At 41.2% G+C, this 282435-nt stretch overlaps 7 protein-coding genes, 1 long non-coding RNA gene, 1 other non-coding gene and 1 pseudogene across 11 annotated transcripts; 5 read left to right on the forward strand and 5 right to left on the reverse strand.

Moving 5' to 3' along the window:
• Positions 1 to 915: 915 nt before the first annotated feature.
• On the reverse strand, positions 916 to 39526 carry LOC122669841 (telomere repeat-binding factor 4-like). Its single transcript, XM_043866711.1, has 7 exons — positions 39444 to 39526; positions 39243 to 39406; positions 38600 to 38808; positions 19835 to 19919; positions 3377 to 3460; positions 1370 to 1643; positions 916 to 1247 (listed from the first exon to the last, which is right to left on the reverse strand). The coding sequence occupies exons 2-7, from the start codon at positions 39390 to 39392 to the stop codon at positions 1216 to 1218; spliced, it is 834 nt and encodes a 277-aa protein (XP_043722646.1). The 5' UTR covers positions 39393 to 39406; positions 39444 to 39526; the 3' UTR covers positions 916 to 1215.
• A 19391-nt stretch (positions 39527 to 58917) lies between these two features.
• LOC122667138 (lycopene epsilon cyclase, chloroplastic) lies at positions 58918 to 109246 on the forward strand. 2 transcript variants are annotated; one of them, XM_043863340.1, is made up of 11 exons: positions 58918 to 59316; positions 62335 to 62506; positions 84076 to 84211; positions 84326 to 84436; positions 84503 to 84605; positions 96566 to 96709; positions 96784 to 96891; positions 104920 to 105016; positions 105112 to 105243; positions 106318 to 106450; positions 108937 to 109246. In XM_043863340.1, exons 1-11 carry the CDS (start codon positions 59023 to 59025, stop codon positions 109100 to 109102), a joined length of 1596 nt encoding a protein of 531 aa, XP_043719275.1. In that variant the 5' UTR covers positions 58918 to 59022; the 3' UTR covers positions 109103 to 109246. The 2 variants fall into 2 exon arrangements, with proteins under 2 accessions (XP_043719275.1, XP_043719276.1); XM_043863341.1 differs by lacking the exon at positions 106318 to 106450.
• Positions 109247 to 111185: 1939 nt separating this feature from the next.
• Positions 111186 to 128078, forward strand: LOC122667137 (dihydrolipoyllysine-residue acetyltransferase component 2 of pyruvate dehydrogenase complex, mitochondrial-like). 2 transcript variants are annotated; one of them, XM_043863338.1, is made up of 19 exons: positions 111186 to 111370; positions 112731 to 112824; positions 116570 to 116700; positions 116845 to 116942; positions 117041 to 117081; positions 123841 to 123896; positions 124012 to 124086; positions 124185 to 124277; positions 125033 to 125275; positions 125448 to 125520; positions 125805 to 125908; positions 125990 to 126075; positions 126183 to 126258; positions 126988 to 127055; positions 127139 to 127205; positions 127306 to 127401; positions 127501 to 127603; positions 127726 to 127821; positions 127918 to 128078. In XM_043863338.1, exons 1-19 carry the CDS (start codon positions 111332 to 111334, stop codon positions 127986 to 127988), a joined length of 1710 nt encoding a protein of 569 aa, XP_043719273.1. In that variant the 5' UTR covers positions 111186 to 111331; the 3' UTR covers positions 127989 to 128078. The 2 variants fall into 2 exon arrangements, with proteins under 2 accessions (XP_043719273.1, XP_043719274.1); XM_043863339.1 differs by having other exon boundaries at positions 116869 to 116942.
• Positions 128079 to 137003: 8925 nt separating this feature from the next.
• LOC122667139 lies at positions 137004 to 138828 on the reverse strand. Its single transcript, XR_006333761.1, has 3 exons — positions 138482 to 138828; positions 137181 to 137182; positions 137004 to 137015 (listed from the first exon to the last, which is right to left on the reverse strand). It is a non-coding gene; the product is annotated as an uncharacterized LOC122667139 (long non-coding RNA).
• Positions 138829 to 143047: 4219 nt separating this feature from the next.
• On the reverse strand, positions 143048 to 191219 carry LOC122669689. Its single transcript, XM_043866519.1, has 12 exons — positions 191058 to 191219; positions 190884 to 190945; positions 190723 to 190773; positions 190603 to 190629; positions 185963 to 186067; positions 184682 to 184789; positions 184425 to 184496; positions 184268 to 184318; positions 146059 to 146121; positions 145843 to 145967; positions 144573 to 144777; positions 143048 to 143970 (listed from the first exon to the last, which is right to left on the reverse strand). Exons 1-12 carry the CDS (start codon positions 191152 to 191154, stop codon positions 143260 to 143262), a joined length of 1677 nt encoding a protein of 558 aa, XP_043722454.1. The 5' UTR covers positions 191155 to 191219; the 3' UTR covers positions 143048 to 143259.
• LOC122670182 lies at positions 167938 to 168055 on the forward strand (annotated as a pseudogene).
• LOC122670156 lies at positions 168192 to 168310 on the forward strand. The gene has a single exon (XR_006334135.1). It is a non-coding gene; the product is annotated as a 5S ribosomal RNA (ribosomal RNA).
• Positions 191220 to 221816: 30597 nt separating the features above from the next.
• On the forward strand, positions 221817 to 229892 carry LOC122669762 (conserved oligomeric Golgi complex subunit 8-like). The gene is made up of 12 exons (XM_043866610.1): positions 221817 to 221996; positions 222083 to 222235; positions 223652 to 223800; positions 224800 to 224877; positions 225016 to 225109; positions 225307 to 225381; positions 225600 to 225896; positions 226604 to 226671; positions 226757 to 226811; positions 227126 to 227264; positions 229195 to 229379; positions 229475 to 229892. The coding sequence occupies exons 1-12, from the start codon at positions 221871 to 221873 to the stop codon at positions 229754 to 229756; spliced, it is 1701 nt and encodes a 566-aa protein (XP_043722545.1). The 5' UTR covers positions 221817 to 221870; the 3' UTR covers positions 229757 to 229892.
• Positions 229893 to 237016: 7124 nt separating this feature from the next.
• On the reverse strand, positions 237017 to 237856 carry LOC122668770 (NDR1/HIN1-like protein 13). Its single transcript, XM_043865303.1, has one exon. The coding sequence runs from the start codon at positions 237854 to 237856 to the stop codon at positions 237017 to 237019; it is 840 nt and encodes a 279-aa protein (XP_043721238.1).
• Positions 237857 to 275043: 37187 nt separating this feature from the next.
• LOC122668771 (U-box domain-containing protein 35-like) lies at positions 275044 to 280420 on the reverse strand. Its single transcript, XM_043865304.1, has 8 exons — positions 280256 to 280420; positions 280040 to 280143; positions 279814 to 279935; positions 279507 to 279731; positions 279079 to 279409; positions 277746 to 277847; positions 276715 to 277143; positions 275044 to 275885 (listed from the first exon to the last, which is right to left on the reverse strand). The coding sequence occupies exons 1-8, from the start codon at positions 280398 to 280400 to the stop codon at positions 275052 to 275054; spliced, it is 2292 nt and encodes a 763-aa protein (XP_043721239.1). The 5' UTR covers positions 280401 to 280420; the 3' UTR covers positions 275044 to 275051.
• Between the last annotated feature and the right edge of the window lie 2015 nt (positions 280421 to 282435).

Genomic DNA, 282435 nt, shown 5'->3' on the forward strand with positions numbered 1-282435 from the left:
GATGTATGATTCTCTGAGAGATATCAGAGCCACAATTCTTACTGAAGTGAATGGAGCTTTGAAATATTGATTTGCTGCCCTAAAACATCCTCAAATAATTGAAGGATAGATTTAGTTGCTAGGATGTCCTTTTCAACTAATCTTAATTAAGTTGAAAAATAAAGAAACACATCGAATATTTGATATAGTACGATTTTAAGTTTAGAATTCTCCAGCTAAGTCCACATTTCATTTTAACCCTATTATACTCTTAATCCACAAGGTGATTTTCATTTGAATGTGCTCTCAAACATTTAAATTCATGAGTTTCATGTGCTCTTACAGTATGAATTCAAGAATTGAGAGTGGAAGTGCCAGCCACAGCCACAGCCCCACGAGGAGGATTCAATCATTAAAGTTGCTTAGTTACATGGTTCACAATCTATAATTGTCACAATATCTAAGCAACCAAAGGAGTTGGAGGGGGCCTGGACACAAAACGACACCAACAAGACATCTAGACGACCAAAGCACCTAGACAACTAGCTAAGCGACGCCTTGACAACTATGCCACACTCGGTAATTGCTTGTAGCCTTTGCATTTTTTAAATGGTAGTAAATTTTTTTGTTCCAACTCAATCCTGTAATCCATTATCAACATCAACATGCTGATCTGAGGATTACCTATTATGAGTCATCACCAACCAGTATCACAACGCATACCACAGAATCAAACAAAAGGGATATCTCAAACCTTGGGTAACTCAAACTCAGATTGGATAACAATAAGTAACTGCGACTGCCTTTCTTCAGGTTCTGGCATTGAGCCATCCATAGGGTATCAACAGAGAGTAGACAAGATCAGTGAGCTAGGACCCAAGAATATTGAGTTCAGTTTCCTGAAGTTGATGGACCAGGCGTTTTAATCTCATTTCGGTCAGAATCAATCAGTCCCGATGCGCTTTTGAGTATTGATACTATCTTGAATTGATACAATTGCTGTCGATTTCCTCCAAAGGAGACATCCATAGAGTTGGCAGTGCTTTATATTTTTACAAGCAGCCAGAGAATAATTAATTGGAGAGACATTAGTTTGGCTGATTGATGTACTGCTCCTACGTCCATGAAATTGCATGCCGGCATCCCGCTTCACCCTCGTATAGAAGTAATCATCTTCCAGTCGAACAATATACAATGGCCAATTTCCTTTGTCTTGCTCCACACCAATCCATTGTTTTAGGCCATGAGTACAATTTCACCTCGTGAACCTGTAACAGGAATAAGATGGCCAAGCAATGCTTCAGAGAATGGGGAGAAAAGGGGAAAAAAGGGGGGAGGGGGGAAAGGTGGAAAGAGATGAAGTAGAAATATGATCAGCCTGCTTTATTACATTGTTCAAATATCTGTTTTGCTAGCAGTACCAATGACTCAGCCTCTTCAGCCATCTTTGCTATTTTCTCTGCCTCTGCTACTGCTCCAGAGGCCACAAATGACTTGCTTTCTGCCTCGGCAATTTTGTAGGCAGCAGCCGCTGCTGCTTCTTCCACTGCGTCAACGGAAGCAATGAACCCAGGATTTTGAGATTGCCTCGGCCGGATCTGTTTTGGGGGAGGTGCTCTTGTTCCAAAGCTACTATCTTCTTTTTTTTTGTAGCAGTTCTGGATCTGCATGTAGATGATATGGGAGGAACTCAGACAATTAAAACAAGATAGCAACATCAAATGTGCAGCACTTGTATCGCAAAAGGATTCCAACTTACTGGGAATCATCTGATTACACATGATCAGGTGGAGAAGATCAGGCATCATCAGAAATAATGCTTTTCTGACCTAAGAAATGCTGACAACTAAAAGAAGACTAACTTACATCCAAGGGTGAGGTTTTAAGTCCTATGATGTAAGAGTTGCCTATCACAGTCGGAAGCTGACCCGCCAACTCGATATAAAACTTCTGTTAAATTATTGAATATTTACACTGACAGAATTTTCAACTCAACTGTCCGAATAGAGCCTAAACAACTTTTGCAGCTTCAAGGTAAAGGAGTTTCAGTATTAGTGGTCACCCTAGGTTGGGCATGGGTTTGGACTCAGTTGGGGTCACTCCAGGGTTGACTAACCAGTTCATATGACTGGCCTGAGCAGGCCCACAACTAGCTAATCTGCCGTGAATTATAGAACCTTATGCATGAGTTTCATTAAGAATGTTAGATGCAAGGAAATTGGACCAAAATGAGTTGATCTATCTCTAGTTGATTACTCAATTAGATCTTAAGTTGGCCATATGAGCAGTTCTCCTATTTTCTCTCTACTGAGAACTAAAATACTTAGAAGGAAATACTAGGAGATATAACCAGTACCTCGACAAAATCAAAATCACAAAACAATAGAAAGAACATCTGAGTGTTGCTGGAATGCAGGGTTTTATTTTTCCTGTTACCCCAAGGGTAATAATAAAGTAATGAACACGTACACAGGCTCTGCATGGTATTCAGTGAAGCCAAAGTTTAAGGAACTCTGTAAAGTAACTTTAGATCACATGATATTGGAGCTAGGATATTTGGCTTGATAAGATGCATCAACTATTAATTGATAGCATGAAGATTGTCCATCCCAAGTTAACCACCAACTAGAGTAGTGAATGGAAGGGGCAATCTCAACTAATTTCTAATCTCTGATCACGGAACACTTTTTATTTGTGGCTCATGAGATACGACCCAAGGAGCATATCAAAATTGTTTCGCTAACTAAAGCTCAGCCAAAATGTGGTCAGTTCAGATCACTTGAACATTTTATATCCAGCCTATATATCACATCTAAGAAGCTAAGCTGAACAAATATCAACTCAGCTTTGCACATTTATATCCCTACCACCACACCTGTCTTTCGGAAGAGTAATCCAAATCTAAGAAAGAACAACCGAAAGGGTGGCAAATTGGCCAACTATAGAGAAAATTTTACTGAGAATCTGCAACTATGCACAAGAGATGCTACTTTCATGCAGTATACTAGAGTACTTTAAAAAATTGCCCATTTCCAACAAAAAGCTAATCTGAAACTAAATCGGGAAGCACATCATGTCTGATCCTAAGTTTTTTGAACTAGCGAAGGAGACCTAAAGTATGAACATTCAAGTAAACCAGGGTAGCAACAGGCAAAAGCACATTGATAGATCAATTCTGAAAAGCAATGCTCCAGAGTGCAGCCAAGAATAAATACACTTGCTACACAACATGTATACGGTCTCCATTGCGGCTAAGTAGAGCAAATGACTAAAATCACCTTAGAATTGCTGTTACAGCATGAGATCTGAGGGAAGTAGATCATAGCAGGTACGAATGAGAGGGAAGTCAACCATTATCTGAAACTAGCTTGATCAAATACTGAATAAAATCACTCACCTTTTCAAGCTTGTCCTGTGCAACAAGTCTTCTTAACTTTGAACTCAACAACCTTCTGAAATTTTGTGGCACCTCATGCCTTTGCTGCATACAAATCACGGGATTATGAGATAGTCTAATCACTTTATTGAAATCCACAACCATTATTAACCACAAATCGTTTAAGAACCCTATGCATTACTGTGTTTTCTATCAAAATGGTGTAAATTTAGGAAAAGAAGTACGAACAACAAGAAGAAGACGATATAGTGACTTATTAGGGTTCCAGGCACCACAACTCTGACTCAAACTTCACTTTATTTAGTGAAATGCGACTTCTTAAGGGTCCCAGGCACCACAACTCTGACTCAAACTTCGCTTTATTCAGTGAAATTTACAGGGTAAAGTGATCAACCCAACTCATAAAACCAAGCCTTGTCCAAACTAAATAATCTCAATTCTCAACAACACAGATCCTTTTTCACCAACTCTAGTTAGTCATATAAAGACCTGTTACAACTGCTTATCCCAAAAGCTCGAGCTGTTAAATAAGGGCAACAACAATATATATCAACACCCCGGGCACGTGCAAGCCCACATATACACAAACGGCTTTGCACGTGACACCATCATGTGGTGGCTCCATCACGTAGTACCAGGGTACAAGGCGTAGGGGCACAACAACACACAGTACAAACCCCTTACACTTACCAGGGATCAAACTCCCAACCTCCTCTCTTTGATACCATGTTACAACAGCATATCCCAAAGGCTCAAGCCGTTAAGTAGGGGCAACAACAATATATATCAACAAGACCCAAATTGGGTAACATAATCACTATAGGCCTACATAATGATTTTCTTTTTTCAATGGATTATATAAAGATTTTATTCATGACCTCCTAAACCTACCCTTACAAGCAGAACTAAATTTTTTTTTTGGTAAATGAATATATTACCGAACCCCAAGAGGGGGCAAGGGAAAGAGAACCAATATACAAGAAAGAGAAAGGGGGGGGGGGGAGAGAGAGGGGGGAGGGGAAAGGGCGGCTAACCAGCCTACGCAGAGGAGGTAGGCCGCAGGAGGGCAATATTGAGGCCCCAAAAAATCACAATGTGCCTGTTCTTACGGTTATCCATGGATGTCCTCTGACGGATGCAGCTGAGCTTGGAAGAAACATCGAAGGAGATGGCTTTCCAAATCACGTCGAAAGATCTAGATTTGGAAGTCCATCTCCTAAGGTTTCTTTCCAGCCAGATATGGTGAATCACAGCGCTGAAAACAAGCTTCCCAATAGTGTCACAGATGGAGTTTCCTGGAAAAATTTTGAGCAACCAGAGCCATTCACGATCAAAAGTCAAGGCCCTTCTACTATGCGGCCAAATGGAAGACATGGATTTTTTCCAGATGGAGGAGGTGAAGGGGCAGTCAAAAAAAAGGTGGGGGGTGTCTTCTCGGCCGATCCAACAAAGGTTGCAGGAGGGGGAGGCGGGGATGGTGCGGTGGATGAGGAAGGCTTAGGTCGGCAGGCAAAGTCTGAGAGCTCTCCAAACAGTGAGGCTATGGCGGGGGATGTGGCCAGTGAACCAAACTAAATTGTGCCAGGGGACAGCAGGGCTAGGATCTCTGGAATGGTTCCAAGTAGAAGAGGAGGTGAAAAGACCATTGGGAGAGGGAAGCCAGATGACCTTGTCCGCTGGATGAGGGGGGGGGAAGCTGCAAGGGGGAGAGAGATGCCCAAAACTGGGAGATGATGACGGGATTGAGATGAGGGGGGGGTCCAAGAACCAGAGGAGATGAGGGAGGAGACCGGGGCATCCTTTGGGAGACTAGAGGAGTAGATGGCTCTGGGGCCAAGGAGATTATAAAGGATCCCAAGGGGATGCCAGGGGTCAAGCCAGAGGGAGGTGGAAGTGCCGTCCGCAATGGAAGAAGAGATACCAAGAAGAGCAAGGGGGCGAAGAGAGAGAATTTTGGGCCAAATCCAAGAGTCGTCAGCGGGGATGGGGACGGTCCAGATGGAGTCAGACTTAAGGAGGTGAGATTGAACCCAAGTGACCTAGATAGAGTCCTGTTTGGAGGCAATTTTGCAGATGAGCTAGAGGATGCCTGTCGTGTTGGAGTAACTGAACCGGCAGAGACCCAGACCACCCTTGGATCTAGGGAGGCAAATAGACTTCCAGCTGACAACGTGGAGAAATCTGGTGGTGTCTTTCCCCTTCCAGAGGAAGGCACAAAGGATGCGCTCAATGGCCTTAATGGTGGATTTTGGGATGCAGAAGATACCAGTCCAGTATATGTAGGAAGCTTGGAGGACCGAGCGGATACACTCAAGTCTGCCAGCATAGGAGAGAAGCTTGCCTTTCCAAAGCTGAAGACGCTTGCAAATGTTATCGAGCATAGGAGTACAATGGTGGCTCGAAAGCCTGGCAAGAATCAGGGGGAGACCCAGGTAAATGACCAGAAGAGAGCCTAAGGAGAAGCCAGTGAGGAGGCGAAGAGTTTCTTTAACAGAGTCCGAGATGCCAGAGAGAAAGATTTTGGATTTGAGGAGGTTGACACGCAGGCCAGAGAGAGATTCGAAAAGATGGAGAGAGTCCATGATGGCCGAGATAGAAGAGTGGGAGGCTTTGGAAAAGATCATCAGATCATTGGCGAAGGCCAGATGAGAGAGATTGATGTGCTTGCACTTCGGAAGCGGGGAGATGAGGTGGAGATCAGTCTTAGTTTGGAGGCTCCTGGATCGGACTTCCAGGGTAAGGGAGAAAAGAAAAGGGGAGAGGGGGCAGCCTTGGCAAATGCCAACCTTGGAGCAGAACTACATTAGAAAGTATTACTAGCGGAAATGTTAATAAACAGAAAAGACCCAAATGGAAGAGAAGGGGGATGTACTCACTTGCATACTTCTTTTCTTCCTTGTGTAGGTTTACATATGCCTAGCAAGATTCTTTTACATTATTAAAAAAAATAAAATAAAATTTAGTTGTGGCTGATTTCAAACAAACTGAAATTATAGAATTTGCAAGAAACACAATATAAAGTTAATGTAGTCTGGCTAAACGAATGCAAGGTACAATTTAAGACCAAAAACTTAGATCTTGGGTTTATAACTGCCACCTATTGATTTAGTTCACCAAAAGGTTGACTAGGTTGGTGGGGCCCTTAACTCTTGTGGGCCCATGACATAAGTCCTTTTGTAAGGACTTGGGGCTCTAAAACAGAGCAAACCTCCAATGCTACAAAAATTTCAATTTGCATGACTTCATCATCCCCAACTTTCATGATTTTAAAGATCTATTCAATCTGGATCAGTATTTGGATCAGATCAATCGAATATATTCTACACTGTTGATCAGCTGGTCTACAGTGTATATCACATCTTTTCTCCTTTGATTGTCCGAACCAGAACAATCTAGATTGATATCACCCAGGACCGATCTAAACTACAATACTTCTATTTAAATCCTTGCTAGGGTTCAAATTTCTTTGATTTGACATGAATATAGAGAGTTTTGTTAGCAATTAAAGAGCATAAAGAAGGTGTCAGCTAACTCAGCTGGTAAGGTTGCTTGCTAGTTGAAGCAAAGACCTTGAATCCCACCTTCACATTGGGCGGTGGGGGGTAAGGGTGATTAATGGGGTATTCTAATCACCTAAGGATTAGGGTTAGAAAAGCTCATCAAACTCTAGAATCGTAGGTGTTAAGTTTTAGTCTATGTATAGGCCCACAGGCCCACGGTTTAAGTTTAGTTGTTTCCATTGTTTGGTTGTTAGCTTAGTTAGTGAAGGGTAGTCTTGGTACTTTACTATTAAAATCTTTAAGTCGGTTTATGTATTGATTAATCATTATAATACAATGTGAGAGCCCATGGTTTGATTATTCTGTTCACAACACAAACCGTGGGCAGGTTCTCTTTTCTCTTTCTCTATTGATTTCTCTTCTTCTTCCTCTTTGCTGCTACTGGTAGTCTTTAATGAACTGATATTGTTACATGGTATCAGAGCTTTAAAGATCCAGTGGTTATTACAGTTTTCTGATTTTGAGAGATCGTCTTGGTATTCTCTTTATGGTCAACAGCAACCAATGCTCTAAATATATGTTCTCTAAAACCCTAGTTGATAATACAATGAAGAACTAGGGTTTCCAACGGCTGTGAAGAGTTATTTACATCACCAACTGATGGCTGCTACAACTGAAACTTGAGATCCTCCGTTTTTCTGAAGATTCTGAGTGATTTTCATGGTGCAATTACTTCTCATCTGGCCAAATGCTCAGTCCCATATTTTGGGGTTATAAAGTTCCATCTACAATGATCCTTCGACAAGAACATGGCCCTGGTCTAAGCTATTGATGCAGACCAATTTTCCCTCACTATACTGACTGGCGGAACCCTGTTTTTGGGTTGTTTTCTGACAGAATCGATTCTGCCCTATTTGGAGCTCTTTTCATCTAATCAGCCTGCATTTCTGGGGTTTTATTCCCTCCTACAGGAAGGTCCTTCGACCTTATTATTGGGTCATTCTGACCCTTGGGTTTGCCTGGAATTATAAATGACCCAAATCTGGGTTCTAGGGCAGTTTTCTCTTACTGCAAGCTGGTTTTCTTGTGTTTATTACTACTGAACCGCTCTACAGGCTACAAGTTGCTTTCCTTTAAGGATATATATATATATATATATTGCAGTTCTGTTCTGTGTCCTTGGATAACTCTTGGTTCATCTCTGTCCCATTATTTTGATCTTAGGCCTACCATAGTGGCTGCTGGTTCTTCTTATTCTTCATCATGGCTGAATCAAAGCCTGCTGTGAACAATGTTAACATCCAGATAACTTCTACCAAGTTGAATGGTCAATGGTGCCTCCAATTTTCTCTGGGCACAAGCTGTGGAGGTCTATATCAGAGCCAAACGAAAGATGGATTATTTGACTATGACTCCACCTGCTCCCACTGCTGATAATTACAAGAATTGGCAATCAAAGAATGCTACTTTACTATGTTGGCTCCGGAATAGCATGGAGCCCTCTGTCGTTGCCAATGTCATGTTTCATAAGAATGCAAAGGGTGTCTGGAATGAACTCAAAGAGAGTTTTTCTCAAGACAAAAATATGTCCAGGATTTATGACTTGTATGAAAATTTATTTTCCTTCAAGCAAAATGGAAAGTCTGTTGGTGACTACTATAGTACACTTAAAGGCATTTGGGAGGAACTCAATCTCTATCAACCACTCTCCACGGATATTAATATTCTCAAACCCCGACATCTTGAGTCCCTTGTTGCTAAGTTTCTGTATGGATTGGACTCCGATCTTCAACCTATCAAGAATCAAATATTAGCTGGTGAGAAGATCCCCCCTCTATAAATGAGGCTTATTTCAGAATTCAGCGGGTTGTGTCTCCTTCCCTGGTTAAACCTAATTCCACTTCCCCTACCAAGGATAATTCGGCTTTTGTTGCTAATGGTTGTGGCCGTAGTCGTGGTAATGGTGTTTCTAGTAGAGGTTGTGGATCAAGGTGAGGTCATGAAAATGGCATGGGTGGTCGTGGTAATCCACCTTCTGATCCTATTGTACACTGGTGTAGTCATTGTGGTCACCCTAATCACATTATTGATAATGTTGGATGAAGCATGGCAAGCCCCAGTGGACACAAATTTTTTTTGCCAATACTACTGTTTCTGATGGGAATACTGAAGTAGTGCCTCCTAATGATACTAGTCATGGTCCTTCAACTGGTGGTGTCTCATCCCATACTGATATGATCAATCAACTTCTGGAACAGGTTCAGTAACTTGAGACATCCTCTTCCACATCCACAGTTACATTAGTTCATTCAAATACATACCTACATGTTTCACCTCCTCATCCTCCACTACCTAGGTCATTGACTCAAATACACACCTACATGTTTCACCTCCTCATCCTCCACTACCTAGGTCATTGACTCAGGCACATCTTCTCATATGATTGGTAAGCCAAATTTGTTCACTTCATTTCAACAATCTAATTCTCCATCACACATTATCCTTGTTGATGGTTCTTTTTCTAATGTTATTGGTCATGGTGTTATTCCCCTGTCATCTATGCTTTCATTATTAACTGTTATTCATGTTCCAAAATTGCCTCTTAATCTCTTATTTGTTAGTCAATTAATGGAACATCTTAATTGTTCCATTACATTTTATCGTTCTCATTGTGTTTTTCAGGATCTCAAGACAAAAATGATGATTAGTGGAGGACATGAGAGGGATGGTCCATTGACGTTGCCTCATCATCTACGGCATCATCTGCTACCTCCACTAGTGTTTCCCCTTTACATTGGCATTACAGATTGGGGCACCTTTCTCTATCCAAGCTACAACATCTGATTCCTAGTTGCATTACAGATTGAAGCTTGTGAGCTTGGCAAGCATCACTGTATTGTTTTTCCGTCACATAGCGACTCTAGGAGTCCATCTTTGTTTGATTTAGTTCATTCTGATATTTGGGGGCCATGTAAGGTCAAGAGTCAATCTGCTTTTTATTATTTTGTGTCCTATATTGACGATCACTCGCGCATGACATGGTTGTATTTTTTGAAAAATCGTTTTGAATTTGTGTCAGTCTTCAAACAATTCTATAATGAAATCAAGTTTATTTTGGTATTTGTTTGAAAATTCTGCGCACTAACAATGATCTCAGGGTGGTCAAAAAAGCCCAGCCATGCCCAGCACGGCCCGTTGACACCCCTAAATGTTCTTGAGATTACCCAACACGTGATTTTTTCTTTTTGTTTTGATAATGGCATTATTCACCAGACCAGCTACTCTTATACACCTCAAAAATATGGTGTGGCTGAATGTAAAAATCATCATTTGTTAGTTTGCACCCACATCGCATATGAATGTTCTAAAAAATTTATTAGGGTGATGATGTGTTGACCTCTTGTTTCTTGATTAACTGGATGCTGTCTTTTGTCCTTTGTAATCAAATTCCCTTTTCTGTTGTTTTTCCCAACCGTCACTTGTTTAGTTTACCTCATCTCATTTTTGGCTGTCACTGTTTTATCCATAATCTTTATCCTAGCCTAAATAAACTATCTCCTTGGAATACCAAGTGTATTTTTTTGGGTACTCCAGTACTCAAAAAGGCTACTGGTGTTTTGACCCTATTATTCGTCAACAGTTTGTTAGTACAGATGTTAACTTTTTTGAAAACATCCCCTATTTTGGTGGTTCCGTTTCTGATTTAGGTCCTGTTTCTCCTAGTCCGCCACCTCTTCCTGAACCCATTCCTCTTGAGGTTTCGGCACACACACCTCCAACACCTACCACCCAACCTCCAGGGATGCCTTGACAGGTATACAAGCGCCACTCGAAGCAACTACCGTCTGCTCCTGCAGCTTCTCCACTCCGACCGTCCACATCTTTGCCTAGAGAACCTTAATCACTGATCTTCCTATTGCCCTTCGGAAAGGTACTCGTTCCTATACTTAGACTCCTTGGTTGCTTTTCCAATTGCTAATTGTGTTTCTATCTCTCATCTACCTGCTTCTCTTCGTAACTTTGCTCTATCTCTCACATCTCACTCCTACTCATTACAAATTTGCTTTGTCTAATCTTGGGGGGAAACTGCAATGGATGTGGAAATGGATGTCTTTCTATCCCGCAAGACAACATTGGTAGACCTACCACCCGAAAAGTATCTTGTACGTGTCATTGGGTGTATATTATTAAGTAAAACCCTGACAGTTCAATATAGCGATTGAAAGCTAGACTGGTAGCTAAGGGCTACACTCAAATCTAAAGGGTTGACTACTTTGAGATCTTTTCCCCTATTGCTCGGTTGAATTTTGTGTGAATCCTAATTCTTAGGCTGTTAATCTCGATTGGCCCCTCTACCAATTAGACATCAAAAATGCCTTTTTGTATGGTGACTTGCAAGAAGAGGTTTCTATAGAGCAACCACCTGGGTATGTAGCTTAGGAGGAGGACAATAAGAAAGTTTGTAGGCTGCACAATGCCATTTACGGGTTGAACAGTCCCCACGAGCGCGGTTTGCTAAATTTAGCAAAGTTGTTGCAGCATATGGTTTTTCTCAGTGTTACTCAGATCACCTAGTGTTTGTTTGACGTCAAGACTCCAAAGTTATTATACTGGTTGTTTATGTTGATGACATTATTGTTTCTGGTAATGACATTTCTGGGATTGCACAGGTTAAGGCTCATTCACTGCAACATTTTCAGGTGAAAGATTGTGGTCCTCTCAATTGATCTCTCTTCTTCTTCCTGTTTGCTGCTACTGTAGTCTTTAATGAACTGATATTGTCACCACTCACCAGTAGAGAGTATATCAACTAAAACCAACAACTGAGATTTAATTAAACAGAGAAAAGACAAGTCTGATGTGGCCCAAATTCTGGTCGAGTGGGCTAACAAGGAAGGAGAATGAACCCTGAAAGTTTGAATAAGAACCAACGGTCGGATTTGATCATACTGGGAGATTACTAAAATAGTAACTTGCTGGGAAATTGGAATCAGATATAGAAACATCAGTGTAACAGCAACTAGAAGGTAGAATGATGAGGACATCACTCATGGATTTATGACATATCAGAAGAGAAGCAAGACATACACAGCCACACATCACTTCATTGTGGCTAGATGTCCCTTATTAACTAGTGTGGATACATATTTTTGTTTACTTGTGTGTAGTTTGTTTTATTTTATTTGGGGTCAAAATTGCCATGTACTAATGTTGTAACGCTAAGTGGGGTAGTTAATAGGAAGTTATTGCGGAAAAAATTAATTGTTGGGGAGTAGTTATTGCTGGAAAAGTGATTATTATGGAGTTTCTCTTTTTCTTTGGGGGTGGGTTTAAAAGATTGTATTTTGGGATGGAAGACAATGAAAGATATTGGAAAACTTGTGAGATTTTCTCTCATTCTCTGCCGGATGAGTAAAAAAAGGCCGTACCCAGTGCACAAGGCTCCCGCGTTTAGCAGGGTCTGGGGAAGGTCGTGCTTGGCATGTTGGTCAAGTGCTCACTTGCTGAATGCTTGGTCACGGGTTCACTCATCTTTGCCGGATGAGTGATTCTATTAAATTGTAAGAGTATGCCGTGGGGGCATATTTAGGTTTTTCCCCTCCACCGACTCTAACTAGTAGAGTCGGTTTGAGTGGGGGCACATATGTAATTAATCCTATTGAGATTTTATTATAAACAAAGAGCTTGGCTGGTCACATTGATCATTCAAGCATTACAGCCCTAATTGGTTCTGCTAACATGGTATCAGAGCCAAAAATTCTGATCTAGGTTACAGAACAACTCACTCTTCCATCATCTCTCTCTCTCTCCCTCACTTCTCTCCTTCCATCGATCTCTTTCTCTACTTGGTTCTCACCCTTCTCAAAGGGCAGCACTAATGAGGTGATCGAATGATCTAGTTGTTGCCCTCCACCTTACCTCAATCAATCAATGATTAAAAAAGCCTTTTGTTTATCGATAGCTGCTGCCTCTTTTTGCGATTTTGGAGTCTTTACCTCTCTTGAAGATCGAGTTCTTTTCTGTGTTGAAGATCAAATCTTCCCTTGTTGGAGATCCATATCAGCAACCTTGGACAGCATCTATCACTTTGGTCATCGACAGCAGAAGATCTCTCCCATCTATCGATCACAACTTTTCAGGGTTTTCCAAAACCCTGACTTTTATCGATATTGGGGCTACTGTTTTCAGAAGTTGCTGATTTTTTTATGGAAGTCTCCCATACCCTAAAGGAGCACTCGATCCAATTTTTAGCATTTTCTATCGGTTATGTTTGAAGTAATTAAGTTTCTCCATCTCAAAGTCAATTTTCTCCCAAAAATCGATCTGAATTTTTGGGGATTTTCTCGTCTTCATCAATCTACACCCATTGCTGGTTCGATTGTTTATATTGGGTCATGATGTCTGACATTACCACAGCCACCTCTGGATCTGAAGGACAGACTCGAAATGAGTACCTTCCCTTTGCTGCTTCAATCAAACTTGACGGTACCAACTACCTGATGTGGTCTAGGTCTACATACTTGACAATTGCTGGCTGAGTTCTTACGGGACACATCACTGGGAGTCCAAAATCCCAGTCTGGGACTACTGCGAAACCATCTGAAGAAGGTCCTGCTCAGGATCGATGGATCTCCAATGATTCTATGGTAATGTCCTTTCTACTTAATTCCATGCAACCAGATATTGCTAGTGGATATTTCTAGTTGGACACTACTACTCAGATAAGGACAGCTGCAAAAGAAACCTACGGACAAGTGGGGAATGATGCTCAGGTGTATGAACTCTGTAAGAAAGTCCATGACACCACACAGAAAGAACTGTCCATCTCTCAATACTATGCTGCCCTCTGTAGCCTATGGCAACAATTGGATCATTATACTGACTACCAGCCTACTAGTGCAACCGACATTGCCGCTTATCGCAAGCATGTGGATAAGATCAGAGTATATGATTTCTTGGCTGATCTGAATGTTGAATACAATAAGAATCGTGTTCAAGTTCTTAGCAGATCACCTTTTCCCACTATGCCTTGATGCATACTGAGGAGAGTCGCTGGACTGCCATGCTCCAAGCACCCACTACTGATCGATCACACTACTGCTTCATCTAAGGAGGCAATTAAATGTGAATATTACAACAAACAATATCACACCAAAGCTCAATAGGAAACCTGCAAAGTTTGAAACCAAACGTGCTGCTCGTGGTAAGTCCAAGACAAAGGCTAATCACACTGAGACAGTCACCACAACACCCACTACCAAAATTGGTCTCTCCCAGGAAGAACTCCAAGCTTTTCGTCGAATGTTGAAGGGCTCATCTGCTGTCGCAACATCATCTACTACCGCTGCAACAGCTCCTACTCCTTCAGGTTCCCATTTTGCTTACTTAGGTATCCCTCTTGGATTATCGACTCCAGTGCCACTGACCATATGACAGGTTCTTCAAGTCTTTTTCACAAAAATATTCTCCTCCTTCAAGAAAGACAAAGTTCGAGTAGCAGATAAATCTCTTTCTTCTGTATCCGGAAAGGGTTCCATATGCTGCACTCCATCCCTTACCTTATCCTCTGTATTGCACATTCCTAATTTCACTACTAATCTTCTTTCCATTAGTAATTTAACTAGAGATTTGAATTGCAAAGTAACCTTCTTTCCGTCCCATTGCATTTTTCAGGATCTAGTGACAGAGAAGACGATTGGATGTGGTAAGGTGCATGGTGGTCTTTATTTGTTTAAAGATGGTTCTACTACGACAATTGGATGTGGTAAGGTGCATGGTGGTCCTTCTTTCCGTCCCATTGCATTTTTCAGGATCTGGTGATAGAGAAGACGATTGGATGTGGTAAGGTGCATGGGGGTCTTTATTTGCTTACAGATGGTTCTACTACGACGATTGGATGTGGTAAGGTGCATGGTGGTCTTTATTTGCTTAACTACACCACCACTACTACTACTACTACTATACTACTACTACTACTACTACTACTACTAATGCATTACCTTCTCAGTTACATTAGCTCCATTCAGCCTCTTCCGAACTCCATCACTAGAATTGCCAACTTGGTCATCCACCTTTGGGAACTTTGTCCCATGTTTTTCCTAGGTTAGTTCAACATTGTAATAAAGACAAGTTTTTTTGTGAAGCCTGTGTTTTGGCCAAATAGACTCAGTCTACTAATTTACCAATTAATAAAAGAAGTGTTTCTGTTTTCCATTTGGTGCATACTGATGTGTGGGGTCCTTCTCGCCAAGCTTCAATTTCCAATCATAGGTGGTTTGTAACCATAGTTGCCAAGGCTACGCCTAGGCGTCCAGGCGGTTTTGTTGAGGCCTAGGCGACTGCCGCCTTATTGTAAGGAGCCTTGTACTGGGTTTTATTGGTCTCGAACCCGGTATTTGCCCTTATTTATGCCAAATATCATTTACTTAAGATATTATTCATAAATAAACAAACACCCCCTATTTGAATCCAATAAAAATAGTTAAAAAATAAAATTCCAAAAGGATAAAAAGTCAACCCCCCAGTTCAAGAACAAAAACTGGTTTTTTGGCGGTAGGTGAAATTTTCAACTTTCAAATGTTGGGGTTTTTCTCAAATCTAAAAATTCTATAGATCTTAAATATGGTAAAACATTGCTAAAAAACAAAAGTGCGTTAAAATATTCATTTGTTTTGATATCTAAAAAAATGTTTTCATTCAGAGCGATTTTGATAGCATTCGTGCATACCAAATAAGGTTTGACCGGAACATAACTTTTTCAATATAAATCAGAATCAAGCAATTTTGGATTTGTTGGAAAGCTGGTTTTGTGCTCTACTAATACAAAAAGTCTCATGTAATAATAAAATCATTTGACTAGTCTAACTTCTAGAGAACAAGAACATCTCCCTAAATCAAGAGCAATTTAATTAATTTTAGATAGATTATATTTTCAAAGAATAGTATAAACCAAATGTATGTTTTGATTGTTTCAAACTTCCTATAGCTTGCTTCTTCAGCTTTGTTGTCTTCTAGTTCTATGCTGATTTTGATGACTTGATGTAGCTTAATATTGATTTTTGATGACTTGATGTGGCATAATGTTGATTTTTTATGACTTGAGGAGATTTAATGTGCTTTTGATGACTTGAGGAGGTTTACTGTCGATTTTTTATGATATAAGATATATATTGTAGCATTCTAAAATATTGTAGCACACTAAATAATGTCAAAAAAGGGGGAAATAAAAAATAGAACTTGAGGGCGCCTTGGTCGCCTAGGCGGGCGCCTTGTCGCCTATGCGCTTAGACACCCCTCTATCTCCTTGGGTCGCCTTGCCTACTTGACAACTATATTTGTAACCTTTATAGACTGCCACTCTCGCACTACATGGGTCTACATGATGCAACATAAGAGTGAAATGTTCTGATGCTTTCAGCTGTTTCACAAAATGGTTCAGACCCAGTATCAAGCTACCATCAAAATTCTTCGGGGTGATAACGGCAAAGAATACACAGAGGGCCAGTTCCAGAAGTATCTTGCTGACCATGGGATAGTTTACCAAACAAGTTGTGTAGATACCCCTGCTCAAAATGGGGTAGCCGACCGGAAGAACAACCGTTTATTGGAAGTTGCTGGTGCGCTCATGTTTGCCCGTCAGGCTAGGATCCCCATTCTTGAGTGAGTTCGAAAGTCCCCACCGCATCACAATTTGTTGAACAGGATTCTCGAAGCCCGTCATGTCCCTTCTCAGTATTGGAGTGATGTTGTCCTTACCGTTGCCGACCTCATAAATCGTATGCCCACTCGCCTTTTGGATGCTCGTGCACCTATTGAAGTGTTGCAAGGATCCTCATCTTTTATTGTTCCTCCCAAAATCTTTAGCTGTATTTGATATGTTCGGAACACACATTCCCTTGGTAAATTGGAGCCTCGTGGTTTGCGTTGCATCTTCTTGGGCTATTCTCCTACCCAGAAAGGATACAAGTGCTATTATCCACCTACTCGTCGTACCATAGTGAGTATGAATGCTATATTTCATGAGACTATCTCCTACTATTCCTCGCCACCTCTTCAGGGGAGTACAATCAAGGAATTAAGTATCGGAGCGTATCGTATCGTCTCGGCCGATACGTCTCGATATCGATCATGGCGAGAGAGACAGTCGAACGTATCTTTTTTTTTAAATGTAAATGTCTCGAATGTATCGGTATGTATCGACCGATACATATCGATACGATACGATACGGATCGATCGTGTGACGATACGCATAAGACATGATTTAAACCATTATTTTATTATTTTTGAAATAACGATACATACCGAGACGTCTCAATACGTATCGGCAACTTAAAACCACATGGGCCCAAGTCTTCTCAAAACAGAAAACTCGAGCGGGGAGCAGGCTGGCGGAAAAAACAGTTCCAGCTTTGAGAAACCATAAAAAACATCTTTAAACTTGGTTTTTGCCAAAGATTTGTTGAGGGCTTTGATTCCTTTGCCAAAAACGATCCTAAAGGAGGTGAAATCTCATCATTTGCTGCATCTAACAGCCCACATTCGAAATCAAAAGGTGTTCTTAAAGGGCAAGGTAGGTTTTTTGAAAAAAACTTGATTCTTTTGTTTAAATCTTTGATTTTTGGTATTTTTTTGCTATGATTCAAAGGGAATATGTTAAACTAACTTAGTATTGCATTCTTTGTATACATTTACAAAGATTTGAGTTCAAAATCCATGTTTCTTTGCATTTTTACCCAAAACCGAAAATTGCTTCTTTAAAATGATTTTTTTTTAATTTTTTCTAAAATTTAAAACAAATGCTAATGTATATAATATATGTACTATATTATGTATAGATCTATCACATTCCAAGAAGATTATATATTTACCCTAAAATCTATCACAATAGTCAGTCCTATTGTTGAAGATCGACATGACTTTGATCCACCCGAAATTCTTCATGGCAATTGGTGACTTTACATGTAAGAAATTTCATCTTTTAATCTTTTATAACAATTTCAATGTGCACGTGGTTATTGATTATTCACAATTCTTAGTATATATGCATGATATATGACACAAATTGCTTGTTTATATTGTTTTTATTGTCCAAAAGTGTATTGCCAGTGTATTTTGATCATTTTCATCGTTACGACGATCCACATCTTCGTACGATACGCGATACGATACGTCTCTTAAAATCTTCGATACCCGACCGATACTTAAATCCTGAGTACAATAGTGAAGATGTGCAAGATGTCTGTTCTTGGAGACTCTATTCTGTTGGTCACTTGATAGTGCTGCTGTCCCTATTCCTGATAAAGCTGTTTCTCAGGGGGAGGATGGTGAAGATATTGTTGTTTCAATTCAGGGGGAGTTTACTCCACGTGTTTAGAAGAAGATTGATGATCCCAATCTTCAGGTCTATCAGAGGAGTCGCGTTAGAAACAAGCAAGTTGAGACCACCACCACTTCAGCACCTGTACCTATTCAATTGGAATCCCTTAAACCAAAACCAAATTCTCCTAGTAATATTTCTTCTCCCGAGTCTTCTCCTGAGTTACTTATTGCTCTTCGTAAAGGAACCAGGACTTGCACCCAACATCCTATATCTCGTGTTGTTTCTTATAATTCATTGTCTAGTTTCTATCGTACCTTTGTTTCCTCTCTTTCCTCTGTTCGCATTCCACAACATTGGCAGGAGGCTGTTGCAGATGCAAAACAGCTATGGTAGAAAAAATGAAGGACTTGAAAAAAATATTACGTGTTATCTTGTGGCTCTCCCTCCAGGGAAGAAACCAGTTGTATGTAAGTGGGTTTTTGTGGTCAAACAGAAGGTTGATAGTAGTGTGAACAAATACAAGGCAAGGCTGGTTGCTAAAGGGTTCACACAGACATATGGAATCGAATACCAAGAGACTTTTGCCTCAGTGGCAAGGCTTAATACTGTGTGCGTCTTGTTATCATGTGCTGTAAATTTGGGGTCGGATCTTCAGCAACTTGGGATGCCATTTCTTTCGATATTAAAGCAAAGCTCTCTTCTGTCCAATTTTTTTGTTTTGATTCCCCAAGGAATTGTTGTGTCTTGGGGCCTTTCCCATTTCCTCTCTCCAGCCCCCTACCTCCTCTATTTAAGGTCCGGGCTGTTTGTGTATTTGTGTATTTGTTTTTCTTTCCTCCTTTTCCGGGGTCTTTTGTAGTCCCCTTTCTTCTTGGTAATGAATTCTTTATTCACCAAAAAAAAAAAAAACAACGTAATCCCCGTCTTGGACTTAAATCTCTAATATTTGGGCTTATAGAATTTGCACATTATAATAGTAAACCCAAAAATATTAAGCCCATGGCCCATATAACCCATTGGACACTCAAAATTAAACATATTAGTCCATTCTTGGTCCAGTTTGATGGCCTGGTTTGTTGCTGGCCTTCCTGTTTTTTTGGGATTCCTTGCAAACAATTTGGAAAATTAAAGAACATAAATGGCTTTGAAGAGCTCCATGATGACATGAAATTTCAAATAAGAATATGCCCTTAGTTCAATCAAGAGGTTAAGACATGTTTAGGGATGTAGAACTTGCACAAGCCTGAAAACATCAAAGGAGGTTTTCATGAATGTCCCAAAAATTCAACTTCTAAATAATCAACACCAAAATAACTTGCTCAATTTGGCAGGTTTTATAATCAATCATTCTTTAGATATTTAGATTTAACACTATTTGATGTAAATTGCAGCAGTAAACGGAACTAAACTTTATAACTTTAATTCTAGTCTGCAACCTGAAATCATGATTCATTCATTTTTCTTTTCAGGATATTATTCTCCCAGTGTGTTCAAATGCCACTATAGTTTTTTTTTTCCTGCCACTAGCATTAACATAGAACTGTTTCCCAGTAACCTGAATACAAAAGCTTCATCCAAACCAAAATTAAACCAAAGAAAGACTACAGAAGACGAAAAGGAAGAAAGGACCATCTTACCTCAATATAGCTGATGATGGAACTAATATCTGATCCATTTGGATCGTCCAAGGTTGAAAGTGCTTCAAAAATCATTGTGTTGTACCTAGTAAATAAAGAATTGCCATCAAGTATCTCATGATAACAGTTATAAATGTTTGACAAATAATAACAATAACAAGGACATATCTTCTGTATATCACAAGCATTCAATTCATTGAACACTGAAAGATCACTGTGCAAGGAGTTAATAGAAAGCCAATTGAAGGACTATTTAATAGATAAATGACCAATACAAAAAGAAAGAATCCGAATTGATCGATATCTTTCTCGAAAAAAACGAAAAGGAAACGAAAGATGAAACTATATGTTGAATGTTCACGGATTACCAGTTGATCCGTGACCCGGACCCGGATACATTAAAGTGTTCAGGTTCATTATGCACATGTTGCACATGTGATTTGACTAGGATTTTATTTCCTTTATTGTAACGATCTCTGATTATAAATAAAGAGGTTGTGGGCACATTGTTCATAAGCCATTATTCAAGGATTTCAACATGGCATCAGAGCCAATCCGAGAATATGGGATCTAAAAATTTCTTTCCTTTTTTTTGTTTTTTTCTCTCTTCTCTCCATCGTGAAGTCACCCTAGCAGCAGCACCTCCGCCAGTCTTCCGTCGGCACTCCACACCACCGCCATGTTAGGGAAGCACACATGGCCCTATACCCTCCAAGTCATCTCCATGATGACATGGTTGTTTTGATGATAACAAATAAGACCATCCTTGGACTAATGCTTGTATTCTAAGTGTTGTTAGAGTCAAAGCATAGCACCATGTGAAGGGGAGCGTATACAAGTTTACAAGACCATACTCAAGAAGATTGAAAGCTTGAAAGTCAAAACCTTGGAAGCTAAAAGAGTTGAAGTTTGTTTTCTTGAAGTTTGAAGATTGAAGACATTGTAATTTATACATATGTAATCTTTGAGTCGCATTTGATGTAATGCACACACACACGCATGCATCCATCTAGAATGACATTAGGTGGTTATTCAACCCCTTAAAACATGTGACTAAACGGGGTTTGAAATTCCCAAGCCAAACCCTAATGGAATTGGAATAATTTCCACTGAAATTGCCCAATCCGGCATTCCGGTTCCAGATCCGGCATACCGGATTAATGGAAAATCTCAGGAAAAAAGAACCAGTAGCTTGGTTAAGCAAGCTGGATCAGGATCCAGCATACCGGATCCTGAGAACCTGCAATTTGCCCTGATCCGGCATACCGGATTCCCATCCAGCATACCGAATCATTACTGATCTTTTATGAATTGACCGTTACTCCTGTGTTTATGGAAGTTAGGTGATCCGGCATACCGGATTCCCATCCAGCATACCAGATTATTTATAGACTGTGGAATCCGATCCTTAATTGGATTCCTAATTAATTCTAGCTTCTTTGGCTATAAATACCAAATTGTTTTAAGCTCTAAACACATCAATTAACATCATTGAATCACAATTAAGAGCCTCCAAGAACAAGTCACTCCCAAGTGAGATTACTTACATCAATCCAAGGAAAATCTATCTCACTTTGCTCCCTTCATTCTCATTAGCATTCGAGCTTCATGTTTTGAAAGGTAGCATTTATTCTACTAAGGTTTGAGGTAATTCTAAAACCCTTAGTATTTCACTTTTACTTTGCATAAGTTGTTGTTGAGTCCTCTTGCTCGGAATCAAGAGAAGTTTGAGTCCTCTTACTCATTAACTCAAGAGTAGTTTTGTTGAGTCGTCTTGCTCGCTCTCAAGAATAGTTGTACGAGTTCTCTTGCTCTTACTCAAGATTCTTATAGTGAAATTCTCTCTAAGTTGAGAGGAATGGATGTAGGCTCGTGTTGGCCAAACCACTATAAATCTTTGTGTCTCTCTTTTAATTGTTGCTTGTCAATTTGGATATCTTTACTTGTTTATTTTCCGCATAAGTTTTAAATTTTACAACCTTCACCTATTCACCCCCCCTCTAGGTGAATTCACACGCTAGCCCCTCAACCCACCGCCAACCCTCCGGCAGCTTTTCCCCACCTTTTTCACACCACCGCCTCCCTCCCGCGGCTCTCTCTCTCTCTCTCCTTTTTCTCCCGAGAGGACTTCTCGCCTCCTTGCGATCCTTTTAGACCCTCCCTTGGTGGTGAGTTGTCTCCCACCAAGGGCTCTTTTTTTCCCCTAAAATTTTTTCCCCTATGTAGTAAACAAATCTGCGATTTTTTTTCCATTATTATTTTTTTCTGACCAGTCACCATGCCTGACAACTCTGACGTTACGTCTGCTTCCTCTGGCCCTGATGGCATTTCGCAGCGTGACTTTGTTCCTTTTCCGGCCAGTCCTATAAAATTAAATGGGGCCAATTACCTCCTTTAGTCTCGTTCATGCTTGTTTGCAATCAATTCCCGTGGTCTCTCTGGCTACATCATTGGAACCTCTGTCAGGTCTGCTGAAACTAGTTCTGCCCAAGATCGGTGGGAGAATTTTAATTTTATGGTTATGTCCTCTTTGATGAATTCCATGGAGCAAGAGATTGTCAGACGTTATCTTCTTCTCGATTCGGCTGCCAAGATATGGAAAACAGCCAGGGACACGTATTCTCAAGTTGGGAATGCCGCTCAGTCCTATGAACTTCGTCAAAAGATTCACTCTACCAAGCAGTTCGAGTTGTCCCTTTCACAATATTATAATTTATAACACCATGTGTACTCTGTGGCAACAATTGGATTTTTTGGGCACCTTTACTGCAACTAGTGCTGCTGATGCAACGGCTTACAGTAAATGGGAAGCCGGTTTTCGTGTTTTTTATTTTTTGGCCGGGCTCAATATTGAATTTGATCCAATCCGGTCAAATATTCTGAATCGTGATCTTCTACCTACTCTTAAGCAGGCATATGCAATTCTTTCTGCCGAGGACAGTCGAGGTATAGCCATGGTTAATCCTGTCCCTCAAGAACGATCGGCTCTTATTTCTAGTTCACAGTCTTCTGCCCGTGACAATTCTTCCCGTTCTGTTCCTAGTGATCGGCCATCTGGGGATGGCCCTCCTATTAAATGTGATCATTGTGGAAAGGAGTGGCACACAAAGGATCGTTGTTGGAAGCTACATGGTCGCCCTGCCGATACTCGGGAGTGGGGAAGGGGTGGTTCCAATTGATCTACTGGCACACGTGCAAATCAGGCATCCACTGAAGAAGAACCTGCGCAGTTTTTTTCTTAAGTTATGGCTGAACTCAATCATCTCAGGGATATGGTGACTCGTTTGGACACGTCTTCTTCGGCATCTACATCCTCTTCATTGGCTGCCTCTACTGTTTCTGTGCCTTCTACTACCCCTACCACTCCTTCTCCAGGTATTTCATTTGGTGGGAACTGCTCCTCTGTCATTCCCGATTCTTGGGTGATTGACTCTGGAGCAACCGACCATATGACAGGTTCTTCATCTCTTTTTTTCAAGTATTTTCCTTTATCTGGTGACACTAAAGTCCGTGTTGCTGACGGATCTCTTTCTTCTATCTCGGGAAAGGGATCTGTACAGTGCACATCTTCTCTTTGCCTTTCCTCTGTCTTGCATGTTCCAAAATTCTCTACTAATTTACTTTCAATTAGTAGTATAACTAGAGATTTAAATTGCAAACTGACCTTTTTTCCCAACCATTGCTTGTTTTAGGACTTGGAGACGGGTCGTATGATTGCATGTGGTAAAGTGATTGGTGGTCTTTATGTACTTGATGGTGCGCCGGCAGCCTTGACATCTCAGTCTTCCTCTACTGAATCTGATTCGGCAATAATGGAGTTGAATAATTGGCATAAGCGTTTGGGCCATCCCTCTATAAGGGTTTTATCTGATCTTTTTCCCAGTTTGGTTAAACGATGTAATAAATTTAATCTTTCTTTTAATGCTTGCATTTTAGCCAAACTCGGACGTTTTATCCTATTTCTGATGGTAGAAGTTTATCACCTTTTAATTTGATTCATTCTGACGTTTGGGGCCCTGCCCGGTGTGTTTCTACTTCTGGCTTTCGGTGGTTTGTCACCTTCATTGATTATTGTAGTCGGACCACTTGGGTCTACTTGATGCCCAATAAGAGTGATGTTTTCCGTTGTTTTACCCTATTTCATAAGATGGTTCAGACCCAGTTCGATGCCAAGGTACGAATTCTTCGGTCTGATAATGGCAAAGAATACATGGATGGTGCCTTTCGGTCATACTTTGAAACTCATGGGATTATCCATCAGACCTCTTGTGTGGATACACCAGCTCAGAATGGGATCGCGGAACGCAAGAACAGGCATTTACTTGAGATGGCTCGATCTCTGATGTTTGATATGGCTATTCCCCCTCGTTTCTGGGGTGATGCAGTCCTCACAGCCACTTATCTTATTAATGGACTTCTCTTAAGAGTCTTAGGAGGTCGTTGCCCGTTGGATGTTTTATTGGGCTCCTCGACTTTTGTTTTACCACCAAAGTTTTTTGGCTGTGTGGTGTTTGCCCAAAACCACCATGTTCATGGCAAGTTCAACCCAAAGGGACTTCGGTGCATTTTTCTTGGCTACTCAACTACTCAGAAGGGCTACAAATGCTACCATCCTCCAACCAGAAAAATATTTGTTACCATGGATGCGGTGTTTCATGAGTCCGAGGCCTACTTTTCATCACCGGAACCTCTGCAGTGGGAGATCATAAGTGCAGATTCAGAGGTCCCACTGATTGTTCCTCTAGACGTTCATGTACCTGCTATAAAGGATTCTTCTGTGGAATTGGAGGATGGGATTACAAGTCAAGAACAAGAAATGGGACAGATTGAGCAGCAACCAGTTCAAGGGGAGAAAGATTTGAAGAATTATTCTCAGGGGACGTTTTTTCCTCCTCATAGACCATTGTACAAAGAGACCACTACCACACTACCTACTCAATCAGCACCTGTTCCGAGTTCTCCCACTCATTCTCCTGGTAAGCCTCCTTATGATGATTGAATGATGACCCCCCCTCCTCTAATTCTCCCTGCCGGCCTCCCCGGCAGGTCCCCTGAGCCTCCCGTTTGTCTGTCCTTCCTGTATGGCTTCCTCCTCACCTGCCCCTGCTTCCTCCTCTCCTTCTCCTGGTCCCCCTCTGCATCCCCCTGGTTCCCACCCTCCTTCTTGGAGTTCCATCCTTATTGTTGGCTCCTCTCCTAGCTCTGATGGTCTCCCCCAGCACTTCGTCCCTCCTTCTTCTGATGGGCCTTCGAAGGTAGTCTGCTGTCCTCTTGATCTTCTCTCGGCTGAAGCAAAGCTTTGGGAAGACTGCCTTGTGGGTAACTTTCTGGGCCCTCGACCTCCCTTTCACATTGTCAAACTGTCCCTTTCCAACCAATGGTGCCCCCAAGGTACTCTGGATACTTTTCTGCTTGACAATGGATTTTTTATCTTCAAATTCTCCTCCTCTCTTGATAAATCTCGAGCCCTGGAAGGTGGCCCTTGGCTGGTGGGCAAAAGGCCAATCTTTTTGCGTCAATGGACTCGCCAAATCCAGCTCAAACGTCTGGATCTTTCATCCATTCCTTTGTGGATCTCCTTACCAGGATTGCCTTTGCATTTCTGGTGCACGGATGGCCTCAGTCTGATAAGCTCTGCCTTGGGAAAACCTTTGTTTTCTGATGTGCGCACTCGCAAAAAGGACCGGCTAGCCTTTGCGAGAATTTGTGTCGAGGTTTCTGCTGAGGAGTCACTTCCGGCTTTCATCACTGTCAATGAGGGTGAGGGCTACTCCTTTGATCAGGAGGTGCACTATGACTGGCTGCCTCCTCACTGCCTGGTTTGCAAAACCTTTGGCCACGACTCTCGCATTGCACTCTGTCGCCCAGCCTTGGCTGCTGATACCTGACCCTGCTCCATCTCCTTTCCTGAGGCTGGCGATGGTCCTGCTGTCTCTGTTGGTGCTGGTTCTGTCCTGGAAAGGCCTGTGATCTTACCTAATGGTGGAGCAGAGAAGTCGAACCTCCACTCCAAGGATGCTCGTTCCGCCTCTCGAGGTCGTTCCAGATATAGATTCCGGCACCGGAATCAGAAATGGAAGAAGAAGAAGCTACCAGAAAGCAATAAGGACCAGTCACTGTCGCTGCAGCAGCCCTAGTCAGATGGGCAGAATCGATTTTGCCTCCTGGCTTCGTCTGATGACATTGAGCCTCTATCGTGTCCCGAGAAACCATAATTTGAGGTCCTTCCTCGGAGCAGATCTCGAATGGCAAAAGATCCTGTAGAAGAGACTTCTATTCTTGGCTCTGGCTTCGAAAATGGTGTTGCGCTTGCTTCAATGCCTTCGTCTGCTCCTCTGGGAAGATCTGCAACTCCCTTGAGCTCTGGCTCCTGTGTTCTCCCCAAGCCTATTAACGGAGAAGTTCTTCCCCTTCTTTCCCCTACTTTATCGAAAACCGTGGCACCTACTTCTGCTAACTTGGAACTTGTGGGGCCCTCATCTGTTGACCTTCTTCCTCCAAGTAGTCACATGGGCTCTACCTAGACTAACCAACTTTTTGCACCGGGTCCCCTAATCCCTGACCCTTTTGCCTCTTTACCCAATTCCACCGCTGGGTCGGGTCGCACCAACTCTAGTCTCTCTTTCTCTCGGGTGGGTTTTAACTCACTCTTGGGTCCTGGACCTGGCCCAGGCCCATCGAAAACCCCGTCTTCTTCACCCGTTTCTCTAATCTCCCCTATTTTATCTCGTCAGCTTCTCCCCCCACCCCCCACACCTTCTGCTCTCTCCGGCAGCTCCTAGCGCAGGCGGCACCATAGTGAAACCAGATCGAGAGCTGTGCAATCCAGGCTACTTGAGCCTTTGATGCCCCTCCAGCCTTTGTCCCAATGATTCACGGAACTATTTGGAACACTCGCGGGCTCAACTCCCCCGCGAAGCAGGCTGCTGTTCATTTGCGTATTCGTGAATCTCGTTCAAGCTTTTGTTGCCCTTTGGAAACCCATATTAGGAGCCCAACTCTCCCAAAATCCTTGCTTCCATTGCTCCAGGTTGGTCTTTGATTTCCAACTACACCCACCACTTCAATGGCGGTATCTGGCTTCTGTGGGACCCCAAAAAAATTTCCATCTCCCTCTCTGCTTCCTCCTCTCAATACCTGCATACCAAATTCTCTGATTCCTTAGGCCATTTCTCCTTTTTTTTCTCGGTGGTTTATGCTGAAAACTGCCCTGCTCTTAGGACTTCTCTTTGGGCTGATCTCAGATCCTTTACTAGCCATATTGGATCCCAGCCTTGGGGTCTGGGAGGGGACTTCAACATTATCTGTTACAGTCATGAAAAACAGGGGAATGACCATTGTGACCTGGATGCTATGAATGCCTTTAATGACTGCATTGAAGATATTGCTGCTAATTATCTCAGATGGACTGGGTTCCCCCTTACCTGGAGCAATAAGAGGGCTGGAAACTGTCGGATAGCCTGCAAATTAGACAGGGTTCTTGTCAATGAAGAGTGGTTAACCTCCTTCCCTTCCTCCCATGCTTCTTTTGAGAACCCAGGCATCTCTGATCACTCCCCCATCTCTCTTGCTATCCAGCCTTTCACTTCTTTTGGGCCCAAGCCATTCAAATATTTCGACATGTGGTCATCTCATCCAACTTTCCTTCTGGTTGTGCTTGAAGCTTGGCAAAAGCCTGTCCTTGCCTTCTCCACCCCTCTCATAGCCTTCTCAAAGAGGCTCAAAAATGTCAAGGCTGCCCTCAAGGATTGGAACCTAAACATCTTTGGCAACTTTACTCTCCAAGTCAAAGAGTGCACAGACAGACTTGCTTCCATTCAATCAAGGCTGCAGTCTGATTTGCTCAATGACTCCCTTGCTATTGAAGAAAAAGAGGTCTCTATCCAGCTCTCCTCCTTGCTAGCTAGGGAAGAAAGCTTTCTCAAACAAAAATCAAGAATTAAACGGTTAGATTTGGGGGATTCTAACTCAGCATATTTTCATCAGTCCGTGAAAGCTAGAGTTAATTCTAACTCTATAGTTCAGCTCACTCGGCAAGATGGCTCTGTTGTCAACACAGTTAAGGATATTAAGGACATGGCAGTCCAGCACTTCAAAGGAATTTTCACTGGGGCCCAGCAGGAGCATATTCCTATCCCTACCCACTTGCTCAACAAGTTCATTGCTCCAGAATTCTTGGATTCCCTAAGCTCTATTCCCAAAGAAGAAGAAATTGTGAAAGCTATTCACTCTCTCAAGGTCAATGGAGCGCCTGGCCCGGATGGTTTTAGTACGGGATTCTTCTTAGCTGCTTGGGACATCATCAAAGTTGACCTTATTGCTGCCATTGAGAGCTTCTTCCTTAATCCCAATCAAGTCAAGGGGATCAACCACACATTCCTCTGCCTTATCCCCAAAAAGGAAGGTGCCATTGCAATGAATGACTTTAGGCCCATTGCTCTCTGCAATCTGCTGTACAAATTCATTGCTAAAATTCTTGATAGAAAGCTCAAGAGTGTGATGGATCTTTTGGTGAGTGATAATCAAACAGCCTTCATCCCTGGCAGGACCATCTCTGACAACATCCTTCTGTGTAATGACATTGTCAGAGGCTTTGATAGGAAGAATCACTCTCCGTCACTGCTCATGAAGATTGACATCCACAAAGCCTTTGACTCTCTTCGATGGGACTTCATTGCTCAAGTGTTGACTCAGATGGGATTCCCTTTGCCCTTTGTTCATTGGATTAGCTCCTGCATCTCTTCCCCAAAGTTCTCAGTTTTGGTTAATGGCAGCCCGGCAGGATACTTTGGAGCTTCGGTGGGAATTCGCCAAGGCTGCCCTCTCTCCCCTTACTTGTTCACTATTGCCATGGAAATCCTCTCTAGGCAGATTCAGCTTTGTACTGACCAGCAGCTCATCTCTCCTATGCCCAAGTGTAAAAGCCTAAAGCTCACTCACTTAGCTTTTGCAGATGACTTGATGATTTTCTCCAAGGCATCGATTGCCTCCTTAGAGACTATTTTGCTTTGTCTCCAGCAATTCAAAGAGCTCTCGGATCTTCGCATCAACCCCGCCAAATCTCTCATCTTCTTTGCTGAAGTTTCTGATGCTGACAAAGCAGCCTTCCTTGCCATCTCTGGTTTCCTTGAAGGTCAGCTGCCTGTCAAATACTTGGGGGTTCCATTGATCTCAGGTAGGCTTTCGGCCCATCACTGCACCCCCTTAATGGACATGATTCGGAAGAGACTTCAGCCATGGAAAAGCAAGCTTCTATCTTATGCTGGCAAGTTGGTCCTTATTAGATCAGTTCTGGAAGCCTCTTATATTTATTGGTCGGGTATCTATGGGCTGCCTTTCTCTACTATCAAGGCTTTGGAAGCTCTTATGGCTTCCTTCCTTTGGAAGGGCTCAGACTCCACAAGGTTCCCTCATCCTTTGAGTTGGGCTGTTGTGTGCCTTCCCAAAAAAGAAGGATGGTTGGGCATTCGCCGTATTTCAGAAGTGAACTCAGCTGGTATCATCAAGCTTCTTTAGAAGATAGTCTCAAAAAAAAAGAGCATTTGGGTTGACTGGATCTACTCGGGTTATCTTCGCCATGATTCTATCTGGACTACCTCCGCTGTGTCTGATGCTTCTTGGGTTTCGAGGAAAATCCTTGACAGCCGTCACTTAGTCCTTCATGCCATCCGCTCAAACATTGGAGATGGTCAATCTACTTATCTCTGGCTTGACAACTGGCATCCTATGGGTATTTTGCTTCATCGGGCTACTCCCAGATCCATTTACTCCTCTGGCTTACATAGGCTTTCTTTGGTTGCGGATATTCTTGACCACAATGGTTGGGCTCCCCCCACATCAAGCCCTATCCTCACTCCTATCTGGAATGAGCTCCACTTGGTCACTAGAAGGGCTGCTTCTAGAGGTGATTGTACTACTTGGTGCTCCAACAGCTCTTGCTCCTTCTCTTCCAAGGCTGCTTGGAATTTTATTCGTCTAAAAGGCCCTGTGGTTCCTTGGCATAGACTTCCCTGGTTCAAGCATCACATTCCTAGGCACTGCTTCACAGCCTGGAGAGTCTTCAACAGATGCCTCCCTACTCAAGCTTTTCTTTGCAGCCGCCAGATCTTAGTCCCTAGTGCTTGCTGCCTCTCCTGGAACAACGATGAAGACCTGAATCATCTCTTCTTTGAATGTCCTACTGCAGCTGCAATCTGGAAGGGTGTTCTCCTCAAATGCTGGCCTGCTCGAAGACATATTCTCCCCTTCTCTAGAGAATGGATTTGGATCGATATGACTTTTGCTGGCTCCACGATTTGTGACTCAGTCGGGAAGATGGCTTTTAGTGCTACTCTCAGCCATATTTGGATGGAGCGCAATTTGAGAAAATGGACCTCCAACTCTCGGCCTTTCCAAAAGATTTGGGATTCCATTTCCTTTGAAATTCAAGCAAAATTATCTTTTCTTCCCCACTCTTCTTGTATAGACACCCCTAGGAACAGGACCATTATTAATTCCTGGGGTCTCTCTAATGTAACTTTGGTTGCTCCAGCTAGAGCTTAGGCTGCCTGGCTTGGCTCTCTCTCTTTGAGCCCTTTGTTTTCTCTTCTTTTCTCTCTTTTGGTAATGAAATTTTTATTCACCCAAAAAAAAAAAAGCCTCCTTATGATCCCAGTCTGGATTTACCTATTGCTGTTCGGAAGCCAAAGCGGAGTTGTACTCAACATCCAATTTCTAATTTTGTATCTCATAACTCCCTTACTCATTCTTTCCATACCTTTGTGTCTTCATTATCCTCTGTTATTATTCCTAACAATTGGCAACAAGCAATAGCAGAGCAAAAATGGAAGGATGTGATGCATGAAGAAATGTGTGCCTTAGAGAAAAATCAGATCTGGGATTTGGTAATTCCTCCATCAGGAAAGAGACCCGTTGTCTGTAAATGGGTATTTATTGTGAAGCATAAATCTGATGGTTCAGTTGAAAGGTATAAAGCAAGGTTGGTTGCCAAAGAGTTCACTCAAACCCAAGGAATCAACTATCAAGAAACCTTTGCTCCTGTGGCAAAGATGAATACAGTGAGAGTCATCATTTCCTGTGCTGTGAATCAAGGTTGGGATCTTCAACAACTTGATGTGAAAAATGCCTTCTTACATGGAGAGTTGGAAGAAGATGTCTACATGGAGATACCTCCGGGTTTTGCCTCACCAAACACTCAGGGAAAGGTGTGCAAATTGAAGAAAGCCTTATATGGCTTAAAACAGTCTCCCCCGGGCCTGGTTCGGTCGTTTCCATAGAGCTATGGTTGCTAATGGATATCAGCAAAGCAATGCTGACCACACACTATTTGTTAACAGGGTGGGACAGCATATCACTATTTTGATTGTCTATGTAGATGATATAGTGATCACCGGAAGTGATAAACAAGAAATTCAGCGGTTGAAGACCTATTTGGGTACCGAGTTTGAGGTCAAAGACCTGGGCAGGTTGCGGTATTTCTTGGGAATAGAGGTTGCCTACTCTGCTAAAGGTATATCTCTTTCTTAGAGAAAGTATACTCTTGATTTATTAAGGACACTGGGCTGCTTGGGTGTAAACCTGCCGATACACCTCTAGAACCTAACACAGACTTGAAGATTAAGGATGGTGACCCTCTTGATAAGGGCAGTTATCAGAGGTTGGTTGGGAGATTGATATACTTGTCTCATACCCGACCAGATATTGCATTTGCAGTAAGTGTAATCAGCCAGTTTATGCATGATCCTCACTCTTCTCACTTGGAGGCAGCATACCGAATCCTAAGGTACCTAAAGTCCTCTCTTGATAAAGGAGTCCTATATTCCTCACATAGTCATCTCCGGGTAGAAGCTTATACTGCTGCGGATTGAGCAGGCAGCCCTGATGATAGAAGGTCCACCTCTGGATATTGCACCTATGTTGGAGGAAATTTGATTACTTGGAGAAGTAACAAGCAGGCAGTGGTTGCTTGGTCAAGTGCTAAAGCTGAGTTTAGAGCCATGGCACAAGGCATTTGCGAACTTCTTTGGCTCAAAGGACTTCTCCAAGATCTTGGATTGTCAGTTGACCTTCCAATGAGACTCTATTGTGACAACAAGTCCACAATCAGAATTGCCCATAATCCAGTCCAACATGATTGCACCAAACATGTTGAGATTGATCAGCACTTTATCAAGGAAAAGCTGGAGCAAGGGGTCATCTGTGTTATGTTTGTTCAGTCTTGTGATAAAGTGGTTGATACTCTTACTAAGGAATTGGTAGTAAATTATTTAGTTCTATTGTCAACAAGTTGGGCATGTTTGATATGTATGCACCAACTTGAGGGGGAGTGTTGAATGTTCACGGATTACCCGTTGATCCGTGACCCGGACCCGGATACATTAAAGTGTCCAGGTTCATTATGCACATGTTGCACATGTGATTTGACTAGGATTTTATTTCCTTTATTGTAATGATCTCTGATTATAAATAAAGAGGTTGTGGGCACATTGTTCATAAGCGATTATTCAAGGATTTCAACACTATATAATTAGATAACGAAAGCCACCAGTGAAACAGATAAGAGGGATTACATAACTCAAACCTCCACTCTATATAGATCTTAGCATCCATCCGGCTCACATGGTCCAAGGTTTCTCGGCATTTGACTCGGTTTTGACAAGGGTTGAGACAAGATGGGGTGCAAAATAGGGAGAATGCATTTTCCCGGCCAAAATTTCGGCATCTCAGCGAGATTTCATTTTGGCTGAAACTGGCACAAAGGGACCTTATAAAAGTGCCTCATTTTGACAAGACAAGTCGAAGTCTCGAGAGCTCTCCGCCTCTCCGTGAGTTTCAATGGTCCCCCCCCCCTCCTCTCCAATGCTCAATTTTTTACCAAAACCCACAAATCTTGCTTACAACCACTAAATTTGTTGCTAAACAACAACATTTGAGGAGATTTACTGCACACCATTTGGAGGAGATTTCAAGTTGAAGGTAATACACTATTCCCCAAAAGTGTTTTTTGCAAAGAAGTATGATGTATATTTGCTTCTTGTTGTTCAATATTTATATGTTGAAAATGCTTGCCTGATCTATGACTTCATGGAATGAGTTTTTTTTCCTGTTTTTTAAATTTTTTTACTTTTTCTGTAAAATAAAATGATTTTCTTACAAAAAAATTTGAAAAACAAATAGGGTTTATACTAACTGTTTGGAGGTCACCTATATATATGTTGGACTTCGTTTGCCAATCTACGGCCTCACGGACTCATGGTGTCCCTTTTTTTCAGTCTTCAAATTAATTATTTTATTTTTTAATTTTCCAATTATTTTAAATAATTATAGAAAATTATGATAAATAGGGGAAATTTTTGTCTTAGTTTGAAAATTCTTTGAAATTACTGAAAGCATTATTGATATATTTCACATTACAAATGACGATTCATGTCTCATTCCGTTATATGTTTTCATAAATTACGTTATAATTTTTTCTAAAAAACATTATAAATTTATTTTTAATTAAGAAGAAAAATACAAGAGCTAGGGAAAAAATAGGAAATAGCTATATGGTTGTTTTAGAGTTTGAATGCTATTGAATAGCTAATAATGTATGCTTTTTATATGTAACAGTGTAAAAAAGTGTAAGATTGCTACACAATGGCTGAGGGTGGACAGAGAGAGATAGCATGGAACCATGGAGAGCCTACAGTGATGTGTGATGGTTGGACTGGACCCACAAAACAGTTCATCATCAACTTCATGGTCTATTGTTATGGGAAAACTATCTTCCATCAGTGGATGGATCCAAGGAAACAAAGGATGCAATGTGGAGGAGGCAGGGCCATAGAACGTTGTCCAAGTGGTGAAGGACAACGCAAGTAACTTCAGAAAACAGGGAAAAGATTGATGAACAGGCGCAGCAGTAGGATCCACCTCTTTTGGACATCATGTGTTACTCATCGCATTGACCTCATGCATAAAGACATAGGGAATAGATCCCTGGTAGCCAAGGTTCAAAGAGTCGTCTCAACTCGGTGTCTCGACCTGGTCGAGACAACCGAGATCTTGGCGAGTTATGGCAATTTTCTTTTTTTTGTTTCGGTGGGCAAATGGCCATAGTTGGCTCCGAAACTTTAAGGGAAGCTTGTTTTAGGTTTAACAAACATATTCAAATCATCAAATTTTAAGGAAAAAAACACTTAATTTGGTGTTTTGGATTTGCACCCTTGGTTGGTTGTAAACGTCAAACCCTTAATTTCAACACTGTGAGGTCATAGATTGGCCTCCGGTGTCTGACATATAAAAAATCTACCCCTGTACAACAAGTATTTGTCATATTTTTTTCAAAAATAGTTTTTGGCAATAGTAACTTTACCTAAAATAGTTGAATGTAGCGAAATCTTCCACAATAAGAAGCAATAGATCTCTTCGTAGTGATGCGGCAACCCCCAATAGTATTGAGTGATGATGTAGCAAAAAAAATCAAGATCCAAGCTTTTTCCCCCTTCTCTAGGTCCAAAAGTATGACGTTGTCAAGTGTTCTTCGAAATTTCGAAAAATGGGTCGAGTTGTTACCTATTTATAAGGTGGTTTATACCATTTCGACGAGATTTCGGTAAAGGTATCGAAATCTTGCCAAAATTTCGGTCGAGTTTCTCGAAACAATGTCGATTTTAGATTTCGTAAGAGATCTCATCTTGAGCAGCTCGGGATTTTCAAGTTTTTCGACATCTAGCCAAGATCTCAACAAGTTTTAGAACTATACTGGTAGGGTGTGTAGTCAAGAGGGCAAGACAAGTGACCACATTTGTCTATAACCATGAATTTTCTCTACAGTTATTGAGGGAGAAGTGTTGTGGGAATTTGGTGAGGCCTAGCATTCCTCGATTTGCCACCAACTATATTGCATTGCAGAGCTTCCAGTCAAAGATGGTTGGCCTGAGGTCCATGTTTGCTAGTGGTACTGAGGAGTAGTTTGGTTGGAGTTTAGTTCGCTAGGGGGTAGGGCAGCATAGTCAACCATCTCCAATGATCAGTTCTGGCAAGACCTAAAGAAGGTCCTTCTTATATAGGATCTAATGGTAAGGGTACTAAAGATGGTAGACTCTTAGAAGAAGCCTACATTACCATTTTTGTATGCTGTCGTGGAGTTGATGAAGGATAAGGTGCATAGTCGTTAAGGCGCCGCCTAGGCGTCCAGGCGGATTTTTCTGAGTCTAGGCGTCTGTCGCCTTAGTGGTATTGAACGTCTTGGCCTTTATTTATGTCAAATAACATTTTAAATAAATGAAATAAGATTTGTTATTTCATTTACTTAAGATATTATTCTTAAACAAGGAAATACCCCCTATTTGAATCCAATAACAATAGTTAAACAATCAAATTCCAAAATGATAAAAGTCAACCCCCCAGTTCAAGAACAAAAACTGGATTTTCAACGGTGTGAAATTTTCAACTTTCTAATGTTGGGGTTTTTCTCAAATATAAAAATTCCAGACATCTTAATATGATAAAACATTGCTAAAAAACAAAAGAGCGGTAAAATATTCATTTGTTTTCTATATCAAAAAATATATATATTCATTCAGAGCGATTTCAACATTTGCGCACACCAATTAAGATTTGACCAAAACATAACTCCTTCAATATAAATCAGATTTAAGCAGTCTCAGATTTGTTAGAAAGCTGGTTTTGTGCTATACCTAATACAAAAAGTCTCATGTAAAAATAAAAATCATTTGATCAATCAAACTTCTTAGAGAACAAGAACATTTCTCTAAATCGAAAGCAATTTAATTACTTTAGATAAGATCATATTTTCTAAGAACGGTATAAACCAAATGTGAGACTAGGTATATCATGACAATGACCAATTCCAAGAATAGTATAACCAACTGTATGTTTTGATTGTTTAAAACCTTCAATAGCTTGATTCTTCAGTTTTGTTGTCTTCTAGTTCTATGTTGATTTTTTATGACTTAATGTGGCTTAATATTGATTTTTTATAGACTTGATGTGACTTAATGTGGATTTTTTATGACTTGATGTGGCTTACTGTTGATTTTTTATGACTTGATGTGGCTTAATATTTATTTTTTATGATATAAGGTATATATTGTAACATACTATATAATGTTAGAAACTTAGAAAAGAGGAGAAATAAAAAATAACACTTGAGCGCATTTGCCTAGGCGGGCGCCTTGTCGCCTAAATGCTTAGGTACCCCTCCACTACCTTGGGTCGCCTAGCTATCTAGACAACTTATGATAAGGTGAGAACTGCGATACCTCGAAGTTGTAAGTCATATTTGAAAATTATTGACGATCGATGGAAGAAGCACTTGCAGCATCCACTACATAAAGCTGGTGAGTTTTATATGTTAAGTAAACGATACTTAAATTAATTTACATTCCATTTTACATATTCATAAATAATAAGTACCGACAAGTTATTTATGTAATTATCAGCATACTATCTCAATCCCAGCTATCAATACAAGCGTAATCTTGGGCTTGATGACTCATTGATAGAAGCAGTGGAAAATGTGGTAGCAAAATTAGAGCTAAATGCAGATATACAAGCAAAATGCAACAATGAGGTGAGACCAAAGTAGTCACTAATTTTAAGGAATGTAATTACCCTACACTCTATTGTGTACTAACGCAAGGCATGTTTGAACTTTTAAATGAGCATAGATAAAGAACTTCAAAGATGCTAAGGAGAGTTTCAATCGTGCGGTTGCAATTCCTACTAGAGATACCGCAGACCTTGGTGGGTCCACATGCATTGTTATTTATTTGTCATCTTTCTCCATTGAATCCATATAACTTTAAGTAATATTCTAAATTTGTAGTGTCGCTGAATGGTGGGTTCTCTATGAGAAAGACTCACCTAACTTGAGAAAGATAGCAATCAGATTTCTTTCTAAAACTTGTTCCACCTCCGGATGCGAGCGCAACAGGAGTACATTCTCACTGATCTACTCCAGGAGGCGGAACCGATTGGATCACAAACGACTGGAGCAGTTGATGTATCTACATTATAACATAGAGTGAGGATGCAGCACATACACCAAGGTGCGAAGGACAATAACAATCCAATTGAGCTTGCCAACATTTTTCAGATTGACTCAGATGAGGAGGATCCCCTATACCAGTGGGTGAAGGATCGAGGTGAGCCTATTATAGATCAAGCTGGGGGTAGGCTCGACCCGGAGATAGCTAGTCAGATGGGTACCGATGTGAACGAGTTTATGTCATCTCGCAAGGGTCGTGTGCATTCACAGACACTGCAACCTTTTTGAGTCTCAGGCTAGTAGGGATGATGAGGACCCCGAGTGGTCACATTCCAGTGATGGTGATGGTGGTGACTGTGATGATGGTGATGGTGATGGGGGAGTTAGAATCTATTAATGGATAGATTCAAGCAATAGAACAAGATTCACAGCAAGGGAAAGAGGAAGAAGAGGAGAAGACAGAAAGAATAAGACAGTTGGGAGAGAATCGATTGTGAGGGAGAGACTTCTCCACTCATTTATGAATAATATCTTAAATGATGTTTGGCATAAATAAGTGCCAGAACCTAGTTCGATACCAATTAAACCAATGCAAAGTGTCTTACAATAAGGCGGCAGCCGCCTAGGCACTTAGAAATCTATCTGGACACCTAAGCAGCGCCTAGGAGGCGACGCCTTGACAATTATGACCACAATACATTGAAACTAACCACAAGAACACTAGAGACTTGTTCCAAGACTTTGGAACTACAAACAAGGAAAATAATAAATCTGCCTAGGAATTTGAAAAGATACTTAACTAAAAAACAACTAAATACAAACACTTAATGCTGCCTAGGAATTTAAAAAGACACAAGAACAAAATTCTAGTATTTTGGGGCCAGACTTGACTGCCCCAAGAAGTCCACGGTTTGGGCTGTAAAGGCCAGTCTTGAATTCAATCCAGGTCTAGACTGGTCTTGAGCTTGGACTGAAACTTGGTCTAGGGCTGGTGGATGCCCTGCATCATTAGGTATGCAGCTTTTGCTCTTTTCCTGAACCCCTGAGTACTGCCCTGATCTTAGCAAATCTGAGAGGGATCAGCAAGCAGAAACCTGTAGTTTTCAGCTTGTTATGGCGCGCTAGGTGCCCAAGTACTTGTTTTAAGGGCGACTTGACTCTTTGTGAGTGTATACCACCGTTGCCTTGACTCTGTTAGGGGCCTTTAGCTATAGTAGGGACCTTGATTCTTGGTTTAGAGTTGGGGTAAACTAAAAGTTAAAACGATCCTTCGCCTTTTCCTTTGATGCCAACTAAAGGTGGCATGGCGACCAAGAGGAGAGCTTCAGGAACATGGGGAAAAAAACCAAAGAAAACCATCGGGGGGAACTAGTCTCAATTAATCAAATAACCAATGTGCTTTTCTTTTTAATTACAAGTGACTAAACATATTCAGCTCCAAAGCACGTCTACTTCAATCACATATATCGACATTGAAATTCATCAAGAAGCCATAGTAACTAGCTTCAATTTAATTTAATTTAACATAATAAGCAAGGGCCTGGCAATAAATTTTTCTTGTGATAGGCCTAGTACCCTAGGCAGCTGCATAATCATAGATAGCCTAGTCTGCTGAGTGCTGTTGCCTATCCACCTCTGTGCTGCCTACCACAATGGCTTCATCTAGGCCAAACCAAGAAATCACTGACTACAGGCATAAGGAAGCACCTAAATAACCACAAAATCCATATAGATAACATGTATAAGGATTAAAGCAAAAGAGTACACACCGAGGAGCAGCCTTGGCATCTTGTAAGCCCGGTCCAGAATCCATGATGGAATCAGCTCGAGCATCCTGTGCAACTGGAGCAGAGGCAACAGAACTCTGAACGGTGAGAGCTGAAGTAGCTGAGGCTGGAACAGCCTTCACCTTTGGAGTCCTTAATTTTTCTCTAGAGCCCTGCCCACTGGCACTAACACTCATATTTCTCCATTTATCCTGAGCACATGCGGCATCGGAGAATTAGGTAGTGTGCATATATCTCATTGGGATTCATAGTGTCAAGTACAGGCCATACCCAATTTCTATATGAGAACATTATGCTCGATTGCATATTTTGTACATGGTATAAGCGTTGTAATAAGAATCGAAAACTTGTTAATATTCAGGCCAAGAAACACCAATTATATCAGTAAAATTTCAGATAAATAGGTCATATCTAACCGATACAATACGAATTATAGATAAACGGTTCATAACTTCATATCTAATCGATACAATACGGAATAAAGATTAGACAATATCTATAATAATAACTAAGCAACAGAAAATTGAGTTCTAGGAGCTGACATGCACAACGAAAGAGAGAGATTTTGTGAGAGTCAGAGAAGTACCAAACTATTATTAAATAATTTAAAGAAAATAGCGAACACCTTTAAATCGATGTTGGAACGCGCCGATAGACAGTGACCGAATTCTGGATCCCTCTGAATGTTCTTCCATTTCCCGACGCCGTGCTTGTCTACACCCGCTCGCAGAGCTTCTTCCTCTTCAGTCGTCCATTTCTGCTTCGGATTTCCCATCGTTCCCTCTCTATCTCTCTCTCTCTCTCTCTCTCAGACAGATGCAGTCACTGCAAAGCGTTTGATGCTTGTACCCCTGAAGAACCCCCAAAAATAGGAACACAGTAGCCAAACGGAAAACCACGAGAGCCCTCCGTTCCGTCCGGGAGTGGGGTTTTCATTAAAAGGCTCAGTTTGTTTTCTCGCAAAATTTTACCTGGAAATTTTTAATTAGAAATTTTCACTTCCATGCTGAAAATTTTTCCAATATTTATTTTTTTTATACAAACAAACACTGGAAAACTATGAGAAAACGTATGAGATGTGCATAAACTACGACAGGTGACACACTGCCACAGAATAGGTTACATTTTGAAAAGGTTAAATCAAAATAGAACTAGATAGGAATCAACTAAAATCAAAATTATTTTGTATCCGATCCGGTCTTACTGCTTTCTATTCAGTTTTTGATATTCGGTTTATAATTAGTTTACATGTAGTTTGTAGTGCCGTTTGGGAAATGGTAAAGAAGACAACTTCAAATTTCCAAACCCTATATATCCGTGTGTTTCCCCATTCTCTCTCAGTCTCCTCCAATCAGCATGTTTTCTCACGCCTATGTTTTTTTTTAAAAAAAAAATCTCCTCTTCACCAGTTCTCCTTTTCCTTTCTTGTTCATATTTTATGTATATATTTTTTTTTTATGTTTCAAGTATGGTGAAACAATTGTTACCTATTAAATTAATCATTAGTTTATTATTAACCCAATTGATGTTATGCAAGTATTCAAGTGATGAAATGGTTGCTGATCGAGCCTACATGTTTTCTCTGTGGTGCTCGTGATGAAACCCAATGGCATCTTTATATATCTTGTGAATGGACTAAGTGTGTCTGGGCATCTGGGCCCCTCGGCCTGAGAACAGAGCACCTTAGCAGCCCCACTATCGCACAGCTCTGTGCCTCCCTCCTCCATTCAAAAGCCCTGGATTTGAACTCTGCTTCCTGGTTTTTTTCCATTTTTGTTTTAACTTGCTACTTTTTAAGGGATGTAAGAAACAAAGTATCTCGTGGATTGGCTCCAGCTAATCCTCATTTGGTGATATTAAATATCAACCGTTGGATATGTACTATTTAGATCTCTGCCCTCCTTCGTTAAATGCACTCACAGTAGATCACACACAAATCACACAATGGACACCAGTTTTCAACCTTTTACCTAACAACGAAGTAAAATTCCCTGTTCTCTGCTGCGCAGGCCTTTCTGAACAATCACTAGGACTAACTGGATGGGGGTATTGTTTTTTGTTGGATGACCAGAGTGTTTTAACATCTACAGGAATTTCGAGTTCATCCAACCCAAAGGAGGCTGAGTTGATAGGAATCTTGCAGGGGTGGAAACATGCTCTCAAGGAAGGGATCCATCTAAGAGAAATTTGGATATCTAGCTATAGCCTTAGTAATTTTTTGCGCCCTGAGAATCATTCAGGTGTACCTTGGACAATACTCTCTCTTTTTGTTGAACTAGCTGAACTCACCTCTAACGTCACTTCTGTACCTATCCACTTCCAACACAACCAATGGACAGCAGCCCTACGATCTTACATTAGGGCATCTCTTAGGACTACCACTCTCTCAAAACCCTTTTTGTATGATGTAAATACGTTTATGATAATCTAATCTGATCTTATCTTTTTTCACATAAAAAATATATATATATATTCAAGTGAGAGGTACCAGTTTCTATTTGATTTAGAACCAACGGTTTTGCGGTGTAAATTAAAACCAAACCGAGAAGAGAACCAATGAAATCAAAACCGGATCATTTTTCTACGGTGCGGTTCAATTCGATAGTAAACAATCAATTCCGATCCTAGTATTTGGTTCCGGTTCCATTTTGACACCCTTATCTAAATGTCCATGCACCCCCTAGTCCTAGCCTTATGTATCTTTTACACTCTATTTGGTTCAATTTTAATTTTGTATTCACATTGATTTCTTAAAATTCGTTAACGAATGGGTTTTTGGTCAATAAATTGAAATTGTTTGGTAAAGAAGAACAAGGACGGGAAGTTTCTATTTTTGTTTTGGGTTGGGTGGATACTTTGGAAGCCAAGAAAAAAATAATAATAATAATAAGACAAAAAATATGATGACATGATCATTGATTTATATGTCTCTCTCTCCTCAAACTCAAATTTTAAAACATAATAAGACAAAAAATACAATGACACAATCATTGATCTACGTGTCTCTCTTTTGGAACTCAAAATTTAAAACATAATAAGACAAAAAAAATATGATGACACAATCATTGATTTATGTGTCTCTCTCCATAAACTCAAATTAATTTTTTTTCTTGGCTTCCAAACATAGCCTAAGGGGCAATTTTTAGCTGCCAGTAAGTATCATCACTGGAGATTTCATGGTCTACAACTCTCGGAAGGTTCGAAATTATTCACTTATGCAACAATTGAACTTTTTTTTTCTACGATGGGAATAAGAGATGTGGCAAAGATATCATGAGAGAAGGGTAAACTAACTATTTTACCCTTGTATCAAAAAACCCCAAAATCAATGGCTCATCCTATGAAACCTATAAATTCTCAAAGGATATGATCTCTTTACTTCAACAACAAGCTTTTGGGTCACCAATGACTATCAGGCCAATTCTTGAAGATATCTTTCATTTATCATCTTATTTTTCCTCATATATTTTCTCTTATATACCAACAGAGATTAACATCGTTGTTTTTTTTTTTTTGGTGAAAATTAACATTGTTGTTGACTCTCTAGTTAAGAGGGTTCTAGCAATTTCGTGTACGACAATTTGGCCCAATTCCACACTCCATGGCTTATGGATTTGTGCAATAATCTAGCCATGTGCTTTCATGAAATTCAATAAATTAGGGAACAATGAAGAGGAGTTTATTTTCTCTCTCCACTGTTTCTTTCTTCTTACCAAAAAAAAAATAATTTATTGTTTTCTCCCCAAACCACCTAACGAGATGAAATATTTTCAACATTATGTGATTTCCTATCATTAATGTCTAAATTGAGATTGTCCTTGGATTGCAAGCCCCCACTCACTAAATTTCCAACTAAGGTTCGTCTCAGCAGGATCTTGCACTAAAGTGTTCACTCCACCAAAGCCCCACAGGTCATTCACGTGGAACAACTCAATAATTTATTTCTCATAACTAATTGAAATCTCAGTTGATGTTTTAATAATCTTTGTTGTTACACTTGCAACAGCTTCTGTGACGAAATCCCAGATGGTAAGCCGCTCGTTGGATGGATATGGAAGAATTGCACAATGCGATCTGAAGACCTGTCCATTTTGTACGAGTTAAAGGCCTTGGCAAAGATGGTTGAAAATGAATTCGGGAACCACGAAGCAGGTAGTACTGTTATTTTCTACGACTATATGTCCTAATCCAAGTCATTTATTAGAAAGGGGGAGGAGATATCAGAGTTTATGGAATGTTGAACTTCTGCTTAAGACTATTGCGAACCCACTTGCCTAGTGGTTATTTATTGCATGAATATTGTTTTAGCTATGATTTCAGAGCTATTGCCGTTGCACTGATGTTAGTTTAGTTAGGCTCATCCACATAAACATCTGTAATGTTTTCACCATGTGTAGGATAGCATCCAATCATTGTATGGGTGTGGATGGGTGTTGACTGATGGGCGTGGTTGGATGAAGTCCTATGGGGAGGTGGTCTCCCTTGTGGGTAGAAGCTTCAGGGTACCTATTCTAATAAGCGTAAAGAATGATTGTGTGTGGGCCTACTTGTAATTATGTCTTATTATGGGAGAGACATAAACTGTTCTTATTTACAGGGTTGGTCCATGCTCCCAGTCATGGTAGGAATCCCCATTAGTTGCTAACCCTAGTAATAAATATAAAGAATGGAGTAGACAATACTAACAAGAAGGAGAGAAGAGCATTCAAGGAGTTCTTCAACAAACGATATGGATCCAGGTATGGTTCCAATCGAATTTCCATTACTGTATATTGTTAATGTTCTTTGATCCATCATATTAATCCTATAAATATTTCTTACAACATTAGCCAAGGACCCTTTAAGAACTACCATTTCTCAACGAACAGAAGGAAAAAGATGGCATCTTTATTCTAATGCAGGTACGTAATGGATTACAAAAATCTTGTTCCATAACTTTAAAAGCTATTAACTTAAGGGATTTTTCCTTTTTCTTTAGATGAATCACAACTTGTACTTATGGGCCAAACAGAAGAGAAGGCGGCTTCTATTCCTGCCCTGCCCTTCTCTATCAATCAAGAGTTTGAAGAGCAAAGATGTACAACATGATGGAGGATCTCTGGACTATTTTTTGTGGGGAGTATGATTGTTGTGGAAAGCAGTGCTCTTCTGATTTTATATTCTTCACCTATCCTTCTTCATGTATCAACATTGTCTTGGTCATTGCTTTTTCGTATTACTTACTGAAGAGGAAGAAGTGTGGTGAAACAGAGGAGGTTTCAAGTAGTAGTGTTTGTGGTCTTGGTGTTGTCGTTGAATCTGGGAAAAGGAAGGATTCAAAGAAATACGAGAAATTGAGAAAATCGATCCTTGCAAACTTCTCGATCGAGGGAACTGAGACTCTGAGTTATTCTCTACGGAACACAAAAGCCAAGGAGAACAAGCGTTGAACTAGGCTTCACTACTGAGGGGGTGAATCAATAGTCCTTTAAAAAAATTCCCAAAACTATGCCTTGATGCCGACCACAATATTCAAACACACAAAACATTGGCTGCCAAGAGTTGTTTTAGATAACTTGTAAAAACCACTGGTTGAGGCATCCCATTGGCCAGCTACAGTTCGTGCGTGCCCCCGTCTTCCACCAAGATTGGTAAGGCCAATCAAGAGTAACACACCCACTCTGCAAGCACACAACACTTAAAAAATCACAAGAAACAAACCAAAACACGAGAATTTATGTGGTTCATCTATAAGCCTACATCCATAGTGCAATCCAAATTGGGTTTCGTATATGCGCTATACACTCTAAAATTGCAACTACAGTAGTGGATTCACCCTTGATCATACAAAGACGAAGGGCAACAACTCCCAATAACTCACACCCCCAACTGTGAGTACCTAAGTCCTTCTAGAAATTTTATCAAACATCTTGAGCCAACTCACAAGGGCATTACAATGCAATAAAGAGTTTAAAACAAATACCCCTATCCCAACATCGATCACTAGGCATTTACTATACTAAACAACATGCCCTAGGATCTAAGAAATCAATTGTTGGATAGAAATCACCTAAGAGACTAGCACTTGAAGTTCTCCACAACATCCATGTGCTTCACCAAGCTCTTGAGACCTTCCATGATGTGGTCCAAGTTGAAAATATCAAATCCACGCCTCCAAATTATCCCAACACCAAAGAATACTAGATTTTCATCTGTAGGGCATTCTTAAGCTCAAGCACTTTGTTCCAACAGGTTCTTTATATTTTTTGTTTAGAATTTTGGCTTTTAGAACACCCAGATCCGAGTTGGGATGGCCAAGTTATGGCCAAAACAAGATTAGGGGCAATTATGTAAATCGGTTGGGATGGAGGCCCTCGGATCTGAGAGATTCTAGCACCTATAATGTAAATCGTCAGATTTTCCTTTTTGAAAACCAAACCACTACGACTTCAAAGCGGAAATTCATTTACAATGATTGTCGTAGTTTGTGCACCATACGCAGTCGCACATCTAATTAAAGAAGCTTTATGAGCTTCAAATCTGGAGTAAGCTCATGCATGTACTCTTCTCTGTACAACCAACTAATATCACTTGAGCTGGAATCTTTGATAACCTCAACATTCAATGCAACGACGGTTATCGAGGCACCTCTGTATGTGACCAACCACTTCACACGCGCCAGAATCTGACACAGAAATCCGAGCACCACACGATCGATATATGAGCATACGTGGCTCAATCTGTATCATTCAATTCAAATCAACCAAACTCCTTAATATTACATCAAGCACCCTCTGTCGTTTTCTCTATTTATTATGATATCCTTCGTACTTTTGGAGTTATCTTTTTGCGGTTTTGACTTTTCAAAATTGCATTTAAAGGTCGTTTTATGTCTGTTGCACATTAATGGTTCCAGAATGCTTCCAACGAAAAACGCCAAAAAAATGGCTACATCATGGAATTACCATCGAGGCAAAGGCCATGTGATAGGCCCGGCTAGCATGCCTGCGCGTGGAGGCCTTTGCAGGGGCATGCCGCCAGCGCGCACGGTTGCCAGGCCACATGCTTGTGCGCGACCATAATGATGCCCAGGTGTGTGGCCTGTTGCTGCCCATGCACCATGAGCCTGTGTGGCCCTGTGCTGTCCACACGAAAGGCCCTGGTGGCTTTGATGCTGCTTAAGTGCTATTATTACAATAAACTTTCAAACCTCTTCTGCCCAGGTGACCTTGCCACTGCTTCTAAAGGCCACGTGACCTTAATATTTTGCCACCTCATCACCTAAGCCCCTGGTGGGCCCCACACACAAAAATATATGAAAATTCAATTTTCATGCCATTTCAATAAACTACCGTGCTGAACCAGTGTACCGACCATGTAACCAATCAATCCATCAACAAATTGATCTGTTTAAGGCTCGAGGAAAATTACCAAAATGCCCTTCGACATCAAAACATATCGAAACCATATCAAAACCATTCCAATATCTTTTTCGACACTTGAAACATCATCACAACTATACCGTTGCCAACATTGACAACAAGTACACCTCAAACATTGCCAAAGCTCAACAACAAGAAGCCTATCATACCCATAAACATCAAGAGGCTTATGGGTGATGGAGAACGCAAAGTAGTCGAAGTCCATAGGGTTTGAAAAAGCTGAAAGCTACAGATCATAAAGTATGGAGGAGAAGATGGTGTTTGCAAGTCTTTACCGTCTTCAAGGGTTCATGATTGCATTTGGTTCAACGGTAAATGAGTTTCAACAAAAGGAAAGGGATAGGTTAGGGATTAAAATGGTCTTTTCGCTTTTTTTAATGTTTCATGTTAACACCGTTAGTCTATAAGGGGACGATAGTAATATTTGATAATCGAAGAGTTGCTGTGAGTATGGGGCTTAGTACAGGGGTGGTCCGTGTAATTTACCCATATTTATATGGTTTGTTTTGTTATGGTCAAATCCATTTAGGTTGAAACTAGACATGTGAGTGAGGGGACCTAATCTACTTCTCTGCAAAACTTTAGTCTCACTTGACCTACCATGTGATATAACTAGCTAGATGCTATTAAGGAGATTCTACTCTAAACGATCATTTAGGGAATCCAAATTCTCACTTTTTATAATACTGGTAAACTTTCATGTACATTGCGGAGAGAGAAAATGTTACACGGTGAATAATCCTAGTACAGTATCCCCCCTCGAAGTTCATTTTTTTTCTTCAAAATATTAGTAAGTGTAGTGTGTTGTAAGACTACTTGTAACTGAAGCACTGTGCAAATTATTTTTTGATATTTAGGTTTTGCATTATTAATCTATAAGTATAATAATGCTTATACAATAAGAATTATTGAAAGTTTTGAATTTGTTACAACTGTTGCATAGCATATAAAAAATGTAAACAAAAGTACATGATTCGGACACTGACATGTTTATAAAAAATAGAAATATCTTTCCCTCCTTTTTGCTTTTTGATTTGAATCAGATGCGAGCATGCATATATAAAAATAGAAATATTTATTTTCTATTTTTCCTCCTTTTTGCTCTTTGATTTGATTCAGACGCAGGCATGTTTATATCACACTCCACTTCTTTGATACTCTCAGCAACAATTCTTTTCGTTGTTCGGGTTTCTACATTGCTTTTATTCGTCTTGAAGAAGAAAATATATGTTTTTTATATACAATAACGTAGTTTTTCTTGATGCTAGATAGTGTCAATGAAAAAAACATTAAACTATTGGATCAACATAATTGTTCTAAATTTTAATGAAAAATATAGTTATATCTCTTCAATTGATTTCTTGTATACATCCTATTAATGTTTCGACATCCTCAAATAATGTTACTGTTGTTGTTTCGCTATCATTTGAAATTTTAAATCTGACCATGTACTTATCATGCTGAATTCATATTTATTTATTATAAATAAATGTATTAGACAATGTTATGGGAATTTATATTGGTTTAGGAAAAGTAAGCTTACTTTTGTCTGAATTATGCATTTCTGGTTTCACACTTGTCGCATATTACTTTCTCTGTCACTATTTTGTACTTTTTTGTTGCAAGTTTTACATGCATTGTAACATTGGTCTTCAGTCTCCAATTTTTCGATAATGCCTTCCAAAGAGTAACATGATTTCTGCACATATTTTTTTAGATTAATGTATATTATATTAATAACTAAAATACTTTTTAAATTTAATATGTGACAATTAATTTTAATGTTTACCTGAAATGATGTAGTGTGTTTTTAAATAAGATCTTTAATCGTGAGATAGTTAAATGCAATTGGAGTTGTTGTCATTGATCCCTGTTATTGATTTTAGACTTGCAAATTGTTGAAAATTTTATTCGCAACTAACAATGTGATATAGTAATAAATTAATTATTCTTAAAATTCAATTATTTACCATTTCTTAAAATCATCTGCTTTTAGAATTACTGGTTCTATTTGGATTGTTGTTGCTCCAGTTGTCGATAGTGATAGACCTAATATACAGGAGGATAGTATATAATTTATAGTCAAAGTTTAACTTATTTATAATATAATATATAAGAATAATACTTTTTTATATTTTAAGTATATGAAAAGAAAATGGAGCTTGTACTTTTAAGAGTAGTTATGAAATAGAAATACTAGTGCTACGATGGTTGTAATTACAACTATATCGTTTTATCATGGAGTGGATCCCATTTTGTAGAGTAGTAGGACTTATTTTGTGTTTGGTATGGATTTTTGGAATTGATTATGGTTCTAAAATGCATTTTGAAACTTGATTCTTCTTTATTTTCTCGCTTCAAAATGCGTTATAGATTCAATATATATTCCTAGAATGAACACACACAGCCTTATTCTACCTAAAGGTCTTCTAGACGTTGTGTCATAGTGCTACCACTCCTCCTTAAAAAAACTCTAAGATTAATGTTATTTTTTTATCAAGTTTTCTTTGACCTGTGGTGAAGGAGGCCTCTTTCACCATGGGCACTGGTATCGTCAGATTGCTAAATAGGAGGATAGTTCTGATTTCGTCTATAAGGGATGAGAGTGAAATAATAACTTAAGAGTCCAATCATGAGGTTACTTCACATTTGAACTGCGTTCTATACGGGAGGAGGAAAACCTTAGCTAATTATTTTTGTTAGATTCAGAGAACAAAATTAAAAATCGAATTACACACCCTTCAAAAGAGTCTTATTTGTATGATCTATCGATTTTAAGCCATGTGTTAGGGCACTGCATGTCTGCTATTTGGGAACCCATCTTAACCATATGACACCTCCTCCTAGTGGGTTTTGTTTCACTTATTTTTATCATTTAACAAACAAAATGAGGGGGGATAAAAAAGAAGAAAGTTTTCCATCATCCACGAATCTAAGGTCATCCTTATTTAACCCCCATATGTTGGAGGTTTGAAATGCCCATCACTATTCCCCTACAACCATCCAAGTAAGGATTTTAACGTTGTAGTTTTGGTCTAAACAATTTGGTTCAAGTTAGTTAAGAGTATAGTAGGTAGAAACCAAAACCGAACCGTTTATTAAATGACTCCAGTTTGTAAAATCAAAACCTTTTATTAAACATTTGCGGTTTCACGATTTTGAAAGGTTTTGATTTTGGTTTTTATTACGGGCTTGAGGTAATAGGTTCATAAATGGTCCTTAAACAGTTTGTTAATGGTTCTTAAATGGTTTCCCGGCTTTAAACCCCATTTCTTGTTGGATTGAAATGCAACCAGGTTTAGCTTGTTGACCACTGCAATCTCAACAAGCACACATTACCATTCGATCTTTGTCTGTTTTACCATAGATTACAAATACCTTCACTTCAAGGCAGACAAGAAATCCCGAATCAGTGATTAAGGACATCTTCTCAAATACCAGTTATGACCTTGCTGCTAATCAACTATAATAAATAAAGCACCATGTATAACTTCCAATAACCACTTGACCCGTATTGGTACTTGCACTTAAGCCTTTCAAATAACCACATTGTTTTTGCTGCAGGTTAAATAAAGTCTGCTACCAATATGGAGTCTGAAATTTTCAGTATTAGATCCAGCCTAGACCATGCTTCTAGTTTGGGGTTGCAGGTTGAAGAAGTTTGGTGCTCAAATCAACATATCATCGATGTCCTTCCATCTCCAACTTCCTCTCCCTGGCCCTGGCATCTTCTTAAAGACCTTATATATATACATAATCTAGCTAAGACATCTCCTTTGATAGAAAAGGGGATAATTTTTTTTTGTTAATAGCTCTAAACTTAGCTAGATACGCTCAGGCTAAGAACACTGTATATATTTCGCTTATATAATGCCACTTCGTTTTTTATCATAAAAAAAAACAAAAAACCACATTGTTTTGTTGGTTGATTTATTATTATTACATCTTCTTTACCATCGTTTAATAAATCGTTGTACTTTTTTTTTTTTTTTAATTTACCCAAAAAAAAAATGGTTGTACTTTTTCAAATTAGAATCGAACCATTATTAAATGGTTTGATGTTTCGGTTTATGTGTGACAATTTTACATCCAAGTGCAATGATAGCAAGGATGGTACGGAATTCTTCTTGACTTGAGGAAAACTTGATCCTCTAAACAAAATTATGTTAGAAGGCTAATATGACAACTCTTCTGAGTTGGTCTAGTTTGTTCACCACCCTAGCTTCTTACATACCACAACCAGAAGAAAATAAATCAATTATGGGATGAGTTTGTGCAAGTGAAATAAGCCCAAGATGCCCAAAATGAAAGAAAATTAAAAGGATCAAGGATTTAAAAAGGGAAAAGAGGCCCTAGATCATTCCTCCCCTTGCGAGGACAAGGGAAGAGAGGTCTAAGATCTCAACAACAAAGAGTCGACACCTAAATTATCCACACAAAAAACAAACTATTGAATCCACTCCAAACTGATCCAACCAAAGGTTAGGCTCGTATCAGGTTGTGATCGTCCAAGGAAGGTGTTAGGCATCTCAATCCACAGACTTCGACCATAGCTATACTAAACTATCTAAACCATATGCATCATGACAAAATTGAAAAGGGAAGAGAAAGAACTCACCTCTATATAGCTCCATTGCAATGTTAGTATGCTGAAAATAAAGAAAACGTATGCAAAACCCTAGGATCTAAACACTGTTCCAACCTTAAAAAACACACAAGGGATAGTGACATACCAAAAATTACGAAAACACCACTGCTCACACAAATATGACATATCACAATCATAAACAAAGCAAATAATATGGGGGTTATATCACAACTAGACGCATCACGCAATAATAGAGACATAACATGTAAAAAAAAGATAAAATTGAAAATCCATACATATACAAAATTATCAAAATACCCCGATATGCAAAACCAGCACTAGGGCTGTAACAAGGTCGGGTTGGGCCGGGCTTTTTAAAATCCTTGCCCAACCCTGAGTCCCCTTAGCTGGGCCCAGGTCCGCCCGCCCTAACCCTGACTTAGGGCCTTAAAACCCTGCCCTGACACTGACGGGCCAAGCCGAGTGTAGACAGCTTTGAATATGAATGCTTGAGTGATCAGAATCGATCTCCCAGGCCCTTTATTTATAGTAATCTGAAGTACATGTAATTGAAGTAAAACTCCTCAGTCCTAATCCTACTAGGAATTCCTAGTACAACTAGGAATCCCAGAGTAGCACTCGGCTGAGGAGGAAAATACAATAAAACAGTGGAAAATAAAAAATAAAAGAAAGAAAAAGAGTAATCCTAACACAACTAGGACTGCAATCCTAACACAACTAGGACTAGTTCCCCTAATCGGGTAACTAGCCTATCTCAACACTCCCCCTCAAGTTGGAGCATAAATGTCAACCATGCCCAACTTGACAAGAATAGGATGAAAAATCTTTCCACTTAAGCCTTTAGTAAACACATCAGCAAGCTGGTCAAAAGATTGCACAAACGGAACACACACCAGCCCTCCTTCCAACTTTTCTTTAATAAAGTGTCTGTCAACCTCCACATGCTTAGTACGATCATGCTGAACCGGGTTGTGAGCAATACTAATAGCAGCCTTGTTGTCACAATACAACATCATGGGAAGAGGAACAGGAGTCCTGATATCTTGTAATAAACCTTTGAGCCACAACATTTCACAAATACCTTGTGCCATAGCACGAAACTCTGCTTCAGCACTAGATCTTGCCACGACGTTCTGCTTTTTACTACGCCACGTAACAAGATTGCCGTCAACAAATGAGCAATAGCCAGAAATGGACTTTCTATTAGAGGAACCAGCCCAATCCGCATCAGTATATGCTTCGACACGAAGATGACCATTCGGAGACAAAAGAATTCCTTTACCCGGTGCTGATTTTAAATATCGAAGGATCCGGATAACAGCATCTATGTGAGAGGAGTGTGGATCATGCATGAACTGACTAACCATACTCACAGATATTGCTATGTCAGGTTTTGTATGAGACAGATAGATGAGCTTACCAACCAATCTTTGATATCAACCTTTATCAACAGGAGTTCCCTCCTTTTCTTTAAGTCTTGTAGTAGCATCCATAGGTGTATCAGAAGGATGACACCCTAGCATTCCAGTCTCGGTCAATAAATCTAGGATGTACTTTCTTTGAGAAAGAAACATGCCTTTAGAAGATCTAGCAACTTCTATCCCTAGAAAGTACTTTAGTTTTCCCAGATCTTTTAGTTTAAATTCTCGCCCAAGATAAGTCTTCAATTGGGTGATTTCATGATTATCATTCCCGGTCACCACAATATCATCAACATAAACTATTAGGAGAGTTACCTTTTCACCATTTTTCTTGATAAACAAAGTATGATCAACGTTGCTCTGCTTATAACCTACAGAGACCATTGCCTTATGAAATCGTCCAAACCATGCACGAGGGGACTGTTTCAGTCCATATAAAGCATGCTTCAATTTACAAACTTTCCCGCCGATCTTATCACAAGAGAATCCAGGTGGAATGTCCATGTACACTTGCTCGTCAAGTTCTTCATAGAGGAAGGCATTCTTCACATCTAATTGTTGTAACTCCCAGCCAAGATTCACTGCACAAGAAAGTAGCACTCTGACAGTGTTTAATTTCGCGACTATTGCAAAAGTCTCCTGGTAATCGATCCCATAGGTCTGAGTAAATCCTTTTGCAACCAAACGTGCTTTGTATCGATCCACAGTGCCATCTACCTTCTGTTTCACCACAAACACCCACTTACATCCAACTGGTTTCTTTCCTGGGGGAAGAACCACAAGTTCCCATGTATTATTCTTTTTTAAGGCTTGCATTTCTTCCATCATTGCTGCTTTCCACTTTCCATCTGTAAAAGCTTCCTGCCAATTTTGGGGAATACGAACAAAAGAAAGAGAGGAGACAAATGTACGAAATGATGGAGAAAGGGAGTCATAAGAGACTACATGAGAAATGGGGTGCTGGGTACAAGCCCGAATACCTTTACGGTGAGCAATAGGTAAATCCGGAGATGAAGGAGAGGATATGTTACCTGGAGATCGATCTGGTTCCAGGGCCGACAACTGTAGTGGTGCTGGAGCTACAGTGGATGGAAGCTGCTTGTATTGGGAATGTCCCCTGTGATATGTTTTGAGATTAGAGTCGTTAATTTTCTTCTGAAATTCCCTAATGGTTTGTTGGACTGGAGTCACCTCCCCCTGAAGGGAATTATCACCAATAGGATTTTTAGCATCCTCTAAGCTCTCCCCCTGGGGAAAATCCGGTGGAAAAGCCGATGGGGAAGTAGGAGAGGGGAGAGAGGAGGAAACAATAGTCGGTTGAGGGGTGGGTGAAATAGGTAGTTGGACTCGGGTCTGGGTCTGTATGGGAAGGTCAACCATCACATCTTCACCAAAAGTCTCCCCCTGAAGAGGTGTGGGGTGATAATAAGATAGAGTTTCATGAAAGACAACATTCATACTGGTGAAGGTGCGACGGGTAGGAGGATGGTAACACTTATATCCCTTTTGGGAAGGAGAGTAACCTAAAAAAATACACCGGGTCCCACGGGGTTCAAGCTTGCCCGGAGATCGGGTATTGCGAACATAACAGACACAACCAAACTCCTTTGGTGGGACAACAAAGGTGGAGGACCCCTGCAGTAATGAAGCAGGGGTGGCAGAGTCAAGGACACGAGTAGGGAGCCTATTGATAAGATAGGCAGCAGTTAGGACAGCATCTCCCCAATATTGGGAAGGGACAGAATGGGCAAACATAAGAGCCCGAGTCACCTCAAGAAGGTGGCGGTTTTTTCTTTCAGCCACACCATTTTGGGCTGGGGTATCAACACAACTGGTCTGATGGAGTATTCCATGGGCAGCAAGTCTGTTGAAACCGACCATCCATGTATTCTTTACCATTGTCACTACGCAATATCTTGAGAGTGGCGAGTGTATTTAGTCTGAATCATTTTATGAAAATTTTGAAAACAAGAGAAAACTTCACTTTTGTTGTGCATTAAATATACCCATGTATACCTAGAATAACAACCAATGAAAGAAACAAACCAATGGTGGCCTTTAAGGGATGGTTTGCGGCTAGGCCCCCAAACATCAGAGTGAACAATATTAAAAGGAGAAGAGCTTATTTTATTAGAAATAGAATAAGTAGAACGATGTTGTTTAGCCAAAACACAGGCTTCACAAAAAAAATCATCTTTATAACATTCTTTAGCTAATGCTGGGAATAAAAGGGATAATGTTCCTAAAGGGGGGTGACCTAGTCTATTATGCCATTGTTGAAGTTCAGAAGAAACTAACGCACTTTGAGGGATGGGAGAAGCCAAAGGCGGTGGTGAAGTAAGACTCCCAGTATTAAGCAGGTACAATCCACCATGCATCTTACCACATCCAATCGTCGCCCCCGTTGCTAGATCCTAAAACACACAGTGTGAAGGAAAAAAGGTTACTTTACAATTTAGGTCACGGGTAAGACTACTGATAGAAAGAATATTAGTGGTAAATTTAGGAATATGTAAAACAGATGATAACTGTAAGGAAGGTGTGCAACTGATGGAGCCCTTTCCAGAGATAGAGGAGAGAGAGCCATCAGCTAATCGTACTTTGTCTTTACCAGATGTAGGAGAGTAACGAGTAAAGATACTGGAGGATCCAGTCATATGATTAGTAGCACCGGAGTCTATGATCCAGGGAGAGGAGACTACCGATGCATAGTGACCAATAAAAGAAATACCTGAGTGAGCTAAATTTGAACCTGGAGGAGTGGAAGAATTGGCAGGTGTTGTTGTAGCAGCGGAAGCCTATAACATACGACGGAAAGCCTGAAGTTCATCCTTGGATAGTCCAGTGCCAGTAGGAGGGGTAGGAGTGACAGCTTCAGTATGATTAGCTTTGTTTTTTGATTTACGAGCAAGACGTTTAGCCTCAAAGTCATTTGGTTTGCCATGTATCTTCCAACATGTGGCCTTGGTGTGCCACAATTTTCCACAATGCTCACATTTAACTGTGTCTTCTCAAATTTAGAAGTATCGAATGAAGGAGTAGAACCACCCCGTCTGCAATGCTGATCGATCCGGAACTGTAGTATTGAGCATAGCAGTTCTTCGGCGATCTTCACTGTTAACCAAGGCATAAGACTGTTCCAATGTAGGGAAAGGGTCTTTGCCTATAATCTAAACCCTAATTGGGTCGTATTCCACATTAAGTCCAGCCAAAAAATCATAAACCCTAATTTTGTCAATATGCTTTCGTAGCGGCAATGTCGGTGGCATTAGTGGGCCGATAATCGAGTAATAATCAAGTTCTTGCCAATACTTGCGGAGTTCAGCATAGTATTGAGGGATTGATGAGTCATTCTGCTTGGTGTCATGGATTTTCTTCCTTAATTCGTAGACCTGAGCATTCTGCTTGGTGTCATGGATTTTCTTCCTTAATTCGTAGACCTGAGCATCATTCCCTACCTGTGAATAGGTGTCTTTGGCGACCTTCCATACCGGGCAGCAGTGTCTAGGAGAAGGTAGCCCGATGCAATTGAAGGATGCATAGAATGAATAAGGTATGACATGACCATGGAGTCAGTGGATAACCATTTAGTCTTGGTAGCTCCTTCTTCGAGTAGGGATAGGAGTAGTGCCTATAAGGTGTCTGTGTAGCCACGACCAAGAATCTGTAAGGTAAGTGGATCGGACCACATTAAATAGTTTGTCCCATCTAGTTTGGTGGGAGAAGTAAAAGGAAGATACTCTGGTCGAGAAGATCCATCAGAGTCAGCTGAAGTGATGTCAGACATCATGTAAAGTTCCTTCAAAAATCATAAAAAAAACTGATGATGTAATAGGAAACCCTAATCGAGTAGAGCCCTGGGTTTTAAGGCTGTATGAGTTACAGCCCTTAGAACTAACTGAAACAAGGTTTGAGTGTCTTCCTTGTAGCAAAGAAAGTGTCCTCCAGACAGTGGCCCCTTCGGATGAGCCAATAAAAGCCCTGAATTGGAGAAGATTTAGGTCAGCAGGGACAGATCTAAATGCAAAATAATTGCAGATTTGGATCTACTGTGGATTGAATTCAGATCTGCAATTTGAATGCAAAAAATTGCAGCTTTGGATCTGCAGTTTGAAAACAATGGGGTGTAGATCAGAAGGTGCAGGAATCAATCTCCAAATAAAACCAGAAATCCATTCGATTAGGGCGTGAGCTTGATCTCCAAGGTTGGAGGAAACCTACGGCGAGTTCGAGATCACCCAGATTTGAATGATTTTCGAGAGAGGTGTCATGGAGGGCAGCAGCTAATTCTTCATTGAATCACCTCAAAGATGCTGCCCGCATGAAGTAGAGAGTCCGAGAGAGTTGGAGAAGAAGAGAACCAGTAGCGAGAGTGTGTTGAAGATGGAAACCGGAAAAATCGAGGGGAAGCTGTTCTTCAGATCAGAGATGGCTCCGATACCATGTAGACACCTCTGAATATGAATGCTTGAGTGATCAGAATCGATCTCCCAGGCCCTTTATTTATAGTAATCGAAGTACATGTAATTGAAGTAAAACTCCTCGTCCCTAATCCTACTAGGAATCCAGAATAGCACTCCGAGGAGGAAAATACAATAAAACAAGTGGAAAATAAAAGATAAAAGAAAGAAAAAGAGTAATCCTAACACAATCCAATCCTAACACAACTAGGACTAGTTCCCCCAATCGGGTAGCTAGCCTATCTCAACACCGAGCAATAAGCAAATTAAAATAGACAGGGGAGGGAAGATGTGAAACAGGAGGCTTGAGCCTAAGACTTCCTAATAGGAATGGGATTTTATGTAACACAATCTACCAAGTGCACTAGGGACATATTGATGTTTTTAATAAATAACAAATTGTCTTCATAGAGTACAAAAACGATGCTCAAGTGAACCATAGAGCACATACTAGAATAATAACACAAAAATAAATAATTTTCTTCAAGGAGATTTTCGGGTTGGGCTCACGTTCACGTATGTGAGCGTACGGGAACGACTCCCAGCTGTTCAGATGGAATCCATCCATGTGAGTCCCACAAAGTGGATTCCATCTGAACAGCTGGGAGCCATTCTCGTATGCTCATGTACGTGAACGTGAGCTGGACTTGAGATTTGCTTATCTTTTATTTGGCTTTTGTTTTTTGCACAAAATATTATGCATCATGTTGGAATAATTGTCTCCATATGAGAATTAATTAATTTGGTTTTTCTTTTGCATTATGATGTTGTTTTGCATCTGTACTTAGAGTTCAATTTTTGTCTTGTGTCTCCTTCAGACCTCCGATACCTCTCAACCTTTTATTTGTTTAATGAATTTACACATTAATCCTTCCCAACCCTAATTATATAATATATATGGGAAAAAGATCTTTGTCCGGGAGTGTGGCCTACGCCAGCATTCCCATGAGTCTTTCTCTCTCCGCTCCATGTGAAAAGATACCTCTGTCTAAGGGTGTCAAAACCTAGCTCGAACCGTTAAGATCGACCGAAATCGATCGAAAAAACCTGAGCCGAGCCGAACCGATCCGATCCTTATTGGATTGGTTTTGGATTGGGGTATGATGGGACCGGCTGAAAATCGGACTGCACTGGACCGACCAATAGCAAACCGAACCCGAACCGAATGAAACCGATCAAAAAAATCATTGAGTATGAGGTTAAGAATAGGTGAATTGATAAAGAAAAATCATTGAGTTAGTGAACAACTTTCTGGTTGTAAGGGGAATTGTTACAAATCAATGAGTATGAGGTTATGAAAAAAAGAAATTTCATTTTAACAATGCTTCTTCCATTAATCTCCTTGGTTATTATACAAAATTAGTTGGTTGTCAAATAAATGATTTGAAAGATTTCAATATTAATTATCTTCTCAGTGACTATTCTTTGATTTCAATTTTAATTATCTTCCCCTTACAATTAATGATAAATAATTATATGATTTGCAACAATAATTATCCATTGATTTGAATATATCTTTCATTCTTCCCCATATAATTTATTCTTCTTTGTTTGAATTACAACATGAACATATTAAATCATTTTCTTGTTTATGGTTGTATACTTGTTTTGACTTGGGGAAGATGAATTAAGGTGTTTTTATCGAATCTTTCCTCACTATAAATTATGAATTTAAGATTTCATTGTGCCTCAAACCTGAAAACAAGCCGATCTAAACTGGTAATAATCCGATATTGAAAAATCGAAATAAACCAAAATCGCACCGGACTGAAATCGAAACCGACCGAAAACTGAAGTTTCTTAATGGTTTGGTTTTGGTCTCACCATTCCAAGACCGAAACCGATTCAACCTGATCGAAACCGAGCCGAACCAATCGTTTGACACACATACCTCTGCCCCTTTGTTTTGAAGAGGAGCGAGATAGACACAAAGGAGTGCTAGCATAGGCTACACTCCCCTACAGAAAACTGCTTTCCAAAGTATATATATATATATATATATATATAATGTATGAAGAGGTCAAACTTACGAACCCTATTTTATTTCAAAAAAATAGAAAAAAAATCAGAATAATAGTTGGTTGGAGTATCAAGTTATGTTTTGATAAATAACAGACGCTTTAGCGGTTTGTTGTTAAATTAATAATTTCCTATATAATATTACCCTTAGGAGAATACTATCCGGTTGAGCATCCTTTTCTGAATTTCCCACCAATGAAGAGTTGCCACATGGAAAACTTAAGGATGGGCTATTAACCGCTCACTTCAACGCTCACTCTAACACAGCACACCAGAGAGGTGTGAGCCTTCTTCAGTTCTTCCTTTCTTCCTCCGTGTCGCCTTTTCTGTCACATCTCTCTCTCCCCCAAAAAACACAGTAAAAAACACTCCAATACATCACAGTTCCTCTCTTCTTTGTTTGATTTGGAAGAATAGTAATGGCAATGGAAAGAGAGTGATAAGGTTGTGAACTAGAGATAAGACAGTGGTAGTGATGGAGTGTGTTGGAGCTCGAAATATTGCAGCAATGGCTGCCGTTCCTTGCTTTGCTTGGAGGTCTAGAACAAGGAGATTGAGTGGGAGACGCTCGACTCGTCGGATACATCGTTACTATTCTTGTCTACCGACTCTACGAGCAGGTCCAAGTGGCGGGAGGGACAATTGTATGGTTGTTAAGGAAGGTTTCATGGACGAGGAGGATTATGTTAAAGCTGGTGGTTCAGAGCTTATTTTCGTTCAAATGCAGCAGACAAAACTCATGGAGAAGCAGGCCAAGATTGCTGATAAGGTACCTTTCTTATTGCCTTTTTTCCAAGTCATTTCATTTCTCTAAGTTTGTGTCATTGGATTTATCACAAATCAGTGGCGTTTGTTAGTGTTTGATTGAAGTTACTGAACAAACGTTTTGGTGATTGTTTTGTCTTCGATTGCTTATGTTTGAGTCTCTCTAACATCATTTTTAGACTTCACTGTGTTTGAAAACAGTTTTGAAATCTTCGGAACAGAATATTTGGCCAATTCCAAACTGTATAAGTTTGAGCAGAGTATGAACCAGGTCGTCTCTGTTTTTTTTTTTTTTCCTTTTTCTTTCACCTGGATGGACAGGACAGCTCACCGGTGCTACGTATGTTTGTGTGCGTGTGGGTTTTGGGGGGGGGGGGGGGGGGGGGAGGGGAGGGCATGGAGCCACATCGGGGGTTATCGCTTCTGTTGATGAAGAATATTAGAACATTTAAGCTACAATTTATGACAATTTAGTGTATAACACCTTTTGTCTAGAGTCTTTGGCTTTTGACTTCACATAAGGCACTTATTCTCCTATTTCCAAGTTTACGGAGCTCGGGCATTTGAACTGATTAAGTTCTGCTAGTCCTAGATGACATTTGTTTGCTCTACTTTTTTCTTTTTTTCTTTTCTGGTTAAGCTTCTTTTCATTCATGGTGCGATAAAGGACAGCGAAAATTACTTAGTTTATTCAGAGAACAGAGGGGGGGGGGGGGGAAGGGCAGGTAAGGCTTATATCTGTATCTTTTGTTGGTCCATTAGCTCTTCCCCGCTCCTTGATATATCTAGACAACATGCTTTGATGTACTTCACCAATGTAAACTAGTTCTTTGTTATCATTTTTTTCTACAACATCTATATGTTAAACATTGTGTTTAATAAACCAGTTGTCATACTAAAACCGTAGTTACATGGGTTTGGGTTCCGGATCAGTTACAAGTATGTGTTGAGGAGTTGAATCCATCTGACTTTTTGAACTTATGATATAGAAACATGCATGAAACAATGGGTATGGGGACAAGCCATCAGCTGAAATGTGTCAAAGGAAGGTTTAATGTGTTGAAAAGGTGAGGATTTAATCTTCTAACCGCTGTGTCCAAGTGTCTTAACATCTGGGATTTGTGTTGGACTTACATCCTGTACCCGTAATCATGTTCTGTTGTGTTGACACAGTTACTATACATGAAGAGTCTGGCTAACAATGTAAAATTGTCTAAAACGATTGTTCTGTGGATGCTATATGAGGTATTACATAGTTTGTTCAGTATAACCTACCTGTTTCAACTAGCTTTTGTCTAAATGCTCAATTCCCCTAAAATCTTGGATCATTTGGATTTAGAATACTGGGGTCAACAGTATAATTCCAATGACAGATCTACACCTAGTGCAATAGGATGGCTGACAATCTTATAGAAACTTTGCTGTAATATTTAGAACTTGTCAGGTTTATAATGTTTTTTAACTTAATATATTAAAGGAGGAGAACTGAGAAAGGGAAGTAGAATATTCAAATATTAATGTCAATATCTATCAAGTGTTTGGCCTCTGAAGATTTTACTGCTTCTAGGTGCACAGGCCACTATATCTTGATTGACTTCTACAGAGAGAAAAAACATTTCAGCAACATACCTAATCAATGTGGGATTACAGGTACACAGTTAATATAGTGGAACATGATTCAGAGAGGGAATATTATCTAAATAATAAATTGGAGGTGATAACTATCCACAAGGGAGAAGGAAGTGCAAGGGTGGGGAAGGAAGGTATTGGAGGGCTACTCACATCTGTATCATAGTAGTGCTTTGATTGCTACTTATGTTTCTTCAACTTAAATTGGAAAGGTTTGGGAGCCTAGGTCTACTCAGGGTGGAAATTTTTGGGTCATAATGATAGATATGGGAATGATAGATATGGGAAGTAACTTTAGGAAGAGAGAGGACTGCCGCATGCTGTTAATGTTGGAGGAGAACTCCAACAATTTGTTTGATGGTTGATGAATAATAGCTGAAGAAGTTTAGGATGGAGTCTTTTAAGGTGGAAAGAGAGATCTCTTTGGAGGTCAAAGGGTTTTTCATTTGTTGTCATCCATATTATTTTAGCAATTACTGTCATATCATTTGGAAGCTAGTCCTGCTTATGTTTGTTTGAAATTTGAAAAAGTTAGGGTTTTCTAATTACTGCTTTCGTTTCCGGAGATTTGAGAGGATATAACTCATATAAGCACCAACACCCCAAAAGTGAAAAGAAAAATAAATGCTATTTCATTTTAGACTGGTTGTTTGTGTTAAAGGACTTAAAAAGCATGAATCATTGAGCTGTTGGAGGATGTTTGAGAGACATTGTGTGTGAGAATGACTCCTCTTTTAGTTGGTCCTTTGCACACATGTTTTTACCTTTGAAATACTTCCCTCTTGTACATTTCTTACCCAATCAATTTATTTTTTATGACAAAGTAATAGAAATTCTTTTAGGCTAGTTCGTTATTAGAGAAGATAGATGGCAGAATAAATTTGTATGGACAAAACAAAAACGATTCTGTTTCTGCATTTTTGTGTGAGCCCATAGTGTGCAGCCATTGACTTGATCATAATATGTTGGTATCATATGACATATCTTCAGCCCGAAAGTTCTATTGTGTCAACGTTTAAGGGTTGCCAGTGGTGGCTCTGTGTGCATGCCTGTGCACGTGCGTATTTTATTTGGTGTCTAAGGAGGACTTTTTGTTTCCAGAAAAATTTGATATGGCTTGTCAGCCTGTCATTGAATTTAATAAAATTTAGCTTTTCATTCGATTGTGCTTACGTGTCCCTAATTTTTCTTCAGTAAGCCATACAATTCCTATTTTTTTTTGAATTACAAGTCTGTAGATGTGAGCGGTTAGAAAATAAATGCTCTTTATTTGACACTCTTTTCATTTTGAATAGCCATTACCTATATTTCATATATAAGTGTTTTTTTGTAAATTTACTATCTTGTGGTCTTTTATTTTCCTCTGATGATATTCCTCTCATTCATAATGCAGTTACCACCAATCTCTCTTGGAGACTCTGTGCTAGATTTAGTGGTGATAGGTTGTGGTCCAGCTGGGCTCTCTCTGGCTGCAGAATCAGCTAAATTAGGCTTAAGAGTTGGCCTTATTGGACCTGATCTTCCGTTCACAAATAATTATGGTGTGTGGGAGGATGAATTTAAAGGTGAGTGTTTCTTTTGGAAAATGAGTAGTCAGAACTTTAATTGCATTTTGTCTTTGTAAACAATAATTTGTGATTTACCTTTAAATCAAACTTCAGAATGACAAAGCGGGGGCTAATCAGTTTATTTGATACCTTAGAACATGAATCGTTCTCAGTGATGTCATTGAGTCACTGATGGAGGATTAATGTTCCTCTCATGTTTTTGCTTGTGGTAACAATTGTTTGTCAACCATTCTCAATATTTCACTAGATTGTTTCTTCCCCACCCCAGCAGTTGGCTCCTTCAAAATATTTGCCAGATCTGGACATTTCCATGTCTTATCTATATACTGTGGGACCTGGTATCAAGCCCTGTGTGGCAATTGATAAAGTGGAGAATTTGGCAAAGACAAAGATACTTTTGAATTTGAAGGCATGATATAATGGTTTATTGGGGTGTCGTCTTGAGTCCTTACATATGTGTGTCTAATCAAGTAGATAATCCCCTACGCTTGGCATGAAAGTTTTTTATATGAAAGGTCTGTATCTAACCTTCTATGCATTTCCTTTTAATGGTATGAGAAGGAAAAGAAAAGAGTAGGTGGCTAGATACAGATCATGGTTAAATCGGTTTGTAAACATCCATCCCAAAAGCTCAAACTATTGGATGGAGAGACACACAGATATATGAGGGAATGGAAGGCCTCCTGGGTAATCGATGTGGGACTATTCTCTCAACACTCTCCCTCACGTGTAGTTGTGTAGGCAGGATGAAACTGCATACACATGCTCGGATGAAAGGAGGCAGGTCTGGAGACAACTGCAATAGGATTGGAGAAAACCTGCTTTGATACCATGTAAATATCCATCCCAGACGATTATTGGAAAGGACTCTGAGGATGAGCTCTCCTGATCTCCCTTCTCCCCTGCCCACCTCCGGCGCCACCTCCATCCCCTCCACCTCCACCAACCTTGCTTCTACCACCTCCATCCCCCCACCTCCACCATCCTTGCTTCTACCACCACTCCTTTTCCATCTACTGCCACCACTAACCCCTCTTCCACCTCCACCACCCTTACTGCTACCACCACCCCTTTTCCTTCTTCTGTCACCACCACCCCTCCCATCGTAACCTCCTCCATCCCCTCTCCCCCTGTCACCATCACCCATACCTTCTCCTCCACCTCCATTTCAGGCCCTCCACCACCCTCCTGGTCTTCGGTGGCTTCCCTCCCCCCCTCATCCTCGAGCTCTGGGCTTCCTCTCCACTTCATCAAACCTGCTACAGATGATGGTGGACCTTTCGCCCTCTGCCCCTCCTCTTCCCTTTCCCCTGAGATCTCCAAGTGGCATTCATGCCTTGTAGGTCATTTCCTTGGTTCAAGACCCTCCTTCAACACTGTCAGGGCCTCCCTCACCAAACAATGGAGAGCCTAAGGTTCTTTAGACATCTTCCTGCTTGACAATGGAGTCTTCGTGTTCAAGTTCTTCTCCACCACTGCCAAGGCTAGAGCCCTTGATGGTGCCCCTTGGTTGGTTGGACCCCAACCCATTTTCCTCCGCCAGTGGAACCCTTACATTCTTCTCCACAAGGTTGACTTCAACTCCCTTCCCTTGTGGGTTGCTTTGCCTGGTATCCCCTTCCAATATTGGAGCCAAGACAACCTCAGCAGAATAGGCTATGTTTTGGGCTGTCCTCTCTACTCCGATGCTCGCACCCGCAAGATGGACAGACTTTCTTTCGCTCGGATCTGCATCGACATCTCTGCAGATAACCCTCCGCCTTCCTCTATCACCATCGTCGAAGAAGATGGCTTCAGTTTCGAGCAGCCTGTAAGATTTGATTGCATCCCCCCTCACTGCATATACTGTAAGACCTTTGGGCACCACTCAAAAGAATGCTTCGGTAAAGCACTGTTGACGCTGCTGCGATCACCCAGCCCCCTTCCCTTCACGCTGCCTTCACTGCTTCTTCGGCTGATCAACCTTCTCGATCTCCAGTATCCTCCGTTGCTGCTCTTGAAGCCCCTGCTGCTGCTCACAATGCCCCTCTGGCTCCTGAAGACCTTGTTGTTGCTCCAGCAACCACTGTCACGGCTTCTGAAGTCCCTGCTGCTGCTCACAATGCCCTTCTGGCCCTTGTCATTGGTTCCTTTGCTCGCAAACCTGGCTTTGCTGGTTACCCGGCTCCTCCTTTGCCCTCTAGCTTATCCACGTCTCCCAATAGAGGCAGAATCAAAGCTCGCCATCGCCGGAGATGTCGCCGTCGTGCTCTCCCCTCCTTCACCTCCCCGGCTTGCAAGGAAGACGCCTCGGTAGCCTCGCCTGCCTCCGACATCTCGTTGCTCCCTGCCATCCTGGAAGATGCACAGACCTCTGAATCGATCAAGAAGGCTCCATCGATCGAGATTGCTCCTATTGGTCCCCCTGAGACCTGTACGATGATGGTCACTGTTCAAACACCCTGCGCTCTTCTCAGTTCAGAGCCCACAGAGGAAGTTTCGCTAGTTTGGCCTCTGTTTCCTTCGCTAGGGCTCCTCCCTGCGAAGTTGCCCCGAGAAGCTGCTGCCTGCCCTCTGTCGCAAGCTCCGTCAACGACCAGGCCGGTGATCAGAACCTCCTAGGTTTCCCTCTCGTAGGAAGTGCTTCTTCGTGAAATGGTCACCTGAACAACTGCTTTCCATTTGCCTCGTCTCCCCTTCCCCTTTTGTCTAACCCACATGGCTCCACCTTAGTACTTCCCCCCCTCTTACCTAACCCCCTGGCCCCACCCTTGACCCTTTTACCAACCAAATCTTACCTACCCCTATCCAAACCACCCTCTTTCCCAAACCGACCTAATCTACGACCGATCCGGTCCAACCCCTTTCCAAACCAGCCTCTTTAAACCAGTTCCCTTCCTTTTTCACTTACAATATACCCATCTTACCTCCTCCTCCAGTTTTAATTACCTCTAACCCCTGTGAACCTAGCCCCACCACCTCTACACCCCATACCCGACCCACTTCCCGACCCTCTTCTCCAAGCCATGCCATCCCCACCTTTACCTACTTTCTTACCCTCCACGCTCCCTTACCCTCCCCCTCCTCTTTTCTTACCAATTCTGCCCCTATCCCACTCCTGTGTCATAATTCCTTTTCCCCCCTCTCTCCCCCTTGTCCGTAGACAGCTCCCCCCTCCCCCCACTTAGCCTCGGCCATTCCCTCCCCCCCTTGGTCTTGGTCTTGGTCTCCCCCCTCCTTCCCCCCCTTTGTGTGGTTCTAATTGCCCTCTTGCTAGCTCCATTATTGCCAAGCATCGCCCCACTTTAGCCTATTCTCGTAGGAGGTACAGAAGTGTACCCCCAAGATTCTCGTTGCCCCCCTCCCTCTAGTGTTCATGTCTACAGGTTTTTTCTGGAATGTCAGGGGTCTCAACTCCCTGGCCAAACACCAAGACATCAGAGATCTTATTAAGTCCTCCCATTCCTCCTTCTGCGCCCTCCTGGAGATTCGTGTTATTCAAGATAACGCCTCTCGCATTGCTGCTTCTATTGCCCCTTCGTGGTCCTTCCTCTCCAATTACAACCATTCTCCAAATGGTCGTATCTGGATCCTTTGGGACCCTTCCAAAATTAACATATCCATCTCTCACTCCTCCTCTCAGCTTATCCACCTTCTTCTCTCCCTCCCCAATTCCACCTCTTCTTTCTACCTCACTATTGTCTATGCCCTCAACAGGACCGTGGACCGCTCTTCTCTTTAGGATGATCTATCTCATATTAAAGTTAGGATTGGCCCTCTTCCCTGGGGAGTGGGAGGAGATTTCAATGTTGTCCGATCCCAATCTGAAAAGGTTGGTGGTCGTCCCATTGACTTACTGTCCGTCCAGGCCTTCAATGACTGTCTTCAAGACATTGGTATTGATGACCTTAGATGGTCTGGCTCTCCTCTCACCTGGCACAACCGTAGGGGGGGCTCTGACCGTATTGCTTACAAGCTTGACCGGTTTCTCACCAACGAAGCTTGGCTCACCTTCTTCCCCCATTCCATTGCCAACTTCCTCCTCCAGGGCCTTTCTGATCATAGTCCCTATCATCTTCTCATCCAGCAATACACCTCCTTCGGTCCAAAACCTTATAAATTCTTTGACATGTAGACCTCCCACTCGCTCTATCTCCCCACCATTCTTAAAGCTTGGAGCTCCCCCGTCCACTATCACTCTCTCCCCCTCGTTGCTTTTGCCCGTAAACTCAGACTCACCAAATCTGAGCTCAAATCCTGGAACTCTACCAACTTTGGCAACCTCCCCTTCCGTGTCTCCTGCTGCCGCTCGGATCTGGCCTCGGTGCAATCCCGGCTCCAGTTGGATCCTCTTAACCCCTCGCTGGCTGAGGACGAAAGGAAGCTTACTGAAGAGCTCTTCTCCCTCTCCTCTCTGGAAGAAAGCTTCCTTTGCCAGAAAGCTCGCATCAAGTGGCTTGAGCTTGGTGATTCTAACTCTGCTTTCTTCCACCGCTCTCTTAAGGCCAGATTGAATTTCAACTCCATCACCCTGCTCATCGCTCGGGATGGCTCCCCTCTTACCACTGTCCCTGCCATTAAGGCGGAGGCGGCTTCCTTCTTCACTTCCCTCTTCAATCCCCCTCTCCCCCCTCCCTCCCCTATCCCCCCTGGCCTCATCAACAAATTTGCCCCCCCCATGGCTAACTTTCTTCTTGCCATCCCCTCCGATGAGAAGATTACCAAGGCTATCTTGTCCCACAAGTCCAATAAGGCCTCTGGCCCTGACGGTTTCAGCATGGGGTTCTTCCTTAGCTGCTGGGACCATATCAAGGACGACCTGATAAAAGCCATCCGTAGCTTTTTCTTCAATCTAAGCCAGCTTGCCCAGGTCAATCAGACTTTCCTCTGCCTCATCCCTAAAAAAGATGGAGCATCTTCTCTCTCTGATTTCAGACCTATCTCCCTCTGCAACCTCCTCTACAAGTTCATTGCCAAAATTTTGGCAAATAGAATCCAGCTTGTCATTCCTTCCTTGGTCAGCCCCAATCAATCTGCTTTCATCTCTGGCAGAAGCATTGCGGATAACATTATCCTTTGCTCTGAAATTGTTCGAGGCTTTGATCGGAAATCTCACTCTCCCGCTGCCCTTATGAAAATTGATCTCCACAAAGCTTTTGATTCCCTCAGATGGGACTTCATCTGCAATGTGCTCTCGCAGATGGGTTTTCCCCCTCCTTTAATCCGTTGGATCTATGCTTGTATCTCCATCCCCTCCTTCTTGGTTATTGTCAATGGCTCCCCAGCTGGTTTCTTCTACTCTAAAGCTAGGATTCGTCAGGGTTGCTCTTTCTCCCCCTTCCTCTTCTCCCTGGCTTTGGAAGTCCTCTCGAGGAGTATCAAAGCCAAAATTGACCTCCATCTTATCTCCCCCCTCCCCAAGTGCAAACAGCTCAACCTCACCCACCTGGCCTTTGCGGATGATCTTATGATCTTCTCTAAAGCCTCTCCCTCCTCCATCTCTGCCATTATGGCATCCCTTAACCTCTTTGAAAGTCTGTCTGGCCTCCGTATCAACCTCCTTAAATCCAAACTCTTCCTCTCCGGTGTCTCGGAACTCGAGAAGGATTCCCCCCTCCTCACTGGTTTCTCTCTGGGCTCCCTCCCAGTGAAATACCTGGGCCTCCCTCTTATCCCTGCTAGGTTCTCCAGTCACCATTGCACCCCCATGCTCGACATTATCAGCAAGCGCCTCCAGCTCTGGAAGGGCAGACTCCTCTCGTATGCGGGTAGGCTTGAATGCATTAGATCCAAACTTCAATCCTCTTACATTTATTGGTGCGGTATCTTTGTCTATCCTAAAGCCATCATTAAAGCCATGGAATCCCTGTTTGCTGCTTTCCTCTGGAAAGGAAAGGAATCCTCCAAATTCCTTCACCCGATCAGTTGAAACTCCATCTGCCTTCCCAAATCCGAGGGTGGTCTTGGCATTCGCCACATCCGTGACTCCAAAAAACTGCCGGGATTCTAAAGCTTATTTGGAAAATCTCTACCAAACAAGACTCCATTTGGGTTCAGTGGATCTACTCTCACCTCCTAAAAAACGACTCCATCTGAACTGTCTCCATTCCAAAGGATTGCTCCTGGATCTAGCGGAAAATCCTTCTCCTTCGCGCTCTGGCCCTCTCAGCCATTTCCTCTTCCATTTCTGATGGGTCCTCCACTTCCTTATGGCTCGACCCCTGGTTCCCATTTGGAGTTCTCTATAACTTCCAGGATTCCAAAATCTGCCCCACTTTCATCCATCATCTCTAATGGCAATTGGACCCCCCTCTCCCTGATCTGGGCCTCTCTTCCCCCCTCCTCCCCAGGTCTCGCGGACAAGGTCTGTTGGCTTCCATCCAACAATGGCCTCTTTAGCTTCAAATCTGCCTGGAACCTAGTCAGACTTCAAGCCCCTACTGTCCTTTGGTTCAAGCTTGTTTGGTTCAAAGGCCATACCCCCCGCCACAACTTCCTTCTCTGGAGAACCCTAAACCACTGCCTCCCAACCCAAGCTTTCCTTTCCTACCGAAGAATTCCTATCCCAACCTCTTGCATCCTCTGCTGGCATGGTTCGGAAGACATCGACCATCTCTTTTTCGCCTGCCCTTTCTCTACCACCATCTAGAAAAAAGCCCTGTCGTTCATCTGGCCTCGCAACAGAAGTATCCTTCCTTTCGATAGTGTTATACCCGCACCCAGGATTATAATTAATTATTATTTCCTCCCTGTGACTTATAGTTATAGTTGCCATGTATGCTGGTGAGCTGTTATCGATGGTGGTCAAACCCGGCTACAAAAATCATTGACTATAGTACGGGTTTGCCTATGGAGGAAACTATTCGGGGTCTTGGTGTTAGACCCCGCACCCGAGATCATCTTTTAATAATGTTATTTTGTGCCACGTAGATGGAGCTGGCTTCTATGTTGGTGAGCTGTTCGCAATGGTGGTCAAACCGAGTTATAAGATCTTTGACCAGTTCACTGGTTTGGCGGTTGAGGAACGATTTCTCAATTGGGATTGGGGGAAATTCGTGGACGAAGACTTCATGGACTACCCTCTAAGCATTAGTCCCAAGAGCGAGGAGTACCAAAGAGAGCATCCAGTATCTTGTCACATTGACACGACGAGCCTTGGTGAAGTGAATGTCGAAGTAAAAAAGCTCTTCGGGATTCCGGAAATCAATCCTTGATGGGGAAAATGAACTATTTTTGGGTATGTTCTGAACTTGTTTACGAGGTTGCTTAATTCCCTTAGTAACCCTTAAAAGGTGGGCCAAGCCCGGGGATTTATTGCCTTAGGTTTACCTATTTTAGGTGAGTTGGACCCTGAGCTGGACCCGGTGGTGAGTCCACACCTGCCATATGATTTATTATGGGTGAGGTGTCATGGGCCCCATCACCTCCTTTTGTATTTTAGTGTGGGGTCTATAAATATCTTAGGGACCCACTAGAAATAAATAAGGGTTTTGGAGTTGAGTAGATTAATCTAAATATCCACTCATAAGCCACAAATATCTTAGGGACCCACTAGTGATTAATTGGAGATTTTGGAATTTTGTGGATTAGTCTCCACTCACTAAGCCATATGTAATCCATCTATCTAAGCCAAGTGTAATCCACTCACTAAGCCATGTGTAATCCATCTATCTAAGCCATGTGTAATCCATCTATCTACTTACAAAACCACTAAGTACCCACTAACAAACCTCTAACTCTTCTAACCTAGCAAAATCGTGGAAGAGAGAAAAAGAGAAAGGAAAAGAGAGAAAAAGAGAGGAAAAGAGAAAGGAAGGAGAAGAAGAAGGAAAGAGGAGGAAGCGTTGAAGGTTATAGGTTTGTGCAACCACTCTACCTAGGAGTTATTATCTTGAAGGAGGTAGGTCCTTGATCATATCTCTCTCTCTCTTCTTTAATTTCTTTTTAGGTTTGGAGATGAAGCCATTTGGGTTGGGAGTTTTGGACCTAGGGTTCCATTTGGAACCCAAGGATGCTTTTGGATTAGTATTTCCCTACTTGGAGGCTTGAAGCTAGCCTTGAGTCTCTCCTCTTCCCTTTTCTGGATTTTAATTCTTGGATCTAGGGTTCTTGGTGGAGAAACCCTAGATTTGGGGTTTTAATGGAATTACCCGTTGAACCCAAAAACCCTATGATAAGGGTAGGGTATTACAATGCTAGGTGGCTTATAGACTTTTTCCCCGGGTCCTTGTCAGCTGAAACCCAAGAGAAATTGGGTTCGGGAGCTTGCTTGTGGTGAAATTCGGATTCTGCAGGAGCTGGACCCTGTGGTGGACTCAGACCAGAAACCACAACCAGAGTCCACCCTTTCTCTGCCTGCAACTGGACCCTGTGGTGGACTCAGACCAGAAACCACAACTAGAGTCCACCCCTTCTCTGCTTGCAGGTGGACTCAGGCCAGGATCTACCCAAGAGTCCAGTCTTGGGTTTTAGTGTATTTTGCTCGGGGTGAACCCAGGCACTGTGCCTCCACTCAAGAGTCCACTTAAACTCTATTGTATTATCTTTAAGCCTAGACTTTGAGACCTCTATTACCTCACCTAACTCACTTTGTTACGCTTCTCTAGGCTATATTACTCGCACGGTGGAACTTACGTTACGTTGAACGGCAACAAACCTTAGTAACGGATCGTGAACAAATAAGTGAGTGGGGTTGGGATTTAACTTAATTTGGGAGTGTTTTTCATTATGTTATGCTTGTATGTCATTTTTCATGCATACTCATTCTTGCATTTTTATAATGGAAATTGTGAATGTATGCGTTATGGATGTGGCTTGTTAATGTCTTCATCATGCTTATATATGGTCTGTCATGCGCCGTGTTGTGCTGGTACCCAGTACAAGATGGTATGGGACGTTATGTGCCGGAATACCTCTCGACACGATAGTTCATATAGAATGGTTAAGATTTTCGATCCCCTTACTACGACCTTTACCAACAGGGGTTTAGGTGTTGGGTAACTAAGGCTACCTGTGGTGCCTGAGGAGTGATACGAGGCCAGGTCAGGTGAGATCATTGGTTATCAGGGTTAGCCTCTGGGTGGCGAGTGGCTTCTACCGGCGCGAGCTCCCTTGTAACTATTGAGGTTGCATCGACGGTGATAAGATAAGTGATCCGTGATGTTTCCCGAGTTGTTGCAGTAGCAAGTACCTAGTGACTTAGATATGCTTGCTAGGTGGATAACTGGTTATTAATTCATGCATCATGGACTATATGTTATTGCTTATATGTTCCCCATCCCCTTACTGGGCTTAGTGGAGCTTACCCCCTTTTGTGGACACTTTTTTAGATATGGCTGCAGATGATGGATTTGTGGTAAACCTGGACGTTCACTCGTCTGAGTATGATTCTGTGGGTGTGGTGGACCCAGAGCCGATGACAGAGGAACACGGTGACGGGAGTCCATGTGATGACTGCGAGATTTACTTCTGTTGCTTTTGAGTTTTACATTATGCTTGTACATGTTATATTTTGATAATTATGTGTTGAACATTTAAAGAATCATTGGGTTACTGTATAACCTCACACTAGGCAGATGAACATTATGTAACTGTTAATTAACGCTTCTGCCGTTTTGTTTTACTCTGGGAATGTAAGATATTTCTCTGTTTCCGTTTACTAGTATATTTGTGATAATTATATGAATCCTGACTGTGATTCAATACATTGTAATCGAGATCCTGGCAGTGTGGGATGACACCTGTCATCCTAGTCATACCCCTTTTATTGTATTTTATTCCCTTTTGGGATGGGGGTGTGACACTTGGGGGACACACCATGGCAATTGTGAAATAAGTTGTAGCCCCTTGTCTTATTTGTTTACCCTTTTCTTTGATGTCCTCGAAGTGCAGGTCAGGCTTAGAACCGCTTAAGCCATTTTAGCCGTTTGTGGAATATTTTATTGTGGGTCCCACTTACCTCGGAAAACGTATGAGGGACTTGTGTCCCATTGTCATATGGACCCCACCCTTTAATAGACTCCTTTTCCTATTAAGACCAATGGGTTGACCCATTTAACTTAAAGTGACCCATTTAGCTTAAGTGACCCATTTAGCTTAAATGACCCATTTAACTCAATAGACCCAAAAATGGATTTTGACCTATTTAATACCCAACCGAACAGACCTTAGTAAGGGTTTAAGTTATATAGAGGCTTGGATTCTCTTAGCTCATTTATTCTCTCCTCCAACTAAAAACGTGGGAATAAGGGAAAGAAGAGAAATCAAGAAGAACGGAGAGGAGAAGAAGGAAATAAGGAAGGAGAAGGAAGAAGGGATTGGCTGAAGCTTGAACCCACATCCCTTGGTGGCCAAATCGTGGAGCTCCTCTCATTGGTAAGGTAAGCCATTAACACCTCTTCCCCCTCTTTCATCGGTTTTGGGTTTTGGGAACTTGGGAGATGGGAAATCCTTGACCTAGGGTTCTGCTTGGAACCCAAGGATCGATTGGAACCTTTAGTTTATGTTATTGTGGAGTTGTTACACTCCATTGTTAGCCCTAGGGCTCACAATCTCATTCTATTTGAAAGACCTAGGGTTTCTACCCTACTATGCCTTAGACTAGGTTCTCCTTGCTTTCCCTTATTGAATCCTTGGGATTACATGGACCTAATGAGGTCTTAGAACCCTAATGGACCTAGGAGGAAGCTCTCTTGGTGTTCCCTTGCCTTCAAACCACTTGAAAATGGAACCCTTGGTGATTAAACCTTTGAATTTGGGATATGGAGACATGCGGTTTTACATGCGGTTGCAAGACTTACGAGAAACCTCCCTTGAAACCACCCCCCTGTATAAGCCCCTGGTTAGAGAGGTTTTACGTGCGGTTTCATGTTCTGAGAAAAATCACCCATAAAATTGCACTTGGCCGAGACTTTCCTGAGCCCCTGGTAAGCTAGGATTTACATGCAATTTCAGGAATTGGGTTAAGACCATCCATAAAACCGCCTGTCCCCAGAACTGCTGACATTTGACCTTGGCCTGCTGTTTTGACCATAACTTGGTCTACGCATATTGTATCGACATGATTCCACATGCGTTATAAACTAGACTTAAAGGGCTACAATTATTATGAGGAAACCTTGGACCCAATATGAGTGTGTGATCCTCGAAAGTGGATTCAAACCTGGCTGATGTGTTTAGATAGTAACTTTGAAATTTAAGTTATATGTTTGTGACCTTGCCTACTTTGTGGCTATTGGAGTAGAACTTATTAGGGTTTAATGGGGGGTTTAATTACAACCTAAGGTGCCCATAATTATACTAATTAATTGATCTATTATGGTGCCAAGATCTACCTTTGATACCCTTAAAATCCTTTCCCTCATTGGTTGTGGGTTAGGAAACTTTGGAAATTAAAGTTGGACCTTGGGGTTCCACTTGGAAACCAAGGGGTGACCTTGGTTCAATGTTGGACCTCATTAGTGAGGCCTTGCCTCTAAGTACAACCCTAAAAACCCCTCCTTGCAACCTTATTGCTGAGTTTGGGTTTCACTACTTAAAACCCTAGAATGTGACCTTTGGGAGTTCCCCTTAAGTTCTCTAGACCCAATAAATTTAATGATGTAACCAGGCCCTGGTGGACCCTCGAACACCCTTCCCTTGTCCTTGGGACTTAAAGATCCAAGTGGGACAAATTGGGTTAAAAAACACCTTCAAAACTGTATCATACCTTGATCGAATGCAAGGGCGAATGCAAGGCCCTGCCTACAACTGAGCTTGCATCCGATGCTGCCCCAAAGGCCTGCAGGCTATGTAATTTATGGGGTTTCCCCTAAGGGACTTTTCCCCACCCTTTCTAACACTCTTCTACACTACCCTAGGCTTCATTAATTGTTTGAGGAGACGCACTTAGCAGACATCGAACGACGAATCAAATCAACGGAACACGAACTATATTGTGAGGGGGGATTGGATCTTGTTTTATTTTGAGTGTTTCTATGATTAAATGTTGTGCTTGATGCATTCATGTTATGTGATGCACTTCATGCATAAATACATGTTTGCACTGTTTATCTATGAATGTGTTCATGTGTGTGATAATTGATGACTATGTGTTACAAATGTGGTTGGAATTATATGAGATGATACTATGGTTTATTTAATGTCTTTCTTTATATATTATACTTGGCCTATCATGTGCTGTGTCGTGCTGGTACCCGGGTACTAGATGGTATGGGACGTCGATGCACCCGGAATACTTCTCAATACGATAGTTTTATATAATATGTTGCATATTTGATTTGATATTTGTGTTAAAAGGGATACGGGAGGTAGATGTGTAAGTTCCTACACCGTATCGCCTTACTGATAATCCAGCCCGGGGATCAAGGGTAAGTTCTGGTACCGTGGTTGAGATTATCGGAGACTTGCTGGGAGACCAATGGTGTGTTCTAGGATTGGCAGGCTTCCACTGACGTAGTTAGGGGTATATCAATGGGGATCGAGGGTGTGTTCCGGTATCAGGGATATGGCCCTACTATGTCGTAGATTAATGGTGTTGTATCGGTGGGGATCAAGGGTGTGTTCCGGTACCAGGGATACAATTTCATTACTCTACACACCATAGCATTCATGCATACATTACATCTCATCATCATCATCATCATCATCATTATTCATATTACATATCATATTGTTGTGTTTGTTGTATGACTGTAAATCGGATCTGATGTGTGAATCATCATTGGTGGTATGGGACGTCAAGGATGTTAGCTCATCAGGTTTGACTTGCAGCCGCATATTTGTTGTGTGTGTGTGGATTCAATTTCCTGCTCATTGGGCTAGTGGAAGCTCACCCCTCGGGGAACTCTTCTCTTTAGAATGTGATGCAGGTTGTACGGTACCGGTGGATGATGAAGGACCCGGTAAAGGATGTTGACGCAAAAGTTGGTCTACGACCGTTGATGTTTATCTTCTTTTTGTTGCTTTTAATATTATATTTCTTGATGTATGTTTTCTGCCTTTCTTTGTACTTATCAAAGAACTTCTATTGTATTAACTTTTGAATTCAAGGATAATCCACCTTATGTATTTATTATCACCGTAGTTATTCCCTAAATGAGGATCAACAGTATTTATTATAAGTCTTCCGCTATTCTGATAATTGATCTGATTCTCATTTATATGACTATGAGGTAAGTCACTGCGTCCGTGATCCTGGAGGGGGTTTAGGATGTTGGTAAGCATCCTAGTCATACCCTTTTTATATTATTTTATCCCTTGACGGGATGGGGGTGTGACAGATAGAGAGGGGCTTTGGATGGCCATGACTTTTTCGGGCTGCACTACCTGCGACACCATTGGCAAGCTCGTGCTCGGTGCCACTATTTCTCACATTTGGATGGAGAGGAACTTTAGGAGATGGACTTCCAAATCTCGTTCTTTTGACTCGATTTGGAAAGCCATCTCTTGGGATGTATCCTCTAAGCTTAGTCTTTTGCCTTTTAAGGCCTTTTTGGATACCCTAAGGAATTGGCACATTGTTGTTTCTTGGGGTCTAGATAGAGCTCTTTTACGCCCCAGCCCTTCCCCTTAAAGGAGCTCGGGGCTTCCCCCCTTTTTTGTACATTCCCCCCCCGCTTCCCTCTCTCGCCTCTCTCGGGCCTTGGTAATATAATTTTTTTATTCACCAAAAAAAAAATACCCATCCCAGTGCGCGGATCCTGAATCACACAACCATCAGAAGAAAAAATACAGCATAGCCATCATCTTCCAATTGATATGATAGAAATAAGATTAGTGGTAACAATCTCTTGAACATAACAAATGAGAATAACTCCGGCGATGGCTTGAGTTGCCTCCCCCCCTTGGGTGATGCCTCCTCCCCCTCCGGTAGCCCTGCCTGGTGCCTCCCCTTACCCTGCATGCCCTGCTTCCCCCCACCTTGCTTCTACTGATGCTCTCCCCACTGTAAACTCTCCCCCTCCTCTCGTCCTTACCCTACTCCCAGAAATTCACCTACCCCTGACGTACTCTCCTCTGCTTCACCCACTGCAATTTCCTCTAACCCTGCAACAAAACCCCCTACCTGGAGTTCACTTCTATCCAGTAACACCCCCAACCCCATCGACAGGCACTCCTTGCATTTTGTCCCTCCCTCCATCGTCGACGATACCATGGTTGGTTATTGTCCCAAGGGCCTGCTAGATGATGAAATCACCAAATGGCAGAGCTGTCTCGTGGGGCACTTCCTTGGTGCTCGACCTCCTTTTCATGTTGTCAAAACTTCTCTGCTCAAACAGTGGCGCCCAGCTGGAGTTGTTTTCACTTATCTCCTCAACAGTGGCATCTTCATCTTCAGGTTCTCAGACAATGCCGATCGATCTCGTGCCTTGGAGGGTGGTCCTTGGTTGATAGGCAAGAAGCCGATCTTCCTCAGGCAATGGGACCATCGCTCCTCCCTCAGTAGAATCGACCTCAAGTCCATTCCCATTTGGGTTAACTTGCCAGGCCTCCCTCTCCACTACTGGTGTGCATCAGGCCTCAGTATTGTGGGTTCGACAATCGGCAACCCTCTCTTCTCCGATGAATGAACCAAGAAAATGGATCCCCTCTCCTTTGCTCGATTATGTGTTGAAGTCTCTGCAGATGTGCCTCCACCAGAGTTTGTCACCATCTAAGAAGAAGACGGTCATACCTTCACCCAATGAGTCTCCCATGAATGGCTACCTCAATACTGCTCTGTGTGCAAGTCTTTCGAACATCCATCGAATCAGTGTCAGCCCCCAAGCAACCCTGCTCCATCTCCCTCGTCATTCGCTGCTGCCCCTTTGGCAGAAATAGTGGATCATCGACGCAGCCCTCTCGACTCCAACTCTTGTGTCCTTCTAGCAGCCACGCTTTCAATGGCGGAGACGAAGGATTGTTTGGTCGAAGTTGCTGACGCCTCGGTTGCTACCTCGAATGATGACGAAGTTGTCGCCTTGTCCCTGGCCTCACTCCAAGCTCTGGTAAAGCCAGCCCAGATGCCTGCAAGGCCTCTGCAGCCTTCTCGTGGCCCGAAAAAGACCAAAAACCGTCGCCGGAGAAGAAGCCCAGAACCTGACGAAGTTCCACATCTTGGCGAGGTTCTTGATGCCCACCAACCTCGCGATTCAACAGGGGTTGACCACAATAGGTTCGCCGTCCTCCTGTCCCTGGTTCTCGACGCTGATGGTGACGTTGCAGCGTCGACTGCTCCTCCTGAGCTCTGCGAGACCGATTTGCAGGCTTCCCCTGCTCCTCCACTTTCGCCTTCATCCAGCTTTCCTCCCAATTTTGGCAACCCAAATAAGCCCTTTTCTCCTGCGACCCACAGTCTTTCACCACTTTACACCAAACCACCTTCCCACTCCCAGGAACACCTTTTCACCCAACCCCCCCCCCCCCCCCACGTGACATCATCCCTTTTGTCCCCCTAAACCTCCATATTCCCCCCTTCGTCCCTACTAAAGACAACACCCCCTTTGGCCCGACCCATTAACCCGCCCTTTTAACCCATCTTCCCCAGCCCATTTACCCAGGTCATTTATCTCATTCCAGCTTAACAAATTACCCTGGCTCGAACCTCTTAAAAGCCACACCTGAACCGAACCAACTTAGCCATGATCCTGTCCCTGTGGTTGGACCCTCCTCTTCCCTTGGTCCGCTGTCCACTTTGCTCCCTTCCTCAGCATCTTCTCCCTTGGTATGCTTCACCCCTTGCGTGAGTACCGCTCGAGGCCCCGCAGTGTCCCCCAGGGTTCTCAGGTCAGTTCCACAGCTGGTTGGCTGCCCCCTCCCCACCTTTGCTCATGATCCCCTGGACCATTTGGAATGTCCGTGGCCTTAATGTCCCGACAAAACAAGCTGAAATTTGTGCGCGCATCATTTCCTCTAAATCCTCCCTCTGTTGCCTCCTTGAAACGAAGGTTCTTGAGTCCAACTCCTCTCGCATCGCTCATTCTATAGCCCCCTCTTGGTCCCTCATCTCCAACTACTCCCACTCTCCAAAAGGCCGTATCTGGGTTCTTTGGGATCCCTCCAAATTCCACCTGTTGGTTTCCTCTGCCTCCCCCCAATATCTCCATCTTAGCATCTCTGATCATCTTCACAAACATCTCTTCTTTTTCACCATGGTGTATGCTTTCAATCGTCCTCCGAATCGGCTCCCACTCTGGGACGACATTCATATCATCTCTCAATCCGTTGGTTCCGCCCCCTGGGGCATGGGCGGAGACTTCAATGTCGTCCGTTATAGCCATGAAAAGTTAGGTGGTTCCCCCATTGATCCCCAAGCGGTTGATGCCTTCAATTCTTGTCTTGAGGATGTTGGTCTTAACGACCTCTGTTGGTCAGGTGCTGAGTTTTCTTGGCACAATAAGCGCTCTGGCGTTGATAGAGTTGCTTGCAAGCTTGACCATGTTCTCGTCAATGATCCCTGGCCCTCATCCCTTCCTTCTTCTTACGCTGTTTTTGACCTCCCAGGCCTCTCTGACCACTCCCCCATTTCCCTCTTTGTCCTTCCCTATCTGTCCTTTGGTCCCAAGCCCTTTAAATTCTTTGATATGTAGTCCTCCCATGTTGATTTCCTTCCTCTGGTCCAGTCTGCTTGGGATATCCTTGTTCAGTCCTTCTCCTCCCCTCTCCTTGCCTTCTCTAAAAAGCTCAAAAATGGCAAATCTGCCCTCAAATCTTGGAATTCCCCCACCTTTGGCAATATCTCTTCTCGTGTCTCCTCCTGTCGTGACACCCTTTCCTCCATCCAAATCCGTCTCCAGTCTGACCCCCTTAATCCCTCTCTCGCGGTGGAGGAATCCCTTGCCGCCTCTGAGCTCACCTCCTCTCTCTCTCTCAGGAGGAGAGCTTCCTGAAACAAAAATCCCGGATCAAATGGCTTGAACTTGGCGACTCTAACTCTGCTTTCTTTCACCGCTCCCTCAAAGCCAGAACCAACTCCAACTCTATTCTCTCTCTCACCTCCTCCGATGGATCGGTGCTCTCCTCTGTTGATGCCATCAAATTTGAAGCCGTGTCCCACTTAACTGATATCTTTTGCCCTCTCCCCTCCTTCCATCCCATCATCCCTGAAGGCCTCATCAACAAATTTGTTCCTTCCAACCTCTTCAGCTCCCTTTGCTCCATCCCCTCTGACTCTGAAATTGCTTCTGCTGTCCACTCCTATAAGGCAAATAAAGCTCCTGGCCCTAATGGGTTCAGTATGGGTTTTTTCTCCTCTTGTTGGGACATCATAGGATCCGATCTCATCTGTGCCATCAAGAGCTTCTTCTTTAACCCCCATCAGATCCTTAACATCAACCACACCTTTCTCTGCCTCATCCCCAAATCCTCTAGTGCCTCCTCCATGGCGGACTTCAGACCCATCTCCCTTTGCAACCTTCTTTATAAGTTCATTGCCAAAATTCTAGCCAATCGGCTTCGGCTTGTCATTGACTCCCTTGTCAACCCTAATCAGTCCGCCTTCATCTCGGGGAGAAGTATCTCTGACAACATCATCCTCTGTTAGGAAATTGTTCGTGCCTTTCACAGAAAATCCATTCCCCCTTCAGCCCTTTTGAAAATTGATATCCACAAGGCCTTCGACTCCATTCGTTGGGACTTCATCACCCAAGTCCTTCTTAAGATGTCCTTCCCCCCCACCTTTGTCAACTGGATCCACTTCTGCATCTCTTCCCCTCGTTTCTCCGTTCTCCTTAATGGCAGCTCCGCGGGTTACTTCCCCTCCTCTGCTGGCATCTGCCAGGGATGCCCCCTATCCCCCTTCCTCTTTTGTCTCTCCCTTGAGGTCCTCTCCTGCAGTCTCCAGTCCAAAACTGACCTCCACCTCATCACCCCCATCCCTAAGTGCAAGGCCACCAACCTGACCCATCTTGCTTTTGCCGATGACCAAATGATCTTCTCCAGGGCCGATCCCTCCTCCACTGAAAACATCATGTCCTCCCTCCACCTTTTCCAGGGTCTCTCAGGTCTTCGCATTAACCTCCTTAAATCCCAAATCTTCATTGCTAGGGTTTCTGACTCGACCAAAGCGGCCCTCTCCACCATCTCACTGGCTTTCCCATTGCCACCTTACCTGTCGCTACCTTGGCCTGCCCCTCATACCAGCCAGGACTCTCGACTCATCATCGTAACCCTATCCTTGACCTTCTTCGCAAGAGACTTCAGCTTTGGAAAGCCAAACTTTTATCCTATGCGGGTCGCCTTGAGCTTATCAGATCGGTTCTCCAGTCTTGTTACATCTATTGGAGCGGTGTTTTTGGCCTTCCCAAGGCTACTATCAAGGCTGCCGAGTCCATTATGCGTGCTTTCCTTTGGAAAGGTGTGGACTCTGCCAGGTTCCTCCACCCCAAGAGTTAGTCTTCTATTTGCCTCCCCAAATTTGAAGGAGGCCTGGGTCTCAGAAGGATTAAAGATGTCAACCTTGCTGGTTCTATCAAGCTGCTATGGAGACTCATCACCAACAAATCTAGCATTTAGACTTCTTGGTTGTATGCGGGGCCTCTCCGTAGAGACTCTATTTGGATGGTCAGCTCCAGCCCTGATTCTTCTTGGATTTGGCGCAGAATTCTTTAAGTGAGGCACATAGCCAGGGGTGCTATTTCTTGCAGGATTGACGATGGGTCACAGACTTATCTTTGGCTTGACAATTGGCATCCTTCTGGTGTCCTAGCCTCTATTGTCAGCCACCGTGTCATCTATGAGTCCGGCTTGGACAGATTTTTCTCTGTGGCTTTCATCATTACCAATGGCTTTTGGTCCCCCCCCTCCTCTCCCCCCCCCTCTGGCGGATCTCTGGAGTTCCCTCCCCCCTATTCCACCTGGACACAGAGGTAGAGGAGACACCATCTTATGGCTCCCCTCCTCCACAGGCTCATTCAGCTCCGACTCCGCTTGGGACATGGTCAGACATAGAGGGACCCCCTGTCCTTGGCAAAAAGTGGTTTGGTTCAAAGGTCAAATTCCAAGACAGAGCTTTACTGCCTGGTGTGCCCTAGCAAATTGCCTCCCAACACAAACATTCCTCACACACCGCCACTTGCAAGTCTCTCCTAGATGCTGCCTCTGTTGGAATGGGCATGAAGACATAGATCATCTTTTCTTTACTTGCCCCTTTGCTGCCTCCATTTGGAACCGAGTTCTCCGCCATTGCTGGCCTGCTCGTTGAAGGCCTCTTCCCCTCTCTCGTGAATGGGTTTGGATTCATATGACTTTTGGTGGTAAAACGATCTGTGACACGATTGGAAAGCTTGCCTTTTGTGCTACTATATCTTACATTTGGATGGAGCGTAACCTCAAAAGATGGACGTCCAACTCCCGCTCTTTCGACAAGATTTGGAAGGCCATCTTCTTTGATGTTTCATCTAAAGCTAATTCCCTTTCCCCGACTAGTGTTAGGGATACCCCAAGTAACAGGCTTATTGTTGTCTCCTGGGGTCTCCCTTCCACCTTTTTGTGCCCTAAGTAGTCTCTGGCTAGCTTTGGCTTTGTTGGCCTCCGGGCTTGTATATTTGTCCTCTTTTCTTCGAAATTAAATTTTTATTCATCCAAAAAAAAAGATTAGTGGTAAGCTTAGGAACAAGAAAGACATTGTTTAACTTAAGGGGATGGGATTATCAGTACCAATGTTGCGTTACTTATCACCATTTGCTATAATAATTTGTTGATCACCAGTATAAGGTTTATGAACAATATCAGAAGAAAACACACCAGTCATATGATTGGAAGCATCAGCATCAAGATTCAAGAATCCATAGTGGAGTAGAGGAAGATCAAAAGAAGAAACCATACCAGCTTGACCAATAGCCAAGAAAGCATAAAAAATAGCAGAGGTCACCATACTTTTAACCAGTGCTTGACCTCATCTGAAATATCTGTAGGGGTAGAACTAGTAGCTCCCTCAAAACCAAATGTATTCCCAGTAGGAGGTGTCTCAGAAACCTGGTAGGCCCTTGGTTTATCTTGTTGAGATGGTGGGAGTTGTAGAGGCATAGTCCCACATTGGTTAAGTTCGGTCCTTGGTTCCTTCATATACTTGAGGAGCTATCTCCACCTGATGTTTTAAGGTTTTGGGTTGGATCCTCCAATAGGTCTTTGCACTGAATAGGATTATTAGATGCTGTGGTTTCACCTTACACTTGGAAATAATATGGCTATCCTTCTTACAGTAAATAAATAAATTTTGCTTCTTGCAATGAGAAGCAGTGTGACCAAACTCCTTACATTCATAACATGAAAGACGAGGGAAATTATGAGAGGTAAACTTAGCCCTTGATTTATTGGCTGAGAATACCACATTTTTCTTTTTACCTTCAATTGTAGCCTGTGTGATGATTCTGGTCTCTTCCCGAAGTAGCTCCATAAAAACAGAATCCATATTGGTAAGGTACCGCTATTGAGAATATTAGCACGAGCAAACTCATAATGTGCTCTTAATTTTATGAGAAAGTGCATAACTTTCTTCTTGTCAGGCTCCCTCTGTAGAGTAGCAACATAGCAATAAGACAAATCAATTCTGATATGAGCCTGCTCATATTCAGTCCACAAGGTCATAAAACCTGCGTAAGAATCATGGATTCTTTTCTCCCCTTGACCATATGAAAAAATTAATTCATTTTCAATCTGAATTTTGAAGCTTCCTTGCCAAATTCGACTGTTGATAAACTCGTTCAAGATACAACCATATTTCTCTGGCTGTCGAGAAACCTCACATATTGGAATTAAGAATTCAAGTAACAACTTTAGCATTATTGAATTTCCGTTGTACCATTGCAGAAGATTTAGAAGGCTCAAAAGTAGAGTGGAGGCTCATAGCCTCATATGCATCAATATATCCCCATAGTCCTTGCGTTCCATAAGGAACTGAAAATGGAACTGCCAAATACCATAGTTGATCCCCATCAAACTTCATAGATAACATCTCAGATTTCTCTATTGCAAGGAAATGCAACTCAATATGAATAGAATATATCAAATTAAAGAGAAAAAAAACAGATCAAAGTAACACCAGAAATCAGAATAACATCAGAATCAAAGAGATAAAATGTAGCAGTCAAGGTGAACTCAAGATCAAACCAGAAGTCTCCAATCGAAAAGCAAATCTGAACTAAATATAAATTCAAGATCAGAACTCAGATTCACTGATAATAGAGATCTCCTATTGAAAACAAAGCTGAACAAAGGATAGATCTGAGATCAGAACTCAGAGCCAAATACTAATCCAGAGAAATCCAAGAAATACCTGTGAACAATACCATGAATTGTATGATGAACAGTATGATGCCCAAATCAGTGCTCTAATGCCATGTAAATATCCATCCCAAAACTCGAATTATTGGGTGGAGAGACTCAAAGGTATGAGGAGTTGGAAGGCCTCAAGGGTAACTGGTGTAGGACCATTCTCCCAACAACTTTCTCCCAACAATGTCTTCCCTAGATCTCTCTGCCTTCAATTGGTGTATAATGTATTGACATAAAAAGAAGAATCAATTCCACCACCTTTTCATCCATTGTGACATGGAAAGAATAGGTTGATTGAGTCTCTTTTGATTGAAGCTAATTATTTCTCCTTTCAGATCTTGGGCTTGAAGGGTGTATTGAGCATGTTTGGCAGGATACCATTGTTTATCTTGATACTGATGAACCAATTACAATTGGTCGTGCTTATGGACGAGTCAGTCGACACTTGCTTCATGAAGAGCTACTGAAAAGGTAAAAATGGCCATTCATCTTTCCTTCTGTTCACCTTTGTTGTATATTTCAGTTTCTTAGAATTTCTAAACTGTTGAATTTAATAGATTTATGATGCCTATTAATCTCTTCTAGGTGTGTCGAGTCAGGTGTCTCATACCTTAATTCAAAAGTGGAAAGCATCAGTGAAGCTGCAGATGGACATAGTCTTGTAGCTTGTGAAAGGGGGATTTTTATTCCTTGCAGGTACAACTGGATACTCCAAGTTTTCACTATTAAATTTTACATCTAACTTTGTAAATGCTTCTATAGGCTTGCTACTGTTGCTTCTGGAGCAGCTTCAGGGAAACTCTTGCAATATGAGGTGGGAGGTCCCCGTGTTTCTGTCCAAACAGCTTACGGGCTGGAGGTTGAGGTATGAGTTCTTTAAAAAAAAAACAGTATTTTGGTTAGTTACTGTTCTGCATCAATAACGTACTTCAGCGCTTTGGATTGTCAGTTGTACTTTAAACCTTTTTTTTTACATGCACAAGGGAGAGATATTGCAACATGGTCCAACTTTGCTTTGCTCAAGCTTAACCAATGACATTCTTTTTATTAATATATGGAGAGAAATTACTAAAAGAAAGGAATAATTGCAAGATAGGAAGGGGCAAGACCATGAAGAGATTAGGTATAGGAAGCAAAAAAAAAAGAGCATCCCAGTGCACGAGACTCCTGCTATTGCAGGGTCTGGGTGGGGCAAATGTATGCCAGCTTTACCCTCTGCTTCGCAGGGATGGCTGTTTCCAAGTTTTGAACCCACAACCAACAGGTTGCAATTAATTGGAGACCAACATCTATTACTTATGAACCCACCATTTGTCATCAGTTCTGGCAAAGAGTTTTGACAGTCTGCTAATCATGACTTTTTCGAACTCAATTTGGATGAGGCTAAGGAAGCACAACCAACCCAGTTGAGATGGACAAAATATGTAATATGTACCATTCTCATGTATGTGTGGGGAAGGTTTTGTGGCCATCATTGTGCAAAAAATGGACCTGAGTCTAATCCCATCTTAATTTAGCCTGTTGAAATGGTTAATTGATAATAAATACTTGTCTCAACTGATTAAAGCTCAGTTTGGCCATGTAAGGTAGCTGGAGTCCATTTGGTGAGATTTGAGTCACCAAAAATGAAGTAAAACCAACTACGTTTTTTTCACTTTACTTCTAACCAAACAACCATTTCAAAACTTGCCTATTTCTTTTTCCATTTAATTTGACTTCACTTTACCAATGAAAATTTTCTCTCACTTCACTTTTGAGCTTAGGTTATGTTGCGGTTGTGTGTGTCTTGTATTCTGTGGGTCCACATAATTATTATTGGATCTGTATTTGTAATTGGGTCGGGTGTAGGGTCCATTACATGTACGGGGGTAAAATTGTAATTGTGTGGGGATGGCAGTTTGTAGGGTTTCCTATTTATTGTCTATATGGGGAAAACCCTAGACACAAGCAAGGGATCACTTTGCGAGGTGGAAAATGGTGTAGAAAGTTTTTCTGGCATAGTGAAAAATATTTGGTTTCTCAGATGGATGTAGGCATTCGTACCGAACCACGTTAAATTCCTCGTGTTGTTTGTGATTGTTTGCTTGGTTTCTTCCTCATGGTTGCACATTCTATTAGGGGTACGATGACTTGTATTCCATTGCTTGTGTTTGTGGGTAGATTCTGAAGGGCCGTTAGCATCCGAAAGGCCTGAGGCCTCGAGGGTTCATTCTCTGTAATCTGTGAAAGGTGCGAAGACAAGCGGCTGTAATCTTATTCTCCATTGAGAGTCAAGTATATCTTATCTCACTGTGGACATAAGCAGTCTTGCCTAACCTTGTAAATCATTGTATTGCTTTGTGTGATTGTTTATTTTCTATTTCCATTCGTTTACTGCATCATTATAGTTTTCAGTTTCTACACATTCTTCCCCAACAAATGCTATCAGAGCAAGGTTCGGCAGATCATTGCAGGGTGTTCACGGAGATCTGAAGAAACAGGCGGTGTGCAAGAGAGAGGAAGAAGGTACATTTTGTCACTGTAGAGCACAGATCTGTTTTTTCTCTCGACATCTATGCAGTTGTTGGAGGAAAAAGAAAGAATTAGGGAAGGAAAAGAGCTTTACAGGGAAAAGCAGTGTACGATTCCAAAGTCTGATTCTGATCCCGTATGTGAGGGAGGAAGTAGAGGAGGGAAGAAATTCTGAAGTCCGATCCAATTCCGTTCGTGAGGAAGGAGAAAAGAAAAAAGTGAAGAGAGAATTAGTTCATATTTGTACAGTGTTAAAAGAAGAAAGTGAAAAATAAAGAAACAAAAAGTAGTTATACAAAGCTCAAAAAGGCAGTTTGTGCATTCCTAGGTAGACTTGGAAGCTGCAATGTGGAGGGGATTTTGTACACAAGAAGGAACTTGAAAACAAAAAGAGGGCTTCTGAGCCAGTTCCATACCTATTTGGTTATGTAAAAAAATGATTTCGTACAGACTACAGAGGGTTCAGTGCGAATGTTAGGTGTTCCTAAAATTTTTCTGGAGTTCTGGACTCGGTGTAAGGGACGGATCGTGTAACATCCCGAAATTTTGAAAATTTGAATTATATATGATTAGGGTTAATTTCGTAATTTAAGGGTGAACATTGATATAATAGGACAAGTGAGTAAATAATTATTTTAATTGAATTTTTAGATGAATAGTGAAATGACCAAATTGGCCTTAGATCATGTGTGAAATGATATTGAGTTTGGCTGGGTTCACTTGAACCATAGACCTGACCCATGGTTGGACCTGCTGGGTCCAAGGGTTGGCTTATATAAGACCATAAATGGAACTTAAAGAGCACTTTTCCTTTCTCAAATTAGAAAGAATGGGAGAGGAGAGAAAGAAAAAGAGAAGGAAAAGGGAGGAGGAAGGCCTCCACCGGCCAAGCTTGGGAGACCTACCTAGATGAACCTGGAATGGGCGGCATTGGAAAGCAGCGGAGCTAACGCAACCTAGGAGGAAGGTGGGAAGATCGCTGTTGCACACCGACTTGGAGTTTCCAAGTCACCTGAGAGGTAAAACACCTTGTTTTCCATTTGGTTTCATTTGTACAAGGACTTGGTTTTACACTTGCAAAGGGTATTTTGGGACCCAATGCATGCATGTGTGGTTCTGGTTTCGAAATAAACGCAGAAGGTTGGAGACTCAAGTTTGCGGTTGATGGTTGAAACCATAAGAGGAGGAAATGTGAGATTGAAGGGTGGATTCAAGTTGTTTTGACTTAATCTGCACCATAGATTATGCCATTGTGGTGGATTTGACCCTAGGAAGTGTCAGGAGACCTTGAACGAAGGTGGGAGCAAAAACCCCTCGAGAAAAACCCAAAAATCCCAATCTCGAGCTGGTTCTGTACACCTTCCGGATCTTCGATAGATGTGTCCAGCGAGTCCGGTAGAGTGGAATCTTTAAAAAGTAAAACAGAACAAATGGGCAGAAGGCTACCGGATTTGGTACCGGCGAGTCCGGTACACCCTTGTTTGGGGAAATGGTTGTTTTGATCAGTAGGGTCCAATGCGAATGCGACCCTGGGTTTATACAAGAGTAGTAACACATGTTTGATGAACTTTTGTTTTCGAGATGACGATGGGGTTACTGGAAACCCCGGAACCTTCGGTGGGGCACTCCGTCGATTGCCCAATACGGTGAGTGGATTTACTTTAGAGTCCTCTTCAACTTGTAATATTATGTGTGGTGTTTGAATGAAATGAATGATTGGTTTTAATTGCGAATATTGGAAAATGAATGTGATTAAGAAGATGTATTATGATAATATGAGAACAGTATTGAATTGAGTTTATTAATTTCGAGATGGTGTGGATTTAAGAGAATTGAATATCTTGTACTATGATTGTGAATGAATGGTGATGAAATGAATTGCTTGTGAATGAATGATGTATGTGATTACCTCACTTTGTGGAGTGAGATGTGGGATACCTTATAATGTAGTCCTAGGTAGGAGTATTCCCACTAGGAACCAAGGTAATAGGATCACGAAACAAGACTGCTGGTTCGGCTAGGCAGTTTGGGCTGTTTAGGGCTAATCTAGGGTTTAGGCTAGGGTTATGGATGAAAGTAATATATGGTAATGATTAGCAGGTCTAGGGGATTAATTTGATATAAAAAAAAAGGATTTGATTAGGTTTTATAATTCTGCAGATTTAGGGTTAGGGTTTCGGGTTTTAGAAATTAGGAAAAATTACCAAAACTAGGGTTTAAAGTGGGCTGTGAGGGCTGGGCTTGGGTTCGAGTTTACCAAACAGGGAGGGAAAGGTTTGATCCAAATATGGGAGGGTTTTGATGGTTAGAAGTACTGATTCTGGAATTTTAGGGTTTTAGGTTGATGGGGGATGAGGGGATTCTAGGGTTTTGAACTAGGGATGGGGGCGGCAGTCAGGATCGAGTGGAGGGTTTACTATAGTGATGCTATATCTGAAGTTTGAAGGGATTTGGGTGATAGGCTATGGCTGGACAGAATTTAGAACACTAGGGTTTATGAAATTAAAACAGAAAATAAAGGGGGAATTGATTGGGAAGGAGAATGAATAGAAAAAAAACAAAATTTAGAGTTCAAACTCACCACTGGAATCCACCGGCAGCAGCTTGAATGATGAAGGATGAAGCCACCTTCAGAGAGAGATCCTCCCAGCCGTCACGGCATAAGGAGTCGCAGGAATCCACCCACCCTTTCCACCTTGAAATCCACAAGGATGCACACTCAAAGGAGCAGAACAACAGCAGCAGAAAACAGTCTTTTTAATTCAAATTTCAATGTGGGGGAGCCCTCCACGATTTACTATATTAATAAGATGGCTTTATGCCAAGTCCTAGTACAATTTAAAGTCATTTCCTTCAAAAATCGTGGAAGGAAGAGATTTAATCTAATTTAACTTATTTAAAACAGTAAAAGACCTATTTAACCCTACTAACTTAAGTTAAAAGATATCTAACTTAAAATAACTAATTTAAAAGAAGATTCCATATTAGCCAATAGGATATAAGGACCTATTAACCAATAGGAACACTTCACTTAAATTAGACTAATTGAACCAATTGGATGCAACCAATTCTAAACCGGTTCAATCTAAAAACAGAAAAATAAAGCTAAGTATGGAAAATAATAATCCTAATCTATGGCTCCCTATTCAAGCCCTAAGTTCAGGGCTTCTTCTTCTTCTTCTTCCTTCTTGGAGCTGCATCAACTCTCCCCGTCTTGAAATCATTCATCCCCGATGAATGGCTGGAGATCACCGAATGGTCTTCCAAATCAGGATCAAGTTTCTTGAGTTCATCTTCAACGGATGGTTCAAGCTTGTATGCGGACAGCAGCTCTTTGACGGATGAAGAAGGCTGGAATTCTGGCTGGGCAGCTGCCTCTTGAAGTACCATATGAACACCTCGCTAATCATCATCATCAAAATAATTAGCCACATCATATTCATCATCAGGAGGGAGTGCATAAATATGATTTGCGCCTTGGTCTTCGTCTTCACCTTGAACTTCTTCCTTTTCAGCCACGTTGATAGGCTTCTTCTTGTGTGGGCAGTCCCTAGCAATATGCCCCTTGTCTTGACAGTAATAACAAGTGAAGGGGTCATCTTGGCCCATAGGAGTTTTGCTCTTATCATCCACACGTGGGGGAACAGCAGGGCGAGTGGTACTGCCTATAGAGGAGCCTTGTTTTGAGGTACTAGTGTTGATGTAGGCCGTCTTGGAAGTAGAACCTGGCTGTTTACTTGAAGCTAATAGCTCCTCTGCTTTCAAGGCCTTCTCAAAACAATCTCGAACGTCTGCAACGTCAACTACCCCAATTGTCCTGTTGATCTCACTTGACAGACCCAACCTGAACCGGGAAAGCATTTGGATGCCCTCCTCCCTAATGCCAGTGCGAGAAGAAAGAGCATCGAATTGCCTCATGTACTCAGTTACAGTCATGGTTCCTTGGCGGAGGGAGTTGAATTTATCCTGTAGCTGAGACCTGAAGTGTCTTGGCAAGTATTGCTTACTCAGGTCGTATTTCATGTCTTCCCAAGTGCGGGGTGCAGTACCATTAAAGTCCATCTCTCTTTCAGCAGTTCTCCACCACTCATGTGCTGATCCGACAAGTTTAGCACGGACTAACTTCATTTTCCCCTCTTCAGACAGGTAATACCAGTCAAAATAATCTTCTATTGCAGCAAGCCAATCATAAAATACCTGGGGGTCAGAGTGACCATCGAATTCCTTCAGCTCAAGCTTCACTTTTTGGTTGCCTGTATAGTGCCGATTAGTACCTTGGTCTCTAGTGAAGTAGGACCTCATATACTCCTCAAAAGTAGGCTGCTGACCTCTGTCTCTGTCCCGGTCTTCTCTATCTCTGTCTCTGTAGCCTCGGTGGTGATCTCTGTGTTCCCGAGAAGGTTCACGGGCATATCTAGGTCTGTCCCGACGATCTCTGTAATGATCTCTACCATCCCTGTCATCTCGGTCAGCTCTGAATCTGTCCCTGTGACCTATGTGTCCATCTCTATAACCCCTGTAGTCATCTCTGGGGCTCCCATCTCTGTCAGGCAGCCTCTGTACCACTGAATGGAGTTGGTACCTGTCTTCTTCTATGGGTACATTGCTGTCCTCATTAAGTGCAAGTTGTCTATGCTCAATTACTTGCAGCCTTTCAACAATAGCTCTCTGTTCAGCTCTAAAATCTTCAGCCAAAGTCTTCTGGTCAGCAGTAAATTTCTAAAACATCTCTAACACTGCTGCCATAGGGTCGGGTGGTTCTGGCAGCACCGGATTGCCATGTTCATCCATGGCTCTGATACCAAAATAATGTAGTTCTAGGTAGGAGTATTCCCACTAGGAACCAAGGTAATAGGATCACGAAACAAGACTGCTGGTTCGGCTAGGCAGTTTGGGCTGTTTAGGGCTAATCTAGGGTTTAGGCTAGGGTTATGGATGAAAGTAATATATGGTAATGATCAGCAGGTCTAGGGGATTAATTTGATATAAAAAAAAAAAAAGGATTTGATTAGGCTTTATAATTCTGCAGATTTAGGGTTAGGGTTTCGGGTTTTAGAAATTAGGAAAAATTACCAAAATTAGGGTTTAAAGTGGGCTGTGAGGGCTGGGCTTGGGTTCGAGTTTACCAAACAGGGAGGGGAAGGTTCGATCCAAATATGGGAGGATTTTGATGGTTAGAAGTACTGATTCTGGAATTTTAGGGTTTTAGGTTTATGGGGGATGAGGGGATTCTAGGGTTTTGAACTAGGGATGGGGGCAGCAGTCAGGATTGAGTGGAGGGTTTATTGTAGTGATGCTATATCTGAAGTTTGAAGGGATTTGGGTGATAGGCTATGGTTGGACAGAATTTAGAACACTAGGGTTTATGAAATTAAAACAGAAAAATAAAGGGGGAATTGATTGGGAAGGAGAATGAATAGAAAAAAAACAGAATTTAGAGTTCAAACTCACCACTGGAATCCACCGGCAGCAGCTTGAATGATGAAGGATGAAGCCACCTTCAGAGAGAGATCCTCCCAGCCGTCACGGCGTAAGGAGTCGCAGGAATCCACCCACCCTTTCCACCTTGAAATCCACAAGGATGCACACTCAAAGGAGCAGAACAACAGCAGCAGAAAACAGTCTTTTTAATTCAAATTTCAATGTGGGGGAGCCCTCCACGATTTACTATATTAATAAGATGGCTTTATGCCAAGTCCTAGTACAATTTAAAGTCTTTTCCTTCAAAAATCGTGGAAGGAAGAGATTTAATCTAATTTAACTTATTTAAAACAGTAAAAGACCTATTTAACCCTACTAACTTAAGTTAAAAGATATCTAACTTAAAATAACTAATTTAAAAGAAGATTCCATATTAGCCAATAGGATATAAGGAACTATTAACCAATAGGAACACTTCACTTAAATTAGACTAATTGAACCAATTGGATGCAACCAATTCTAAACCGGTTCAATCTAAAAACAGAAAAATAAAGCTAAGTATGGAAAATTATAATCCTAATCTATGGCTCCCTATTCAAGCCCTAAGTTCAGGGCTTCTTCTTCTTCTTCTTCCTTCTTGGAGCTACATCACCTTATGTGAACGGGGGGGATTGCATGAGAGATGATGACCATAGGTGCATACCTCACCTAGTGGGGTAAGGATGGGGTGGAGAGTACGGATATGGTAGTGTGAGATACCTCACTTTGGAGAGTGGGATGATAGATACTCACTTTGGAGAGTGTGATGATGGATACCTCACTTTATAGAGTGGGATGGCTCACTTTGTGGAGTGAGATGTCGGATTACCGCATGTGGACCGGGGGGGGGATGCATGGGTTAATAGGGAAACCATAGGAGCATACCACACCTAGCGGGGGTAAGTATGGGGTGGTGGGTATGGATAAGGTGTATTGAAGACGTGGCAGAAACTAGTGTGGAGATGAGATGGATACCTCCACCTGTTGTAGCAGGTTTGGGGATGAAAATTTTGTGATTGATACTATTGTGGGTCCATCTCGCCGTGAGTGCGAGTATGGCTTGGTTTTTGAGATGTAGTTGAGAGTATGATATTACTGTGAGGCCATTCCACCTTTAGCGTGGTTATGGTGATGATTTCAGTTTTTGGGAATTAAGTGAGGAATTGCATTGTGGTCCATCTCACCATGAGCGTGAGCATAGTACGATTTTGGGTGTGAGACTAAGAGTTTAAATGAGATTTTCAAATAAAAGGTGTAGTGTATGTGATGAATGTTATGCTTGTTTGTGATGAGATTGCTTATTGGTAATGATTGGACTTTGCAAATGTGATTCAAGGAGAAAGGTTTTATAAAAAGAGTTTTAGTGGTTGGGAATATTTTAAGGTGTATTTACTCATTGGACTGTTGTAGCTCACCCTTGTTGGGGACACCTCTATAGATGTATTGCAGGTATCTCAGTGCTGGAGAACCGCGAACCGTCAGACATAGACGGGACTCATTACACAACTCGGATAGTTATGAATGATGCTACTCAGGATGGAAGAAATACCCAAAGGAACCGTGATTGCCAATTGAGTCATGACATGTGCTCATGAGACCTTAGTCGCTTCTGACAACTGGTCGCGTATTCCGTGCCAAAGGGCAATGTCGTATATTGTAATTTGTCTTTATTTCGCTTCCGCATATGTTGTAACTCTAATGTGTTGGAATTGTATTTAATAAAAGTTAAATTTTCATGTATATTGTGGATTTACCTTTTGACCTTACGGTCAGCACCCGTGAGGGTGGCACCTTTCCCTGATCTCGGGATTGGGGTGTCACAGATCGATAGATTCTGCTTTATTGGTATAAATCGTGTGGGTTTGTACAAAGATCAACGGTGATAAGGTTTGTTAAGGTTGATGACAGACCGTGTGGGTTCGTACAAAGATCAACGGTGATATGGTTTGTTAAGGTTGATGACAGACCGTGTGGGTTCGTACAAAGATCAACGGTGATCAGGTTTGTTAAGGTTGATGACGGGCAAGGAGAGCACGGATCAGGTAAATCAAATGGTGGTGAAGGGTTCAAGCTTCTCCATAGAACGCTTCAATGGCCATAATGACTTCATCTTGTGGCAACAAGTGAAGAATATTCTTATGTGGGAGGGGATAATAAAACCTCTTAGGAAGAAATAAGAAAATCAGAGAAGATGAAGGAAGATGAGTGGCAAGAGTTGAAGGATCTAGCAAACAACACAATCTAGTTGTATCTTATGAATTATACTTTTCGTAAGGTCATCGGTTTGGCGGATCCAGAGGAAGTCTGGGTAAAGCTGGAAAGCAAGTACAAGTACAGGTCGTTGACAAATCGGCTATTTTTGAAGAAACAATTATATGGCCTTCATTTGTTAGAGGGAGCGAAATTTGAGGTACACTTGGATGAGTTCAACAGAATATTGATGGAATTGTCGGCTCTAGATGTTAAGATCGGAGAGGAGGACAATACACTTCTCCTGTTGGCTTCACTATTTTCTTTGTTTGATCACATTGTGACTACGCTATTGTTTGGTAAGGATACTCTCAAACTTGACAAGGTTATTATTGCTTTGCTGATGAATGAGACATGATGGAAAAATATTGGTAAGGGGGTGTCAGAGGAGGGTAGTGCTTTGGTTACAGTTGGTGGTCAGGGTAGAGGCAGATCAAACGAGAGACATGAGGAGTTCGACAAGTACAAGGGTCACTATAAGTTGAAAGGTCACAAAATAACTTGTTATTATTGTGAGAAGAAAGTTCATATAAAGAGGTATTGTTCGAAATGTAAGGAGGGTAAAAAAGAGGAGGAGAAGGAAAATGGAGATAAATCATCAAATGTTGCTGTTGTGCGAGGGTCCTGGAGTAGTGGAGATATCCTTCTCACTACTTCATCAGGTTTGGAAACTTCAGATTGGATTTCAGATTCTGGTTGTTCATTTCATATGTGTTCAGTCAGGGATCAATTTGTTACATATCATGCATATGATAACGATACTGCCAAAATGGTAAATAATGCGGAAAACAAGATTGCCGGAATTTGGATTGTACATGTTCACATGTTTGATGGAATTGTGCGAGCTTTGACTACCTTTCCAAGAGGGGCCATGGTTGTGATGCAGAGATGCAGGGAGTGTTCAAACAAGTGGATCTACCGTTGGAACTCAGGTAAGAGGTATAGATGGACGATGAAGGTTGCAAACACTTCAGGTTGTGAACACATATAGGTCTGGAAAGAAGCGGCTATCTTTCGCTTCATATTTGGTGAGTAGCAGTGTTCTCTCAGAGTGGGTTGGAGAAGTGGAACAATGTTGCATCATGCGGTGGTGTGGACCAGCTGGTTCGGGTATGGCAGACAGACATAGACACCCTAGATGGGGGTGTCGGCCATGCCGGTTGGGTGAGGCGGATAGGTAGAGACAATGTCAGAGTTTGCAGAATTGACAGCAATGCCAGTTTTCTTTAGGGTGGCTTATTGAATTCAAGCCAAGTTGGAGATTGTTGGGGTTGGGTATGTCTTATAGTCTATGGGTCCACATAATTATTACTGGATATGTAATTGTAATTAGATAGGGTTTTGGGTTATGGGGGTAAAATTGTAATTGTATGGAAAGTGGGGTTTTTTAGGGTTTCCTATATATTGTCTTCTTGGGGAAACCCTAGATGTAAGCAAGGAGATCACTTTGTGAGGTGGAGAGGGGTGTAGAGAGTTTTTTTTGGCTTAGTGAAAAATCTTTGGTTCTCTCAGGTGGATGTAGGAATTCGTGCCGAACCACGTTAAATTCCTCGTGTTGTGTTTGCTTTGTTTCTTCCTCGTGGTTGCACATTCATCCCCAACTGGTTAAGCACCTTAGGTTGTTTTTAGGGTGGCGTTTTTTAAACTGTGACCATTCAGATGCATCTCAACCCAACCCATTTCCTAGAAATTCTTGGAGTGGCATCCAACCTGTCTCAACACCGCCCCCCCCCCCCCCCCAGCAGCATCTATTACTCCTTTTCTTATTTTGTTATGGCAGATCTGTTGTTTCTCTCTCTTCTTTTCTTTCCTGGCCACAGTATCTTGTTGAAGCCAAACACGACTGACATTTGTGCAACAGCTTGAGTGGATGCATTAGAGAATCACTATACTGCCAGGGGTCAGCTGGTATTCTAAAATTTACCCTTTTTTTTTCCTGAGAGTTTCCCATTTCCTTCCCAGCTCCTCGTCAATAGAATTTTGCGATTCTACTGACAGCTGTGCATGACTGTGTTCATGGGTTTGTGTACCCTTTGTTGTAGATCGCGATTCTGCTGAAGCCAAACCTGGTTTTTTTCTTCTCTTCCCCACGTTTTGTTGTTCTCCTCTACTCCCCCAGAAATTCTCAAATACAACATTATTTATTTATGAGGTTCTTGAGGTCTTTCTCTTCCATGAAATCAGTAAGGTCTCTTCAAGATTTTGCCAATAATTGAAATTCTAACTAACAGAGCCCCTAGTTTCAATTTTTGATGAAATTTTGGAACTTCTCCTTACTTTAACATGTCATCCTTCAAGATATGAAATTTCAGGATAATTTTTTGAACAATGTTTGAGATGAAATTATGTTGCTTTCTGATATCATTTTTTTTTCTTTGTCCCCAAACCCCAATAAATTCTTCTAATGCTGTTTACAATATACTGAAATTTGGACCATGTTTGAAATGAAAAATGGTGCTTTCTGAGATCAATTTATGTTTCTTTATCCCCCCCCCCACCCTGACTAGTTGCCTCTTTCCAATATTATATTCTTAAGAAGCTTTCCTTTGAAGTTGTAAGTTTGTCCTGCCCCGTTACTCCAATTGTCTTGTTCTGTTGTTTCAGGTGGAAAACAACCCATATGATCCCAGCCTAATGGTATTCATGGACTATAGGGATTACAGGAAACAAGCAGTTCAATGTTTGGAAGCAGAATATCCGACATTTCTTTATGCCATGCCCATGTCACCAACAAGAGTTTTCTTTGAGGTCACTGGGTTCATAATTTGTTTGATATTCTTATTATGTTTCAATTATCAGTTATTTACAAAATATTATTGCAGGAAACTTGTTTAGCTTCAAGAGATGCCATGCCCTTCGAACTGTTGAAGAAAAAGTTGATGTCTAGATTGGAAATGATGGGTATCCGAGTTATAAAGACTTATGAAGAGGTAATGTAATATTTATATTGTTGTTAGAACAAACACCAAACAAAATATGAACAAAATGAAAACAGAGCAAGATGACACAGATTTAACGTGGTTCACACACCAATATGGTGTGCTATGTCCACGGGCGAAGGCGAAGATGTTTCAGTATGTAAACCAGAGAAAATTACAATGGAGATTTCTCAAGAACACCCAAAAACGACGCTGCTTCTCTCTCCCAGAAACCCTAAATCGAAAACCCCAAATCTCACTCACTTTACAACAAAGCGGGTAAAGAATATAAATACTCCTCCATTGGATCGGGTCGGCCCAAGCCCTCCACTACCATCACTGATCTCAGAAAAAGTTCCATCCGGATCGCCACCAAAAATGTTGGAGCGGGTCAATAATTCGAGACATACATAACAATTGTGGTTCATTTCATGAAGACTTATGAAGAATATAAAAATAGGGGATGATGAACACAACTATCTGATGATGCATCTTAGCTGCTTCATGTGATGCCGTCTAATTTAGTACTACAAACGTAAGGTTCATGTACTTCAGATTTTCTTTTATAAACTACTATATTAAAAAACCTACTACTTGTAGGTTGATCAAAATCTCATAAACCATCTGAATCACATTATTAAATAACAACTTCAAACAAAACCCTGCGTCCCTGCCCGTTCGCTACCTTGGTTGTGTCAGGGTTTTGGTCCCTAACACCACCAAAACCCTCCTCTCCTCCCTTACTGGTTTCACCATTGGTACCCTGCCCATTCGCTACCTTGGCCTCCCCCTCATCCCAGCTCAAGGATCAAGAACTCGGGTTTCAACCTGGCTGAAACCAGTCGAAACCTGGTACTTTTTCCCAGCCATCTTGAAACCTTGGTGTCGGTGCCCAAAAATGCTTTTTTAGGTCTGATTTTTTTGCCTATAGCCTATTTGTGACATTTTAAACACAATCCATGAATTAGTTTCACCAAAAAAATACTCAAAATGGTACTTGTGGTTATTGACCCAAGTTTATTAATGTTCGTGCTGATACAAACACTAAACTGGTATCATAAATACTTAGTTCACATAAATTTAAAGTACAAGAACCCTGAATAATACATATATCCAAATAAAACATTAAGTTGCTCCTTTCTCAATTCCATGCGGAGTTTCTTGGTGGGTTTAATCCATGAGCAACGTACCACTGAAGATTGGGAAGCCGTTCCTCTGAATGGACCACATATGTATCCCATGACATATTATGGGACCAATTGTTCTCATAGTCCATAACGGCCCATTGATAAGCCCCATCATCAACTTGTCTAAGATATCCCAATCTAGGGAAGGGCTCACTGAGAGTGTAAGAAGGTGGACCATAGATCGGGCCAAGGACACTAACATATATTAAATTGTTAGTGTAGAGTCATAGATCGGGCCAAAGACACTAACATATTAAATTGGTGTCCATCCGATCATATATATATCATAAAAATATGTTGTATGAAAATGATTTTTATAAATCAGAAAATAAAAAAATAATTAGGCTACCAAAAAAAAAATTCGACAAGGTAGAGTCATAGATTGGGCCAAGGACACTAACATATATTAAATTCAACATATTCTACCATGTATTCAACACTATTGTACAAAAAAAATAATTTTTGAGAAAAATTACTATTACCTTTGAGAAGATAGGTTCACAAATGTGTAGAATCAACTTGTAGATGCACCAAATGCGGCCAATATGCGGAGAAATCAAGCTTTGGAGGCCAAAAATGTAGAAATCCCCCAAGTTTCCCACCTTTTCTGTCGAAACCTTGAGTTCTCTGTCGAAACTAGGAGCTCTCGGTCGAAACTTGCGAAATATCACAAGTTTTAATTGAGGTATGTGATTTTAAGTTAAAGCTTTGGGTCGGTTCAATTGGTTTCGACCAGTTTGACCGAAACAGTCGAAAACGATACTTTTTAATTCCCCCTTGGTTTCATCTCGATTTTCCATGAAACCGAGATATCCGAGATATCTCGGTTGGTTTCGACCGAGATGATGTTCCATGTACCAGCTAGACTTACCGCTCACCACTGCCCCCCCCATTTTAGATCTCCTTCGTAAGAGGTTGCAGCTCTGGAAAGCCTGGCTCCTCTCCTATGCAGGCCGTCTTGAGCTCATCAGATCTGTGCTCCAATCTTGTTATGGAGTGGTATTTTTGGCCTCCCCAAGGTCACCATCAAGGCTGTAGAGTCTCTCATGTGCTCTTTCCTTTGGAAAGGAGTTGATTCTACCAGATTTCTCCATCCAAAGAGTTGGGCTTCGCTTTGCCTCCCCAAATCTGAAGGGGGTCTTGGTCTCAGAAGAATTAAAGATGTAAATCTCGTAGGTTCCCTCAAACTCATTTGGAAGCTTCTCACCAACAAAGACAGCATTTGGTCCTCTTGGGTTTATGCTGGTCTGCTCTGTAGGGACTCCATTTGGTCAGTTAGTACCATGTCTGATTCGCCTTGGGTTTGGCGCAGAATTCTTCAAGTGAGACACACAGCTCTGGAAGCCATCTCTTGCAAGATTGCCAATGGCTTATCCACCTCTCTTTGGTTAGAAAAATGGCATCCCTCTGGTGTTCTCTCCTCAATTGTTAGGTCTCGTGATATTTATTCCTCTTGGCTGCATAGACTCTCTTTGGTTGCTATCATCATCTCTGGAGGCTCCTTGGCCCCCCTTGTTCTCTCCCCCCTTACGGATCTTTGGAGCTCCCTTCCCCCCATCCCCCCGGACCCTCGTGGCCAAGGAGATACTGTCATTTGGCTCCCCTCCCCCTCCGGCAGATTTAGCTCTCACTCTACCTGGGACATGGTTAGGCATAGGGGGACTCACTGTCCATGTCACAGAGTCGTCTGGTTCAAAGGGCACATCCCTCGCCACAATCTCACCTCTTGGCGTGCCCTCTCCAGCTGCCTCCCAACCCAGTCCTTCCTCATCCACATCACATTCAGGTCTCCCCCCGCTGTTGCCTTTGTTGGAACGGCTTCGAAGATATAGATCACCTGTTTTTGTCTTGCCCCCTGATCTCTTCCATTTGGAAGCGGGTTCTCAGCTCTTGCTGGCCGGTTTGAAGAAGACCCCTTCCCCTTGATTGGGAAGGGATTTGGATTCACATGACTTTAGGAGGAAAGTCCATTTGCAATATGATTGGCAAGCTGGTTTTTTGCGCTGCCATCTCTCATATTTGGATGGAACACAACCTTAGAAGGTGGACTTGTAGGTCAAACTACGGTCCATGGGATCATCCATGCTTGCCATGGAAACTAATGACATATGTTTTATTTGAGTCCAGGGTTGTCCCCAGGGCACCCTATTTAATTTTTAGGGATTCCCATGGTCTCCCATGGGAACCCTAATGGTATTTGGTATAAAAATTCTTTACCAAAGCTTTCTTTTTCTTGTCCCATAAAATTATGGGATCCCCTAGCGAGAGAAATTCCATCTCTTTTCCATCCCATACCCGAATACGCAGCGGAAAGAGATCGATTCGGGTTTCTGTGGCATCTCATGAATAATCACATAATTAAAACAAGAGGAATTAACAGAAATTTGCTAACCTGATATGCCTTAAGTGTTGCTCCTCCAATAAACAGTGGTTCTTCTGCCAACAAGCACACCAGATAAACAGATCTGAACCTCCAAAGGCGCAACCAAGGTTCTCGAAGCCAATCCAAGAGTCTCTTCAGTTCTTCAAGCACAGATCTGGGTTTCCAAAATCCTAACTCTCAAATACTAGAGAGCAAGAAGAAGGAGAGAGAAGAGATCACAAGAGAGAGGGGGAGAGCCAAAATCGTGGAAGGGGGGGGGGGAGCACTGCCCTAGGCAAAACGTGGAGCAGCCCCCCTTTTGCGTTTTTTTGGTGTTTATATAGATAGGGTTTCTAAAACCTTGATTGGAAAATCCTAGTGAGAGTCAGACACTCTCTCTCCTTATTGGCTTGATCTGTTTAATCCTAAAGTGCTTCTAATTGGTGAAGAAGCAGAATCTAATAGGGAATAGTATAATTAATTAATTATTTTAATTTATAGATAATTACAATTAGCACCATATCCATTAATTAAATAAATAACCAATTATTTTAGCAAATTCTAAATAAACCCGTACATGATAATAAATCATCATGTACCAACCCTCCACTAATCAACACCATCGTTATGGAATCTAGGGCATGTACACTAGAACTACTAAACCCCATTCCATAGAACATGTCCATATAAGAGTATCTGTGTATATGATCGGGTCCCGCAAAACTCGATAAAGCACTTTAATTAAATAATTACATATAATCTATCATTTTATGTAAAATAGTTTTTGCAAAAACCATTTTCAAAACGGCACTGGATCCAGATTCCGATCCGACCATTTATAGACAACCTCAATTTTGGTGTTCCCCAATCGGGCAGTGGAGACCATGTTGAGTAACTCCTTCACTCACTTTTGCACATTCCCAGAACACTGGCTTTGACTCACTTGAGTCTCAGTCATTGATGAACCAAAGAATGCGGTCACATTTTGCAGTGATAGGGTCCTCTCAGGTACAGGGTCTCGGTGACACATGTCTATCCCATCTTACATCTGGCAGCAATACATGAGGGAATCGACAAAGTAGATTCTTCGCCAATGCACATCATTATGCGCACTCGCATTCGTACCCCGATATCAACATGTCTAGGCATACCCAATTCGACGACCATATGATAAGGTGCCCAGCCCAAACCCTAGTCGTGACTACCATTTTAAGTAAAACTTACGGACACATAATGCTCAAAAAGTTTATATCGCATGTGATAATATTAAACCAAAATGAATAAAAGGTTCAATACAAAGTAGACCGGACTGAACCGGGTTTGATGGACACATAAATCCAACAGGACTTCCAACTCTCGCTCTCTTGATAAGATTTGGAACGCCATCTTCTTTGAAGTTTCGTCTAAAATTAATTCTTTCCCTATTGCTAATGTAAAGGACTCCCCAAGGAACAGGCTCATTGTTGTCTCCTGGGGTCTTCCTCTTACCATTTTGCTGCCTAACTAGTTTTTGTCTTTTTTGCCCTAGGGCATGTACATCCCCCCTCTTTTCTTTGTAATATATATTTTTATTCATCCGAAAAAAACTTCAAACAAAGGGTCCCTCCCACCCGAATTGTACTGGCATATTTGCTGAAAACGTATTCATATGATGTTTGAGTTATAATGCTATGGAAAAGGTATTGTGCATTTCTTCTTTCTGTTCCTGTTATTTTATTTGTCATATTCAATTGTGCATCAGTTTCTATGTTAGAGAAACTTTGTTTAACATAATTTTCTTTTGGTCTTTACTATAATGCAATTAGAACATGTAAGACAATTAGGAGTGTTAGCATATGTATTCTAAGTCTATGTGCTGCATGTATTGGTTCTTTCTGTTAGAGTTTATGTTATAAGGGGTACTTTAGTCTTTATTATAAGCCATACTAAGTTGTAATTTTTTACTTTTGTTATTTTTTCCTTTTACCTCCCTAGGGAGGCTTGTGTAATTACATGAACTTTATTAATGAACCAAATAGGTAGTAGGAGTCGATTCTCCACTACCCACGATTCTCTCCACTCTTCTTCTTCTTCCTCTTCTCTCTTCCCAGCTTTCATTCCTTGTTCCTTTGATTAAATCAACCCACGTCTGACTTCGAACTCTTTCTGCATACTGGTAGTGGTGGGGCAGTGATGCAGATAAACTCCTAAATGGGCTTATTTTATTAGAAATAAGCTTTGGGTTGGGTTATGTATGTGTTGGGCATTTGATTCAATGTGTTTAGATTGTAATGGGCCACTTTAATGGGCCTGTAATGTGGATAGAGCCGTAGAGGTTAGGCATACGGGATTAGTTAAGTAATAAGTGTCTTTATTTCTTTATTTTAAATTGTTATTAAGTGTTTTAGTTAGGTTGGATAAGGATTCTATAAGTTCAATCCTGTTTTGAGTCAGTTTCTTTCATTATTTTAGTTTCCTAGTCAGTTTATATTTCTTAAATCATTTAAGAATTGGGTGAGGCCTTTCCTTTATAGTGTTTGAGTCTGTTTTTGAGTCATGTATATAAGTTTGTAAGGGGCTACAGACTTGTACTCAAATTTTGATTAATGGGATTTTGGCTTTAGCCTTTTCTTTTGCTGCTGAGAAAGTATGCATGCTGTGAGACTCAGTTAAGGGTAGGAAATCCTTGGGATCAGTGTGATTCTGATCCAGGACTACTGGTGGGAAGCCAAAGGTCACATTCTTCCTTTCAATTCTCCGTTTTTCTTCAAGTGCTTTTCATCTGTTATTTATCAAGCTTGCTGGAGATTGTGTTGGGCTTGAGTTTGGTTAAATCGAGATTCACTGTGTTAAGGAATCTGACCCTCAGATTCCCATCCTATTTTGGGATATTACAGAGGTGTCCAATTGTGTCCCCCGACCTGAATATTAAGAGGATCAGAACCTCTGATCTGGGGATATAATAGATCTTCCAATTCTGTCCAAGTTAATTTCCAGATTTGGTCATTTGTTGATTAATCTCAATCCAGCCGTTTGATTGCCATTATCTTTTGGGAATCTGTTCTACTATTTTTTTACTGTTTTCATCCAGAATTTGATATTCATCTAGAGTTGTTGATGCACTGATATTTAAGTTCCTATATTTTAGGAACCTTACTTGTTAATTCTGCATACACCATGGTTTACAATCTAACTGTTAAAACATCACAGTATTTTGGGGTTTGGTTAGTCTATTGGTGTGTGTGAACCTTGCCCTTGGTCAAAATATGTCCTTCATCCATTACGGTTGACTTTGACCCTACTATTGGCTTAAATTCTTGTGGAATTCCGTGAATACTGGCTTGATCAATGTGATCATAGCCCAGCCTTTATTTATAATATAGACTGGCGGTAGGTGGCGGAAGTGGTGGAGGGGTGGTTTGTGGCTGACGGAAGTGGTGGAGGGGATGGCGGTGGGTGGTTTTAGGGCAGAATGACGAAAAAGAAAAGGAAGAAAGAGAGAAAAAATCGAAAAAATTTTACTTCCCATATCCCCGGAATATTTTTGGCTCTGATACCATGTGGAATTCCGTGAATACTAGCTTGACCAGTGTGATCAGAGCCCAGCCTTTATTTATAATATAACAGGGAACATTCTAGAATAGGTACAAGGACAAAAATACCCCTAAGACAGATTTACCCTTGGACCCATATTACAACAATTCTTCTTTGGGTTTTACTTGTGATCTTGTTACGGGGGTGTGTGATTTTGAGCCTAGAGTTCATCCGACCTATCCCCCACCAAGCAGAGCATTTCAAATCTCTTCCCAATTTTGATCACTAAATTATATTTGAGATCATGCTTACAAAAGATAATTTTCCTATTGAAGTCATATATGGCTATGAGAGCCCAGGGACCAACTTATGCAATGGAAGGATATCTGTCTGAGACCTAAATATGAGAGGGGAGGCTGTTTTAACTTATGTCATGCTATCTATTCCTTTCTCAGCTTGTAGCAAACGTCGAAGTGGTCTGAACTTCTACATGCCATTTTTTTTTATTTGTCAGTACCATGGTTTAAATGTGTGCAGAACATATGAGGCATTTGACATTATAATGTCATAATGATGACCACCACACATTTTTAGCAATCTATATTTCGTATGTTTCACACTCTTCTAGTTTTGAATATTCACATGGCTTTGAAAAGATATGATTTTAAGTTGCTGGGGTTGCATGGGTGGGAAATCTATGCCTCGTCCAAGTACGTATAATTAATTAGTTTTTAATAATGGGTGGTCCCAATCCATGAATGTTGGTCTGGAGCACCCTCTTCTACTGTTAACTGGAAGTATTTGGACGTTTTTTTAAATATACAATCAAAAGTAATCACATTTATTATAGTAAATTGAATATCAGGATTTTTAGTTCTCGCCAATGATGATTGGTGTTTAAGATATTAATTTGTATTGCAGAATATTATATAATATTTTTGAGTATTAAATGGGGAAGGATGTAAATAAATTTTGTAGGAGTGGTCTTATATTCCTGTTGGTGGATCCTTACCAAATACACAGCAAAAGAACCTAGCATTTGGTGCTGCAGCTAGCATGGTTCATCCGGCTACAGGTAAAAAAGAGTAAGTTTGTCTGCTGTTTCTTTTTTCTTGCTCTTAAATAAAATTTTAAATATGGCGCTTTTCTTTTCTAATATCATCAAACTAGGCTATTCCGTTGTACGATCTTTGTCAGAAGCTCCAAAATATGCTTCTGTCATTGCAAGAATTTTGAAGCAAGGTATTGATTCCAAGAGCACAGTCTCTCCTGAGAGGAGTATTGGGAACATTTCAATGCAAGGTATGGTTGCATTGGCATGGTTTTAGGTTGTATTAATTGTTGTTTGTTCCATTGCAAGTACATAGAGATCCATGATTACATCATCATTATTATAATTGCAGCACTCAAATCTTTAATACTGCATGTATTTTGTGGCTTCTGTCATTGGACTAGAAAGAGAAGTAGTAACTGTGAAGCGATATTGTACCACGACTGTCTATTCATGATCCATGTAAAATATTTAGAATATGTGTTACTTAAATGTAAAATAAAACACGAGAAGCCCTCTCTTACCAGTTTCTCCATCAGATTTATGATTCCAGTTTCATGGTTCACTTACTTGTCTACACAACCATGAGAAAAAAACAAATTGCACGGAAATAGAAAGTTGAAGGAATTCTAGAATGCTTGAAGGAGATTACCTTTTTTGGGTGTGGATAGCCTTGGAGTTTGGCAGCACAATATGGAGAGACATTACATTATAAGTATCCTAAAAGCAAACGCTTATTTCATAGTACATTTAATTACATGCTGACTCCACCTGTGTCATTTGTACTGCCAGTGCCCAGGTAGAGGATAATTTTGTCAGGTCTGCTACTGACATAAAACCTTTAACGAAACCTTGAATCCTGAAAAGATGTTTTGGTAGGGATGCTGAACCAGGGTTCTGGTAGCCAAACCCATGGATGAGGCTTTGTTGATTTGATCATTGGATGATGAGAACTTATATAATAACATAAACGAAAACAAAATCCATATAATCTAGACATTATAACGACATTTATGTAAATCAAATCTGTAAAGCAGATGATATATTTGATATACATGCACATGTTTAGTATATATGACTGAAAATAAACACCTTTTGAGGTGTAAAATCTTAAAAGAAATGATCCATTGTCTCAACTCATACAAAGTGAGCTTTCAACATGATCGTTAAAGAGTGTGTAACAACTCTTAATGGGGTTTGTTGCCCTTTCTGTTCTGCTTTTTGGCTTCATTTTCAATTTGATCAAGAATAATTAATTCACTATCAATTACATGACGTAAAGTTTTTTTTGTTTTAACTTTCCATTACTATTTTTAATACATCAGCTTGGAATACGCTTTGGCCGCAAGAAAGGAAACGTCAGAGAGCATTCTTTCTCTTTGGATTAGCTCTAATTTTACAGTTTGACATTGAAGGCATCAGAACTTTCTTCCACACATTCTTTCGCTTACCTACTTGGTATGTTTGAACTTCCAGCTTTTCTCTCTTACATTTGTAAGTGTACATAGATGTTCATACCTTGCATGGGTTATCTACTGGGTAATAGATGTCAGTTTCTATGCAGAGGTTGTATATTTATCTGCGAATCTACAGTTTTATGGGAAAAAAGTACTTTAGATGGAAAACTTGCAAACTAACTAACAAAAGAATTATTGAATTCATACTTATTTTGTGCTGTACATCAGATAAAATATTGAGATGGAATGACATGGTAATTTGTCTAAATCAAGGCAGGGACAATACTTTTATGTTAGTGCTTTGAACTTTGAAGGAATTTTGAAGTTGCAAGTCCCTTTTGAACTTAGCATTCCCCAAGTTCATTGAAGAAGTTGAGTTTCCCCAAATATTTTCTTTTGACATAAGATATAAGACTTAAATTTCACATGCATAATAACTATCACAATTTAATACAACTAGGTTATAAATCTACTTTTTCTGTTGTTTTAGTGCCTCTGATAAATTGACTATAGATTTGACCGTACACGTAAATATATGTTCGAACCCAATGCAAGCATCCTAACTTTATCAGTCATATAACATGCTTGTTGTGATTTTTGTCATTTTCTGATTTACTTAACCTTTTGTTTGAAGTATTTTTTCATTTAAAAAAGAAAGGAGAAGAGTATAGTTGAGGTGAGGATGTTGAAATGGTTGAGTGGAAAGAGTAGAAAGAATATGGTTAAAAATCTCTCTCTCTCTCTCTCTCTCATTTACTAAGATCAATGATTGCCAATAGTGAGGGTGATATGGTGTGCAATTTGAAGTCTCTGAAAGAAGAGAAGAGGGACTACATGGGTTCTCTGGTTGAGGAAAGACATGGAGTTGTGATCTGGTAGAACATGTTGGGCCAGATAAATTGGAATTCTTATCAGGATTCATGTAGCTGAACCCGAGTGGTCAATGATATGAAAAGTAATGACTTTTATTGGAGATTCACCTCATCACTATCTTTACTTAGGGTATGAAATGTAGCAGCACTGATTGGAGTCTACTTGATCCTTATCCATTTACCTTGCATGAGATCTTACATACAGATCCTTTATGGTCCCGGTCAGCTCTGGGTTATGCGAGATTGATCATTTATCTTGTTGTCATCCAGCTCCTTTAAATCTTTGCAGAGAACACTCAAAATGTCTGATCAGAATCATCGTTCCTTAATGGTGATTTACATATCAGTTTTGTCTTTAACCAAATCCCAACTCAATTTTCGTTGGTTTTAAAGAGGTGTAGTTGTGAACCAAAACATGTGAACTGTCAACCAAAACAGGATGAAACATAAATGAACCAACTTCTTTATTGTATAAGCCTATCCCTGCCAAAAAGCAACCTTAAATTATGAATCTTGAACCTGGACTAGCTGAACAAATTGGTTACATACAACCTGACCATTTCATATTTCTGATTCATTTTGATATTCATTCAGTTAGGGATCAGCATGCATTGATCTGAGTTAGACCCAGATACAGATTTGTTAATGCGAATTCAGATATTCATCTAGGTATTAAAAAAGAAATAAAGGAAAAAGGAAAATGATATTGACCTAGGTATGATGCAGGTAAGTACCCATATTTGGTGTTTAATTCTATGATTCTGCTTGGTAAGGATCCATGAGAATTATTATGGGTCCATGCTGGAGATGCATACACACTTCATGACTGGAAATCAAACATTATTCGATTCGTATACCTGAATATCTGAAGCAGCATGATCTGATCATTTATATTTACTCATGCATATGTTGTTATTAAATCCCTCATATACTCATGCAGAAAGCATCCTTGTAGGATTATTTTCCTAAAACATTGTAATTAGTGACTTCTAAGATGCGCACGCTCTGCTGGAACTTCCATTATAGCACATGGTTCAGTACCCTGCTCGTTTATTATAGGTCAGAGATGGCCTCTGTGCTGGTAGAGTGTAGGTCCTTAATGGATTTTCCTGATCTACTAGCTGTGTAATATTAGTGGCAGATGTGTGTGGGATTGTTGGTTGTAGCCTTGGTTGCAATGGCAGTGATTATCACTGCCTGGCAATGCTGGATATGGCTATGGCTAGTGGTGGTTATAATGTGATTTCATGGTGGTGATATTGGATTCTAGAGGCATGTACATATTGATTTCCTGTAATCACTCGATTGATTGTTTGGCGGAAATGGCTATTTGATTTTCGAAGGATTCTTGGGTTGACCAGGCTGCTTCCCTCCCCTCTTTCCCCCCCCCCCCTTGACTCCGAAGTAAATCATTCACAACTGACCTATTGACCCATTACAACTTTTGGATGCTTGATATGCTTAACCCAAGTCTTGATACTGACAGCTAACTTACTGTAAATAAGGATTTGCAATCTGAGCTAAGTGGCCCCTGTATGATAGAAATTGAATCTGCAAATAGACCTATCAGTAGATGCTATATACGAATAATGATGAATGAATTTCTGTCTTGCAGGATGTGGCAGGGCTTTCTTGGCTCTACACTTTCATCTGCCGACCTCGTAATGTTTGCATTTTATATGTTTGTTATTGCACCAAACCGCATGAGAATGTTTCTAATCAGGCATCTACTTTCTGATCCCACTGGAGCAATCATGTTACGAACATATCTTGCATTATAAGTTGTTCATATTTCAACACTTATTTCTGCTTTATTTTAGTTCTAGAGTGGGCTACACGATACAACCCTCTTGGAAGGTCATTGTATATACACTAATACAAATTTTTATTGGTTCTTAAATCTCATAAATTTCAGTTCATGATGATAGAAGAGTAGTTACCCTTGAGAATTTTCTAGTGGCATCTAACCCACAAGTCTTGTGACTTAGCAAAGAAGTTTGAAGACTCTCATAGGGACTTGACTGTTTCATGGACACTAATGTTGTTATCATCAGTTTTATCAATCTTGTGAAATCATTACTTGGTACTAGCATTTGATATCTGAAAACTGGTATTGTGGGAGATTCTGTATGGGTAGCTTCTCACTGTGCCCATCCCCCATAAGCCTATGCTCTTCTTCCATCCACCTGCCTCAGCAACTCATTTCGGTTGATACTTGCTTTCTCATAGATTTACTGTCCCTTCCTTGTCCCCTAAATGATGTTCTTCCAGGGTGTGTTTGGTTGGTTAGAGTAGATAGAAAAGGAAAACATAGGATGGAGGTTTTCATATGAATGACGCATAAGGCCGGGAGGTGTTAAGATGCGTCAAATAATGGGGCCGATGGTCATACCCTACTGTGAAGAGGGGGGGGGGGGGGGAGTTGGCACGACTGTGCAGACGTGCACAGAACTTTTACCCAAAACAAAATAAGACAAAGGAAAGGGTTTTTCTACACCTCTTTGGGTCATTCTGAGATGCCATCCCTAATTGTGACACATGATTGAGTTCTTGGAATCCATATCCAGATCAAATCCAGTCAACTTCGATTCTGATTTAGTTGGAAGTTGGGCTTGGCCAATTCTAAATTGAATTGGCTTGAAACTGATCCGATTTTTTATTCTTAATTATACTACTATCTATGATGGTTAATCTATGAAGCATGAATCTTTATTTTTTTGGTAAAATCTATGAATTATGAATTAAGCAAGGCAACATCAAAGCATTCAAAATATGAAAGCGGGGATTGAATCAGTCTCTGCTACTTCGGAATCTGCCCCATAACCCTAGAATCAGCCCTCAGATCTGAAAACTCAGCGATTCGATTGATTCATTAACCTTACCCCAATTCTTGAGACGGTGGGCAACATAGCTAAGGGGGCGGTCTCAACCGAGTCTCAACTCAGTCTCTAGACTAGGAAGTAGGGACGAGGAAGTGCTGAGTTGCGGGTTATTGTGACGATCCAGTGAACAATTAATTACCAGTTATCACGTAGTTAGGTTGGTGGGGGAACATGCTTTGACAGGAGGCAAATTCCTTTTTTTTTTTTTTTCTTATTTTAAAATTCATAGAAGTCGCAGTAGTGAGTTGTGAGTTGTGACTTGTGAGCTGTGTTTCACCAAAAAAAAAAAAGACTTGTGAGCTGTGTGGTAACTAACAAATTTGGTTTACCAAAAACAAAATAAAAAAATAACAAATTTGTTAAATGCTACAAGTCAACATAGGATTGCGATGTCATGGTGATTTAAACGAATTTGTATCGAATCACAATCAGTCCCAGCCATCCGATCTTGGATTTTGGAATCTGGACCAGTTGATCGAGATCCACTGGATCAGCGGGGGTGATGGGGCCACCCCGAACCAGTGACAAGTACAACTATAGCACCGGTGACCGTTGAGGGATGGAAATGTGGTCACCAGTCAAGTTACAACTTTCGAAAGAGTTTAAGACAAAAAAAAAAACACGTGCATCTTCCTGTGGCTCACCCAACTAGAGTGTAGGGGTAGCCGGGCCGTGTTTGGACCATTTACTCCGTCCGTTAAATCTTAATCGGGCGTTGAATCGGCCTATTCGGGTTGGTATCGCCTATGACTGGGATCCCGGTTCTCTACATTCCGATTTGGTTGATTTTAAGGGTTTTTTCATTGGATGGTTGGGTTTTCCGACCTGAGGGGTCAATTATGACCGATTCGATTCCTTATAATTCTGGTATGACTCGGTCTGAGTGGGTCGATTCAATAACCATCGAGTACTTGTTGAGTCGAGTCTTGATCAAACAACGAACACTCAAAGAAAGGTCAAAAAAGGACAGCAGAAACATAGGGTTCGAGGTGGTAAAAAATAAAACAGTCTGGAAAAGACAGAGCCTTTGGACATCTCAAGGCCTCTCTCTCTCTCTCTCTCTCTCTCTTCCTCTTTCTCTCCCGCTCCTTAGGTTAGGAAGAAGCTCTGCGTCTACGATCCAAAATCATGACGTACGCAACTCATCTTCTCAGTCACTCCAGAAAGGTATGGCTAATCAAATTCATGTGTAGTGTAATCATATCGAGAAATTTTTATTTTTATTTTTAATCTTAAATTGTCTGATTCGAAATGGGCGATCTAACCCAGAATCAATTTGGATTTTGCACGACACTTTATGCCGCTCTGTTCATGCCATATCTGATCTAAAATATTTGGAATTTCTCTGCAAAACAGTAAAGGAACCTGGTTCATGATAGGAGCAGGATCCACCCTGTTGGCAGTGAAGTTTCCTCTTTGATCGGGACCTTCAACCGTTCCAATTTCAGATTATTAGCCTCCATTTTCTGCCTGCTTTAACTAGAATTATGATTAATCTCTTAGAGAAACTGCAATCAAATGTCACTGTTAACGTTGAAACTTTAATTTCCAAAACGCATTTCAAGAAAAAACGGATGGCGACCAAAGGGGCACTAAGGGATGGTGTTTACCACATGCTAGATGCCAGTGCCCCTTTTGGAATTGGCTTATCAGAAATCAATGTGATTCATTTACCCTCTTGGGATGAGGAATTCATTCCAGGTACTTTTGGGAGCTTCATATACAGTATTCATATTGATTGTGCTCATTGTAACATCTTAAAGGTTTCTTATCTGATCAATAAAACATAGGGAGAATTTTCTTTGTGCCGCAGCGCAGGCTGCGCCCAGGCACATGGGCAGCCTGTGCAGGGTGGCAGGGTGGTCATTGTGCCCACCCCCATGTGCCTGGGCGCAGCCTGCTCTGCGGCACAGAGAACAGCGCCCCTAAAACATATTATTAACCCACAGCTTGCAAACTCTGTTCCTGGAGTTTCATATGTTTAGAGTCCAGTATTAATGTTCGTAACTGGGAAGTATACTTCCTGCTCAGTATTTCTATCTGACAATGATAACTTAATAGGTCTAGCTGACAATGATAACTTCCTTCTATTCTGAAAGTATTGTGTTCATGAAGCTGAGTTCTATTAGCATGGAGTTGCTATAAATGGACAAATTTCTAACCTGCTTGAGCCTATCAAAGAACCTGTTTTCAAATATGCACTGTTCCCATTCATTGAAGGGAAAATGTTTCAGTGAAAGCATGCTTTCCATATCAGACATTAACAGTACCCTGATTCTTCTGCACTGGTTCAAAATTCCCATGAGAAACAACACCTTTTTTTCTTCCTAGTTTTCCTTTTGAAGCCTCTTAAAATTGGCATCTTATTATTGTTCTTCTATAAAATTTTCTTAGTTGTATAAGTACTTATGTCCATCCCAATTGGATTTTGATATGTTTTTAACAGTCTTCATATCGTTAAATATGCTTTCAATTATTTGGGAACTGAATTACTTTGTTATTAAGTCTTGTAATTTGAATTTTACAGTTACGCAATGCTCCAGCCATACTGCAAAATGATTCTGCTATTCTTGTCCGTTGGTTTTCTAAAGATACTTTCCCCTCCATTGGCCAAAGAGATGGTAAGTAGTTGATTGAAATCTATTGAGATATAGTATCAATGTTGCACAACCTCTAGGAGCTGTTCTTAGACTTGCACATTATTTGGATTTTGTGATGATGATCTACCATTTTTGTTTAAATTTTTAACAATGAACTAAATACTGTAGTGTAATGTTTGCACACAGTTTTACATGCTCAGTTTCAATTGTGAGTGCATAATGTTTGCATGTAATTCTGCATGTCCTATTTGCATTTCTGAGTGCATAGATGGATGTCAGGGTGAAGCATGAGCACTTTCTTGGACTGGGCCAAACCTGTTTGAGAGCCTGATTGTGAAATAGGCCCGAATTGGAATTTGGGTCTAGTAGGATAATTAAAGATTTGTTTTCCTACACTATGCAATCTTTAATTTATTTATTTTGTTTTATTTTGGTAAGAAGTTGGATATGTAGGAAGGTAACTTTGTAGTTTCCTAGTTTGATAATGTTTCTACTTCTGTTTTAGATTACATGTGTTTCTTTTCTTTTTCTTATTTATATGTATGCGACACCACTGATTGGAAGATAGATTGAGAATGAATAAAATTGAGTATTGAGTTGTTTTGAGTGCTGGCCGTGTGGCATTCCCCTCTCCCCCCACCCCTCTTTCTTCCTTCCCTGTGTGACTCCAGATCTGATCCTCCTTCAGGTCAGATCTCTTTCTCTTCCATTCTTTTCCTTTTGTTTCTTTTCTGTTTTGCTTTTTCCCTTCCCTGTTTTGGGCAGTGGTTTGAGATGAGGAAAATAGTTGGAGTTCCTTCGTTCTTGGATCATTCGGTCTGAGATTTGGAGATGTGCACATACTCAAAGGATCGACTTACCCTGCTGAGTTTCATATCTGGAAAATCCCTCTGTTGTGAGATGGAGACCAAGGAATACCGCTGGTCTCATACCTATCGCTAGGTCTGGTTTCGACAATTCACTCCCTTCTTCTTACCTGTTGTTTTGGGTGGCCTTTGGTAGCATTCAATTGGGTTGTGGGTTGAAACCCTTGTTCCAAAATCCCCGTCTCATTAAATCAGCAGCGAAGGAGATCTCTTCTCCCAAGTGAGACTGGTTTTTCCTCTAGTAGTTCTGTTTGTGGCTGGAGGTTGAAGATGGACGAAATTTTGCTGCTACACTTGTAGCAGGAATGTTCCTGCTACAAGGCTGGCAGCCAAGGAAATGGGATCTTAAAGGATATTTTAGAAAATACTAAAACCTAGGAGGGTATTTATGAACCCAAAGGGGAAGTGAATTATTCCATTTCCTTGGCTGTCGGCCTTGTAGCAGGAACATTCTTGCTACAAGTGTAGCAGCAAAGTTTTTTCCGTTGAAGATAACCCCCTTACCCATGATATTACCTCTTTTGTGATTATTTCCCTTATTACCCCTCCTTTCTTTGGTTATTCTTCATTATACTTTTAATTAATGTAATTCCAAGTCTACCCTTTGTTAATAAATATAATCCCCACTTCTATCTTTTCCTATTGAGTTACCGAATAGCCCTTTCAAATTCTGGTTTATTACAAGTTTGCCACTCACCTTTGCGAATTTATTATAAATTACAGATTTGACACTCCTTCCATTGTAACTTGGGTATTTGGCATTTGGGTGGGGCCCATATGAACGCACAATAGGATATTCTGACCCGGGATCGCATCACAGGGGCTTCATCCACATGCTTGTTTGTGAATTGCTGTCATTTTCATGCATGATCATGTGATTGCATGTGTATGTTGTAGGCATAGATCTAAATCTCGTTTTGGTAGGCCATTTCGGTCAGACTGAGATGTGCGAAATACTGTTGGTGAAATGTTGCCAAAACAATGTATTTTTTAGCACAATGTTTCGGTGAGCCATTGACCAAAATGATTGAAATTTCGGTCAAACAGTGCATTTTTTGTCTACAATGTAGACATGACAGAAATGAGCAAAATTTCGGTGACATGAGCAAAATTTTGTTGAAACAATGATAATTCTTGGTTTTGCTTCCTGTTTCGTCTCCAACATGTTGAAAACTTGAAATAAGCGAAATTTTGGGGAGTTTTTGAACTATGGTTGTAGGTCCAAGATGGGGGTATGTATACGTGGGACTTTATGCATGTCCATATGGTTATACACACATTTACCTGGGAAAATTATACACAAGCACACATTTTTTGTTGCTCTATGCGTATATGCTTCTGACTGCATTAGCAGAGGCAGTTGAAGGTTGATATGACTGGGAAGATAAATTAGCCTTAAGTTCCCCATTGTTTCCCTCCAAATTTCTTCAATATTGTAAATTCTGCAAAAAAAAGGAGACCCAGATCCCCAGGCCTATCTCTTAATACACCTTTTCTTGCCCAAAAACTGCCATAAAGGTGGAATTAATGCTCAAAGAATTTGCGGGAATTTGGTTCTGGAAAGGAATGGGTGCTTGTTTGCTTATGCCATTTGTAGATGCACTGTCTTTTCCTTCCACTATTATCTACTCTTGCACCTTCTCCTTCTTTTGGTCCATCACTAGCAGTCTTCAATGCATTCCCTTTTGACATGCAACTTCATTTGAAGCCTCCTTTCTCCATTTCTCTCCCTCTTCCTTTAGAGATTCCTATCGTACTTTAAGTCACTTCTTTCCTTCAATTTCTCTTCCTTCTAGTCCTCTCTATTGTTTTCCTGTTGTCTCGCAAGTGCCTCCCCTAGTCTCCGTTTTTATTTGAATTCTGTGTGTGTGTTCTCTTCTTGTAACCACCAGACCCTCAATTCTAGGACCTTGCACTATCAACACAAACTACTCCACTCAAGCACCAGTGTGGTCATCTTCAACCTTTTTACCCTTTCTATTTCTGTATTTGCTGTCATGATAAATTGACAATTCCACGTTGCGTCTTCCCTGCACTTGGCATCCCCTCTAACAACGTTAAAATTTTTGGATTTCACTGGGATTTCGACACCCTGTTGAAATCAAAATATTTCGGTGAAATTTTGGTAAAGTTTGAGTCATTTCGTTTAGACACTTGTCGAAACTGAAACATTCACAAAAATTTCGACATTTCGATCGAAATTAAAGAAATTGCACAAGCAAGCCCTAACTCAATTCCCAGAAAATTGCCCCTCAGGGAAGTTCTATACCTCCAAATAGATCTTTCTTCAATTGGGTTTCTGCATCTTTCATGTTTAGCTCGCTGTCTGAAGCCCAAAGTTTCTATTTCATGTGGAAGCATGCTGGCACATGCTCAAGAGTTAGTTTTACAAGTCTCACTATATCTATGACATTTGAGAGAGGAGATAGATAGGAAAATTTAAAATCATTTAGAATATTAATTTCCTAGGAAATCCTGTGCGGGGGAAGGGTCGGGTGTCCATTATTCAGGAGTGGTGATCCTTCTAGCAAAGGGCAATTTTTCTTTCTTAGTCCTACCACCTGTTATAGGGTGACACTGGTGCAGTGTAGGATTCAAGATTCATGACCTGGTTATGGCCTTATGGGGGGACAAGGTCCGAGCCACAGTAATCTTGTTCCATGGATATAAAATTGCAGAAAACAAAGACTTGCCTCTCTCTTATGATTGCAGCAAATATAAAATCTCATGTCCTAACTGAATCAGCAAGCTATTTCTTCTGTTGACTAATGTAAGTGATTGTCATGCTTACATTTTCATTTGCATTAGGTTGATGGGTTTTTTCAATAATTGGAATCTGGAATGTTGGCAAGATTTTTAATAATTTTTTTATTTATATGTTATTTGTTTTCCTCTTCCAGATATCCTAAAGACTCAAAGACATGATTGCCTGTCTGGAAAGAAGGATTGTAACTTGTCTATTGGTGTGATTCCTAGTACAATCAACAGATTCAACCACAGTTGTAGAGCTGAGCATCTTGACTTCTTCACGGTGATTAGAACCCTTCTTCTTTTCCTAGTTTTACTCTCCTCTTCTTGCTTATTCAGTTATTCTAAATTCTGTTGAGTTTTTTGAACTAGGTCCGTAGGAGTCTGTAGATACATAACTCTAAATACCATATCTTGTCATTTTTAGGTATCTTTGTTTGGGGGACTAAAGGGAAAATTTTCAAGGACAGCCATGAGAATGAGTATCCCAGTGGCTGGTTCAGTTTTAAAAAATGGCTCTCCATGGTATGTTGTGACCTCATCATATATTGATATCCTTTCTTTGTGATTGTGTCTGCAAATGTTTGATTACTTATTTTTTTTCTTCTGTTTTCCCTAATCAGTTCACAAACATACTCAGTAAGAGGTTATGCAGCAGATTCAGGTATGGTCTTGGGGTGGTTGACTTGGTATTATGCTTGTAGTACCTCGAATGTGACATATAGATTATAGATGCCTAATTATCTGTGACATGCAGATTCTGTATTCCTCTTGATAATACCCAAGTGTATGTGAACAATCGAAGGGATGCAAAGAGTTAATAATGTAGATGTAGTTCAAGTAAAAACCACTCTACAGTAGGATCGATCTGAAATATAAGTGAAGAAGAAGAAGAAAGAAGAAGAGAGAAGGAAGGAGACATGCTGCATAATTGGGGCTGCAGTCGTTAGTTTGACTGCACCCAAAACAGTATATTAAATAGGGTAAAATAAATAAAAAACCAGAGACAAAAATACCCCTATTAGAGGAATCGTGAATAGGAGCTGATGCTAGCTCCCTATTCACGACTCCTCCCCCTTAGGCCCTTACTCCTAACACTCCCCCTCAAGCTGGAGCATAGATGTTAATCATGCCCAGCTTGGTACAAATATAATTCACTCTCATACTTCCCAAAGGCTTGGTGAACAAATCAGCAAGCTGCTCCCCAGTGCGAATATGACGAGGAGAAATAATCCCTTGCTGCAGCTTCTCACGAACAAAATGACAATCAACCTCAATGTGTTTCGTTCTCTCATGAAACACAGGATTCTCAGAAATATGAATAGCCGCCTCACTGTCACACCACAACAGCATAGGAGAATCATCACCAAATCCAAGTTCAATCATCAACTGTTTAATCCACATTAGTTCACAAGTGCCATGAGCCATAGCCCGATAATCCGACTCTGCACTAGATCGAGCTACCACAGTCTGTTTCTTGCTTTTCCATGAAACTAGGTTCCCTCCAACAAAGACACAATAGCCCGAAGTAGACTTTCGATCAATAGGAGATCCTGCCCAATCTGCATCAGTAAATCCATCAATCCTTCTATGACCATGATTAGAGTATGAGAGACCATGCCCTGGATCCTTCTTAATATATCACAACACCCTTATAACTGCCCCCAATGAGCTGTCCGAGGGGCGGACATAAATTGACTCAGTACACTGACAGGAAAAGAGATATCAGGTCTAGTCACAGTCAAATAGTTGAGTTTCCCTACAAGCCTTCGATACTTCTCTGGATCATCCAGAACATCCTCATCCTCGGCCGTAAGTTTCACATTAGGATCCATAGGAGTATCCAAAGGCCTAGATCCCAGTAATCTTGTCTCTGAAAGTAAATTAAGCACATACTTTCGCTGTGAGAGCGAAATCCCTTTCCTTGATTGAGTTACCTCAATACCCAAGAAATACTTCAGTCGTCCCAGGTCCTTAGTCTGGAATTGCTGTCTCAAATATGTCTTCAAGCTCTCAATACCTAAAGAGTCATCCCCTGTGATAACAATATCATCTACATAAACTACCAAAAATATCTTCCTTGCATCTGACTGCCTGAAAAACACTGAGTGATCACTCTCAGACCGAGTCAAACCAAATTCCAGCACAACATCTGTAAAATGGCCAAACAACGCTCGTGGTGACTGTTTCAGCCCATACAAAGATTTCCTCAATTTACACACCTTACCAGACTCCCCCTGAGCAACAAAACCAGGAGGTTGCTCCATATACACCTCCTCAAGGAGATCCCCATGCAAGAATGCATTCTTGACGTCGGGCTGAAACAAAGGCCAGTGATGTATAGCAGCCAAAGAAATCAAAATGCGGACAGATATAAGTTTTGCAACCGGAGAGAAAGTATCCAGATAGTCCACACCATAGACCTGGGCATAACCCTTAGCAACATGACGAGCCTTCAACCTAGCCACAGACCCATCGGGATTAACCTTCACCACAAATATCCAGCGACAACCAATAGCAGCCTTACTAGAGGGTAAAGAAACAAGATACCATGTCTGATTGTCCTTCAGAGCAGATAACTCCTCAGTCATGGCAGCCCTCCACCCAGGGTGAGCTAAGGCCTCTACCACGGACTTCGGAACAGGATAACTGTCAATAGTAGACAAACAAGCAACAAAAGAAGAGGACAAACGAGCATAGGACACAAAACGATTTATAGGGTGTTGGGTACAACTCCGAACCCCCTTACGGGTAGCAATAGGAACATCAAGATCAGAAATAGGAGGTATAGTAGCCGAGGAGGAATTACCTAGAGGGGGATCTGAGGGCGAGGAGGACATGGGACATGGTGCTGCCTGGGTTTTGTATCTCTCCATAGGTGTAATGCGATGGGTCGGCTCATCGGGTGCGCGACGGCGAAAAACAGCCAGTGGTTGTGTTGGAGGTGGCACATGAGGCAAAGGATCCTGCACAGGAGAAGAAGTGTTGACAACATAAAGAGGTAGATCATCGTCCAACTCGGAAGCAGGCAACGAGGATGCAACAAATGGAGTAGATTCGAAGAATGAGACATCAGCACTAACAAAGTATTTTCTTAAATCAAAAGAATAACAACAGTAACCCTTTTGGGTTTTAGAATACCCCACGAAAAGACATTTAAGAGTTCTAGGATCCAACTTAGAGTGACCAGGACGATGATCCCGAATAAAAAAAACACACCCAAATACTCGTGGTGGTAAGACAAACAATGGATGGGAAGGGAACAACAAAGAATATGGAATACCACCACTCAAAACAGACGAAGGCATGTGGTTGATTAGATAACACGCAATCAAAACAGCATCAGCCCAAAAAATTTTAGCCACTTTCATCTCAAATAAAAGAGATCGAGTAACTTCCATCAAATGTCTGTTTTTCCTTTCGGCTACACCATTTTGTTGAGGTGTATCCGCACAGGAGGACTGATGAATAGTCCCATGCTGAACCATAAACTCATTAAAGGGAGCAGAAAAATATTCTTTTGCATTGTCACTTCGAAGAACTTTCAAAGAAGTAGTAAATAGATTCTGAATTTCAAGCACAAAAGTACAGAAAATGGAAAACAATTCAGAACGATCTTTCATTAAATAAATCTAGGTAACTCTGGAAAAGTCATCTACAAAAGTGACAAAGTAACGAAAACCCAGCACAGAAGTAACAGGACAACGGACCCCACACATCAGAATGAACTAAAGAAAAGGGTTGGACAGCCCGTTTATTGACTCGAGGGGGATAACTTACACGGTGAAGTTTCCCAAACTGACAAGACTCACACTGTAAACTAGACAAGGACTGAAACCGACTATCTAAAACCTTCAAACTCTGCAACGAAGGATGACCCAAACGACAATAAATCTGATGAGGAAGTGCCATACTTGAACACGCCACAGTGGATGCATCGTCAAGAAGATACAGTTCCCCAGATACGCGACCTCTACCAATCGTCTTCCTCGACTGGAGATCCTGAAACTCACAATAATCAGGAAAAAAGGTAACAGAACAATTGTTAGCTTTGGTGAATTTTCGGACAGATAATAAATTAAAAGGAATTTGGGCAAGTAAGAAACGGAGGACAATGACAAAGAGGGGGTAACTTGCACAATGCCTGTACCCCGAACTTTAGCAAGAGATCCATTGGCTTACACAACATTGGAAGAAGACTCACCAAATGAAGAAAAAATACCTGACGTTCCAGTCATATGGTCCAAAGCACCTAAATCAATGATCCAGAGACGAGAAGTAGATGATAGGCATGCAATAGCATAACCTGGCTGAACTAGTGTAGCAGTGGAGACCTAAGATGACTGAGAATTTTGAAATTGAGTGAACCGCTCATAATCTTCATCACACATAGTCATTGTTTTACCCTCAAGCTTGGAAGGAGTGGTAACCACCGGATCACTGCTGGCTGAATTTGCAAACTGAGGTGGTTTACCATGAAGTTTCCAACAAAAACGCTGAATGTGACCAGCTTTGCCACGATGATGACAAGTGCGCACCTGTCCTGAAGTCTCTGAAGTACCAGATGTGGGTGCTTTACTGTTCCCTGACCCACGACCACGACTACCACCACTGCTACCATTGCCTGTCCCACTACTGGACCCACGGTTGGGAAAGGCTGCAAGGGCTGAACTCTCACTACCAGGGGTGGAATCTTGGCTGCTCTCACGGGAAACCCGTAAAACCTGAGAAAATGCTTCTGGAAGTGTGGTGATTCTATCCCCACCGAGGATTTGAGACTGTAGTGGCTCAAATGCTTTTCGAAGGCCACCCAAAAATACCATAACAACCAGTTGCTCACGCTGTTGCTGCATCTCTTTCACATCAGAAGTAATAGGAAGAGTGGAATTCAGCTCCTCATATAGTCGCTTGAACTCCGCAAAATACTGAGTAACAGTCAGGGTCTTCTAATCCATTTTATAAAAGGCTTGGGATAGGTCATAAATTCGAGACAAGTTGTCCTTCCCAGAATATAGGACATTCAAGTATTCCCCTAAATCCTGTACCGTATCAATGTGAGTAACCAGGTCTGCAATCTGGTTATCCATTGAGTTCAACATCTGACTCAATATTCTTGCATCCACCGTATACCATGTTGTGTCTCCTTCAGGCTTTGATTTTGTCAAGTGACCCTGTTGATCACGCCCAGTCAAGGCCAATCGAACCACCTTCTTCCATTGCTGAAAGTTAGAAATTCCTTCAAGTTTTCTTTCAGTAATGCGATGAGAAGATGTGGACATTTCAGTCACAGTTGTCTTTGCGTCACCCATGTTTAACTAAACAAGTTGAATCTTCACAGAGAAGTCACGGACAGAGTGAAACTGATGGACACAAACACTTCTGAAATTGACCTTCAATCAATCACAAACACTTCTGAAACTGTAGGACAGCATGGAGATATGACCTTCAATCAATAACCACCAATAACTCGATCTAGATCCAAATCGCAAACGACACATGAATCGATCTCAACCTTGACACATACCAAAAAACCGAGACCTAGTTCTTTTGTATAGTTATGAACTAGTCTCAAATAAAACCAAAAAACTGCAGCAAAGGGTGCTGCATCCCCTTTAAGATAAGATCCCAAGAAGACCCAAAACCTTAGGTCTTCAAAACCGCAAGCTTCTTCAAATCAAAACGCAGGAACAGAGACAGGATTAAGGATGTTGAATCGACTCCTACAGTCCTAGCTCTGATACCATGAAATATAAGTGAAGAAGAAGAAGAAAGAAGAAGAGAGGAGAAGGAAGGAGAGATGCTGCACAATTGGGGCTGCAGTCGTTAGTTTGACTGCACCCAAAACAGTATATTAAATAGGGTAAAATAAATAAAAAACCAGAGACAAAATACCCCTATTAGAGGAATCGTGAATAGGAGCTGATGCTAGCTCCCTATTCACGACTCCTCCCCCTTACTCCTAACACGATCGAACGTACTCAGACTTGCAGTTAGATCAAGCACACACAGATTGATTGGAAAATAAAAGAAAATAAAAGGTAGAAGAAGATGGATAGATAGAAGAAGGGGGACAGGGATAGGTGGGGTTGGCTATCTGATGCAGATACACTACCATGGACCGACCCAAACCCAGTTGGGTATCCAGAGGAAGATGAACCGGGTCCAGTTTTAGTTCAGTATGATATTTTACTTTATGGTCTATTTTGTAAGTGGGTTCATTAGGAGTTTGATTTATTTCATAATTTCTTTTTATTGCTGAGTCGTGGTAGAGTTAGAGTTAGGATTTTATTTCTGAAAGTCCAAGATATAGTAAAGTTCTATTTTAGTTTTAGAGTTAGCATAGGAGTGTTTTGGTTCCTTTTATTTATACCATGTAATCGTGCAATTAGAACATAGATTGAATATGAAATAGTTGAGTTTATGGTTTGAAGCCAGTGTGGCTGTGCGTGTGCGCTCCTCTCCCCCCCCCCCCCCCCCTTTTTTTTTTTCTTCTTATGTGTTCTTCTCCCCCCCCTGCAACTCTGGTTTTTCCCAGCTTCCTCTCTTCTCCTAACCGGCCCTCCACCAAATCTTCCACAAAATTTGCTGGAAAATAGGGAATCAGAAATCTGGTCCATTGAACCAACCAATAACCAGGCCACATCATCAGACCAGGCTGCCTCTCACAGCAGTTGAATCCCACAACTACACTGGGCTGGTTTTGGGGCTTGTTCCTGCGGCTACACAAGGAGCTGTGATCTACATCAGTTAATGTAAGGTGAAGTCACTCTACTCAGGCATTTGCTGATTCAGTTCCTCCACTCTTCACCACCCACCATGAAGAAAATAAATATATAGATTTTTTTTTTTTGGGGGGGGTGGGGGTGGGGGAGATAAACAAGAAGACTTTTTTTAAAGAGAAGATGAGGATGTACAGTTACGGTATGATCAAAGTGTTTCTCTTCCAATAATTACAATCATATGGGGCCAATTTTGAACTTTATCCTTGAAAGTTCTATTGTTCTTTATACCTGGGGAAATAGTCTCCATGGAACATAAGCATTTGGATTGAGATTGAACTTGTTCTAGTTGGTAAAAATCGCTTTTAGAGGAATATATTCCATGGCAAACATGCCCATGATGTATGTCTATATCAAAAAACAGTAATTCCATCGTGTAAAAGGTGGTCTGTGACGTCCATCATCTCCATGCTTAGTGTACAAATACAGCATCTACTGGATAATCTGAATCCTCCCTGCTGAATAACTTCCGGGGCTAGAACCTCAAAGAGAGCTTCTTTGTAAGGCATAAGATTTCTTTGTATTTCCTATATTTCTCCATCATTTGGCTTATGAAGATTTTGCAAATGGAAGGAATCTCTTTAATAATTTTCTTACTAGTTTCAATAAAAGATCTGCTATAACTCCTCTGAATGTGGTTTCAGGGCTTCCTGCACACCAGGAGATTGGAATGCCTTCACTCTCTCCTACCATGACAGAGGTATGCAACTTTCAGTGCATCTGAAAACATTAAGATTTCAATCCTTTGTTATATTTCCTTTTTAAGTTTGTATTAATGCTATTCTATCCTCGTTACAATGTCCTTTGACATGTAGGGTAACATTGCACGGTGGTTGAAGAAGGAAGGTGATAAAGTTTCACCTGGTGAAGTACTATGTGAAGTCGAAACTGTATGGTTCTCATTACTGTCTTTTAGTGGAAATTTTACCATTGATGTGGTTATCTTGTTTCCTGGACACCTTACCTTGGTTTCTGTTTCTCTTCGAAGGACAAAGCTACAGTTGAGATGGAATGCATGGAGGAGGGTTATCTTGCTAAAATAATTCGTGGAGATGGGTCAAAAGATATTAAAGTTGGTGAGGTATTCATTTTACTGTTAGAAAGAATTATTTGCTGGCAACTGTTGTGTATTTCTTGCTTGTGTCGGGAATTATTAATTTTTTTTTTCTTATTTTGTTTTTAAATGTTTTCTTTTAAAAATAACATATTAATATTAGTTGAATAGTTATCTTTCTTGTGGCACTTTTTTTGTGATTTCATGGAGCGTTGTACTTCAGTGGCTGAAGTTCTAGCCAAAAAAGACTGTTGGTGTCTGACAGTTGTGATTTTTCTTGATTTCCTGTAAAGTCATAGATGATGAAAAAATCTAAAAAATGAACAGAAAATGATTTCCCATCCCTCCTTTATGGATATCTATAATTAAATTCTTACTATCACCCTCTCTAGTCTCTACCTTTCACTCTATAACTGATAAGTTATCTGGTTATCCGAAGTCAATAAACGTTTGTTATTTAACTCATGAATCTTTTCCTCACAAGGCCACAACAATTATATCCTATGTATCAATCTTTTCCTGAAAAACTCTTTCCACATTATTCCATGTGAATTACTGGCATCATGTCCTTCACTGTTTTACACTTGAAAAAGAAAAAGGTGGCAGGTTTCTAAATTACAAGTAATCAGTTTAAATTAAAACTACATATAATTTGTCACCTACTAGTTAACCTTCAGTTTATTTTTTACTGGAAATTTAAATCATTTTATTTTTCTATTTTTATTATCTTTGAGATCTAATGTTGTATTTTAACCCTAGAAATCTGATTTGTGTTTAATTAGGTGATTGCGGTTACTGTTGAAGAAGAGGATGATATTGAGAAATTTAAAGAATACAAACCCTCAACATCTGGTTCCGCTGATGAAGTAAAAGGGTCATCTGATTCTACCCCACCAAAAAGGGAGACAGTGGAGGAGCCTGTCAGCCAACCTGAAAAGAAGTTTGCTAAGCCTAATGAAGCCCCTCCTGCAAAAGATCGTATTTTTGCAAGCCCACTTGCGAAAAGTTTGGCGGAAGAGCACAATGTTAGTCAATTTTAGTTTCTTTTCTAGCAATTATTTTTAGATTCAATTCTTAGTCCTTACTTCTAAGCACTTGATTCTTACACTGTTGACTTATTTCAAAGGGATATTATTTGATATTTGCTGCTTCTTTTTTCCCACTTCTTCTCTAAGACATTCTTCCTTTCTGAGACAGGTTCCTCTTTCAAACATCAAAGGAACTGGTCCTGATGGAAGTATTGTGAAAGCTGATATTGAAGATTATTTGGGTAGTTTTCTCCATATTTTTTTTTAGATTGCTAATGGCTATTCATGATTTATGGCCTCATTTAGTCTGCGACAATTGAAATTCTGCTAGAATTTTATTTTCTTTGACTGTTAAGGGATTGTGCTGCTATTACTCTTGTTGAACATGGATTATTTCAACTGATTATTGTATATTTTGCATTATACCACATCATTATTTTTACTAATGTTCTTTTTTTTTTTTCAGAAAATTTTTAGCTGTTATTTAACCAACTATTCTCTTTATCATGTATTTTTGATAATGTAGCTTCTAGCCAAAAGGGTGTCCCTGCATCAGTTTCCAAGGCAAAGGATACTACCATTGCAGGAGATCTAGACTACAGCGACATGCCGCATTCCCAGATAAGAAAAGTGAATGTCTAAAATATCCCTGTTGTATGTGCTGTTGTGTTCAAAATTGAAATTTAGTATATGACTCTGCCTTCTTTGCAGATCACGGCTTCACGCTTATTGCTTTCAAAACAAACTATTCCTCATTATTATTTATCAGTAGACACCTGTGTCGACAAACTTATGGAGTGAGTATTTGCTTTATTTGTTATATATATATATATATATATATTCCCGCTTGTGATCTGAGGTGTTGTTAGCCATTATTAATGTTCAATTCATTTGTCTCCTACAGTTTGCGCAGCCAACTTAACTCCCTACAGGAAGCTTCTGGTGGAAAGCGGATTTCTATTAATGATCTTGTAATAAAGGTCTGACCATTCAACTCATTAGGGTAGTTTGCCTATTAGAATCTTGTGCAAAAATGATGTTTTAATCTTTTAAGTCCCAATTCCCTCATTTTTTTATGCACCTGAAAACAAAGCCATAGAATTTCACCCAATTAAGGAAATGATTATTGCTATCCTTTTCTTTGGAATGCCTGTCTTTGCGGCCTTCTATTATACAGTTGTTACAAATTTATCTTCTGTTTAGATTTATTATGGTTGTTTCCTTCACAGCATGTCAATTGTGAAGAATACCTTTACTTGAAGGACTCCCAAGATATGTTTAAATTAAGGTGTAGTCACAGGCAGCTCTCATGGCCTCTTGAGTTAAAAGATTGAGTTCCCCATCTTTTTTTCTTTTTTTTGGTGTAGAAGTCTTTCTTTCTGGTGCATTTGTTATCTTTTTGTATTGTTCCTTTTTGGGCTTTGTTTGGCCTAGAAATTTTTTGTTCGCTATAGAAAGTTCCTCAATGCAATAGAGGTATTGGACAATGTTTATTCTCAATGAATAATAATGTCTTAATAGGCTAAAATGATTAATGAATAATAATGTCTTAATAGGCTAAAATGATTATTCTCCATGAAATAATAATGTCTTATAGACTAAATTGTCCCCATTTATTACTCTTGATTTGGTTACTTCATTTTGTTCAAGAAGTAGTTGTTCTGTCATACCTCCTGATAAGTTTAGCTTCTGCGGGGCTCCAATTTCAGGCTGCTGCTTTGGCTCTTCGCAAAGTTCCTCAGTGCAATAGTTCTTGGACCAATGATTACATCCGGCAGTGAGTATAACGTGAGGCATTTGTATTTTGTCCTTTATTATACATATGCATTTAATAATGATTGGCTACGGCTACTTATCTAGGTATCACAATGTCAATATCAATGTGGCTGTGCAGACGGATAATGGCCTGTTTGTCCCCGTAATTAGGGTGGGTCATGAAGTCTATTCGGCTGATTTAAATACCTCATTCTTCGTTTGCTTCTTTGGTAAAGTCATGACATTTGAGAAACCATACTCTGTACATGCAGGATGCTGACAAGAAAGGGTTATCCAAAATTTCTGATGAAGTCAAACAGCTGGCCCAAAAAGCGAAGGACAACAGCTTGAAACCTGATGATTATGAGGTGATGTTTTGCTTTTTAAGCATCTTGCGATCAACTATTGGTAGTTGCTCAGTTGCCTTGTATTTCAGTGTCTAAATATTGCTTTGCCTATATTTTCAGGGAGGCACATTTACGGTATCAAATTTGGGAGGGCCTTTTGGAATTAAGCAGTTCTGTGCCATCATCAATCCTCCTCAATCAGGCATTCTTGCTGTTGGGTCTGGTAAGCTTCATGCTTCACAGCTCATCTTCGTCACACCTGATTTGTTCGTCTTTTTCTGTTAGCTTGTTGGGACCAATATTAGTTTGTTATTATTATCCTGACTGTAATTTGGTCTTGAGCAGCTGAGAAGAGGGTCATTCCTGGGGCTGGTCCTGATCAATTCAATTTCGCTTCCTTTATGACGGTGACACTAAGCTGCGATCACCGTGTAATCGACGGTATGTGTCTGACATTTAAAATTCTTCTATCATGGATAAGAGCTTTGGTCATAAATTGATTTGATAAATCCTAAATGTTATGTTGTTCTTGATTAGGTGCAATTGGTGCTGAGTGGCTGAAGGCATTCAAAGGCTACATTGAGAATCCAGAGTCAATGTTGCTCTAGGTTTATTGGCTTGCCGAACAATTTTGTTAGTGTTGATATGAATAAGGAACTATGTGAGATCCTGAGCATGATTCTTTTCCTGAGTTTCAACATGGCATCCATCATGAGCTCGCCTAACTGAGCTTTCCTCACAGGGTTTAGGTTGCTGGCTTCATTGCCCGAGGATGAAACGGGGACTGAAGCATTAGATCCTGCTGATAATAAACCCTTTTTTTTTTTGCTCTCGTGTAAAGTGTAGAGTCCAAACCCCCTCCCCCCTCCAAAAAAAGCGGAAATTAACTTGTTCTCCTTTTATTTGGTTAACAGCTTTAATGTGAAATTCCTTATTGCTCTGGTGGACAGTTGAATCAAATAATTCGCCATTAGGTTTGGAAGAAGTTCTGTTGTCTAGGGTCTGGTTGGCTTTGGAGCATTCATTATTTGCCCTTCTTTAGTGAGAATTATGAAGTGAGAATCTGTTACGGATAGGCTTTGAACCACTCGTTTGGCGGCAAAGTAGCAAACAAAGGAAATTTCATGCCTTTTTTTGTGAACATATCCAAAATAAAAATTGCAGGTTAAGTATCAAATGTAGGCAAATCGTTCCCTGCCGAAAAGCACACTAAACTCTACCATAAGAACCTTGAATTTGTAGAAATAACTGATTTGTAGTACAAAAAAAAGAAATATGATTTGTGCTATTGCAGCTGTGCAGGTTAACCGTGAGGAAGTGAAACTGTACTTTCAGGTGAGCGAAGGTTTTAAAACCTGGAATCGGAGATTGAATTGGACAGTGATGATTCTGAACCAAATCGGAAGACGTCGGAATCGGCCTTCAAGAACCCTAGAATCGGTCCAGAGATCCAAAAGTATGAAAATTTCTTGGGTTTTGAGTGTGAATTGGCTGTGTCAGATAGGTTGAAATCGGGATTCGCCTCGGTCAATTCTGTTATGAATCGGCCGATTCAATGGATTTTTAAAATCATGAGGTGAACGGAACTGGCTTATCATCTAGACGTTAAAACATTTGTTGAAAGTTTAAGATTATTGAAACTCTTTTCCGAGGTCTACAAGGATTAAGGACTTGTAAAGGGTGAAATCCTTGGATGACAATAACAACTCAGCCCTATCCCAATTAAATGGGATCGGCTACATAGATCATTGAGAGGACAGGCATGCATACTTTAAGTCTTGTTTCTAGTATGATATCAAAAAGAGCTGATTGGAGAACAAGGATCCATATTGCGGATCCCCAATTAGTTTACATAAGATTGATTTGTAGTTGTTATGTTTACAATAGTGGGTGAGAGTTATGCTTCAAGAGTCCAACCAGTGGAACACATCAACATTAGTGAAGGAAAAAAAAAACTTATTTGCCAATGATTTTCCTGCACAAACTCAAAAGTTCAGAAGTCTCCAAGCTGCATTGTTTTGAGCTTAAAGTGAAAAATGCAACTTATGTAAATGGAAGAAGACATGTTACTTGATTAGTTAGTATAGTTTATGAAACTAATCAGTAAATTTTTTCTGTTATGAAAAATAAAAAACTATTTAATTGAATAAATTGTTTTGAGCATCATCCATGACAGAGACATATAACCCTTCCACTTTTAGCCAATTCTAAAATACATTGCAAGAATGAGCATTAATCATAATTGTTTGAATCTGCCAATTCCACCACTTTATGCTTGATTAAGCTTTAATACCGAAAGAAAGTTAAAAAGAAAAGAAAAGAGTAGAGGGGAAAAAAAGAATTAGCTTTATGCTTGATTAAGCATTAATCCCCAAAGAAGGAACAAAGAGGGGGGAAGGGGAAGGGGGGAAACAGAATCGCATAATAATCGGGTATGAAAGATAGAGTGATGAGCTTGTGATAAGCCACTCATGCTCACTGGAATCACTTAAAACTGTAATTCCTTTCTTTGCTTTGTGATTAAAATTTCCCTTAATTATATAAACCCCTATGAAGAAAGAAAGCTTAAAAGATGTTGTGTGACCACTGGAGAAAGAATCTGGTGTGAGTTAACTTTTTTCACTCTCTAGTAGCATGGACCGCCATTAAAATAGTTTTTCATTCGCTGCTACCAAGTTGCAATCTTAAAGGAGTGGGTTGTAGGGTCACCACGTGGAAAATACCCATGAAGCCACGTGTCCAAGCACAACCAAGTTGGCGAATGTGCTAAAAAATACTACAACTAAGGGCAAAAACAAAAGAGAGAGAGAGAGAGAGAGAGAGAGCATGGTTTTCAATAGAAAATTGAGATGTAAACTGATGGAATACAGATCAGATGTGATCGAATTTGGATATTTCCTGACTGGATACAAATGCTTCTAAATGGATACAAATGTGAATCAGATTGAGATTTTCAATTATCTGTTTAAATCCATGACTTGTATAACCTGGACCTTCCTCTCCCAGTGGATACGATTTGCTCTCAATCTATGTCTTTGAGTTGTCTGTTATTTTACTCATTCTTTAAAACTTGTCGAAAAATCTTTAAGAACCCTCAAGATCATTAGTTATTTAAGTTTTTCTTTTTTTATAAGATAAATTATGTTTCGGATTATCTGAATTAGGATCGGATTCCCTTAAAGGCTTAAATTGATATTGATGCAAATCGAATCAAATTTGAATTTTCAACTATTTGTTTACATCCTTGGTTTCCGGTATCTATATTGTATCGATGTATATGTATTAGAAATCAATGTCTATATGATATTAAAACGGATTGATTGTATCAATAAATAGTGATATATTTTGCGAATTTATCTTTGTTATCGGCCGATACTGCTTGCTACATAGTGGTAGCACATCTGTATTGATAGAGACCGATAAGGACACCGATACTGATGCCCATAAACTAGAGTGAGAGAGATAGAGAGATCTGAGATCAAAGAGATTCATATATGGGCCTGGCATCACACAACAGAAGATGCTTAGCATATATTTTTATGGGCCGCCATAAAGTAAAGCTATAGGAATCAAACGAAGGGTTGTGTGGAAGCACCCCCTTCATTTCATGGACCTCATTTCCATATAATATCCCAGAATGACGAAAATTGGTATCCAAAGCCTCAAATAAAGAACCCGCACGCACCTGCAATAAGACTTTTAGCCCAAAGTATATAAATTAAGGATTAAAATGATTAGTGACGACTTCAATCTAACATCATTAACCACTCACCAGTATTCCTTACTATGGCCTCTTCTATTGTTCTAAAAACCGGTCGGACCAGATTCCAAACCAATCTCCCCAACCCACACACCCCCCCCCCCCCCCCCCAACAAAAAAAAAGGGCTCCCATTTGATTGGATTTGGAAAGTTGTAATGCAAAATTTGAGTTTTAGGTGGTAAAAAAAAAAGTATTTTTTTTTATTGAATGGAAAATATATTTAACAAAGCACAAGGACTACAAAGAGCACACCCAAAGGGAGCGCGGATCATGTCCTTGTACAAGTATCATCCAAGGCCCTCCAGGGCCACTCACATGGAATCCACTATGGGACCCACAGGAGGAGTGGATTCCATGTGAGTGGTCTTGGAGGGCCTTGGATGGTACTTGTACAAGGACATGATCCAGTCTCACCCAAAGGGGGGAGGGAGGAAAGGGGGAGCTAAGACGAAGAAGCATTGCCCAAATAAGGACTGGCCTTAGGGGGGATTACTTCCAAGAAGGGAACATGAAGGTTCCAAACTGATACAATATGACGATTCCTACTTGTGTGAGAGACAACGGTCAAATGGGAGCCAAGCTTGCCTCTAATCTCAAAGGTTATAGAATCCCAACTTTGCTGGAATGATCTAGACAAAAAGCAAGCTTACGTACACGGTCGCACCAAGTTTTCCTAGAAAATGAAGAAATAAACCTCGGAGGCCACCAGCAGTTTCCAAAGCTACCTACCCAAATAGATCAGGAGAATGGGCACTCAAATAACAAATGCTCAAGGAACCTATTCTAGCAAAGGATGCACAAAGAGAAGGAGACAATCGTCCTTGGAGAAAAGGGTAGGAAGGTGAGAGAGAGAGAGAGAGAGAGCACACCAAGTGATAAAGCTATATTTCGGGATAGTCTTCAATAACCAAATCACCAAAGCCCAATCAAGAGACTACAGGACACCGAGAGCGGATCAACTCCCAAGTTGAAACAGAGGTAAAGACAATGGAGAGGGCATCACCCCATCACACTAAGTTGCCACTACCATGAAGCCTTCTCCTAATGGCTGGGAGGGCAGTCCAAGCATTCTGGAGGAGGTGAGGGGGCTAGGCCGGGGGACCAAGGACCATCTTCCAAGATCGAGGAAACTAGAGCCATACGGTCAGCCCCTGCATCGTACCTGATGCAATCACTATAAGATTCGAGCAGAACACTGTGAAGTTGCCAAGGGTCGAGCCATAGGAATGTAGAGGTACCATCGTCAATGTTGAGGAGATCACATTCCTCACAAGATGCCAAAGCCGCAACATATGCTTCCAAATCTTTCTCTGGGTTGCAGAATGAAGTCCCAATGGAAGCAAGTAGAGGGCTCAACAAACACCTTCTACCGATCATAGCCATTAAGGAGTCAAGTGGACAAGATGCAGTCCATAAGGAATCCTTCTTGAGATACCGGTCATTAGACCCAATCTGTCCAAAGACTTAGGTGCCTAGAGGCAATCTTCCAAATGAGCTTTAAAACTCCAACTTGGCATACTTCTCTTAACTCATTGGATTCTGAGCCCCATTCAGATTTTGGCTTGCATACAAAGTTCTGGCTAATGGTGTGAAGAAACTTATTGTTATCCTTGCCTTTCCATAGGAAGGCACTCATAATGGATTAAAGTTCGAGGGAAGTAGAGGAAGGCAATCCAAATCGTCCTGACCAATAAATTATTTAAAGCGTTTGTTTGTTTGTAACAAAGAATATTACGAAAAGAATTTATAAGCGTAATTTTTTTATCCTTGTAGAACGATTTGTCAGTTATTTAGAGAGTATAAATAAGTAAATTTGTAGAACCCTGATCCCTCCTCAAATCACCTCCTGCCCCGACTTCGACTCCTTAAATATATATATATATAAGGAGGTGGTAGCAGGGGGGTAGTAGCAGAGGAGTTGGGCGAGTTTTTGGGAGTGTAGTGCGGGGTGGGGCAAGGGAGTGGCGGAGGTGGAGGTGGGAGGGGAGTGTAGAGGTTGCGGAGGCGGGGGAGGACAAGGAAAGGGAGTATAGAGGGTGTGGTGGGGATGGGTGCGGGGGAGAGGGAGGTGGGGTGGTGGAGGATAGGGGAGATCGGAGTGCAGAGGGTGAGTGCGGAGTGGGGGAGGATAGGAGAAGTTTTTTTTTTAAAATAAAAAACTAATTACTTTTAGTGGCGGTTTATTAACTGCCGCTAATGTATATCTCAATCATTTTTGGTGGCGGTCCAAAACCTCTCCTAATGCTATATCTATAATGTTTTTTTTTTTTTTCAATAAAATAAATACATTAAGGGTCCCATACATTAATGGGTAAAAAATACCGCTAAATGTTACTTTTAGTGACAGTACATATTATCACCATGCTGAAGGGTACATACAAGGGTGACAAAAAGAAACCGTCACATAACAAAAGCTATGCCAACGATAAAAGAAAAACATCAGGATAGGCTTATCCGGCAGATTGTGGGCTTTTTGTTGGAATTTTTAGCGTTTTTAAAATTAAAGATTCAAAATAGATTTGTTGTTTTTTATTGGGTGTCTCTGGGAGGCACCCGTTGGTTATGTCTCTTCCTCTCCTATATAAGGAAAGGTCTTGTCTTTTTCTCTAAAATTTTTGGATATTGTTTTCATCTCTACCATAGTTTGTCAGTGTCAGTGAGTTAGTGTGTATAACCTTCAGATTTTCCTGTATAATCACATTTAGTAGTGCAACTTATGTGATTAGAGAGTTGTTTTATCTTGAAGTTACAAATGCCGCATGGTCAACTTGGATTGCACAAATTGTGACGTTTAAAAACCTTATAAAAAGTATCATTTGATACAACTCGACTGTACTATCTTCTATTCCGGTGAAACAAGAGGACATATATTGGTGTTGTCAATCCCTTCTCCACATAATTACTCACCTTCTATTTCTGCGTGGATACAGAGTTGGAGTGTCATCTTATCCCAAGGTAAGAATATCAGTAAGTTTGCCCTGGGCCTATGTGCTTTTATTTGCTGCCAACTGTGGAAGGCCATAAATGACCGGATTTTCAAGAGGAAAATTTGGATACCAGGGGAAATCATCCAAACAACGAAACAGGCACACCTTGAATTCTGTGAAGCGAATCCTATTTCCTATAAGGAGAACCGTAGTTCTCCAACAACCTCAACCCCTCCCCATGAGCTAAGGTGAGCAACACCTCCTTCGGGTATAGTGAAACTCAACTCGGATGCTTCTATTTTCCTAGAGCAAAACAGGGATGGCCTGGGCCGTATTTTTAGAAACCATATAGGAAAAATCATTAAAGCAGTGTTTGAACCATGCCTTGAAATAATCCGATGCTGCAATTCCCAAGCTTCAACTCCTCCTCTCATGATCTCAAACCTGATCCAAGATGTTCAACACTTAGCTTAATTATTTCTTGTTCTTTCACCTATGTTTCCAGAGACATTAACTCAGTTGCTGGTGCTCTTGCTTGGAGGGCCCTGCCAGTTTCGTGTATGACAGAATGGCCCAATTCCACTCCCTGGCTTCTGGAGCTATGTCAACCAGAATCCTCGGCACCTACACGATCTGTTTATAAATAAATTTTCTTTCTACCCAAAAAAAAAAAAATCCCTTCTCCAACTTCTACAAGGATATTTCAGTAATATACAAACTGCCATATAAACAAATAAGTCTTATACTACGTACTGTCAATTACATTATATTTCCAACAGTTTTTACGCTTGTCATTTATGCTTCATTGGATAATACAATTATAACACTAATATGTAGTCAAGAATAAAATTTAAAAAAAACAAAAAAAACAAAAGGTTACAATAATCAGTTGCAATCATCTAGGTTACAAACAAGAATTTTACTTCACTTTTCATCTACTATGCAAAAGTATCCAACTAGAAAGATCCTTTGTGAAGTTGGCAGTTAAACAAGAAAAGGGAATCACATCAAAATCCTGGAATCTACCTAAAATCATAGAATTGAAAGAGGTGAGAAGTTTTGTTAAAACTAGGTTTGACCAGCTTAATTAAACTAGCTTTTAGACCCCAAATTAACAAATCAATTTGCTTCCTTTCCTGTTGACTGTGCACATCGTATTGCTAACATTTTAGGCTTATAGAATTAGAGAGGATTGAAGAAGGTGGGTAGCCAATTGGATGTTCTCAATGAAGCATGAGTCATGCCTGTGTAGAGGATCAAAAAGTAGGAGTTGATTAAGGATTATAAACCTGATCTAAGTGGGTTACATGCATCTTCAAAGTAGTTTAATTTGATAATTAGAACATTTTTATTTCCTCCCTTTTGTTTAATTACATTACATGTATATGGGTGTCACATCTATGTAACTATTAAATTCAAAAAATAAAAGTGTTGGAGTCTCTCAAACAATAACAATACTTTATCTTGTGCTTGGAATCAATATTTCTGATGGTTCTTAAAGTAATTGAATTTTATAATTAATAATAAGAAGCATATATACTTAAAGTCACTTTTTAGCTCTTGAAAATCTTTGCGTGGGCAATAGGCATATGTTAATTGTCAAAGATTTGTCCTTCTCTGGTTGGCTGATTGGTTCATACTCCTAGACTAACATATAAAAAATTTTAAAAAAAAAAATTTACTTTTTCTTCCATTGCGTCACCAGCCACATTGGAAGATAATATTCTTTCTGGTTATATATTGAAGAAACTGATTGTTTGTGTGAATCTAATCCATTTGATTAAAAATTGCTCTAAGACATTAGTTTAAGAGTTCTACTAGCTAGTGCAATAATTTCACCAAAGTTTTCTTTCATTCATAAATCTATCGTCATCATCATAATTACAACAAGAAGTCAGCCTTATTCCAACTAAATGGGATTGGTTACTTGATAAAAGGCCTAAGCTAAATTTCACGAAAGCTTTCTTTCATTTCTTTCATTCATAAATCTATCGTCATCATCATAATTACAACAAGAAGTCAGCCTTATTCCAACTAAATGGGATTGGTTACTTGATAAAAGGCCTAAGCTAAATAGGCATGTCTTTTCATTACATATGTTGGAGGACGAAAATGCTTTTCATTGTTCCCTTCTGCATGCCCACCATCCAATTGAAGTGATGACCATTGGTGAAAGAGTTCCTCCTTTCCTGTGGCTTAAGGAAAACTTGGTCATCCTTATGACTTGCTTAAAGCCTTAAACATGAAAATTTCATCCTTATTATCTCTTAAAGCAACACATGACACACTGGATAACAGAAAGTTGACAAGTTTGGAGTTCTTCAACTCAACAATTTGTTGTCGGAGAAAGTTTTACTTCACCATGCCATCTAGGGTTTACAAACCCCTATAGAGTTTTAGTATGTTCCCCAAAATACCCTCCCACACATCTGAAGCCCCGCAGTGGCTTAAGGAAAACTCGGTCCTTTGTTGTCTAACCTTAACTTCCAAAATACGTTTGTCATCATCATTTCATATATGGGAGAATGTAAATTTCATCCTCCTATGGTCATAGTATACCTAGGTTTTACTAATGAGGAGCATCCTTCGCAACCCTCTCATGTCGCTGATTGGTTCCCACCTCCAACTGGTTTTGTAAAGGTAAATTGTGATGCGGCATTGAAGCAGGGTAGCTTGGAGGGAAGCATTGGCTTGGTGTTTCGGTCTGATGTGGGAAGGCCCTTACATGCGTTATCTGCTCCCCTTCATTTCACTTCTGCAATTCTAGGTGAAGCTCTTTCCATCAAAATGGCCATTACCAAAGCGGCCACTCTAGAAATATCACATCTTGTCATGGAATCTGACTGCAGAGAAGCTATTCTTTACCTTCAGGGTAATCTTACGCACCCTCCCCTTGAAGCAGTTGTAATTCTGGATGATGTTAAGCGCCTATGTAATATTTTTACTTCTGTTTTGTTTTCTTTTATTCCACGGGATCTGAATACTGTTGCAGATACCCTGGTCAGGAGAGCCCTGTCTAGTGTGTGTATGACAGATCGACCCATTTCCACTCCTTGGCTCCAAGACTTGCTTGGAGTTCAAGACCCCTCACTCACATGATTATCAGTAAAACTTCTTATTACCAAAAAAAAAAAAAAAACTAATGAGAAGCATGGTCGTGTATACTTACCACATGGAGTGCAAGGCAAGATTTAACTCTTGTTTTATAACCCATTTTAGATAAGGTCTACCATCTCTCTCTCTCTCTCAATTCAATTCAATTCAATAGTTTACCACAGAACATGTTTCCCAGAGAGAGAGAGAGAGGAGGCAGAGATGCAGAGCATGCAAGAGGTAGAATTGGGAGGGGAAGTAAGAGAGGGGAAGAGAGAGAGAGAGAGAGAGAGAGAGAGAGAGAGAGAGAGGCATGGGGAGTATGGAGTATTGAAATTTAGAATTACAAGACGCATTGGGAATAGGAATTTGAGTAAATGAAGATGGTTGGGCCTGTTTCTCGGGAGTAAGAGCAAAAGATATATTTTCTTTTTCTAATGGTTCTTTTTAAGTTTTAATATTATTAAACTATTAAGAAAGAAACAAACCAATAGGAGAAGAACACAAATTTATTCCATACGTAAATGAGACCACCACCACCACCACCACCATCACCACTCTTACCCTCTAATATAAAACCCCAATAACACCTTCACTTGTTCCTCAAAAAATCAATTCAGATCATTAAGGAGTTTTAGCTTGTGTGAGAAGGAAGACAATGAGAAGATGGCTTCAGTTATCTCTTTTGGTGCATAGGTGACAGTTCCTTTTTTCTTAACCTGGTTTACTAATGGAGGTGACAGAAGAGAGTGAGCACACATGGTTTTTCTTGCATGGAGGCTCATGCTGGAAGCTCTGCGTGCTCACCCTCTATCTGTCACCCCACCACCAACTTGGGTTTTTTTTTTTTTTGCCCTTTTTCCTTTTCCCATTTATATTGGTTTTATCTCTTGGGTGATAGCTATTATTATTCTTAAAACTGCAACTTTACTTTGTAAAGATTAGAGAGAGAGAGAGAGAGAGAGAGAGAGAGTCTGACCCTCAAGGTCTCTCTTGAATCCTCACCATCCATGGTCAATACACCATTCTTGGATAGGTTTACCCCCAATGAAGCTGTGGCATTTTTTGTTTTCTTCCCTACAAAATACTCTTTGAAGTTTTAGGGTTCTCCCCTCTAAAGAAGATGGTTTGCCCTAGCTATTACAAAAAGGCCGTATCCAGTGCGTAAGGCTCCCGTGTTTAGTAAGGTTTGGGAAAGGTCAAATATACGCAGCCTTACCCTTGTTTTCAAAGAGACTGTTTTCATGACTTAAACTTATAACCAAGCGTTCAGAAAGTGAGCACTTGACCAACGCCTCAAGCACTTGCCCTAGCTGTTACCTTTACCCTAAATTATTACAAGTCTTCTTAGCTTTTGAATCAGAGTCAGAAGAATAAAGATCTTCTATTGCATTCATCCATGCAAGCTTTTTTGTTATGCCCTATGTAAGATTTGGCCCACCAAATCAGTATTCCAAACGCATGAGTTAAAGGTCCACATAAAAATTAATACAATAAGAGCAGTAGTGTTGGAGAAAAACAAAAACCATTGGCACATAACAATACCTATATAATATGCCATTTTCTATGGCTTTATTGCTCTTATGTCCAATTATGTGTGTTTTATTTAAACAGTGTCTTTGTTTAACTTATAATTAGGTCATTATCATATGGTGGTTAGCCTTCTCTTCTAGAATAGACTAGGTTAGGAGTCATGTTCCATTGATGATTAGTAAATCATATATGGGTTGTTTAAGAATAGACAAGGTTAAAAGTCATATATGTTCCAATTTTTTTTGGTGCAAACACCCCCAAGCCCCCTTGGTGAGGGGAAGTAGGATTTTTATTCATTATTCAATGAGTAGTGCTCATGGATTGAGATAATTAAACACATCTCTTGAATCCATGGATCGGAATTGGATTAGACTGTCATACGCGCTATCCATAGTACCCTCTTGACCAGGGAGTCAGCAATGCTGTTATTTTTTCTTGGAGCACAGGTAAAATTACAAGATACAAATTCAGAAGACTAGTAAAGGATGTCTTCCAAAAAAAGACGCAAAGACAAAGGTGATGCTGAATTGCGACTTTGCAAACGATTAATGATACTCTTGCAATCACTCTCAATAATGATGCGTTGATAATTCTCGGAGATAGCCTCCAGTATGGTTGATCTAATTCTCAAAGCTCCATCCATCCATTGTTGGCTCTTCAAACATTTCAAACCTCAGTTATGTTCCATTGGTGACAAGTAAATCATGTGATTATAGACACCATGCAAGTGGACTCACCTACACTATACATATTGCACGTACGATCCTTGCCCAACATCTATCTTATTTGTAGTTATAAATTTCCTTACCTTGCATAAGTGTCTAGCAAGGACTATAAATATATGTGAATGTAAGTTCAAGACACTCCAATATTTTGTACTCCCATTAATTGTAAGATTTGCCTCATGTGTTTGAAAGTGTTTCTTCTAAGACGACTACTATCTTATCTGGAATGCGCCTCACATGCATGGCCATCCAAAAACGTGTTCATGCCCATTTTTTACATCAAGCAGCTTCATTTTATGTCCATTTTCCATTTTCCTCCCCTACCCCTTAATTTAAAATTATTCTTTATTTTTCTTTTCACCTAATCCTTGTATATCTCAGTTGAACCATTATAGTGCAGTACTTGGTTATGATCCTCTTTTTAATTTGTGTCTAATTACCATTAGTCTTTTTTTTTTAAAACCCGAATATCATCTGGGACTCGGGGCAGCCCTAAGAATTTTATTAAAATCAATCAAAAAAAGTACAAAGAGGGGGACATAACCGCCTAAATCCAACCCAGAACACTCATGCTCACTCCAAAATAATAAAGAAATCTCACCCACACAGTTACAATCTGAACACAGGAAGACTTGCTTTAACCCGCCTAACCCCAACCCAGAACGCAAAAAAGACTAATAACCATTAGTTAATGATGCAAAAATATGCAAAACCCGATGGATTATATATATATATGATTCACAAGTTCTTTATATACGTTGAACAATCATGTTTCATCAATCAATTTTCAGAACTATTGTAAGCTCATGTCTAGTTGCAAAGCAAAATTTTTAAACATTACATAATATGATTGTGTAACTAAAACCAAAATTCCAAATCGGATTGATATTGTAACTAACTCCCAAGCATTCCAAATATGATTTTTTATTTTTATTAAATTTTGCGATCTAGTTTCTTGGTTTTTGAAAAGAAAAAAATAAGATTGTAATGGGAAATTAAATATGATTACCATATTTAGTAGAGTTTAAGGTAATTATACAATCATAATCACAAAAGGATTTTCATTTTAAAATTGATTTTACTTCCCTTGCCTTTATATGCAACCAGATGAAGCCAAAGTTTGTTTTTTTTTTTTTTTTTTGGTGGATAAAATTTATTAAACCCAAGGGGGTGAAACTAGAATGAACTATCTTCTGAGACTATGCTGCTGTGGTGACTAGTTGCGCACTCTGGGTGGTGAAACTTACGTTGGTTGATGGCAATACTAAGTCATATCCCCCTTCCTTACAAAACAACAACAACAACAATAACCTTTTCCCAACTAAATGGGATTGGCTACACAGATATCAAAAGCAACAAAAATTAATAATATAAAAAGGGAAGGCACACACAACAATGACACAAACTTTAGGGCATCAACCTGATTTAGCAACGAATCGCATCATAATTGAGTCTTTTTTTTCTTTTCTTTTTTTTATTTTTTAACTATTTTTATTGGATTCAAATAGTGGGTATTTGCTTATTTATGAATAATATCTTAATAAATAAAAACATTTACTTAAATGATATTAGACATAATTAAATGTCTATCGTGATTTCTAGCAGTTTCTGACATAAATACATGTCTGTCCTAGTTTCTAGCAAAGTATCTCTTAGTTTCGATGGGCATGTGTCGAAACCACCGGAATACGGTCGAAACCCGATCGAATCTAAGGATTTTATAAAATCTCCCTTCAACTCGTCTCAAAAACCTACGAAACCGAGTTAACTCGGTGGTTTCGACAGGTCTCGATCGAGTTTTTCTTCCATAAATAAGACTGAGTTTGTTGTTGTTGTAGCAGGTGATACACAACAAAAATGAGAAACATATCGAAAACAAATTGCAAATCAAATTGAAGAAGCTTATCGGGATTGATAATAAAGAATTGTCTATTGTGCTTTTAAAATATTTTTGTAACCAAGGTTTTTATAATCGGTATCAGAATCAATCTTGGTAGATACCGATCTAGATTGCCCTGAGATACTGATTCCTCAAACCACCGATGTAACTATTTGATATGGTTTTGTTAAATATCATTATTAACGGGCTTGTACTTCTTTTTTTCTTTTTTTTTGATGAAAGTGTAATCACACAAACGACACACCAATCCCAAAAGGTTAACCGCCTTTTAGGACGGGCTTGTACTTCTTATTTGTCATTTAATTTTGGTATAACATTAGATTATTATGGATAGACTAGCACTATTAACATCAGATTGTTTTTGGTATACCTTGATCAATTTGCCACCTAACGGGACCTATTCAGTGTACTTGGGAGTTTAGATCCTATGCTATATGGGTCCCTGTATTCGAATATAAATGTACTTCCACAAAACAAATCTTTAATGAAAGTTTTAAAGTTACATAATATATTCTGCATTTAGGCATACCAAATCTATTTCTCATTATTGACATATTATGTCCAGTGTTCTCCCATGGCTAAACACATGACAACACAAAATTACCAATCCACTTTTTGGAAAATAAAAAAATTTGATCCATGTCCAAGCACGTGCTCTTATTGGCCTCCGCACTGGTGCAAGGGCTGTGCCACCAGGCAGCAATCTTTTGCCTCAAATAAAAATTGAAAAAATTTTCTCTGCATTGGGAGGTGGGCAAATTGACCACCCCGGTCCACTCCTCTGAATGACCAAAATGACTGCCGCATCCCACCCCATGTGTCTGGGCACAGCCTGCATCATCAGGCGCTCCCGGGCAGAGGAAATTGCCCCATAAAAATTTTGCCTAGAGCCATGGTGGTTTTGTCATTAACCCATATTTTTCAATGACCCCGTCTAGAGTAGCCCGTAGATAGAGCCAGACATGGCCAAGTTTTTGCTCCTAATCTCTAATAAGGTTAGAAGAGAAATATTGTAGGAATTTTCATGTATTGGGATTCAGAGCATCCGATCAACTGTGATTTTACCACAACGTTTTCGCAAAACCGAAAACCAAATTGGAAAACCCAAGGCAGGAAGGGATGGGCCACTCCGGTTATACCGGTTTGACTGACTAGTCTGGTTCTAAAACTAAGCAATAAACTGTCAAGCCAAAAGCCATAGAGCACCCATGCATGATATCAAGTATCGGTAATCCGTATTGCCGAGGTATTGATGGAACAATTTTATCAAGGGTAAAATTGTCCAAAAATGAATATTTTAAGAAAACTAAGGGCAAACCTGTCCGATATGACCCAAGACAACCAATCCGTATCAATGTAGGTATCGGTATTGACCGAGATTGATACGGATCCCAATACCAATATTTACAACCATGCACCCAAGCTAATACTCTATTCTCATGAGGGACTTTTTCCCAGCATGGATTTCTAAAGAATGATGGCCGTGGTTGAAGAGTCCAGACTACAGACACATGGCCAGTAATAACATCTTCATAAATCACCTTCACGGCGAGTCAGTAAGTACATCTTGCCGGCGAATCAAGCTGCTGATCAGTTTAACTGGCTGGTTATAGGCAGTCGGTAGAGATGGTCCTTGTAGTCAGAGTGATCGTTCACAGAGTTTATCTAACGAGATCACATCAACTGCACAATTCAGAGGTAGGGAAAGAGCATAAACTGGATTTCCTGCAATCTATGGTTAGTGACAGTAAATGCAATTAATTGTGCCAATACAATGCTAGTTTCATTGAAAACCCAATAACATGGTAAGAAATTCCAAGTAAGTTAACAGAACTAGAATCAAATTATTTTTCTTTTCAATAGTCAACTCGTATTATAAAGAAAGGAATTACCGGATGACAATTCTGTAGCAGTACAAATGAAGAAAGGCCAAAAATTGACTAGATGTGGAAGTACATGATGTTCAATGCAGTACTTGGCAGAACTCCCACGGCATTGTCTTCTGAGAACCAAGAGCCAATAACTCTCTGGGAATGTTCATTTGGCACTCTCGTGGGCCACCTATCAACAAGCTTGAAACCAAATTGTGATGCAGCTGAAAGTAGGGACATCTCATCAACTCGGCGTAGAACATGGCAAAGAATAAATGCAGGTTTTGAGCCATCCCAGAGGCTATCATTAGAAGAAATCAGCTCCCTCGCAGTAGCAAAAAGTGGTGAGACAGCTTCAGGGACATATGTCACGTCAGTGCCTATAATGACTTCAAAACCACTGTGACTCATTTCCTTGATGGCCTCTATGTGATCCCTATTTCCCCATTCCAGTCTCTTTGTAACCAGTTTGTTAAGAAGTTGTGGTTCAAGATTAGAGGAAACATTCTCTCTCAACAGGTCAAGTGCTCTCAAATCTCCATCAGTGGCAACTACAAGGTCAGCAGACCTAACTGCAACCATTGAGCAAATGCCTGCACAGCCCGCTCCCAACTCCAGAACTTTTTTCCCTGCAACTATAGAAGGAGTTCTTGCTAGCACTGCTGACAACAGCTGAGCTGATTCCCACAGCATCAAGCCAGTAGATTTGCAGGTGTGTTGGTATTCCTTGGGAAGTCCTTTTATCCTGAAACTGCACTCTCTGATGTTGATCTCAATTATCTAACAGGAACCACATGAACAAACTTAAATAAGATTTAATTCAACATGTCACAGTAACAGGAAGGGAAATAAAGGATGGACTGGCAGTCCTTTTAAGATGTGAAGCTAAATAATGTAAGTCTTTTAGCATCAATTATAGAAGGAAATGACAAAAAAACTGAAAACGAGCAAAAGAGTTGGATACATTGAATTAATCAAGGGGAAAAAATCACAAGATTTTTTTAAGGCCGGGGGGGGGGGGGGTGGGGGAGAAGGTTGGGGGAGGAGGTACACATGGACAAGACATTTGTTCAGGAAGTGCAGGGTTTGAAATAAAAATCTAATTTTTGACCACTTCACTCAGGGTGTCAGAGCAATAGAAGGAATACCTCTGAAGCCTCCTATCCTATTCAGTGAATCATTCAACCGTACCAGACTCACCCAAAAAAGGGAGAAAACAGTTTTCTGATTCTTTTTTTTAATTTTAGGGGGAGAAAGAAATCTGTTCTTCAATTTTTCTCATTGAAATAAAACTAATTTAAACCCACAACATCAGTAATTTACTCCTAACATAGAAATTCGGTCTTGTATTAATTTGGTATGAAAATATTACAAACCCTCACCTCTTCAATGGATGGCAAAGTACCAAACATTTCAACAGCAATACCCTCAGACATATCAACTTCAAAATGGTTTCGAGGTTCCTCCATACTGATACTGGCAACTTTGAACATAGGCCCATTAAGATGATCCAGCTCATTTGCAGATTTTGAAACAGAAGAAGAGTCTGGACCATCTGAAAAACAGAAGACGGCCTGGATCCAACGCCTGAAATTATAGACAATACCCAGAACAGCAGCACCGAGAAAGATTCTTCATTAAAAACAGGAAAGAATGGAAAAAAGATAAAACCAACCGAAAAAAATCAAAGAAGCTGTGAAAGGTCAAAACAGGCCACCGTCAGTACTCAATACACAGCTAGCAAACACTTCAAAAGGAGTGTCACAACAATTCAAATACCCATACAAAATCAGGTTACCAACATGGCTTTCTGTTTAAATTGCTTAAACTAAGAGTTAAATAGCACTCCAGAATCCAGATCTCTCAAAGAAATGCAAATCTGTAACCTTGCTTATAGACAAGCCAGGTTAACTGTGCCGGGTAAAGAGGTAATTACAAAGCGTGGATGAGGCCCATATACAGCCAACCTTGAAAGAAAAAAAAAAACCAAAAAGGGCGTACCCAGTGCATGAGGCTCCCGCCACTGTAGGGTCTGGGGAGGGTCATAACGTGCGCAGCCTTACCCCTGCTTTCGCAGAGAGGCTGTTTCTAGACTCGAACCCGTGAGCACTTGGTCACAATGGAGCAACCTTTACCGTTGCACCAAGGCCCGCCCTCCATATACAGGCTACTTGGCTGATACAAAATTAGAAGCTGACTCAGCTGTTGCCTCCTACATGTAAGTAGTAAAGAAATTGCAACATTCATAGACTTGGATTCCCATTTCTAAAGCCATCGCATTTACATCAACTGAAATGTACAAGAAGTTTACTCACATAATATGTACATTAAGGTATCAACTACATGCTTACACAAAGTATAATGGGAGACAAATGGAACTCATCAGGCCAGTACAAATGTCACTATGACATGTTTTCCTTCAATAATTTAACTTACACAAAATGCCATATCTAATTTAAGTACATATTGGGGTCAAGGAATACAGTGTATTCTTATCTACTCTGGTGAGGGTTTCAACTAAAATAGATGTGTGGTCAAGAATCATATCATTTGATTGTTGTGCTTGAGCTATTCCACAATTTCCTGGTTACTACCCTCCAAACCATACCGTGTATTGACGCTATCCAAGTTAAACATAGAAGTTGAACATACCGATTCATCACTAATTCCCGTGATCGATTCTCCACTTGTTTGCAGCAAACACCAAGTTCTTCAGCTATAAATCCAGTTTCTTTGAATAACCTTGTCAAGAACTCTTCAGAGAAATAGAAAGCACGCTAAAAGAAATTCAAAGAAAAAAGTATAAAAAAATTGAGCAGTTAACAATCCACAAAATCATTATGGAAAGCCTATGCCATTGAAACTTACAGTACCATCTCCCCTGACAAAAAAATTCTCACTGATCTTTTGATCTTTGCAAGCAAACCTTTCCTGATCAGCCAAAGAGAAATTAACAATCAGCCAATCTAAGATCATAATAAAAAAACAAAATACTAGGGAAAAATAGGACAAACCCCACGGTAGAAAATGGTTTTAGGGGAGGGGAGAAAAACAAAGTCACATTAAGCGAGACTATCTTCTTAGTATCAATAAAAGCATCAACTACTTAACAGCCCACATAAAACCAAACACTTCATCCCTTGCACTAGAAGTAAAATGTAACTGACCAGTGGGGGCGGGGGGAGAAATAGCCCACAAAACCAAATACTTCATCTCTTGCACTTGCAATAAAATGTAACTAACCCAACTACTTTTTTTTATGTTTTTTTTTGTTACAGGGACATCAGTAGCCAGAATCCATGAAAGGATAAGGGGGAAAAAAAAGAGAACCTCAAAAGCGCAAGCCACACAGCCTGAACTCCTAAACCACCCCACATCTAGCTATATGCCACCAACCTAATTCCCCAAGACAAAACACACACACACACACATTTCTCCCACCATTCTGCTGGCTTTGCCACCCAAATTCCACTACCCATTAAACAGCAGCACAATAAAGCAGCAAAAAACAGTGCAAAGAAAACTATTAATGGAAGAGAAAAGGTGGATCAGTCCCAATAACTAGGATTTCCGCTTCACCACCTGTCCTCTTACTACCATAATAACTCAATCAAACAAATTATCTGTATTTTCTCCAGCAGGGACCTCCATAATACTAACCTTATAAACAACCTTAATATTTTTGTTCTCTAGCTCATCAAAATCATTAAGTTCAGGGGCAGTGTGTTGAACAGTGATGGCCACTAAGAAGGGGGAAGAATCAGTGATGTTTAAAACTAATTCTCAACTGCACGTTCCTTCAACTAACCAGTTGCCTTCACAAACACTCGCATGCACATACCTCTTAACAACATGCACTCACAACCATGTGACCAGGTCTACCAAATAATCACAACCACACAAATTACCTTACAGAGCACTCCAACTTATGTTGATCACCGCTTGAGCAGATCACTCTCTTCGAGTCTCCTTCACCGTTGGAGCTTCAACCAAGTCATCACTTGGAGATCTTGAAACCACTCACAAACCAACAAACCCTAGGTTTGTTCTTCCTCTTCTTCTCCTTGTCTTCTCTTCACTTTTCTACACAAACCCTTGACGATGTCTTGATACACTTGAAGAATCCTTCCCAACGATGCAAGATCAGTGACTGGCTTGAAGACAATCTTATAGGGTTTCTTCTCTTGAATTTTTTTTCTTCTCTCCTTTGGGTTTTCCCTCACCCTTCACAAATGACCCTTTTCTGCCTTTTATAGGCAACCAATGACTTGAGTCAAAAGACCCACGTGCCCACACGTTCGCCATTTGATGCGCCCATGTCGACGTCGAGAGTGCATCGCGAGACACGACCTCTTTGATGACGTCCCTCTTTAAATGTCAAATAGAATGTTAACAATGTCGATACCCTTATAAATGCATTCATTTCTCCATTCTGCTTACTCCGCTCGACATCGACGATTGTGCATTCACCGTCAAAGACGCTTCTCCAAATGGGATTAAAGCATGTAGGACATTGGCTTTGATGTAGAGGAACGAGATTGTTAGATATGGTGTCCAAAAAATCCAAATAAATGGGTTACTTTAATTAATTCGCATTTACTTTTATGGGCGATTGTGTATCCAGAGGTATGACCTCAAAGTGTTCACGACTAGGGATGAAATTGGGCTCTTCATTTTATATAGTTGTTGCATTGTGTGTTGTTGGGAATGGAGATTTCCGATACAGATGCGGGTACACTTTAGTTGTGTATCGGACTTGATCATTCGAGAACCTGGCATGGTTTACTGCCCGATGTCTAGTGCAAATGGGTTCTCGAGATAGTTGTGTGGTCCCCAGACCTGAGAGGTCTTTATCGTTGTAGACCGGCACGGTGTACTTTAGTGTACAAAAGGTTGATGCCTACAGATGACTGGCTATACATCACTATGTTGGGTCCATTATGTCTGTCTGTACACGAAAGTGACGCTTAGTAAGGAATCCACTTCCCGTGTAGGGAGAATATCTCAAAAGAGAAACTTGAACTTGGACAGAAATTCCGAGCTCAGTGGTTTGTGAAGTGTTTACAAAAGTTTTTATAAAATTATTATTACTTAATAAATATATTTTATAAACGTTTATCGTGTTGTTTTGTTGTCCAACCAGTGATCAAGATGCTTTATACTAGTGGTTCAATGGAAAAGGGTAGTGACAGTAATTTAGTTCGATGCCCCGAGATCCATTGTGAGATGCTGTAAAGTGGAGGGATCTACATGTAATGTTTTCTATCAATTACAAGCACCAAAACTAAGGTGCACTTATTTGCAATTAATGTAATTAGCCGATTGGGTATGACTCAATGTAGGCTACCTTGGTGTACGATCCTATTACGACCCAATAGGATCGCACCACTTGACACTAGTAATCCCAATAAAGAAAGGAATAAGGGTTTGGCTATAAATAAAGCCTTAAAGTTGAGAGAGAAAGAATAATTCAATTATTAGCTCATAGATTTTGAGAGAGATTTTCTCCAAAAATTACAATTCTCTCTCTTCTTCATCTCTCTAATTCTCCAAGAGTTGGTGATTGCCATTGTTAGAGGAAGATTTCCGCTGCGTTCTTCTTCATCAAAGCGTTGAGTGGAGATTGATTCCTACCTTTGCGAGTTCAGTGTTTAAGTGTTGTGAATCGTTGAAGGTGATGCACTTGTGGTACTAAAGAGGTAACACTAAACCTCTATTGAGATATTGTTTCGAATACCCTAACTGCGTGAGGATTGTTTCTTCATATCGGATCGGAAAAGTTTCGTTTCAGTACCGATTCTGACAACAGAGGTAGGATTGTTAGTACCCCTCTATTCTCCCTTTGTAGGATTTTATAAAAATCCCAAGGTAGGAATCAGTTGCCATGTTTGACTAAGATATTGATTCTTTAGTCCAACTGTCCTTGTATGTGTACAAACAACGAGAATCCTCTGTTTCCAGTTTGCTACTAAAAAGGGAAGACGTAGAATAAAAAAAAGGAGATATTATTTAGCTTATAATTATCTTCTCAATTATTTAATCCTAATAAATATATGGAGTAATAATTCTTTGACTGAATAATTTAAACCATTAAGTTCTCATAAATTAGTTAATGCAAATAAATTCTTTTATTGCAAAGTTGCCTCTCCACTAATCAATATCACATAGTGAACTATAGGGCATATAACTAAATACTGTCAATCCCCAATTCACTGTACATGTCCATTTTAGAGATTCTGTGATAGTGATCGGACCCAAAAACATTTTGAAACAATTTTCAAATATTAATATAGCTAAATTTGTAAAATAAATAATTTTATAAACAATTTACAAAATGCATGATTGGATCTAGATTTTTGTCAGATCATACACATACACTCTCTCTCCTTCGATATTCCCCAAAAAGGCAGTGGATTCCATGTTGAGAATCTCTTCCATTCACAACATGTTAGCACAAATCCAGTACATCAATATGTAGTCTAGAAGACATTAACATTGATGCGTCAAAAAATTACATGATTCAGTAAATTTTCATTGTTTGAATAATATCCATGCTTTAACTGGTAACTAATTCCTTCTCTTCAAGGTGCAAGCTGACGTGGACCTCAGGGTTTTAGAAACTCATAATTGAGCATCAGAACAGAATAGGTTTCCATTAATTATGAACCAAGTCTGATCCGAATCGGGTGATTCACCCACCTCGATTCTGAGTTTTGAAACTTGGTGAATGGATAAAGCAAGTCAAATTAAAATGTTTCTAGGGTAGTGTCCTAATTGTCATATGGAAATCATTTAATAGGTAATAAAAAGGCTAATTGAAATTATGTTATTTACCAAAAATAGTAATTAATGGTTGGCACAGCCTGTTGTAAGGGATAATGGAGCTAGATGGTCTTGCTAGGTATGAAACTATAGTAAAAAGAATTTGTCTTGACAACAATCAAGAAGGCTCTAAACGAGCAAAAGAGAAATGGACCCTCCTCCCCCCCCCCCAAAAAAAAAAAAGAAGACTCCATGAATTATTGCAAACACTGAAAAGGTTTATAGAGAGAAGAAATCATCACTATCACAAACTGATGTATGTCATTGACCTTCACATTCTGTACCAGCCAAATGAATTTAGCATCTAAACTTTAAAAATTGCAGACAAATATAGAAACAATAACCAGAGATCAAAAACTGGTTTGAGTAATCAAGGCCATTCTGTAACCAAATACAAACCATTCTGTAAACATGTACTAAGGAAAACATAACAAAATAAACTAATTCAAACATAAAATAAATCTAGAATAAACTAAATCAATACTTTATCCCTAGTCATTCAAACACTACACTTTCTCTATTTTGACCACCTGTAGACCCTTGAATCCAGCATTCTCTTTCATCTTCCCCTTCAATTCAACATTCTCTTTCATCTTCATCATCGGACAAAACGACAGTTTCAATGTCGTTGTCAGCAACTATTAAGATTGGGTTTTGAGGAGAGTCACCGACTCTACCCAAAATACAAGATTGTCCTGGGAGTTTTCCCGCTGCACTCAAAGGAGAGGAATCCTACTACCTCTTATCATTAGTCAACAACTAGTTGCGAGTACTACTTTTCTTCTTCTTTCCCACAGTTGCAGGGTAACGAATACCATTCAATCCAACCATTTCTTTAAACTCGATCAATCAAATCTACAAATTCAAAACATTTCACAAAGTAAATTCATTCTTAAAGTAAAATTATAAACCGAAATAGCACACAATTTACCTATTAAAAAAAAACTGCCCAAACGATCATGTAATAATAGGGGAGGGGAACGAAAATACTATTGAAACTCACCTACTCACCTTATGTAGATGATTTGTAAGATGAAACCAAGCTTTTTCCATTTATACCCACAAAGAGTTGGCGGTGGTGGCGTGAACCATGATCCCCTTTCACTCGCTAGATTTGAGATAATGGGTAGTTGCATTTTGGGTGGGCAGTTCATTTGTGATATGCTGTCCTCAATCCTCATTCTCTCTCTATATATTCCCATTTCCCACTCCCTTTACCGAATCTCCCTCACCTCATACACATACACTCTCTCTCTCTCTCTATTTAGTCCTACTCCTGTTACCGAATCTTCCCACTATAATAGTGGAGGCGTGGAGAAATGCACATCCTAAGACTCAACAACAACGATAATAGAAATCTGCAAAATAAGTAAGATCCTAATGCCATTGATAATCCTAACCGTCGAAACTGAATCCATTTTTTTTAATTAATATAGGATTATAACACTCAACTAGGGGTGCCAATTGGTCTGTTCGGGTTGAGTCGGTTTTGGTGTGGGAATGGTGGATCCGAAACCATACCAATAAGTACACGAATCCTTTCCTTAACACAAGCACTATGTAAGCAAGCTACCTTGTAAATAGTTCCCTCAAAGCCTTCCTCTCGGTCGCCACGCCATCTTTAGCTCCAGTTGGCATCAAAGGAAAAGGCAAAGGATCATTTTCACTGGAATGCTTTTAATGCAAGAAAGTCTTGGAATTAATCGGAATTGCCCGATTGTCCGCCTTGCCCAACTTTTTTTGTTGATCCAACCGGAAATGATAACAGCATGCATAGGTCATTCGAAGGAGTTCCAATAAGCGGATAATTATGGTATACCACCTTACTCATTTAAACTATGAGGGAGAAACACTACAAGAAAATTTTAAGTTTCGGTTTGGTTTCTTGTATTGTTTTGTTATCGGGATCGGCTTCGATTTAACATACATATTTATACAAAACTATAGGAACATCTGATTTTTATTAATGGGTTTCAGGTTGTTATCGGTTTCTTATCGGAGTAGATCGGTTTGGTTTTGGTTTCGGTCCTGGTTTTGGGTTGGTTTCGGCTTCTTTTCAATTTTCGGTGTGGATCGGTTTAGTTCGTAATACCCCAATCCAAAACCGTCCAATAAGACATTGGTACAGTTCGGGCCGGTTTACAAGGTTCGGTCTCAATTTTGACACCCCTACACTCAAACCTTGATTGAACCCTCTAACAAGCAAATAGCATGTATTAATCACAGATTTCTTTGATTGGATATATAAAAAAAAAAAAAAAAAAGAATAAACTGATTCAACATTCTGAATTAATACACAAGGGTATAAATCGGGCCAAAACCGGGTTTTCGGTTCATTTCTAAGAAGTATTAGGTCAGAATTCTGAATTAATACAAAAGTAAGGGTATAAATCGGGCCAAAACCAGGTTTTCAGTTCAGTTCTAGGGAGTATTAGTTCAGAATGTTGATCGGTTTACCAAAAAAAAAAAAAGTTTATTCTTTTTGTTTTTTATATCCAATCAAAGAAATATCTAATTAATACGTTATTTTCTTATTAGAGGGATCAATCAAGGTTTGAGTATAGAAGTGTCCAAATTGAGACCGAACTTGATAAACGAGCCTGAACCGTACCGATGTCTTATTGGACAGGTTTCGTATTGGGGAAATTACGGACCAAACCAGTCCACACCGGAAACCAAAAAGAAGCCGAAACCAGCTCAAAACCAGGACCCAAAAAAAAAAAACCAAACCAATCTACTCCGATAAGAAACTGATAACAACCCAAAACCCATTAATAAAAATCAGATGTTCCGATAGTTTTGTATAAATATGTATGTTAAACCAAAGTCGACCCTAATAACAAAACTATACAAGAAACCAAACCGAAACAGAAATTTTCTTATTAGTATAGTTTCAGATTCACCTTTTCCACACCAAAACCGACTCATTCCAAACCAAAACATAAACCGAACAGACCAATAGGCACCCTAGTTGAGTGTTATAATCCTATATTAATTAAAAAAAATGGATTTAGATCCGACGATTAGGATTATCAATGGCATTAGGATCTTGCTTAGTTTGCAGATTTCTATTATCGTTGTTGTCTAGTCTTAGGATGTGCATTTCTCCACGCCTCTACTATTATAGTAGAAAGATTCGGTAACAGGAGTGGGACTATAGAGAGAGTATGAGGTGAGGGAGATTCGGTAGAGGGAGTGGGAAATTGGAATATATAGAGAGAGTATGAGGAGTGAGGACAGCATATCACAAACGAACTACCCACCCAAAATGCAACTACCCATTATCTCAAATCTAGCGGGTGAAAGGGGATCATGGTTCCCGCCACCACCGCCAATTCTCTGTGGTTATAAATGGCAAAAGCTTGATTTCATCTTACGAATCGTCTGCAGAAGGTGAGTAGATGTGTTTCAATAGTATTTTGGTTCCCCTCCCCTATTATTATATGTTCGTTTGGAAAGTTTTTTTTAATGGGTAAATTATGTGCTATTTCGGTTTATAATTTACTCTAAGAATGAATTTACTTTGTGAAATGTTTCGAATTTGTAGATTTGATTGATTGAGTTTAAAGTAATGGATGGATTGAATGGTATTCGTCACCCTGCAACTGTGGGAAAGAAGAAGAAAAGAAGTACTTGCAAGGAATTGTTGACTGACGATAAGAGGTAGTAGGATGCCTCTCCTTCGAGTGCAGCAGGACAACTCTCATGGCAATCTTGTATTTTAGGTAGACTCGATGACTCTCCTCAAAACCCAATCTTAATAGTTGCTGACAACGACATTAAGAAGATGAACAGAAGATGAAAGAGAATGTTGAATTGAAGGGGAAGATGAAAGAGAATGCTGGATTCAAGGGTCTACAGGTGGTCAAAATAGAGAAAGTGTAGTGTTTGAATGACTAGGGATATAGGGATATTGATTTAGTTTATTCTAGATTTTTTTCATGTTTGAATTAGTTCATTTTGTTATGTTTTCCTTATTATGTGTTTACAAAATAGTTAGTATGTGTTTACAGAATGGCCTTGATTTCTCAACATATTTTGATCTCAGGTTATTGTTTCTGTATTTGTCTGTAATTTTTAAAGTTTATATGCTAAATTCATTTGGCTGGTACGGAATGTAAAGGTAAATGACATACATCATTTTGTGATAGTGATGATTTCTTCTCTCTATAAACCTTTTCATTGTTTGCCATAATTCATGGAGTCTCTTTTTTTTTTTTTTTTTTGGAGCAAGGGGGAGGAGGGGTCCATTTCTCTTTTGTTCGTTTAGAGCCTTCTTGATTGTTGTCAAGCCACATTCTTTTTACTATAGAGCTCCATTATCCCTTACAACTGGTTGTGCCAACCATTAATTATTATTTTTGGTAAATGACATAGTTCCAGTTAGCCTGTCTTTTACCTATTACAAACCCGAGGTCTATGAATCCATATGGCAATTAGGACCCTACCCTAGAAACATTTTAATTTGACTTGCTTTATCAGTTCACCAAGTTTCAAAACTCAGAATCTAATTGGGTGAATCACCTGATTCAGATCAAACTTGGTTCATTATTAAGGGAGACCAATTCTGTTCTGATGCTCGATTCTGAGTTTCTAAAACCTTGAGGTCCACATCAGCTTGCTCCCTGAAGAGAAGGAACTAGTTTCCAGTTAAAACATGGAACTATATCATTCGTGTTTAAAAAAACCACTGCCATGTGATTTATTTTATAGTAATCTAAATTTATGATTAATATATTAACCATGCCCTCTTGTCGCATTGGGATGGCAATGGGTCATGGCAAACTGGATTGCTGCCTTTATTGATAGAGGACTAGTAAAAACCCTTTGTGGGTTAGTATTGTGTTCAAGTTGCAAAAAGAGCACAAGGCACTGACCCTCCCTGCCTTGTCCCATGCTTTCCTGGTTACCTTGTCCGAGAGACACCGAAACTGCCCCGTTGCCATCCATTTAACAATGTGGCACGTGTTATATTGGCAAACAAATACTTCAGAAAGGAAAGTTGGGGGAAATATTTGTTAATCTTTAAAAATGGGTTAAATTGGGTCAGATTTTTAATAGAATTATGACATATAAAAATGAAAACATAATATACTAGTTGCTGAGAAATATTGTCATATCTATGCAAGATTGGATTCTTTTCTATTTTCCCCGCGTTGTTCATTTTAGATGGTAATTTATTTATAGTGATTGTCATACTTTTAGAAGTATGTGTTTTTGCTTTCCAGGTTTTTAATTGAATATCTTGAATATTTTCAAATTTTTAACAGTTTTCTACACAGAATTTCCAATGTTTTCCTATTCATACGTGACTGTAATTTGAGCTGATTTCAACTATTGATTTTATTTTGCAGCAAATTCATGAGCTCTTTCTCTTTTTTCTTTGGATTTAATTAGCAGTAGAAGGTTTTGTATTTTGCCAACATGAACTTGAGCTGAACCTACTTGCAATAAAATATCATATGATGTATCAACCAAAGTTCGAGAACTCGCGAGATCTCGGCGAGTTTCTCGGTTTTTTGAGAAACTAAGACGAGTTGGCATACAACTTGCAAAAGTGCAACAACTCGACCGAGATCTCGATCTCGCCGAGTTCTCGAGATCTCGAGAATCTCGATCCAAACTCCTTATATGAGTGCCAGATCTCGAGATCTTGGTGGAAAATTTTGGTATACAGACACCTATTTATGCAAACCTTGGTATACAGACACTTATTTAGGCCAGGAACTCAGACAGACACTTATTTATGCCTAATATCATTTAAGTAAATATTTTTGTATTTGCATTTCATTTACTTAAGATATTATTCATAAATAAACAAATACCCCCCTATTTGAATCCAACAAAAATAGTTAAAAAATCAAATTCCAAAGAAAAAAAGTCAACCCTCCAATTCAAGAACAAAAATTGGATTTTCAGCGGTAGGTGCAATTTTCAACTTTCTAATGTTGGGGTTTTTCTCAAATCTAAAAATTCCATAAATCTTAATATGGTAAAACATTGCTAAAAACCAAAAGTGCGGTAAAATATTCATTTGTTTTCATGTCCAAGAATATATTTTCATTCAGAGTGATTTTGACAGCATTCGTGCACACCAAATTAAGTTTGACCGGTACATAACTCTTATTTGGACTTTGTTTTTGCTAAATCTGACAGTGTCATTGTGTTTAAATGGCCTAAAATATGTCGAATACCAAGTTTCAGACCTAAACTAAGTCTAAAACCCACCGAGTTGAGGATTCGAGTCAAAAAAAAAATGCACCAACTTGGCGAGATCTCAACTCGACTCGGTTTTTCAAGGGACCGAGTTGGTACCGAGTTCCAAGTTTTAGTACCTTGGTTTCAACTTGCACAGTTTTTGTTATCTTGTAATTTTAAAATTGATCAAGCCTTACACAAGAGATGTAAGGGAAGCCAGATATCCCTTTATGAAAGCATCAATGAAAGCACCATATTACCTTATAGAATATCATTGCCACCATGTTATAAAGTCCAGAATATCTGCTGACTGAACTGGTTTTATTTACTAATTCAATCACTAGCTCTGTAGTCAGGAAGATTGGATAGATGAGTTTTAGTCTGGAAGATTGTATTAGTCAGTTCCTTCTGTTAAGAATAGTTGTATCAGGGGTATATATGTACATAACCCCTGTTTTATGTACTTTATGTGTCATTTGTATAAGGCCAAGGGCCTGAGTGTAATTATATATTCTTTTCAATATAAGCATGTTAGTCTCTTGTTTTGAGACATAACACACCAAACCAAAACCGTGGCTGCTCTCTTCAGCTTTCTTCTCTTCTCCTTGCACTCTAAAAGATAACATGGTATCAGAGCATTGATCCTGCTGTTTGCAAGTGTTCGAAGGAAGTTTGGGGAGTGAAGAAGGTTTTCTTTCACTTGGTTGCTGCTGCTGTTCGAAGGTCTGGTTAGGTTACCTTCTCCAACTTGTTTCTCTCTTGTTTGGAAACCAAATGGAGTGCTTCTTAGTGCTTTAGTTTCGTTTGGAGATCCTCTTCGATCTCCTTGGCTCCTCTTAAGCCTTCTGCACGCATCCATTCATCCACAAGAGATCTCGGTTTGGCTGTTCTGCCCAGAATTTCTGCCAGCTAGAGTCTAGATTGGCACTTGCTCTTCAATAGAGCCTTGTTTGGCCATTGTTTATGGTTCATTTGCATCCTTTTTTTGTAAGGAGCATTACTCATCTTTACTCCGCTGCTGTTTGAGTATTTTCTGAAGATCTACAAGTGTTTCTAGCCTTTTTTGGCTATTGTTTGCCCAGTTTTGTGCTATTGTTTTGAGAGAAATCTGTTTGCTTGAAGTGCTGCTGTTTACATCTTCTAAGTGGTTAATTTAAGATCAAATATGGGTGAGAAAAATGTTGAAACACCCTTGCCCCTTGTGGAAACAGCTCCTTCTCTCCCTTCTTCCTTTGAGAGCCCCAATATCCAACTTCCTATTGGCAAGCTTGAGAACCACAACTATTTGGATTGGTCCCGATCCATGAAATTGATTCTTCAGTGTAGGGGGAAGATGGGATACATCAATGGCAGCATCAAGGCTCCCCTCCCTACCGACCAAGGTTACTCCAAATGGGACACTAAGAATTCTCTTGTGATGGCTTGGCTTCTTTTCTCAATGAAGCCTGAGATTGGAAGAAGATTTATAGGCAAGGAGACTGCCAAAGACATTTGGGACAGTGTGGCCCGTATTTTTGATCAAGTTGGGGACTCTACAAAGGTGTACCCACTTCTCCAACAGATAGTTAGCCTGCGCCAGGGTGATAGAAGCATCTCTGACTACTATAGTATTGTTGTGGGCCTGTGGGAGGAGTATGATCACTATAGAGATCTTCAGTTGTGTCCTGATGATGAGGTCAAAGTGCACCGGTTGTTTGAAAAAGAGAGGGCCTATTTCTCCTTGGAGGCCTTAATTCTGATTTTGAACCTCTTAGGGTACAAATCCTTGGCCGCCCAAGTCTTCCCTCACTGGAGGAGGTGTGTGGATATCTACAGAGCGAGGAGACCCGTAGGGGTGCCATGGGGACTACTCCCACTATTGAGCACTCTGCTCTGGTTTCTTCCACCCCTCAGGACTCCACTAAGGGAGCTGATAAGGGGGCTGCTAAGCGAGCTGCGAAGGGCCGCATCTTATGTGACCATTGTGGCAAATCTGGGCATACAAAGGACTTTTGTTGGGATCTCCATGGGAAGCCTCCTTCTAGTTCCTTTGGGGGACTGAAAGGGCAGCGGAAGAAGGGACTTAAGGCTCATATTGGAGTCCTTGAATCTGATCCCTCCTCTCTTTCCAAAGAAGACATTGTTGCATTTCGCCGGATTGTGGCTCATCTAGATGGTTCCTCTGCTACTCCTACATCCACTGCACTGCAGGCCTCTTCCTCCTCCGGTACTACATCTTGGGTCATTGACTCAGGTGCCACGGATCATATGACTGGTAGGTCTCAGCTGTATAACTCCTATTCTGTTTGTTCTGGGAAAAATAAGGTAAAAAATTGCTGATGGTTCCTTTTCTTCTATTTCTGGTAAGGGAGATATCCAGGTTGCACCACTTTTACCTTTGAAGTCTGTCTTTCATGTTCCCAACTTTGCCACTAACCTTCTTTCAGTTAGCCAATTGACTAAATCTTTAAACTGCTTTGTCACCTTCTTTCCTACCCATTGTCTCTTTCAGGATTTGGTGACGAGGAGGGTGATTGGCAGTGGTCGTGAAGCTAACGGCTTGTATGTTTTGGAGACTAGTGCTTCCCCTGTTGTGCAAGCTCAATCCTATGTTTGTGGGCAAGAAGGTAGACGTACTCAGGAGGATATTTTGCTTTGGCATCGCCGTTTGAGGCACCCTTCCTTTTCTATTATGAGGAAATTGTTGCCACATTTATTTACCTCTTTTCCTGTCACTCATGTTTTTCATTGTGAACCTTGTCTATTTGCCAAAAGTTGTAAAACAGTTTATTCATCTACTGGAAATAGATCTACTTCACTTTTTCATCTTATTCATACTGATGTTTGGGGACCTTCCCCTGTTACCTCTTTGCGTGGATTCCGCTACTTTGTTTCTTTCATTGATGACTATTCTCGGGTTACTTGGGTTTACCTTTTGAAACATAAGAGTGATGTCTATGTTGCATTTAAAAATTTTTATGAGTTAGTGTATACCCAATTTCACACTCGGATCCAAATTATTCGCTCTGCCAAAGGTGGGGAGTATATGTATAGTGGTTTGGAAACCTTTTTTTCTGACCATGGCATTATTCATCAGGTGGCCTATGTTGATATCCCACAACAAAATGGGGTGGCTGAAAGGAAAAATCGCCATCTCCTTGAAGTGGCTAGATCCCTTTGGTTTACCACACATGTTCCAAAAACCTTTTGGTCTGATGCCCTACTCACTGCTGTCTTTTATATTAATCACATGCCTTCTAGTGTCTTGAACTTCAAGGTTCCTCTTGATGTTCTACCCATAGTTCGAGAACTCGCGAGATCTCGGGCCGAGGTTTTTGGAAAAGCAGAGATGACACTGCCTACGAGTCTCAAAAGTGCAATATCTCGACGAGATCTCGGATCTCAGTTGGATCTCGGTTTCGACCCATTATTTTAACCCACCTACCACTTAAATACCTTACCTAATTGGACAAAACTCGACATATCTCGGCGAGATCTCGGTGAGATCTCGGATCCAGATCTCTGGTTGACCCAAAGTTGAGGCTTCGAGTTGAAAAAAAAAAAAATACACCAACTCGGTGAGATCTCGGGGAGATCTTGACTCGTCTCGGTTTTTTCAAGAGTCGAGTTGGTACTGAGACCCGAGTTTTAGTACCTTGGTTCTACCCTCAGGTCTTCTTCCTTTTCTCTTCCTCCAAGGGTGTTTGGTAGTATTTGCTATGTACACATTAGCAAATCTGCCCGCACTAAATTAGATCCTAAGGCCCTACAGTGCATCTTTCTTGGGTATTCCTCCACCTCCAAAGGGTAAAAATGCTATCATCCTCCTACTCGTCGGTGGCTTCTCTCCAAAGATGTCCATTTCTTTGAAACCATACCGTATTTTCAGTCACCTCTTCATGGGGAGTGTTCATCTCTTGGTGGTGGTGTTGAGGGTGAAGAGGTTCCTGAGTTTGCTTCATTTCCTTTCCCCTCTCTTGTCCCGATTTCCCCTTTTCAGATTGGCAGAGGAAAGAAAAATTATGTGGATACTGTTGTTGAGGGGGAACCCTCTGTGGATACTATTGTTGAGGGGGGGAGCCTCCTAGTGCACAGGAGAACAGAGAACAGGGGGAGATACTGGTGTATACAAAGAACAGGAGAAATCCTTCTTCATGGCTTCCTATAAAGAGATCTGCCAAAATCCTTCTTCATCTCCTCATCCTGAGCCTCCATTCATCGAGACAGGTATACCTTCCTCTACTTCTACATCCTCAGACTTAGATCTTCTTATTGCTCACCGCAAGGGAACTCGAGCATGTACTAATCCCATTGCCAAGTTTGTTTCCTATGATTCTATCTCCCTTACAGGTATAGCCTTCACTATGGCTATCTCATCCATCTCTATTCCCAAGAACGTAGCAGAGGCTATGGCAGATCCAAAATGGAGAGAAGCAATGAACACAGAAATGTTGGCTCTTGAGAAGAATCACACTTTGGACATTGTTGAACTCCCTAAAGGGAGAATCCTTGTTGGATGCAGATGGGTGTTCGAAGTCAAGTTCAAGTCTAATGGTACTGTGGAGAGGTATAAGGCAAGACTTGTTGCCAAGGGTTATACACAGGTGTAGGGCATTGACTATCAGGAAACCTTTGCTCCGATGACCAAGCATAACTCCATTCGTGTACTTCTCTCAATGGCTGCAAATCTTGATTGGCCATTGTACCAGCTTGATGTAAAGAATGCATTCTTACATGGTGACCTAGAAGAAGAAGTATATATGCACTCTCCTTCTGGGTTCAAACCAAGGTTTAATATTTCGCGATATCTCGGTATCTCGGGCCTACCGAGATATCCGAGATACCCAAAATATCGCAAAATATAACCGAAATATTGCATTTTTTCTGCAATATTTCGAGGGTCCATCTCGGGGGGTATTTGGCCATAGCTAGGCCTGAAACTTCATAGACAGCCTTATTTAAGCTTAATAAACACATTTAAACCATAAAATTGTAAAAATGTGAATTCAAATTGGTGTTTTGGGCTTGCACCCTTGATTGACATACGGTCGCTGACCCTAATGTATAAATAGTTAAATACACATAGATTAGGCAGTTAATATTTAATAATAGTATTTAACTTCATTACATATCAAATTAAAGCCAATACACATTGATGAGTACCATGATTCTCATAAACTCCATAATATTCAATAACTCGCTTAAAGCCTTAAAGGCAATACACTAAGTGTCAAAGTTAGTAAGTCACAAGACTCGCAACTCGCAAGTCACAACTCACAAGTTCATAGATCAATGAAATCACAACTTAAGTTACAAATTACAAGTGCTAAACTGCTAATAGTAGTTGTTGTGCCTCCCTGGATCAATCCCACTCATGCCTCGCTGGAATCGACGTCCATTGCTCTCTGTTTGAAGGACATATGTGGACCACGGTATAGAATCGGAGAAGAAACGAGTGTAGTCATCCACAAGTGTCACGTAAATGGAATCATCAACATACTGTAGGTAACCTATCCTAGGATATAAACTAGGGTTACCAATCGATCCAGTCCGTGAAGAAGATGATCCACTGTGATATGATGTTGGCGCCGGCGCAAGAGGCGATGGCATTGGCTACATGTATGGCTGATGAGGTTGGTAGCTAGGTCCGCTAGGGTATGCAAAGATTTTATCTACAAAAGATGATCCAGTATGTCCCTGGGACTGGGACTGGTAGTCATAGTCCCCTACCCTACTAAACTGCCCATATGATGATGATCCATATCCATATCCACCGTAAGGTTGTGATGCACCATAATCCGATGCCAATGGAGTGGTATGTACGTCAAAAGATGGGGAACGCCAATGTCCAGTCGGTCCTCCCTTCCTATCACCCATACTCAAACCACCAACAGAGCTAGATAGGTTATCAATGTCCATGTGATCAGGTTGCAACTGTGTTTGTCGACCCCTACGCTTCCTGTTGTATGTATGTAGGGGGCCTCTTGAGGGCGGGGGTGCGAGGGCACGTGCTCTGTGGTCCGTATCCTGTGTGGCATGATCAAATTGTGTCTCTCCAGTGAATCGGAGTGGCTCTACAGGTGCCGTATCCTGGGCCTCCTGGCCTACCACATAACACTCTCGCATGCCGTCAAATTCTTTACCAGCATCACCACCACCAACATCACCACCACCAAGATTACCACCACCAAGATCACCATCACCACCACCATCATCACCATCATCATCATTTCGAGGACTTAGACCGGTCTTCATCATCAAGAACATTCCGCCAATGCTGGTGGAATGGTATGGGTGAGGCTTCCTCGCATACATCTGACCCTCGTCAGCCATATACTCGTCCACATCAGCACCAATCTCAGAAGCTATCATGGGGTCGGGCCTACCTACCTCCCTCCTCATCCAACACTGGCTCACCTCTATCCCTCACCCAATCCACAATAGGGTCCTCATCGTCTGAGTCAACTTGAAAGATGTCAGCTAGATCAATGGTGCCCCTCTGTCCCTCATGTCCCATGCGTATGTGTTGCAGTTTCAGCCTCAAGTTGTAGTACACATACACCATGTCAGATAAACGTTGAGACCCCAATCTGTTGGGCCTCTTGGAGTGGATGAGTGCAAAGGTACTCCAATTCCTCTCACAACCGGATGCGAACATGTTTGGGGCAAGGACTTTAATTGCTATTCTTCTTAAGTTTTGATCGATTCCCATACAACACCCACCATTCAATGCATTACAAGTTTACAACAAAAAGACATGTGTCGAATGTTGTTTCAACTTTCAAATTTCAATACATATGTAATTTAAAACTTAAAAGAATTACAAGATCACCACGTGCTCGCCTTGATCGCAGCCTCGGCCCAAAACTTCCCAATGCATCCCTATTGATCTACACCCATGTGGAAAATTAGTAAGTACTTCTTCACTACTTATTTGAAAGCATCAATAAGTTGAGTTTCCAAATGAACTCACCTCATTGTTGCAAATTGCTTGTAGTGCACCATCTGGCTCCAACTTCTTCACTACTTGTTTCACAGCATCAATAAGTTGAGTTTCCAACCCAAGCCTATTGTTATATTGATACTTAGGGTTCAAGTAGTATGTTGAAATATGACATATAGAATAGAGGTATTGTCAAATGCATAGGTAATTAGTAAATAATAATACTATGAATTAGTAAACATAAAACAAATTTACTCACCAGCCTTATGCAGTGGATGCATAAGTTGATTCTCCTAGCGAGCATTTATGATATCTAAGAAGTATTTGCTACTGCGAGGAACCACACTATAGACACTATCTTTCATCAAGTCTATTGCAGCATATAGGACTGGCATGGTTGGGCCCTTCAGAGCAGAGTCAGCAACATGTAGAACTTTAATTACTGGCTCCAAAACTTTCACCACTTTGCTTAGTTTGATCCAGAAGTCCTCAGATGACATCGTTGCTTGTGCTTCCCTCCCATTTGCAGTCTTGGAACCCTTCCATTCAAACCACTCCTCATAAGCAAACATGCTTCTCAGCCCGGCCTTCTTTGTCTCAATGCTTTTTAGGGCAACGTAGTTGGTGGCAAATCTTGTGATGCCAGGCCTAACCAAGTCACCCCCACATTTTTCCCTCAATAGATTGAGTGCATAGGAGTGGTTGTATACAAAGTTGGTGACTTGTCTTGCACTTTCAACCACAGTCTTCACCAACTTTAACTTTCCCATATCTTTTAGCATTAAGTCAATGCAATAGGCTGCACAAGGAGTCCAGAAGAGCCGGTACTTACTATTGTTCATCATCTTCTCACCGGCCGGCTTGAAGTTACTTCCATTGTCCGTTACAATCTGGACAACATTCTCAATACCCACATCTTTTTTCACTACTTCCTTTAACAATCTGTAAATATATTTTGCATCCTTTATCTCTTTGGATGCATCCACAGATTTGAGGAACACTGTCCTCCCATCACAATAAACCATGAAATTGATGATGGACTTTCTTGTAGGCCCAGTCCATCCATCTGCCATTATAGTCACCCCATATGTCTCCCACATATTCCTCATCTCACTAATGTACTCATCAATCTCACTCTTTTGTTGAGGTAGATAAACATTCATTACCTCATATGGGGTGGGGCCCTTGAATCCTGGGCCAGCCTCTACAATGGTATCTATCATGGTATCATAATGGGGGCCTTGTGCGATGTTCTTTGGGATGGTATGGTATAGCATCCACTTAACTATGATTCTTTAACCAATCCCTTCATCCCCTTCCATGCTCCTTTGATTGGGTTGATCGCTTCCTTTCTTCTTATGCACTTTAGGATCGGATGTTGATGGTGGTACTGCATCTGGTAGAGGTGTTGGGGCTGCCCTCACACTTTGTGATCTTTTAAAAGGATTCAAAGTTCTAGGACCTCCAGCTGCTAGCTCCTCCACTACCCCCTACTCTTTGTCTCTCGATCATCTTGAAAATTTACTCTACTCCTTGAAACAGTCCGCCTAAAATCCCTAGCCTCCTTTCTTTGTTTGTATGTCATCAGTCTATCGCAATGTCATCATCATCGAGGAGGAGGAGTCATCCTCATCATCATTGTATCGTCTTCCTCCTCCCATCGAACTCCTCCTTGTATCCTCAAGTTGTTCTCTTATCCCTTTGTCGACCTTCCTCTTCTTTCTTCCCCTCAAACTATCACCAATCTCCCTGGCTACTTGATGAGGGACCATATGACAACCTACAACATCTTTAGATCCTCCAGTCGGATGTTGTTTAAGTCTCCTGGACCCACCTCCCATAAATTGCATGTGACAATAGTTACATATAGATTTTCTCTTATCCCCATCAATGGGAGTACCATGTAACCATGCAATGTCACCCCCATCTGCGTGGTGGTCTCTCTTGTTCCCTCTGTTCTCTTTGTTCCCTCTGCCCCCTTTGTTGACTACTTTCCCCACCTTTTGCTTGCCCTTCGCACGTTGTCTATCACGATCCGCCATAGTGATACTTGTTTATCGCAATGTAAGTAACACAAATAATTAAAAAACTTAATGTAGATGCACTTCAATTGACACTTTTAGATTACTAATACACTTGTATAGTTATTTAATATTTTTCCCCTAACCCTTATATTTTTCACATAATTAAAACCAATTTTTTATATATAATGTTAATATAAGTATTGACCTAACACAACAAAACCAAAAATTAGTAAACATAATATACATGTAATGCATCTCAAAACATATAGAAATAACTTTCATATTTTCTCATTATTTTTTAAACTTAAAACTCATATTTTTCCTTATTTATTTCTGTTTTTTTAATTTTTTATATATTTTTCTTAATTTTCGAAAATTAAAATAATTATTGAAGAGCAGAAAAATAAATCCGACACTGTGAAGCCGTAGATCGGCCATTGCTGTCTAACATATATTTAATTCATTACCATCTAAATCATATTACCCCTAATTATTTCCTATTTTAGTTGTAGGAAAATGAATTTTTAAAACCAGAAAAAAAATTAAAAAAATACATATGGGAAAAAAATTTCGACACCGTGAGGCTGTAGATCGGCCTCCGGTGTCTAACATATATTAATATCATCAACATCCAACAACATTTGTACAAAGTCTTTTTTTAAAAAAATAGTTTGAGAAATAGAATTTACCTTAAATAATGAAAATAGGCTTAGATGATGAGCTTAGATGACCCTCCGACGTCTTCCCGGCGACAAGGAGCTTCAACAATGCTTGGATGAGGCTTGGAAGGGAGGAAGAAGAGCAAAAAATGAGGAAGAAGAGAGAAAAATAGAGTTTAAGCAGCTCTCGGTCGAAATATCGACCAAGAGCTGCGAAATATGGTATAAAATGGCCCCTAGTGTCACACTATTTGTCACTTTTTCAATATCTCGCGATATATTGTGATATCCACGATATTTCGTCGATATCTCACGATATATCAACGAAATATTGTATTTTTTTGTTTCGGATTGGTTTCGTATCTCGGACATGTCGAGATATACGAAATTTGGCGATACATCGCCGAAATTTCGCGAGATTTTATACCATGGTTCAAACAGTCTCCTAAGGCTTGGTTTGAGAGGTTTAGACAAGCCCTCCTACAAAATGGGTATACTCAAAGTCAAGTTGATCACACATTGTTTATACAAAGGAAGGGCAGCACTATTACAGCTCTCATTGTTTATGTTGATGACATTGTGGTCACGGGAAACAGTGAAACTGAAATATCAAAACTTAAGATTTATTTGGCTCGGCAGTTTGAGATCAAAGATCTCGGTCCATTGAAGCATTTTCTGGGGATTGAAGTTTCAAGATCCAAGCAAGGGATCAATGTTTGCCAAAGGAAGTTTGTCCTTGATCTACTTACAGAGACAGGCTACTTAGGATGCAAACCAATCTCCTCCCCTATTGAGCAGAATCACAAACTAGGGGAAGATTGTGGTGAACCTCTTGTGGATGCTGAAAAATATCAGAGATTAGTAAGCAAGCTAATCTATCTCTCCCTCACTAGATCTGACATAACCTATGCTGTTGGAGTGGTGAGTCAGTTTATGCATGCACCTAAGGTGGGACATCTTGATGCAGTTTACAGGATCCTCAGGTATTTGAAGTCATGTCCGGGAAAGGGTCTTCTTTTCTCTAAGAATGGTCACTTGAGAATCGAAGTTTATACAGATGCTAATTGGGCCGGGTCTATTTCTGATAGAAGGTCCACCTCTGGATACTATACTTTTGTTGGGGGAAACTTAGTCACCTGGAGAAGTAAGAAGCAACCTGTGGTAGCAAGGTCAAGTGCTGAAGCAGAGTTTAGAGCCATGGCTCATGGTGTGTGTGAAATCTTGTGGTTGAAGAAACTTGTTCAAGAATTGGGGTTTGAGACAACTGAGCCTATGAGTCTCTACTGCGATAACAAGGCAACAATAAGTATTGCTCACAATCCGGTTCAACATGACAGGACAAAACATGTTGAGGTTGACAGACACTTTATCAAGGAGAAGATAGAATCTAAGACTATTTGTACTCCTTTTGGGAAAACAAATGAACAAGTGGCAGACATCTTCACCAAAGGACTTACCTCTCATCACTTCAGTTTTATGTTAGACAAGCTGGGTATGTATGACATATACCACCCAGCTTAAGGGGGAGTGTTAAGAATAGTTGTATCAGGGGTATATATGTACATAACCCTTGTTTTATGTACTTTGTGTCATTTGTATAAAACCAAGGGCCTGAGTGTAATTATATATTCTTTTCAATGTAAGCATGTTAGTCTCTTGTTTTGAGACATAACACACCAAACCAAAACCGTGGCTGCTCTCTTCAGCTTTCTTCTCTTCTCCTTCTTACACTCTAAAAGATAACACCTTCGCCATGAACTGGAAACCACTTTAAGCTCTCTTATTTTAATTATTGTTATAGAGATTTCAAGGCTTTTTTCTTCCTATTTGGAAAACTTATTTACTATATACATAATTATCCTTATCCCCTTCTTTTTGGGATGCTGCTGTTGTGGATTAACGGCTGAAGAATAAGAAGATACACTGCAAAATCAAACATTTCCAAGAGCTGGAGCTGATCATGGATAAGGAATAACCGAATCGCTCATCGAGGAGTAGATTGATGTCTTTAACCACACATTCGAAGCAAGCATTTCAAAATTGAGGGATCATTTTATTGTAAAATCTTTTGCAGAAAATGTATTTTGATTTTTGTGACCTTGTACAAGTGTAGAATACAGAAAGTTGTGATTTATTAGGTGCGATGCACCGGATCCCATCAGAACTCCGCAGTTAAGCGTGCTTGGGCGAGAGTAGTACTAGGATGGGTGACCTCCTGGGAAGTCCTTGTGATGCACCCCCTTTTTAACATTTTTTTAAGTTTTATTTCGGTTTCCTCGGCCCTTTTTTTGTACGTATCATTGTTATAGTATGAAAAATCGGACAACGGGGTTTGCCTGGATGAAGTATAAGAGAATTAGGCGGCGTAACTCTGGCAGGTGCAATCATACCAGCACTAATGCACCGGATCCCCTTAGAACTCCGCAGCTAAGCGTGCTTGGGCGAGAGTAGTACTAGGATGGGTGACCTCCTGGGAAGTCCTCGTGTTGCACCCCCTTTTTAACATTTTTTTAAGTTTTATTTCGGTTTCCTCGGCCCTTTTTTGGCATTCTTAAAAGAGATCCAAGACTAGTTGCCTCGATGAATTGATATGAAATTGTTGGTGGGAACCCGATTGCGCAATAGAATAATCGAATCGCGTCTCTCTTGCATCCAAAATCATAGTACAAAACAAAACAAAAATCAATGGCGAACGAAACGGGTTGCCTTAGAACCGCAAGTGTAGTTCATCCTCCTGAAAATAGCTTTTCAATATTCGAGCAATCCAAGGAAGCAATCTATCTAACTCTTGAACGAACCGGAATCACCAAAGCTTGCATACTTTTTCTCTCTAGGGTATTTCAAACCGTTATTTTTCTCAACTCATTCTGGAAACAGCCTCTCTGCAAAGCAGGGGAAAGGCTGCGTACATTATGACCCTCCCCAGACCCCGCAGTAGCGGGAGCCTCGTTGGGTATGCCCATTTTTTTATTTTTCTCAACTCATTAAACATGAAAGGGAGGGAGAATCGAGCTAAAGGGGGAGCCAAAACGTGAATTGCTCCTCCCCTTTTGCTTGCTTTATAAAAACCAATAAAGGGTTACCTTGTTTGAGTGAAACTGGGATTCCCTAATCCCACTTACCTTATGTGTACAAGCAATGGTAGTTTCCTATTCCGAGTTTGCTATTAAAAGAGGGAAGATGTAGAATAAAAAAGGGAAATATTATCCAGCATAATTATCTCTTCTCTAATTTAATCCAATTAAATATATGGAAGGACAACTCTTTAGTTAGATAATTTAAACTATTAAATTCCCATAAATTAGTTAATATAGATAATTTTGTAAAAAATTTACAAAACGCAGCATTGGACCCAGATTTCCATCCGATCAAAAATAGACATTCTCTATCCCAATATTTCCCAAAAGAGTAGTGCATTCCATGTTAAGCATCTTTTTTATTCACACCACATTACCACGAATCCAATACACAGATATTTAGTCTAAAAGACATCAACCATTGATGTAACAAAACCCATGATGCAATGTCGCAACAAGAAGAATCTCTCAGGTCAAAGGATCAACTATAATGTTACTAATGAGAATCTCGTTCCCCTACATCTGGCAATAACACATGGAAGAGGAGCTGGTGGATCTGGCTCAGCTACAACAGAGCCAAGCAAGGAAGTGAGCGGAGGAAAAAGTATTGACATAGTGGGGGAGATTCCTCCTTTTAGGAGAGCCCAAAGTGTGAGGGAACCCCCATGGCCCCCACCTCGACCACGAGCACCTTCCCCAGATCCCATTCTTCAAGAGGATCCCACCAGATACAAGCAACAAGATGTCTATCACAACCATCCCGCAAATGTTTAGTAGTAAACAAGATGCAGCACGAGATGTCTTTAACAAGTTTGTGTTCTTTAATAGCATCCCATCAATTGTAGCTCGAGGAACATACTCTCAAGCATTCCTCGACGTTGCAGAGAGGGCTGGTGCAGGAATGAAGGGGCCCACCCCATATGAATTAATGAGTGTTTACTTGCCAAAGGAGGAGGAGGAGTTAGAAGACTATATTGGAACATTAAAGCCAAGGTGAGAGACATGAAGTTACCATTATGGTTGATGGTAGGACTGGATCTACTAGATAGTCGATCATCAACTTCATGGTCAGCTGCAATGGTAAAACAATCTTCTTGAAGTCTTTGGATGCATCAAAGGTTAAAGGATGCTACATTTGTGTACAAGGAACTGAAGAAAGTTGTGGAGGTAGGGCCAAAGAACATTATCCAAATTGTGACAGATAACGGTTCTAACTTCAAAAAGGCTAGAGAGAAATAGATGAATTAGAAAAGCAAGAGGATCGACCTCTTTTGGACACCATGAGCAGCGCATTCCATTAACCTAATGCTTAAGGACATGGGGAAGAAAACTTTGGTAGCAAGCATGGTCAGTAGGGCAAGACAAGTGACCACTTTTGTATATAACCATGGTTATTTAGTGAGGGTTGGGGTTACTCGATTTGCCACCAACTACATTGCATTGAAGAGCTTCCAGACGAAGGTTGTCAGTCAAAGGTCTATGTTTTCTAGTGAACAATGGTTTGGTTGGAGGGGGTCAAATACCGACGAAGGGAGGGCAACACAAGAGACCATCGCAAGTTAGAAATTCTGGCGTGACTTGAATAAGATGGTTGCTATATTAGATCTAATGGTAAGGGTACGAAGGATGATGGATACAGAGAAGAAGCCTACCTTGGCCCACATTTATGTTGCCCTTCAGAAGATGAAGGATGTAAGAGCTGCGAAACCCCGGAGTGCAAAAGCTTACATTAAGATCATTGATGATCCATACGAGAAGCACTTGAGTCATCCATTTCTCAAAGCTCGTCAGTTTAACATACTTTACACTTTACAGTCATATTTACATTTACAAATTCAAAAGCACTAACAAGTTATGTATGTCACATTACCAGCATACAATCTCAACCCCAAATATTAGTACAAACATAATCTTGGACTTGAATCAGAACTACTAGTAGCAGTTGAAAATGTCATTGAGAAGTTGGAGCCAAATCCAATGATACATGCTGATGCAAATAATGAGGTGAAAGTGTGAAACTTGGTAGTAACTAGTAAGCAAAGGAATGTATTTAGTAGTTACTTTATTATATTGTGTACTAAATACTAAATAGTACTTACCAATTCAATGCATGTTTGAACTTTGAAATGAAAACAAATCCAATACTTCAGAGATGCTACCAATCTTAATCAAAACATCCTCTATCATTCCTTTAGGAGTCTTAACCGACCTGTCTGCTAACTGGAATGTGACAGTGGTTGGCTTAAGCTCTCCTAGGCCCAATTGTTGGTACACCAAGTATGGCAAGAGATTGACACTTGCTCCAAGATCAAGAAAAGCATGATCAATTTTGGTATCACCAATGACACAAGAAATTGTTGGGCATCCAGGATCCTTGTACGTAGCTACCATCTGTTGGGACAAGATGGAACTAACATTGGCAGCCAAGAAGGCTTTCTTGGGTACCTCTGTTGTATGCTTTTGAGTGCACAAATCTTTAAGAACTTTGGCATAAGTAGGAACCTGAGAAATGGCATCTAACAAAGGGATGTTCATTCGCACTTGTTTAAACACATCTAAGATCTTATCCATGGCAGCAACTTTCTTGTTATTCACAAGCCTTTTAGGAAAGGCTGCCTTAGGTACATAAACTCCCTCTGGCTGCTCACTAGACTGCTCCTCAAGCGTACAGGTCAACGGCGCCAAAAACTTGTTTGAGTTAAAAAGTAATACCGCAAGCGTACGGGTCAATCGTAATTACGGGTCGAACACAAGGAGGTGATTAATCCAATTTCAACTTAGGCAGAGCACACTAATTAATGGTTGAGTAAGCTAAAATAATTAAAAGACTAACACTAATTAAAAGATTAAAATTAGAAAAAGTAGTAAACTAACGAAGAGACTAATTAAAGAAGACGGGTTGAGAGAAACACTTAGGGGTAAGGAATCCACCAAGAGAAATTGGTCCAATCAATGATAATATATAGCAAAAACACAGCCCTTAGATGGCATGAATGATGGGTTCAAGACATAGGAGATAAGTGATACTAAATCAATCGTTTTCTATGAATGACAATCACTACGCATACGATCATGGCAAATCAATCATCAGCAGAATTTTATATGGACACGTAGACAATTACGCATAAGATAAACGGATGGCATGAGTAATGTGGACATGGCACATATTAAATCTACTAATCACGTAAAGCTATAAACACCATTGATTCTTCCTTCTCTCATGGCTTCATCCTATCCCTAAGTGGGCGAATTAGTTGGCCATGGAGAAATTAAAAGAAAGAAACAATGGAGAAAACATTAACAAATTAAAACAAATTAAACTAAGAATACTAAATAGTGAATAGAAATACTTAGCTGATAACGAAATCGCATGAAGACAACTCCATCGCTTGAACTTGCCGCATCCCATAACGAAGAACAACTTACAAAAATTCCTTAACGAAAATTACATATATGAACTAAGGGAGAGGGAAATAAAATTTTGGATTTAACAATGAGAAGAACAAAGAGAAATGCAGAAGCTTGAAGAATAAAACAGCCTTGAATTGAATCTTCCAATCATCAATAATTCCACTAATCTTCAATGTTGATTACAGCTCCAATCCAAAATAAAAAGAAATTGCTGAAGATCAAAATAAAAAACCAAAATTCTAGATAAAAGAGCTCAAAGCGAAAAGAAGGCGAGGGAGAGAGTTCCCTGTTTCGAAAGAGAGGCTGGTATTTAATGGGAGAGGGAGCCGGTTAAAGGGAGAGATCATGGATCGTAGGAGAGATAGAAAGTTAATGGGATAGATAATCCGTGAGAGAATGGAAAGAGAGAACCGTGAGAAAGAGAGTTAGAAAGTCTCCTTGATTTAACCATGTGGGAGAGTTAAAAAGTAGATGGGAAAGAGTACAGAAGGGTAAAAGAGATAATAGGAGAGATGGGAATTTTGGATTGAAAAGGACTGGGGAGAGAGAAAGTGGTGAAAGAGAGGATTGAAAGGGATGTGAGAGGTATTGGAGATAGTAAGATTGGGAACCGTGGAAGGTTAGGAAAGAGATCAGAAGGAAGAGAGAAGTTCTAAAGAGATGGAACACGTGGATGGAGGTTAGAGGAGAGACGAGAGAAAAGCTGCGAAGGAATTAGAAAAAGGTGGATGAAGAGAGAGAAGGTGGAAGGAGAGAAAGAGGGAGAGAAGACCGTGGGATTTTAATTTATTTAATTCCACAAATCAACTCAGATTCCAAACTTTAATCAAAATCTTTTTCTTGACGATATCTTTCCATACTGGCCCCGGATGGACCCAACCCGAGAATTAAAGTTACACCATTTTAAATTCCGGACGACATGAACCCAATATCGAATATTTTCTGGAAGATTCCGAATCTGTTGAAATTACGATTATGCCCCTGGTTAATTTGGTTCAGCTCATATCTTCGTTGGATCTTCTTCTTTTCAGCTCCTTAGCTTTATTTGCTCCACTTCCCTAAAAATTCACCTAACACCTGCAAAACACAAATAGACACCTAGAGTAGCATTGTCCTAATTACCAAAACGCAAGAAATAACGGCAATAATTCGCACATAAATATGCTCATCAAATACCCCCACACTTAAACTTTGCTATTCCTCGAGCAAAATGAAAAAAAAGACTAAGAACAACAAAATCAAACAAAAAAACCTAACTCACTTTCGTAGGAATCACGATTGCACTTAGCATGTGCAACAAGCCTTTAAACCCCTAGGTTACCCCTAGTGGATGAGCAGCGTCTCGTGAGTGTTTGCAGTGAATATACACACAAAATTCAATTGTAAATCCATACTATGACCAAGATAAAGAATGCAGCCCCAAAATAAAAACAACTTACTTTGAGATTTTCTACATATTCCCTCACACTTGAACTTTATTATCCCACTATGAGTTGGAGAACTGTCACACATCTAAATTAGGGAAGCTTCGGGATTTAGATTGGTCACACTATTTTCCCTCGAGATTAAATCGAGTAGGTCATCTAGGCTACAAAAGACTTCAGCTCGGAGTTTTGGTAGATGACCTACTCGATCTAATCTCGAGGGAAAATAGTGTGACCAATCTAAATCCCGAAGTTTCCCTAATTTAGATGTGTGACAGTTCTCCAACTCAGAGTGGGATAATGAAGTTCAAGTATGAGGGAATATGTAGAAAATCTCAAAGCAAGTTGTTTTTATTTTGGGGCTGCATTCTTTATCTTGACCATAGTATGGATTTACAATTGAATTTTGTGTGTATATTCACTGCAAACACTCACGAGACACTACTCGTCCACTAGGGGTAACCTAGGGGTTTAAAGGCTTGTTGCACATGCTAAGTGCAATCGTGATTCTTACGAAAGTGAGTTAGGTTGTTTTTGTTTGATTTTATTTTTCTTAGTTTTTTTTTTCATTTTGCTAGAGGACTAGTAAAGTTTAAGTGTGGGGGTATTTGATGAGCATATTTATGTGCGAATTATTGTCGTTATTTCTTGTGTTTTGGTAATTAGGACAATGCTACTCTAGGTGTCTATTTGTGTTTTGCAGGTGTTAGGGGAATTTTTAGGGAAGTGGAGCAAATAAAGCTAAGGAGCTGAAAAGAAGAAGATCCAATGAGGATATGGGCTGAACCAAATTAACCAAGGGCATAATGATAATTTCAACAGATTCGGAATCTTCCAGAAAATATTCGATATTGGGCTCATATCATCCAAAATTTAAAATGGCGGAACTTTAATTCTCGGGCTAGGTCCATCCGGGGCCAGGATGGAAAGATATCGTCAAGAAGATTTTGATTAAAGTTTGGAACCTGAGTTGATTTGTGGAATTAAATAAAGTAAAATCCCACGGTCTTCTCTCCCTCTTTCTCTCCTTCCACCTTCTCTCTCTCTATCCACCTTTTCCTAATTCCTTCACAGCTTTTCTCTCATCTCTCCTCTAACCTCCATCCACGTGTTCCATCTCTCTAGAACCTCTCTTCGTTCTAATCTCTCTCTTAACCTTCCACAGTTCCCAATCTCACTATCTCCCATACCTCTCACATCCCTTTCAATCCTCTCTTTCACTACTTTCTCTCTCCCCAGTCCTTTTCAATCCAAAATTCCCATCTCTCATATTATCTCTTTGACCATTTCGTATTCTTTCCCATCTACTTTTTAACTCTCCCACATGGTTAAATCGAGGAGACTTTCTAATTCACTTCCTCATGGTTCTCTCTTTCCATTCTCTCACGGATTACCTATCCCATTAACTTTCTATCTCTCCTACGATCCATGATCTCTCCCTTTAACCGACTCCCTCTCCTATTAAATACCAGCCTATCTTTCGAAACAGGGAACGCTCTCTCTCTCTCCCTTTTTCCGTTTTGAGCTCTTTTATCTAGAATTTTGGTTTTTTATTTTGAACTTCAGCAATTTCTTTTTATTTTGGATTGGAGCTGTAATCAACATTGAAGATTAATGGAATTATTGATGATTAGAAGATTCAATTCAAGGTTGTTCTATTCTTCAAGGTTCTGCGTTTCTCTTTATTCATTTTTTTATTTGTTCTTTTCATTGTTAAATCCAGAATTTTATTTCCCTCTCCCTTAGTTCATAGGTGTAATTTTCGTTAAGGAATTTTTGTAAGTTGTTCTTCGTTATGGGATACGGCAAGTTCAAGCAATGGAGCTAGAGTGATGGAGTCTTCATGCGATTTCGTTATCAGCTAAATATTTCTATTCACTATTTAGTATTCTTAGTTTAATTTGTTAATGTCTTCTCCATTGTTTCTTTCTTTTAATTTCTCCATTGCCAACTAATTCCCCCACTTAGGGATAGGATGAAGCCATGAGAGAAGGAAGAATCAATGGTGTTTATAGATTTACGTAATTATTGTATTAGCATTAGATTTAATATGTGTCATGTCCACATTCCTCATGCCATCCGTTTATCTTATGCGTAATTGTCTACGTGTCCATATAAAGTTCTGCTGATGATTGATTTGCCATGATCGTATGCGTAGTGATTGACATTCATAGGAAACGACTGATTTAGTATCAGTTATCTCTTATGTCTTGAACCCACCATTCATGCCATCTAAGGGCTGTGTTTTTGCTATATCTTATCATTGATTGGACCAATTTCTCTTGGTGGATTCCTTACCCCTAAGTGTTTCTCTCAACCCGTCTTCTTTATTTAGTCTCTTGCTTTCTCTTTAATTAGTCTCTTTGTTAGTTTACTATTTTTAATTAATTTTTTGTTTTTAATCTTTTAATTACAGTTAGTCTTTTAATTACTTTAGCTTACTCAATCATTTATTAGTGTGCTCTGCCTAAGTTGAAATTGGATTAATCACCTCCCTGTGTTCAACCCGTAACTACGATTGACCCGTACGCTTGCGGCATTACTTTTTAACTCAAACACAACCTTGAGTTTCAATCAAAAAGCTACAGTGGAAGGTAAAGAAAAGTCAAACCCTACTAGGTTCACTATTGCCTACTAACATTACATTTATAAATTATAATTTGTTTTCATATACCTCTAAATATTCCTAATATTTTATATTTGTATTGCAGCTGACTAGTGGTACTATATGGCTCAAGTGCACCTAACCTAAGAAAGATAGCAATCAGGGTGCTCTAACAGACTTGCTCATCCTCCAGATGTGAGCGCAACTAGAGTACATTTTCACTGATACACACTAGGAGGCGGAACCGATTGGGTCACAAACGACTGGAGCAGTTGGTGTATGTGCACTATAATATGAGACTAAGATGAAGCACATATGTAAAGAAATGGAAGAGTATTCTAAAGAACCAATCGAACTTGCAGACATTTCCAAGATGACTCAGATGACGAAGAGGATCCCCTATACCAGTGGGTGAGGAATCGAGGTGAGCTAGTATTGGATCAGGCCGGGGGTAGGCCCGACCCCACTATTGCAAGTTCGATGGGTACTGATGTGGATGACTATATGTCGGAAGAGGGACGTGTGCATGCAGAGTCGCCTTAAACTTTTTAGAATCCGACTGGCCAGGTTGATGAGGAACACGAGTCAGATAGGTTGCCATCTGATGATGGTGGTGGTAGTTGGACGCGGTGGTGGTGGCTTGGTAAGTAGTCCTTATTATGATGATTGTCATGAAGGGCATGGTTCAAAATCTCGCGATATATCGCCGATATTTCGGTATATTTCAGATATCTCGACAATGCCGAGACGAGAGAACCATACAAAATGAAAAGTCCAAATTTCGGTATATTTCGTGAAATTTCGTCGAAATTTCGGTATATTATTTAAACAATGTGTATTTAACTATTTATACATCAGAGTCCGACCATATACTGTCAATCAAAGGTGCAAACCCAAAACACCACTTTGAGTTCATTTTTTTGCAATATAAAGATTTAAATGTGTTTATTTAGCTTAAATAAGGGTGTACATGAAGTATCAGGCCTTAATATGGCCAAAAACCTGCCGAGATAGACTGCCGAAATATGGCAGAAAAAATTCCATATTTTGACAAAATTTCGGTAAATTTCGGATATTTCGGAAATCTTGACCTGCCCAAAATGGCGAGACGAGATGAGATCTTGAACTATGATGAAGGGATGAGCAAACAGTATTAGTACGGAGCCGGAGCTGGTGCGTTTCACAGGTGAGTTAGTTTACTCATGCTACACAGGATTAGGACCATGATGCCCCCGCTACGTACAAGAGACACTCGCGTCGCACATAGTTACAAGCACAAGATGAGGCCGAGGAGTTACGGTCAATGGACATGACTATAAAGACCATGCTTGAAAGTTAAGGAAGCATGAGCATAGATACTACTGGTGAGCGTGAGCCATGGCATGGATCTCAGCCTCAGTATGATTATGATTATGGGTAGGAGAGCACCGGTTCTAAATATAGTGGCTATGGTCAGTCTGGGCAGCCGCAGTCGCAATCGCAATTTGGCTATCCATCATCAGTACACTTTGCATCTCAATTTGACTAGAGGAAATCAAAGCACTGGGTCAGGTTTTGTGGATAACATATTCAGTCCCAACCTAACCATACATGCCGATGGTAGTTCGACAGCCTCTTCCATACCCTAAGATAGCGTACCTTCAGTTTGTTGATGACTCCACTTTTAGGTATTGTGTGGAAGAGTCCGTGCAATTCTTTAGCATCACTATGACATGGGAAGCCTATGTGTCACAGGCATAGGCTAACTTGCTTCGACAGAGTCCATAGAGGTCTCGAGGTTTTGATCCAGCACGGTACTCGTTTGCATGATAGAATTGGAAATTTGGAATGACTTATTAGTATTTAGTATTTACATATTAGTATTTGATGTATAACTGTACAAGTGAGAAGTTATTCAAGTGAGATGGAAAAAGGAGTTGATAGAGGTCTATGTTAAGATTGATGTATTTTACATTATTTACATTTCAAATGCTTGTTTTACATTAATTGTATGATTTGATTGCTTTCTATTTCTAAATTATGTGTAGAATAGGGCCTATCAGTATGTCGTAGACTACCAACCTAGGGTCCGAAGTAACTCCTATTTGGACTTTGATTTTGGAAAATCCGGTAGTATCATTGTGTTTAAATGGCCCACAATAGGCTGTATACCAATTTTCATGACCAAACTGTGTCAAACACCCACCGAAACCATCAAACAAGTTCAAAGAAATAGTGCACCAACTCGCAGAGATCTTGGTCCAACTCGGTTTTTTGGCTGACCAAGTTGGCGATGTGAAGCCTGGGTGGTTCTACTAAAGCTACTTTCAAGTTCTAGTGCAAGATCTGATTTTTATGCAAGTTTCCATCTTCAAACAAGTTGCTGCCAAGGATTCTCTGCAACAACAGTGAGTTGAAGCATTCTCCATCCCCACAATTCTTCTTCTAATCCTCTCACAGCCCAACCCTAACATTCCCCCTTTTTTGTTTTCACTTTTCCCAATACCTAATTTCTGCCCAAACCAAACCAGCCAACAAAATCCCTCCTTTTTTGGATCGAACTCTCCTCTCACCATAAGGGAAACTCGATCCAGGCATAAGCCCTAGGTGACCATCCTAAACCCTAGATTCCCTCATTATTCCCTTTTCAAAAACCCAAAAAACCTAAACCTAACCTGCTGCCAATTGTAGTTTACATACCTAACACCATTAAAACTTAACGAGACCTTCACTGATAGACTCCCCCACATCAACTTGACCTAACCCTACCATCAAACCCTAACCCTAATTTCACAATCTTCACCTATTTTGACCTAGCCGAATTACCTAGCTCATAGCAGATCCTGGTTATTGGCTTCTAGTGGGTCTCCTACCAATCTAGAATGACATTACCAACATAGTGGCTCTATTGTGCAGATAAGACAGGATAATTCTTACCATCAATTCAGAGTGATAATCTTAAACTGCTAGGGCCCTGCCTTTTAAATCTTAATTTTTGAATGAGCCTATCACATATTCTCCACCATCTGTGGATCCTAGCTTTTTACCAACCTCATATGCTCTTTCTGCAGCTTCTGAAATGCAGAAGTGGCATAAGCAGTCACGTGTTTCATCAGCTTCTCAGATCCCATTCTCATAAGGATCCTTAAGGTCTTTAACTGATGTGGGTAAGAGGTTCCAGAAGAAATATGCCCGCAGGAACGAAGACCAGTCAACATAGACCCAGATTTATTTGTCATCATAGGCCAGGCCTAGGCCCAAGCCTAAGGCCAATATTTAGTCCATGCATGAGGAATTTCTAGAAGCAACTAGCAGCCTACAGCCCATGCGTGGAGATATTTATTTCAGTTCCTGTTTTGTTAGTTTCTAATTTTTTTTTTTTTATTTCCTTGTCCAGCACGTTAGTTGTCATTAGAGGAGTTTTTATCTTGTATTACATCTTTATTTTAGTAACTCTCCCACAACCCTACAGAGTCACTAGTTCTTGTAATAGCAGCTTTACTCTTTATAAATAAAGAAGTGGCCATGATTTTTACAGCCAAAAAAATATTGTCATGTGCATGCGAGAAACATCCCTGCTGTGTGAGACAGCAACCCTTGGTGAGATTCTAAGGTGAGGATTGGTGAGAGGCCTTCGAGTTGGTGGGAGACCAACATATCCCTGTTCTTCTCTTCAGTCTTTCAACTGCAGAATTCCATTCAGCCATTGATTCCTTCTTCCTCGAGTTGGTGGGAGACCAACATATCCCTGTTTCAGAGTTATGTTTCCTGAACTCTTCTTCTGTTGGATGTTAAGTCTGAGTCTTCTGTTTGTTTTGTTGATTTGAATCCTATTTTCTAAGCCTACTGTTCTAAGTATGGTGTTACAGGACTAAAGCTCACCAGTTGCTCTTCTTAGCCATCTTTTTTTTTTTAAAAAATTTCTAACGAGGGTGTCCAGACCATCAGTCTGACTAGTCCGGTAGTCCCCCGGGCATGCTGTTCTCAGCCATCTTAAAATTTAGAAACTCCCTGGTAGAAATATTGCGGGCAACATCCTTTTATGCCATGACATTGTGAGAGGATTTGACAGGAAGAACCATGCTCCCTCTATCCTTATGAAGATCGACATCCATAAGGCTTTTGACACTCTCAGATGGGATTTTATAGCTCAAGTTTTGACCAAGATGGGGTTTCCGTTAGTCTTTGTTAATTGGATCTCTTCTTGCATCACCACTCCCATGTTCTCAGTTCTGGTCAATGGCAGCCCGGCAGGTTACTTCGGAGCTTTGGCGGGTATTCGCCAAGGCTGCCCGCTCTCCCCTTATTTATTTACTTTGGCCTTGGAAGTTCTCTATAGAGATATCCAGATTTGCACTGACCAGTTTGCTTATCTCTCCGATGCCCAAGTGCAAAGCCCTTAAGCTTACTCACCTGGCCTTTGCTGATGACTAGATGTTCTTCTCCAAGGCCTCGATCAGCTCGCTTGAGTCTATTCTGCTTTGCCTTCAGCACTTCCATGAGCTTTCAGGTTTGCGCATCAATCCGGCCAAGTCTCTGATGTTCTTTGCAAGGGTGCCTGAGTCAGACAAAGCTACCTTCTTGGAGAAATCAGGTTCTCTTGAAGGTCACCTTCCAGTCAAATACCTAGGGCTTCCTCTGATTCCGGCAAGACTTTCAGCCCACCACTGTACCCCTATGCTTGATCTTATTAGGAAGAGACTCCAACTTTGGAAGGGTAAGCTCTTATCCTATGCTGGGAGAGCGGTTCTCATCAAATCAGTCCTAGAATCTTCCTATATATTCTGGTCTGGTATTTTTGGTCTCCCACAATCGGTTATAAAATCCCTGGAGGCTCTCTTGGCTGCTTTTCTTTGGAAGGGCAAGGATTCTTCTAGATTCCTTCATCCAATCAGCTGGGCGACTGTGTGTCTTCCAAAAAAAGAAGGTGGTCTTGGTACTCGGAGAATAAAAGAAGTGAACTCTGCAGGTATTATCAAGCTCATTTGGAAGATTGCCTCCTAGCAAAAAAGTATTTGGGTTGACTGGTTATGCTCTGGCTTGCTTCGCCAAGACTCTATCTGGACTGCTTCAGCCTCTCCCGATGCTTCTTGGGTTTGGCGTAAGATCCTTGCCAGCCGACATCTAGTTCTACATACCATCCGCTCCAGCATTGGCGATGGCCTCTCCTCTTACTTGTGGTTGGACCACTGGCACCCCATGGGAATCCTCTTACACATGGTCACCCCGAGATCCATTTATGCTTCAGATCTCAACAGACTCTCTTTAGTGGCTGATATCATTGATCAAGACGGTTGGGCTCCTCCTCCTACCTCCTCTACCACTCTTGGCCTTCTCTGGAATGAGCTCCATTCTATTTCCAGAAGGCCTGCCCCTAGAGGTGACTGTGTTACTTGGAAGACAAACAACTCTTGCTCTTTCTCTTCCAAGGCTGCCTGGAATCTTATTAGGATGCATGGACAGTTGGTCCCGTAGCGCAAGCTTCTTTGGTTCAAGCATCACATACCTCGTCACTGCTTCACAGCTTGGAGAATTTTTAACAATTGTTGCCTACCCAGTCTTTCCTTCGTGCTAGACAGATCCCAGTCTCTACGGCCTGTTGCCTTTGCTGGAATGGTATTGAAGACTTGGATCACCTCTTCTTTGAGTGCCCTACTGCCTCTGCCATCTGGAAAGGAATCTTGTCTAAGTGTTGGCCTGCTCGCAGAAGGATCCTCCCTTTCTCAAGGGAATGGATTTGGATTGACATGACCTTCGCCGGCCATTCGATTTGCGACTCCGCTGGCAAATTAGCTTTTTGTGCAGCCCTCAACCACATTTGGATGGAGCGTAACATCAAGAAATGGACCTCCAACTCTCACTCCTTTCAGAAGATTTGGGATTCCATTTCCTTTGAAATCAAAGCTAAGCTCTCGCTAGCTCCTCCATCTTGCTGTACTGACACCCCAAGGAACAGACTCATTGTTGATTCCTGGGGTCTCTCAAATGTTTCTTTTGTTGTTGCAGCCGGCCGCTAGCTTTGCTACAGCCTGGTTTTTATTTTTCTTTCTTCCCCTCGGGGCCTCTTGTTCTCCTTCTCTTTTGGTAATGACATTCTTATTCATCCCAAAAAAAAAAAAAAAAAAATTTAGAAACTTCCTATTTTCTTGACCTTCTAATCTGGTTTTGCAGGTATGTTTAAGGTTTCAAGTTCTATCATCCCATAGGCTAATAATCTCTGATTACAGTTCAATTTCTGACTTCTAATTCTGTTTTGGATACTCACTATTTCTGACATAGGCCATATCTCTTGATCTTACAATCGGAATTGTGTGAAATTTTGAGGGTTTGTTCCAGCCCTAGATAGTCCACTTGACCAGAGTTTCTGGTCCATCTAACCATTGGATTGTCAGTTACAGATTTTCTCCCTAATCTGGTTATTTTACCTGCCCCTGCAGTTCTGGTCTTCTTGTGGAATTTGTGTCCCTACTGTTAGATGATTAGGATACCATTATTAATTCCTTCAGACTTTTATCCATCATCTTCGTTATCTCCGTTAAAGATATCGAAAGATTCAATTGACCAACTAGCTGCCAGCCTAGGGAACCCCTCTCATGACTCTCCATCTCCTTTGCTGGTCCCCCTTTGAGATTTCTGTTTATAAACAAACAGGGTTAGGCTGTGAAATAAAAGATGAATTCCATAACCCAACTGAAAAAATCAACTGACGCGAAGTCCCAAAATCTGCCACTTTCAAATCCACACTTTCCATCACTTGAGGATCCCCCATTGGATGAACAGAGTTCCGTGCAAGACAAGAATCATCATCTGTTTTTCTTCCAGTAGAATACACCAATTCTATGGGGCTCAGCCTCAGTGGCCACAGCAGCGGAGCTACAACAAAGGACATTACCTAGCTGTAAAGGGCCAACGTAATGGCATTTGTAGTTGTGGAAACTTGGAGCTCAATGATTTGCCAGTACAGAAAAGTGGAGTTTAAATTTCCAGAATGCACTCTGAGCCCCTTACCTGGAATCTATTGACCAAAATATTGACCCCCTCTCCTTCTAATCCCCCTTCACTATCTCTTTTCACTTCATGTATCCTTTCCATGGAAGATCGTTATTACGGGTCTGATGCAGCTATGCAGGAAAATCCTCAAGAAGAATTTAGTGACGGAAATAATCCACCGTACTTAAAGATAGTGCTTCCAGTCACCAGATCTATGGTCTGTACAAACAATCAAATCATAAAATTCTTCTCAGCCATGCTCCCGCATCACGGTCTGGCCCGTTCCATACAATTTTCAACCGACAATGTGAGGACCATAAGGTATCAGATTGGGTATCATCCGATTCTGAAACCGATACCAATACATACCAGCCATATCAGGTTGGATCGACAATTTTGCCCTCTAGATTCAGATACCCTTTTTTTAACTAGTTTGCCCCCAAAACCATGTTAACAGCGATCCGGTATCGGCCAGGTATGGGTATCAGTGTCGGCCATTCCGATACCAATTCCTAAAACCATGGACAGGATACACATATGACCAGATCTGCCCATGTCACATCTCAGTCTAGATAAGCAAGCTCATATTTTTTATTTGTCACGGCACAGAGAATCCGTTACTTTGCCATTGATTTATATAAGAGATACTGGTTATTGCACATGTAATTCAGAAATTAAAATTTACATCTCCAATTTCTGGAGATTAACAACTCTATTGCATTAAGCAATAGTTAATAAGATTTGGGGAAAAGAAACATCATACATTTCTCTCAATTAAGCAATATTAATCCATAATTAAAACCTAGATCCATCAGTAAATGCCTTTAACAAACAGATCCTGTAAGAGCAACATTCAAGTTTCATAACAGTATGAAAGACAAAAACATTTAAGCCACCGCAGCCCAGAAATATGATTTATTCTTCCTAATATGGTTAACCAATACAAACGAACAACATGTCACCAACCTGAGCAAGGTCACCGGTGGCGTAATCTCGGAGCAGCACATGACCATTTGGCTGGAAAAGAATGAGTGTCATCACAGTTTAACAGTAAGGTTAAGGAGATACCCTGTGAAATATGAGCCTGAGAAATTTTAAAGCAGTGAATATAATCATCCCTTACTTTAAGAACTTTTCTGATGTTCTGTAAGACTAGAAGCATTTTTTCTGGAGCCACTGCAGATAACATAAAAATCTGCTTAAAATGTCAGCTGCTTGACTAAATAACATGATCACCAGGGGGGAAAAAGTAGCAATAAGCAAACACAACAGCAAAAAGTTTATCAGAAAACCTATGAAGAAAAGCAGCCATCCACCAGGAGACTGCAGTTCCTAGTGAGCAGAACACTAAGCAATTGCATAGAAGCATAAATTCAATACCATGGTCACAATGTCAACCGAAGATGGTTTGATCTCCTTGCTTAAATCATCAACAGTCAGATCACAAACGAAAGCATTGATACTGCCCTCCATGAAGTCTTTGTGAGCCTGCAATAAGCAGAGGGAATCTAGAGACACTGGTAAATTATGAAACCCATGGATATACAGAATATAAAACTCAACCCAACCATGCTTTTCCAAACTAAATGGTACATATAAACAGAAAATCTTCCTTAAAAAACATGCAACTAGGATATAGCTGTTTATCTGTATCTTCTATATACTGATGCAAGACAAAGATATAAGCATGCTGTAATCCTGACAAATCACAGCCTGCGGACATTTCCAGAAGAAGCATCAACATTACATCACCTAAAGGAAGAAGCACCAAATGCAGCAAATCCAAGCAATTGAACTGACAAGATTGATGCTGAAGCAAGCACTTGTAGGCAAACTGTAATTGCTCGAGACAAATGCATCGACCTTTGCAAATTCCTTCAATTCCATAATGATCCCCAATGTAAATTGTTCATTCATGGTCTTACAGTGGCAAAGGGATGTACTTTGGCATGGAATGAACATACCTAACTTCATCAGAGTGATGAATTTCTACTTTCATGAATGGTCAACAACAGCATCCTTCAAATAATTCATATGCATGATTAATTTTGGACTTGTGCAACTATTAAATCTGAATTGTATCCTTGGTCTCCTTTCTTTTTCCAGATAAATAACAGATTCGATCAAAGCAGGAGAGAGAAAACACCAACACCACCAACCAAGAAGTTCAAAAGTTCCATGTCACACTACAGTATTGCCACTCTTAGTTTCAAAGCCAACAGTCAATCCCACCTCTTGCCAATCGAACTGGCAATAGAGTAAAAACTAATACGACAGAGTCCTAAATTAAATATAAATCTGACTGCCTTCAAAATGGAAGAATGAAACAAGTGATAGCACATAATAAGGTAGCATCAAAGAAAAATCCAGAAAACTGTGTGGGAAAAGAATCTCTGCAGGTTCTTTCTTTATCCTCAAGTAAAAAAATTATTGTCACTTCCTGGTCATAAAAATGAATAGATCTTTTTTTTTTTTTTTTGGTAAGATACAAATGAATAGATCCACTTAACCTGACAGCTGATGCTCATGTTAGATTATTAATCCAAATTGTCAAATGGAGCAGTAAAATCAACTAAATAACACAAATTTAGGAGAATTCTCCCAAACAATTCACATCTTGTCAATGGAACACAGGAAAAATCTTTTTGAGAAAATGCATACCTTCACCAAGTCAATGGCTCGTGGTGAGAAATCACAGGCATGAACAAAAATATCTGGGTACATTGCAAGCAGAGGAAAGATAGTGTTTCCAGCACCACAGCCAACCTGCTTAATGGAAACAGCGATTGAGCAGCACAATAGATAGTGAATTAACAGTAAAGCATTTTAAGACCGGACAAGAAAAATATGGAAAACTAGTAAGAAAATGGAAAAGTCACAACTTCTTTAGCAGTAGCAGAACACATACATGAACATGTACGTAGAAAATGGAAGATATAAATACAATCAAATGAACTCAGTTCATTAATGACTAGATACAACACAACCAGCTTCTATGAAAACGGCAAGGAGATTTTCACCATCTCCAAGCCAGATTTAATGAACAATTTATTTACTGCATATGAAATACCATCACTAAAGTAGACATCTTCACAAATAAAAAAGAATAAATTGGTCCCAAACTATATGTTCCAGGAAATTGAAACGAATAACAAAAGAAGCAAAGGACACAAGAACCAATTTGACAAAAAAAAAAAAAAAAAAAGTTCAAGCCAGTTCATCTTTGGCCCTTTCTTGTCCATTAACACCTCCAATTAGCACCATTCATTTCTTGCTAAAGCATCCACTGACCTTTGTTGCACATGTTCCAACCATCTCGAACTATTTTCCCTCATCTGATCACTTATCCGTGCTATTCATAAGTTCCCTAAAATGTATCCATTTCTAATCTATCCTTAGTTTTTTCACTCATGATTGCAACATCCTAATCTCGGTTATAAACTTGTACCGATTCCAGTTATGCATATATTAGCTTTTTGGGCAAATTACGTGTACACCCCCTGTACTTTGCCTAAAGTAATAATAAACCCGAAGTTTCAAAAAACACACTGGTACACCCCCTCTATTTTTCAAAAAATACAAAATTAACAGTCCGTTAGCAAGTAAACGTTACGTGATGACGTGGGTTTTAAACTGGACATGAAACGACTGTTTTACCCTTATCTTTCATAGTTTTTTTTTATTTTTTTATTTTGATATTAAAACAAACCTCCTTTTCTGCCTGCACAAAACATGAATCTTTGTCTCTTTTGACACTCTTCGACGGATCCGAAAACTGAACCTGAAAATATCTCCTTTCTTTCTCTTTCTTTTCTTCATCATTGGACGCAAGGAACGAAACCAGAGCAAGCTAGAGCTAGGGTTAGGGTTGTTAGGGTTTGAGAGAATGGACGGTGGTGGTGGCTATGGCTTTCCACGACCATGACTGCAAGCCGATGCAATCGGTGGAAGATGTTAGGTAGGGGCACAGAAGGAGGTTGCAGCACCGAGGAGAAACCTTGCGCAATTTCTAGGGTTTCTTCCATCAAAATTCTCGTAAGGAGAGAGGAACCTGTTGGTGTTGATTTCTATGTACAGGCGCAGAAGGCTTTGTCCGTGCGTTCACCTTATGATACCGAAGAGGCCGTGCTCTCGAGGGTTCCTACTCTTCCCTTTGGGTTGTCTGATTTCTTGTCTAAGTATTCTGAGAGTCGGAAGAGGCATAAGAAATCTTATTCTTGGGTGGGGATGCAGGTTTAGAAAGAACTCCTTCGCCTTTGGGAGTTGGTACTTTGCCTCAGCCAGAAAAAGAGTCTTTAGCAGCAGAACCTTCTTAGTTGACATTGTTGTCTACTGGTTTGCAATGGTTGTTGGGTTCCAGGAATAAACTTCTACTTACTTATAAACAACCTTCCAAGAAAAGGAAACTCAAGGGTGCGGATGCAGGTTTAGAAAGACTGGTATTTACACAGCTTCAGAAGGACAAGAGTCACTGCTCTGCATGTTTATTGCTTGGGTGGCAATGGGGAAACCATTGAACAGAATGTTGGTTTGTGCATTATGTAACGTTTCAGTACATCAGAAGTGCTACGGCGTGACACTTTTCCAGATGAACCGTGGTTGTGCTCTTGGTGCAAACTGACTGGTGATGTTGAAAATTCTGAGGTGGGAAATGTCTCTGTGAACAATGGTGTTGAGGTTTGGTTGAGGCCATGTGTGCTTTGTACTAAACAGGGTGGTGCTCTAAAACCGATTGCCAAGGATGCTGCTGAAACCGAAGACATTGGTACTGTGAAGTTTGCTCAGTTGGTTTGTTGTCAATGACTGCCTGAGGTGCACGTATAGGACTTGAGGAAGATGGAACTGGAGGTTGCAGGTGTAGCCGGAGGTTGAAGGTGTAGCAGGAGGTTGCAGATGCTCGCACAAGCAAAGTCGCATGCAACGGTCATATTAAAAGGGGAAGGATTTGTGGTGAAAGGGTAAAAAGTCATTTCATGTCCAGTTTAAAGCCCACGTCATCACTTAACGTTTACTTGCAATCGGACTGTTAATTTTGAGTTTTTTTGAAAAATAGAGGGGGTGTACAAGTGCTTTTTGATGGTCCTAAAGTTATCTTATGAGATTTAACCTTTAATCTTTATGGAACGTGTTGATCAAACAAAACAATACAATACAATAGAAGCTCCTCTCGACATAATCTTCCTCATTCTAAAGCAACGTCTCCCTTGGTCACTCCATCCTCATTTATGATATACAAGATGAAGAAAACACTCACTCTAAAGTATCTATTGATTATTAATCCCAGCTACTCCTTCACCTATACAACTATTTTTACTAAAATCACAATCTAATCTGCTTTAGTCTGGGCTCATCTTAAAAACTTTTGAATACCGAAGCATCTCCATACTTCAAACTTGCCATGTCTAACTCTTTTCTGGTTAGGTCATTTAAAACAATATCACCAACAAACAGCATACACCATGGGATTTCATCCTGTATGTCTCTAGTAAACTCAAACATGGTTAAAATGAAGAGATATAGGCTCGATGCGGACTCCTAGTATAGGCCATAATGTAGAAGGGGTTCAACTAAGAAGTAAGAACCACTCTACAATAGGATCAATAATAGTCGAAACAGAACACCAAAATAGAAACTAAATCAGAATTAGAAACTTAGTAAATAAGAACCAAACCAGCAGCAGGAATGGCTCCAAAGTATAATCGAGTGAAGGCCTAGGCAAGGATGGTTTGTGATCCAAATATCAGCCAATTCTAATGCTTGGTTGTAAAGTTATTCAAGTCAGAAGTTTGTAGCAGATTCTGGGCATAACTGAGATAGCAGGTGCAGCAGTCCTTCACTTGATTGTGTAAACAGCAGCAGCAGTACTTGGTGATGATTATGGATTGATTCAAGTCTTCAAAGAGTTCTCCAGCAGTAGTTTATTGCAGTCACAAGATGGCAGCAACAGTAGGGGTCGATTGGAAGAACAAAAAAAGAAAATAGAACGATAGATAGAAAGGGGGATAGGGATAGGAGGGGGGTAGGCAATCCCAGCCTTGAGTTTATCACCCACAGCTATCTTGAAAGGCAAATTCTTTCTCAGAATTGAAGGCAAGCATTGCTTGTAAATTTCATTAATCAATTGGAGACTCTTTCTTACAATGGGTGACAATTTTATAGCTTAGGCAAGCTTACGAAATAGAAAGTAAGAAAATAGAAACTTTCTAAATAAAATAGGCAGTAGGAAAATAGAAACTATTAAGACTTTATAGGATCTAGCCTTCTAAACAAACAAGGAAACAAAAATAGAAACTAACTAAAATTAGAAGCCACCTAAATGAAATAAAATCAACTTTCTAAAACTGAAAATAGAAACTAAACTTTGGTAGCATTAGGTTTAGGGGTGCAAGTTTGGCCCTGACGGCCCCCCGCTCTGAGCCCGAATAGGGCCTGGGTTGAGATACCTTGGCCCTGAGGGCGGGTCAGAGTTGGGAATTTTCGGCCCCGAGTCAGGGTCGGGTCAGAGTTGAAGCCTCGGGCTAAGCCCGGCCCGGCCCAACCCGACCCTGTCCTCTTCTTCCTATTCTTTCTTCTTCTTTTTTTTTGTTCTTATTCTTGTTCTTCCTCTTCTTTCTTCTTTCTATTCTTCTTCTTCTTCTTCTCAGCCTGACCAGCTCATGCATCTCCCTTTCCCAGCCTGACCAGCCCATTCATCTCCCTTTCCCAGCTTGTCCAACCCATGCATCTCCCTTTCCCAGCCTAACCAGCCCATTCATCTCCCTTTCCCAGCTTGGCTAACCCATGCATCTCCCTTCCCCCCCATGATTAGGGTCAATCCGGGTCAGCCCGGCCCGACCACGAGGGCAGGTCAAGGTTGGATTTTTCTGGTCCTGAGTCAGGGTCGGGTCAAGCTTGGGCCCATCTATGGGGACTCAGGATTGGGCTAGGGTTTTAAAAGACCCGGCCCAACCCGACCCTGTTGCAGCCCTAATTAGGATAGGATCTTTCTCCACTTGATGGGCCACAAGATCTTCTAAAAACCATCCCCACACAAGGCAAATATGGGCTATGACATTTTTCACGTGAACAATACCATGAACAGTGTTTTGATCTTGTTTACTTCATATTTGATCTACATTGATTGAAAGAGTTGCAGTTTCTCCTCCAATAGTTCTAAAATTAGCAACAGTTTCATATACTCTTGTAAAGGAGTATGTTAGTGGTCAGTTTACAATTTAAATCCAACAATCGTCCGGATATTTGGAGAAATTTAAAGAGAAGCAAATTAATGAATTCATGAATGGTGAAGTGGACTGAATTACCTCTAAAACAACCTTTCTTCCATCTCCCTGAAAATCCAAAATATTCACTGCATTAACAACCCAGGGTAGCGAGAAAAAAATAAAAGGAAAGAGAAGAAGATGTTCGTTCCAAGGACTCACATGAAAGTAGCGACCCCATTCCTTGTCCAGGTAGTGCCGATCCTTGAAGAACTGATGAAAACAAAAAATCCCTTAATGTCATCGATTGTATAATCGTTATAAGAAGCAAAGTTAATGAGTTCTACCAGTAACTTCGTGGTTAATTCTAGGGAGGAACTCACTCTGTCTTGATGTCGCTTGTAGAAGACATCCCAATACTTCTTGGCATCTCTCTCATACTTCTCTGCCAAAGATTCATATACATAGAAGGATGAGACTCTAACTTTGTGAACTGAAAGCGAGAACGAAAAGGGAGTACACTAGCAGAGATAAAAAGACATTTTTCAGTTGCTCACCTCTCCAGAAAGGAGAGACTCCGGTGGAAGACGTTGGGTAAATCTGCACCTTCGCTGATTGTTGTTGCTCGGCCACCTCTTCCCCGCCCGACTCCATTATCGAATTAAGGTTTCCCTTCAGTTCTTCGGAGACGGTAAAAACAAAATGCCCGCACGGAACGGCCCAACTGGCCTATTATTCGGTCCAACAAAATATTAAAAAATACTTTAAAAAAAAGCTAAAAAACTAAAAATAATATGTTAATTATGATTGAGTGGTCGAGTTAGGTAAATGTGAAATAGGTCTATGGAGCGTTCTTCTCTCGTGACCATTGATTTCACCAAGCATAATCTGAGTCGTTGAACGATTTCCCCCAGTTCCCAAAACCGGTTGTGATAATGACAGCAGGTCATTATTTAAAATCCATATCAACGGCTTTGACGTTGAATCCCACAGACGTCTCTGCTCTTCCGGAATCTTAGGGAGAGTTGGAGAGTGGGACGTCTCTGCTCTCCCCCGTACACTATAATTCTCTTTTAGCGATCTCTGTCTTTCTCTCTCTGGATCCAACTCCTCTTCAGCGCACATCGTGCGACTGGGGAGCTCCGATCTACATCGCCGCATGCATCCCGGTGCAGTGGTGTATGGATTGAGGCCTCTCCAGTCAGACGATGTGTGCTGGACATCATCCCGCGCAGGAGAGGAGCTCAATCCTCTCTCTATACCTGCTATTAAAATCTGTTTTAAGGAACTCTCTCTCTGTACCTGCTATTGTTTATACTTCTCTCTCTTGTCTCTCTGGGGTATCCATCTCATTTCCACTTCAACTTTTTTCAATTGGTTTCGTTCCGGCTTCGGCAACTCAGCACAAGACTCTGGTTGAAGAATAAGAAGAAGAAGAAGAAAAATTACCTGATGGGTTTCCTTGAATTCCTTGTTGAAACATAAGCCACGCAAGAAGAGTTCTTTTAATTTTGAGAAATTTATGAAACACCCCTTGAAAATGGATTGAAACTTAGATCACCCCCTAAAATTGAAAATACTCAGATCACCCCCTCTATACTAACGGTGTTCTGCTGTTAATTATTATTGTAAAAAGACTCTTTTAGCCTTGTCCTAAAACTTTAGAATTAAATTTACAATACTACCTTTTCCCTCTCCTTCTTCCCCAAATCGCTAAACCAAGAATGAGACTGGAGAAAACCCATTTAGGATTTTAATAACCACCACTGTGGTCTCTTGCGGTGATCGAACCAGAGGCCGGCGGCCAAGCTCAAACACGGCCAACGACCGTCAAGGTCCAATGGCCATAACCCCGGCCTTAGATGCTGGTGAAACCCCCCAAAAAAAAAAAAATCCTTAAACAACTTTTCCCCTGTTTGGTGAAGAAAACCCATTAAGGAACCTATCTGTGCAAGCCAAGATCAAAAAAATCTTCATGCCTGCTCTGAGCTTCTCCATGACTGAAGGAAAGACCTTCGAAAGGGGTGGAATAAGTCTTAAGAAACCAACTGAATCTGATGGTCAGATTCAAATTAATTTCAAAAATCAAATCTGAAAGAAAAAAACCCCAAAAAACAGGGTACCGCCATTGATACATCCAAGATTCACAGACCAATCAGCGGCCGCCACGTGTCACATGGAGACCCGCCCCAGAACCAAGGAGAACAAATCTGGGGTCCCACCCGGGCGCGGCTAACACCCAGGCACGGCCTACACCAGGCTCGGCCTCACCCAAGCGCGGCCACTAGGCGCGGCCTGCACCCACTCGTGGCCTCACCCAGGAGCGGCCTACACCCAGGCGCGGCATCGTGGACGCGGACGTGACGTACACGGATACCGGGGCCACTCGTCTATGACCCAATCGTGTCACTGCAGCCTCATGTCACCACCAGGACTCTAGGCCACCGCTTAGAAGTCACGTCACCCAGACGGATTCAAGCACCAATAACGTTATCACCACACGCGGGTATCTATCCAACAAGGATCTTGATGCCACCAGGACACTCCCTCCCGCGGGGAGATGGCCAATCAGGATAGAGCCCCGTTACCCAGGGCCTCTATCCACTCAACGGCACACTCGCCATTAAACTGGGACTCTCCACACCGCCATACACTACTATAAAAGGCATGGTACACAACCCCATCAAAGGATTTCTAAACTCATATTGAATAATGACTATTCATCTGTTTACTCAGGAGATCTAACTTTGGCATCGGAGAGCCCCAGGCCGAAATCACACCGGTTCTCTCTGTTGACCCCTTGGTCCACTTGCAGGTGACGGCACTCGCAGGACCGCTCTACGATTTCTTGACGCAACAGATTGGCGCCGTCTTTAGGAACGATGCTAGCCATTACAGCTACTAGCTCGCTTCCATAATCATTCAATGGCATGAAGGAAGACTACCACCACCAACAACGGAGCAAGGAATGGATCACCACCCCCAGAGTGCTCTCGCCGCAGAGCCAACGACCAAGACCATGTCCCTCTGGAGGAAGAGATCCCCCTTAATGACCAGTTTGTGGTCGACGAGCCCAACAATGATGAGGCAGACGATGTGGTGGTGGAGGTGATACCTGACCCCAATGCTCCAGCCACTGTGGGTCAGATCAACGACCTGCAATGACAGATCCTCGATGAACAACGACTCTTTCGAGAATACTTGACACAGCGTGCAACGTCTCACCGTCGAAGGACTTCGCCATCAGCATGGGTGGAGTCCGTACCTCGACAAGAGCTGAACCCTAGGAGATCATCTCCCAGGGGCGTGAGATCTGAGAGACTTGAGCAACGGGCAACCCCCACTCCGCAACGGGGGGAGCCTTCCCAGCATCCCAGGAGAACAAGAGACCTCTCGCCACGGTCAGAACGTGGGAGGACGCCAACACCCAGGGCTAGGGTGTCTAGCCCGCAGAGATCGGTCCGGAGGTCTGTGTTCGACGGGCGACTTGAAGAAGGTCACATACCCCGACGAAGCCGAACCTACAGAGAGGATAGCCCCTCACCTTCACGACAGGGTTCATCACTGCGTGACCATTCACCATCCCGTCAACACTCAAGGCGGGAGGGGACATCCAGGAGAGAGCGTGAATGGGGTCACAGCGAACGTCCGGCCAGGCATGAGGGACAGACACGGGACGAGGAGCCCGATCAAAGACTCCGCGACCTGGATGAGAAGCAGACCAAAGGCGATACACATTCCATACCTGGACAACATCCATTCTCAGCAGATATCATGTCAGCCATGCTACCTTCCAGGTTTCGATTACCCACCTTTAAACTTTACAGCGGTACCACTGACCCTAATGACCACATCAACTACTTTAATGGCATGATGACATTGTATGGTGGGTCGGACGTGGTCTCCTGTCGGGCATTCCCTGCATCCCTCAAGGGAGCAACCACATCATGGTTCTCCAAGCTATGACCGAGATCTATATGCTCGTTCGTTGAGCTATGTGAATAGTTCGTCACCCGCTTCCAAAGCAGTGTCAAGCAGAAGAAGACCACCGCCAATCTACTGAACGTGGTACAAAACCTTGGGGAATCTCTCAGGGAGTACGTTACCAGGTTCACCTAGGAGTCCCTGGAGGTTCAAGACTTGGATGACCAGACACAGCATGCAGCCCTAGCAGGAGGTATCAGGGACCTGGACTTGATCAAGGACCTAGCACGTCATGAGACCAGGACTATGAAAGAGCTCCTGGAGCGATGCAACGAGTTTGTAAATATGGCCGAGGTACTACACGCTAGAACGAAGATAATCGAGGCCAAGCCGCAGGACAACAAGAGGTTAGCACCTGATGACCGCAAAGAAGGTAAGAGGTCAAGGACAGAGCGTCGACAAGAGAGGGGCGATCGCCCATCTGGGAGGACAGACCGTTGTCCAGAGAGAAGTGAGAGGGCAAAGCACCCCTGAGTTCACACCACTAAACACCACCAGGTCCCAGATACTCATGCAGATCCAAGACCATGACCTACTCCATTGGCCACAACCCATGCTAGCAGGACCAGAGAAGCGAAACCCTAACAAGTACTGTCTCTTCCACAAAGAGAATAGGCACGACACGGAGGAGTGCTATCAATTGAAGAGAGAGATAGAACAACTTGTAAGAGTAGGAAGCTTGAACAAGTATGTGAAGGGGAGACATGACAACCGCTCAGGCCAAGGAGGCAGAGGTCGTGACCTAGACAGAGTGGAACCGAGACGAGAAGAAAGAAGAACAGATTAAGAGAGAGACTGCCCAAAAGAGCGAAGAGATGCAACAGAACCTAGTGGCACCAAGGGACCTCCTATCCTCACCATACTTGGAGGATCGAGGCAAGAGTCCACCAAAAAAGCTAAAGCTCATGCCAGGTTCGTGGGAGTGGTGGAGAAGCCAAGCAAGATAGCTAAGATCGAGGCAGTGATCTCCTTCTCGGATGAAGACCTGGAAGGATTAAACTTCCCACATGACGATGCCCTGGTAGTACAGGTGGAGGTAGCCAACCGGCCTGAACACAGGGTGCTGATAGACACAGGGGCGTCTATTGACGTACTCTCCTTGGACGCCTATCGACAGTTCGGGTTCGGGGACGATCAGCTCAAACCCGAGCCTACTTACCTCCATGGATTCTCAGGTGCCACCGCCTCCATCAGAGGTACCATAGAACTACCCGTCACCTTTAGGGTACACCCTCGATAAGTGACTATCATGGTGAATTTCATGGTAGTCAAGTCCGTGGTGTCCTTCAACGGCCTCCTAGGGTGACCATCTCTGACAGCCCTTAGAGGAATTATATCGCCACTTCACCTGAAGATGAAGTTCCCCACCGAGAATGGGGTAGGCGAAGTCTGAGGAGATCAGAAGAAAGCAAGGGAGTGCTACGCCACCTTCATGAAAAAGAACAATGGTAACACCCATGGAATGGCGCTCTGCCTAGAGAACATGGTCAGTGACCAGAGAGATGAACTGGCAGAGAGAAGGGGAAGACCAGTGGAAGACCTCATCCCATGGGTCCTCAGCCAGGATGACCCCTCCAAGGTCGTTTAGGTTGGCTCGCTACTAAGCAACGAACAGAAAGAAGGGCTTGGACACCTCCTCCAAGAGAACATGGATGTCTTTGCATGGTCGACCTCCGACATGCCGGGAATACCACGTTCCATAGCTGAGCATTGACTACATGTTGACCCAACCAGGACGCCCATTCAACAGAAGCGGCGTAACTTCGCCCTTGACCGATAAGCAGCAATCAAGGAAGAGGTCAAAAAGTTAAGCCAATCGGGGTTCATCAGAAAGGAGAAGTTCCCAACCTGGCTCGCAAACGTGGTCATGGTACCAAAGCCAAGTGGAAAGTGGAGGACGTGTGTCGACTACACCGACCTGAATAATGCATGCCCAAAGGATGAGTACCCACTGCCCAGGATCGACCTACTGATCGACGCTACCGCCGGCCATGAGATGCTGAGTTTCATGGATGCCTACTCCGGATACAACCAAATCCTCATGCATGAGGGTGATGAGTCCAACACCGCATTTCAGACGGACAAAGAGAACTACTGCTACAACATCATGTCGTTCTGGTTAAAGAATGCAGGGGCCACCTATCAGAGGATGGTCAACAAGATGTTCGAGGAGCAGATCGGGCGCAACAAGGAGGTATATGTGGATGACATGCTCGTGAAAAGCATCCATGCCAACCAACACCTGACCGACTTAGAGGAAGCATTCACAGTACTGAGGAGGAACCAAATGAAGCTAAATCCTACAAAGTGCGCCTTCGGTGTAATGTCAGGAAAATTCCTGGGGTTTATGGTCTCAGTACGTGGAATAGAAGGACGGTCAAGGAAGTGTAGAGGTTGAATGGAAGGGTCATCACCCTTTCCAGGTTAGTGTCACGATCAGGTGATAAGTGCTTACCACTCTTCAAAACATTGAAGAACCTCCGAAGCCCTAAAGATTTCACATGGACGGAAGGGTGCCAGAAGGCGTTCAAAGAATTGAAGGAGTACCTAGAGAGCCCACCACTGGTTGGGCGACCAGAACCTAATGAAGAGTTGCAGCTCTACCTGGCCGCCACCCCTGTCTCGGTCAGCGCAGTACTACTGAAGGAAGAAGACAAAGTCCAGAGGCCTATCTACTACGTCAGCCATGTTCTGATCGATGTAGAGACCAGGTACACCAGGATCGAGAAGGTAGCCTATGCATTAGTAATTGCAGCTAGGAAGCTATGACCATACTTCCAAGCCCATACCATCATGGTCCTCACAGACCTACCTCTAAAGAAGATACTCCACAAGCCAGACGTCTCCGGACGATTAATAGCATGGGTGGTGGAGTTAAGTGAGCATGACATCAGGTTCTAACCAAGGACAACCATCAAAGGCTAGGCTCTTGCAAATTTTATTGCAGAGTGTACCCTGTCTGAGATCGAATCACATATAGGGGAGCCCGAGGAGAAGGATCGCAGATCGTGAGAAATGTTCGTGGACGGGTCGAGTAACACGGTGGGAAGTGGCGCTGGCCTCATATTAACCAGCCCCGAAGGATTCCATATCCAACATGCTCTCCGATTCACCTTCCAAGCATCCAATAATGAAGCAGAATACGAAGCACTACTAGCTGGACTCCGGGTGGCCAGAGCCATCCAAGTCACACACCTATCCACCCGGAGCGACTCCCAGTGTGGTGAATCAGGTGAATGGAGAGTACGAGGTGAAAGATGATAGGATGGCATCATACCTAGCACGTGCTTAAGCATTGATCGAGGGTTTCATGAAGTTCGAGATGGTTCGAGTTCCCAGGGATGAGAACGCCACCGCTGATACCCTATCCAGGCTAGCCAATGAGGAACTCTGAAATTTGACTAGCGCAGTCTATGTTGAGATCCTGCATGAACAAACGTATAAGGAAAAGCAGGTTAACGAAATCGAGAAGGACCTAGCTGGATGGACCCTCTACTCAACTACCTCCAGAACGACGTCTTACCAGAAGACAAGGCCGAGGCAAGGAAGATCAGGATGAGAGCTATAAAGTACACCATCCTAGATGGGGTACTGTACAAGCGGGGGGCAACAGCACCACTACTCCGGTGCCTAGGACCCAAGGGGGCAGAGTACGCCCTAGCCGAAGTCCATGAGGGGATATGTGGAAGCCACATGGGGGGACGAGCCCTAGCCTACAAAATCCTCCGCCAGGGACTATACTACCCACGAATGCAAGAGGATGCCATCCAATATGCCAAGAAGTGCGAGCAATGTCAGTTGTTTGCCTCAGTACCCCATCTACCCGCCACCAAGCTGACATCAATCCTCAACCCCATACCTTTTGCCATGTAGGGACTGGACATCTTAGGCAACTTCACCGCAGCACTGGGAAACAGAAAGTACCTGGTCGTCGCGATTGACTACTTCACCAAGTGGGTTGAAGCTAAACCCTTGGCCAAGATAACAGAGACAGAGATGGAGAAGTTCGTCCACGACGACGTCATCTACAGGTTTGGGGTACCACAGATCCTCGTCTCAGACAATGACAAACAATTTAACAACCCCAAATTTCAAGCATTCTGTCACAGCTACAACATCGACTATCGGCCTGTATCGGTAGCATACCCACAGGCCAATGGTCAGGTGGAGGTCACCAACAGAACACTACTAGAAGGAGTCAAGAAAATGCTAGAGGGAGCCAAAGGAAAATGGGTCGAAGAGCTACCAAACGTCCTATGGGTATACCGAACTACAGTAAGGATACCCACAGGAGAGAGCCCATTCCGCCTAGCATATGGCACTAAAGCATTGGCGCCAGTAGAGGTCTGCACTATGTCCCATAGGGTTCTGCACTTCAACGAACGTACCTATATCGACAAACTACGGGGGAACCTAGACTTTATAGATGAGGTCCGTGAGAGAGCACTACTAAGGAACATCGCCTACCAGCAACGTACTGCCAGGTACTATAATGCCAGGGTCAAGGAAAGGCTATTCCACCAGGGAGATCTAGTCCTATGGAGGGCAAGTGCATCACAGCCACAGAAGGCAGGGAAGCTGTCAGCCAACTGGGAAGGACCCTACATAGTCTCCAAGCAGATACGTCCAGGGACCTACCGCTTGAAGACTCCGGGGGCCAAGAAGGTAGACCGTACCTGGAACTCAGAACACCTGAAGAAGTATTACCAGTAGAAGCAAACAGCTCCATCAATAGGAGCAGTCAAGTAGTAGCAGTAGTGGTAGTGGTAGCAGCAGTAGCAGTAGACGACATCACTGTTTCAAGGGCAATGTTTGAGTTAAAATAATACCGCAAGCGTACGGGTCAATCGTAGCTACGGGTCGAACACGAGGAGATATACGCCACTCTATTTAACTAACTTAAAAGTAATGCAAAATGAACCAAATTAAAGTGTTAAATTAAACTAATTAAACTAACGAAAATCAATGCATCCTAACTCATAAGCATCTAACAAAATTAAGGGATTAAATCGGCGTCCTAACACATGAGCATCTAACCTATCAAACTAAAGCGAATTGAAGGAATAAAAATGCAGCCACACATACTAATCACATAAAAAGAAATAAGGGAATAAAAATGCATCCATAAACCACAACCATATAAAATTAAAATAAAAGAAATAGAGGGGGAAGAAGAAGAAGATAGAGAGAGATAGAGGAGATGGAGAATGAGATTGAGAGTTTAGATAGTAAAACCTGGATGTGCTTGCATGAATGTAAATGAAAAGCTTGAATACTTGCATAAACTTACCATGGCCTCCTCTTCTAAATCTTCAAGTCTTGTCATCAACTTAAGAACTTAGACTAGAAGGCTTAAAACCTAAACTAGAATTAAGAAATTACAACCCAATTAAAGACTTAAATTGAAATTAAAGCATAAACTAAACCTATTATAAGCATTAACTAAAAAATTATAAAAGCAAACTAGAACTTAGAAAAGCCAAAAATCACAAATTAGAAGGAGAAGAAGAGAAGAAATTTCACTAAGTGAATGAGCAAATTTTTACAAGAGAGGTAGGGGGTATTTATAGGTGGAAGAGAGGAGAAGAGAGAAGATGGAAGTGTAGGAGAAATATTCCATAAGAAAAGAGAATATTCTCTTCTCTTTCCTCTTTTACAATGCCTTGAATCCTAAGAAAAAGAAAAAATAGAAAGAAGAAGAAGAAGATTGTTTACATGTAGACCTTCTATTTCAGAAAAATAAACTTCCAATTTTAACAAGTGCTTTCCTTTTCTTTGTAGATATCTTCTCCAAGCAATAAAATCAAAGCATCTTTGATTTTTCAACCTTCCATAGATGAGAAAATATAAATCTATCCCAAGTAGAATTTCAGAAGTGCCCTTGAGAAGTTGGAGGAGAGAGAGAATAAGGGTGATGACTAGGATTCCTTCAAGAATAAATAAAATACCCATTCTGTCCTTCAGAAAACGTGGAGCATGGGGTGCTTATATAGGTCTCGCCATTGTGTTCCTTGCGAAAAATCACACAAAATAGACCCAAATTTCATCCAATTCGGAGTTGGGGAGCCCAAGATATCTCAAGTTGAAGTTGGACTGTCCAGAGCCTTCCAAATAGAATCTTTCGGGTACAGTAATGTAACTTCTGATAATTTCATTAAGGCCTCTAAAATCTGAACTTCCGTTTCACTTTGTCCCCATCCGACTGTCAATAATTATAAATAAACCCCTGCAGACCATTTTCACGCGTCGTTACGGAAACGGCCATAACTTCTTCGTTTCAACTCGGAATTAAGTGTCGTTTGAACCATTGCAAAGCTGACTCGATGGGCTATGCATCCATTTACACTTCTAAAAGCTTAAAAACATCTCCTTAGCATCATCTCCTTCATTTTCACAAGAATTCACCTAAACCCTGAAAAGCACAAGAAAGCACCGAGTAACTCTGTCCAATGTGGTAAAATGTATAATTTATGCCCTAAAATTTCACACATAAATGTGCTCATCAGATTCCCCCACACTTGAACGTTACTTGTCCTCAAGTAAAGCAAAAACAAAAACTAACCTAGAATGCAGAAAATCCTAACTCACTTTCGTAGGAATCACGGTTGCACTTAGCATGTGCAACAAGCCTTTAAACCCCTAGGTTACCCCTAGTGGACGAGTTGTGTCTCATGGGTGTTTGCAGTGAATATACACCCAAAATTCAACTGTAAATAAATGCTGCAAATTTTAATCATGGCATAAGTAGGACAGTGCACATAATCCCAAAAAGTGTTCAACTAATGATCAAGGAGCCAAAGGTTCCCCCACACTTGAATTTTATCACCCCACATCAATTCATGTAACAAGCATGCATCAAGTTCAAGGAATCTCCTCATATTTTCTGAACACTACTCATCTTCAAGTAAACCCCCCATAGCATCGATGGAACCAAAGACTTAGGCATTGAGTATTGTTGACCATACTTTTTTTTTTTTTCAGGCATTAAGGCAAAAGTTTTTTTTCTTTCTCAACCACAAACTCTATTTCTACTCCACTACTCTTCTCTCGAATGACATGGTGGAGCATACACGTACACCCAAATACTTGGTAGCTTCGCTTTTGCAAATATCCATAAGACATTGAGACATTGATGCAAGAGTTTTTTTTTTTTTTTTTTTGAGTTTCCTTCCAAGGAATTTCGATCAAGCCACCCTGCTTCATGAGGCACAAGGCTCCTGTCTAGTCCTAAGGAATTCCACTTTTTTTCTGTTCCTTGTTTTTTTCTTTTTCTTTTTTTTTCATTCACTTCCACTTTCATGCCTTGCCTTGCCACAAACAAATTGGTCTCAACTACTAGCCAAAAGATCAAAGGGGTCCATAAACACATAGAGGAATCTAACCATCACATGAAGTAGCACTCATATTTTCAAACTCAATCCCCATCACCGGATACAAACCAACTACCATCCTTGAAAAGGGATTTTTTATTATTTCGCATGCTAGAGGGCACCTAATTCCCTCTCACTCTTGCTTTGCAATTTGAAGAGACTTATGCACATACCCAAAAACTATCGCCACAATCAAAATTCACAAAATTCAAAATTTACAAAATTCACAATTAAAGTCCAACACACCCCCACACTTAATTCATGCAAGTGTCCTCAATGCATGCAGTAAAAGAAAGAATAAGGACAAGGGAGGGGATACATACCAGATATCGGGTCAAGGTAAAGAGGCTCATGGAGATTCATGACCTCTTCGTCAACCGGAGTAGGCATCTCTATGTACGGCTTCAATCTTTGGCCATTGACCTTGAAAGTAGCTCCTGTACTTGGATTGAGGACTTCAACAGCCCCATGAGGATAAACTTTTTGAACAATATAGGGCCCATCCCATCTAGAACGCAGCTTACCTGGAAAGATATGCAAACGAGAATTGTACAACAAAACATTCTGGCCTACCTCAAAAGATTTTCTCAAAATGTGCCTATCATGGAAAGCCTTGGTTTTTTCCTTGTAAATTTGGGCATTCTCATATGCCTCATTCCTAAGCTCTTCCAACTCGGATAGTTGGAGTTTCCTATGGGCACTGCGGCGTGAGGTCAAAGTTAAGCTTCTTGATAGCCCAAAAGGCCTTGTGCTCAATCTCTCAGGTAAGTGACATGCCTTTCCATACACCGACGGTACGGAGATTGACCAAGATCGGTCTTGAAGGATGTCCTATGGGCCCACAACGCATCTACCAATCGGTTAGACCAATCCTTGCGGTTTGGGTTGATGGTTTTCTCAAGAATTTGCTTGATCTGCCTATTTGAAACCTCAACCTGGCCACTGGTCTGGGGATGGTAGGGTGTGGCCAACTTATGGACGACACCATACTTTTTTATGAGGGCCTCAAAAGGCCGATTACAAAAATGCTTGCCCCGATCACTAATGAGAGCCCGGGGAGTACCAAAACGGGAGAAGATGTTCTCCTTCAGAAATTTCACAACCACCTTGTGGTCATTGGTCTTACAAGCAACTGCCTCAATCCATTTGGACACATAGTCCACAGCAAGTAATATGTACAGGTTACCAAAAGAGTTAGGGAAAGGCCCCATGAAATCAATACCCCATACATCAAACACCTCAACCACCAGAATTGGGTTGAGGGGCATCATATTTCTCTTAGTAAGACGCCCTAAGGATTGGCATGAAGAACATGCCCTGCAATAAGTAAAAGCGTCTTTAAACGACTAGGCCAATAAAATCCACATTGTAAAACTTTGGCGCAAGTCTTATTAGGCCCAAAATGGCCTCCACAAGCCTCGATCATGGCAAAAAGATAACACGATTGTTGCTCATGATCGGGACACATCTCCGGATTACTTGATCCGGGCAGTTCTTAAAAAGATAAGGATCATCCCAAAAAAAATACTTAACTTGTGAAAAGAAACGATTCTTATCTTGGGTGGACCAATGTGCGGTGTCACACCAGAACGGATAATTAACAATGTCAACAAACCAAGGTTCACTAGACACGCCATCGATACTCATCGGAAAATTCTCGTTGACTGGAGAATCAACAATCAAGGAATTAGGCAGCGGGATAGATGGTCTCGCAACCAAATTTTCACACCCTTTCTTATCCCTAATTTCAAGATCAAATTCTTGTAACAAAAGGACCCACCTAATGAGGCGAGCCTTGGCATCTTTCTTCTGCACAAGATATTTGATAGCTGCATGGTCAGTATAAACAATCACATGTGATCCAACCAAGTAGGGCCTAAACTTCTCTAAAGCAAACACAACGCTAAAAATTCTTTCTCGTGGTGGTATAATTAAGTTGTGCATCATTAAGAGTCCTACTTGCATAATAAATCACATGGGGCAATTTATTGATTCTTTGCCCAAGAACAGCCCCTATAGCAAAATCAGAGGCATCACACATAAGTTCAAATGAAACTGTCCAAATTGGAGCTTGAATAATGGGGGCTGAAGTCAACGCTCTTTTTAATTGCTCAAAACTATCATGACACTCAGAAGAGAAATCAAATGGGCAGTCCTTTGCCAAAAGAGAGGTGAGAGGTCTAGCTATCTGGCTAAAGTCCTTGATGAATCTTCTATAAAAACCTGCATGGCCAATAAAAGATCGAATGTCCTTCACACTCTTGGGTGGTGGTAAATTGGCTATAAGGTCCACCTTAGATCTATCAATCTTGATCCCTTCTTTGGACACAATGTGACCAAGAACTATACCTTGCTTTACCATGAAGTGGCACTTCTCCCAATTCAGGACCAAGTTCTTTTCTATGCATCTTTTAAGAACCAAAGAGAGATGATGCAAGCAATTAGAAAAAGTAGAGCCATGAATAGAAAAATCATCCATAAACACCTCTAGGAAGTGCTCTACCATATCAGAAAAGATACTCATCATGCACCTTTGGAATGTAGCAGGGGCATTGCAAAGCCCAAAAGGCATACGCCGGTAAGCAAAGGTTCCATAAGGGCATGTGAAAGTGGTCGTGTGTTGGTCCTCTAGAGCAATAGGAATTTGGTTATAGCCTGCATAACCATCAAGAAAACAATAATATTCATGGCCAGCTAGTCTCTCTAACATCTGATCAATAAAAGGTAAGGGGAAGTGGTCCTTCCAAGTTGCCGCATTCAATTTCCTATAGTCAATGCACACTCTCCATCCTGTTTGGATACGGGTTGGAATCAACTCATTATTAGCATTCTCAACTACAGTGACTCCTCCTTTCTTAGGCACAACCTGCACAAGACTCACCCATTGGCTATCAGAAATAGGATAAATGATGCCATGATCCAAGCATTTTAGGATCTCTTTCTTGATTGCCTCTTTCATCACAGGATTAGCCCTCCTTTGGGGTTCCCTAGAAGGTGTGGAACTCTCCATCAGATGTATATGATGTTGAACAATGGAGGGGCTAATACCTTTGATGTCAGACATGGTCCAACCTATGGCTTCCTTATTATCCTTTAGAAGCTTAATCAACTCTTCTTCCTGAATAGAAGTCAAATCAGAAGCAATAATAACAGGAAGAGTATGATCATGTCCTAAGAAGACATACTTGAGATTGGAGGGCAATGCCTTCAACTCTAATGTGGGGGGCTCAATAATAGAGGATTTGGGAATGGAAGTGGATAGGGGTCCAAGGGGCTCCAAAGGTGGTTGGATGCTCCAGACCTCAGATAAGGGAGTATCATCAACACCCTCCAATTCTTGCATACATTCTTGAAATCCCGAATCAAAATCAATCTCAAAGAACGTATCAATATCATCGGAAAATCCTTGAAGCATATGCACCTCTTCATCCATGTCAGGCTGCTTGCCCAACCTAAACACATTGAAGTCAACAGAAGTATTGCCAAAAGATAATTTCATGAGACCATTCCTGCAATTGATTAAAGCATTACTGGTAGCTAGGAATGGTCTACCCAATATGATTGGGATTTGGTCCTTGAAGTTGGCAGTGGGTTGGGTATCTAAAACAATAAAATCTACAGGAAAAATAAATTCCCCAACCTTCAACAGGACATCCTCAATCATTCCCTTAGGAACTTTAACCGATCGATCTGCAAGTTGAAGAGTAATTTTGGTCGGTTTCAGTTCTCCCAATCCCAGTTGTTGGTAGACATGAAAGGGTAAGAGGTTCACACTTGCACCAAGGTCCAATAAGGCATGATCAATAGTAGTATGGCCTATAGTGCAAGAGATGGTGGGGCTTCCCGGATCCTTATGCTTGGGCACTCTGGTGTGAGATTAGAGAACTAATGTTAGCAGCCAAGAATGCCTTTTTGGGCACATTGGTGGTCCGCTTTTGGGTGCATAAGTCTTTGAGGACTTTAGCATAAGCGGGGATCTGGGCAATAGCATCCAACAAGGGGATATTCACCTGAACCTGTTTGAACACATCCAATATCTTCTCCATAGAAGGAGACTTCTTGCTAACCAACCTATTTGGGAAAGGGGCAGGTGGGGTATAAATTCTTTCAGGGTTGGTCTTTTTGACTTCCTCAACAGAATCCTCTTTGGTTTCCTCAACCAAATCATCGTATATCTTTAGGTTCATCAGGACGAACCTGAAATCGTAGGTACTTCAATGGCCTCTTGAAGGGGGAGAGTCAATAGGAGTATGAGATGATAAAGACCGAGGTGCACTAGCTGTTGATACTCACGGCCACTCCTTAAAGCATAAACAACATTTACCTGTCTAGAGGGCCCTTGGTGCTGTTGGCCTTGTGCAACATTGGTTGGAGGAGCTTGGGTACCTTGCTGAATATGAACCTGATGCCTAGGATTTGGCTCAGGCTGGCTAGGTAACTTCCCTGTTTCCCTCTCATGCAGGATTGTGACAAGCTGGGTGAGTTGTTTTTCCATGTTATTGTGGCTTGTCATGAGAAGAGCTATCTTGTTGTCCATCTCATTGATCTTGTTGCCTCTCCTATATTGGTAAACCCCGGGGTTCGATAAGGTGCAAGGAGAGGAGGCCTAGCAGAATTAATAGAAGGTCCTGGATGAGGACGAGGGGGAAAGGGGTTAGGAGACATTCCTTGGCTTTGTGGTGCATAGTTGGTCCTTTGGGCACCAACCTGGCCTTGATGGTTAAAGTTGGATGGGCCTGCTTGGTTCCCTTGATTCCATGAGAAATTAGGGTGATTTCTCCATCCTGGATTGTAAGTATTGCTATATGGGTTATTTTGGTAGAGAGCACTTACATTCTCAGTGCTGGAATTGCCCACCAAGGTGTTGGGGCATTCCTCAGAAAGGTGTCCAGGGGTTTGGCACCAACTGCATACCGACACATGGTTGACCTGATTGACCGGATTAACTGGTATAGACTCTTTAAGAACTATGGACTCCAACCGTTTTATGAGGCTATCAAGTTTGGCCTCCTTGGCTGGCATACCCTCAATGAGATACCCCTTAGTGGTCCTTTCAGCCTCTTGGGAAGATTCCCATTCCCTAGTCTTATCAGCCAAGTTGGTTAAGAATGTCCATGCATCATTCTCCTCAGAAAAAGAAGTAAAGCCTGCTGGACACATAGACTCTACAAGTTGCTTGGTCTGATAATCAATACCCTCATAAATAATTTGGCATAGCTGCCACAAGTCAAAACCATGGTGAGGGCATTCTAAGAGGAGGTCCTTGAATCTTTCCATGAATTTAGAAAAGGACTCATGTGGTTTCTGCCTGAACTGGAGGATGTCACTTTTAAGCTTATTGGTCTTGTGAAGAGGGAAGAATTTTCTCAAAAAGACAATGGTGAACTCATCCCATGTATTAATGGAGTTTGTTGGCATCCATAGAGCCACTTCTTGGCCTGGTCTTTCAGGGCAAAGGGTATAAACCTAAGCCTAATCGCATCATCGTCAAATTCGGACCTTAATTAGAACACAGACCTCCTCAAATTCCCTAAGGAAGAGATATGCATCCTCATTAGCCATCCCATGGAAATGGGGTAGCATGCTGATGAAGTTGGTCTTGAGTTCATAGTTATTCCCTGTAACAACAGTCAGACTAATGCATGAGGGCTGTGCAGCCCTGGTGGGGTAAAACCTATCCTTAAGAGTCTTGGGTTGTTGGTCACCCATGGTCAAAGGTGGTAGAGAAGGTGGTCTTCTAATAAGACGATTACTTGAATCACGAGTCCACACCTTAGCCACCTAAATAGATATGAGGTCTCCTTTAGAAAAATTAAAGAAAAATAACACTTAAAAAAAAAAAAAAAAACTAGAAACAAGAGGGACCCCAAGGTAGATAGTGCATCTCTATCCCTCAAAAATCGAAACAATGGTTCAAAAGCTGTAAGGATGCCATATAGGTTGACAGCAAGGGAACCCGTATAGTCTTCTATAGCCACCTACGTGCGACTCCAATATGGATTCTGATGTAGAATGGAGGTCTACTATACATTTATGTTTCCAACACTCTCACTATGTCACTTTACTGTTATCAAGAGTGGTCACCTCCAAAGATAAGTCACATGTCAATCCACCCAACCAAATCAAGATGTAGCGTCATAGGTAACTTAATCCTATGAGGGACACCAAAAGATGGAGGGTTGAAGCATATGAAGGACTTTAGATTGGGCGCACACTATTTGAAACAGAAGAGAAACAAGAAGAGGTTTTCAAAAACTGATTTTTTTTTTTTTAAAAAAAAAAAAAAAAAAAAAAACAAAAAAGAAGAGAAAATAATAAACTAAACACTTCGAACTACTTAAAAATCAGATAAATAAAATGGACAATAATCTCCCCGGCAACGGCGCCAAAAACTTGTTTGAGTTAAAATAATACCGCAAGCGTACGGGTCAATCGTAGCTACGGGTCGAACACGAGGAGATATACGCCACTCTATTTAACTAACTTAAAAGTAATGCAAAATGAACCAAATTAAAGTGTTAAATTAAACTAATTAAACTAACGAAAATCAATGCATCCTAACTCATAAGCATCTAACAAAATTAAGGGATTAAATCGGCGTCCTAACACATGAGCATCTAACCTATCAAACTAAAGCGAATTGAAAGGAATAAAAATGCAGCCACACATACTAACCACATAAAAAGAAATAAGGGAATAAAAATGCATCCATAAACCACAACCATATAAAATTAAAATAAAAGAAATAGAGGGGGAAGAAGAAGAAGATAGAGAGAGATAGAGGAGATGGAGAATGAGATTGAGAGTTTAGATAGTAAAACCTGGATGTGCTTGCATGAATGTAAATGAAAAGCTTGAATACTTGCATAAACTTACCATGGCCTCCTCTTCTAAATCTTCAAGTCTTGTCATCAACTTAAGAACTTAGACTAGAAGGCTTAAAACCTAAACTAGAATTAAGAAATTACAACCCAATTGAAGACTTAAATTGAAATTAAAGTATAAACTAAACCTATTATAAGCATTAACTAAAAAATTATAAAAGCAAACTAGAACTTAGAAAAGCCAAAAATCACAAATTAGAAGGAGAAGAAGAGAAGAAATTTCACTAAGTGAATGAGCAAATTTTTACAAGAGAGGTAGGGGGTATTTATAGGTGGAAGAGAGGAGAAGAGAGAAGATGGAAGTGTAGGAGAAATATTCCATAAGAAAAGAGAATATTTTCTTCTCCTTCCTCTTTTACAATGCCTTGAATCCTAAGAAAAAAGAAAAAATAGAAAGAAGAAGAAAGAAAGATTGTTTACATGTAACCTTCTATTTCTAAAAATAAACTTCCAATTTTAACAAGTGCTTCCTTTTATTTGTAGATATCTTCTCCAAGCAATAAAATCAAAGCATCTTTGATTTTTCAACCTTCCATAGATGAGAAAATATAAATCTATCCCAAGTAGAATTTCAGAAGTGCCCTTGAGAAGTTGGAGGAGAGAGAGAATAAGGGTGATGACTAGGATTCCTACAAGAATAAATAAAATACCCATTCTGTCCTTCAGAAAACGTGGAGCATGGGGTGCTTATATAGGTCTCACCATTGTGTTCCTTGCGAAAAATCACACAAAATAGACCCAAATTTCATCCAATTCGGAGTTGGGGAGCCCAAGATATCTCAAGTTGAAGTTGGACCGTCCGTAGCCTTCCAAATAGAATCTTTCGGGTACAGTAATGTAACTTCTGATAATTTCATTAAGGCCTCTAAAATCTGAACTTCCGTTTCACTTTGTCCCCATCCGACTGTCAATAATTATAAATAAACCCCTGCAGACCATTTTCACGCGTCGTTACGGAAACGGCCATAACTTCTTCGTTTCAACTCGGAATTAAGTGTCGTTTGAACCATTGCGAAGCTGACTCGATGGGCTATGCATCCATTTACACTTCTAAAAAGCTTAAAAACATCTCCTTAGCATCATCTCCTTCATTTTCACAAGAATTCACCTAAACCCTGAAAAGCACAAGAAAGCACCGAGTAACTCTGTCCAATGTGGTAAAATGTATAATTTATGCCCTAAAATTTCACACATAAATGTGCTCATCAGGCAATTTGAAAATTTTCATTCAAAATAAAGAGGTGTTTCAGGAATACTTGTCTTCTTCTACTACTCAATCGAATCACTGCCACTACACCAAGGCGTTATGCCACCACGGAGGCTTTCGAAAAATTTTGATTGGTCACATCCCCAGACTATCCATGTTATGGAAGGATGCCCTAATCTTTATGGGGGTAGCAATGGTGATGAGAATGTGAGTCATCAATTTTAATACAATTCTTTTGGCACTTACAATCACGGGTGGAGTGATCATCCCTATTTCTCGTGGGATCAATGGAATAACCAAGATGGACCACCCAATTTTCAATATCATGGTCAGTATGGTCCTCTAATGCCCAACCCTCCATTGAATCTCAATGAGCCACCTCTCCTTGAACCATACCACCAACCCCCTGAATTTTAGGACATGGGTGAGGAGGCCAGACTGAGTGAGCTTGAAAAATATATAGACCTTCTCACAATAAGCCAAAATACCATGGAGAAGCAACTCTCTCAACTGATAACCATGGTGCAAGAGGAGGAAACGAGTACATTACCTAGTCAGCCTGAACCAGCCCATCCCCAGTTTAATGATATTGAAAGTCCACCACCCCCGATTTGAGGTTAATGAGAGTCACTCCCAACAAGATGCTTTTCATGACAATTTATTTGTTGAGATTGAGTCTCCTAAAGATATTAGTGAAGCGAGGTTTGATGAGCTACCTGGGGAAGTCCACCTTTTGCCTGAAATTTTTTATTTTAGTGAGCCTAGTGAATTTATTGATTTAGAATCAGATTTTCATGATAACATAGAAAGTCAGGAAATTCGATCTCCCCCTCTCTCTTTGGAAAACTTAGATAATTGTCATTTTGAGGATTTCATTGTCTCACATGTTGATTTGTCCAAACCTCCTAGGTTTGACGATTTTATTAAGGAGGACAATGTTAGTCATAATGCCTTTCAAGCATATTTCCATGATCCTTATTTGGCAAACCAAGTTATGCAAAGAGCGGAAAGTTGTATTGCCAAGATTGATTTGAGTAAACCTTCAATTTTTTATGATTATTTAGATGAGGTTATTCATAATCCTTTTTATGCTTATTGTGATCCGTTTTTGATTGGTTTTTTAAAGAATGATAGGTGTTCTACATTACAAACGGGAGAGGAGGGACGGATTTATGGCCTGAGTTTTAATGCCTTCATTTTCCACTGTCCCATGAGGATAGATTTTTCTATTGGATATTTCTCAGTTGTGCTTAACTTTCATATTATTTCTCGCTTTACTAAAATTCATGGTCGAAGTGTTTTCCGGGTCCAAGCTATTTCTCCATTTCTCGCCATGGATTGAGATTTCTGCTGTTGCTCTTAGCACTTTTTGTAGAGCTCATAACTCTTCATGATCCTCTTTGTTGATTATATCCGGTAAGCCCCTTCATATCCTCCCTTGTCCTTATTCTTTCTTTTATGCATGCACTGAGGACAATGCATGAATTAAGTGTGGGGGGGGGATGTTGGGCTTAATTGGTGAATTTTGATTGTGACAATACTTTGGTTTTGTGCATATGTCTCTTTGATTGCAAAACGAGAGAAAGAGGGAATTAGGTGTTCTAGCATGCGAAATAATAAAAAATCTCTTTTCAAGGACGGTAATTGGTTTGTATCCAGTGAGAGGGATTGAATTGGAAAATATGAGCGTTATTTCATTTGATGGCTAGATTCCTCTATGTGTTTTATGGACCCTTTGATCTTTTGGCTAGTAGTTGAGACCAATTTGTTTGTGGCAAGGCAAGGCATGAAAGTGGAAGTGAATGAAAAAAAGAAAAAGAAAAAAAACAAGGAACAAAAAAGAAAGTGGAATTCCTTGGAACTAGACAGGGCACTGTGCCTCATGAAGCAGGGTGACTTGATCGAAATTCCTCGGAAGGAAACTCAAAAAAAAAACTCTTGCATCAATGTCTCAATGTCTTATGGATATATGCAAAAAGCGAAGCTACCAAGTATTGGAGTGTCTAGTGTATGCTCCACCATGTCATTCAGAGAACAGTAGTGGAGTAGAAATAGAGTTTGTGGTTGAGAAAGAAAAAAACTTTTGCCTTAACGCCTGAAAAAAAAAAGAAGTATGGTCAACAATACTCAATGCCTAAGTCTTTGGTTCCATCGATGTTATGGGGGGTTTACTTGAAGGTGAGTAGTGTTCAGAAAATATGAGGAGATCCCTTGAACTTGATGCATGCTTGTTACTTGAATTGATGTGGGGTGATAAAATTCAAGTGTGGGGGAACCTTTGGCTCCTTGATCTTTAGTTGAACACTTTTTGGGATTATGTGCACTGTCCTACTTATGCTATGATTAAAATTTGCAGCATTCATTTACAATTGAATTTTAGGTGTATATTCACTGCAAACACCCACGAGATACAACTCGTCCACTAGGGGTAACCTAGGGGTTCAAAGGCTTGTTGCACATGCTAAGTGCAACCGTGATTCCTACGAAAGTGAGTCAGGATTTTCGCATTCTAGGTTAGTTTTTTTTTTGCTTTACTTGAGGACAAGTAACATTCAAGTGTGGGGGAATCTGATGAGCACATTTATGTGTGAAATCTTAGGGCATAAAGCATACATTTTACCACATTGGACAGAGTTACTCGATGCTTTCTTGTGTTTTTCAGGTTTTAGGTGAATTATTGTGAAAATGGAGGAGATGAAGCTAAGGAAATGTTTTTAAGTTGTTTAAAGGTATTAATGGCTTGGATACGTAGCCCATCGAGTCAGCTTCGTAACGGTTCAAACGGCACTTGATTCCGAGTTGAAACGAAGAAGTTACGACCGTTTCCGTAACGAAGCACGAAATTGGTCTATAGGGGTTTATTTGTAATTATTGACAGTCGTCTGGGGATAAAGTGAAGTGAAAGTTCAGATATCGGGGGCCTTAACGCAATTATTAAAAATAATATTTCTTGTACCCGAAAGATTCCATTTGGAGGGCTCTGGACAGTCCAACTTCAACTTGAGATATCTTGGGCTCCCGAACTCCAAATTGGACGAAATTTGGGTGATTTTTCGCAAGGAACACAATGGTGAGGCCTATATAAGCACCCCATGCTCCACGTTTTCTGAAGGACAGAATGGGTATTTTATTTATTCTTGAAGGAATCCTAGTCATCACCCTTACTCTCTCTCTCCTTCAACTTCTCAAAGGCACTTCTGGAATTCTATTTGGAATAGATTTATTTTAAAAGATATTCTCTCACCTATGGAAAATTGAAAAGTCAAAGCATCTTTGATTTTATTGCTTGGAGAAGATATCTACAAAGAAAATGAAGCACTTGTTATAATTGAAAGTTTACTTTTCTAGAAATAGAAGTTCTATGTAAACAATTTTCTTTTCTTCTTCTTTCTATTTTTTTCCTTTTTTCTTAGGATTCAAGACATTGTAAAAGAGGAAGGAGAAGAGAATATTCTCTTTTCTTAGGGAATATTTCTCCTACACTTCCCTCTTCTCTCTTCTCTTCTCTTCCCCCTATAAATACCCCTTGATCATTGGGTTGTAAGAAGTTAGGTTTTTTTAGTTCAGTTTTTACTTTTTAGTTAGTTTCTAGTTCAATTTTAATTCAATTTTTTAGTGTAATTTTTTACTTCATTCACTTAGTGAAATTTTCTCTTCTTTTTCTATTTTTGGCTTAAGTTCTTAGTTTTGATTTCATAAGTCTAGTTTAACGGTTGTAATAGTTTTAGTTTAAAGCTTCCTAGTCTAAGTTCCTATGTTGATGACAAGACATGGAGATTTAGAAGATGAAGCCATGGTGAGTTTATTCAAGTATTCAAGCACATCAAGGTATCTCATTCTCTAAACCCTTAATCTCATTCTCCCTCTCCTCTATCTCTCTCTATCTTCTTCTTCTTCTCCCTCTATTTCTTTTATTTTTTTTATATGGTTATGGTATGTGGATGCACTTTTATTCCCTTATTTCTTTTTATGTGATTATGAAGTGTGGTTGCATTTTTGTTATTCCTTCCAATTTACGTTAGTTTGATAGGTTAGATGTTCATGTGTTAGGACACCAATTTAATCCCTTAATTTTATTAGATGCTTATGAGTTAGGATGCATTAATTTTCATTAGTTTAATTAGTTTAATTTAACACCTTAATTTGGTTCACTTTGCATTACTTTTAAGTTAATTAAATAGAGTGGCGTATATCTCCTCGTGTTCGACCCGTAGCTACGATTGACCCGTACGCTTGCGGTATTATTTAACTCAAACAACCTCCTCCAAGGCAAGAACCCTAGCCGAGCTCTCAGCCGCACTAGTAGAGGTCACACGAAGCTCCTCAGACACCTCCAGGAGCTTACCGGACGCCACCGCTAGCTCCCCCGACGCCCTCTGCGCGTCGGCCTCGGCCCTCTCACGGGTATCGATCTGTCCTTGGAGCTCCCTCTCCACGTCACGCAGGGTGCGCTGTATTTGCACCTCACGAGAAGCGTGACTCTCCAATCGAAGCACCGCCTCAGCAACACGGTGATGGACCTACAATCAACATGACAAGCGATAAAACACTCTAAGAATAAATGGAGCAACGAACATGACGAGATAAAAAGGGATAACTCACCGAAGCCATATCATGGTAGAGAGTCTGGGCGACAAGCATCGCTAAGCCTCTGCAAGGCCACCTCGCGGTAGGGAGCCTACCCCGTCCACCCACTCCCGTGACACGCCGGCTCCAGCCAAGGTCGAGCCCTCCGACACGCCCAAGGTGATCACCTGGACTCATCCATAGCGGGAAGATCAAGTGGCGCACCACCAGAGGAACTCACCCCTTTCCCCTTGGAGAGGGGCAATGCAGAAGACCCGAAAGGGGCGACGGAGGGAGGCAGAGGCACACAGCCCGAAACGCCATCATCATTAGGAGAAGTATAGGGAAGGAAGACACGCACACCAGAGCTCGTCACGTGGGCATGTCCTGGACCACCCTTCCGCTTCGCTCCAACAGCCACAGGCGCAGAGGCACCACCAACATCGGTCACACCAGCAGATGGACCACTCTGAGAAGCGGCCTTCCTCCGCAGATTACCACGGAGCAAACTAAAGTCCGGACGCATATCCACTGCATAGACCGCCCAACCAGTCAGATGACATATATATTCAAATACAAACAGGCCAATCAAGTACAAAAGATGCAGTGCTCTTACCAGGACTCGCTGTCAGAGGGACGGAAGGCCTCCGAGTCCAACTCCCGGACGTGGAACGTATCGTGACCAGCACACTTGAGGGAGTCACCCTCAAAATCACTCACTCAAGCCCCCGATTGACCCTCTTGAGGTCAATGACTTCCCTAACAGTCCGTAGTGGGCATCGGAGGACCGTGGTAAAAAAGAAGTTATCCCTCTAATACTTCACGTTACTAGTGATCTCCGTAAGAAGCTCCACAGAGGCATAGGGTCCCTTGAGCACACGGCGAGTAAAGTGATAACATCCATGATTCCCTTTCTTCAACAGATAAAAGTGGGAGAATAGGGGAACAGTGGTAGCACGCCCAGGCGAGCGAAAAAGACATAGAAACCCAAGATCACCCTCCAAGAATTGGGCAACACCTGCCCAGGGGTGAGGTGCCAATGCTCTAACACCAACTCGACAAAGCGAGGGATAGGAAGGCGAAGGCCCTGGAGAAAAAAAGGAACGATAGAGACAAATCTCATCCGCACGGTGAGAGAAGGCATACTCGCCAGGTCCAGGAATACGCAACATGACCTCAACGGGAATATGGAACTCCTCACGGAGGGAGACCAAGTCGAAGGTGACAAAATGCTAGCAACATGGCCCAACCTATCGCCAGGACCGACGACCGAGGATGCCGCCCCTGAGGGCCTACGATCCCTACCGGGACCAGAGACACTAGAAGGTCCCATACCTCCATCAATAGCACTGGGGAGGGTATAGAGGATGGAGTACCCACAGAAGAAGGCGATCCCGAGGAACGCTCCTCTGAAGATCTAACCCCGACTGAAGCAGGGCCAAGGTCACCCGGAAACGACATGAACGACAAGAGAGGAATGGACTACTTACTCGAGAAAGTGATCTCCCAGACGAGAAGCTAGCAAGAAAAATGAAATGAAGGCCACCTGTAAAAGTATAAACAGCAGATCCATCACAGACAAGAAGAAGAAAAGTAAAGAAGCATGAGGGTCCATCACACCCACGCCGCGGCCACCATAGGCGAGGCCTCACACCCGCAGTCTGCAGCCACCCGGACGCCGCCTCACACAGGCACGGCGACCAGGCGGCCTCACACCCACAGGCGCGGTCACCCCAAGTGCGGCCCCACGCCCGCAAGCACGGCTTCCCAGGTGCGGCCTCATGCCCCACAGGCGCGGTGACCCAGGAGCGGCCTGCACACCCCATAGGCACGGCCACCCAGGCGCTGCCTCACGTCCCACAAGAGCGGCGACCCAGGCGTGGCCTTATGCCCCACAGGTATGGCCTCGGTGCCCACAGGCGCGGCCTCACCTAGGCGCAGCCCTAAAAAAAAAAAAAAAAAAAAAGAAAAGAAAAGGAGAAGGGGTCGAACTTACCTCAGAGGGAAGGCTACCGCACGGGGAGGCAGGCACAAGACGACGCAGCCACACCATGGGAAATATCAAGTGACAGAGACCACCAGAGGCAAGGCACTCAAGCCAAGCACCACTCAAGCCCTCCAAGCAAATAAGGCACCAAGTGAGCACAAAGCAAACACAAGGACCCAAAATCAAGCAAAATGGATACTAGTCTAGGTGACCCAAAGACAAGCACATGGTGGGCACCAAAAAAAGGACAAAAGACAAAAAGTGGAATGCAAAGGGGAAATTAAAGAAGAGCAAAATGGGAGACAAAAAGTAAGAAAGAGAAATGAGAAGTGAAAAAAGAGAAAGTGAAGGAAAGGAACATATATCTACAAAAAACAAAATAAGAAAAAGTGTAGGAGGAAAGGTTTGAACCCCCAACCTCTCCTACCTCATTAATGGATTTATAGGCAAGCCCCGTAAAGAAAGTTTATTCGCAACGGACCCAAAGGCGTCTACTCTCTTGGACATCCTATCTCAAGAGAGTGGGGGGCAAATGATACATCCAAGATTCACGGACCAATCAACGGCCGCCACATGTCACAGGGCGACCCGCCCCAGAACCAAGAAGAATGAACCGGGGGTCCCACCAGGGCGCGGCCAACACCCAGGCATGGCCTGCACCAGGCGCGGCCCCAGGCGTGGCCTGCACCCAGGTGTGGCCTCACCCAGGCGTGGCCTACACCCAGGCGCGGCCTGCATCCAGGCGCGGCCTCACCCAGGCACGACCTCTCACCCAGGAGGGCATGCACCCAGGTGCGGCATCGTGGACGCGGATGTTACGTACACGAATACCGAGGCCACTCGTCTATGACCCAATCGTGTCACTGCAGACTCATGTCCCCACTAGGACTCTAGGCCACCGCTTAGAAGTCACGTCACCCAGACGGATTCAAGCACCAATAACGTTATCACCACACGCGGGTATCTATCCAACAAGGATCTTGATGCCACCATGACACTCCCTCCCGCAAGGAGATGGCCAATCAGGATAGAGCCCCGTTACCCAGGGCCTCTATCCACTCAACGACACACTCGCCATCAAACTGGGACTCTCCACACCACCATACACTACTATAAAAGGCAAGGTATACAACCCCATCAAAGGATATCTAAACTCATATTGAATAATGACTATTCATCTGTTTGCTCAGGAGATCTAACTTTGGCATCGAAGAGCCCCAGGTCGGAACCACACCGGTTCTCTCTGTTGACCCCTTGGTCCACTTGCAGGTGACGGCACTCGCAGGATCGCTCGACGATTTCTTGACGCAACAACCATCATTACTGCTACAAAGATAGAAGAAGGGAAAGGAGGAGAAAAATGTATAAAAAAACACGAAACAGAGAAGGGAAGAAGAATGAGAAGAATAAAAAAAGAAGAAGAAAAAAAAAAGTAGAGGCAGTGGGAGATTTGCTTTGATTTCATCTGAGGTGAATTTTGGTTTTTGGAAAAGAAAAAAAAAAGGGGGGGGGGAACATCAAGGATGCTTTAGATTTGCTATGATTTCAAGCTAAATTACAGTTTGCTTGCATTTTTCCGCTGATCTAAGAGCCGATCTCAACAAGTTTTACTGATTACGCCCAATATCTCCTGGAATGAAACCCACTTCTGAGATCTGTCAAACCTTTGAATCTCCAGCTTTTTGGCATATTAAACTCACCACCAAAATTCTCGGTAGAATGCTAAAGAGTAAAAAACCATTTTCTTCTCCACCCATCCACAACAGAGATAGTGTTAGGGTCCCAAGTTCGTGGGCTTTGATCATAACAAGTCAGTTCATGCCTGTCTTCTCTCCGACGAACTTCAGAAATTGAAGCCGATGGTTGAAGAAGAAGGGTGCTTGAATAAGGGCGTGAGTGAAGGCAGACTCTTTGTCAGTGGTTTTCGAGTATATCTCGACAAGCCATGTTTCAAATTCGTTGTCTTTCTTCACTCCGGCGAACTTCTGTTTTGGAGTTGCAGGTCATTTAGGAAGAGAGTGAAGAACGAAGAGGAAAGAAAACATTCGAATTTGGGGGTTTTTCTCTGCAAGGGTAATATTGTAACTTTACGTTGCACAAGGGTAGTTTAGGGTTTTAAAAAATATTTAAGTAGTTGACTTGATCGTTTAACAGTAGATCACTAACGGTAGGGTGTAATCTGAGTATTGGGCTCTAATATAGGGGGTGATCTGAGTATTTTCAAATTTTAGGGGGTGATCTGAGTTTCGATCTATTTTCAGGGGGTGTTTTGTAAATTTTCCTTTAATTTTTGTACTTTAATTTTATTAAGCAGCAATTGGCAGAACAGGTCTATTCATGTTCTCTCTCTCTTCCTTTAAATTAATCAATCTATCATAGATTGTTGCTTTGGTAAGACAAAAAAAATAAAATAATTCTTTATTCTTGTAGACATATGCAATTCGATTGTAGTGTTGATATTGGTCTACTTACTCAGCTTTGATGTTGTTGCTTTATGTGATAATTTTCAAACACAAATAATTTTGTGAACTAGGAAATGGCATATACGTATGCATGCACCTTCATTTATTTATTTAGATGCATATGGTTAGGATCACATCTCCCCAGTGCTACACCCCTTACCAATGGAGGGTAAGGTGTTAGGTAACCAATGGTGACATTCGATGGACGGTGTCATTCTCAAAAGATCGGTGTCTGGTGAGACCAGCTGAGGTACTGGAACCGAGTGAGAGCTAGGGTTATATCGGGGATTTGCGGACAACCCATGGAGTGGTCCGGTACCGCAAGCTTCCAATCGCAACTCGAGTTGCTATTGCCAGATAGTCATCTGTTTATGACTCTGGAGGCCAGGGATGCTACCTAGGGTGTTGCAGTAGCACTTTACCCTAAGGACTTAGGGATTCAGATTGTTAGGTAGAGAATAATAAAATGAACTCATTTACACATTTATTGCATTCATGATTGTCTGCGCATGCCTGTATGATCTAATTGCTCATTGGGCTTAGTGAAGCTCATCCTTCGAGAGTCCTTTTTTTTTTTTAATGTCGATGCAAGTGATGGTGTAGGGGGCGAGCGTGGATCCTCCCTACCCATATTTTAATAGACTGACCATTCAGGGAGCTCCCAGTGAAGTGAAGCACAGACCTAAGTGTGCATGCGAGGCTTGTGCTTGTGGAGCGGTGTAGAGGGGCTTGAGGCCCTTTGGTTATTTTAACATTTTGTTTAACATTTGGGTTATAATTATATACTCTTCATTTTCTATATTGGATTTAAACTTAATTGTACTTAGTATAGTTTGACAAACTTTGTGATGCTGGAATAAGATTCAACTTACTTATATGATATCACCTTATTAGCTTCCATATTTTGATATCTATGTTATGTTATTATGCTTCCATTGATGCTTTGATCGAGAATATATGGTTGAGTCAGTGTTCCTGGCACTGCAAAGAGTAGATCTTGGTGTTGGAGAGGAATACAAGGGGTATTCCAGTCACACTGCCTGGTGTTAGGGAACAGAATGTGACATAAAAGGAATAGACACGTGCGTCTTCTGAATTCTTAGAACCTGAAAGAACAAGAAACGTTAACAGGTGTAACTTGTGCAAAAGTATAGCCTAGGTTAGTGCTTTCTTCACAAGTGTTGGTATGCCTTTTTCACTTCTTGTTCAATGTGATATCTTTTAATGATATGATACAAACTTTTGGTTAATTGTCATGACTCATGACTGATGAGCATATCTTTTTCTTGCTTAGGTGTTCTTAATCCTGAAGAGTTGTCTATCGTAAATAAAGGATTCAGTAAAGCTGAAGTACCTCTATTACCTAGGATTCAAGAAGATGTAAGAAGATCTACTAAGTCCAACTTTACATTTGAGAGTGATTCTTTGACATTGGAAAGCAATAAGATTGATTTGTTTGAAGATATAAGAGCTTCAATTAAAAAATCCAGTAAATGTTCCAATGTGACATCTTCTAGTAGCAACTCGGGACCAGGATCAATGTTGCTTGACCCTCTCCTTCTCTCACCTCCAAAAGCCTTCCAAACTCTTCATCTGCCTGAGCAGCCTTCTTATGAGCTTCCTTAGCCTTGAGCACATGCAACTTTGAGTGGTTATAGTAAGCAACAGGGAGCTGGAGACATGGTGACTAGCAAGAATACACGAGATTCAAGGCGAAGGCACATTAAGAATTGGTGCTAAAGATGGGCCAATCGAAGTGAAAGCTCGAGGACAGGGAACTCGACGAGCATCCATGGGACGAAGAGGAAGACAAGGCAACAGGGAGCAACGTTGCAAATATGGGAATTCTTCTTTGTTTGACTGAAGAAGAAGACTAGGTTCAGTTGCTTTAAGGGGAAGGGCAAAATAGTTTTTAAAAAAATCTAACCCACTGACATCACTAATTAATAGTTAGAGACCATATTTGATATGTTGGTACTTAGTGGGGTTGCATTAAAATAACGAGATAACTCAGGTCTTAGGGCGTGGCGCTGGTAATTTCCCAAAGAAGGTGGTAGACTAACTTATTTGGGTAGTAAAGTCGTGAGTTGGGTGTCCAAGCACTATTCCAACCAATCCATACTAAGAAAAAGCAAAGTGAGTCGAATCCAAAATGTGTTCCTTCCTCAATTCTATCAAACTCAGAAAGGATTTCTTATTCTTTGATAAGAGAGCATGAGAAAATGACAAAAAGAGGAACCCAGAATAAAATTCATAACTAAAGAGCAAGAGAAAGAAGAGGTAAAGGTCACAAAGGCGAGTGTTGGTTTCTGAGGAAGAGAGATGGAGATCGCAAAAAGAGAGCTTTAGCGTTCGCGGAAGAGCAGAGACATCCCACTCTCCTAAAGATTCCGAAAGAGCCCGCGGGATTCAACATCCTAGTCGTTGATATGGATTTCAAATAATGACCTACTCTCAGATGATAGTCGGGTTTTCGGTTGAACTGGGGGAAGTCGTTCAATGACTCAGATTCTGCTTCGTGAAATCAATGGTCACCAGAGAAGAAACGTTCCGCAAACCTATTTCACACGGAGTTGGGATCAGCTCCCCACATGGGGAGCAGTGTGGACAGATCCCTACCCTCCATGGTCTACGGGACCCATGCCCCGTGGAGGATTCAGATCTGTCCGCACCGTCCCTGGGGAGCTTCACTCGTACGTACCGCGACTACTCACCAACAAAAAAAAACCCCGCACTTTGGATCTGAAAAACAGTTCGCAACCCTAAGTCAAGACTTTAGACCCGCAATTCATTTCAGAATCCAATCTCTTCGGTTGCATTCTCAATCGTCATTCTCTTCGTTTGCATTGATCTATTTGGATCTGCGTGTCACTGAAATTTGAGCCTTGTCTGAGGCTCGAATCATCTAAGATGTCAATGGAATATGAGAATCCAGAAGAGGCAACCATGGTTGCAGGCCTCCTTCCCCTGGCTTCCGTCTCTCAGCAACCCTACGTTTCGGAACTCCTCTCGTTTACTCTTGATCGTCTTCACAAGGTTTTTCTTCTTAACAGTCGCTCCTGTTTCGTTGATTTCTCTAGAAAGCTACATAATGTATAAGATCGAATTTGTACTGATTTCAGGAACCGGAGCTTCTCCGTGTAGATGCCGAGCGTATTCGGCGGCAAATGCAAGAGGTGGCGGTTGGGAATTACCGTGCCTTCATTGCCGCTGCCGATGCATTGCTCTCAATTAGAGAGGAGGTCACGGCAGTTGACAAACATCTTGAATCGCTGGTATTACTTTGATTCACTTGATTCCTTGTTTTAAATTGTTACGAGATAACTGCTTCGTATCCATAATTTGTGCACTTCATTATGAGATAACATCACTGCGTCTTATCCACAATTGGTGCAATTCACATTGACAATTATACTTTTATAATTTCCTCTCTCTCCACAGCTGCTAAATTGTTTTATCCTTCGGTGGATAAGCTCGGTTTGGGTGGATACCTGCCTGACCTGAGCAGCAAAAGGGGAATATGCAATGTTCATGTTTACAGCCTCCAACCATCAGCTTCAACATATATTGAATAAACTGCTATAGATGGTTCTAGGATACCTCAACAATTCTACATTTACATTACAGCAGTTCTGACTTTTCTGCAGACTTGTTATTTTAGTTTATTAGCAAGACTAATATTTAGCTTCTGATGGAGTAATATGCCTCACAGTTTGGATTGAAACTCATTGTGTGAATAGCTTGAACATTTCTGGAGGAAAATCATTTGTTCTCTTATTTTATGTTTCCATATTAGCATACTGCTGCCTTGTTTAAAAAAAAAACCCGACTAAACAGCTGGGCAGTTCACATGCCTTATATAGAGAGAATGTGTAAGCTAAATGAGTATCTTCAGCTGGGTATGTTATCAGAACAGAATGATGAATTATCTACGGATGCTTCTTCTTGAACTTAGGGGTAGCATCAACAGGTCAGTAGATGAGGGAAAGTTGAATAAAATGGTTTTGTCATGTTTAGTAAAGAGTGGACAAGTCTTGGCGCAACGGTTACGTTGTGCTATTGCAACCTGTTGGTTGCGGGTTCAAAATTTGGAAACAGCCTCTCCTGCAAAGCAGGGGGTAAGTCTGTGTACATTTGCCTCTCCCAGACCCGGTTGTAGTGGAAACCTCGTGCACTGGGACACGCTCTTTCTCTTTCTTTGTTTGTCATGTGTAGTAAAGAGAAATGACTTGAACTAGCTGTAATAATTTGGTGCAAGTTGAAGGCTCTAAAAGGACAAGGAAAGGCCTAGAAGGATGTGGTAAAGGTTCTGCTACATAAGATTTTTAACTGAAGAGGTGGTTCTAGAAAAAGTGGACTGCAGAGCAGTAGCAAACCCAAAATAGTTGGGATAAGGATTTGTTGAATCGAGTTGTGTGTTAATAAGAATGGCAGCCTCCTTAACTCTCCATGTTATTTGGAGAGCTTTTGGTTTTTTTTTTTAATGTTATGAGCAAGTCTTGACTATGAACAGTTACTGATATGTTAGTTCTTTAGGGTCATATGCTTATAAATTGGTACCTAGCCTTTTCTGAAGTATATGCATTTATTCATATGATTGTGTATGTACTAGTTTTTCCTAATATTATAAGATGCATTCTAGTCTAACAAACTTTGGAAACTGAGTTTCCTTTGCTATCCATTTTTTGCAGATAACTGATATTCCAAAGCTCACATCAGGTTGCACTGAGTTCATTGACTCTGCACAACATATTTTGGAGAAGAGAAAGCTGAATCAAACATTGCTAGCCAATCATAGTATTTTGCTTGACTTGCTTGAAATTCCCCAGCTTATGGACACGTATGTGTTTGGTTATATAATTTTAATTATTTTTTAACTCAATAGCTGGCCAATATGTTACAGATCCCCCAATAGGCTTTAGTTTTTGTAAGGTCTTTACTGAAGGGTTCTCTTTGTTAATCTTCTGAAATGAATAAGAAATTTCTTGGAGATTAATGATCGATATTAACATGTGTATGATAGTGGGTGCAGTTCCAGTATGTGTCTAAGAGTTGAATCTTTTATACGGTAAAGCCTTGGATGCTTGGACTAGGCTTAAATGAATTCACCAACTAGGTACATATGATGGGGCTTTGAATAACAGCTGAGGGCAAATAAAAATTTCCAAGAGTTGGAAAGTAGATAATCTATATGTGTTCATTTCTGGTATACGAGGATGGAAAAACAGTTAGCAACAAAAGACTGGGCTCATGAACATTCATCAGCAAAAAAGAAAAAAGAAAGAAAGAAAGAAAAGAGAATGTTTTCATGAATGAACAACATGACATTAAAAAAATCCAAATTTAAGAATGCATTATGCTAAAAGGACATGGATTTACTGGTTGGGTGTTGCATAAACTATAGTTGGTATTTTATGACAATTGGATGTGTACCCATTGCATAAAATTCAAACTCAAAAAAGAAAAAAAGGGATAAATTTGGAGGATAAAAAAAGACACCTCTATGATGTCTTTGTCCTGTTGTATCTGACATGGGTACTTCGATAAAATAAAATTAGGAACTCCTGGTGTCTTAGAATCAATGACTAATGGTTCAGTGAGAGAGAGGAAAATTTTGTCTTACATTAGCATCAGAACAGCATTCCTCAGAGATTTTTGGGTGAGAATCTGAATAGTGCACCTTTTGGGTCATTGAGTGATTTGTTGTTTGCTATCACAGTAACTTTGTGATCTTTCTTTTGTTGGCGGCATTTTATTTTTCTCCAATTTCTGTATGACACTCCATATTTTTCTTTAGGATCATTGCTTAGAAACGCCTCCAATGTCCTTCTTCCCACAGATGTGTAAGAAATGGAAATTATGATGAAGCTCTTGACTTAGAAGCCTTTGTTTGCAAACTGTCAACAATGCATCCAAAGTAAGTTTCACTTTATCTTTTTATTTATTTGTTTTGAACCAAAACTTGTTATGGATTTAAACCTCATTATAGTAGCTAACAGTGGCTTCTTTTCATCTTGTTTTTTGTTTTGTGTTTTTTCTCCTCCCTCTTTGTTAGGATACCTGCCATTCAAGCATTAGCAGCAGAAGTTAGACAGACAACCCAATCTCTTCTTTCTCAGCTTCTGCAAAAACTTCGATCAAATATTGAGGTACCTTTGGCAGCCTTGGATAAAAGAATAGATGGATGTGAGAAAACTACTTTCTGTTTTCTATTCTAACTTAAATGGATTTATCAAAAGTTGACTTAAATGGGGTGGACATGTTCTCCAGTAGAGTCCATTGTTCTGGATATGTTAAGCTCTGGAAAAGTAACATTCATTGGTAAACTGGGTTGAAAATCTTGCAGTTGCCGGAATGTCTTCGTATTATCGGGTATTTACGGCGTATAGGAGTATTTAGTGAGTCGGAACTGCGCCTTCAGGTATGGTTTGTGTGTGATTGCTACACATATTTCGGCTTTGCCTGTATAGGTTTCTGAGTTAATAATTCTGACTGGCTATACAGGACAGTCAAATTACTCAAAGTTAGCTGTTGATGATGATATCTGATGTTCCTCATGCTGACAACGTTCTTATGTAAATCTGAGGATGTCCTTTTTTTCTTCTTTATTTCTGACAAGGTTCTTTGCACTGGGAACAGTTTTTAAGATGCAGAGAAGCATGGCTTGCTGGAATTCTTGATGACCTGGACCAGAGAAATGTCTATGAGTACTTGAAAGGAATGGTGAATTGTCATCGAACGCATCTCCTAAATGCAGTTAATCAGTACAGAGCTTTATTTTCTGATGATAAATCTGAAAGTGAAGAAAACTATGATGGCGGGCTTCTTTATAGTTGGGCTATGCATCAAATTACCTCACATCTTAGAACTTTAAAGACCATGTTGCCCAAGATTACTGATGGCGGATCTTTATCAAACATACTGGACCAGTGTATGGTGAGAATGTCTCCATTGAAGTCTTATCTGTGTGGCTTAATGTTTGCTTCGGCCTTTGCTTCTTTACGTCATGTAGGATTTTTTCTTGTGAGATGATTTGTGAAAAGGTGAACTCATGGTTTACCTGACTATGTGATCACTTTGTTGCATGTATTATCCTTCACTGTGTATGCAATCTGGAGACCCTAGTTATTAAACTTGGAGTAAGTCATTGACTGGTCTGGGATCCATGTTCCAGGTTGAATGATTTGACCATTAGGTCAAATGGGTCAACCCATCTTGATGTACTTATTAAGAAAAAACAAAAAGCTGGGTTTCTTAGGCCAAACTGAATTAAACTATTACATTAGAGTGAAACATGATACTTGGAGGGCACTTTCTATCTGATGCATTGGGTCCAAGACAAACTCCTGCATACTGGTATCTACAAACTTAGGCATACCACCCAACAGATTTCCTATAGCCAATGTCTCCAGTTAGTATCTGTATATGATGATGTACATGTTTTTATTTTTTCCCCCCTAAATTGTATATATGGCAACTCAATGTATGCTAACCCCCCCCCCCCCCAAAAAAAAAAGAAAGAGAAAAAAGAATGCTTAACCTGAGACTTAATGAGGGTTACTGTTTCTCTGATGAATAAAAGAAGTGTGTCTGTAACATCTTCTGTGGGGTCTTTGCTGAAATTAATGCCCCTCTTTTCACAGTATTGCGCTGTGGGTCTTGGTTTGGTTGGACTTGATTTTAGGGGCTTGCTTCCGTCGCTTTTTGAAGGGTAACAAACCTTTAATTTCTCCTTTTTACACAACCTTCAGCATTCCAACATTTTAATTAGCTAACTTTATTTGGCTGTTTCACAGTGCAGTGCTCAACTTATTCTCAAAGAACATGAGTACAGCAGTTGAAGATTTCCAGGTCTGATAGTAGCATAAAATTAGTCTTTGGATTGTATTACTGTATAGAAAATTTTTGGTTTTTCTTCAGAAACAATCTTCTTATCATCTGAAAATTGAATTCAGTTCAAAAAATGGGCGATTAGGTTGACATGTTTCATTGAAAAGAACAACCTATTTGGCTTTATGAGTGGTTTATAATTTGCAGCTGTTATTATTATTGCTACTTTTTTTATCGTCATTGTCATTATTACTGATTTGCTGAATGATTGAATGAGATAGTTTTGAAGTGTTTCATAATTTTAAACTGTTACTACTGCCATTGTTCTCTATCAGATAGTCCTGGATTCCCATCGTTGGGTCCCATTACCAGCTGTTGGCTTCCCAGCCAATGGTGTAACTGAGGAAAGTCAGGAAGATGTGACTCCACCTTCTTATTTAATGGAACATCCACCTCTTGCGGTGTTTGTTAATGGTAAGTCTGGTTAATTTGCAATTTGTCTTTGCTATTGAATTCTTTCTTGGATCAGGATTCAGAGTAGTTATTTTCATTCTGATACCCTTTAATTTTCATTTTAAGAAAGTTGGGGATAGCAAAAATTAATAAGATTGAAACTTTATTTGATATGCCATTGACTAACAGGATTCAGAGTAGTTATTTTCATTCTCATACCCTTTAATTTTCATTTTAAGAAAGTTGGGCATAGCAAAAATTAATAAGATTGAAACTTTATTTGATATGCCATTGACTACCAGTTTTCATTCTTCTACTTGAAATTGAGCTAGGATCAGGCTAGAACCCTACCTTATACCATTGAGAAAATCTTTCCTATATGCAACCATTGATGTCTTGTAAGATAATTTCCAAAATTCAATTTGGAAATGTTAGGGAGCAAGAGTTCCTTTCATGCATTGTTGCTACCTCTGGTGACATCTTCTTAATTCAAGTAATCTTAATGCAATTGTTTCTTGATAATTATTTTGTTTACAATTCCTAGTATTTTTTATGCTCAATTTTTAAATAACTTGAGAAGAAGCTTTGAGGCTTGAGCTGTTTTAAGTATGGTAGTTTTCTAATTATTACAGAGTGAATTAGTCTTTTTTGATCCTGAAGTTTTTCGATCTTAGCTGCTGATGCGTAAAACAGACAACAGTAAACCTTGATTACAACAACAACAACAACAACAACTCAGCCTTATCCCAACTAAATGGGGTCGGCTACACGGATCCTTTCACACCAAAAAAAAAAAAAAAAAAAAAAACACTGAGGTCCTCGCTAAAGGAAAGGAAAGGAAAGTAAGAGGGATGAAGAGTAAAAAAGAAGAAATGGGATAAGAAAAGTGAGGGATGGAAAATGGAAAATGAAAAATGAAAGTAAGAAGAAAGAGGATAGCCCAAGAGATCAGGAAAATCTCCGTTACATGGTGTCGATAACGTGGATCCTTGCCCTCCAATAGGCTCTATCTGAGGTCATACTTGGCACAAGACCCAGACTATGCATGTCACTCTTCACAACCTCACTTATGGTCATTTTATGCCTGCCCCTAGCTCTTTTAGCTCCTTCAATCGGCATTAGATTACTCCGCCTTACTGGGGCGTCCCTAGGCCTCCGCCAAACCACCTTAGACGACAGTCTCGGAGCTTGTTGCTAATCAAGGCAACTCCCACATCAGCTCTAATACATTCGTTCCTCACTTTATCCTTCCTAGTTTTGCTGCACATCTATCTTAACATCTTCATCTCTACAACACATAGCTTTGCTATATAGCACTTCTTAACTGCCCAACAGTCCACCCCATACATCATAGCAGGTCAGACAACAGTCCTATAGAACTTTCCTTTAAGTTTTGAAGGAATGTGTCGCTCACACTATACTCCGGTCGCACCTCTTCACTTTATCCATCCCATTTTAATTCTTTGTGAAACACCATCATCTATGTCATCTTCTTTGTGTATGATAGATCCAAAATATCTGAAATAGTCATTTGGCGTTATCTCGCTCTCCTCAATTTTCACCATGTCATCATCCATCATAGTGTGACTAAAGTTACACCTCATGTATTCTGTATTTGATCTACTAATCTTAAAGCCTCTTGTTTCCAGGGTCGATCTCCACAATTTTGGTGGGTTTGAGTTTGATAGTCCGGGCCATGTTGTCTCGTCAGTTAAAGGATGAAAATTCTAAAAGTAAAAAAAACCCAAGCATAACAGGGACAACAATCACAAAAACTGTGATATCATAGGATTTTTTTCATGCCCTAGTTTTACATGGAGAGAGTCGGAAGAAGTATTATGATGTACAGTTATCCACAATGCTTGGTTTGTTTTTCTCACCAAAAGATGTTGCTTGTAATACCTTAAGAACATCCCTTTCTCACTTGTTTCCCTCTCCTTGTTGGTTGCAGGTGTCTCAGCAGCTATGAATGAATTACGGCCTTGTGCCCCATTGAGCTTGAAACATATGCTGGCACAAGAACTTTTAAAGGGATTACAAGCTGTTTCTGACTCCTTATTGAAGTACAATGCAACTAAGATGCTTAGAGAAAATGAGTCCATACTTTTTCTCTCACTCTGCCGAGCATTTATTGAGGTAAGATCCGAACTGAGACTGAGGTTTGTTTGTAACCTGTACTTAATTATCAGTAGTGATTGTCAGCCTGTTTCTTTGAAACACTACATTTCTAGGTTGTCTATCCACATTGTGCAACTTGTTTTGGTCGCTGTTATCCTGGTGGAGCTGCTTTGATCACAGAATCAAAGAGTTTATTTGATGGAGTAAGCCGGCTATTGTCAGTCTCTCCTGCCAGAGAACTATCCAATCGGGTTGAGCATGTGGAGGAAAAAAATGCTGCTGAGAATGGTGGAGATATTTCTGAAGTGGACAATGGAGTTATACATGAAGCTGAGCAGACAGGAAAAGAGGGTTCGGATGGTACTACCACAGAGACTGTTGGAAGTTCTGCATAAATGCTTGAACTGAATTCATGGAGGTGCGTTTGTAATTTTGAGGAAGGCTGTTCTCATCTGTTTTTTATATCTAACCCAAAGGAAAAAAGAAAGCATGGGAAAACAGGAACTTATACAGGAGAATGGAGTGCTTTGTTAAAGGGGTAACAACCCTGTGGATTGGAGGTGTTGAAACACATTCTCTGACCAGATTATCATCCAATTGCCAACAAAAGAAATAGAAAAGTTTTTTGGGGAAACAATACAAGCTGCAATGAAATAGTGGGCGGAAGAAAGTTAAGAATCCGAATAATATATTGAATGGGAATTATTGATTTAAAAAAAAGAAAAGAGAGAGGACTTTGAAAACTACGCTCCGAGATCAGTTTCAGGTCAGTCCATTTGATGCGTCCTCTTCACCATTTATTTAAACCAGAAATTTTTTTTATCCTTTTTTATTAATGGATTTGTTTCCCTTTCTTATCTCACTTTTTTCTTTTTATCTGCAGTGACTGGAACAGGGCAGTGAGAGCTGTTCATACTCAAAAGAAACATTGAAATGGAGGTGATGCAGTTTAGAGCCAGAGATGAAGTCGAGGTCTTCTATGTAGTTGAATGGAGAGTGGAAGCTGGTGGATGGGTTCCTACGACCGTATTGAAGGTGTACGGATCCGAATATGAGGTAGAGACTAGGACGATGTTAGAGATAGATAGGATGGAAATGCATGTTGAAGCTTCTAAAATAAGACCTCAGCCCCTCCTCTTCCGAAGGAGGTAAACGATTGGATCTTGGAGGAAGGCCAAGTTATTACGAATATTTCCCAGTGAAAATGGAAATCCCAATGAAAATGGAAAATATTTCCCAGTGATCCACCAGTTATTAACACATCTCAATAACTTGGCCTTCTTCCAAGATCCGATTGTTTTCCTCCTCCTCTGGAAGAGGAGGGGCTGAGGTCTTGTTTTAGAAGCTTCAACACGCATTTTCATCCTATCTATCTTTAACACCGTCCTAGTCTCTACCTCATATTCGGATCCGTACACCTTCAATACGGTCGCAGGAACCCATCCACCAGCGTCCACTCTCCATTCAATTACATAGATGACCTGGACTGCATCTCTTGCTCTAAACTGCATCACCTCCATTTCAGTGTTTCTTTTGAGTATGAACAGCTCTCACTGCCCTGTTCTAGTCCCTGGAGATAAAAAAAAAAACCAGAAAGTGAGATACGAAAGGAAACAAATCCATTAATAAAAAAAATAGAAGATAAAAAGATGAGGACGACTCCCCTCTTTAATTTCTCTACTTTGCTCTACGCCTGTCTTTTTCTTCCCGTTCCAGATCGGAGCGTAGTTTTCGAAGTCCTCTCTCTCTTGTTTTTTTGTAAGGGTATTTGTGTCAAGTACATAATGTTATGCACTTGGCGATAGTAGTTTCTTGTGGTTCTTTATTTTTTGTAGTTTCTAGTTATGTTTCCTAGTTGAACTCTTGAATTGTAATTGCTAAGATATAAATATATGGTTTAGGGGTGAGGTTTTACTCACCCGACTCTGGCCATCTCTGCAGAGTTTTATCATCTTCTCCAGCCACTTCTGTTTCTTCTCTTCTGTCTTTTTACTTGCTGGATTACTGGTTTACTGTGCTTATTCTCGTTACAGTTTTCAACCAAAAAGAAAAAGAGAAGCTATGAATATAGGCTTTTGCTGACTTTCAAATGTTAAATCTCAGTTACTGAGAGAGTGAAATATGCGCTGGTTAGAAATCAGAATCGAATAAGCTGTGATCGATCTCAATTCTGGACGAACGGTCGATTCTAGGATTTTTGGGACTGGATTGTCAAATATTGGGATCGGTTTGGCAGATGATCGATTCAACCCCTGATTACGAGTTTAAAATCTTTGATAATGGGACATCGGATTTGCATTTTTTTTGGAGGTTGGAATTGTAGAGGGTTAGGAAGTTTAAAAATTAAAGAAACAGAATATGAAGAAATAGAAACCCTAAAAAAAATTTCCAGTTTTTAAATTTGGACCTTTCATGGATGATCAAGCTTTTAAAAGTGGGAATCGGAAATGGTTTCAATTCGGATCCGAATGGAATTGGCTGGAATCAATCCCAACCACACTAGAGTTATGAAGTATGTTGAATTCACTAGAGCATACTTGCGTTTCAAATCAATATTTGAAATTTCATTTGTTTTAATAATAATCTCTAGAAAATACAAATCATTTCGTAAATATTCATAAACAACTAAAATATTATTCAAAAGAATTGCAAGTTTTAATGAAAAATGAAAAACATAACTGTTTGAAACTAATTTCAGATAAAATATTATGCTCCTCTTAAATGAGAGAATATAGAAACAATATTTCAAAACTAAAACAGGAGAATCTGATTCTAATATAATAGTTTCTACAACCATCGCCATGGCTTCAATTTCAGTGCCTATCTTGAGACACATTTCATTCCTGTTCAGTCTTCTTGTCAACTTGAACTCCTGCAACATATTGCAAATATGTGTAGTGGACCCAGAGTCCACAAGCCACGAATTAGTGTGTTCAAAAGCCAAGTTAGACTCATAAAGAACAAAAGTATCAAAAGTACCTTTTGAATTCTTTCCTTTGTCCTCTGGCTTCTTCTTTAAACTTACCAGGTATGCATGACAGTTACACTTCCAGTGTCCCTTCTTGTCATAGTAGAAACACTTTCCCTTTTCAACCTTCTTGTTGTTTTTCCATTTCCCCTTGTGACACCGAGTTTGCCGTTATGTTTTTTCTTCTTGCTACCTTTCGGTCCGAAAGAAGACCTAACTTGAGTGGTAAAGATTTCTGTCTTCTATTTCTTTAAACTTGATTCTACTTCACTCAACATATTTTCCAGTTTTGTGAGATCCACAACAATCTTATTAATGTCGAGATAGAGAGCAAATGGGGAATAAGCTGAGGGACGAAAAATCAGAATGACGTCCTTCTTATATAATAGGGAAAGTTTGGTTCCTAGGGCCTCCAATTCAGAGAAGAGGCTTTTCATCTTCATTACATGATCTACCACTGGAGTCTCATCTACCAACTTGGTAAGCTGGTGATGAGCATGCCAGCTCTGCTTACCATATACTTCCTTAAGTTCATCTAACATACTACTAGCTATTGGTAGGTTTTTAATGGTACTAACTATTGACTTTTCTACTGACTTGAGGATGAGCAAGTTTTCCTTGGAGTCCTCCCTCCAATACTTCTGATAAGCCAGCTCTTTCTCAATCTCATCATAATAGGGAAGTCTAGCGGCACCGCTAGGTCTTCGTCACCGCCACCATCGCTGCCGCTCAAGCATTGGCGGCGCCACCGAACCCTGGGGACCCTCTATAAATAAAGGGCCTCTCTTTTGAAAAATAGACTAAAATAGAAAGAAAAAAACTGTTAATGTCCCAAAGAGATTGAAAAGACAAGAACAAAAGCATGAGGTTTTGGTCCCTAGAGAGGTTCTATCCATTTTTCTTTTTAGGCTTTATATATTTTTTGTTTATTTTGGCCCTCAAGGGCCCTATTGTTGACTAAGGAGCGGAAGCCTGCCGGTGTCTAAGAAACCCTATTGGTGTCTAATAAAATATAACGCCGTGGTATCGTCCGAAGTGTGAGCAATATTCTCTTTCATCCCCAGTGACATTGTTACTCTGCTCGAAGCCCGAGTAGCAGGAGTCCCACTTATAGTCATTACTCTACCCGAACTCTGAGTTATGAGATCCCCTTTTACAATGGTGTAGCTGCTGTTCTGCCCAAAGTTTGAGTAGTGGAACACCTCATTTATAGTCGTTATTCTTCCTGTCAAGAGAGAGGCCAGTAGTTTGTCCATCTCCACCTGAGCCGAGTGGTACCATATTTCACATTTTTGGTAAATTTCACTGTCAAGTACATATTTTCATTTTATTTATTTATTTTGGTACAATGTGTATTGTTTAAGTATATTTTTATTCTTTTTCATTATTTTAAATATATATTTATCATCTTATATATTAGTACCCACAGTAAATAATCCAGATCATGACCTCTTCTATCCAATGGTCAGAATAACCATATCATTTGCCTATGTAAGAGGATGCATAGGAAAGATTTATATCACATGTATGTAGTTTTTCTTTCTCCTTTTTATTATTCAATGTTATAATTTGTTTAAACTATTCTACGAAAAAGCAGATATTTTGTTCCTCAATTAAAAGATTTTTTTTTTGTTTGGGAGGGGGAGGGGGTCAAGCACGGCCGCACGGAAGGAGACAGATTACAAAGAGTCAAATAAGGGGTTTTATGTCATTTCGGTCTCTATTGTGAGAGAGGGACAGGACCGTGCACGGTGTATGCTGTTCACGGAACCTTCTGCTGTGACCTTTTACGCGTAAAGGATTAAATAATAAATCAAATTGGGGAAAGTATATTGTACTCCCTGCAATAGTTTATAACCATGGAACATAATGCGATAGAGAGGGCTGGAGCCCTAGGGATATATCTATATTGCCAGATGGTGATGGGAGTGGCCATCCAGATCCCTCAATATTATTGGCCACTTAGGTCGGTTTAAAAGACCTCTTGCGGAAGACCCTTTGATTGGAATGGGGTATTAATTAATAATACAATATTCTGATCGGATGGATGGCACGTGTTCTTGAGAGAGAACACAGTTCCTTCTTTATTGACGTCTGAGTCTGACTATGATCCTACAGAGAATATAACTCATGAATCATGACTGTTCTACACCATAAACATTAAATTGATTGAAAAAGGCATAAAAATTTAAATTTAAAATTAAATAAAGGAAGAATTCACTGTTGAATGGAACAGTGGGTCCCACAGGATTTTATAAGTCTGCTCAGTTATCTGGAAGGGGAATTTTATGTTTGAAGAGTTAATTTTCATGTTGCGTGATAGAATTATATATTGGAGATAAATCTTCATATAAGTCTTTTTTTTTTATGAAAATTAAAATAGAAAGTTGTCTATATCATCCACTACAACAACATAATTTTAATCTGGCATTTCTTCCTTTCATTCGAATCATCTAAGCATAATTGGATCGTAGGTCCTTTGGGACTGAGAACTCTTCATTGACAAATCTTTGTGCCACCTTTCTCAATGACAGATCTCTTGATAAAAATCTCTTTCATGTTATTGTATTTGGCATGTTCGGAACAAAGTCCTTAAACGCTTAACTAAGTCTGACCCAAATTTGGTTCTCATCTCTATATCAAGTTGGATTGATGATCTTAATATCCGGCCCCTATGATGTATATCCATTGTGATGTATTTCTTGAGTTTATGACTGATCCCTTATATATTCCTCCAGTTGAACACATTTCCCTTTTTACGTATCTAATTTTAATTTGTGTAGGAATTGTTAACTCAGCCATAAACATCTCTGCTCGTTTTATTGCATTTTGGTTGAAGGATATTTTGTTTTGGTAGCTGTAGAAATTTTGAATTCAGGAGATAATCTGGTGGAAACAGAACTCACTAGTTTGGCATTGGACTTTTCTCCGTTTGCTGCTGCAACATTTAATGATTTCAAGAACTTTTTTTTTGTGTTAATATGATTAACAAACTTAAGGGTATCTTTAGAATTATGGCTTACACTGCTATGGTTAGACAATATACTTTTTGTATCATGGCCCTAATGTAAACATTTCTAATATCTACTTAATTTTTTTCGCGTAAAAAAATAAAAACAACATATAATTTCAAAGAGTGGGTTTTCATTTCAGCCCTACAACATCCATAAGTTTAAACAAGGGTAAATTTCTTTCACTACCCTAAACTTTTACACTCTATTTACTCAAACTCTCCCTGTCACAAGTTCCACTTCTGATTCCCCCCAAAAATGAATTTGTACATTTTTTACTGTCCTGTTATTTTGAAATGACCAAATTACCCCTCCTATTAACCTATTAATCGATTCTCTCATAAACAATTGTTAATTCCTTGGCCTACCCAATTCTCTTCTAAGTCTACCATCACTCCCACCCACCTTACAAATCCTGCCTCTACCCCTGCCCCCACCCTCTGACATCTCCCCCAACCATCTACCCCACCTTCCCTCTGTCTTGAGCCATCCCCTTTGTATTGCCACCCCACCCCCTCTCCAACGCCGCCCTAACCCCTCTATGCAGCTCCCAACCCCATCCCCTGTACACAATTGCTTCGTGTTGAATGGGATTTATATCCTCTTCAATTCCCTAAAGATGTAGTGCGATGCAGTTTAGGGCTGAGAGTTTGACACTTGGCAGGTGCGACATCCAACAGTCTGAGCTTAATTGTCCTAGGTTTTTTTTTTCTTCTTGAGCTTTGCACCATTGGATGCCACGCCTGTCAAGTGTGGAACTCTCAACCCCGAACTGCACCACGCTAAATCTTTAGGGAATTGTAGAGGATTTTTTTTTTTTCCGTGTTGAATGTGAGTTTTTCTCTGCCCTTGAATTAAGTTGAACTGGTGAGTATTAATAGAGTATGTAGTAGTTATTTTTTTTTTGGTAAACAAATCTTTATTTAGAATAAGACATGCAAATCTCATGGCGGCAGTGAGAAACACAACTCATGCAATCATGGAGTGGAAAGGGGTCAATCAGTCGCACATGTTAACGACAAAGCCCTCTTAGCCAAGGAGTCAGCCACGTTGTTAATCTCCCATGGAATAAAAAAGAAACAACAAGATACAAAAGAAGAAGAGAGGTGAATGATGTCAATGGAGTATTAGATGTCATGAATCATGATGGTGGTTATGTAACTTATCATGGAACATGAATAGTAGTTGTTAGAAAAATAGATATGATGATGCTTTGAATCCCCACAAACTTTTATTTGAGAAAGAGGATCGACGGTCTCTAAATTACACCAAGAGCTTTGAATCCCCACAAACTTATCCCTTTTTTCTTTTTTTTTTTTTTTTTTTTATCTTTTTCCTTGTCTCTTTTTCTATTTTATTTTCTAATTTATCTCTTCCCTCTCCCGTGCACGCATCAAACAAAGAAGGTCAAGAGATTCAAGAATTCTAATCAATCAATCAATCTTCAGCCAAACACAAAGGGAACCTGAAGCAAATTCATATAGTAATAATATATTTTTATTTTGGGTACAAAAAATTCATATAGTATAGCTTCAATGAACAAAGATTGAGTCCATATACATATATACCACAAATAATTCACAAAATATAAAGAGTAAGATCAGAAATAATGAAAGAGAGAGAGAGAGAGAGAGAGAGAGAGAGAGTAGGAATTAATATAATCAAATCCCTATCCCCTACCATGGTTGCAGATTACCACTACAGCTCTTCGATACAACATTCGCATTTACAGTACTACTAATCACAACATTGCAATTCACCTTAACCTTAAATTCCCAACTAGTCACAGCACCAATCTTCAACTTCGCAGGAACAGTAATATTCAAAACCAAAGGTATATTCCCTGAACTCAAAGTAATATTCAAAGCATTCGTATAAGGAACAGTCCCTGTAGTTTGGACATCGAAAACCGTAACGTTCTGTGTTGGTTGATAAAACACAGGAAGAGATCCATTGGCGAGTTGTTGCAAACTTGAAGTAGAAATATTAACAGAGCTTCCTGAATCATAATAGATTCCGATCTTCGTGTTACTGTTATTAGCTGAGAGTGTGATATCGAATTCGGAAGACAAAGTTAAGTTATTTGTCCCAATTCCGTTCAAATTTATGCCTTTGGCTGAGAGATTATCGACAGAATAGGTTGGGATTTTGGGCTGGACGACTAAGTAGAAGACAAGAGCGGCAATGCCGAGGAGGATTGCAAGAATGAAGATGAAGCCGAAGCAGCAGCATAAGCAACGACAACAACGACCACCGCAGCGGCGAGGTTTCCTGAGATTGTTGTAGTTTTCGTAGCGAGCAGTGGCGTCAGGTGGTGGGACTCTGAAGATTTGATCTTTAGGTAATTGAACGTTGAAGGTTCCTGGTGGTAGGAGTGGTGGGGTTCCTGGTAGTGGTGGTGGGGGTTTCTCGAGCATGGGACGATCAGATTGTGATCGTAGGTTTAGGTCAGGTTTCTCTTCATTAGTGGGTGGGTTTGTGTATCTCGTCCAAGTTGGGTAAACTCTGTCTCCCATCTTGATGAGCTCTCTCAGCTTTGATTGGGGTGGGCAACTATGTACTCGTATTTATAGTTTCAATTTCAATATTTTTGGGTTACCAAAAATACTTAGTTGTAGAGATACTCTATATTTCAATTCACACACACAATACACAACACACGCTTGCTCCCTTTATTTATTTATTTATTTTTTAAGCTTGTTAACTGATATTTATTTCTTGGAGAAAAAGTATTTTGCTTGGGAGTGCGGCTCTGTTGAGGTATTGGTGTCTTGACTTCGGATGATGGATTACTGTGTGGAGCCTTTAGACTATCGTGGGGTACGGAGGGGGTTCAGGGGCGGCAATACCCGAGGAAAAGTTTTAAGGACTATATGGGTATTTTGATAAATTTCCTGTATAGGGTTTCGCTATAAATCTGTAGCGAGAATTGTTTCTTTGTATTGCAAATCTGAGAGAGGTGTGAGAACGAGTGACTGTAACCCTATTCTCCATTGATAATGAAACAGATCTTATCTCACCGTAGATGTGGGCAACCTTGTCGAACCACGTAAATCTTTGTGCGCATTGTGTGATTGCGTTTGCAATTTCCATTCTTCTCTGCATCGTGTCAAGTTTTACAGACTCCTACACTTGCATGGCAGCCAATAAGAATCCACATAGAAGCATCAATAAGAGCATCATTTTGCATTTCATTGGTGGTGGAGTGGTTATTTTGTACCCCGATGTGTTTAGACGCAGGCAGTACACTCCCATGGAGAAAATTTTCTTCTTTTTTTTTCTTTTAATTTTAAGAGCTGTGTTTTTCGATCAAAAATATTTTTCATTACAATCGATTTGATCAATACCACGGACTAAAACCTTGGTTAAACCCTAATTTATGTAGTTACATATATTAAGTTTCAGGGATTGAAAAAATCTTGTTGTAATTAAAGTTCGTGGAAAAAAAAACTGTAATTTTATATTGTTTTTTAGTATAACACATTTACAATTTCTCACTCCACCATCTTGAGTTCTAGCTATTGTTTCCAATATTTAAAATTGTGATACCAAGGTGCATGATCATGTATGGGGTGGATGCATGTCAATACATAGGAAGAATATTTTGATTGAATTACTTTTAAAATTTATTTCTTTCAAGCTACTTGGTTTAAAGTTTAGACTTTAGACATCTAGATTTCTTTTTTTTTTTTTTAAATAAATAATATTATAATGCCATTTGATAAAATACCTTACGAAAAAATCTTTGGTTGTCTTTTTTTTTTTTTTTATAAATAATTTTTAAATTGTTTTGCCCTGGTGGTGAACCGTTGTGCCTTGAAGTATAAAGGAATAAATAATAGGAAAAAAGAACAACGGCCGAGAGTGTGGTTCTTGCGTTTAGATACAGGCCCCTTCGAAAACAGACCTTTGCAAAATGGCCGCCTCACCCCAATGAAAAAAGCTGAAATTCCACACTTGTTGATGCTCCTATGCGCGATTTCATTGGACCCCATGCTAGTGTAGGAGCCACGCTCTCGGACAGAGAAATCTCCCCCTAAATAATAAATCAGATTGGTGAAAGAATACATTATACTCTCGGTAACAGTTTATAACCCTGAGACATAATGTGGTAGACAGGCCTAGATGCGTGTGGAGCTCATCTGTAGCGCGACACAGCGTGTAGCATACCATCCGACGGTCTGCATGTTGGGATGCACACGCTGTGTCGTGCTACAGAGGACCCAAATCCACCTAGATACATGTTGCAATATGGAGACAGGGAATGTGCAATTGACTTGGGTTTTATGCCCCCTTCAGAAGACCCTTGGATTGGAATATGATATTAATCAATAGGAGAAAAGTGTTCTATGTGGGGGGAGTGTACAGCCTACATCCAGACACAGTGGGGGGGGGGGGTGAAGACCTCCCTGTCCCTTATGAAAAGTGGAACTCCCGCCAACAAAATGCTTCTATACGAACTCTCATTGGCCTCGCACGTATGCAAGGACCACACTCCCCCTACAAAGAACCTTCCCCCTAATCAATAATATAAGATTTCAATCGGATGGATGATACATGTTCTTCGAAAAAGGGAGAAAACAGTTCATTGACCTTCCTTATTGACGTCTGACTATGTTCCGATAGTGTGTCGAACACTACATAAATCATGAGTCATGACTGTTCTAAAAGATAAAAATTAAAAATTAATTGAAAAAGGCATGCATAAGTGGCCGGGTCTGGTAACTGGTAACATAGCAATATAGCATGCAGATTGCGGTCGTTATATATTCTCAGATGGAAGGGGAAAGGTGGGTCCCACAGGATTGTATATACGGGATCATTCTCCTCTCAGGTTCCCTACCCGGTCAGGTGCGCAAGTTCCTCTCATAAGGGGGGAAATGACGACCTCACCCCCTACCCGAACACACTGCCCGGGTGGGGTGAGGTCGTCATTTCTGTCTCCTCTATAAGAGGAAACCTGAGAGGAGAAAAATTCGTATATACGTCTAACTTCTCATTTGAAAAAGGAATGTGGGTCTCACTTGCTCGTTTTTTAATTTATGTTTAGCATGAGCTGTTTTTATCTGTTGGCCACTTTGGCCGTGGGGGTATTTTTTTTTTATTAATTGAAAGAGATTTTATTGAAAAAGGGTGCAAGTAGTACATATGACATCTTGGTTACAAACTTCCAGAAACCATGGATTGAAAGATGGCAAAACTATCCTACTATCCTACTTGTCCAGGATATTGCCTTTCGAGTTAGGAAATGGGCAACATGATTCCATTCTCTAGATATGTGAGAGAAAACAGCAGATGTGAAGCTGGAAGCTATGTTGTGATTTGTGAATGTCACAAACTATGCTATCAATAGTAAAAAAAGGTGTTGTGATATGGCGAAGAAAATTGATCAAGACTAGACAATCTGATTCCACGATGATATGATTGAGGCCTTCTTCCCTCGTCGTAGGGGTATTTTCAAAGTTAGGCAATTGTAAGTGAGAATTAATTCTCTCCAATTCCTAAAGTTGTGCAGTGCGGCAGTGCTAGGTGGAGATGTCAACCAAGAAAGCATCAAACAACTAACAGTTATGAAGGCTGAGCTCCAGAATCCAAATCCTTCCCAACTATACAAGATGCTGATTAACTAATCTGAACTAGGAAATTAGAGAGCACTGTTTTTTTTTTAGTCAGCAAAAGAAAGGGTAGGACAATAGAAATTGGAGGATATAGAACCCAATAAAATGGGGAAGAAAAAAAAGAAAAGAAAAGGAAGAATAGAAAATCAGATTTTTAACCTAGTTCTCTCTAAAAACATGAAATTAGATTTTAAGAGGTTATAATATCAAGCAATGCATGTCTTAATTCCTGCACTAATGACACTTTATTCTTAGTGTGAGCAACAAATTCCTAAATCTTGTGATAGAGGAGAGTAGACGGGAAGAATGAGTGCCACCAAGCAAAGAAGAAATGGTATAGAGCTTTAAAGACCTAATGAGGAGAGAGAGTAGATCCTAATCTCTTAAATCCTGTTGGATGAAAAGCAGACTCAAGGAATAACTTAGAAAGAACCAAGCAACCGAGGGACATGTAAACAGAACAAATAAGAGAAGACGAGAAGAGAGAAAGAATGACTAGGTCAACTTGTCAGGTTCTGAACCATTAAACCGGCAAATCAATTTTGCACGAAAAAAAATGTAAACATGATATCGAAACGAATTTTTATCCTCTTAATTACACTGTTTGCACTTGACCTCAAGTACATCTAATAGAGGGAGGTGGATCCCATTTGGATCCCACCTCGGCCAGTGTGTTCGGATAAGGGATAGGATAGTCATTTTTGTCTCTTATGTTAGATGTATTTGAGGTCAAGTACGGGTAGTGTAATTGAGAGGATAAAGATCCATGGTCTTAAGGACAACATCGAGTGACACTACTCAATCCGTTAATTTTCTAACATAATTTTTGTCATAAGTTCTTAAAAGAGACAGTGCAAGTAATTGTTTGAATGCTCCTACCATAGAGGTAATTTTTTACTAATTTATATTTGATCTCTTAATATTTTGACATATATTTGCCACAATTCTGAAAATCTTAAAGACTCAGTTTATTGAGAGATCAAAATTTTAATATGGTTAGTAACCTTATGTTGGTGATGAAGAATCTAAGGAATATCTCCGACCTTGATAAGGTTGATCTATTTGGTGTTCTTACCATAAAAAACAAAACTATTTGGTGGTTCAAATAAAAATAAAAAAAATTGGTAAATACATGACATACGGGGCTTCAGGTTTTTATCGTTATTGACAATCCAATTGTTATGTACCATCTAGTTTGTCTCTCTCTGGATTGGAGATTGTTTTATTGGTTGAAGGACTTCGGTTATTTATTGGTTTTATTTCAGTCATCAAAATGGTCATTATTGAACAAATTGTTTAAGGATACCGAAAGAAAGATTAATAGAGGATTTCTCCTTTTACGTTTTCAATCAATGTGGATGAGACACCTGGACTTTACTAGAGTGGTTACATGTGCTTGGAAGCCTTTCCAAACTGGAGATGTGTAGCTGCCAATCTTCTTCGGAACTTATCTTCTTGTGAATGACTTTGAAGAAATGGAATGTTCACTCCTTCGGCCACCTTCAAAGGAGAATTGAGAACTTAAAAGGAGAGCTAGCTTACCTCCAAAACTTGTCTGTTTCAGCAACTTCTCAAGCCAAGGAGTATTCTTTTTTCTAATAATCTCAGACATGGAGTTTAGAATCAAAGTGAACTAATATCAGGGTGAAGAAAACTAATGCTGCTACAAAGTTCGAACAAAACATATAAGTATGTAATTGGAATTTAGACCTTCTTCAAGAATACTATGCAGTAAATGGGATTGCCAACCAAATCTGAACCTATTCGGTTTGGTTCGGTTACAGTTCTAATTTGGTTTCCAAATACGGCTCCAATTCGGTTTGGTTCAGTTCCATGCCTTTATTTTGTCGCTTTTGCCGCTTTGAATACTTACCGTTTACTAAACAAAAAATTTAAAAGATATAGGGTTTTGGATTGAGTGTGGTATTTGGTTCGGTTTCGGTTCAAACCACCAGACCTTGACATAAAACCGAAACCAAATTAAATTTGATTCGGCTTGGTTTTGGGTTCGGTTTGGTTTTGACACCCTTATTTCCTATGCCCTCTCACTGGGAACTGTGAAATGATGCCTCTGCCTCTTAGGTAGATACCCAAGCGTGCTCCCTCATTGGCCCAGACGCTTGTGTAAAGACCATGTGACCAAGTAGAGATCTCTTGCCCTAACATTAAATAAGAAGATTAGACTAGACCCATATGTACATTGCCCTAAGATCAGATTATTCGAGAAGAAGAACTCATAAAAAATTCACATAGAATCAGGTATGTGTGCCAACCAGGCCAGCCGTGGCGGGCTAGCTCATTAGAGAGGAGCCTGATCCCGATTGCCTTGGGGTGGATTTCTTTGGGATTGTTTCTTAGAATACGCTTATTGGAGATAGAGTTCTAAATATAACTTTTACCCAACCGTTTGAGTTATAATAGAAGATTCAAAACTTCAAACTAAAATGACTATTATAACCTCAAAAACTAATACAAGATGAGAAAAATAATGAGGGTCCCTGTGAATTTGTGAATTAGGTTACAACCGCGTCGGATTACATGTAAACAAACCCATATTTATATATGCCACAAATAATTCACAAAATATAGAATGGGTAGATTAGAAATAATGAAGATAGTATATTCCACATTGTCGTTAATCCTGTCTTTCATTAATGTACAAAACATATTGAAATTGATTGTCACCTTGTGCGTGAGAAGATACATGAAGGTCTAATCCATTCCAGCTCTTACCAAAAAAAAAAACAAAAATCCATTCCAGCAAAATTCCAACAGCCTCATAGGTTGCAGACTTATTTACAAAATCACTGGGCCGTGATCAGTACCATTTCTTGATATCCAAGTTAGGTGTTCGTAATCTTCACGCTCCAACTAATACTCCATCTCTTCGCATCTCTTCGCTTACCAAAAAGATGAAACACTGCAGCTCTTGGATACAATGGTCGCATTTACAAGACCACTAATCAAAACATTGCAACTCACCTTAACCTTTAACTCACCAGAAGTAAAAGAAGTCCCAATCTTCAATTTCGCAGGAACATTAATATTCAACACCAAAGGTACCTGCCCTGCAGTCTTTTGTGCATCCAAAGCAATACTCAAAGTGGTGGTATAAGGCACAGCTCCTGTCGTGTTGACTGTAAAAACCATGACGTTCTGTATTGGCTGATAAAACACAGGCAGAGTTCCATTGGTGAGTTGCAAATTAGAAGTAGAAATCGTAACAGAACTTCCTGTATCATAATAGATTCCGATCTTCGTGTTAGGGTTATTAGCTGAAACTGTGATATCGAACTCAGAATCGAAAGTTCGTTTATTAATCTCGAATCCGGTCAAATTTAGGTTTTTGACAGAGACATTATCGACTGTATAGGTTGGGATTTGCGGCTTGTAGATCAAGTAAATGATAAGGACGGCAAGGCCGAGGAGGATTCCAAAGACGAAGATGAAGCCGAAGCGGCAGCAGAGGTAACGGCAACAACAACCACCACCACCGCAGCGGCAAGGTTTCCTGAGATTGGAGTTTTCTTTAGGTAATTGAACGTTGAAGGTTCCTGGTAGTGATGGTGGGGGTGTCTCGAGATTGGACGAGTGGATAGTGATCTTAGGTTTGGGTTAGGTTTCTCTTCATCGGTGGTTGAGTTTGAGTATCTCGAGTAAACTCTGTCTGCCATCTTGGTGAGCTTTCAGCTTTGATTGGGGTGGGCACAGTATGTACTAATAATTCCTATTTATAATTTGGGAAGTAATTTATAGGTTTTTTCAAGTTTTTTTGGGTTACCGATCGAGAATTCAATTCTTAATTGTAGATGCTCCACATTTCAATTCACACACACAACACACTTACACACAACACACACTTGCTTGCATGACCTTTGTTTCCTTTTCTTTTAAATTTGAGTTAACAGATATTTATTATTATTATTATAATTATTATTATAATTATTATTCTAATTATTATTAGGGTAACTTACAGATCGCCCCCTGGTTTTCAATCGAAACTCAGATCTTCCCCTGATTTTTTAAAAAACTCAAATCACCCCCTAATTTAGACCCCAAAATGCCAAATTAGTCTCTGACGTTAGTTTTATACTGTTAAGTGATGATATCACCTAGTTAAATAAATTTAAATCCCTAAACTACCCTTAACCAGTGTTGATTTAGGATTCAGATCCTCTACTTCCAAATTCTTGACACCCATCGAGCTGCCATGCTCCCATGGTGTGCCACGTGTATATATGCACATCTAATGGTTCTTTTTTTGAAAATTTCAAAACTTAAAATCTTTACATGGTTATCTCCACAACCAACTCCAATCGGTCCGATTGATCAAATCAAACCAAGTCAAATGGGTCACAAAAAACAACCGTGAAGGGAGAAACCGTTTTCAAACCCTCGTCTTCTTCCTTCCTCACCGTGCGCGATTGCCGCCACTCATCTGCCTCTGCGGTTCCTCTCCTGCTTTTGACTTCTAATTTCTGTTTGAATCCCTGCGTTTTCAAGAAAGTTTCTCTTCTTTATCTCTTCCTTCCCCCGAGTCTTTCCAATTCTGAAAACACAGTCTCACAATCACTGATCACCGTCTCACCTATTTATCCCCTCCAACTTGCACACAGAGAGATTCGAAGTAGCAGCTATAAGGAGAATAGTCCCTGGTGAGCAACTTGGATTATCTCAATGACTTCAACCCTTGCCAAAATCTTGAAATTCTCATCAAACAGTCCCCTTTGCCCACTCTCATCATTGTGCAACTAATGTATTGAATGGTTCTCCTATTAGTTCTCTGTCTCTGCAAGTTTCCAATTTCGTCTGTCGTTTTTTGTTTTGTTTTTTGATTTATACACTATTTCTTGAATCATGAAACATTGGAAGTATTTTGGAATAAACAAGTTAGAATGTCTTTTGCCATGACAAAGTTTTAGGTTGCATTCAAGCAGTGCGGTCCTTTATATTCACTAGAGAGTGTTTCCAAAATTTGGATTCAAAAACTATTTTCCTAAAGAATTACAAGGCAAGCGACCTGCTGACATGTTGATAACTAATCAATTGGGCCACACTCAGTTGCTTCAATGAGTTGATGAATTAACACGCCGAATTGAATTTTATTTTCGTGGTTTGAAATCCCTTGCTTCTGTACTTGCATTTGGTTTTTGAGGTCCCAGTCTGAATTTGAAAACTATGTGAATTCCTTAATCAGTTTTGCGAGGCAATATGGCAAAACGTATTGGATCAGTGGCTTTATTTTAAACCTCAAAGTAAAGGGGTTTAATTGCTGATAAATGAGCGCTGCAGAGGCAGGTCAGTGGCGGCGATCGCGCACGATGAGGAGAGGAAGAACACGAGGGTTTGAAAACAGTTTTTCTCTTCACGGTTCCTCTCGATTTTTTGGAACCCATTTGATTTGGTTTGGTTTGATCAATGAACCGATTGAAATTGGTTGTGGAGATAACTGTTAGATGTGCATATATACACGTGGCACACCATGGGAGCATGGCAGCTCGATGGCTGCCAAGAATTTGGAAGTAGAGGATCTGAATCCGTTGATTTATGTCTTTACCCTTGTAAATAAAAACCCCAAATTCTATCTTCTTCCTCACGCCACTCTATTCCTCCCCTGCAACTCAGTCTCACGCTGAACTTCATCGGAGAGAAGAAAGAGAGTAAATTTCTGAAGCGATTCCAGCAACTTCGAGTAAATTTCTGCCCTCGTCGGAATTGTTTCTAAGGCTTTGAAATCGGATGGCCCAAAGAACTTTCCCTCAAACACCGCCCCAGTGAAGTCATTAGCATCCAACTTCGTCTCTTTCTGGAAATCTCTGTACGGCTTGAGAGCTCCAGGGATCACTGCAAAACCCAGAAAATTTTGAATAAATCCTAGTCCTTCAAGAAAAATCAACAGAGTAGAGGAGTGGTTACAACACAAAACTGCAAATGAAACATAGAAAATGAATATTACGTTTTAATTTCTGTGGGTTTGGAAGTTCTGCGAGGCGGGGCTTTGGGGAGAAATTTTACCTGCAAATAGACGAACGGACAACAGATTGAGGAATGCAATTCAAAATAAAAAATAGATCTTTCCTTCCCCCAAAGGCGTCTCTTTGAAAAAGTAGGATTTGGGGGAAGAAAATCTGAAAGGCTGAAAAGAAAAAGGATTTAAAAATTGAAATAAAAGAAAAATAAACAAAGCCAGGACAGGAAAACGGGAAAAAATGTAGAAAAGAAAGGGATTTTGGAGATGGGTATTACCCAATGTCTCAGGGATAAGAAAGTTCAAGAGAAACCCGTATTTTAGAAGCCATGAAAATAGAGAGAGATTGGCAACGGGTGAGAGAGAAAACAGAAATTTTTGGCAGTTAGAGCATGTAAAAGAAGAGCCATGACAGGAAATTAGTTGGTCTGAGGTGGAATTTTCATGGAGATATTCTTGTTCGGAGTGAAGGTCTTGAACTCAGGCACTGTTTGGAACATGAGTTGCAGAGGTGGGGTTTGAATCAGGGTAGTTCAAATCACTGCAGAAGGGTTGACATCTAGGATGCTCGATCGTCGTGACCCCTCCATTAATGACCTCCGCCGTGAGCTCCTCCACACGTCCCTCTATCTTTTGCTAGACAATATGCTCGGGAAGCAGAGGCGGGGCCGCGGTGGTAGTGGCGATGCTGCCAGCGGAGTTGCAGGGAAGGGGTGAGGTATTTCAGGTTGAAGATGAAGGAAGGGGTAGTATTGTAAATTTAATTTTAATGTTTTAATACAAAGGTAAAAATAAATAAATTAAACTTATCAATCGGTACAGTTTCGATAATCCAGTATGATTTTGGTATGATATTAAAAATAGGTACACAATATCCATATCGTATCGTTTAAAAATATCATTTTTAATATCGATACCGTATCGTTTTGATACGGTTTTGGAACGATATAAAAACGGTATGGGAAAACGATATGGATTCGGTACAACATATAAGAGTTGGATTAAGGACAAGTGGACCAAGAATGGATCTGGACCGGTGATGGGTAAGACCGTGAAAATAGTTTCCTTTCCATCTGACCGGGTGGTGTGGATTCCACGCATCTTCCATCTTCTTCATTTGACTGGGGAGATGGTAACCCTAATAGAGGATGCGGTGGCGGCCGCAGCAAGCCGATAGCAGCAGGGTGGTGGACTAGTGGTAGTTTACTGGCCTTAGAAGAGGATGGTCAGTCCCATCTTCCAAGTCATTGACGCTACCAAGAGCAAGCCACTGGATGCCCTCCTTGAATGCATAGATCTGTTTTGCTGATGTTCATGGGGCTGTCCATGGTATCCCTGCGCAGAAACACAAGAACGCATACCACTCCTAGAAGCACGAAGATGACTGGAAAAGGGACGGATGTTGCGCTCCACGCAAGATCGATTCCCCCCACACTCATGGATTTGGTTATGCCTCTGAAATCAGTTCTCTCGATCTCTGAAGCTTTGCTCTTCTACAAAGGGGGTTTTTCACATCAATCCATAGAAGGATGCGCACATAGTTCTGAGATGAGTGAGAGCCGTAGAACACACTTCCTTCAATTGGGTTTTTAGGTTTTAGCTTTTTAAGAGTTAGTCTTAGCCATTTTGACTTTAGGTTTTTTTTTTTTATTTTACAAGTATACCGCTAAAACGGTACGGTTACGGTATGAATATGGTAAAACGGTATGGTTTTGGAACATACCGTCAGTATGTACATAAAAACCGTTAGCATACTGTACCGTGGTCAATAGTGTTTGACCATATCGTACCGTACCATTTTTGCAACGGTGCGATTTGGTACGGTTTTACACGGGCGGTTTTGATTTCGGTATATGGTTTCGGTACCAGATTGACACCCTTAGGTAAAATAGTCCTTTCACACCAATAACTAACAGTAGACTAACATCGTTACTATAGAGGGGCTGATTCGAGTTTTTTCAAAAATCAGGGATGATCTGAGTTTCGATTCAAAACCAGGGGTGATCTTCAATTACCCTTATTATTATTATTATTTTAAATTTGTTAACAGATATTTATTTCTTGGAGAAAACTTCTCTGTCCGAGTATGCAGCTCCTATGCCTGTGTGACGACCAATAAGAATGCACATAAAAGCATCAACAAAAGAGGATCCAAATTGTATATATGGGATGGAAGCATGTCAATACATTGGAGGAATATTTTGATTGAATTACTCTTTAAAATTTTTTCCTTTCAAGCTACTTGGTTTAGACATTCGGATTTCTATTTTTAATTTTTAAAATTTTTTAACATGTAAGTAATCAAACCATGATCTTTCTATCCATTGGTCAGAATAAGCCAAGTCAATAATCAAGAAGGGAGGAATTTTGTTTTCCAAATTTTTATTCAATGTCATTTGTTGAATACCTTACAAAAAGTATTTGGTTGTCATAATGTGGTAGAGAGGCCTAGATACACGTTGCACATGGTCTTCGACAAAGAGGAAAACAGGTCATTGACCTTCCTCATCCACATCTGACTATGATCCAACAACGTGTGGTATACTACATGAGTCATGAGTAAAAGATAAATAAAAATTACAAATAAATTGAAAAAGTCACGAGAATTAAATTTTGGGAAATTTTTATGTACCTGATACATCCAATATTCACAGGGCCAATCAACGACCGCCACGTGTCATAGACGACCCGCCCCATAGCCAAGGGGAACGAACCGGAGTCCCAGCACCATTCGGGGGCGGCCACTACTCGGGCGCGGCCACACATTCGGGGCTCAGCCTCACCCAGGCGCGGCCTCACCCAGGCGCGGCCTCCTCACAGCCTCACCTAGGTGCGGCCTCACCCAGGCGCGGCCTCCTCACCAGGGGCGCGGCCTCACCCAGACGCGGCCTCCTCCACAGCCTCACCCAGCGCGGCCTCCTCACGGCCTCACCCAGCGCGGCCTCACCCAGCGCGGCCTCCTCACTGTGGCGCGGCCTCACCCGAGCGCGGCCTCCTCACCGGGCGCGGCCTCACCCAGGCGCAACATCATGGGCACCGAGGTGGGGGCCACCCATCTACGACCCCGATCGTATCGCTAAGACTCATGTCACTACCAGGACTCTAGACCCTTAGAGGTCACGTCATCCGGACGGATTCAATCACCAAGGCGTTATCACCACACGCGGATATCTATCCACCCAGCGGCACAATCGTCAATCAAGCGGGGACTCTCCACACCGCCATATGCTACTATAAAAGGCAAGGTACACAACCCCATAGGGGACATCTAAACTCATCTTGAATAATCACTATTCATCTGTTTGCGCCGGAGATCTAACTTTGGCATCGGAGAGCCCCTAGGCGGGACCACACCGGTTTTCTCGTTGACCCCTTTGGTCCACTTGCGGTGACGGCACTCGCGGAGACCGCTCGGCGATTTCTTGGCGCTTGCATTGGCGCCGTCGTGGGAACGACGCTAGCCATTACGACTACTAGCTCGCTTCCATACTCATTCAATGGCACGAAGGAAGACTACCACCACCAACAACGGGCAAGGAATGGATCACCACCCCCAGTGCTCTCGCCGCGAGCCAACGACGAGGACCATGTCCCTGCGGAGGAGGAGATCCCCCTTAATGACCAGTTCGTGATCGCGAGCCCAACAATGAAGAGGCCAACGATGTGGTGGTGGAGGTGACACCGACCCCAATGCTCCGGCCAGCGTGGGTCGGATCAACGACACCGCAGCAGATCCTCGGTGAACAACGACTCTTTCGAGAATACACGCGGCGTGCGACATCTCACCGTCGGAGGACTTCACCGCGACAAGGGTGGAGTCCATACCTCAACAAGAGCCAAACCCTAGGAGATCATCTCCCGGGCGCAAGATCGAGAGACTTGCGCGACGAGGCAACCCCACTCCGCTGGGGAGCCTTCCGACATCCCGGAGAACAAGAGACCTCTCACCACGGTCGAACGTGGGAGGGCGTAACACCCGGGCGAGGTGTCTAGCCCGCGAGAGATCGGTCCGAGGTCCGTGTTTGATGGACGCGGAAGAAAGTCACATACCACGACGAAGCCGGACCTCCAGAGAAGAAAGCCCCTCACCTTCACGGCGGGGTTCATCACGGCATGACCATTCACCATCCCGCCAACACTCAAGGCGGGAGGGGACATCCAGAGAGGCGTGAAAGGGGCCGCGGCGAACGTTCGGCTAGGCGTGGGGGACGGACAAGGGACGAGGAGCTCGATCAAAGACTCCGCGACCTGGATGAGAAGCTGGAAGGGTTGAAGAAGCGAGACCAAAGGCGAGACACATTCCATACCGGACAACACCCCTTCTCGCGCAGAGATCATGTCGACCACACTACCTTCCGAGTTTCGACTACCCACCTTTGAACTCTACGGTGGTACCACGACCCTAATGACCACATCAACTATTTTAATGGCATGATGACGCTGTATGGGGGTCGGACGTGGTATCTGTCGGGCATTCCCTGCGTCCCTCAAGGGAGCAGCCACATCATGGTTCTCCAGGCTACGGCCAGAGATCTATATGCTCGTTCGCGAGCTATATGCGAACACGATTCGTCACCGTTTCCAAGCGGCGTCAAGCGGTAAGAAGACCACCGTCAATCTACTAAGCGTGGTACAGAACCCTGGGAATCTCTCGGGAATACGTTACCGGGTTCACCAAGGAGTCCCTGGAGGTTCGAGACTTGGATGACCGAGACACGACATGCAGCCCTAGCAGGAGGTATTAGGGACCTGGACTTGATCAAGGACCGGCACGTCCGAGACCAGGACTATGAAAGAACTCCTGGAGAGGTGCAACGAGTTTGCAAATATGGCCGAGGTACTACAAGCTAGAACAAAAATAATCGAGGCCAAGCCACGGGACAACAAGAGGTCGGCACCGATGGCCGCAACGAGTAAGAGGTCGAGGACAGAGCGCCGGCAAGAGAAGAGCGACCGCCCATCTAGGAGGACAGACCGCCCGAGAGAAGCGAGAGGGCAAGCACCCCGAGTTCACACCAGAACACCACGAGTCCCGAGATACTCATGCGGATCCGGGACCGTGACCTACTCCATTGGCCACGACCCATGCTTAGCACGGCCGGAAGCGAAACCCTAACAAATATTGTCTCTTCCACAAAGAGAATGGGCACGACACAGAGGAGTGCTATCAATTGAAGAGAGAGATAGAACAAGCCGGTAAAAGCGAGGAAGCTTGAACAAGTATGTGAAGGGGAGCGTGACAACCGCTCGAGGCCAAGGAGATAGAGGTCGCGACGGAGACGAGTGGAGCCGAGACGAGAAGAAAGAAGAAGCAGATTGAGAGAGAGACCGCCCGAGAAGAGCGGAGAGATGCCACAAAACCTAGTGGCACCAAGGGACCTCCTATCCTCACCATACTTGGAGGACCAGGGCAAGAGTCCACCGAAAAGCTAAAGCCCATGCCGAGGTTCGTGGGAGTGGCGGAGAAGCCCGACAAGATAGCCAAGGCGAGGCGGTGATCTCCTTCTCGGATGAAGACCTGGAAGGACTAAACTTCCCGCATGAAGATGCCACTGGTAGTACAGGTGGAGGTAGCCAATCGACACATACACGAGTGCTTGATAGACACGGGCGTCCGTTGGCGTACTCTCCTTGGACGCCTATCGACAATTTGGGTTCGGGGACGACCGGCTCAAACCGAGCCCACTTATCTCCATGGATTCTCGGTGCCACCGCCTCCATCGAGGTACCATAGAGCTACCGTCACCTTCGGGATACACCCTCAACAAGTAACCATCATGATAAATTTCATGGTAGTCAAGTCCGTGGTGTCCTTCAACGGCCTCTTAGGGCGACCATCAGCACAGACCCTTAGAGAGTCATATCACTACTTTACCGAAGATGAAGTTCCCCACCGAGAATGGGGTAGGCGAAGTCCGAGGAGATCGAGAAGAAAACAAGGAGTGCTACGCCACCTTCATGAAAAGAATAATGACAACACCCGTGGGATGGCACTCTGCCTAGAGAGCATGATCGGTGACTAGAGATGAGCGGAGAGAGAAGGGGAAGGCCGGTGGAAGACCTCATCCCATGGCCCCTCGGCCGGGATGACCCCTCCAAGGTCGTTCAGTCGGCTCGTTGCTAAGCAAGGAACAGAAGAAGGGCTTGGACACCTCCTCAAGCGAACATGGATGTCTTCGCATGGTCGACCTCGACATGCTAGGAATACCACGTTCCATAGCGGAACACCGACTACATGTCTACCCAACCAGGAAGCCCATTCAACGAGCGGCGTAACTTCGCCCTCGATCGACAAGCGGCAATCAAGGAGGAGGTCGAGAAGTTAAGCCGATCGGGTACATCGAAAGGAGAAGTTCCCAACCTGGCTCGCCAACGTGGTCATGGTACCAAAGCCAAGTGGAAAGTGGAGGATGTGTGTCAACTACACCGACCTGAACAAGGCATGCCCAAAAGATGAGTACCCTTGCGCCCGAATCGACCCTCGATCGACGCCACCGCCGGCCATGAGATCTTGAGTTTCATGGACGCCTACTCGGATACAACCAGATCCTCATGTATGAGGATGATGAGTCTTACACCGCATTCCGGACGGACAAAGAGAACTACTTGCTACAACGTCATGCCGTTCGGGTTAAAGAATGCGAGGGCCACCTACCAGAGAATGGTCAACAAGATGTTCGAGAGCGGATCGGCGCAACATGGAGGTATATGTGGGACGACATGCTTGTGAAAAGCGTCCACACCAACCAACACTGGCCGACCTAGAGGAAGCATTCACGATGCGAGGAGGAACCGGATGAAGCTAAACCCGCAAAGTGCACCTTGGTGTAACGTCGGGAAAATTCTGGGGTTCATGGTCTCGGTCCCGTGGAATAGAAGCCAACCCATCCAAGATCAAGGCCATCAAGAGATGGCACCTCCTCGAACAGTCGGGGAAGTGCAGAGGTTGAATGGAAGGGTTGCCGCCCTTTCGAGGTTCGTGTCACGATCGGGTGATAAGTGCTTACCATTCTTCAAAACATTGAAGAACCTCCGAAGCCCTAAGGACTTCACATGGACGGAAGAGTGCCAAAAGGCGTTCGGAGAATTGAAGGAGTACCTAGAGAGCTCACCTGCTTGGGCAACCGGAACCTAACGAAGAGTTGCGGCACTACACGGCCGCCACCCCTGTCGCGGTCGGCAACGATCTTGCTAAAGGAAGAGGACAAAGTCCAGAGGCCCATCTACTACGTCGGCCATGTCCGATCGATGCAGACCAGGTACACTAGGATCGAGAAGGTAGCCTATGCATTGGTAATGGCAGCCAGGAAGCTACGACCATACTTCAAGCCCATACCATCATAGTCCTCACAGACCTACCCACGAAGAAGATCTGCATAAGCCGGACGTCTCGGGAGATTGATAGCATGGGCGGTGGAGTTAAGTGAGCATGACATCGAGTTCCAACCCAGGACTACCATCAAAGGCCAAGCCTTGGCGGACTTCGTCGTTGAATGCACCTTACCGAGAGACGAGCCGGGAAAAAAAAAAAAAAAAAAAAAAAAAAGGGAAGAGAGAGAGGCCAAGAGGCCATGGCCAAAAGACCACGACCAAGAGGCCACGGCCAAAGGGCTATGGTCGTCACCTATCAAGAGGAAAGAAAAAAAAAAAAAAAAAAATAAAAAATAAAAATTTTTGGGTGCCATCAGTCAAAGGCCTTGCCCAAAAGCAAAGAAGAAAAGAGAGAAGAAAGAAAAATAAAAGGGGGTCTTTGGCCATGGCCAAGGACCACAATCGACAAACCATGGTAGAAGTTCAAGGTTCGAGGTTCGAGGTCCGAGGTCGGGAAGTTCGAGATGGTTCGAGTTCTAAGGATCGAGAATGCAGCTGTTGATGCACTTGTCCAGGTGCTAGCCAATGATGAACTCGAAACCTGGCCAATGCAGGTGTCGTGGAAATATTACATGAGCTAACATGCCGGAGAAGCAAGTTAATGAGATTGAGGAGGGGCCTAGCTAGATGGACCCTATACTCAACTACCTACGGGACGTCTTACCGAGAAGACAAGGCCGAGGCAAGGAAGGTCGGGATGAGAGCTGCAAAGTACACCGTCCTAGACGAGTGCTGCAGCGGGGGCAACAGACACCACTACTCGGTGCCTAGGACCCAGGGGCGAGTACGCCCTAGCAGAAGTCCATGAGGGGATATATGGAAGCTACATGGGGGACGAGCCCTAGCCTACAAAATCCTCTGCCGGGGACTATCACGGCCACGAATGCAAGAGGAGGCCATCCAATATGCCAAGAAGTGCAAGCAATGTCGATTTCGCCGCGATTACCCCATCTACCCGCCACCAAGTGACGACATCAATCCTCAACCCCATACCTTTTGCCATGTGGGGACTAGACATCTTAGGCAACTTCACCGCAGCACCAGGAAAGCGAAGGTACCTGGTCATCGCGATCGACTACTTCACCAAGTGGGTTGAAGCTAAACCCTTGGCCAAGATAACAGAGGCAGAGATGGAGAAGTTCGTCGCGGCGGCGTCATCTACTGAGTTCGGGGTGCCACGGATCCTCGTCTCGAGACAATGGAAAACAATTCAACAACCCTAAATTCCAAGCATTGCATCACGGCTACAACATCGACTATCGGCTGTGTCGGTAGCATACCCACGGGCCAATGGTGGTGGAGGTCTGTGACGCTTGGAAGGAGTCAAGAAAAGGCTAGAAGGAGCCAAAGGCAAGTGGGTAGAAGAGCTACCAAGCGTCTGTGGGCATACCGAACTACGATCTAACGCCCACAGGAGAGAGCCCATTCCGCCTAGCATATGGCATCGAAGCATTGGCACCGGAGTGCGCTATGTCCCATAGGGTTACGCACTTCAATGAACGCACCTATGTCGATGGTGCCGGGCGAACCTAGACTTTATAGATTAGGTCCGCGAAAGAGCACTACTAAGGAATGTCGCCCACCAAAGACACGTCTTGCCGGTACTATAATGCCAGGGTCAAGGAAACGCTATTCCACCGGGAGAGTTAGTACTACGGAGGGCAAGTGCTTCACGACCACAAAAGGCGGGAAGTTGTCACCCAACCGGAAGGACCCTACATAGTCTCAAGCGGATACGCCCAGGGACCTACCGCTGAAGACTCCAGGGGCAAGAAGGTAGGCCGTGCACGGAACTCACTATACTTGAAGAAGTACTATCGCCAGAAGTAACAACAGCGGAGTTTGGCACCACCGATGCGAGAGATGGCATTACGATTTCAAAGATGAATTGAAAAAAATTGGGAATACTCGACTTCTTCTACTACTCAAGCGAGGCTTCGAGGCGAGGCGTCATGCCACCACCGAGGCTTCATGCCTAAGGCGATATGCCAACACCGAGGCTTCGTGCCTAAGGCGATATGCCAACATCGAGGCTTCGTGCCTAAGGCGATATGCCAACACCGAGGCTTCGTGCCTAAGGCGATATGCCTACACTGAGGCTTCGTGCCTAAGGCGATATGCCAATATTGAGGCTTCGTGCCTAAGGCGACATGCCAACACTGAAGCCTCAGGCGAGACATGCCAACATTGAGGCTTCGTGCCTAAGGCGATATGCCAACATCGAGGCTTCGTGCCTAAGGCGATATGCCAACGCGAGGCTTCGTGCCTAAGGCGATATGCCAACACCGAGGCTTCGTGCCTAAGGCGATATGCCAACACCGAGGCTTTATGCCTAAGGCAACATGCCAACACCGAGGCTTTATGCCTAAGGCAACATGCCAACACCGAGGCTTCGTGCCTAAGGCGATATGCCAACACCGAGGCTTCATGCCTAAGGCGACATGCCAACATTGAGGCTTTATGCCTAAGGCAACATGCCAACACGAGGCTTCATGCCTAAGGCGACATGCCAACACCAAGGCTTCATGCCTAAGGCGCGTGCCACCACCGAGGCTGTATGCCCAGGCGTCATACCAACAGCGAGGCTCTACGCCTAAGGCGTTAACCCACCAAGGTCCAAGGATCACCAAGGCACGACGCCACTACCAAAATCCTATGACTATCAAGGGTCGAGAAAGCATCAGCGCATAAGCGATCACCAGGAGACAATGCAATCAATATCAAAGCGACAAGGATCAAATCATATCAACATCTAAAGAAAGAGTCAAGTACATACAAAAGCATGCATCACAATCCAAAAATTATCATCAAAAAAGTCAACATCCGGAAAGAACATTTATAAAATCGGGGGCATCTAGTGGAGGAGCAGCCTCGATCCGAGAAGGAGACATCATATCGCCTCGCCGGACAAGCAACACTCTCTCCTCCGGTAAGACCGCACCCTCCTCTGTCACCACAACATCATCCTCGGGAGAGACACGAGCCACTATAGCGAGTCTCGGTAGCGGCGTAGTGACCTCGGGGAACCTTGAGAAGTCATAATCACGGTCTTCTCTAGGATGCGAACCGCCAAGTCCGAAGAAGTCAAGACGCTAGGAATGAAAGCCAACTTACTCCTAAGGTCACCAATGAAATAGAAGCTCCGGAGGCCCTACGACCCTACTAGGGGTGGAATCTCCAGAAACCTCCTCCTCCCCTTCACTACCAACGGGGAAGGCAAAGAAGAAAAAGTATCCGCGGGGAAGGGAAGAAGACTCCTCAAGGGATCCAACCACGACCATGATCGGATCGAGTCATTAGGTGATGACATGGATAAAATAATGAAGCGGACTAGCTACTTGCTCGAGCAACGATCTCCCGGACAAGAAGCCGCAAGAAAAATGAAATGAAGACCACCTCGCAAAGTATAAGCAGCAGATCCATCACATACAAGAGGAGGAATAGGGAAGAAGAACGAGGGTCCATCACGTCCACGCCGCGGCCACCATAGCGCGGCATCACGGCAAGGCGTGGACCACACCGAGCATGGCCACCCAGCTCCGGCGGCCTCAGCCGCTGGCGCAGCCTCACCCGCGGCGCGGCCACGGCCGAGGCGCGGCGCGGCCCCAACCGCGGGCGTGGCCTCACCACGGGCTCGGCCCCAGCCGCGGGGCGCGGCCTCACCACGGGCACGGCCTCACCGCGGGCGCGGCCCCAGCCGCGAGCGGCCTCACCCGTGCGCGGCCTCACCGCGGCGCGCGGCCTCAGCCGCGGCGCCACCTCACCGCTGGCGCGGCCCCGGCCTGGCGCGGCCTCACCGCGGCGAGGCCCCAGCCGCGGGCGCGGCCTCACCACGGGCGTGGCCTCGCCACGGCGCTGCCTCACCACGGCGCGGCTCCACCACGGGAGCGGCCCCACCGCGGGCACGGCCCCAATCGCGGGGCGCGGCCACACTCGCGGGCGCTGCCTCACCGCGGCCTCACCGCGGCCACACTCGCCGGGCGCGGCCTCACCGCGACCACACCCCGCAAGCGCGGCCTCGAGGAGACACCCTACAAAAAAAAAAAAGGGGGTGGGGATCGATTTACCTCAGGAAAAAAGTGACCGCATGAAGGACAAGCACACGGCGATGACGTAGCCACACCACGAGGCACAATCAAGGGATAGAGGTCACAAGAGCCAAGGCACTCAAGCCAAGCACCACTCAAGCTTTCCAAGCAAACCAAGGCACCAAGGGCGCCAAGAGAACACAACCCAAACACAAGGACCCAAAATCAAGCAAAGTGGATACTAGTGGAGGTGACCCAAAAACAAGCACATGGTGGGCACCAAAAAGAGAACAAAAGGGAGACAAAAAGAAGAAAGAGAAAGGAGAAGTGAAAGAAGAAGGGAGAGGAAGGAACATATACCCACAAAAAACAAAAAGAAAAAGTGTAGGAGGTAAGGTTTGAACCCCCAACCTCTCCTACTTCATTAGTGGATTTACGGGCAAACCCCACGGGAAAGTTTATGCGCGGCGGACCCCTCACTATGCAAAGACACCTACTCTCTTGGACATCCTATCCCAAGAGAGTGGGGGCAAATGATACATCCAATATTCACGGGCCAATCAACGACCGCCACGTGTCATAGACGACCCGCCCCATAGCCAAGGGGAATGAACCGAGTCGGCAGACCATTCGGGCGGCCACTACTCGGCGCGGCCACACATTGGGCTCGGCCTCACCCAGCGCGGCCTCACCCAGCGCGGCCTCCTCACAGCCTCACCTAGGTGCGGCCTCACCCGAGCGCAGCCTCCTCACAGAGTGCGGCCTCACCAGACGCGGCCTCCTCACGGCCTCACCCAGCGCGGCCTCCTCACGGCCTCACCCGCGCGGCCTCACCCGAGCGCGGCCTCCTCACCGGGCGCGGCCTCACCCAGGCGCAGACATCATGGGCACCGAGGTGGGGGCCACCCATCTACGACCCGATCGTATCGCTAAGACTCATGTCACTACCAGGACTCTAGACCCTTAGAGGTCACGTCATCCAGGCGGATTCAATCACCAAGGACGTTATCACCACACGCGGATATCTATCCACTCAACGGCACAATCGTCAATCAAACGGGGACTCTCCACACCGCCATATGCTACTATAAAAGGCAAGGTACACAACCCCATAGGGGACATCTAAACTCATCTTGAATAATCACTATTCATCTGTTTGCGCCAGGAGATCTAACTTTGGCATCGGAGAGCCCTAGGCCGGGACCACACCGGTTTTCTCTGTTGACCCCTTTGGTCCACTTGCAGGTGACGGCACTCGCAGGACCGCTCGACGATTTCTTGACGCAACAGTACCGCCCCTGAGGTATCAAGTAATTATAATCACATCTTCTAATTTTGGAAAATTCTGCGTATTTCTCTGAGATTTACAAAAGTTAACACATGCTTTCATTCCGTAAGTTTATGACCAACAACATTAAAAATATGAGGTGAACTGATAAAATTGTCCTTGACACTTCGATTTCAAAACCAATCAACCATTTAAGGTTTGAAATTGGGGAAAATCTTAAATCTTCTCCTTTGCGCACCTGCAAGTCATCTTCCTCTCCAATCGTGATCTAGAAGAACCACCACCACGGCACCACCGCGTTAAATTGAAATAACCCAGCACAAAGTACTTGCAAGTCATCTTCCTCTCTAATCGTGACCTAGAAGAACCACCACATCCACCGCGTTGAGTTGAAACAACCCAATGCAAAGTACCTTCAAGTCATCTTCCTCAAAAAAATAAAACATCTCATCTGCTCTGCGATACCTGCAATTCATCGTCACAAATCGTGACTTATAGTATAGATCTTTGTAAGTAATTTATTCTTGAACTTGTTGAGCCTCATTGGGATTTTTTTTTAAAATCTTTCTTTTTGCCTTAAATTGCATGAGACATAAATAATTTTCTTTACTATACGTGTAATTATAAAGATCACCAAAAGAAAAAACGGAGGGATCATTGGAAAACACCATGAAACCTTCAAACTATATATGAATAAGTTATTGTCGAAAAATGGTTTAATAAATAGAAGAGTTCATGAAATATTAAGACCATGAACCATCCACGAATTCTTGATTGAAAATAAAGAGTTTGCCAAAGACTTTTAGCGAAATCTCAAATTATGAACTATAAAACATCAAACTCTTTAAATCATGAAACCTAAAACCCCAATGTACCTCTAGGGATGCAGAGGAGAAATTGCCCAATTTTTAGTATGGACTTGAAGAGAAAGGGAGATACCTTCAGCTTGGTAGAGAGATGAATGCGTAATTACGAGAGATAGGATTTCAAAATACTCGAACTTGATACTGCTGAAATCTTTGATATCACTTCTGTGATTGGAGTGGTATATTTATATTGTATTGTGAGGTTATACGTTGTATTTGAATTTCAAAATACAGATGAGAGTTTGAGTTTATCTCAACTCAGATACATAGGAGAAGAATTAGGAACGTCCTTAGCTATGCTTGGGACTCTTTGGATTTGATCCACATGGGATAATGATGAGTTGTTGGATGGAGATTTAAAATTCAAATTTGTATTTGAATTTCCATTATTTGTTACACTCCCCCTCAAGCGAAGCGGGCAGCTGCACACGGTGAGCTTGGTTCGCAGATTACGATATCTTACCCCTGGGAGACCCTTTGTAAAAATATCGGCTATTTGATCACAGCTTGGTACAAATCGAATGCACAGTTGACGAGCAGCTACCTGTTCATGCACAAAATGATAGTCAATTTCTATATGTTTTGTGCGTGCATGGAATAACGGGTTTGCTGCGAGATAGGTTGCGCCAATGTTGTCGCAGTATAACAGTGGTGCAGGGGTCGTGACTTCAAGATCACTTAGAAGTTGACGGATCCACATTATTTCTGCCGCTGTGTTAGCCAGTCCTTTATATTCCGATTCAGTGGATGACCGTGCAACTGTGTGTTGCTTCTTTGAGCTCCACGATATCAGATTGGCTCCAAGGTAAATGCAATACCCGCTTGTAGAACGCCTGTCTTGAGGACATCCAGCCCAATCGGCATCGGTGAAGGCACTGAGTTGCATGGATAGTGACTTTTGTATTTGAATCCCAAAGTCTATAGTATCCTTGAGATAGCGTAGTATACACTTTACTGCTGCCCAATGATCTAGGGTTGGATTGTGCATGTACTGGCAAACCTTGTTTACCGAGAATGCAATATCGGGTCTTGTGAGCGTTAAATACTACAATGCTCCTACGACGCTGCGATATTGGGTGACATCTTCAAATGCTAGCCCTTCATCTCTTGTTAAGGATGCGGTTGAGCTTGGAGTTGGCATTGGCTTAGCCGCAATCATATTTGTCCTTCGGAGAATGTCCAAGGTGTACTTGGTTTGAGATAGGTGCAAGCTTGTTGGCGTTCTAATCACCTCAACACCAAGAAAGAAATTCAAATTTCCAAGGTCCTTGATTACAAATTCTTCACCTAGTGTAGAGATTAGGTGTTGAACCATTGAAGAGCTTGACCCAGTGATAATGATATCGTCAACATAAACTAGGATGTATACCAACTGCCGATCCCAATTTTGAACAAACAGTGCAGTGTCAGACTGGCATGACTTGAAGCCAAGAGATATTAAGAAGGAGCTGAGCCTATTGGACCATGCTCTTGGCACTTGTTTCAGGCCGTATAGTGCCTGTTTGAGATGGCAGACATGATTTGGATAGGCTGGATCAATGAACCCTTGCGGCTGTGACATATATACTTGTTCCTCTAAACGACCATTGAGGAATGCATTTTGGACATCTAATTGTCGAAGTACCCATCCACGAGATACGGCTATCGACAGGACAGTCTGGATTGTAGTGGGCTTCACAACCGGACTGAACGTATCAAAATAGTCAATTCCTTCTCGTTGGTGGAACCCTTTAGCGACGAGGCGCGCTTTATATCTAGAGACGGATCCATCCGCATGTCGCTTTACACGATACACCCATTTATTTCCTACTAAGTTCATAGATGGACATGGTGGAACCAACTGCCAAGTTCCATTTTGAAGTAGTGCGTTAAACTCCTCACTCATTGCTGCCCTCCACTTGGGGTCTTTATTTGCTGTAGTAAATGAAGTGGGTTCCTCATCAGTGATTGGTGATATTGATAAATAGGATGTGGGAATTGGGTATTTGGTGACCATCAAGTTTAGTTTGGTGATTGGTTTGGATGTCCCAGTTCGTGATCGGGTCACCATAGGATGGGTAGCAACCGTTTTTTGAGGGACTGTGGTTGGGTGATTCGGTGGTGGTAATGGGACTGTGGGAATGAGTGATTCGGTGGAGATAGATGGCTCATTGGTTGTTGGTAAAGGGACTGTAGGAAGGAGTGATTCGGTGGAGATAGATGGCTCGTTGGGTGTTGGTGATGATGGTGGAAGTGAAGTGGGTATTGTTATTTGATTGTTGGTTGTTGGGCTGGCTATTGGTGGAATGGTAGGAGATACAATATTGTCATTTGTTATGACCACTGGATGTGATGAGGAAGCTAAGGAATTTGAGTGGGAGGATGACTTGGTAGCCTCTGTTGCAAATGGAAACTTTCCTTCATCAAATGTCACATGCCTTGATATATACGTTCTGCCTATCAAAGGATCGAAGCACCTGTATCCCTTATGGGAATTGCTATACCCCAAAAAAATGCATTGCTTTGATCTGAACTCCAGCTTGTTTTTGTTATATGGTCGCAACCAAGGAAAGCACGCATAGCCGAAGGTGCGTAGTGCTGTATATTCTGGATCTTTTTGAAACAATAATTTGAATGGGCACTTATTGTTGAGAGTTGGTGCCGGTAACCTATTGATCAGATATACTGCAGTCTCAAATGCTAGAGACCAAAAGGACAATGGGGCTGATGCTCTTGCTAATAGAGTGAGTCCCGTCTCCACTATACGACGGTGCTTTCTCTCCACTCTCCCATTTTGTTCAGAGGTGTGAAGGCATGAGTATTGATGTGTAATTCCTTGGTCTTTGAAGTGGCTATCAAAGGCTTGATACTCCTTCGCTCCATCGGACTGAAACACTTTAATTTTACAATTAAAGAGATTTTGAACATGAGCATGAAATTTCATAAAAATGCTAATGGCCTCAGAATGGCGTACAATAGGAAAAATCCAAGTAAAACGGCTATAATCATCTAAAAAAGAAATGTAATACTGAAAACCATGTACTGATGGAGAAGGAGATGGGCCCCATATATCTGAGTGCACCAATTGAAAAGGAGACGATGCCCTGGATTTATTTTCTGAAAATGGTAGTTTGTGAGCCTTCCCCATTTGACAGGAGACACAAACAGTTGGTGAAGAGCAGCCAGCGAATAGTAGAGATGAGTGTCGAAGTAGATGGTCCATGCACTTGGAAGAAGGATGACCTAATCGATCATGCCAAATCGATTTGGGAACTTTCTCTCCAATGTGGACGGTTGGCCCTGGCTTGTGGAGTGTGGATGGAGCTTGAGATAGGCGATACAGACCAGCATCAAGTGTTCCTTGCAGGAGTGTGATCCCCATTTGTGGATCCTTCACATAACAATGATTTGGATGAAACTCAATAAATACATTGTTATCTGATGTAAATTTGCTAACAGACAATAAATTCTTTGTAATTTTTGGGACATGTAAGACATCAGTGAGTGCTAAATTTTGAGATTGAGATTTTATAGAAGTAGTGCCAATGTGTTTGATTGCCAAACCTGCCCCATTACCAACTCTGACTTGATCTGTACCAGTGTATGGGCTGCTGATGTTCAGATTAGCCATATCAGATGTCATGTGATGGGAAGCTCCTGAGTTTGGGTACCAGGTTGAATCAAAGGAACCAGCTGGGGTGGCCAGAAGTGCTTCGGCATTGGGTGGAGCTGCTGGCTGCGTGGCTGGATGGTAGTTCGGATTGAACCTATTATAGCATGTAGTAGTAGTATGATTAGAGCGGTGGCAGATCTGGCAAGAAGATGTTGGTGTGGGTAAAAGGGGACCATTGTGCTACTGGCTTGTGTTGCCACGGCCACGGTTGTAGGTGTAGAAGTTTCGACCTCAGCCACGATAGTTGCTACGACCACGTTGCTTTGGGTACGAGCTCTTGGCAGCGACGTTGGCCTCAACAGTTGGGAGATCGATCGGAGAGGCCCTTTGATCTTTGAGGATTTCTTGGCTTAATAGAAGACCAATGAAATCATCCAAAGGTACAGGATCCAATCGAGATGTAATCGAGGTGGCAAAGGATTCATAATCAGCACTGAGACCACGAAGAATAGAAAGGATCGTATTAGCTTCGGAGACTGGTTGGGCAGCGGCAGCAAGGTTATCGACGATGCTCTTAACACGCTGCAGGTATTCAGCCATGGTGAGAGTTCCTTTTTTATTTGGAACAGCTGGTACTTGAGTTGCATGACCCTGGCCTGAGATTGAGACGCATATGTGCGTTCAAGAGTGGTCCAGGCAGCATGCGAGGTGGTTGCACCAACAATTTGAGCAAGTGCTCCCTCAGTTAACGATGAAATAATCCAAGAAAGGATTATTTGATCTTGCTTGCGCCAGAGGAGATATGCTGGGTTGGGAGAGAGAATAGCCGAGGATGGAGATTCAGATGAAGGAGGGAGAGTTTGAGGTGGAATGGGATGGCTCCCATCTACATAGCCATACAAATCATGCGCATGGAGTAGTGGCAAGAACTGGGATTTCCACAGAATATAATTCGTTCTATCAAGTTTGACTGGTAAGAGAGATACAATGTTGGTAGGAGAAAGGAAGGTGGAGGGGGTGTTGGCGGAAGAGGTGGTTGAGTTATCTGAGTTTGCCATAAGGATCGAGGACTCTAAGTCTTAGGCGAGTGATACCAAGATAGGATTTCAAAATACTCAAACTTGATACTGCTGAAATCTCTGATATCACTTCTGTGATTGGAGTGGTATATTTATATTGTATTGTAAGGTTACACGTTGTATTTGAATTTCAAAATACAGATGAGAGTTTGAGTTTATCTCAACTCAGATACATAGGAGAAGAATTAGGAACGTCCTTAGCTATGCTTGGGACTCTTTGGATTTGATCCACATGGGATAACGATGAGTTGTTGGATGGAGATTTAAAATTCAAATTTGTATTTGAATTTCCATTATCCGTTACAACGAGGAAAAAAAACTAACAAATAATCACATACAAATCCAAGAAATTTAATGTGATTTGACATGAATGTCTATATCCATTATCCATTATCCATAGTCAAGAGGGGGGAAAAAAGACCTTGTGTGCCCTTGTACCCTACCGCGTTGGGCTCCTCTGTAGCACGACATAGAGTGTAGCGCACATCCAATGGTCCATAGTGCTTGAGCACGCAGCCCAACACCCCGCCTGTGTGTTAGGCTGCATGCCCAAGCACTGTGGGTCATCGGATGGTGTGCTACACTCTATGTCGTGTCGCGCTACAGAGGACCCAAATCCGTAACCTATCTAGTGTCCACACTTTCAAAAAAGAAAATTGGAGGGGGGGTGTGTTTTGGAATCCTTGATTTTGTGTGTGTGTGTGAAACCAAAGAAAATATTGACCACGCATAAATGTGTCACACGACTAATCAGCTTGTGATAAACTACTTTTTAATTATTTATACATATCAAAGATTCTATAGGATGTGTTTGCATTGGATATCCGAGCCGGGTCCTCCACACATTATGTGAGGTTAGCATAGTAAAGTCAGATCAACAATGTGAGGCAGATCGATCGATATGTCAACAAAAGCAAAGAAAAGCAAAAATTGCATCACTGTTTTCTTTCCTTATCTGATCTGAAACACTGCTTGTCCCTTTTACTTCTTCCTTCTTTCATTTAATTCTCCAACCGAGTTGGTGGCCATGCTAGGCACGGCAAAGCCTTCCCCTTGGGCCAACCCCATGGTTCAATTCCCTGCCCAGAATAGTTGTCCGGTTCCTCTCATAGGGGGTCGGAAATGATGACCTAACCCCCTGTCCAAACACACTGTCCGAGTGAAGTTAAGTGGCCATTTTTGCCTCCCTATGAGATGAACTGGACAACTATACCGGGCAAGAAATTGGACAGGATAAAAATTTCATTGCTTTGACACATCAGTTCTTACTTTATGCAACAAAAGAAGTCTTTACATCCTGAGTTAGACTCCCCCTATCTCTTGGGGCCAGCCCCATGGTTTTCATAGGATCCGGTGCTGACCTGGTGTGCATGTGTAGAGGGATCATTATACACGTGTTCAGGGGACTAGTCAGACCAAAGGTCCGAACACCATCGTTTGCAAAAAAGAAATTAAAAAAAAAAAAAGCCTCTTGACCACTATAAGTCATAGACCGGACCTTTATCCCCTCCAGTTCCTGCCCGGCCAATTCCCTAGTCCCCCTAACAAAGGGCATAATGACCACCCTACCCCTATCCAAACACTCTGCTTGAGTGGGATCCACCCCACCTTATTAGAGGGACTAGGAAACGGAGCCGAGCAGGGATCTGGAGAAGATAATTTTGCTTACAGATCGACCACCTACCTAAAAGATGAGAACAATAACCAATATTTGATCCCAATGTATTGCTTCTCATTTGATCAGGCAAAATTCTAGCCAAACTGATCTTCTTCATGAGATCGATCCCCCAATCTTTCTTCCCTCAAATTGCATCTTCTTTGAGGATGGGGAGAGAAAGACATACATTAGAGAGGAGAGAGAGAGAGAGAGTTAGGTCATTCAATGTACAGTGCAAGCTGAAAATTGCTACCTCATACAAACATCAGAGAAAGAACAAATCAAACACTATGGAAGAAAAAAGGGTTGCCCTTTTTTTGTTTCCTTTCTAAAACCTAATAATATACATATGAAACCCCAGATCATGACATGCATAGAATAGAACTCCATGTGACAATAACACTCCATCACTTCCTGCCCTAGAAACCTAACACTACTAACCCTGTACAACTTGTCACCAAAAAGGGCAAACTAAGCTCATCAAACCAAGTATAAAGAAGTAGGAGAAGAAAGCTGGAAGGGAAAGACAAGCACCCATGGAGGAATAGAAGAAATAGTAAGGATATGAGTAGTCATGCGGTCCATTGGTCGGCGGAGACGGAGCAAACGGCACCGTGTTCAGATAATTTGATGGTGGCGGAGGGGGTGGTACAACAGGGAAATAAGAGTATGAAGCTTGTGTGGTGGTGGTGGTGGTGGTGATTGAGGAAGATAGTATGATTGGGGTGGTGAGTAGTACTGTTCAGGTAGCGAAGGAGGTGGTGGTGGTGGAGATTGAGGAAGATAGTATGATTGGGGTGGTGAGTAGTACTGTTCAGGTGGCAAAAGTGGCAGTAGTGGTGGTGGTGGTGGCAAAGAAGTAACTGCCGGAGGTGGTGAACAGATGAGTGGACATGTGGCACAGTTACTGATACATAGCAAACCTGTTGAGGGTATTCCAATATCATCATCATCCCCCATTGTTGTCTGCAAAAACATGAACATCACAGCTGCTAAGACCTCAATCATCCATAGAAGCCATGAAAACCATTTTCTTCTTAGAGATACCAAACCCTTCCCATTACCCATCTCGATCAAGTGACTACAGTCTCCGGAGCCGAAAGAAAGAAAAGAAAAAAAAGCAACTTTGTGACTAGTACTGTGCATGCCTTCACTTAAAACAAGTTGGTTTTTTATTTTGGTCTTTGATTGACAAAACCCTACCAAGTAGGGTAGGGAGAGGCACCAATCTCCTTGTCCAATGTCTTTTGAAAAGTGAGAATTCTTTTCCTTTTTATGAAAGAAGATGAAGTGTGATGTTTGGTGTAGAGCTGTAAAGCATAAAGAGATTGCTTCCAATTTCAAAAGTCATTGTGTCCTCGATTTTCTAAATGCTTTGACGGATAGTGCAACGTTCCAATTTAATTTTCGGTGGTGATGAGAGAGAGAGAGAGAGAGAGAGGGGAGACTTCTAGTCGGATTTATAGTTAGTAAGTTTGAGAAATAATATGACAACGGATATATACGGTAGTCAAATGAATTGTATGATAATAATATTTTAAAAAAATTCCAGCGCAATAAAATGATATGGTAATAATATAATATGTGTTTAATATATGTAAAATATGATTGCTTTGTAAAAATTCGAGAATAAAAATATACGAGCATATATTCACTATACAATAGGCATTGACACCTAATAAACACAATAATAATATTTACTGATGTGAGTAAATATATAGTTTGATTCATCATCATTTAGATTTTACTCCAATAGGTTTATAAAGACTTCCACCGAATCATGCTATATTAGACTCTTTGCCTCAAACTTCAAAAATAGATAAATCCTTTTGGAATTTGATACTCTGTTTTTGGAAATGACAGCCCAAAACAGGATCTTAGGTAACTAGAATAGATAACTGAAAAGAACTTCTTTCTTCTCAATGGTGTGTGTGTGTTTTTCAATTGGAAGAAAAGTCTTCGCTTTGGGCTGTCATTCTCCTCAATATAAGAATAGCTCGGCTTGACTATAACAAATGTTTAGTACATTTGAGCTTTAGATTATAATTCTTCTGAACCAACATATATACCCATTAAAGAGGAAAGAAAATGACCAAAATTTTAAGGTAACAAATGGCTGACAAACATTAATGAATGTGCCTAAGGGGATGAATGCTTACTAAAAGAACGTAAAGGATTGGGAGGTGACTTGAGATTTGAGAGTGGTCTTTTGGCCTGTGAAGATCAAGAAACCCAGACGATGAACAAGTTTCTGCAATGCGAAGAGTAGACGATCGTGATGAAACCCAGTAAAATGGGGGGAACAAGAAATGGAGGTTAGAAGTCATTAACAGTGAGAAAGCATTTACCGCTGCAATAGCCGACGGAAGATGCACAGTCGCCGGAAGAAGAGACGGAGAAGCACAGTCGTCGCTCAGCCGCTGGGGTTTGGTGACCAAACAGTTTGGCCTTTCTTTTCCCCGAGATGTGAGGGACGCGGGTTTGGTAAGTGGGAACTTTGGTTTGGTAATCTAACGGTTAGATTGGATTTTAAGTTTTTGTTTTTTAATAACTAAACGTATTATTCGCATATAATACGCGTTTTATATGTGTATAATACTTCAGCCCTTATAATTCGCATATTTATCTGATTCTGAAGTATTATACGTAATATGGAATTTTTTCCAATTAATCGTTCAGATACGCGTATTTACTAACTATGACTCGGATTAGGCTCCTCATCAACGCGGCAGATGATGTCGACACGTTGATGAGTGTCGCATGGGAATGTTCCATCTGAACGGTTGTGAGTTGTTCACGTACATCACATGTATATATCGCATGTTTATGTTCATGTGATGTGCACCATTCCCAGCTCCGGGGTGCCGTTCGATCGGCACCCCATCCACATGTTGACATCTTCTATCGCACTGGAAGATGTCCAGTTTAGGGTGCGTTGGAGAGGAGTCGGATCCCTTCTAGTCTATGAGTCCCAATAAAGAGGGAGATATTGTTGTTTTTTATCACTCAAGAGTGGGAGGCAGATAGACTAAGGGGTGCAAGTTTGGCCCTGGCCCTTGACTGTCTGAGCCCACCCTAAGGTTGAACAGGGCTTGGGTTGAGATACCCTAGTCCTGAAAGCGGGTCAAGGTTGGGAATTTTTGGCCTTGAGTCAAGGCCAGACCGGGCCAAGGCTGAGCCCAATACCCAGCCCAGCCCAACCCAACCCAACCCAACCCAACCCAACCCTGTTCTAGACGATGAGAGGTTTATAGGTCCCATTATTGAGACCCGTAAATAATTTATGAGTCTGTGAGAAGGGTTAAGATGAACCTAATGGTTAAAATATGATCATCCGATGGTGCAAATGTTTTAATTGTAATCAGGATTAAGTTATGGGAAAAAGAAGCATATACCGCCAGTGTGCAGATTTTAATTTACACGGATACACCCTTCTCACATAATGAGCCGTAGAGGTAGGGGTTGTATTGATACACTACACTCTCTCCTATTCCGGACCATGTGGATGATGCCATTATCTATATCCTCATTGGTGTGGCACATAGATCCTCGTATGTACCAATTCAAAATCAAAGTCCAACCATTAAAAAGTAAGATTCAGTTTTGATTTCGATAGGTTCGGTAATGAGTTTTATGAGTCAGCTTTAACAGCTTTAACTGTTCGGCAAAAGCCAAACGTGTTTGACTCTGAGAATTCTCTGCCTTTTTTTTTTTCTTTTTCAATGCCTTTACCCAGACAATTTCTTACGCTTTATTGCATCTATTCGCCCTCGTTTTTATTCTTTGTGCTTTCCATGAAATTGCCTTTTGTGCTCCGTTTGTTCGGATAGTATTTTCATTTCTAAGAGATAAAATATGATGTAAAATTTTTAATATAATTGTTCATGTTATTATAATCTTTCAAACAAACACAGCTGTTGGTTCACTTATTTTATCAAACATCGGATGTGCATCTTTGATTCTTTCATGCTTAGAATACATACTACAGATCTAGATAGAGCATATGACACATAATCTGGTCTAATCTCATCCATATTCAGTGAATCTCACATTATGTTCATAGAAGTTTTGTATTTTAAGAATGAAAAAATCACCATTGCAGCTGACCTTGGTTCCCTCTCCCACCTTTCCTTCTTGTTTTAGTTCCTCCTAGACAATTTTCTTCTACTGGCTTTGAGATTGTTCTTAACAAATAACCAAAATTGCAGTCAAGAGAAAATTCATGCCTCGTAGTTGCAATGAATTGCCAAGAAACGTTGTAGCCACAGATTTAAGAGGAATGGAATGATTTGGTTTATTCGGACAGAGCTAGAAAACATGGAAACATCAAGGGACGGAGGAAAGAACTTGCGAACAGTTATGAACAATGAAACAATAAAATAGCAAATTTTACACATAAATTGGGAGTAAAATTTTCCAACGTCTTTTCCAGTAAACACATGGGTTTTTGGTACAATTTTACAATGTTCAAAACACATTGGAAAATATAATTTTACGGTAAAATTTTCAGTTTCATCTATTTTACGCCGAAACAAATGGAGCCATTAAGGAAAAAAAAATGCTACTGGGTCACATGGTTTATGCAAACATACAAAATTACCGTTCAGCTCTTAATGAACTAAAAAATATCATTCATTTAAATGCTCTTGCATGTACTGTTATTGGATATGCGTTGCTGCAGGCATAATGGATTAGCATTCTCTTGCTCTTTTAACAAATAATTAATGGGTTTAGAATGCACGCCAGCCAATTCCCATGTGCTAACTAGATAGGTCAATCATAGGACGAAGACAAGGGAGAGCATGAGCGTCATTTTAAAGTGGAGGAGAGAGGGAGGCGGATCGGGAACCTCTGCTGCCGCCTACTCGTGCGGCCTTACATAGGTAGGGCATGGACCCCACTCGGGGAGTCTAGATCGGCTCCTCACTTGGGGACAGTGGGGACAGATCTGAACCCTCCATGGAGCGTGGGTCCCATAGCCCAAGGAGGATTGGGATCTGTCCCCACTGCTCCCCATGTGGGTAGCTGATCCCAACTCCCACCCGGGCAGGGTGCTTGAGCAGTGGGTAGAACAATCATTTTGCCCCTGCCTGTGTGAGGCTGCACAACAGCCTCACAGGCAGGCGACGGAAGAGGGTCAAATCCGAGGGAGACAGGGTTTTCCCATAATTAATGGATGCAACTTGTTTTCCCGTTATTAGTAGCAACTAAGAAATTGTAACTTTCCTCTGGTGACTCTAGGAAAACTTTGTTTTCATGATCTTAAAAGTTCTCGTTGTCACCAAAAATTGTAACATCCTTTTAATTAACCCTTTTTTATTCCTAAAAGTTAATAATGTAAGAGTAAAATATGGGAAAAAGATTGCCGCTTGGTCGCGCAGTGTACGTCACCCCTGGGCCAAATACAGCGGTGCACGTAATGACCGTCGCACCCCTTGGAAAGATGAAAATGACTAAGGGTGTCAAAATGGAACCAAAACCGATTGTCTTTTACGATCGAACCGAACCACACCATATAAAAATGACGCGATTCTGATTTCATAGGTACTATTATAGGTTCGGTTCATAACCGAAAAACCGTCGATTAACCGATTAGAAAACCGAGATTATAAATATTCTGATTTGTTTAAGAATGAGATTAAGCACTCTAAAATATTAGGGCTCCTTATTTAAATTTTTTGAATTTCAATTTGAGCGCCAAATTCATGAAGGGACGGAAGGTTTTGGTAAGCATTCCAAAATATTATTGCAATGAGCATGTCTTAGTGGACTTTGTTAATGAATTGAGTGGGGTATGGATTGATGATGTCCTCAGGTTGGCTTCCCTTGCGGTACTTCGTGGCTTTGAGTAATCACTAAAAATTATCATTACAACTACCATGTCAAAGTGAACTTTGCCTAGAGTTAGATGTGTATGAAACAATATAATTTCTCCCACATAATAAGGATATGATAAATAATATTAAAGGGTACAAAGATGAAATCAGTATTACAAACCGTATGTAAACCGGATAACAAAAGCCGAATAGAAACCGCTAAAATCGAACCACATATAAAACGATTCTAATTTTAGGTGATTCTTATCTGGTGCGATTTTGATTTCTATCTTGCAAAATGTGCACCAAATAGGAACCGCACCAACAAGGCATAGTTCATACAAGAAGGTATCAATACCAATGATACATATACTCGGAGAACTTGAACCCATAAATTGAAGCAAAAAGCGAAAAAAACCAAGATTAATCAACCCGCATCACATCACTTTCGCAACCGATGTGGGATCAGTCCGCCATATGACTGATACGGAAACGTAATAGATATAGATTTTCCACTTGTTGAATAAAAGGTACTAGCATGAATTGCATATAAATGTTCCAAACTCAGTGCAGGGATAGGCTAGATCTTGAACCAAAATTTCTCCCAGTTCTCAATAAGCTTTAAGATATGGCAACTGCTGGTGTCAAAGGATGCAATACTATTACTTCTTGGCCAATCCGAATCGGTAATCCATGTACAAAATCTAGGGTTAAGTAGATTAATGGCCAATCTAACTGATTCCTAGCCTATCCAACCCAATTTTGATTCGGATTTGGTTGGAGTTGAATAAATCTGATCTATGGATTTATGAAGCGGTATTGGGTAACTATAGTTGAGAGCGAACCTTGGTGCAACAGTAAAAGTTGCTCCATTGTAACTAGGTAGTCACGGGTTTGAGTCTTGAAATAGCCTCTCCGTGAAAGTAGGGGTAAGACTGCGTACATTATGACCCTACCCAGACCCCATAGTGTGGCTTGAGCCTCATGCACTGGGTACGCTCTTTTGTATCGGGTAACTGTAATTGAAAAACTTCCAGAAACCGAAAAACCTACCTCTCTGATTGAAGTTCTGCTGCAATTGTCTTACTGATGAAGGCTTGGTGAAAGGAAAAAAATTGGAATCAACAGAGTTGCAGAAAACAAACACTTGGACCTAATGGAGGTGAGTCATCTTCCTTGATCTTTATTTATATTTCGCATATTGTGGGGGTGCAGTTTTCTGTAGAACCATGAAATCAGGCAATTCCCCTAATCCGATTCCAATTTGGACTACAATTATTCAAATCATGATTGCAATGCCTTCTACCAAATCTTCAAGTGTGCTTAACTAAATCGAGGAAATCTCCGGCAATTTTCTTTACACCTATTTCAAAAAGGCATATCCAATACACAAGGCTCCCGCCATTGCAGGTTTAGAGAGGGTCATAATGTATACAGCTTTACCCTCGCTTCACGAAGAGACTGTTCCCAACTCAACCCGCAGACACTAGATCGCAATAGAGCAACCTTACTGTTACTATAATGAAATCAGACAATTCACCCAATCCAATTGCAATTCCAATACTTTAAACCATGATTGCATTGCCTTCTACCAAATATTCAAGTGTGTGACTAAACCAAGAATGATAGAACATAGTAAGAAAAGGCTAAAAAAGTTAAGGGCTCATGTTCTCTGTGCCGCAGCGCAGGCTGCGCCCAAACACATAGGCCTGTCACTCAAGGGGGGCAGGGTGGTCATTGCGCCCACCCCCATGTGTCTGGGCGCAGCCTGCACCCCCGACACAGAGAACATTCTCCCAAAAATTAAAAATAAAAAGAAGATGGATGCATTAAATTACAATTTACAAGCCACCTCTCATATACGAAGTATCTCTGATCACCTGAACTAGTATACCTGTAAAGCATAAAATAGATCCAAACTACGTGCATGCCCCTCTTCACAACTTTTGAATGTTGGACTCAAGAAATAGCTCAACATGAACTTATTCTCATATGTTTCATCAACTACTGTGGAGCATCTTCTGCTGCAACAAGCCTTCTGGCCACTAATCTTCCTCTTTCATTTATAGGTCGTGGACTAGAATTGCAATCACTTTCTTGTGAGGCATTACTGCTCCTCGTCAGTTCCTGGTTATGCATAATCGCAGCAACATATAAAAGGTTTTTAAGTTTGGAAGGAATTGTCTCTTCCCATTAACGAAGAAAAACTTAAAACAAGTTTTTAAAAATCAGGATCGAAAAAGTTAGATTGGACAATTCAGATTGGAATCGGCCAAGGCCGATCCTGATTCTGGTCGATGTGGCTCAACCAATTCCCTTCTAAAAATTAGGGCTAGAACATATTTGGGCTGATTCTTATCAATTTCTCACCAATCCTAATCGATTCTGATCCAATCCAAATCGGAATCAACTGGGAATGATCTTGATCCTAATTCCGGGTTTTTAAACCTAGACTTATTTCAAAGAGTCTCACCTGAACATTGGAGAATCTTGATCTTGATCTGGTAAAGTTTTTGTAAGGTGGCCCATAGCTGACAGTACTAGAGGAGCTAGTACTCCAAATGGTTTCAGTTTCGCAGTACCCAAGATCTTTTAGCCGGTTCAAAAAGGGTAAAACTACTGAACCCAAGTCTGGTCTATCTTTTCTTCGAAGCTCAGCACATTGTAGAGCGATCTTTGCAAACTCCAAAGCCTCTTCCATAGGCCAATCTGGCACTGTTGGATCAAGCATGTCTTCAAAGACTCCATTCTCAATGGCTTTCTCTACGTGATGTGAGAGACCCATGGCAGGCTTAGCAGTGATGATCTGAAGAAACATTATTCCCAAGGAATAGATATCTGATTTGATACACAACATTCCTGTTTTCTGATACTCAGGGTCTATGTAACAGAAGGTTCCTGCCGCCGATGTCATGCGATACTGGGTGACACTGTCGGCAACAGAGGGAGGGACTAACCGGGCTAGCCCAACGTCACTGATCTTGCTTATAAAGTTGCGGTCAAGGAGGATATTTGCAGGCTTGAGGTCCCTATGTACAAGGGGTTCTGGTTTGTTTTGGTGGAGGAAGTGAAGGCCAGTGGCAATTTCTGCAGCAATCTTAAACCGTAGACCCCATGGGATTGATGGGGTTTTCTCCTTTCGGAAGAGCCTGTCTTCTAAGCTGCCATTTTCCAAGTACTCATATACCAAGCATCCATATTCTGGGCAGGCACCCAAGAGTAGAACCATGTTTGGGTGTCTGATGCGGCTCAATACCTCTACCTGCATGTTCATGTTCATTACTATAAGAATTTGCAGAAAATTTGACAATGAAGATCTGAACTTGGAACAAAAATTTTTTTTCAACCATGGTGAAGAGAGAATCTTTTCATTTATAGGTTTTGACGCTTGGATAGACTCTTGGATCATCAATGGGGGTGGGAGAATAATGCGATCATAATGGTTGGTGAAGATATTTTGTGGATGAAGGAAAATTATGGCCCTATGGGTTGGGTGGGACCATTTGATAGAGTACTACACAAACATTTCACTGGCCAAATTTCATTCCCAAACAAATACGATGAGTGCCTTAAAAATGAGTTTAAAGAGAAAAAAATTGGAAAAAAGCCACTAGATTCGTTTCATTTGTAATTTTATGAAACTTTAAAATCAATTTTCAAGTACTTTTTGTGCTTTTTTCGAGTTGGAATTTGACCAAATGTGGATCGACAAACACATGGACTACTCATATCGACCATTAGCAAGTCAGTATCATGCTAAATGTAATCTTTTTTGAGTTAGATTTCGATAGAATTTAATGAGATGAAAGTGGGATACTCTATCACATGGATCCACTCAAATTGGCCACTAGCAAGTTGGTAACATGCTAATGTAACAAAGAATGCACGGTTATAACCATGATTTCAAGAGTTAGAATCGGTTTTGTAATAGACCGAGTCCGATCCCAATTCGTCTCATCCAGTCTTTGTATGAAAAAACCCTAGATGTCAAGAATATATAAAGTCTAGGTCGATCCAAACCGATTCCAATCCAGATCCTGATTCCATGTTTTGAATCCCCAATTGCAGATAGAAAAAAGATATGAAGGTACCTCTTGTTGGAATTGCTGCCTCCCTTTTTGGGCGTCTGGTCTGAGAACCTTGATAGCAACAGGGGTATGATCAAGTAAGGCCCTATAAACAGGGCCATAGCCTCCTTCACCAATCTTCTTGCATTCTTTGAAGTGATCAGTGGCAACTTCAATCTCTTCAATGGTATATCTTCTATACCTCGGGTCATTGTTATGCAATACAGACAGTGCTCTCATCTTCTCTTCTGCTTCACGCTTGGCCTGCAATTCTGCATGTCTCCTCCTATTTGCTTCCCTTTCAGCTAGCTTTCGTGCAGCTTGGGCAGCTTCAATGGCAGCCCTGCACTTCGCTTTTTCCATCTCAGCAATTGCAAGAGCTGTTTCTTCTGCAATCCTGGCTTCCTCAACTCTCTGACGTTCTTCTACCTTCCATTGATATATCTCATTAGCCTGAAATCCAATTATCAACAATGAGGGTGGGTGTCAAAGTCAGCATATGTTTTTTTTGTTGGGAGGAGGGGGGGGGGGGAGGTCGGACCACTACAAAGAACTTAGTAATTGTAACATGCTAAGCTCACTCTCATCAAAAAAAAAAAACATGCTAAGCTCACATATATGTAATGCCACATGGCCAATCAAGTATTTGATAATTAATTTTTATTTTTCTTTTTTGTCCCCTCAATATTATGGGTTTCAATTCCAAAAGATCCTGTAAAGTGTCTGCAAATGGCAATGAGACTAGTGTCATCAAATGTAATATTACCTTTGAAAATCATGTATGTTATGGGTGACCATTTTAACTCATCAAACATTAGGTTCCCTGTTGATGGTCCTGATTCTCATATAAACTAAGGAAAAAGGTTCTCTGAGCCGCTGGATAGGGTACGCTAGCATCTCTGTGTCCATCTCTCTCCTCCTGATCACATAAAATGACCTTGCTGTCCTCCAATGTATGATATCGTTTTATCACATCTCATTTATGCATTCCACTATGCCAAGCTTGCTCAGAGAACCTTCTCCCAGGAACAAAACAGGTAATTATCTGATTCAACCTTTTGCTTTGCTGTGATTGCTTCTTTGCATGCTGTGCTGTACATGTCCATGGTTTGCTTTAGCTCCAGCCTTAGCCTTTTCATCTCAGCCTCTAAATCTCTCTGCAGAGGACAGACATTTTCATTTCATCGTTTGTTCAAATTGTAACAAAAATAGAGGGGTGAGGAACCAAAAATATGCTATGACTTCTGGAAGTAAAAAATTTCCTATCCTCCCATGTATTGAGACGATGAAAGTGCTCTTGAAAAGCTACTGGCAGACGACTGATCTACAGAGAAAACATATAAAAAAAAAAAATGCTAACCTGACAGCCATGGTTACAAAAATGATAAGACATCCAATGAATTGTCAAAGTTTTAGATTTTTCCTTGGTTAAGGGTTTCCATTGTGGAGCCACCATGGATTTAGGTATCAGTATCGATACATATCAGCTGATTCAGTTAAAAAGTAGATTTTTTTTTATCAAAAATTATTTTTTTATACTGAAATTGGTCCCATACAAATTGATACAGTCGATCCATATTAGTATATTGATATCAGCAATAACTAATACTTGTGCTGATATAATGAACTAAAACTTTGGGGGCCACCCATGGAATTCTTTTTTGACAACACATCCATTGGGAAGTGGAATCCGCAACAAAATCAATCTTATATTTTTTTTTTAAGAGAAAAGTTCTCTATGGGGGAGTGTACCACCCACTACCCCGTTTCCATGAAAGGCAGAAACTCCCGCCCCCCATGATGCCAACGAGTGTACTCTCATTGGCCCCCGTGCACACAAGGGCCATGCTCCCCCACTGAGAATGCCGATCCTTTTTTTTTAAATTCCAACTCTATCAGAATCAGCCTGAACCCTAGAAAAAGCCCGATTCTTCGACATGCAAAGTGACAAGAATCAAAGAGAATCGGGAATCAAATCCAATCAATCTCGATCTGATTCTGATTATTAGGACTATGGTTGAGTTATGACCAATATGAGAGAGCATCCTAATGCACGAGACTCCCGCTACTGCAAGGTCTAGGAGGGGCACATGTACACAGCCTTACTCCTCGCTTCACGGAGAGACTGTTTCCATATTTTGAACCAACAGCCTCATGGTTGCAATAGCGCAACTTAACCGTTGCAACAATATGAGGTTAGCAAAACCCTTTTCATAAGGAGTCAAAGATCACACATTTCAGGGATATCAGTATAGGATCGGCCAAATATCGGTATTGGGGATGGCCGATACCGATACCGTTTTTTAAAATATGGATCCATTGCAGCAATGGTTTTCCATCTCTGCCATGCAGCAGTTGATATATTAGCCTCCTTCCTCTTCTACCTACCGAGGAATTTGAAGAGAAGGAGCTGCCACTGCCAGTGGGACTATTAAACTCAGAACCGATGGAGAAATCTATACTTTCTGAATCAATGTCCATGGACCGGCAACCCAAAGTGCAGTTAGAGAAGTCGCTCTCGAGGGATAAGGAATCACGGCTTGAGTTCCGTGGCATACGGACTGAGAGATCCATATTTTCCATAAACAACAAGTTCTCAATACTGTTCCTGGACCTTGGTGGAAGTTTAGTCTGCAACTCACGATCCACGTTCTTCTCCAAAACCCTTCTCCCATGTCCATTTCTCCTCCACATTTCCCTATTATTAGCAGAAGGTATTCTGTTGCATCACATTAACAACACAACCATTTCATCACTACCTGTGATTATATACAATCGATGATCCATTCTTTAACACAGTCAAAATTTAGACTTACTTGATGCCTTCATCGAGGACAGGAGTTTCAGGAGATCGAAGCTGTGGAACTGCCCTCTGAGGTGGTTGTGATTGCATGGGCGAGGCACTATTCATGACATTAAGAGGTGGAGGCCGACTTGCTGATCTGATCGATGTCACTTTCCCTTTTGAAATAATGTATACCGTACAGAAATCTGGTGCAGATTTGATCAAGCATGTTCCCACATATGGGTTCCTAAATTTCCTGCTACGACCAAAACAGACACTACTAACTTTTAATCTAGATATTGAAAAACGAAAAAGCTAGGGTTACAGGTTTTAAAAACCTTGTGATGGCATTCCTAGTCGATGCACCAACAACAATGTTGTGGATGCATTGTACGTTGAGATAATCAATGATTGCCTTGGAAACATCGTATTCATCAAGCACCACCTCCTTGATCTGAACCTGAAACTCCTCAAATCCTCAAATTAACAATCAGGGCTAGCTGCAGTAATAGACCATTTTAAAAGGAAATCATGGGACTCTAATGAGTTGCAGGCTGAACATACCCCTTTCCGAGCACAGTATCCACGGTAGGGAAGGAAAAGCTGTCCGATGTCCTCAGTAGATTCTCGATAAGCATCGGGGTTAGCCTCGTTCAAAAATAAACCCTCTGCAAAAAAAAAATGAATTATTAATTTGAGCATTTCATCAAACAATACGAATGCAATTAGTACTGTCGTAAATGAAAATATTATTGAAAGAAAGAGAGAAAGGGTACCTACGGTTTTGCAAAGTGCGATTGCTAACGTGGATCAGGATAAGGTTGGGATTGGTATTCAAGAGATGATCAATCGCCCATTTCACAGCGTACTGGCTGTTCTTGTCCTTATCAACCGCCACTGCTACGGAAATGTTAGCAGCGTTCATCACAGGACTATCGTCAGATAATGTGGGAGGTTTTTTTTTTTTGGATAAACATGAGGGAGTCATTCAATTTAAAATGGATTATTTTCTTCCTTGTGTGGTTATGATGCAGTGACTGCATCACCACCACCACCACGACGTTCGCCACCACCACCACCACCACCCCCTAAGCCACTGACTTACTGCAACCAAGGAGAGGGAGGAGGACAAAAAGATAGACGAAGACATAGACTGAAAAGTGAACCACTTTCTCTTCCTTCCGCGTTCGCTTTCTTTCCCCCCGCAGACTGCGCGCGACCATCTCACCACGCCTGAAGCTAGAAATTTCGTTAAAAACAGAGACCCATCATTTAACCAACTCATCGTTTCTATCCTTTTTCTAATCTTTTGACTTAATCAGGAAAATCCCTCCTCTCATTCTGGTGATCCACACTCAGGGCACTGGCCACCAGCCACCTGAACGACTTAATACAGAGGTACGAGTCAATATACAGGCCTGATTTAACCTAAAAAAAACGTCTCTAAACCTGATGACAACAAACTAACGCTGTGTTCTACCAACCAGGCCAGCTGACTTTCAATTCTTCTACATCAAGGTCAAACCCAACTAAAAAAACACAACCATCTATGTAAGCCGTTTGGTTGTAACTTAGGTAGGTTACAAAATTGTTGTAACCTATTTTACAAAAGTGGAGGTTAAAAAAAAAAAAGTATTTTCATGGTTTGTATTTGTCAATCTAAAAAGTTAGTGGGACCCACCTGTATCTATCACAATTTGGATCCTCTACTATCGAGCTGTCCCGTCCTGTCGTGCTACATAGACACAGCAATGTGTGAAATGACCGCATTACCCCTGCCCAAGTGCCTTGCCAAGTGGAGGTAAGGCAGCCATTTCACGTATTGTTGTGTCTGCGCAGCACAGCAGGACGAGGCAGCTCGACAGTAGAGGATCTGGATCCATATGTGTCATAAGGATGTGAATGGATATTCGAAAATCCGTATTCGATTCACGTTCATATCCGCTTAGGAGAATTCGAATCCGTCTGAAAACTAATTGGATACGAATATGATAATCCTCTTGTCCGATCGAATATTATCCGATTCGTTTAGTAATCCGACAATAACAAAATGTCTGAAATATATCTTTATGTCCGTCTATCCGAATAAGTTACCTTATTGGATTTTGTTTTCTTATTTCTTTAATTTTATAAGTTAAGATAATGTGACTCTTTTTCTATATTTCCTATTGGTTTGTATATATTGTTTTATGCGCTATGATACATGGAATCACATACCTCTTAAAATAAATACAAGATAAAATAAATGGTAAAGTACACGTACCCCCCTATAATGCACCCAATATTCCTCGTATCCCCCTAAGCGGCTCAATATTCCACGTACCACTCCTGCTTTACACCACAAATGCCAGATAGGTCCAATCCGTTAAATACCACCGTTAGATGCCAAAATTTTGACCATTTTACCCTTTGTTCCATTTTCTTAAATCTAAAAAGACTTAATTACCCTCACTTATTTGTTGCCTTTAACGGTAAGAAAATCAAAAACTAAGAAGAGTAGAAGAAAGGGTAATTGTTAAACTCTCAAGTTTCAACCCTAACCCTCAAATCAACAAAACGGATAGGATATTATCCAAATCCGTCCGAAAACTAATAGAAAATTATTCGAATACTTCCAAATATAAACGGATACGAATATGATAATGCCACTACCCGACCGAATCCAATCCGTTTACATTCTTAAGTTGTGCCAAGTCTTTTACTCAAGGGTGTAAATGGAATTGCAAACCCTCCAAAAAAAACAAAATTTAAACAGAACAAGATATTATATAAAGAGAGGAAATTACATTGAAGTTCTCCATATGGGAATTACAGCTTCCTACAATTGCCTTGGATGCTAAAAGTCTAACCTTGTTATAAAGTTTTTCATCACTACATTCAAAACTAATATTAGTAAAGGTATTTGTTATAACAGCGAACCCTCCAAATTAGCTCAATAAAATCGTTACCCAAAAAAATAA

This window comes from Telopea speciosissima, chromosome 7 (assembly GCF_018873765.1).
Source record: "Telopea speciosissima isolate NSW1024214 ecotype Mountain lineage chromosome 7, Tspe_v1, whole genome shotgun sequence".
Taxonomy (NCBI): domain Eukaryota; kingdom Viridiplantae; phylum Streptophyta; class Magnoliopsida; order Proteales; family Proteaceae; genus Telopea; species Telopea speciosissima.

Excerpts from the sequence above, each read along its gene's own strand:
- LOC122667137 (XM_043863338.1), top strand. The coding sequence starts at position 111,332 with ATGACGTACGCAACTCATCTTCTCAGTCACTCCAGAAAG. Across the intron at positions 126,076-126,182 it reads TGTGTCGACAAACTTATGGA|TTTGCGCAGCCAACTTAACT; the intron begins GTGAGTATTTGC and ends TGTCTCCTACAG. Across the intron at positions 127,822-127,917 it reads CGATCACCGTGTAATCGACG|GTGCAATTGGTGCTGAGTGG; the intron begins GTATGTGTCTGA and ends GTTCTTGATTAG.
- LOC122668771 (XM_043865304.1), bottom strand. The coding sequence starts at position 280,400 with ATGAACGCTGCTAACATTTCCGTAGCAGTGGCGGTTGATAAGGACAAG. Across the intron at positions 280,144-280,255 it reads CAATCGCACTTTGCAAAACC|AGGGTTTATTTTTGAACGAG; the intron begins GTAGGTACCCTT and ends TTTTTTTTGCAG. Across the intron at positions 277,848-279,078 it reads CCTTCTCTTCAAATTCCTCG|AGAGATTTAGAGGCTGAGAT; the intron begins GTAGGTAGAAGA and ends TGTCCTCTGCAG.
- LOC122669689 (XM_043866519.1), bottom strand. The coding sequence starts at position 191,154 with ATGGAGTCGGGCGGGGAAGAGGTGGCCGAGCAACAACAATCAGCGAAG. Across the intron at positions 190,774-190,883 it reads ACAAGCGACATCAAGACAGA|TTCTTCAAGGATCGGCACTA; the intron begins GTGAGTTCCTCC and ends TGTTTTCATCAG. Across the intron at positions 184,790-185,962 it reads GAGCCATTGACTTGGTGAAG|GCTCACAAAGACTTCATGGA; the intron begins GTATGCATTTTC and ends TGCTTATTGCAG.
- LOC122668770 (XM_043865303.1), bottom strand. The coding sequence starts at position 237,856 with ATGGGAGACAGAGTTTACCCAACTTGGACGAGATACACAAACCCACCC.
- LOC122669762 (XM_043866610.1), top strand. The coding sequence starts at position 221,871 with ATGTCAATGGAATATGAGAATCCAGAAGAGGCAACCATGGTTGCAGGC. Across the intron at positions 223,801-224,799 it reads ATTCCCCAGCTTATGGACAC|ATGTGTAAGAAATGGAAATT; the intron begins GTATGTGTTTGG and ends TTCTTCCCACAG. Across the intron at positions 225,897-226,603 it reads ACATACTGGACCAGTGTATG|TATTGCGCTGTGGGTCTTGG; the intron begins GTGAGAATGTCT and ends CTCTTTTCACAG.
- LOC122669841 (XM_043866711.1), bottom strand. The coding sequence starts at position 39,392 with ATGGGAAATCCGAAGCAGAAATGGACGACTGAAGAGGAAGAAGCTCTG. Across the intron at positions 38,809-39,242 it reads GTTCCAACATCGATTTAAAG|GATAAATGGAGAAATATGAG; the intron begins GTGTTCGCTATT and ends GCATGTGCTCAG. Across the intron at positions 19,920-38,599 it reads GATGCCAAGGCTGCTCCTCG|GTACAACACAATGATTTTTG; the intron begins GTGTGTACTCTT and ends TTTATTTACTAG.
- LOC122667138 (XM_043863340.1), top strand. The coding sequence starts at position 59,023 with ATGGAGTGTGTTGGAGCTCGAAATATTGCAGCAATGGCTGCCGTTCCT. Across the intron at positions 59,317-62,334 it reads AGGCCAAGATTGCTGATAAG|TTACCACCAATCTCTCTTGG; the intron begins GTACCTTTCTTA and ends TTCATAATGCAG. Across the intron at positions 84,212-84,325 it reads CATGAAGAGCTACTGAAAAG|GTGTGTCGAGTCAGGTGTCT; the intron begins GTAAAAATGGCC and ends AATCTCTTCTAG.